This window comes from Delphinus delphis, chromosome 1 (genome assembly GCF_949987515.2).
Source record: "Delphinus delphis chromosome 1, mDelDel1.2, whole genome shotgun sequence".
Classification (NCBI taxonomy): Eukaryota; Metazoa; Chordata; class Mammalia; order Artiodactyla; family Delphinidae; genus Delphinus; species Delphinus delphis.
This window is the reverse complement of record NC_082683.1, coordinates 88,542,513-88,830,870: the sequence shown is the minus strand read 5'-3', so window position 1 is coordinate 88,830,870 and position 288,358 is coordinate 88,542,513. Positions and strand designations below refer to the sequence as shown.

At 38.1% G+C, this 288,358-nt stretch overlaps 2 protein-coding genes and 1 long non-coding RNA gene across 7 annotated transcripts; 1 reads left to right on the top strand and 2 right to left on the bottom strand.

Moving 5' to 3' along the window:
- Positions 1 to 9,606: 9,606 nt before the first annotated feature.
- Positions 9,607 to 14,842, bottom strand: S1PR1 (sphingosine-1-phosphate receptor 1). Of its 2 annotated transcripts, XM_060026361.1 has the most exons (2): positions 14,418 to 14,842; positions 9,607 to 12,771 (listed from the first exon to the last, which is right to left on the bottom strand). In XM_060026361.1, exon 2 carries the CDS (start codon positions 12,606 to 12,608, stop codon positions 11,460 to 11,462), a length of 1,149 nt encoding a protein of 382 aa, XP_059882344.1. In that variant the 5' UTR covers positions 12,609 to 12,771; positions 14,418 to 14,842; the 3' UTR covers positions 9,607 to 11,459. The 2 variants fall into 2 exon arrangements, with proteins under 2 accessions (XP_059882344.1, XP_059882339.1); XM_060026356.1 differs by lacking the exon at positions 14,418 to 14,842 and having other exon boundaries at positions 9,607 to 13,301.
- Positions 14,843 to 163,057: 148,215 nt separating this feature from the next.
- On the bottom strand, positions 163,058 to 242,530 carry LOC132434765 (uncharacterized). Its single transcript, XR_009521417.1, has 3 exons — positions 242,409 to 242,530; positions 229,911 to 229,953; positions 163,058 to 163,418 (listed from the first exon to the last, which is right to left on the bottom strand). It is a non-coding gene; the product is annotated as an uncharacterized lncRNA (long non-coding RNA).
- Positions 242,531 to 242,830: 300 nt separating this feature from the next.
- DPH5 (diphthamide biosynthesis 5) lies at positions 242,831 to 280,480 on the top strand. Of its 4 annotated transcripts, none has more exons than XM_060026326.1 (8): positions 242,831 to 242,892; positions 243,239 to 243,396; positions 250,713 to 250,837; positions 257,611 to 257,719; positions 270,241 to 270,361; positions 275,252 to 275,291; positions 276,754 to 276,872; positions 278,621 to 280,479. In XM_060026326.1, the coding sequence occupies exons 2-8, from the start codon at positions 243,262 to 243,264 to the stop codon at positions 278,842 to 278,844; spliced, it is 873 nt and encodes a 290-aa protein (XP_059882309.1). In that variant the 5' UTR covers positions 242,831 to 242,892; positions 243,239 to 243,261; the 3' UTR covers positions 278,845 to 280,479. The 4 variants fall into 4 exon arrangements, with proteins under 4 accessions (XP_059882309.1, XP_059882316.1, XP_069397337.1 ...); XM_060026333.1 differs by having other exon boundaries at positions 242,877 to 243,013; positions 278,621 to 280,478; XM_069541236.1 differs by having other exon boundaries at positions 242,877 to 243,013; positions 276,769 to 276,872; positions 278,621 to 280,476.
- The last annotated feature ends 7,878 nt before the right edge of the window (positions 280,481 to 288,358 follow it).

Below are 288,358 nucleotides of genomic sequence, written 5' to 3'. Positions count from 1 at the left end.
GGGCCTCTCACTGTTGTGGCCTCTCCCGTTGCGGAGCACAGGCTCCGGACGCGCAGGCTCAGCGGCCATGGCTCACGGGCCCAGCCGCTCTGCGGCATGTGGGATCTTCCCGGACCGGGGCACGAACCCGTGTCCCCTGCATCGGCAGGTGGACTCTCAACCATTGCGCCACCAGGGAAGCCCACTCATACACTTTTTAAAGCTTTTAATTTTTAAAGTAATTTTAGAAAGGAGGGTGACGAAGGGAACCAACATTTAGAAAGTACTGCAGCATCCAATATGCATGGCTGATGTGGTCATTATGCTACTGCATTATATGAGATGGCACATTTTGGAAAGGTTGAGACACTAGTGGTTTGATATCCATTATCACCACGCAGTGGAAATCCAGGAGCTAGGACATCCCATTCAGATATGTGGTAGCCTCCAATGATCAGACACACCAACCAAGAAGCTTTTCTAACCCTAAGTCCCAGAACCCAATCTAACCTGTTTCCCAAATCCACCATGGGCTGTCACACCCCAGGCCAACGGAAGGAGACTGCTTCAACGTGGGACTGATTTAACACTAATGCTGGACCTAGACTGAGCAGCTCAGTTATTCCTACTTAAATCAAGTGACAAATAGGAGCCCTGAGGTCACCTTAGCTACCGTCATTTGACATTTGGCCTATATAAGGTTATTCTGAAATTGAATCAGTTACTAACATTTAAAAATCAGGAGATTACACATCAAAATCCATATTTCCAGCTTCCTTTGGAACACCTCAAAACACTGGGCTCCCATTCTCAGCTGGCAGCAAAGGACTGGAGGAGGTAAGGACTTCGCCACTGAGATGGACTTTCCTCTCAAGTTCGTCACAATCCTACCTGACTCACTTCACTCCAATAAGTTCTCTGCCTGGTTCCCAGAGGCATTTGAAGGCAACCACTGACTCGAAGATCTAAATAGAATAGGAAACTTTCTGAAGGCCCCTCAACTGCTGGAAGGTAACCACATCTGGATCTAAGTGACTACTCTGGCATCTAATCATAAAGCTGATCTAACAAGACCCCTGTGCTAGGGAGCCCTGAAAGCCAAATGATGGAAGGAGGCTGGCTAGCTCAGAGCTGACAAGCAGGCCTGGAAGTCCTTACAACGCTGACAAGGAACGATGGCCAGACCAGAAGTACTGTTTTAGCATTATGATTGCGTTTCGACCGCTCTGCTCTGCCATGTATGGTATATAAAATGTCATTTTATAAGATATCATGTTCATTAGCCAACAAATATATGGAAGCGTTTCACCATATAAAAGAGTATTTCAGCTCGCTTAAAGAATTCAAACAGGGCTTCACTAAACTAAATGTTTTCTAGATCCTACAATTTTCTTCCATAAAAATAAACTCAGTTCCATGGAAAATACTATAAATCACAGAGATCCTGATCTTAGCAAAGCTTAACAGACAGATCCTTATTTTTCCCAAAGCCCATACTTGGCTCATTTCAGTGGAATTACTTTTGTTTCTCCGTAGTGCTGTTTCCCCATGTGTAATGGTCGTCATCAGCCTGAATGCCAGCCCCGCAATCAGGTCTTGCTTGTGGGAAAGGGCTTCGGTGCACTTAGACTTTTATGCTATTACATCCCATTAAAGAGCTTATGCTTTGTTATCCTTTTCTGAACCTTGGCAAGGCCTCTTCATTCTCTTACAAGTTAAGTGAAAGCAGAACTCTGTGCTGGGCTGCTAGTGCTTCCTAGTGAGAGCCGTGAGATGTGAATAGTATTCATCGAAGAGATTATTCAAGTAGGCAGCCACCCATCCTAGGGATACCCTGCCGGTTCAAAAATACAGGAAACAAAGTTACGCCCTCAATTTATACCCCTCCTTAAGTTGACTGAAAAAAGAATTCAGCAAGGGAAATGACGCTGCTACCTTTTATTTGCTTTAGGCAGTGGGTTACAGCCTCTAAAGTAAGAGTTAGTGCTGTGGATTTCCTCTAAATTACAGAAAAGTTCATGGAGTGACATAAAAAGAATGTAGAGAGTTTATAATGCAAAGAAACTATAGTAATCCCTGATGTCTAAGACTTCTTTTGTATGGAACACAAATTGCTCTTTTTCCTTCAGATAGATTTAAATGGAAGTAGGGAGGAAGTTAAAGTGCTTTCAACAAAGAGAAAATGTTCCGATTACTTCGCTCCAAATGGACGTTTCCTGCCAGTTACCAGTGCATTCTTAATTGATAATGAAATGCAAACTCTAAAGTAAACTTACTGTGGTAACACAGGCACACAATTCTGTATGAATCAAAATTCTGCAAACCACCTAATAATATCACACGCAGTGCCAGACTCAACCCTGACATGACGCAAGGCAGTTTTGGTGGCCTGAAAACTGTCCTCACCAGGGAAGGAATCAACATTCAATCATTTTGTGGTTTTTCAGTGAAACTCATCTCTTGTGTGCTTTTTTTTTTTTTCTTTCTAGTGTTTATTTAATTCCTCCAAATTCTCCATAGGCTTATTCTATCCATTAGGCAAAAATTATGTATAAATAATTGTTTCTTTAAGACTCTGATAAAATTATATAGCATTTCCAAAAAGCCACCTTTCTATAAATCAAGAAAATCTATTTCAAAACACAAAGGAAAGTAATTGTCCATTCCTTAATTTTAAAATACTTTAGGTTTCCAACGTTGGAACATTGTGTTGAATTAAAACATTTATTCTAAATTTTTACTTTAGGGACGAATTAGTTAATTCACTCCTTTTTTGAAAAGACAAAAGATTGAACACATTTTTTTCCCTCTAGTGGAAATCTGATGTGTATTTAGGCATCCAAGATCCCACACTGCTAGCTATTAGCTGCTAAGTGTGTTCAGTATTAACACACACTTCAAATTTGTACTCTAGTGCCTTGATTAGTATTTAGCCTAGAATTTGTGAGAATAGCAATGGCCTTTTTACAAATCTAATAGAAAGCCCAGATGAGTAGAGAAAGATACCAAATAAACAACCCCAGAAATCCAAGTCTCCTTATCTTGTAGGCCACATACACTTTAGCACAGCCCCTGTTCCAAGAGTATCTCTTTAAGGGAAAGATAGTGTCATCCAGATAGCTCTTTACTTTAACAAGTTCAGTAACTAAACTGCTTGTATTGAATGTTCTAGAAAGTGAGCAGAGGATGGAAATCTATTTGACTCAAATCACTCACAGATGTTTAAATTACTTCAACCCATTTCAACTTTTGCTACATAGGGCCACAATTCAAAAATAACTGATTATGGGAAAAAAAAAAGCTCTCTATAAGCATAATTTTTAAAAGAAAAACTAATACAATGAATATATAAAATGAGGTAATGTATATAAAACTGTGTTGTTATAGGGGTCATTTTTCCCCTTTAAATTAGGAGGTCCTTGTGGGTACGTCTTCTAAATTTCTTGTAATTTTGCAACTCCTACTATGGTGCTTATGATAGTATAATAATTCAGCTGGGGAAAGTATTGACATAAAATATTTAGATAATTGAGGCAAAGGATTTTATATATTGAATAATGTAGGTAATTCTTTAATACCCTAATTCACTTTGCACGTGTGAATGGGAATATGAAAATCTATGTTTTTCTAAATGCTGCCCTGACCAACATCTAGACAAGGAAGAGAAACCAAGAACTATTTCTGCAGGTGGCCACTGAAGCTAGCTGAAGCAGAAAAGCATGTGAGACCTAACCACTATTTCTGGTGCTGCAAAATTCTGCAGAAGCTTGGTGAGTGAAGACTCTCCAGGCATATGATAGTTAATGCCTTTCGAAGTGATTTAGCACAAGTCTTCTCTTATTTTAGAACATAACTTTCTGGTGACTTAAATTTGTTTTTCCTGAAGTGTCTGGACAGGCATAAAAGAAACCCTGAAATTAGAAAGAAGTATGCTTTCCTTTGTACCAAAGAATGAAACCACCCAGCTGTCCCACCAGTAGACCTCTGAGGGGTGGATCTGGTCATGGTGGGTGGGCATCTGAGCTATTGGCAGGTTCAGTGGGATTGTTATGTAAGACTACAATGCAGAGTCCTTGGGCTGCTTGGGATCTAGCTCCACTCCCTGGCATCAGAAGTCACTGAAACATACAACACACAAAAGACCTACCTAGGCTTCTTTCTCTGGTCCTCTAGAGGATTTGTGATTGCTCACCTTTAGATGAGTTTGTTCATGACGTTAATAATGAAGGATGTGTGTCATGTTTCTTCTTCAGTTGCGCATTTTTGTCTCCTTTCTTTTGCATCCAGGTTAAATTAGGACACCACCTAAGACTTATTCAAATGCAGACTTCATTTGCCTATTTCACCCAAGTGGCTCCACCCAACAGAGTTCACAGCAGTGCTCTTGAGAGAAAAGCACAAAGTGAAGTGAGATATAAACTAAAAAGTTGAATGCTTTGATTTCACACGCGGTCTAGAACAACTTGAAAAACCAAATGCGAGGGATGTAAGTTACAACATAATAGGTATAATGAACTCTGCTGTATGTTACATATGAAAGTTGTGAAGGGAGTGAGTCCTTGAGAGTTCTCATCACAAGGACATTTTTTTCCTGTTACTTTAATTTTGTATCTATACGAGATGATGTATGGTCACTAAACTTATTGTGGTAATCATTTCATGATGTATGTGAGTCAAATCATTATGTTGTATACCTTAAATTTATACAGTGCTGTATGTCTATTATATCTCAGTAAAACTGGAAGAAAAAAATTGAATACCAATTCTGATATTTACCACAGAGTCCAATACCATAAAGGACTTCATTCTTAATCTAAAAGTTAATTCACCATTATTTAACTTTAAGTTATTTAGAGATATTGGTTAAATAAAAGCCAAAGATTAAAAGCTGCCAACGTGGATCATATTTATTAAATGAAATTATTTTACACTGCTTGAGAAGCGAATATATTCCGGGAAGTGTACAACATTGGACAAACTCTTGGAAAGAAGAAACGTTTCTTGCTGTATCAGGCTTCCTGGGCCCCAAACAGAAGGAGCCATTGAAGCACTAGAGCTGGTGGAATGGATCCTATAAGCTCTATGAAGGCAGGGACCTTGTTTATCGTTCATGTGGTATCCATGGCACACAGCCGAGGGCAAGCATTCTTGTTGAAGGGATGGGTGCATGGGTGGGTGCACCCATTAGGAGGGGTGGGAGAAGGAAGCACGAGCTAAATCAGTGCTTCCTCTGGGGTTGTTCTTTCTGCCCTGGAGCAATAATAGGGAAGTAGGTAAGCAGCTATCTACCTTTCCCCTTTCCGGTTAACACTGGAAGCAATGTCCCTTCTTTCCTGTTCCCATTCCTCCTTGTATCAAATCAGCCTGTCCCAAGACCACCGCAGCACCTGAAGCACTTCACCTCTGCCTGGCCACTCCCAGAGCTGGCTGAAGGAAGGAATCCTTAAACAGGGCTGAGCACAGGCCAACAAGCTATCTAGCTGCAACAAGCTTATAAAGCCCTCAAAAGCATGACCTTAATGGATAAACAACTAGGTCCTATTGTATAGCACAGGGAACTATATTCAATATCCTGAGATAAATCATAATGGAAAAGAATATTAAAAAAAGAATGTATGAGAGAGAGAGTACGCGAGCGAGCGACAGAGAGCGAGCATAAGCTTATCATCCATTTCTTTTGTGTCTCTGCCTACTACTTCTAACAATGCAGATCTTACACTGAGACAAGTGTAATCATGTGACTGAATACCTTTTATCTGTTTGGTCACACTCCAGTTTGTGTCACCAATACTAATATGTTTCAGTATCCCTGCCAGTGTGTAAAAGTCCATTCTTCATTAGGTGATTTACAATGCACCATATACACCTAAGACTGAAATCTGTTAAGAAACTTTCATTGTGAGAATTTCAATTATAACCCTAGACTCTTTCAAGACACAGAAATTCTTCAGAGATTACAAATACCAATACTAGGCCAAATTTTCATTCTATAGAAGCAAAGATATATCATCAGGTCACAGTTATTTAGCATTTTAATGTTTTGGTTCTGGGGCTTAGGAGAATACTAAAAGAGCATGTGTCCCTTCTATGGAACACTCTGGGGCTTTTGCCACATTCTACTGAACTCTGAAAACTTTTTCTGTAATTTCACGAAGACCCATATAGCCCTCATACTCAGAAGTAGAAGTTTACCATATTGAATTTTTTTTTTATTTTCACAGGTCTTAAGAATATGGTTGGATAAGTTTAGACAAATGCATACATCGAGTAACAAACACCTTAAAAAATTAAGATAGAGAACATTGTTAACAGCCTAGAAAGCTCCTTCATGTTCCTTTTCAGTTTATTCTCCTCCCCCAGGCAACCACTATTCTGATGACTTCTATCTCCATAGATTAGTTTTGTCTATTCTTAAATTTCACATAAATGGAATCACGCAGTATGTTCTCTTTGTGGCTGGCTTCTTTTGCTCAACGTAATGGTTTTGAGATTTACGCTGATTGTTGCAAGTAACAGTAGCAGTTCCTTTTTTAATTGCTGAATAATATTCCATTCTATGAATTTACCACAGTGTGTTTATCCATTATTAATTAACACAGAATGGGCACATGCTGGTGCTTCAATAAAACAAATGTAGCAATTCCTGTTCTTTCAAATCTGCAGTTTATACTTGGCTTTTGCTAATGACTATATCCAGATCCAAAGCTGATTTTTAATCCTTCAGTCCTCAAAGAGAGCATGAGAAAAACTTCTTGAGAGTCTGAAGAATCTGAGCAGAAAGCAGGAGTAAGAGATAGGAGGTATTAGGGGAGATATCTTCAACATGAACCAAATTTGCTCTAGGTCCTGGCTCTTGTCAAGGATTGTGAAAAGACTGAATTAAATGCAGGTCTAACCCTAACCCTCTCTCACTGTTATCTTCCTCTTATCTTTCCTAGCTCTTTTGACCACTGGTTAAAAATTATTTTTCTCTGTAGACAATCTAAAGACTTTCACCTATTCAAGAAAGCCTTGTAGTCTGTAGTTTCAGTTAGAATGACAGTGAAGGCAATGGTGTATACAGAAATGTATTTTGAGTTCCTTTCCTTGTGACCAAGCACACATCAAAAAAGCAGGAAGGAAAGTTGGAGGAAATTATGCAATTTATTATGATTTCTCATCATCAAGAACTTGTGTCCACGGGGAAAGAATAATAGTTCCTATAAAGGTTTCTTTTGGTTATTTGTGATTCCTCCCTCAAAAGCTTTAAAACAAATTTTGAGAAAGCATAGACAAATCTAGTTTGATCTAATTTGTTAGAAAACAAATGAGATCAATCTAATTTGATCTAATTAGTTAGATGTCCGCAGGAAACATCATTCCAGATGAGAATGGAGCAACCAGCATTAAAAAAAAAAAAAAAAAGAATAACTGAACATTATACTGAGATTATAAAAATTCATTATTGCAAATACTGTGGATGAATAATGGTTCTAAATTAGAGATTAATTTTAAGCCAGTGACTATTTACAGAATCAAATCTTTAACGGTTCTGCAGGTAGAATTTCTTTTTAATGTGTCACTCAAGTATTATCCCTTGTGTCTCAGTTGAAAAAGGGATTTTTAATATTCAGAATTACTTGAACTTCAAGCCCTCACTTTGTAGGATTTTCCCAACATGGTCCATCATCTTTCTGAAGGTGCTATTTCAGAGTAATAGCTCCCAGAAATAGTTCATTTGTAGTTGCTTAGAAAACCTGACAGGTGATATATTGATATATTGAATGGAGGCATGAATGGTCAAAATCATGCAAAAACTATAGTCTAGGTTAAAAGTACTATAAAGAGTATTGGACCGGACATATATTTAACATAGGTCATGTCCAGAGGAGAAATTAATCCAATATGAAGATAAGAACCATTAAAATCTTTATGTATTTTTACATTGGGAAAAAATTAAAGATGCCATAAATGACAACTGTAGTGCTGGTACTACTGATATTACTAAAATAAAATAAAGTATCTAATTAGCATGAACGCAAAACTCCTATTCCTGTACATTTTTGAATTTATAATATCACTAAATCAACTTTTTTAAAGAATTAATTTTTCTACTTATTAAGAGACTACAAAGGAAGAACAAGCATTGTCTTATATAAGATTTTTATTTGAATACTCTGTAAAATTATAATCACATTTAATGTTGTTGGGAAGAAAGTATTATTTGGTGTCATTTTGTAATTTTCCTGAATATTTATAAGCCATAAAGTATTGTTCTGGTTGTCTGTTTTCCTCCTCTTAAAAAAATCTCTACATGTTTTTATAATTTTTTAAATTAATTAATTAATTAATTAATTTATTAATTTATGGCTGCATTGGGTCTTCATTGCTGCGCAGGGGCTTCTCATTGTGGTGGCTTCTCTTGTTGCAGAGCACAGGCTCTAGGCACGAGGGCTTCAGTAGTTGTGGCCTGCGGGCTCAGTAGTTGTGCTTTGTGGGCTCTAGAGCGCAGGCTCAGTAGTTGTGATGCACGGGTTTAGTTGCTCCGTGGCATTCTACATCGTTTTTAATTAAAACTTTAGGGAGTTTATTTTAGTATAAACATATACGTACTGAGGGCTTTTTTTCTTTTTTCATCCTCAATTCTCAAAATATACTGAATTAAAACCAGATATTCATGTTGGGATACGGCCAAGGATTCCTTCATCTTAGCCATTGCTCTTGGCCAGAACTAGGGCTCTGACCCGCATCTACCCAGGGAAACCACAGTCCACGACTGTCCAGTTGTCTTGGAATGAAATGCACTGTCTGGAATTTCCAGGAAGAAAACACATTTAATCATTGGATAACGTGCTCACAGGTAGGCAAGCGAGGCTGTGCTCCCTTGTCACTGATGAGCTCCCCAGTCCCCACCAAGGTCAACTGTCCCACCTCATTCTTCCCCACATCATGTGAGTCACTGCTGTGCTTATAAAGATAAGTCCAAGAGTACAACCACTTTATCTTCCATAGAAACACAAAATGGACACGCTTTTCCATTATGCTTGATTCTGTAATGAAAGGTCTAGGAAGTGAGTGTAACATGAATTCATTCCTTCCGCCTCAGCAGACAGATGGATAGAGACATTCCAGTTTGTTTCCAGTCTTTTGTCTTCGGAGCATTTTTGGCATTTCCTTCAGGAAACTGGAGGTTGTGACCTAAGGTTTCCTTAGTGAACATGCTTCTGTTTCCCACAGTTAACTTTACCCAGAAATGACATCTACTCTATTAGGTGAGGTTTATCTTCGTGTCCCAACTGTGTCCTGTGCATATTCAATGACACTTGAAAGCACAAATTCTGAAAGTTAACAATAGCACTGAAGAGGCAAACACACCAAAGTACTTCTATGTAACCCCCAATGAAGATGGTAATATCAAAACAAGAATTAAAAATTTTGTGAGGCTTGCCATTTTATAGTTGGAGAAATTGACTAGGGATGTTAAAGCTTTCAGATACTACGAATCAAAAATTTTCAGATAAAAGATGTATGCTATTCAACCAACATTCTACAACTTGTAACTTTATTCTAATGTACAGTTTTATATTGTTCAGCGGGTAGACTGGGAGAAGCCAAGACAATGTCCTGAAAGAATTAAGTAATTTAATATAATCTCCCATAGCCATATCCCCACTTCCCCAGTATGTTGATGGCAAGCCAAGAATGTAAGCTTCTAGGGATGGGTGTGAACCGACCATTGAGTGTCATAATTTAACTTTGATTTACAACCACATTGTTGTACATTATTTCTTTTAAAACTCATGTTTTAAGACGGAATTATTGTACTTAATTTAGTTTGGCTTGAATGTCATTTAAAACTCAAACAATTACATTTACTTGTCAATGTGGTATTTAGAAGCTGGTGGTTTTCATCTCATTCTTTACTACTCTTCAATGTTAAGTTATTGAAGTTTCTCTTCCTGAAAAAAAAAGAGTGGTTTCTAAACAAACCACATTCTTTTTTCACACCCTAGTTTATCAGGGTAAAATCCTCTAAAGAATAACAGAAATTTGCCTTTAACTGGTTCTGAAGAGGCACATAGTCAAATAGAATGTCTTAATAATTATTTTTTTTAAAAATGCTCTTCACAAAGGAATCTTTAAAAAAAATCAGTTTATTAATGTTTAAAAGTTGATAAAGCTATGTGCAAAATGATCCACATTGTCAGAAACCTATTAAATACTATTTTTTTTAAAAAAAAAAAAGACATTTCTCGGTTTAATTGCACTGGAAACCACACTAAACAGACACCAATATATTTTTATTCTTTGTGACATTTATACACATCTTCAATTAACTATTTAATGTACTGAAAAACTTCTTATGTTCCCTATCAGTTAAAGTAATGCTTTAAGGGCACAAGAGGATGGTATCTTCTGAAGAAATACGCATTCAATGGTGTTAACACAGGTTAGGAAAATCCAATAAAATGTTGAAACAAATACATTCAAAAATTATTAAAAAAAGTACTTTTAACACAACAAAATACAGCCATCCTGTTGGTTGAAATGATTCACACAACACTCTGAAAGAAACATCAACAAAAGTGCCAAAGACAGATGCTGTATTTGTTAGACAAATTCGTTAAGAAATCTTCCTTGGTTTACAAAGTCACCCCCCAGTCAGTTTTCACCTTGTTTTGCTTGTTTGTTTCTCCTATAACACTAAGGATCCTGGCTGATGTCATTTAAATAAATTGGACTTCCTTATGCAGTTTTCAGCCATGATGGATATGATACTGTAATACATTTCATTGCAAAGGTTTTTTTTTTTAAAGTGACTGCAACTAAAATCAAAAACACTCATCCAGCTTACGTGGAAACTTTGGCTTCAGCAAGTGAAATTGCTTTACATTTCCAAACCATCTCCACCACAGTCTACCTGCTGGACACAGCCTACCTGCTACACATCATCAAGAAATGGACCGTGCCACACTCCCAACTCTGAATGCCAGGTAGTTAAAATATAAAGTAAAGGAATTCTGAGGAGGGGTGTGAAGGGGAAGGGAGGGCAGGATATGCAGAGCATACCTAGCGAAGCAGAAGTGCACACACTCACTTGGGCTGGAAACTAAAGTGAAAGAAAACATCTCCTCAAAGCTCCCGACAGAGACGCTTTCACACGGGGACATTAGTCTTTGAGGAGGGGCCAGATGAACCCTTCAGGAGCTTGACAATGCTAGACCTTTGGCTCAGTGCAAAATCAAAGCTCCAGCGAGGGGAGGAAATAGATTCCAGGCGAGGACCTGATCTCCACCCTTCCCAGTGCATTGTTCACAGGAACTAAGTCTACCCACCAACACCAGGCACCACCAGGCTGTTCTTCAGCTCCCCCTCCCTCCCTCTGGCTTGAGACAGCTCCTGCCTGGCAGCAGCGGAGGCATAGAGTTGTTGGGTTTTTTTCCAAACACTGGGGTGGTGGGCAACCATGCAAGCTCCCCATGGGTCAGCAGTTTTCACTTTTAGGAAGAAGAGTTGACGTTTCCAGAAGACATAATGGTCTCTGGGTTATCCCCATCATCCTTCTGAGGGTGGGAGGAGTTGTCTGACTTACTGCGGCTGAATTCCATGCCGGCGATGATGGGTCGTGTGAATTTGCCGGTGGAGTCTCCGCTGGGGCACTTGCAGCAGGACATGATCCGGACGAAGGCCCGACGCATCTCCTTGTTGGACAAAGTGTAAATGATGGGGTTGGTGCCAGAGTTGAGCACAGCCAACACCAGGAAGTACTCCGTTCTGAAGAGGATGTCGCAGGTCTTCACCTTGCAGCCCACGTCCAGCAGAAGCAGGATGAAGAGTGGCGCCCAGCAGGCGATGAAGACGCCCAGGACGATAATCACGGTCTTGAGCAGTGCCAGCGACTTCTCAGAGCTGCGGCTGGCCTTCGAAATGTTCTTGCGGAAAGTCAGACGGCGGCTCCGAGTCCTGACCAAGGAGTAGATCCTGCAGTACAGGATGACGATGGAGAGAAGGAGCAGAGTGAAGACCGTGGTGCAGAAGAGGATATAGTGCTTGTGGTAGAGCGGCAGCACTGTGGAGCAGCTGGGCAGCGTGCTGATGCAGTTCCAGCCCATGATGGGCAGGCCCCCCAGGATGAGGGAGATAACCCAGCAGGCACTGATGAGCAGGAAGGAGCGGAACCTGTTGCTCCCATTGTGGAGTTTCATCTTCAGCATGGTGATATAGCGCTCAATGGCAATGGCTAGGAGGCTGAACACGGAGGCAGACAGGGCCACAAACATACTCCCTTCCCGCAGAAACCACTGGGCGGGGGTTAGCTTGTAGGTGGTGGCCCCAGACAAAAGCAGGTTGGCTGTGTAGGCCACTCCTGCCAACAGGTCTGAGAGGGCGAGGTTGCCAATAAAATAGTACATGGGTCGGTGGAACTTCTTGGTTTTCCAAATGGTCAGCAAAACAAAGATGTTCTCTAGGATGATAAAGCAGCAGATGAGAATGAACACCACTGAGATCAGTTTAATGCCGTTTTCCTTGTCCGCGCCGATATTCAGCTTTCCCGTGTAGTTATAATGCCGGACGATGATGTCGTAGTTGACATAATCGGAGACAGAGCTGCGGAGGGCCTTGACCAGAGGGATGTTGGTGGACCCCATGATGCGCGCTGTCCCCAGGAGCCCGGGGCGGTACTTCTCCAGATGAACGCTAGAGGGCGAGGCGGAGAGAGCCTCCACTGGCAGCGGGGGTGGTTGAGCGAGAGAGATCCAGGCTTTTTTGTGCAGCTTTTCCGTGGCTGGAGAGGGCCTCAGAAACCGCAGCCTTAAACAAATCACAAAGAGAGAGTCAGGGAAAAAGCCACAGCACACTGGCGTCATTCATTCTAAGGAAGGTACTGCTCCAGTTTTCTTGTTGATTTGTTTTAAAGAAACTTGGGGAGAGTGCAGGAAGAAGGATTAAAGAAAACAAAACAAAACAAAAAATCAAACTCTCATTTCTTGCAAAGAAAAAAAAAAAAAGGAAGAAGGGGAAGAAAGAAAGGGAGAAAAAACAAAAATGTACCCAAACTGAAAACTCCGACGCGACAAGACGAAAATCGTCCCCTATGGTTACATCCACTTAAATGGAAATGGGAAAACTGGAAAAGTGAACCCCAGTTATCCCCACTCTTGCCTCCTCAACCCCCACCCCCACCCCCGCCCAACGCTGCTCCCACCCCACAAGGTTTCCAGCCGCAGTCGAAAGAGTCTCTGAAACGTTCACCCGCTCGGCGGCGGGCTCACCACCAGCTTCTGGTCGCTCCTTCGAAGAGCCTCAACCGCCAATGTGAGGGCGGAGACGCACACCTCTGCCCTCCACCACCACCCAGCTAAAACCACCTCCTAATTGCCATGCAAGAAATTAGGTTTGCACGAAAACCATTTGACAGCGTCAGTCACTTTTTGGGCTCTATTAATAACTCTCTAGGAGCAGGTGTGCTTAGGGTCCGAAGGCGCAGCATGGTGTGGGCAGCCAAGCCCGCCCTGGCCTTGCGGTAAACAGGAAAGCTTAGCGCCTCCGTGAAGCAACAGCCTTTTCGTTCTTCTTCTTCTTCTTTTTTTTTTCTTGCGAGCCAGTGCAAGAAAATATAAAGGTACGCAGTGAAAATCATTCATAAGATATTGCAATAAATCCCAGAAGTGCCGTACATTCGTTGATTGCAAAAGGAGTATTTTTAGTTACTGTGGATATAGCCGAAACACGCACACAATAAGAGAAGTTAAACTACAAGTGATAAAGATACATGCCACTGCATTCCAAATTCCAAATGCCAAATTACTCTCCAGAAACTCACACAAACAGAAGTCTGTCGGTGCATTGCTAAGCTAGCGCGGGCAGTTTTATTCACTGCTCTTCCCCAACACGTTGCCTCCTCTCATAGAACTAGAAAGTGTGGGGGGAATGAAACGTGGCACTGGTGATCAGAAGTCTACCAGAGAGTTGTTGAAGTGTTTCAAGGTAACGTAGCAAATGCGATAAAAGTGGAGTCATCGAGGCGACAGCAATTCCAGAAATTCCCAGGACTGCAGAGGCAGCTCGCGCCCAGTAGCTCCGCGTTTCCCTCATCTAATTCCACACCCCGCTCGCTCGCAGTGCAAGTTTAAGCCCTTACCCCACCTCCCCCGGTCTTTGTCTATAGGATTTCCCAGAATAAGCGCCTCTCCTCCGACCCACCGCAGCTTCCGCTATCTCCCAACCCCAGACGGTTCTACAATGGGAACTTAACCCTTTTCCAAACTTTGTTAAGTCACAAGTGCGCCAAGAACAATCCGATCCGGTTGGTCTCCTTGGTAGCCCAGAGATGCTTGTTTTCAGCACCCAAAGACAGATGTTTTAAAAGTGTTCGTTTTGCTTCATTCCGGTTTAAAAATTTTGTTTCTGCCTCTGAAGACCTCCCGCCGCGATGCTCCTCCGCGCGCACTCCCTACCTGGCTCAGGCTGGACGAAGCTGCGTTCGGGGAGCTCCGGGTCTGCACGGCGCGCTCGGCATCTTGCTGCTGCCCTCGACTGAGCGCGCCGCGTTCTCAACTTACTCGAGTCGGGGTCCCCTCCCTCCGCAGCCGCGCACTCCAATGGCCAGCGCGCTCGCCGCGGCCCGGCCGACCGGTCAGCTGAAGTCGCCGAGCGCCCCGCTGAGGCTGAGTGGCTTCTTTAGGAAGAGACAGGGAGGAGTGAGTGCCTCAACCCCACACGCCCTCCGCCCGCGGCTGGGGGCCTCAGGATCAGTGCTGCTGAGACTCACTGTCCAGGAAAGATCTGGGGCAGAAACACACACACAAGAAGAACCCCGCCTTCCCCACAGGCAACCAAAAAAAGGAAAAAAAAACCCCGAAAAGGGGCGGAGCCTGGTGCCCCCAGGACTCTTAATGTATAAATCTCGGCCCTCGCCCTGCAATCCGCCGCTCCTGGGCGGTGGAGACCGTTCTCCCGCGCCTTAGAAAAGGGGGGAGGTGAAGAGCTGTTGGAAGCTTTTCTCCAGAAAAGTCTTAAGGGACAGAGGACGGCCTGGCGTGTGTAGTGCACCTCTCTGGTCCCCCAGCCCCGCAGCCCTTGGGGGATTGGAGTCCGGTGATTGTGGCCGGGCTCCGCCCTCCTCTCCGGCCCCGGCCGCGTCTGCGGAGGCAGGGGAAACAGGCGCCGCGACCCCGCGAGTCCCGGCTGCGTTCTGGGGGCGGAGAGGCTGGGAAGGGGCTGCCAGAGGTATGGAGGAGGCGAGCAGCCTGGGAGGGAGAATGGCCCGGGAGGTTCCTCCCCTTCTGCCCGCCTCCATCTCTCACCCCCATCCCGCTGCTGCCTCGAAACTTGCGGTCTGAGGGGCAGAAAGTGGCTTTCTCGGGGCGCGCAGTGAAATGGGCCAGCTCCGGGCGAGGTGTTGGGCGGGGGTTCCCCTCACTCAACTGGGTGCAAAATCAGGCCTTGTGTCCTAGATTCTGGCCAGTGGTGAGGTCTTTGAGGAGGTGGGCAGCTGCCGGGGCCCGAGAGATTTAAACAGTTGGGCAGCTCAGGAATTTCCAGAGGGGAAGAGCTGCCGGGCCCGATCAGCCTGGGGCCTGCAGCTGCCCATCTCGGGGCCAGCGCGCTTCTCTCCCTTTCTACTTGAGAGGCCCCCAAGCCTCAATGCTCACAACTCGCCCACTCTTTCCTTTCCCTTGGATGCTACTTCAGAACGTGAGACTGCGAGGCGGCCTTGGTCAGCTCCGCCTAAATGATAAGCTGAGAGCACTTCTGACGGCCCGCCTGCTTCAAAGACGGTTTCCACCCAGTTCCTGGTCGCACTGGCTTCCCATCCTAACAGATGTGAACGCAAAACTTCTCCGTTGTGCAGTTTCAATTAACACAGTACAGACACACCCTGTACCTGAATGACTCAGAAGGAGGCTGAATGAATAAACAACAGACTCCTGTCTTCTGGGATCTTACGACTTTGCAAAGGAAAAAAATGACAGTTAATACACAGTTGCCCGAAAGCTCTCATCAGCAGCATTGCACCCAGCACACACCCAAAAATTTAACAGCAGTAAGTGCGAACGACATAGAAACTAAGATAACTGTCCTCTATACTCTAGAATAGACTTTGATTGGGTCTGAGAATGTATTTCACTTAAAAGGGAAGATATGTTGTGTCTACTCAGCACAACAAAATGTGTGGACTTGGCAAACTTCACCTCATCCACTCATTTATGAGTTCTTTAAAGGAAAAGGAATTAAAGTAAATTGCACACCCAGACTATATCAGACGTGGTAGATTATCTAATTTAACGCTACTACTCTATGAAGCAAACATTGTTGGTCATTTTGTTGATGAAGGAAATGTCAGGCAGTTTAAGCCACTAGATGTCCCAGCTAATGAGTGGCTGAGCTAGGTTCCAAAACTCAAATACTGCAGATGCCATGTCAAATGCCTTCAGTAAACAGTTAAGGTGTTCTGTATGTATACAACGGTTTGACAAATGAAGTCCTTTAAAACCACTTCTTTCCTGACTATGCAAGTGTTACACATATTAACACATCTAATCCTTACCATGACTCTGCAGGTTAGGTACTGTTAATATCCTAATTCTACAAACAAGGAAACTGAGTTCCAAACCTATTAAGTAACTTGGTTAGCGTGGGCTTTGACCGTAGACAAGCTGCAGATTCTTAACTGCTGCTCTAAACCACCGCGATGAACCTCAACCATGTCAAAGATTTGTGTGAGGGAAGTCAGTCCTTTTCTTGTGAATAATGTTGGTGAGGACAACATTCAATATTGATTCAACATTTAGAAGAGCTGAAACACTTTGCAGACGATTACTTAGCAATATTCATCCTTAATGCACAGCTATGAGATACAAAATATAGACGACCACTCGGGCAAAATTAGAAAGTAGGCAAAGTGATTTGCCACAATGGCTTCCCTGCCAGTTTCAAGTCTCTGGTTCCCACATGTGTCTCTTCCCATTACTCTCATGAGAGCCCCCCAAGAACTGCATCTTCAAAAAGCTGTTAGCCCGGCTTCCTTTCTGCTGCAAGTCCAATGTTCCTCCCTTACTTACTGGCATGCTGAGGTTACCATCTGATGCCCATCACATTGAGGTTGATCCATTCCAAATTTCTGATTTCAAAGCAGCTTTGCTGTTCTTTATGCATGCCTCAGTGTCTCTCTTTAAGGGTTGCCAGATAAAATACCATTCAATATTTAGGACATATACTGAAAAAATTGTCGTTTTAATCTGCAATTCAGATTTAACTGAGTGAGCTGTATTTTTATTCACTAAATCTGGCAACTCCACTCTCTTTCCTAAAGGCTCCATTCACTTTCCAACTCCCTCTCCTCCCCCTAGTCACCTGTAAAGATCCAACTCTCTACTTACTCATTTGTTCATAGGAGAATAACTAGCCTCTGACTTCGTGGAGAAAAGAGTATCACCACTTATAAATTTCAGCTTAATAATAACTTCACCCACCCTAACCTCCTTCCCACAGCTCTGCTCCTTCTCTTGCCTGTATCACCATGCTGCTTCCTCCAAAATTTCTAAGACAATTATTCCTTCTCTCTTTTGTATTTTCAGCTCTTTCCCTCTGATGACTCTTCACTTGAAACTTACCTTAATATTTATGTGTTTCCTCTACCAAAAACTCACTGTCTACCCCTCACACTAGGTCCCAGGATCTCTCTCTTCTCTTGTTTGCCAACATTCAAAACTATGTAATGGAACATGGTTGAGCTTTGGAACCAGACAGACTTGGGTTCAGCCTTAATTCTGCCAGTTCCTAGCTGTGTGACTTTAGGCAAGTTCCTTTAACTTCCTGGAGCCTCAGCTTCCTCATCTCTAAAATGGTATAGTGATATTTCTTTCAGTCATTGGGAGGATTAAAGAGCTTCATGTGTGTAAAGAGTATTACAGTAAGGGACTTCCCCGGTGGCACAGTGGATAAGACTCCATGCTCCCAATGCAAGGGGCACGGGTTCGATCCCTGGTCAGGGAACTAGATCCCACATGCATGCTGCAACTAAGGAGCCCACGTGTTGCAACTAAGGAGCCCACCTGCGGCAACTAAAACCCCATGAAACCAAATAAATAAATACTTTTTAAAAAAAATATTATGGTAAATGTTCACTCTCCCACCACCTCTATCTTTAACTCTATTATATTCACTGCTTTTATTACCTCACTTTCCATCTTACCATTCACCTTCCTTTTTGACTGTAAAATAAAATTATTTTTAATAAAATTAATACATGCATATGGTTTAAAAAAATCAAATAGTAGAAAACTCGCAGGGAAGAGCATCAGTCCTCTGAGGCTCCCTGACCCTCTAATCCTCCCAACCACTTTGAAATCTTATTGGTGTTCCTTTTCTTTTTTATTTATTTATTTATTTTTGGTTGCACTGGGTCTTCGTTGCTGCGCGTGGGCTTTCTCTAGTTGCAGTGAGCAGGGGCTACTCTTCGTTGAGGTGTACGGGCTTCTCATTGCAGTGGCTTCTCTTGTTGCAGAGCACAGGCTCTAGGCATGCAGGCTTCAGTAGTTGCAGCACGCAGGCTCAGTAGTTGTGGCACACGGGCTTAGTTTTGCTCCAAGGCATGTGGGATCTCTGGCTGCCTATTCATATTTCAGACAGAGACACTGAAAGCTAGTTAAAACTCTGTGCGGAGCTTGTCAATGGAAGGGTGCTGGGTGACCAGGCTGTGTTCTTTTGTTGGAGGGCCCAAAATGTCAATATCTGGAGATCTCTATTCCTAGGCTGGTCAATTTCACTAGACGGGAATTCCAAAATCTCTTGTCTGCCTTCTAATATTTTCCCAAGTGAATCAAGGAAGAGCAGGGAAGAGAAGTAGGGAGAATCTTACCACTCAGTATTTAGATTTGACTGAATCACAATAATGGGGATCCCCACATACATACTCTCAGCTCAACCAGGTGTCCCAAAGACCCCTCTGATTTAGCCTCCAGGAAATCTCCAGTCTTCTGCTGAAATGGGGGTATTGGTACTTGTCCTGTTGTACAAGTTGGAAATGGAGGGCTGGAGATTTGGCTGCTAATTTTACTTTGATTTTTAAAAATTTGATTTAAAAATCAAAAAGGAAAATGAATGAGAAGTAAGATGCTGAAAGCAATGAGTCTAGTAGGGTTGGAGAGAGGCGGGTAGGAGGTGGTGTATAGAGCATCTTCTCTCTAGTAAGTGTTTCACACTCAGTCCTCTTATTTTCAGATCAGCATTTACACCACTTTTCAGAAATACCTGGAGCTTGCATTTCCTGACCCTAGCTGAGGATCTGTAGTGGGAATTTAACTTGCTTCTAGGATTCCCCTGCTTCTAGCTCAAGTTTCAACTTTCTCTAGTCTGACAAGTCGTTTACACACATTAATTTGTTTTCCAAAATTGTATTGCTTTTGTCAGAGGCAGTTAACCTTGAAGCTAATGTAGCTCAAACTTTAGGGTCCCGCTTCCAAGGTCCTGGAAGGAGTCCTAGCAATATGTCCCCATGGTTATATAAATATTAAAAATAAGACATTTTAACCATAGCTGGCTAAGTTTGTTGTCTCCATTAGGAAGCCTTCTCTATTTCATTTTCTTCTGTGTAGGGGTGGTTTTGGAGTTGCTGTAGGCATTTTTGGGATCTGGCTGAAGGGAAGTTGAGCTGCGTTTAGATTGAATAAGGGGAGGAGGGGGCTATATTTAGATTGAGTTTAGAAGATATGTGAGTGAGATTCACAGTTACTTCCATGTTATTACTAGCCCTCCTAGTGTAGAACTGATTTTCAGGACTTGCACTGCCCTCCATGGCTACTCATGCTATCACGATATAAAATGCAAGGCCAGTGTCACATGACTCTGAGCCAGAAGCTAGTCTGGGGAAATTCTTCCAGAGATGTTGTGTGTAAATTGTAATTGGAGCATTTGATTCTCACTAATACCTAGTTAAAACAGAAGTTCTCTTCTTTCCAGAATATATTTGATAACTTAGTATATATAATTATTAAACACATCATATACTTTTTTCCATTTTTGATGGAATTCACACAAAAAAGATTGATCAGAATTTGTGTATATGTTCAGTATTTGTAGGGTATAACTATTGCAATTTGGAAATAAGCTTAGGATTATTTCAATAAAATATGAGAGAAATTACAGACTCCTCATTTGGACATATATAACTGTTCAGCATACAGACTTCCACTTAATCCACCTGTTTCTACTGTAGTGTTCCACAGTCAAAGTTGTTCTGTTCTATGTATACACGCTACTATATATAAGATAGATAACCAACAAGGGCCTACTATATAGCACAGGGAACTGTACTTAATACTCTGTAATAACCTATATGAGAAAATAATCTGAAAAAGAATGAATATGTATATGTATAATGGAATCACTTTGCTGCACACCTGAAACTAACACAACATTGAAAATCAACTATACTCCGATAAAATATTTTTTAAAAAGTCATTCTGTTCTACCCCACAGCTTCTGCCCCAAGGGGAAAGAGACTTTCACTCTGGCTATGCAAGGTTAGTGAAGGTCACAGTATGAGGGGATGAAGATGAGTCTAACTGCTTCATTTTTCTTTTTTTAAAGATTTTTTCAGCTTCTAATTTTTAAAATGTTTTATGTAGTTGTTACACACACACACACACACACACACACACACACACACACACATATATATAAAGTTGATTTACAAGAGTTTAACTTCTTCTAAAGCAGACTTTCTCTTTTCGTCTTAACTTTCAACCCCACTTTCAGAGATACCTAAAATTCCCAATTTGGGGCTTTTCTGCAGTTCTATAGCATGACTCACCTGGTTTTTGGTCTATAGCAGCCTTAGTTTTCAGCCTTAGTTTTCCTAATTGTACTAAGTAAATTAGCATCCATCCTCTGCTTTTCAGTTTTCAGAATTTTGTTGCTGTGATCACTTGTCTTTTCCTTCTCTTTGTTTGTTTATGCAAAAAAAAAAAAAAGCCCTTTACTATTATGTCCCTGAAGTGTAGGAGTAGAAGGAAGTGAAAGTGTTTAATTTACCACCTCTGAAGAGAGGTCATTTCCATTTTCTCTTAAACCCGCGGCAGTCTGGCTTCTGCTGCAGTCGTTCTCCTGAGCTTGCCCTTTCTAAGGACACAAATGACTCTTTAATGGACAGAGACAAAGGCCTCTAGTGAATCCTCACTTAGGGGAACTTACTGTAACATTTAGCACCATTGACCTCCCCCTTGTTGAAACTCTCCACTGGGCTCTTCTGTAGTGCTACTCTCTCTCATTCTCTTCTGACTCAGATTGCTCTTTCCCAGAACTCTTAACTGCCTTCTCCTTTTCTATATTATCTTGAATATCCTTACTCCAGTAATAGGAAATAATTATATAACCTGTATTATGTTCCAGTCACTGTACTAAATAAGCATTTTGTAATAAGTTTGTCCCCTCAACAACTCTACAAGCGAGATACTATTAAAAAACCCATTTTACAGGTGAAGAAACTGAGGCACAGAAAGCTTAAGTAATTTGTCCCAGTTCCCAGCTTTTTCCCACTGTGAATATTGCCTCTTCAAATGCTGTATCCTTGGTCTACCCTCTTATTCATTTACCCTTTCTTGGCTTTTCTCATCTACTTCTAGGACTTTTTCTATCACATGTAGACAACTCTGAACTGTATATCTCTAGGCCCCCTTTCTCTTAAGCTACAGACTCAATTCCCAAATATTTATTGGAAGCCTCCTTTTGCATGTCTCACACCCACCTCAAGATAAAAATATCCAAGGCCTAGCCATGTCATTTTCACCATTCACTTTTCGGAACAACTCAACCTACTCTGTGTCATACATATCAGTTAACGGCATCCATTCATCTCATCAGACGAGCTACAACATTGAGTCCATTCTGACTGCTCCTTCTGTCTCACCCTCTATGTGAAATTTGCTGCCAAGACTGTTGTCCTCTGAAGGGGCTTCTGAATTCATTTCCTCACCATCCTTCCAGTGTCATTGTTAGGTCCTTATCCCCTATTTATAATGTCTTCCTCCTAACTGGCCTGACCACCATCAGAGTTGCTTTCCTAAACGCCTAAGTTCTGTATTTTCTGCTTATTGAGGGTGGACAGGTAATCTCCATGGGAGGGAAGGGTTCCTTACATAACAGAAGGATAGCAAGATCCCTTCAAGAAACACCACATGTATGTGTTTTACAGATCAATAGACACATACCAAGAGAAACTGAAAGCTGTAATGTTCCAAACCATTGATGATTAAGTACTAATCAGAAACTAAGCTAAAGCAATTCTGGAATCATAGAGATAAAAATGGACCTTCATTTATTTATTCAATAATTTGTCATTGAGCACCTACTATGAACCAACAGGCATTCTTCTAGGAACTGGCATTGCAGCCTTGAAAAAGACAGATAAGCTCCCTGATACCATGGAGTTTACATTCTTATACTGAAGACTAATACTAAAGAAATAAGTAAATAAGAAGGTATCAGAAAGTAATGAGAACAATGCTGAGCATGAAGGCAGGATGACGTGGCCTTGAGTTGTTGCTCTGGGTGGCCAGCGTTGACCTCTCTGAGTGGCTGGCATTGGATACCAGTGCACCATGGCAGACTCGGGGCTCCCTGGAACGACATCAGGAAGGCCTGAGTAGAACTCTGTCCTGAGAGCAGCAGGCCCAGTGAGGGGAGCTCTGAAGTAGGAGCCATGGGACCAACCCAGCGGACTCGCTCAGTGGCCTAAAACAAGTTTCCACCTCTCTCTGGACCTCTAAAGTCCTTTCTACCTCCAGCTCTCCATTACTTGCTTTCTTGGGTCCTGGGTCCCCCAAAACAATCTTCTACAACTGCTACCTCTTTTTCTCCAGTTTAGGACCTCAACTGCAAGGCCTGGCTGAGTCTCTGCTCCATCTGCCATGGAACCTTGCTTGGCCAGTGGTGAGGAGAGCATCAGGCAGCCAGAGCGTAGGGTGGTAAATGCCGGGAGCAGCTCTCAGCAAACACGTGACTGGTGGGTTCCTTAACTCTACCAGGCTGGAGGGTCTTGAGGGACATCGGAACTGCAGAAAAGCCTCTCTAACATTCCATAAGACCACCTTCTCAGGACTTTCCTGATGGCACAGAGGTTAAGAATTCGCCTGCCAATACAGGGGACACGGGTTTGAGCCCTGGTCCAGGAAGATCCCACATGCCAGAGAGCAACTAAGCCCATGCACCACAACTACTAAGCCTGCATGCCACAACTATTGAAGCCCACATGCCTAGAGCCAGTGCTCCGCAACAAGAGAAGCCACTGCAATGAGAAACCCCTGCTTGCGGCAACTAGAGAAAGCCCTAGCACAGCAACAAAGACTCAACACAGCACGCCCCCCCCCCCAAAAAAGAAAAGAAAGACCACCTTCTTCTGAGGAAAGTTTTCTCCTGAGGGAAAATAATCTCTGTTCAATTGAAGGATTACACATCTGTAAGTAACATGTTAGCAAAATCTAAGTATTCAAGGGACTTCCTTGGTGGTGCAGTGGTTGACTCCATGCTCCTAATGCAGGGGGTCTGGGTTCGATCCCTGGTAAGGAAACTAGATCCTACATGCATGCCACAACTAAGAGTTCGCATGTCACAACTAAGGAGACAGTGAGCTGCAACTAAGGAGCCTGCTTGCTGCAACCAAATAAACAATAAATAAATAAATAATTTAAGTATTCAAGATGAATTTATTAAATAAAGAAAATCAATTAAAATGACTCTTTATTTTTCTATATAAATTACACATAAATTTATATATGTAATATATATATAAATTCATATTATATATAAAAATTTATATAAATATATATAAATTTACAGTGAATAAAAATTTCAGAAGGAATTTTGCTTCATATAAACTAAATCAAGAAGTCGTTGGCTTTGAAAATCCGCTCAATAGATGATCTTTCTCTTGAATCATTTCTCCAGGTATTTTAGAAGCAAAATGAAGACAGATTCTCCAACAAATTTTATGTTATCTAACTCTGTTTTTAGAGTTTCCAAATGTGCCTTATAGGTTTGAAGTTAGCTGTCTTTTACATTTGTATTTTCTTTTATTGTGTCATTTTCACAAGCCTCAAAAAATCTTATTATTCACATGAATTGAAGAGGTAATTAAGGGCACTCTGGGCTGTAATTTTCTTTCCCAGTTGTGCAGTGTTGAGATAAAACCTAAAGAGAACATCTTGCTCTGCACCGCCCAGTAGAGCAGGCCACGAGGAGGAAGAAACAGTGATTGCTGCCACATTTGTGTGTTTAAGGAGATTGAACTGAATTGTCTGTACATAAATACGAATTTTAAATTGATAAGAAATCCAAAGGCATTTTAATCTCACAAATTGAAGGTATTATTATACTTTTAAAACAAGTTCACAACTTTTCATTTGTTTGTACCTCCCTACTAAGTAGTAAGCAGGGATTGTCATCCTCATTTTACAGGCTAAGGAAAATGCCTAGGAAGGAAAGTGAGCTGCCCAAGGTCTAACAGAGAGTCTGTAGCAGAGCCAGATGAGAAATGATAGATTCCTGGCTCCTTACCAGTGCTTGAAGAAGAGTTAAATGAAAATGTTGAAGGGATGAAGGAGAGAAGAAATAAACGAAAGGAGGGAAAAAGAGAGAAATACTCAACTAGTATTTGCTATTCTATATTGCTTACTAATTTGTTTATTGTCTGACTCTCCTACTGGAGTGTAAGTTCCATAAAGACAACATGTTGTCTGTATCTTTTACTGCTGTATATTATATATTAGTACCTAGCATAGTGCCTGGCACATAGAGATACTCAATAAATATTGATGATGAGTGAATGAATAAATTAAAAGTGTCTCTGATTCATCCTGAATTATGTCAAATGAGATGAACCATTTGAAAGCAGCTAGATTATAAATTGGAGTGTTATTTTGATTTTTTATTTTAGTTTCTAATTATAAAGATATGGAGCTATTGATCCATGAAAAGACATGGAGGGAGCTAAGATGCACTATTACTAAGTGAATAGTAAATAGAATAGTGAATAGAATCACTGTACGATTCCAGCTGCATGACATTCTGGAAAGTTATGGAGACAGTCAAAAATCAGTGGTTACCAGGGGTTAGAGGGGTGGGAAAGATGGATAGGCAGGGCACAGAGGATTTTTAAGGCAGTGAAACTACTCTGTATAATACTATAATGATGAATACATGTCACTCATTGTACAATTGTCCAAACCCACAGAATGTGCAACATCAAAAGTGAACCATACTGTAAACTCTGGACTGTGGGGGACAATGATGTGTCACTGTAGGTTCAGCAGTTGTAGCAAAACTCTAGTGGGGGATGCTGATAATGGGGGAGGCTGTGATGTGGAGGTAGATGGTATATGGGAGATCTCTGTACCTTCCACTCAATTCTGCTCTAAAATACAGTTTATTCTACAATGATATATCATCTCACACCAGTCAGAATGGCCATCATCAAAAAATCTACAAACAACACATGCTGGAGAGGGTGTGGAGAAAAGGGAACCCTCTTGCACTGTTGGTGGGAATGTAAATTGATACAGCCACTATGGAGAACAGTATGGAGGTTCCTTAAAAAAACTAAAAATAGAACTACCATACGACCCAACAATGCCACTACTGGGCATATACCCTGAGAAAACCATAATTCAAAAAGAGACATGTACCACAATGTTCATTGCAGCACTATTTACAATAGCCAGGACATGGAAGCTACCTAAGTGTCCATTAACAGATGAATGGATAAAGAAGATGTGGTACATATATACAATGAATATTACTCAGCCATAAAAAGGAACAAAACTGAGTTATTTGTATTGAGGTGGATGGACCTAGAGACTGTCATACAGAGTGAAGTAAGTCAGAAAGAGAAAAACAAATACCGTATGCTAACACATATATATGGAATCTAAAAAAAAAAAGAAAAGAAAAGAAAAAAAAAAATGATCAGAAGAGCCCAGGGGCAAGACGAGAATAAAGATGCAGACCTACTAGAGAATGGACTTGAGAATACCGAGAGAGGGAAGGGTAAGCTGTGACAAAGTGAGAGAGTGGCATAGACATATATACACTACCAAGTGTAAAATAAATAGCTAGTGGGAAGCAGCCGCATAGCACAGGGAGATCAGCTCGGTGCTTTGTGACCACCTAGAGGGGTGGGATAGGGAAGGTGGGAGGGAGGGAGACGCAAGAGGGAGGAGATTTGGGGATATATGTATATGTATAGCTGATTCACTTTGTTATAAAGCAGAAACTAACACAACATTGTAAAGCAATTATACTCCAATAAAGATCTTTAAAAAATAAAGTAAAATACAGTTTATTAAATTTTTTTTTAATTGAAGAATTTCATAATTTTGTTGCCTCTGTCTAGGGTTCATGTTCCTAGAGACAGTAACTTTAATCTCTCTTTGTTCCATTGCTCCAGCTGCACTGAAGAATGTTAACCTAGTCTTTCTGGGGTATCCTGTGGCACTCTAAGTTTTTATCTACATATTTTAAGTCAAACCATCTTAATTACAACCTCTCATTTTGAGAAAAGTCTGTCCAGCAAGTTTTGCATGATGATGTAAATTTTATTTACATAAATTACAAATAATACTGTTCCTGCAAATTTGTTAATATCAACATGGCAAAATCACATTAATCGTTGTTACGTAGAAAAGGCCGAATCAGATTAGTGAGACATCGAAATAGAAAGTATTGGGACTTCCCTGGTGGTCCAGTGGTTAAGACTCCACGCTTCCACTGCAGGGGGCGTGGGTTTGATCTCTGGTCGGGAACTAAGATCCCGCGTGCTGCGCAATGTGGCCAGAAAAGAAAAAAAAAAAAGTATTTTAAAAGTAAATTCAGCCTAATTCCATTAAAATTCCCTGAATTACAAGAATGAGCGTAACCACATATTGTTTAGGGGGTGGCTTTTTTCTTTTTTTAATTTTATTTATTTATTTTTGGCTGCATTGGGTCTTCGTTGTTGCACGTGGGCTTTCTCTAGTTGGCGCGAGCAGCGGCTACTCTTCATGGCAGTACGTGTACTTCTCATTGCGGTGGCCTCTCTTGTTGTGGAACACAGGGCCTAGGTGCACGGGGTTCAGCAGTTGTGGCATACAGGCTCCGTAGTTGTGGCTCGCGGGCTCTAGAGCCCAGGCTCAGTAGTTGTGGTTCACGGGCGTAGTTGCTCCGCGGCATGTGGGATCTTCTCAGACCAGGGCTCGAACCCGTGTCCCCTGCATTGGCAGGCGGATTCTTAACCACTGCGCCACCAGGGAAGTCCCAGGAAGTGGCTTTGACTGAATGAGAAGAATGGGTCAAAACCAGCTCTCATATATGTGAGATAAACAAATGCCTCTCAAGGGCTTAAGGGATCTTAACATGTTTACTCAGAGCCCTTAAGAATTGTTTAGACTCAAACAGCTTAGTAAACTTTGTCTTCACAGATTATTTTGCCCTCAGTCCATCGTGACTCTTATATGTTGCATTGCTTATAACGTTTTAAATCTCTTTTCTGTGGCAGAGGAGAAGTTGATAATTGAACAGAAAGACAAAAGGATAAACAGATAAAGTGACTTCTCTATGGTCCCACAATTCAGTCAAGGATTTTCAACCACTGGAGTTTTCTCTCGATGGTTAAATTCAAATTGCCGAAAACTGAGGAATTTTGGAAGGTTACTCCAAAATAATTACTCTCCTGATGTCCTGCTTATTTGAAATAAAAGTGTACTACTTTAGGTAATATAAGTACTTATATGTTATTATATATATGTCTATATTAGATATACATAAGTATGTGTATATTACACATAAAAATAAGCTACTTTAAGTAATGAAAAGGAAAATAATTAAAGCTTGTTATTTAAATACACTAGAAATTGTGTGCAAATCCTTCAACTCTAGGCTTTTGCACTTGCTATTCTTTCTGGAATGTTCTTACTATCCTCAAATAACTCCCATCCTTACTTCATTCAGATCTTAGATCAAATGTTGTCTCCTCAGAGAAGTTGGCCCTGACCCCTATCTAAAAATGCACAATTTTCTCTACACTCCATCTACTTAATTTTTCTTTATAGTACTTAAATTAACACCAAACACATCATTTGTTCGTAATTTGTTTGTCTTCTCCCACCAGAGCATAAACTCTAGAAGTGAACTGTTTTGTTGGTGGCCCAGAAAAGTCTCTGAGACAGCAGTCACGCAGATATTTGTTGAGTGAATGAATGAAAAAATCACAAAAAAAATAGTGATATTTCTCCTTAAACACCAAATGATTTTGTTTTTTTGGAAAGTGAATATTCTCTGATTGAAAAAAACCAGTTCTCATTAAAGGCCAAAAAGAAAGAATCAGAACATCTAAATCTTTAAAGTAAAATCTAGAGCTTTCATAACAGTGTTTATGGACAGCCTCAAACCGCACCTAACACTGACATTGCATCAACTTTACAAGAGGGAGTTTCCGCTAAATTATGACTAAATTACTAAATTTAGTCAATCCAGTGAAAGAAATCAGTCTTAACTGGTTGTCATTGCATAGAGAAAACAACAGGTTGCTTGGTTATAGTTTTTAACCATTGACCTGACTTCGGGTAAGACAGCATTGAATCTCTAAATGAAAAACCCAGTGGCTCAAAGTTGGCTTATATGTTAATCCAATACACAAATATCCAATATTGCATATATGCTAATGCTAAGGATATAAAATCCCTGGCCTTAGCATGCTCACAGTCTAGTAGGGATGACTGAGAAATAAAAAATATGTACCGTCCAGCACAGTAAGTATTGTCATCAGTGTGTGGTTCCACGTCCTCAGCTGAGCTTGTGTTCTTATGCACCCAGACTCAGAGTTTTCCTTCTTGTAGAGACTACTAGGGCCTGAGCTGTCTGAAACTGGCCTCAAATCACTGAAACCTCGGCAAGGATGGAAAGACAGATGGAAAAACTCATTTCAAAACTGCAAGCAATTTTCTGGAGAATTTGACACTCAATATGTATCTGAGTCAGATTTTTCTTTTATTGAAAAACCATCAAAATGGGCCCAACAGTTATGTAAATGAAAAGTTAAAAATCCAAATCAGGAAAGGTCACTTTTGAGAAACTGTGCCATCAGAGAGTGAAACTTCTATTGCCACAAAGTAAGAACAAACAAAAATAACCTACTATCTCCAATTGAATATCTCAGACTCAGCACAACTACAGTGGAACGCTTGGTTTCTCCTTCCCAAAAACCCCCTGTGCCCCACAGCCACCCCCAGCTCCCTCCCATTTTCCAGTTCTCACCCAGGGTCACCCTTGGTTGTTCCTTTTCTTTACCAACAGATCCAATCCTTCAGCAAGTTCTGGCATCCAATCACCAAAACACATCCTGAATGTGTCCACTTCTTTCTTGTTCCAGTGTCCCCCTTGTGTCCAAGCTGCCATCACCTCTCACTGGATTACTGCAGTAGTTTCTTCAGCTTCCGCTTCTGCTCATCTCCAGTCCATTCTCCACTCAGGAACAACAAGGAGCTTATTTTCATCTTTTGCTAGGTAATTCCATTTTTTTTAAATTAATGAACTTAAGTTTTTAGAGGAATTCTAAGTTCGCAGCAAAGTTGAGTGGGTGGTACAAGGAGTCCCCACATACCCCTTATACCTGCACACACACAACCTCCCCACTGCCAACATCTCCCACCAGAATGGGACATTTGTTACAATTGATGAACCAACATTGACACATCATAATCACCCAAGTCCACCGTTTACATTAAGAGTCACTCTTGGTGTTGTACATTCTCTAATTTTGACAACTATATAAAGATCTATCCACCATTATAGTATCATATAGGATAGTTACACTGCCCTAAAAGTCCTCTGTGTTCCTCCTGTTCATCACCCCTTCCCTGCTAACCTCTGACAACCACTACTAGTCTTTTGACTGTCTCCATAGCTTGCCTTTTCCAGAATGTCATAGAGTTGGGATCATACAGTATAGAACCATTTCAGATTGGCTTCTTTCACTTAGTAATATGAGTTTTAGGTTCTGTCATGTCTTTTTTTGTGTTTTTTTTTTTTTTTTTTTTTTTTTTGCGGTACGTGGGCTTCTCACTGTTGTGGCCTCTCCCGTTGCAGAGCACAGGCTCCAGACGCGCAGGCCCAGCGGCCATGGCTCACGGGCCCAGCCGCTCTGCGGCATGTGGGATCTTCCCGGACCGGGGCACAAACCCGCATCCCCTGGATCGGCAGGCGGACTCTCAACCACTGCACCACCAGGGAAGCCCTCTCATGTCTTTTAATGGCTTGACAGCTCAGTTACTTTTAGCACCGAATAATATTCCATAATTTGGATGTACCACAGTTATTTATCCATTCACCACCTAAAGGACATCCAGGTTGCTTCCAAGTTTTGGCAATTATAAATAAAGTTACTATAGACATCTGTGTGCAGACTTTTGTGCGGATATAACAATTCATTTGGGTAAGTACCAAGGAGCACAATTTTTGGATCACATGTTTAGTTTTGTAAGAAACTATCAAATTGTTTTCCAAAGTGTCGTTTTTGCATTCCCGCCAGCAATGAATGAGAGTTCCTATTGCTTCACATCCTCATTAGCATTTGTTGTCAGTGTTTTGGATTTTGGTCATTCTAATAAGTGTACAGAGGTATCTCACTGTTGTTTTGTAATTCCCTAATGATATATGATGTTAAATATATTTTCACGTGCTTATTTGTCATCTGTATGTCTTTTCTGGTGAGGTGTCTGTTCAGGTCTTTGGCTCATTTTTTAATTGAGTTGTTCATTTTCTTATCATTAAGTTTTGTTTTGTTTTGTTTTTTAACATCTTTATTGGAGTATAATTGCTTTACAATGGTGTGTTAGTTTCTGCTTTATAACAAAGTGCATCAGCTATACTTATACATATATCCCCAAATCTCCTCCCTCTTGCGTCTCCCTCCCTCCCACCCTCCCTATCCCACCCCTCTAGGTGGTCACAAAGCACTGAGCTGATCCCCCTGTGCTATGCAGCTGCTACCCACTAGCTATCTATTTTACGTTTGGTAGTGTATATATGTCCACGCTACTCCCTCACTTCGTCCCAGCCTAAGTGCTCTTTGTATATTTTGGATAATAGCGCTTTATCAGATTTGTCTTTTGAAAATATTTTCTCTTAGTCTGTGGCTTATCTCCTTATTCCCTTGACAGTGTCAAGAAGTTTTTAATTTTAATGAAGTCCAGCTTCTCCATGTTTTCTCTTGCAGATCCTGCCTTTGGTGTTGTATCTAAAAAGGCATTGTTATACCCAAGGTCACCTAGATTTCCTCTATGTTATCTTCTAGGAGTTTTATAATTTTGAACTTTACATTTAGGTCTATGATCCATTTTGAGTTAATTGTTGTGAAGGGAGTATGGTCTGTGTCTAGATTCATTATTTTGCATGTTTGACGTCTGGTTGTTTCAACACCATTTGCTAAAAAGCCTGTCTTTTCTCCATTGTGTTGCCTTTACTTCTTTGTCAAATATCACTTGACTGTATTTATGTGGACCTATTTCTGGGCTCTCTATTCTGTTCCACTGATCTACTTGTCTATTCTTTCACCAATACCACACTATCTTGACTACTATAGCTTTATAGTAAGACTTAAAGTTGGGCAGTGTCAATCCTCCAACAGAAGAAGTTTTTAAAAACTTTACTGTGTTTTAAAAACAAATCCTGCGAAGGCTTCTTCTTGTCCTTAGAATGAAGCCCAGATATTTAACAAGGCTTCCAAGACCCTCTGCCAACCTCTGCATTTCTATCTGTTCTCCCTCCTTGCTTTTTATTCTCCAGTCATAGGGGACTTCCTTTGCTTCTCTACACATGCCTGCCCTTGCACACCTCAAGGCCTTCACACATGCTGTTTCTGTTGTAAGAAATATTCTTTCCAACCTGCCACCAGCCCCACCACCCTCTCTGCACCAGGCTAACTCCTTCTTCATGCCCTTTGAGTGCCAGTTTAAACATCACTTCTCAGGGAAGCCTTCCCTGACCCTCTTGACTGGGTCAAGCCCCCATGTTACATGCTGGCATTTCACTTGTATTCTGTTTTGGCACATATTAAGTCACAGTTGATTGAATCTTTGTGTAGTTGGTCTGCATAATGGGGATATTCTTATTAGATTGTAAGCTCTATGAGGCCAGAGATTTTGTCATGCTGTTTATTGTGGTCTCGCTGGCACAATGCCTGGTGCACAGCAAGGTGTCAATAACTGCTAGTTGTGCAAGTGAGTGAAACCTCTAGCTCATATCTACATAATCACATATACATCAGAACAATACAAGTATGTTTCAGGTGAGATCTGTCAATCTTTTCAACACTAGAATTCATTTGCAAGGATATATAATATTCTTGTAATTAGGTAACATAAAAAAATTTATTCTGGCTGTCTTGTGTGTAAAATGACTACAGCTATAACAAAAAGTATGATAATATTCCTTTCTTTTTTCTCTGAAGTAGATCTTCTGCAAAGAAGAAAATTATTCCCAATTCTAATGCTATCATTAGACCTCTTGGGCCTCCTAGGAAACAGTTCATGAAGAGCCCACCAGCAAGCCTTTTGTTAATTATATAAGAAGCAGGGCTCCAGCTGCTACTTAGGTGATATTTTTGCCTATGGAGACAGAAAAAGAAACTAGTTGGCGGAGAATGATTTTCTTTGTTCTGACTCTTTAATACCTTCTGTATTTTCCTCAGACAAATAAACGTATAATCCTCAACAAGTTAACTGATCTTTGGAATGTGGGCACCACTGACTTTTATTTTTAATAAGGATTAAACTTAAGTAGGTATTATATTAAAATGAAGTTTTAGAGGAAACCTTTAAAGTTTTATTAAATATTGTAAATGACTTTTTGAACTATGAACTGAGAAAGGAGAGGCTCAGCCAGCCTCTTGGAATTGTTCTTGGAATGGAAGTGGGAATAGGTTCCAGTAGGGCTCAAATCTTGTGCAAATTCTACAAATAGCAGAGAATGTGGTCCTGTAGTATATGTTCTTTTTAAAGGCTATCTTTAGCTGAACTCATAGACATGGAGAGTAAAATTGTGGTTACCAGAACTTGGGGGATTGGGGAGATGTTAAAGGATACAAAATGGCAACCTGAAGATGAATAAGTCCTGGAGATCTAATGAACAACGTAGTGATTATAGTTAACAATACTGTATTATAAACCTCAGAGTTGCTTAGAGACTAGATCTTAAATGTTCTCACCACAAAAAAAAAGAAATGATAATTATGCGATGTGAGAGATGTGTTCGCTAACTCTACTGTGGTAAGCATGTTGCAATATACAAATGTAGGAAACCAACACACTGTACACCTTAAACTTACAAAGTGTTAAATGTCAATTATGTCTTATTTTTTTAAAAAAAAACCTATCTTCAATAAGGAAATATTATGTTAAAGCTTCAATTTAGCAGCATTTTAAATAAGTTCTGAAACTGTTTCTATAATTGAGGTGTGGTTAGAGATAGAATGACTTTTATTAAGATATTGTATTCATTCTTTAGCCCATTCATCAAATATTTGTTTAAAACCAAAAATTAACCATGTCATTCCCTGGTGGCCCAGTGGTTAGGATGTGGTGCTTTCACTGCTGTGGGCCTGAGTTCAATCCCTGGTTGGTGAACTAAGATCCCACAAGACGTGTGATATGGTCAAAAAAAAAAAAAAAAAGCACCACGTCCGGTTCAAGGTACTTGGGATATACCTCACGAATAAAGCAGGAAAAGATTCTTGCCCTTGTGGAGATTATATTCTAATAGAGGAGACACCCAATTAACCATCAATATAATAAGTAAATTATGTAGTATTAATCCATTAAAATATTTATTGAATATTTAGAAGCCTAGCAGTAAACAAACCAGACAAAGATCTCTATCCCTGTGCATTCCACTTTCTAACAAGGGGAGATAGACAGCAAACATAATAAATAAGTAAATTATATAGCACATTAGAAAGAGTTAAAACTAATAAATCTAAATCCAAAACAGAGGAAATGGTTGAAATATATTTTCTTTTTTTAAAAATAAATTTATTTACTTTATTTATTTATTTTTGGCTGCATTGGGTCTTCATTGCTGCACACAGGCTTTCTCTAGTTGTGGCGAGTGGGTGATACTCTTCGTTTCAATGCACGGGTTTCTCATTGCAGTGGCTTTTCTTGCTGTGGAGCAAGGGCTCTAGGTGCGCAGGCTTCAGTAGTTGTGGCATGCAGGTTCAGTAGTTGTGGCTCACGGGCTGAGTACAAGCTTGGTAGTTGTGGCGCATGGGCTTAGTTGTTCCGCGGCATGTGGGCTCTTTACCGACCAAGGATCGAACCCGTGTCCCTCGCAATGGCAGGTGGATTGTTAACCAGTGCACGACCAGGGAAGTCCTGAAATATATTTTCTTTCCTTCCAAAAATTTCAAAGCTTCTGCATACTATGAAAGCAAAAACCATTCACTATTTTTTTTTTTTTTTTTTTTTTTTTTTTTCGGTACGCGGGCCTCTCACTGTTGTGGCCTCTCCCGTTGCGGAGCACAGGCTCCGGACGCGCAGGCTCAGTGGCCGTGGCTCACGGACCCAGCCGCTCCCCGGCATGTGGGATCTTCCCGGACTGGTGCATGAACCCGTGTCCCCTGCATCGGCAGGCGGACTCCCAACCACTGCGCCACCAGGGAAGCCCCCATTCACTTTTTAAAGAAATTTTCTGCAGAAATGTATGTAGTAATAAGATGTCTTTTATTAATAACAGGTATATTCATTCAGTCATTGGCCCATTTAGTTCAAAATTATGTATCAAGGGCTTATTTGGTACAGAAAATGGCAGCAACAGTATAGACACAATCCCTGTCCTCATGGGCAAATATTTTATATTCATACCAGGATTTCATGGAGAAGGCTTGGATTTGAAAAAGCATGAGTCTGCATAGCACATTTACCCTAAAGTTAATAACTACCTCTCTCCTGTTTGTTTTGTCAATTGAAAAGTTCCTGAAATCCAAAACATTGTTTCTAACTGGAGGGATGGATATGGGTAACAGTCTTTACTGCTGCCAATGTTATTTCATTTTCACTGTGACAAGGAAATCTTTGCTACCCCTTATGGAAGGTGTGTTAACTGAATCATTGAAGAAGGAGCAGGGAAAGCTGCTCCTTCCTGCACCCTCCTCAGGCAGGCAATCTGGGCGAAGAAACTGTAGTTTCTCCGGGAATTTCAAGAACCACCTCTGTGGCCTCCTTTGAACCCTAGGTTCATGTCATATTCTTAATGTTCCAATGTCCAAATTGGAGAAGTTATCTTAAGGAAAAAAATGTACCATATCCAATATCTTAATATGTTATAAAATGCTCCAAAGATTTTTGTGGTAGAATCTGTTCTTTTTGCTGGTTTAAAGTTTCTTCCCTCTTCCCCCGATCTCAGCACCCCACTTGTCCTCTGGCAGACCATCCACTTCATTCCACATGCCAGGACTGCCAATCAACCAACCCAACTCCCTTGGCCAACCACTGTGCCTGGGACCTGAGCCAGGCGAGGCTGATTCTCCTGGGATTTGAATCCTGAGCAGGGTGACTCAAGGTCAGAAAATATTTGTAGCCAGGACTTTCTGATGGTGGAGGCCTGAAGAAATCATCCATTCTTTCCTGCCATCTAGATCACCAAGCTTAACTGAACTTCCCCATATATCCTTCCAGTAAAATTCCCTTTTACTTCAATATGCCTAAATTGACTGCTGTTGCTTGTGCCCAATGAATCCTAATATACTTACCCATATAAATAGATTGGAGAATGTAATAAATAATTATCAGACCTTTAAAAATACATTTGTTGAGACTGACAAAAATGAGAATTAATTTTGTTTTTCCTTGAGTCATCCAAAAGTTCACTCCCCAGGGCACAAAAACACAGTTTAAATATATACTCAAAAAGCATAACTTTTCTTAATGTATTGAGAAAAACTGTATTCTTAAAAAAACACATTATTTTATTTATTTATTTAAAAAAAACCATTATTTTTAAAAAGGAATTATAAATATAGTGGCCTTTTCTAAAATAAATTTATTTATTTATTTTTGGCTGTGTTGGGTCTTCGTTTCTGTGCGAGGGCTTTCTCCAGTTGCGGTGAGTGGGGGCCACTCTTCATCATGGTGCGTGGGCCTCTCACTGTTGCGGCCTTTCCTGCTGCGGAGCACAGACTCCAGACGCGCAGGCTCAGTAGTTGTGGCTCATGGGCTTAGTTGCTCCGCGGCATGTGGGATCTTCCCAGACCAGGGCTCGAACCCGTGTCTGCTGCATTGGAAGGCAGATTCCCAACTACTGCACCTACTGGCATTTTTATGTAAAACTGTTAATGTTCAAATAAATTCTGTAATGCACGTAAACTCCAGCTTCCAAAATGAGATTCTTAGAGCAGAAATAAAATGAGTCACTGTAATAGTTTCCTTTGGGAGCCACTGCCATAGTCCCTTCACTAAGAAAGGTCATATATATATATATATATATGTGTGTGTGTGTGTATAGACACACATATATTTACATCTGTACAAAAACAATATCTACTTATTCTGCTTTCAGGCAACCATTCCTTGAAGATGTAGAGTTTAATTATGATTGGAAATCTTTCAGTTCTGATAATTACTCAGCTTTGTCACCATTTCCTAATTTATAAAGAGGAAGCAAATCAGATCCAGGTGCATCTTAATCAACATAACCTTGCTCACTGGCTTCTCATTTTTTAATTTCTGGCTGGCACAATGTTTAGATGAATCGGGTAAGTTCTGCAAACTTCAGAATATAGTGTTGATTGTGAAAATGTGGACAAATAATAATAAGTACCACTAACTTGATGACTTTTTTTGTTTTTCTAATTTTGGCTGTGCGGCTCTTAGATGCGGCATGTGGGATCTTTTAGCTGCAACATGCAGGATCTTTGTTGTGGCATGCAGGCTCTTAGTTGCGTCATGTGGACTTCATAGTTGCTGTGGGATCTAGTTCCCCGAACCAGGGATCAAACCGGGGCACCCTGCATTGGGAGTGCAGAGTCTGACCCACTGGACCACCAGGGAAGTCCCTGATGACATATTTTTATAGATAGTGTTTTATAGTTTTCAAATATTTTTGAATACTGTACCCATCAGGTTCTGAGGAAAACAACAGAATTTGCTCAGAAGATTCAATGAAAAGAGTTTAATGAAGGGACTACTTAACGGAGGTTGTAGAGAGGTTATAGAGCAAACAAGGGATGTTGAGGCCACCAGAGACTAGCGAGAGCAGAAAGCCATTACTTCCTCTAGAACCTAACGTCTAAAAGATGAAAACAGCATTACCAGAGCCCCATGGAAAGTTAAGAGCTAAGGAAGAGGGGTCACCCTGCTGATGCCACAGATGTAGTATGGAAGCTGTGAGAGAAGGCAGAATTATCTTTTTTTTTTGCGGTACGTGGGCCTCTCACTGTTGTGGCCTCTCCCGCTGCGGAGCACAGGCTCCGGATGCGCAGGCTCAGCAGCCATGGCTCACGGGCCCAGCCGTTCCGTGGCATGTGGGATCTTCCCGGACCGGGGCATGAACTCGTGTCCCCTGAATCGGCAGGCGGACTCTCAACCACTGCGCCACCAGGGAAGCCCAAGGCAGAATTATCTTGTTCCTCCTTCCCACCTTCTGATCTACTGAACCAGAAGCCAGATGGCAAGGGGGTTCTGGCAATGGAGTTAGTAGGAGACAGCAAATCCTTAGGGCACAGAGAAAGCAGAGGAGGGGAGGGAAATGTGTCTGGGGGAAAATCCAGAGAATAACCAACCACATATATTAACTCAGAATAGAACAGGCTCAGAGAGATTAAGTGCCCGATTAAATTGACACAACTCATAATCCCTGATCTGAGACTTAAATGCAAGTTTCCAGACCCTCTGAAGCCAGTGTTTTTTTCCAATACACTTAGTTAATGGCTTAGTTGCTGATGATTGAGAAGTATTGTGTTGTTTGGGTCAAATATAATATTCTGTTTCAAACTGAGTTACTTCAATGAAGATCCCTAAGGAGGTCCTTTGCTGCATATCCGCCATGAGAATTTGACTCACAAGGCAGATTGTCCAGTGAATCTGGTGAACACAGTGTTGATGACTGTCCTGTGCTGGTTAGGTCAACTGAGAGATATGGGGAGTCGTGGGAGCAATAGAGAGGAACAAGACAGCAAGATGAGGACCCTGATGGCTGTCAGAGGGAAGCATCAGCAGTGTGGGTAAGAGCCTGGCCATAGGAGTCAGCCAGCCTGAGTTTGAATCCACTCTCTCTCTCACTATCTGGGGTGTCGGGTAAGTAACCCAAGTCTCCATTTGCTCATCTACTGTTGGGGGTAAAAATACCTACCTCAGAGTGTTGATAGGAGGACTAACATACTGCTCGTAAAATGCTTCGTGTGATGATTGACATAGTAGTTCTAATTAACATTAATATCTACCATTTATTGAGTTTTTGACATGATATTGCTATCCATAAAACAGACTTAAGGTAGGTCTTAATACCCCTCATTTTACAGGTATGGAGATTGAGGCTTAGAGAATTATTTGCCTACGATCACATAGCTAATGCGAGTGTTAGGATCTGAATTTAAAAGCACACGCGTCTACTCCATTATACAGTTCCAGGCAAGATAGGGTTCCAGTAGCTTTCCTGGTGGAAAGTTTTTAAAGTGTTCCTAGACGCACTTTTTCTTGAACTTTTCAAGCGAGTTGATGCAATGTGTGTGTTGCTCTCATCCGCTTGTTGTGTTCATTGTTCACGTTTCAGGGCTAGCACCTGTGATGTTACCATTTTTTAAATAAAGCCCAGCGTGCCCTTGAGGAATATGCCTTTCACCGGGGGATAATTGGTTTGGAATCCTGATGCCATTATTTATCATCACGTGGAGCTGATTTACGAGGAATATGGCTTTGATGCTTGAGGATTGGCTTTGCGCCAAGAAGTCATTGCTGAGATTGCTGGGGATTCTGGCTGTTTGATGTTAAGATGCAATCTGCTGAGGAGCTGACTCGGCCTATTAATAGGAGTTCAAACACAGTGTCACAAGCTTAACTATGAGGGCCTGGAAAGAGAGGCCGGAATAACAATTCTGAGAGCCAGGAGGTGTTATTGGACAGGACAGTGTGACCTCAACACCATGATAAGAACTCACAAAGGCAACTGAAACATGCCTCTGCACACCCACTCTCACTCAAACGCACTTTTGGGCACTGACACAGCACGGTACGTCACAATTAGGTGTCTGCCTTTCCCACAGGATAGAGATCCTTAGAGGCAGGGATTAGGTCATTAATTCAAAAAGCATTCATCAAGGGTCTCTTGCCACTGCCAGGCATTGTGTGAGGAGCCAGGAGCTTTATTCATCCTTGTACCCAGCATCTCATCCAGAGGCCAGCACATGGCAGGCATTCAATAAGTGCCATGGGTAAAATATGACTCACTGAGGGGGCTAAACCCAAACACTGTGGTCGCGGTTACTTGAATGTGTTTTCTCAAAATATGCTATAATACCCAAGCTTTTTGAATTAGGAAAATCAACCTGTGGCAATTAGACAACTGTTTAATACGTTCCTGTTTATCTAGTGGTTAAAGGCTAGAGCATTCCAATTAAATATTTTGTTATGTAATAGAGACGTCTGTATTTGCCAACATCAAATTCTTTTTTTAAATTATTTTTTGGCTGCGTTGGGTCTTCATTGCTGTGCACAGGCTTTCTCTAATTGTGCACGAGCTTCTCATTGTGGTGGCTTCTCTTGTGGAGCATGGGCTCTAGATGCCCGGGCTTCAGTAGTTGCAGCACATGAGCTCAGTAGTTGTGGCACATGGGCCCTAGAGCATGTGGGCTTCAGTAGTTGTGGCACGTGGGCTCAGTAGTTGTGGCTCACGGGTTCTAGAGCGCAGGCTCAGTAGTTGTGGTGCATGGGCTTAGTTGCTCCGTGGCATGTAGGATCTTCCCGAAAGAGGGCTCTAACCCGTGTCCCCTGAATTGGCAGGCAGATTCTTAACCACTGTGCCACCAGGGAAGTCCTGGTAATATCAATTTAAAAATAAACTCAATACCTAAACACAACATTAAATCATTCCTTGATGATTAAAAGGCAATGTGTATCTCACAGTTGTCATTAAGGAACCATTTACCATTGTACAAGCTCTATCTGTACATGGGGTTAAGAGCTTGGATTAGTAAATACTCTTCCTCTTACTGATATTTATTTTTTTATACTCAATTGATAATACATAATTATGATGAGACCCCTAGACTACAGTTAATTATTTAAAAAATAATTAAGAAAAAAGTAAAGAACCCTATATTAAAAGAATGTTGTTGGGCTTCCCTGGTGGCGCAGTGGTTGAGAATCTGCCTGCCAATGCAGGGGACACGGGTTCGAGCCCTGGTCTGGGAAGATCCCACATGCCGCGGAGCAACTAAGCCCATGAGCCACAATTACTGAGCCTGCGCGTCTGGAGCCCGTGCTCCAAAACAAGAGAGGCTGCAATAGTGAGAGGCCCGTGCACCGCGATGAAGAGTAGCTCCCGCTCGCCACAACTAGAGAAAGCCCTTGCACAGCAACGAAGACCCAACACAGCCAAAAATAAATAAATAAATTAATTAATTAAAAAAAAAAAAGAATGTTGTTTGTGAAAGCAACCGAAACTAACTCTGACTAAACTAAATATAAAAGAAATTCATTTGAAAGATAATGATAAACCATCAACAAAATGAAAAGGCAACCTACTGAACGAGAGAAAATATTTGCAAATTATATATCTGATAACAGGTTAATATCCCAAATTTATAAAGAACTCATACAACACAATAGCAAAGAAACAACCCAATTAATAAATGGACAGAACATCTGATTAGACATTTTTCCAAAGAAGACATACAGATGGCCAACAGGTACGTGAAAAATGTTCAACGTCATTAATCACTAGGGAAATGTAAATCAAGACTACAGTGAAATAGTACTTCACACCTGTGAGAATGGCTATTATCAAAAAGACAATGAATAACAAGTGCTGGCAAGAATGTGGAGAAAAGGGAATCCTTGTGCATTGTTGGTGGGAATGTAATAAATTGTTGCAACCACTATGGAAAACAGTATGGAACTTCATCCAGCAATTCCACTTCTGGTATTTATCCTAAGAAAACAAAAATACTAAATTGAAAAGATATATGTACCCCCATGTTCACTGCAGCATTATTTACAATAGCCAAGATATGGAAACAACCTAATTGTCCGTGAAGGGTTGAATGGATAAAGAAAATATAGTGTAAATATATGTATATATAGGAATATTATTTAGCCATAAAAAGAAGGAAATCTTGCCATTTTCAACAAGGCTGGACCTCAAGGGCATTATGCTAAGTGAAATAAGTCAGACAGAGACAAATACTGTATGGTCTCATTTATATGTGGAATCTAAAAAAAAGAAGAAAGAAAGAAATAGAAAAAAAAACAAAAAACAAGCTTATAGTTACAGAGAACAGATTAGTGGTTGCCAGAGACTGGAGTGTGGGAGAAATGATGGAGGGGACTCAAAAGGTAAAAGCTTCATAAAATAAATAAATCATGGGGGTGTAGTGTACTGGTTGGTGACTATAGTTAATAACACTGTATTGCATATTTGAAAGTTGCTAAGAGAGTAGCTCTTAAAAGTTCTCATCACAAGAAAAAAAAAATTTGTAACTATACAAGGTAATAGACGTTAACTAAATTTATTGTGGTGATCATTTGGCAATGTATACAATATTGAATCATGATGTACACCTGAACCAATACAATGTTATACGTTGATTATACTTCAATTTTTAAAAATCAGCCAAAGGAGATTAGACAGCAGAAATCACAGCTGACGTCATTCTACAGGAGCTGTATGGATTTGCTGCCATTGGACCCTGGCTGTCCCACCGTACTGTAAAGAATGTCTAAATGGTTTCTGTATATGGAGCTGGAGTCCACATGGGCTGGACCAAGGTCACAGAACAACAGCCCAGATGCCAGGGCATGGGGGAAGGGAGAATCAGGCCCCCTGAGCTTCTGTAGCAAGAATTTGGGCTCTGACTCTCCTAAGCCTTATCCATTAAGGGAGTCAAAAGAGGCACTGTCCATTATATAAACTGGGTGATTTTAAAACAAATCCAAGGTATATTGTTTGCTACAATACCTAATTATAAAAAAATAAATGTACAAAAGTATAATGCAATAGGATAAAAATAGAGACGTCAATAAGGGTATGGTAGGTTAAGTAATGCCTCCCCACCAAAGATATCCACATCCTAACCCTTGAAACTTCTGAATATGATGTCTATATGGCAAAAGGGACTCTGCACATGCAATTAGGTTAAGGATCTTGAGATGGGGAGATTAACATGGATTATTTGAGTGGGTCTAATGTAATCACATGGGCCTTTATAAGAAGGAGCAGATGGATCAAATTCAGTACAAGGATATGTACGGGTGGACGGAAGAAGCTGGAGAGATGTAAGAGGCCTGGAGCCAAGGAATGCAGGCAGCATTTAGAAGCTGGAAAAAGCAGGAAATAGATTCTCCCCTAGAGCGTTCAGAAAAAAACCGACCCTGCTGACACTTGATTTTAACGCCATAAGACCCAATTTTGGACTTCTCACATATGGAATTATGAAAGAATAAATTGTGTTGTTTTAAGCCACTAACTTTGTGGTGACTTATTACAGCAGCCATAGGAAACTAACGCAAAGGGAAGAGGGGAACCCTAGCTATTTGAACTCTTCAGTAAAAACCAGAATTCAGATAAATAGATTTCCAAAAATGGAAGATAGAATGCAAAGACACTTCATATTCTTTCATGGTAGTTCTTCAATATTGTCAACGCAATATTTAAGTGGCTTACTTTACCTTATTCTATCAGCCAAATTCTTGGATAATGGGATTAACATGGTGGTATTTGGGACACAACTCAAGAGCCCACGTGTTTCTATGACCTAGGAGTATGCCTACCAGTTACATAAGAAAGAGAGTACATCTATTAACAAATAAAAAATGAGGACAAAAATTAGGGAAAAAGGGCTTCCCTGGTGACGCAATGGTTGAGAGTCCGCCTGCCGATGCAGGGGACACGGGTTCGTGCACCGGTCTGGGAGGATCCCACATGCCGCGGAGCAACTAGGCCCGTGAGCCATGGCCGCTGAGCCTGCGCGTCCGGAGCCTGTGCTCCGCAGCGGGAGAGGTCACAACAGTGAGAGGCCCGCGTACCGCAAAAAAAAAAAAAAAAAGAGTAAACACTTTAATACTTAAAATGATCCTCTTACTGCAGTGAAGTGACAATAGAGGGCTTAGTTTTAAATTTGAAAAACTATATACAATGAAATACAGTATTCTGTCATACAGAGGTAAAGGAATGAAAAGCATATCAGTAGTACAGATGTATCATATAAAATGAAAATGTTTAGCACTTTTGAAAGAAAATGAACAAGTTGATAGGGAATGTTCCTTATTTTACATTAATCGATTTGTTTTTTGTGTAGAAATCAATTCCAGTTTTCTGCTTTCCTTTCCGTAATGGGTAGGTGAGATGAATTAACTGTTTGCTGCTGTTCTTTGAGTTTAACAAGTCCATACCCTCTTCTTTCAGAAACAAATTGGACATCTAATTCAAAGAAAAAAATTTTAAGTTACATTTGATTAAGTCACATAAAACTCACTGAGTTATATAGTGGTTTTAAAGAGTTAAGGTCTAGTGTTAATCTCCCCAAATTGTAAAATTATAAAATCATCTAATCACATCATTGATAAAAGTCAGAGTTTACAAAGAGTAAAACAATTATTCTCATTTCTCTGAGCAAGACTTTACTGAAATAATATTTTGGCTTTTAGTGAATCTTGGAAGGAACAGTTTAGCTTTCATAGAATTATTATATATTGATGTATTCAGTGAAAATGATTACTTTCTATGGTAGTGGAAAGTACCACTTATATTTTCATGTGATTCAACGGACTTGAACTTCCTAGAATCAGGAGTAACTTTTGACTATGCTGATACTTGCTCCCCAGAGTTGAGAATTACTCTTCATTCCAAAATCAACTAACTGGAGGCAGGTAGTATAGATTAGGGGCATCAGTTGCATTGTGCGGGTGAAGCCTGGAACTGAGTCTTGCTGTGGACAGCCTGTGCATCTGGTGTACCCAGAAGAAGGCCTGGATGCAGGAAGCCTCTGAACTCTAGCATTACCTGCATCCTTGTACTCGTGTCTCACTTTCCTTACCTAACCCTCCATCTGCCACCAAGGACTAGAGTTTAACCCTGAATATCAACTACATATCTTTTATCAATCCTCTCCCTCAATCCTGCCCTCTAGGTCCCTTGACTATTGGGGTGCATCAGGAATTGCCAGAGAGACATGATACTACTCTTCTCCCTGACTTTTAGTGCCATTTCCACCTCATTTTCCTTTACCTAGCTTTAGGATCTATGACAGAGGTCTGCAGAAGACCTATTTTAAGTAGAGTAACTTTACAACACCCAATCTGGGTGCTACAGACTGAACTGTGTCCCTCCAAATTCATATGTTGAATTCCTAACTCCTAGTAGGTCAGAATATGACTGTATTTGGAGAGAAGACCTTCAGAGAGATCATTAAGTTAAAATGAGGCCCTTAGGGTGAGCCTTAATCTAATCTGACTGGTGTTCTTATAAGAGGAGATTAGGACACAGGGAGAGACACCAGGGATACATACCCACAGAGAGAAGACCACGTGAGGACACAGGAGGCCATCTGCAAGCCAAGGAGAGGGGCCTCAGGAAAGACCAAACCTGCCTACACCTTGATTTTGGACTTCCAGCCTCCAGAACTGTAAGAAAATTAATTTCTGTTGTTTGAGCAACCTCAGTCTCTGGTGGTATTTTGTTATAGCAGTCCTAGCAAGCATGTACAATGGGAAACTTTTGAGAATGGCCAAAGGGTAGTTATCAGTAAATATGCAGAGACAACACGATAAAATGCGATTGTTCTGGACAAATCAGGATGAATAGTCAAATTAATGTTAAGCTCTAAGATAGCCTGCCTCAAGAAGAGGATGGGAGAAAGGAAGTGGAAGGTATTCCAGGCTAAGGGAGCTCTTGAGCATCAAACAACCTGGGTACATTAAAAAAATACCCTAATGAGATTTATATTTTCAAAAGACCACTCTGGTGGCATGTGGCAGAGGGATTGTTGATTGAGTATGGAGGGAGACTGAAGCAGGAGGTTATTGCAAAGGCCTTGAAAAAAGGTGATGAGAGCTTGCCTGATATATGGGAGCTACAGAGATGTTGGTAGGAGGAAACAGATGCAAGGAATACTAAGAAAATAGAACTAATAGGCCCTGATCACAGAGTATACATAGGGGACAAGAGAGAGGTCAAGAAAACGAGTTTTGGTGTGGATTACTCAGTCAATGAAGATGCCATTTTTTAAATTAATTTATTTATTTATACCTATTTTTGGCTGTGTTGGTTCTTCACTGCTGCGCATGGGCTTTTTCTAGTTTCTGCGAGCGGGGGCTACTCTTCGATGCAGTGCGCGGGCTTCTTGTGGTGGTTTCTCTTGTTGCGGAGCACAGGCTCTAGAACACAGGCTCAGTAATTGTGGCACACGGGCTTAGTTGCTCCGTGGCATGTGGTATCTTCCCTGACCAGGACTCAAACCCATGTCCCCTGCATTGGCAGGCAGATTCTTAAGCACTACGCCACCGGGGAAGTCCTGAAGATGTCATTTACTGAGACAGGAAATAAGGAGAAAGATCAAGTTTAGAGAGGAACTTATAGGCCCTTTCTAAAATAGTTAATAAATATATATAATTTTTAGGTTCTAATTCTAGACTATGGAATATAATAGAGTTGATTAAAATTATTAGTTTGAAACAATTGTTAAGAGTAGAATAAATCTCCAACTCCTGTTTGAAAAGATCTGTTAATTTAAATAATCACTTAAAATGTATCAACTATGACTCTATACTACTCAGAATTACTTCTATCAGTAGTTGACCTCTCCTTTTTTTTTTTAGAATTCTCTTTATCCTTGGTTCCATTAAAGGCATGACCCTGGTTCTCCTCTTGCCTCTCTGGGTGACCTTCTCTGTCTCTCACTAGTTTTTCTAATATTCCAACATCCTAAAAGTAAACCATTCCTCAAGTCTCTGTCATCATCCTTCTCTTGCTCTACACTTTCTACCAGACCATCTTATCCATGCCTACATCTTTGACCATCTTCTCTGTGCAGGAACACGGATCTTCAAATGACTGGTGTTTGTTTCAGCTCAGATGACCATCTAGCAATTCAATGTCAACAACTCCCAAAACAAACCCATCGTCTTTCCTAAGGTTGCCTTCCTGATGACTTCCCTGTTTTTCTGAATGACATAATGGTAATAATGATAATTCTTATATTTAAACATCTTATTACTTATTCAGAAATGATGAGAACAGTTCCCCTCACTGGGAAATGGATGCAGTCTATCCATGCTCAGTTCAGACAGTGTTTGGCCATATCAAGTTTTGGCTGTTTGGGTGGCGGGAAGATTTGGTCAGTCAACCTTGAAACCAGTTGTTCACTTGTTTCTTGGATGATCAGTCATTGAGATCTTCCCTTTTTTATGACTCATCAGTTTTCAGTAACTTTACCAACAGTCATTGATTCATTCAGTAAATTTATCAATGAGTCATCCACTGATTCATTCAATAAATAGATATAATGAGCTTGTCTGCTAATTGGAAGGCACTGGTAGGTCTGGGGGACACAAAATTAGAGATATGACTGTTGTCCTCAAATTACTCAGCTTCTCACAAGGGAACCATCAAGAAAGTTGATGATTTCCAAGAATGTGACAATTGCCTTAATATAATAGAATTATGCACAGAGAGCTCTAGTAAATCCTTAGACAGGAAGCAGGCTTGGGCTTCCCTGGTGGTGCAGTGGTTAAGAATCCGCCTGCCAGTGCAGGAGACATGGGTTCAAGCCCTGGTCTGGGAAGGTCCCACATGCCACCAAGCAACTAAGCCCGTGCACCAGAACTACTGAGCCTGCGCTCTAGAGCCTTCGAGCCACAGCTACTGAAGCCCTTGCATCTAGAGCCTGTGCTCCACAACAAGAGAGGCCACCGCAATGAGAAACCCACGCAGCCATTAATAAATAAATTTAAAATTAAAAAAAAAAGAAGAAGCAGGCTTACTTCTTACTACCCCAGTTCTACCATATATTCATATTTTAAAGAACAAGCTTATAAATCCTCATATTTCTCAATGGGAAGGTAATGATAGTGTCTAAGTTAATTAATTAAGAAGTAACGACATAAACATATTTAAAGATATGGAGCTAACCACTAGAAGAACTAAAAATAGAAAATGTTTCAAGTGTTGGCCCTGGGAAAGTAACTGGTGGTTGGGAAAGGTAGAGCAGGGGATTGTTGCTTTTCATTATACACCCTTTTATTTTATCTTCTATCATATGTATGCACATGATAAAAATAAGGAAAATAAAAAACCAGCTTAGCTCTTTCTCTTCAGTCCTTTCTTCCATCCACGGCTATCACAACTAGCTCTCAATTTTTGGAATGGAAGACACACTCACTCAGGAACTCCCTGGTCAACTGAGTACAATTCTATTCATCTCAACATATTTGTTGCTGATCACTACATGTCAGGCATGGGGGATATGGTGGTGGGCAAGAGGGACGTGGTCCTTGCTCTCATGGAGCTTACATTTGTGGGAAGGATGAGTATAAGACAGTTGTTATTTAATTTTGACCTCCCCTCCTTCTCTACTTAGCTGAGTGGTGGTCTGATATGCAGTACTACCAAGTAGTCATCCAAACGGCGTGAGCAGTTAGGGAGGTTTGAGCCCAGAAACGCAGCACCTACCGTCATGCTGGAGGAGAAACCATGAGGATATAATCACAAGCACTGAATTATTTAACAGGGTCATTAAAGGCATGACCCTGGTTCATGAAGTTTCTTGCCTCAGTGAAGGACTCATGCACAGGTAGAATGGAGTGTTTAAGGGTGCAGGCTCTGGAGCCAGACTTCCTGGGTCAGAATTTCATTTTTCCATTTGTGAGCTGGAAGTATGATTCCAGATAAATTACCAGACTTTGATGGGGCTACAATACCTCATCTCTGTAAAGAGGATAACAATAGTAGCTACCTCATGGTTGTTAGAATTCACTTACCTGAAGCACTTAGAAGAGTGGCTGGCAAGAATAAATGTCCAGGGCTTCCCTGGTAGCACAGTGGTTAAGAATCTGCCTGCCAATGCAGGGGTCACGGGATCGAGCCCTGGTCTGGGAAGATCCCACCTGCCGAGGAGGAACTAAGTCCGTGAGCCACAACTACTGAGCCTGCACTCTAGAGCCTAAGAGCCACAACTACTGAAGCCTGCACACCTAAAGCCCGTGCTCTCAACAAAAGAAGCCACTAAAATGAGAAGCCCACACACCGCAACAAAGAGTAGCCCCGGTCTTCCCTGGTGGCGCAGTGGTTGAGAGTCCGCCTGCCGATGCAGGGGACACGGGTTCGTGCCCCGGTCCGGGAAGATCCCACGTGCCGCGGAGCGGCTAGGCCCGTGAGCCATGGCCGCTGAGCCTGCGCGTCCGGAGCCTGTGTTCCGCAACGAGAGAGGCCACAACAGTGAGAGGCCCGCGTACTGCAAGAAAATAAAAAAAAAAAAAAGTAGCCCTGCTCACTGCAACTAGAGAAAGCCCGCATGCAGCAACAAAGACCCAATGCAGCCATAAATAAATAAATAAAAGGAGTAAATGTCCAATGAATGTAGCATTATTATTGGGTGCACCTACATACTTAAAATGATTAAATTCAGAATGATACTGATTATGAATATTTCATATCCATGTGTAAATTGGTTTTTAAATTTAGAATTCAGCATTCTTATCACAGAGCATAAGTTGATTCACCATTTATGTATGTAACTACTTGTTTGAATAGGGACACAAATGCACAGAAACAGATCTGGAAAGATACATATGATGTGGCTGACAGTAAATCCCGTTTTGGAGAACCAGATTGGAAATAGTGAAGAAACCTTTAGCAATTTATCAATTGTTTGATTTCCTTTTTATGATAAAAATATATTCATGAATTTAAAAATAATTTTTAAAAAGTAAGGAAAAATGTCCTATTAAAAGAAATGCTGACAGTCATTTGGAGATGTAAAAGAAGGTATATTTACATTCAGATAACATTTTTACCTTCATTGATTGAAAACTCAGTTTGCACTAGGCGTTGTACTAGGTTCTTTAGAGTATGCAAAGTACATGTAGAGTTACCCAATCTCTTGCAAAGGCCCATTTCCCTCAATTTGGAACAGACATGTCGTGAATTTGAGCTGGACCGTGTCAAATGAAGGGGTTTCAGCTGGAGTATCTAATCATGGCAGGCAGTGTAAGCAAAAGCATGGGGGTAAGAGAGTGTGAGAAATGTCCAGGAAACAGCAAGTAGTTGAGTTTGGACAGATCACAGGGTACTGGAAAGAGAGTGATGAGACAGACTTGGAGAGGTAGATTGGATTCAGTACACGAGAGCCTCAAATTCAGGCGGAAGGCATTTGGCTTTATTTTTTCAACTGAATGGGAATCACTGAAGGATTTTGAGTAGAGGACTAACACAATGTCTTAAGAAGAATATTTTTGTAGCAGTATATTGGATGGATTCAACTGAGCTTCTTTATAGAATTTAAATGGTCCATTTAAGAGAGGATGAGGATGTTTGAATATTAGAAAAACTAGTGAGAGACAGAGAAGGTCACCCAGAGAAGCAAGAGGAGAACCAGGGTCATGACTTTAATGGGACCAAGGAAGAGAGAATTCTAAAAAACTCAAGAGGTCAACAGAATCAATGTAGCAAAAGAGTTAAGGAAAACAAGGACGGAGGATGTTACTTCCTTCTCTGTCATCAGAAATGCCTTAGTAAAAGGCAGTTCGAAAAGCAGATGAGCCTGAAGAGCGATTGACACAAGTCGCCACATTTTTTTTTTTTTTTTTTTTTTTTTTTTGCGTTACGCGGGCCTCTTACTGCTGTGGCCTCTCCCGTTGCGGAGCACAGGCTCCGGACGCGCAGGCTCAGCGGCCATGGCTCACGGGCCCAGCAGCTCCGCGGCATGTGGGATCTTCCTGGACCGGGGCACGAACCCGTGTCCCCTGAATCGGCAGGCGGACTTTCAACCACTGCGCCACCAGGGAAGCCCAGTCGCCACACTTTTTAAAGGTGGATGGAAAAGTCAAGTGAAGAAGAGAATGTGAAGATACAGCTGGAATAGACTCAGAATAAAGGTAGAAAAAGCTCTGGAATGAAAAAAGGGCCATGGATGCATGAAAATCTGATTACCCAGAGCTAGGACATTTTTCTTTGACCCATGTCCCAGAAGGTCTTGTTAAGGAGGATATACCGAAAACACTCTATGCCTCGAACTGTGAGTCACATAAACCAATGATTCTGCAGTGGAATGTTGAGGGGGAGCGCAGATTTCCTTTAAAAAACACAGATTACATACGTCTTCTGCTCAACCACTCTCGATAGGTCCTTGCTGCCCTTACAGTACTTTCTAAACTTCTTATCTTGACAATGAAGAGCCTCGATAAATTGGGTCCCTCTCAATATTACTTTCCACTGTTTCTTAAAATAAATCCAGGCCGGTCTACTCACAGTCTCCCCAGAAGTTCTTTTCATTCTCGTATCAGCACCTTTGCTCACACTATTTCCCTTGCCTAGAATCTTCCTCTTCTCTCTGTTTCTTCGGTCTATTAAACCCCTAATGCTTAAATCAAGGGACCTCTTCTCTGTGAAGTTTTTTTTTTTTTTTCACGATCCAATTCCTATAACATTTATTTGGAGGCTACTCACTTAGCACTTAGATGTTATCTGCTATTGTTTGCTATTATACCTTCTTCAGATTATAAGCTTCTTGAGGGCAAAAAAAATTTTTTATTTGAAAAGCACCTAGCATAATATCATTTTTCAATATGAAGTATTTTAAAATTGAGATGCTAAGTGTATAGTTTGATGAGTATTGAAAAACATATGTACTTGTGTAACCACCCACCCTACCAATCAAGACAGGCAGCATTTCTAGCAAAGTAAGCGCTCAGTAGGCATCAGACTCGGCTCAGGGAGGACGAGACAGGACCAGGAGGGTGAGTCTTAAGTTTGAGGCCTGTCTAAAGGGATTGGATCATCCGAGGTCAGATAAAGCGAAAAGGCAAATACTAAGGTGGGATGATGCAGACAAGGGGGCAGTATTTTGTTAATCTGAGCAAGTTTGGGATTGTGCAATCTTGTGTGTTATGCAGAAGAGGTTCAGCAACCGACAGGCAGCGGTGGAGGCAGGGGCACTGTGGTGGCAATGCCAAAGTCAGCTTTAATTCTCTAGCTGGGAGAATCTGCCCTCTTAGAAACCCTAGAAAGTTGAGGGTTGCAGTACCTGGTACTCTGACCTGAGGTCCGAGGTGATGAGCTTCCTGGGAGTTTCTTATTAAAAACATTTGCTCACTGACTGACAGATTGCTGATAAAAGTGATATCTGGCTGACTTGCATGTTTGGCTGCATTATTAGTAAACTATCCCATTCGATTTCCCAAATGGAAATTGCATTTGACTAAGAATATGTGAAAAGGCTGAGAGACTGATCCCAGGACAATATTTCTCTAACATTATACTACATTACTTCCACCTTATATTTAAACAGAAGTTTTAAAAACAGAAATCATGTCAAGCCATTCACCTGTAAAAACCCTACAATAGCTTCCCAATCACAAAAGAAATCCAAAGATCTTACCATGGCCAACAAGGCCCAAGCTGGTCTGGCTTCACATCTACAGCTCTCTCTTTGCACTGGTCTTCACGTAAATTTTCCCTTCCTACTGATTCTCAGATATGCCAAGTCATTCCAGGACCTTTGCACTTGCTGTCCTCCTTTACAGGAATGCTCTTCAGCAAACCCGTTGCATTAAAGCATCCTCACTTCATTCAGCTCTATCAGCTACTTAAAGAAATCTGCCCAAATCATTGTATCTTTTCCTTGTGCATTTTATTTTTCTTCCTAGTTCTTAGCGGTACCTGAAAATACACTATAACTTACATTGTTTAATTGTTTATGGTCTGTTTCCATCACTGCAGTGTCAGCTTTTATAATCTGTCCGGTTCATCTTTATGTCCCTGTGACTAAAATAGTAACTGAACATCATAGAAAGTCGATAAATATTTGTTGAAGGAATGAATCGGTGAATTTTCATATCTTCTCGGACTCTCCATCCATCCACCCACTGCTCCAAATTAAACACCACACAGATCATCTAGCTCAACACTCTCATTTCATAGGGGAAGAAACCTGTCAGCTGAGGTGAAGGTTATCTTGGGACTCGCTCTTGCTCTTCTTCCAGATCTCTTCTGCAAACCAAGCAGCCAGTCACCTTCTTCCAGCCAAACTCTACTGCACCTTGGTGCCATTGACTGCATAATAACTTGAGTACAGGTAACTAAAGGGGTATTATTCAAAGGCCCTTCTCTTTTACCTTCAGTCTCTCTGGGGTCTCTCCATCTCTTCTCTGCCTCTTCTCCCTCTACCTTTCCTTCAGCTAATCCTGAGTTCCACTCTTGGCCCACCTTCCCCACTGATCCCCTCAGTAGTCAAGTCCATTGCCATAACTTCAACTACCATCTACATGCTGATGAATCTATCCCCCCGGCCCAGATTCCTCTCCTCATCTCCGACTCACTCTTCCAACATACTTACTAGACAACTCTGTCTAGATGCCCCTGGGCATCACACACTCAGTATTTCCAAAGCAGATTTTATTTTCCATCAAAAGAGCTCTTCCTACTTATTATGCAAGGCCTTAGTATGACCTGACTTGGAAATTTAGTTTCAGAGAATTTTGTGAATATACCAAGGAAAGAGGACCTAGGTGTATCTTATTCCCACAGGCCGCCAATAAATATTTGCTTCATGGAGAAAAAATTAATATATAGTATAGGAGAGAACCTGACAGATGCTTAACATTATTGAGTGATAGCAATGCCCAAACTCATCTGTGATCAAACACTATGAAAGTATCCTCCTAAGGATAAAGTTATTACAAATAAGTGAAAATTCAGTTATGGAGGTACTTTCAATTTCAGCTCTGATATGCAAAAAGCTTGGAAGTTGTCACTGTATCTTGTCCTTACAAGATAATGCTGTACAAAATGAAAATCAATGACTTTTCTCAGATGTGATTAATAAAACATGTAACTATGAAAGAATTTTAAAAAAAGAGCTCTTCCTCCAGTGTGCTCCCTGTCCAATGAATGAGGTCGTCCAGGCTGGCAAACTCCTCATTCTCTCTTCCCCTCACGCAGTCTTAAGGACCTGTTGATTCTACTTCCCAAATAATTATTGCATCTATTTCTCTCATTTTCACTACTTCACTATGCTACTACTTTAGTTATACCTTTCATTTGTTCTTACATGGATGAATGTAACAATCACCTAATTATTTCTCAAAATGTGGTTTGTGACCCATTAATGAGACATCAAGTCAATTTAGTGGGTCATAACAAGATTTTGAAAAAAATCTCAATATTATTTCTTTCTACAAGCCAGAAATCAGCAGGATCAAAATTAGTAGCAACACAGAAATGTTTACTGGCAACCTTTCCGTTTTTGTAAAGGTCAAAGCACTCGAAACATTTTGAACGAGCACAAAGACACGTCTAAGAGAGAAAGCCAGTCCCCTGCCCCCATACACTTAAACTGAGGGGAGAAATGTTTTATATGAATAGCACTTAGTGGATAGCATTATCAAATACAGTGGCAATTTAGTTTTAATGTGATTTACATATGCATCGTGATTGGGAAAAACATTTAATTTCTCTGCAATGTTATTTGCGTCCATATTCATTATGTTTCCTGCCCCAAAGGGATGAGCTCCTTGGAATAAATTCTTTTTTGTACGCGGGCCTCTCACTGTTGTGGCCTCTCCCATTGCAGAGCACAGGCTCCGGACGTGCAGGCTCAGCGGCCATGGCTCACGGGCCCAGCAGCTCCGCGGCATGTGGGATCTTCCCGGACCAGGGCACGAACCCATGTCCCCTGCATCGGCAGGCGGACTCTCAACCACTGCGCCACCAGAGAAACCCTGGAATAAATTCTTCACCTTTTCTAAACACTAGCTGTAGCAGTCATCCTGGATTTGAAATAACAGTCAGGTACTCTTGCTTCAGGTTGGTCAGTGAAGTTTTATTTTCTAGTTCCATGGTCTAGTCAGGAGCTAAATTTTCCACTAACCATGAAATTTTCCCCAGTGTCAACAAGTCCAGTAATCACGTCTCCATCAAATTTTTCCCCTTCCTGAAGCAACCTCTTACTCTGGACAGGAGTTGTTCCAAGCCCCTCCATACCTGCTTTGTGGCCTTGGAGGAAACACTATTCACTGTCTCAGTTTCTTCCTGTTCTGCATAAAGCCGGGCAAACAGGCATCCCCAGGAAAGGTACTGACTCATTGCAGCAGGGGCCATCCTAAGGTCTCCAGATCTACCTAGCCTGCCAGCCCTGACCACTGGGCCAGTCCAAGCCTGTGGCCATGTGGGGAACGGTCCTCAGCACCTCGAGGCCCAGCAAGACCACTAGGGCAAGGACCATGACCAGGTGAAGAGGTTGAGGCCATGCCCTCACTTTCGTTGTGAGGGGGTGGTCCTTGCTGCCAGGTGGCTTGTGCCTGAGGTGTTGATGTCTTAACACCCCTATGACACCTCCCCAGCGGGCTGCTCAGCTCGCTAGAATCAGAAATTTTTTAAAGCGTGAAATAGAGTAGAAAATATCTGAGCGCAGCGCATGCGGCAAAATTCAACAGTTTTGTATAGTTGTGTATATTCAGGGTGTACAATGTAACACTGTGGGTCATGGTCAAAAAATTTGAAAGATTCTATTCTCATTTGTTACCTACCTTCATTTTGGATCCCCTCGTGTTCATTCAAGAGCCAGAGCAATATAGGGAATCTCTAAGCACTGCATACAAAGTCAGACAAAGCTGGGTTTGAAACCAGGTTCTAGCATTTAATGGTGCTGTGATGGTGGGAGAGTTGCTTCAACATTGACCCCTCAATCTTCTCATCTTTAAAGTGGGAATGATAACATCATGAATTCAGGGGCTGCGGGGCAGCCTCATGCAGGCCTCTTTAAATCATTTACCTCTAATCTTTGCAAGAATCCCAAGTTTTACTTATTATTATCTTCATTTTGTTAAAGAAACTGAACCTCAGAAAAGTTAAGTAACTCCCTCAAGGTCATGTTGCTACTATGTTCCTGAACAAGGAGTTCATTTTTCAAGGTTCCCCCTGCTCTTTCCACTGAGCATAAATTTCTACCCAGGTGATGTCTGACGTTTGTCATCTCATGGCAACTTATATCGACTTCTCACACATTCACATAATTCAATCAATTCAGTATTTATTAAGCACTAATTAAGTGCATGGGAAATGGAAGAGTAAAATGTGGTCTGTTCTCCTGGGGTGTGCATTTAACCTGGAAAGAAAACACCAAGAGACACAAAGCAGCAGGATGCTTATTAGTGGCGTGAGTACCTAAAGCAGGTTAGATATTTAAAAATTGTAACAGGTGTTATCCTACAATAAATTTAAATGACAGTTAAGGAAAGAAATAAATTTATATTTCACACAATGCCTAAAGGATTTAGTCTATGGATCTAATTTATAAATGAGGAATCTACATTGATATGAATGAGTATAAGTTGCTTATTTTAAAATTTAGAAGTAGATGTCCATTTCAGAGACTATGATTATTGAATTAACATAATCTTTTGCATTTTAAAAATAAATCCCATATATTTGTGTTTTACCTAATTATCAACACTCTGTTCAAACAAATTTGTCTGCTTTCCAGTTAGGAACTGATAGGGAAGAATAGCTTTTAAAAAATCATTCTTTAAAGCTCTCTCGGGAAGCTGCCTACTTAGTCACTCATCAGAACAAGCCGTGCCCTTCCACGTTTTGTTTACTCTTTCTGCTTTCCCTGTTTATTGTTTTAAATTGATTTTCCATTCCTCTAGTGAGTACCATGGTCCAAGCAAAGCTGGGAAATTCAGTTTATATACACACTACCGACTTATCAGTTTTTCTATCAGGAGTTACTGAATATGAATAAGATGTACGGCAGGGTGGAAAAGGATTCAGTAGGAGAACTGAAGAGCGGAGCACGTGGGCTTGGAGGAGGTGTTCCTAAAGGGTGCTGTTTTTCTGCCACGGCCTGTCCCTGCAGCGTGAGAGGGTGGGAAGAGCCATCAATATTCCCTCACACCTCTGCAGTGATTGACATGAAAGAAAAAGTCACACAGGACTTCTCTTTAAAGTATTGAAAAAAAAAAAAAACCTAACATGAGCTTTATCATTACCTTGGTTTAACTGATACTTAAAAACTATCCTCTGTTGTTATCATGTCCAGAAACTAAGCTCTGTTGTATCTTAGTTACAACCTATGAGAAAACTCTAAGAAGAAATCCAGGAAGAATTGAGTTTTCAATTTTCTGTCTTTCAATTTCTTTGCTTGCAAAAAAAAGTTAGTATTAGAGGCTCCAGAACAAAATCAGTACTACTCGTTTCCTGTTTAGGTAAGCCAAATGACATTCATATTTATTCAGAAACCAAAAGTTCCTTTCGCTTTTATTATTTTCCACACTAGACTTTCTAAGGATCCTAGAATATTTCTCAAATAAATGGGAATTTGCCATGTACGTACATATAAACTCAGAGGTACCTGACAATGAGGTTCTCTGATTTATGAGTTGAAGGGTTAAATATTTTTTAATTCTTTGAAAAATTATCAGATCCAAGGTAAAGTATACAGAAAGCATCTTTAAAAACATTGTCACGGGGCTTCCCTGGTGGCGCAGTGGTTGAGAGTCCGCCTGATGATGCAGGGGACACGGGTTCGTGCCCGGGTCCGGGAAGATCCCACATGCCACGGAGCGGCTGGGCCCGTGAGCCATGGCCGCTGAGCCTGCGCGTCCAGAGCGTGTGCTCCACAACGGGAGAAGCCACAGCAGTGAGAGGCCTGCGTACCGCAAAACAAAAACAAACAAACAAAAAACAATTGTCACGGTATGAAAACTAGACAACACATTTGACAAGAAAAAGACAACTTGTGCTGTAACACAGACAAAACTCCCAGCTGCCACAATATCCCCAGCCAGCCCAAGATAACAGGATTCCATTCTTGTAGTGTGTAGGGGTTAATACGTACAAAAGAAAACAATGGGGACTTCCCTGCTGGTGCAATGGTTAAGAATCCACCTGCCAATGCAGGGGACACGGATTCGAGCCCTGTTCCAGGAAGATCCCATCTGCCGTGGAGTAACTCAGCCCGTGCACCACAACTACTGAGCACGTGTGCCAAAACCACTGAAGCCCGCACGCCTAGAGCCCATGCTTTGCTACAAGAGAAGCCACCGCAATGAGAAGCCCACGCACCACAAAGAAGAGAAGCCCCTGCTCTCTGCAACTAGAGAAAGCCCCTGCATAGCAACGAAGACCCAATGAAGAAAGAAAGAAAGGAAGGAAGAAAGAAAGAAAGATGGCTTACGGTTAGTGGAGGCACAGTGGCAACATTTACACATCATATCATACTTCACAGGAAGATAGTATGGATGAGGTTTAATCCACTGTGATTTCTATTATGAGGTATATGGTACCAAGCTGTGTGGGACTGTGAAATAAAAACAGTTCTCCCCTAGGGTATGATAGTTAAACATGCAAAATAATAAGCCAGAAACTAAGAAATGGGAAATCGTCACCCATCCCTCCTCTGAAATAATTAAAAAGATCTAGGCTATGTAGAACCACAGAAAATGATTAAAATAGAAAGGCACACACATTAAAAAAGAAAAAGATATTCATGAACTTTACAAAAATTACAATCATATTAAGCATATGTTACCTTGAAGGAAGTGAAAACATTGGCTTGTCAGGTGTGCCAAAGTGAGGTGACATGACACCAGAGAAGACACAATCACAGAGGAAAGCGCTTTGTGTCATTCACTTGAAAAATATACACTGAGTGCCTCCTATGTGTATATCATGGTGCTGTATGTGAAACTTTTTTAAAAAGTTAAAAGATGTGATTTTGTGACATTCTTGGGTTCGCAATTTTATATGCACCATTAAATAGTTCTGAGGTTGGCATATAATATTTTAAAACTATTTTTAATTTTAATCCTTTTTAGATATATAAAGAAAACTAGGGGCTTCCCTGGTGGCGCAGTGGTTGAGAGTCCGCCTGCCGATGCAGGGGACGCGGGTTCATGCCGTGGTCCGGGAAGATCCCACGTGCCGCGGAGTGGCTGGGCCCGTGAGCCATGGCTGCTGAGCCTGCGCGTCAGGAGTCTGTGCTCCGCAACGGAAGAGGCCACAACAGTGAGAGGCCCGCGTACCGCAAAAAAAAAAAAAAAAAAAAAAAAAAAAAAAACTAAATGGTAACGTGGAGCAATTGCTGAACTAATGTAAATGAGTGTGTGTATGCACATACGGGCGTGTGTGTTGAGGGGGGCAGCCTCCAGTCTAACCAAGCGTGTTAGAGGAATTCAGCAGATCCTGTCTCGTCTTCTTGTTCAGCACTTCAGAACAGACGCTCTTCAGCTTCGTTTTCCAGATTATTTGGCCACCAGTTTTGGTGAGAGGAGAGTCTTTTACCAAATGTCTCATTCATATTCCCTTAAATATAGGCTTGCTGGTGAACTTCACAGATCACTTGCTTTTTGTTCATAACTTCAAAGGAAAATGGCTTTGGTTATTAGCAAAGTTTTAGTCTGAGGCACAGTGAACAATTATACTTAAAAAGTTGAGCATCACTTTCACTGCTAATACTTACAATTCATGTGGTTTCATGTAGATAAATACAAGGTTTTTTATGTGTAACAAGTTTGATTACATACAAAATATGATTGAATGTTTTACATCTAGTTTTCCAAATAATTATGCTGAATGAAAGAAGTCAGACAAAAAAGAGTATATATCATATGATTACATTTGTATACAATTCTAGACAATGTGAAGTAATCTCTAGTGACAGAAAGTGGATCAGTGGTAGCCTGGGAGAGAGGGCAGGGAAGGAGCAGAGGCAGGGATTATCAAGGGACACAAAGAAAGTTTTGGGGTGCTGGAAATATTTGTTACCTTGATTGTGATGATGGTTTCACAGATGTATACATAGGTTAAAATTTATCAGAATTGTATACTTTAAATCTATGCAGCTTATTTTATGTCAATTATACCTGAATAAAGCTTTTTTAAAAAATCCATTCTTGACTGTCAAGTTATTCCTCTCTATGTGAACTGTGATACTATAACTACCATATATTACACAAATCTAAGGATTAAGGTGAAAATTCAAAATAAGAAAGAGAACCCAGGCACATGATTGGCAGGAGGACAGGTCTTTCTTGCTGTATCTGGGGGTCACGTCTCTAATGACTTATCACTTTAAGCTTTTCCAACAGCCCTGAAGTTTGCTTTCATCACCACAGAACAAATAACTATCCAAGCCCCCACATAATACTATTTCCTATGGTCTCTCAAGAAGCTAACATCAGATAATATCTCATAGGATTGTAACTGCATGAAACATGGAGCAGATTTATAGCTTTTATTGATAAAGGAAAGGAGAATGAAAAACAATGATTCAAGGATAGGAAAGACAGTTTGGTACCTTTATTTTACCATTAATATCTGAAGAAGAAAAAAAAATTTTTTGAAAGATATGAATTTGGTATTCAAAGCACCCCTGCCATCCATTGCATATTTCAAAACTATAAATTTAATCATGTCATTCCTGCTTAATATCCTATTATGGCTTCCTATTAGCTACTGCCTTGAGGAAAAATCCTTAGCATGTTTTACCAGGAGCTCAGGATCTGACCCTTATCTGCCTTTTCAGCTTCGGCTCATCTCTCTGTCTCTCTCAAACTACAGCCATTCTGAATGCCTTAATTCGTCAAAGCTTTTCATGTTGTCAGGCAGTTTGGGTGCTCCAGGAAGCAGACTCAGGCAGGGTTTAGTGTTCAGGATGTTTATTAGGGAGTGTTCTTGAGGTCAACACCCATGGAAGGGAGGGGGCAGGAGCAGGATTGGGAAGAAGGCAAAATCAGGCTGTGATGCAAGCCTGACAGCCTCAGCCAACCGCGCGGGTAGCTATGAAACAGAAATGGCCCATCAGAGTAGGCCTGTGCGTACAGGGAGGACGTGACCTTGGGCAAGGGGGCTCTCTGCAGTTGAGGCAGTGCCTGAAGTGGTTGCCAGCACTGCTAGAGCCTGGGGAATCAAGTCTTTCCTTAAAGGGGGATCTGGGCGAGGCATTTGTATGTCCACGTCACCCTACTATTCATGAAGCTCTTCTCCTCCAGTTCACCTAGGTAATTTCTGCTCATCCCTCAGATCTCAGTGTAATTCTTACTTCTTCAGAGAGGGATTCCCAAATTCCCAAACACGGTTGGCTTCTGTCAAACTTCTCGTATTTCTTTAGTACCATCCTTTTCATAATCCTTGCCATACTTAATTGTGATCAGTCACTTATTTCTTTTTATATATTTATTTATTTATTTATTTTTGGCTGGGTTGGGTCTTCGTTGCTGCGTATGGGCTTTCTCTAGTTGTGGAGAGTTGGGGCTACCCTTAGTTGTGGCGCGTGGACTCAGCAGTTGTGGCTCGCAAGCTCTAGAGCTCAGGCTCAGTAGTTGTGGTGCACTGGCTTAGTTGCTCTGCAGCATGTGGGATCTTCCTGGACCAGGGCTTGAACCCCTGTCCCATGCATTGGCAGGCGGATTCTTAACCACTGTGCCACCAGGGAAGTCCCAACTCACTTATTTTTGTTTTCTTCTTTACAGTGGTAACTCCATGAGGGCAGAGATAACTTCTATAGTATTCACCTCTGATCCTCAATGCTTACCACAGTTTTGGCACATAGTAGGTACTCATTAAATATTGACTGAATAAATGGATGAGTCCAAGGTTTAAAGACACCTTCAAGGTGCAAAGGTCCTCACCAGCACATCTGTTTTGACGTATACTAAGACTTGCTGCCTCATGATGTCAAGGCAGACTTCATTTAGGCTGTATAGTCAGACCGCCCAGTCCTTCAGTCCTAGCTTGACCACACCCTAGCTGTGTGATAAGTTAAGTAAACTCTCTAAGCCTCAATTTATTTATCACTAATAATAATAACAGCAGCAATAATAGTATATTCCCCAAATGGCTGTTGGGAGGGTTCCATGAAATAGTCTACGTAGAGGGTTTATCAAAGCTCCTAGAATACAGTATGGCATCAGTAAAAGTTCGCTATAATTATGATTATTATTATTTGGCTTTTAGCTGTAAGTTCTTAACATACCTTAAAAAAGAGAAAAATATTAGGAAAAGATTTTTTTTCTACTTGCCATTAAACATGCACCAAAATAGTAATCCTAGAAAAATTAGAAATTTGTTGGATTTTCCTACATTTATCTTACAGTTTAGAATTGGTTTTTATTTTGTTTTTTATATATAGAAGATGGAGAACAGCATCATCTTCTCATTACTTAGGGTCTTCCAAGGTTTTAAGTAAGTCCTGTTCCTGTCTTCTCGCACAACCTAGGAATTTATGACTCAGCGTAGTTTACAAGAAGTGAGCGGGGGTGGGGAAGGGGGACAGAGGTGAGAAACATGCTTTTGCCTTGTCTGAAATTCCTTTTCCTACCTTAGGAGATTTCTACTTGAGTATGAGTTGACTCATCAGCTCCAGAAACACCTCCTGCACAAAGCCTTGCCTGACTTCTTCCATGCTGCCCCTGCATTTTTACCCTAAAACCATTTACGCATCTGGACATTTGTTTTAATCCCCCTGCATTGCTCCTCCTCATTAGACTAAGCTTCTAGAAGGCAGATCTTCTTCATCTTTTGTATCTGGCATGTTCAGATGCTCAATAAATGTTTGTTGAATTCGTTTTAATTAGAAGAAAAACATCAGATCTCTTCAGAAAGATACAAATGATGAATGGGTTTAGGTAATCTGTGATATGCTCAAAAACACAGAATTTAATAAGCTAGAAATCAAATACTTTCTCTTTCATTTAAATATAACCAGCAGCCATCTTTATAGACTGTTTTCTTTTATACCAGGAACCTTATCTGAGCCTTCAGAGGTTAAATTTTTCCTTTGAGAAAACAGTAATTGTCCCACCCTGCTTTCTTTATGGGCCATCATGGCAATGGACTGCCAGTCACTTAGTTCCTCCATCCTTCCACTGGCATGCATTTTCAAATTCTTTCATCTTCTTAAAGAAATACATACATTTACCACCCCACTTCTATGCCTTTATGACTCTTAATTCTGGGGCCTCCACTTCCTCTGTCTCCTTTTACTGTGTGTTCTTGGTCCCGTATTCTTCCTAATTGAAACACTTCACCCAGATACTATGAATCGTCTGATCTCTCTCTTCTTCTAACTCCTTCATTACATGCTTTAAAAACTCTCCAACAGGAATAGAAGTTTTGATGAGTACTAAAATAAGATCCAAATGTGAATTCTTTATTTAATTCTGACTGTAAATATTAAGAGAGCATAATATATTAAGATGGGTCAATAACATAGTAAAAATGATGACAAATGTAGAGAAAGTGATGTACTTTTCTGGGTGCCAGGCGAAAGAACCCAAGAAACTGAAACCACTGGCAACCTCAAAAGTGTTAATAGTAAGAGTTGTGCTCAGGATACATATGCAACAGTGAAATAAACAACACCCTACAGAAAGTTTTAAAAGGTACAACTGACTGAAAATCCTATTTATTAGTCAGTCTAGAAGGAAGAAAATTAATAGTGAAAAGAACAAACTGATTTTCTGGAAATGTCTCATTTCTTTATGTGTCACTGTACTTTTTTTCTTTTTTCATTATTCTTTTTTTTTTAAAAGGGAATTCCTTTATATTTATTTATTTATTTTTGGCTGTGTTGGGTCTTCGTTTCTGTGCAAGGGCTTTCTCTAGTTGCGGCTAGCGGTGGCCACTCTTCATTGCGGTGTGCAGGCCTCTCACTATCGCGGCCTGTCTTGTTGCGGAGCACAGGCTCCAGACGCGCAGGCTCAGTAGTTGTGGCTCACGGGCCTAATTGCTCCGCGGCATGTGGGATCTTCCCAGACCAGGGCTCGAACCCGTGCCCCCTGCATTGGCAGGCAGACTCTCAACCACTGCGCCACCAGGGAAGCCCCTTTTTCATTATTCTTAACAGTTCTTTCCATTTCTTGATAAACTTATGTAATTTAAAGAATTGGTATTTGCTGAGATTTGTGATAACAAGACCTTTCACGCAAGGATTCAAAGTGCTTATCTTAAATCTTAATGAGATGACTTTAATTATATTCTGAACTTTATAAAAAAGTTTAAAAAATTATATTATACATAAGGGATAAAAGACTGATCTGGGAAATGTAGTGCTGAGAATACATGGTTACTACAATTTAAAAGAATAAATTCTGAAAGCTGACAGTGCTCGCGTAATTTAACAATAGTTCAGTAAATTGTCCATAATAAATTATTCCTTCCACTTGGAAAATATATAAAAGGTGATGCTGTTACAAAAACCCCACCTAGGATATAAATCTTTATATTGTGTCCATTCATACAAGTATCTGTCTCCCTGATAGATTTTGAAAACCTCAAGGAAGAAAATATGTTTTATTCATCCACAGCACCTAGAATGGTGCTTAAAATATGGAAGATGTTTCAGGCTTCCTCAATTAAAGTCTCATTTGTCAGTTTCTCTATCTCACCGATTCCAACAGCCACAAAATGTTTACCTCAGAAGAGAAAGATCTTTTTTTTTTTTTTTTTAATTTTTGGCTGCGTTGGGTCTTCATTGCTGCATGTGGGCTTTCTCTAGTTGCGGTGAGCAGGGGCTACTCTTCATTGCTGTGTACAGGCTTCTCATTGCGGTGGCTTCTCTTGTTGCGGAGAACTGCCTCTAGGCGCGCAGGCTTCAGTAGTTGTGGTACATGGGTTCAGTAGTTGTGGCTTGTGGGCCCTAGAGCACAGGCTCAGTAGTTGTGGCACACGGGCTTAGTTGCTCTGCGGCATGTGGGATCTTCCCAGACCAGGGCTCAAACCCGTGTCCCTTTCATTGGCAGGCGGACTCTTAGCCACTGTGCCGACAGGGAAGCCCCGAGAAAGATCTTTGAAATCTCACCTTGCTTCACCACTCCCAATTCTGTGCTAAAGGTTATATCCTCTAGGTCAATTGCATTGGCCCCCTCACTTGTCCCAATACTCCTATCTATCTATTGCAGTCTCTCTTCCTCACTGCCCTCAGAGATTCCTTTTTGCATAGAGAGGAGAGAGGAACCTTTTCAAGATAACTATATGCCAAGTACAACGTCAAGCATTTAAAACACATTATCGGGCTTTCCTGGTGGCGCAGTGGTTGAGAGTCCGCCTGCCGATGCAGGGGACGCGGGTTCGTGCTCCGGTCCGGGAGGATCCCACATGCTGCGGAGCGGCTAGGCCCGTGAGCCACGGCCACTGAGCCTGCGCATCCGGAGCCTGTGCTCCGCAACGGGAGAGGCCACAACAGTGAGAGGCCTGTGTATTGCAAAAAGGAAAAAAAAAAAAACACATTATCTCTAATACAACATGCAGCAGAGTTGTATTACCTTAGTATTTCTAAGTGAGGAAATTAAGGGAGATTAAATAATAGATTCTAGAAAACATGGCTGTTACAGTACCAGAGCTGGCATTTAAACTTCCCTCTTTCTGACACTAGCTATCTCACTCACTTCCTGGTCATGTCATCTTTTTCTTAAAACAAATCACTACTGGAAAAAAGTTTTTACTACTGGCTCTCACTTACAGAATAAAATATAAACTCTTTGATCTGACATACAAAGAAAAAGAAATCCTCTCCAATATGTCTCTGCTTTTTAAGCTTCCTTTACCTCCACTCCTATGGTGTCTTGTAAGCTCCATCACGTCTGGACTTCTCACAATTCTTCAGACTTCCAGGCCATTCCACGACTCTATGCCTTTGCACGTGCTTACTTCTATCTGGAATGACCTGTCTACTTTCTTGCCTAGTAAGTTCCCATTCAATCTTTAATACTCAACTCATGCAAAAGTCAATTGCTCAGAGGTTTCCTTGACTTTTCCAGGCTGCTAAATTGCTCTATCCTATAGAGCACATGTATATAACAACACATTCCACATCACCTTGTAATCCATTGGACTGAGATCTTGTGTTTTTGACTCTCTCACTGTGAGATCTTCAAAGCTGCAGGCTGTGTGTTTATTCAAATTGGTATCTGTCCTAGTCAGTTTGGGTTGCTATAACAAAAATACCATTGACTGGATGGCTTAAACAACAGAAATTTATTTCTCGCAGTTCTGGAGGCTGGGATGCCCGAGATCCAGGTGCCAGCTGATTCAGTTCCGAGCGAGAGCCATTTTCCTGGTTTGCAGATGGATGCCTTCATGCTGTATCTTCACATGATAGAGAGAAATCATCTCTCCCATGTCTCTTCTTATGAAGTCACTAATCTCATTCATGAGAGCTCCACCCTTATATCCTAATTACTTCCCAAAGGCCTTACTTCTAAATACCATCACAATGAGGATTAGGCTTCCACATATAAATGGAATACAAACATTTAGTCCATAGCAGTATCTCTAACACACGGTTTTTAAATCTTTACTGAAGAAGGGTGGAAGGATTAAATGCTGGTATGGAAAAATGAAATTTTCCTGCCCCCTCCTCCTTTATTATCCCCAGAAAGCAGCTTAGAAACAAGCTTATTGATGAAAGCTCGCTGCTTACATGATTTTCAAAATGTGATTGCTTCAATAGGCATTTAGTAAAATCATTAAGAAGATACTATTAGCAAAGAATGAAAGCTATTAAATCTAAATAAACAATACAACAAAAACAATAGCTAACATTTACTGCTTAATTACCATGTTCTAAGAATTGTCCTATTGCTTTTATGAGCAAGCTCATTTAATCCTCACAACAACCCTATTAAGTGGTTATTACTATTGTGAGCCCCTTTTGAAATTGAGGAAACTGAGACACAGAAAAGTTCCCCATGAATACAGAGTTAGTTAGTAGTACAACTGGGATTTGAACCCAAGTAGTCTGGTTCCAGAGCCAGAACCTCCATACTACACGAATAAAGAGCCATGAAGAAACAAATGACAGAGAGAGATCTTTTCAGAAAGATGAAATGATCCCTTCTCTGTTTTAATTCTTAGGGGAAGGATTTAAATCTGAAAGACCTATGTACAAATAACCAATAATGCTATTTAAGACTAAACTAAGCCACAGGAAAGTCTGTAATGTTTCTATAGCATGTGGTTAAGGAGAGCAAGTAAGACTCAATTATAAGAATTAAACTGAAAGAATATAACAAACACTGATTTATCAAGGAAGCCTCTACAAACGTTATGTTTAACACTGCAGTACAGCATTTAGGGATTAAAAAAGAACCATAAAACATGATTCCTGCCCCAAAGAACAAACACTGTTATTGCAAAAGATGTGACTCTCACACACAAAGTAATTAGAGAATAGATAAAATCTTAAATTTTGTGGTACCGAAATAAAAGCAATTATAGAACAACAAATATATGTTAAATAGTCAAGTTATTTATTTTTAAAAGTAATTTTGAAAATTAAACTAGGATTTCTTTTCCTTAAATGCTTTCAAAATCATCCCAACAGAAGTTTTATAAAATAAAATTGCTACCACTGTAAAACTCCATAGAAATTAAGCTTAAGAGACAAAGAACAAAACTGAAACACACAATTCTAGATTGAATTTTGATTAAAAAAAAGAAAAAAAAACAACAAGCTTTGTTTTAGGGTATGAGTTAAATGGAATAGTATTAGGAAAACTGCCTCAGGAAGTCAGAACACAATATAAATCAGTCAAACTTTCCATACCTTTCTAGTTGCAGGAAATCTTAAAATATCATTCCATTCTGCCTGTGTGTGCAGCAGAGACAAAGTTTCTGAGACATTCAAATATTTTCAAACGTAGAGATTATATGTTTTATCAAATTAAAGTAACAACTTACATTGAACCTCGTTTATAAATGTCAGGAGAGTACATTATAAAAGACATAAGAAGTCTTACCAAAATTGAATGAAAGAAGAAAAAGGCAAGAAGAGAAAATTAACTAAATAAAGGAAATAAAAGAGAACAAGATCTTTCCTGGCCGCTAAGTGTTAAAAGGTTTCAAGCTTGTTCAAATGATAATTAACTACAGAATCAGAACTAAATAGTAGATTTGCCATTGTGCTGCTGGAAATGTAGAGAACAGTGGACTTTAGGGGCCGAAGGACAAGGAGAGAGACTGAGAAAAACAGAAGCAGCCATGAGAATATAAGATAGAGGATACCTTGGCCAAAAATATTCTGGAACTTAGATCTTGAACTATGTGAGAAGTTCAGAGGTGTTCTGGATTAATTATCTGGCCTCCAGATAGTTTGGCATCACGACTTGCTTGATTAGGTATCTCAAATGACATTGCAGGTATTAGGTCCTCAATCTCTTGAGAAACCTTGCTAAAAAAAATGCAGTGTCTTTGAATAGATCTCTAGGAGTTAATCTTATTTCCCACCTTAATTACTAAGGTCTTATATTTGCATATTATTTTATACTTGAACATTCATTATAATTATTCTTAAATTTTTTCATAGGGATATGTTTATCTCCATATATGTGTGTGTTTATTTATAAATATCCCCCAAATAAATTGCTATACCTTCAATTTCTTCCTTCCCTATATCTACTCCCTTGAATCTGGGCTGGTTTATAACATCTTTGCCTAATAAAATATAGTGAAAGTGATGCTGCATGACTTCCCACACTGGTTCCCAGGATTTGAAGCTTCTGCTTTGGTCTCTTGGAATGCTTGCTCCTTAAGTCGTCATGTGGTTGAAGCCCAAGCCAGACTTGTAGAGTGGCCACTTGGAGAAAAGAAAGAGAGAAATGCCCCACCAGTCCCCAGCTGTTGCAGATATCTCAGCCAAGCAACGAGATGTGAGTAAAGAAGCTTTCACTTTTTGTACTTCAACCCCAGCTGTCAACTGACTGCAACTGTTTGAAGGACCCCAACTGATAAGTGCCCAGCTCTGTCTGTTAACAACCAGAAAAGTGAAACATAATAATAAATTGTTGTTTTAACCTACCAAGTTTTGAGGTGGTTTGTTAACACAGCAATAAAATAACTGGAACATGTAATAAGCATCTAAAGGCAGATCTAATACTTCTTTATTTATCTATAGTACTTAGTATAAAATTCAGCACCATCCTGTCATTCTGAAATGTAACTAATTCTAAATATATATCTATCATATATATATATTTTTTAATTAATTAATTAATTAATTTTATTTTTGGCTGCATTGGGTCTTCGTTGCTGTGCGCAGGCTTTCTCTAGTTGTGGCAAGAGGGGGCTACTCTTCTTTGCGGTGCGCAGGCTTCTCATTGTGGTGGCTTCTCTTGTTGTGGAGCACAGGCTGTAGGTGTGCAGCCTTCTGTAGTTGTGGCACGTGGGCCCTAGAGCGCAGGCTCAGTAGTTGTGGCACACAGGCTTAGTTGCTCTGCGGCATGTGGGATCTTCCCAGACCAGGGCTCGAACCCATGTCCCCTGCATTGGCAGGCAGATTCCTAACCACTGTGCCACCAGGGAAGTCCCTCTATCATATATTTAACTGAATAACACCACCATATTCTCTTTACTTCATTGGGCACAAAAATAAGTTGGTATATTTTGTTGAAATTTGTAAGAGCTATAAAATGGTACAATAAGAGTGATATATACATGAATAGAATCCAGAAGTTTATATTAATGAAAAATGGTTATATATTCATTTTAAAAATTAGACTTTATTTTTTTAGAGCAGTTTTAGGTTCACAGGAAAATTGAGTGAAAAGTACAGAGCGTTCCCATATACCCCCTGCCCCCACATATACACAGAACTCTCCCCCATCAACATCCCACATCACAATGGTACATTTGTTACAATGGACAAGTCTACACTGACACATCATTATGACCCAAATCCATAGTTTACATTACAATCACTCTTGGAGTTGTACATTCTATGGGTTTGGGCAAATGTATAATGACATGTATTCACCATTAAAGTATCATACATTGCCCTAAAAATCCTCTGTGCTCCACCTATACGTCTCTGCCTCCCTTCTCTCCCTTGGAAACAACTGATCTTTTTACTGTCTCCATAATTTTGCCTTCTCCAGAATGTCATATAGTTAGAATCATATAATATGCAGCCTTTTCAAATTGGCTTCTCTTACTTAGTAATATGCATTTAAGGTACTTCCATGTCTTTAAATGGCTTGATTATATATTCTTTTTGAAAAAATACTCTGTCATATTTCCTTATCCCTCATTCATCCTTTTTTTTTCTTGATGTGGACCATTTTTAAAGTCTTTATTGAATTTGTTACAATATTGCTTCTGCTTTATGTTTTGGTTTTTTGGACCCAAGACATGTGAGATCTTAGCTCCCTGACCAGGGATCGAACCCACACCCCCTGCATTGGAAGGTGAAGTCTTAACCACTGGACCACCAGGGAAGTCCCAGAACCCTATACTCTTAAAGTTCACAAAACACTTCCTAGTCACAAAATCCAGAGCTATTTCTGCAACACTGAATACTGTTACCACCATCTCCTTAAACTCTTTCCTATGGCTTTGTGAGACTGTTCCTTTTCTTCTCCTCTAGCTTTCTCTGCTCGCTCCTTCCTACAGACTCTTCAAGGGTAGGTATTCCTCAAAAGGCTGTCCTTGGCCTTCTCTGTACTCTGTAATACCATCTCAGCATCTTCTTCTCACACCCATATTATCTTCTATGTAAAATGTCTAAGCATAATCTTGGATAATCTCTCTTGCTTCTTACATTCAGCCAGTTACCAAAACCTGTTAATTCTCCCCCCACAATCCCGCCCTCACCCCGCCCATTACATCTTGCAATTGTCCCATCTTTCTGTTTCTTTGGTCTCTTTCCTAGTTGAGGAACTCATTAACTCCTCTTTAAATAATGGTAATAGAGTTGTAGCTAATATATCTCTGCATTAAGCCTATTTCCTTAGTCCATTCTGTTCAGTCCTGCTACATTAATTTTCCTGGACCACCTTGCTCATTAATGTCTACTTCAATGTCATTTGAAATAGAAATGGATATATATTATTTCAGGAGTAAAATGCTGGAATAATTACTGATGATTGTGAAAACTGTTATTTTTATACACAATTATTAATAACTTGTAAATGGATGCAAATAGTTAAGTATTTATTTTAATTAATTAATTAATTATTTGGAGGTTGGGGCTGTGTTGGTTCTTCGTTGCTGTGTGCCGGCTCTCTCCAGCTGCGGTGAGCAGGGGCTACTCTTCGTTGCAGTGTGCGGGCCTCTCATTGCCGTGGCTTCTCTTGTTGCAGAGCACAGGCTCTAGCCAAGCAGGCTTCAGTAGTTGTGGCACATGGGCTCAGTAGTTGTAGTGCACGGGCTTAGTTGCTCCATGGCATGTGGGATCTTCCAGTGTACCCTGCATTGGCAGGCAGCCTCTCAACCACTGCGCCACCAGGGAAGCCCAAAAACTAGTTAAGTTTTTAAATTGACATAACATAAAATTTATCAGATGAAATAAAATGACAACATGTTCAATAAATTGAATATCAGGAGAGAGTGACTTAGATGACACAAAGAAGAATATTGTATCTTATTTGAGCCAACAAATACTTATAAAATTACAAATTAAAATGAAAGGCAGAATTATAGATGTTATATTATATCATAATTCTAATCTTTTTAATAGTGCTTGTGTACTGGCATTCTAACTTTAATAAAATTTTTGTTATTTTATTCAATTTGAGTGTTTTCTGAAAAGGCTCTGTTTCATATTATTCATATCTTGAGAGTTTCTTTGATAAAGCAGAATTTTAGTCCCTCAAAATTTCATCAAGGGACTGCCCTAGTGGAGCAGTGGAAGAAAGCCTGTGGCAGCTAGAGAAAGCCTACGTATAGCAACGAAGACCCAATGCAGCTAAAAATAAATAAATAAATGAATTAATGAATAAATAAATTTATATTAAAAAACTTCCTCAAAATATAGAAAAAGCTACAGACTCATGTACAATGTACCTGTTATCTTTGAGCCAAAATAAAGCATGTATAAAGAAAAGTTGAAAGAATTAGAAAAACATCAAGTATTCAAAATACATTTAAAAAGTTTTTAAGAATATTACTAATTTGAGATTGACTACATGGAGGTTGCAAATTTAAATTAAAATCTTGCCCCCAAATTGTCTTTTCTATACTTGACAATGAAGAATATTAGAGATTCTTTTCTAACTACAAATCCTGGGTAAAAAAAATCCCTTCTAGAGAATATATCAATGAAAACCTTACTTTCTTATTTGTGTTTTGCCTTACACAAAAAGATTAATGTAGAGGGCAGACAGCAGAAGCAAGAAGAACTACAATCCTGCAGCCTGTGGAACAAAAACCACATTCAGAGAAAGATGGACAAGATGAAAAGGCAGAGGGCTATGCACCAGATGAAGGAACAAGACAAAACCCCAGAAAAACAACTAAATGAAGTGGAGATAGGCAACCTTCCAGAAAAAGAATTCAGAATAATGATAGTGAAGATGATCCAGGAACTCGGAAAAAGAATGGAGGCAAAGATCGACAAGATGCAAGAAACATTTAACAAAGACCTAGAAGAATTAAAGAACAAACAAACAGAGAGGAACAATACAATAACTGAAGTGAAAACTACACTAGAAGGAATCAATAGCAGACTAACTGAGGCAGAAGAACGGATAGGTGATCTGGAAGACAGAATGGGGGAATTCACTGCTGTGGAACAGAATAAAGAAAAAAGAATGAAAAGAAATGAAGACAGCCTAAGAGAACTCTGGGACAACATTAAATGCAACAACATTCACATTATAGGGGTCCCAGAAAGAGAAGAGAGAGAGAAAGGACCCAAGAAAATATTTGAAGAAATTATAGTCAAAAACTTACCTAACATGGGAAAGGAAATAGCCACCCAAGTCCAGGAAGCGCAGAGAGTCCCATACAGGATAAACCCAAGGAGAAACATGCCGAGACACATTGTAATCAAATTGGCAAAAATTAAAGACAAAGAAAAATTATTGAGAGCACAAGGGAAAAATGACAAATAACAGTCAAGGGAACTCCCATAAGGTTAACAGCTGATTTCTCAGCAGAAACTCTACAAGCCAGAAGGGAGTGGCATGATATACTTAAAGTGATGAAAGGGAAGAACCTACAACCAAGATTATTGTACCCAGCAAGGATCTCATTCAGATTCGATGGAGAAATCAAAAGCTTTACAGAAAGCAAAAGCTAAGAGAATTCAGCACCACCAAACCAGCTCTACAACAAACGCTAAAGGAACTTTGCTAAGTGGGAAACACAAGAGAAGAAAAGGACCTACAAAAACAAACCCAAAACAATTAAGACAATGGTCATAGGAACATACATATTGATAATTACCTTAAATGTGAATGGATTAAATGCTCCAACCAAAGGAGACAGGCTTGCTGAATGGATACAAAAACAAGACCTATATATATGCTGTGTACAAGAGACCCACTTCAGACCTAGGGATACATTCAGACTGAAAGTGGGGGGATGGAAAAATATATTCCATGCAAATGGAAATCAAAAGAAAGCTGCAGTAGCAATACTCATATCAGGTAAAATAGACTTTAAAATAAAGAATGTTACAAGAGACAAGGAAGGACACTACATAATGATCAAGGAATCAATCCAAGAAGAAGATGTAACAATTATAAATATATATGCACCCAACATAGGAGCACCTCAATACATAAGGCAACTGCTAAGAGCTATAAAGAGGAAATCGACAGTAACACAGTAACAGTGGGGGACTTTAACACCTCACTTACACCAATGGACAGATCATCCAAAATGAAAATAAATAAGGAAACAGAAGCTTTAAATGACACAATAGACCAGATAGATTTAATTGATACTTATAGGACATTCCATCCAAAAACAGTGGATTACACTTTCTTCTCAAGTGTGCATGGAACATTCTCCAGGATAGATCACATCTTGGGTCACAAATCAAGCCTCAGTAAATTTAAGAAAATTGAAATCATATCAAGCATCTTTTCTGACCACAACACTATGAGAATAGAAATGAATTACAGGGAAAACAACATAAAAAACACAAACACATGGAGGCTAAACAATACGTTACTAAATAACCAAGAGATCACTGAAGAAATCAAGGAGGAAATCAAAAATACCTAGAGACAAATGACAATGAAAACACGACGATCCAAAGCCTATGGGATGCAACAAAAGAAGTTCTACGAGGGAAGTTTATAGCTATACAAGCCTACCTCAAGAAACAAGAAAAATCTCAAATAAACAATCTAAACTTACACCTAAAGGAAATAGAGAAAGAAGAACAAACAAAACCCAAAGTTAGCAGAAGGAAAGAAATCATCAAGATCAGAGCAGAAATAAATGAAATAGAAACAAAGAAAACAATAGCAAAGATCAATTAAACTAAAAGCTGGTTCTTTGAGAAGATAAACTAAATTGATAAACCATTAGCCAGACTCATCAAGAAAAAAGGGAGAGGATTCAAATAAAATTAGAAATTAAAAAAGGAGAAGTTACAACAGACACCACAGAAATACAAAGGATCATGAGAGATTACTACAAGCAACTCTATGACAATAAAATGGACAACCTGGAAGAAATGGACAAATTCTTAGAAAAGTATAACCTTCCAAGGCTGAACCAGGAAGAAATAGAAAATATGAACAGACCAATCACAAGTAATGAAATTGAAACTGTGATTAAAAATCTTCCAACAAGCAAGAGTCCAGGACCAGATGGCTTCACAGGTGAATTCTATCATTTAGAGAAGAGCTAACACCCATCCTTCTCAAACTCTTCCAAAAAATTGCAGAGGAAGGAACAGTCCCAAACTCATTCTATGAGGCCACCATCACCCTGATACCAAAACCAGAAAAAGATACTACAAAAAAAGAAAATTACAGACCAATATCACTGATGGAAAATAGATGCAAAAATCCTCAACAAAATACTAGCAAACAGAATCCAACAACACATTAAAAGGATCATACACCATGATCAAGTAGGATTTACCCCAGGGATGCAAGGATTCTTCCATATACACAAATCAATCAATGTGATACACCATATTAACAAATTGAAGAATAAAAACCATACGATCATCTCAATAGATGCAGAAAAAGCTTTTGACAAAATTCAACACCCGTTTATGATAAGACTCTCCAGAAAGGGGGCATAGAGGGAACCTACCTCAACATAATAAATGCCATATACGACAAAAGAAAAAATGATTAATGGTAATCTTTGATGTGCTGCTTCAGCTTCTTGCACCTCAGCATTTTTTTTTTTTTTTTTTTTTTTTTTTTTGCAGTACGTGGGCCTCTCACTATTGTGGCTTCTCCCGTTGTGGAGCACAGGCTCCGGACGCACAGGCTCAGCGACCATGACTCACGGGCCCAGCCACTCCGAGGCATGTGGGATCTTCCCGGACCGGGGCATAAACCCATGTCCCCTGCATCGACAGGCAGACTCTCAACAACTGCGCCACCAGGGAAGCCCACACCTCAGCATTTTGAAATGAAGAAACAAGTAGCAATAATTTTTAATAGACAGCATCGTGGATCAAGGATGAATTCAATCACATATTGTATTGGGAATATAGCCAATATTTTATAATAACTTTAAATGGAGTATAATCTATAAAAATTTTGAATCACTATGTTGTACACTTAAAACTAATATAATATTGTAAATCAACTATACCTCAGTTAAAAAAAAAAGGTAGAGTGACCAGACACCCCAATTTGTCCTTGACAATCCAGATTTATGCCTGTGGTCCCAGTATAATGTTGGTGGAAATCCCCTTTCAGTATTAAAAGTTTCCTAGTTTAGATAATAAATTATATATTCACCTTACCTAAGAGACATGTTAATCAAATGAACTGTATTGGCATAGTTGGGATATTGATCAAAAATTAACCAACTGTAATAATACACTTGAATGTGGAAAAAAAAAATCAAACAAAAAAGGATGAATTCAATTTTGCTTTACTTGCCTGCTGAGAGATTTCTGGGTCTCAGTCAACTAATAACAGTGAATTTGACTGAACCAATACTAATAGCATAAAAAACTAGTAAAGAAAATTATCATGCAGTTGTCATCAACATTGAAACAAACATGGCTGTTATCTATTTGGCATCATACTTTCCCATTTATGATCTGTGAATCTCAGAGGAGAAACTGAGAACTATTGTTCCCAGAATCCCCTTCCCTAGATGGTTCTGGTTAGAGTCTGCCAGCTACAGGCACTTATGTGACGTTGGAATGGGGAGGAACAGAAGCTACTACTTTCCCAGGGTAGTGACAGATAGGCTGAGAGTAGACATGAAGTTCACAGTAGCTTCTGGATGAGTTCCTGGCAAATTACCCTCTTTGATCCCGTAGACAATTGAGATGGCTAGTGGTGGCTGCTGGAGAATTATTTGATTTGGTGTTGCAAGCTTATACAGTTTGTAGGAGCTTCCTGGAGATTCTTGAGAAAAACAGAGGCTTCCAAGAAAGTTCTCAGAGCCAACCACCTTGTCAATGCAAACTGAGATTATTGGACCAACTTCCCTGACCTTCAATTTCCCGACTCTTCCAATGATTGTGGAAGCCTCTCATTCCCTTAGTAAGGCCCTTCATATTTAGTGTACATAGAATACCTCTGTTTTTCTATATGTACTTTGTTTAATACAACGTGGAGGTTACTATGTATTGTCCACACTGTTTTGATAGAGTGTTCAAAAATTACTGTGTATTGTAATATAGTAATAGAATTATTAGCCAAAGCCAGCAAAGCATATTACATATGAGAGCTTTTTAAGCTACCCTATTATGTACTTACACAATGTGTTAAGACAAGATGGAGTAGGAGCTGTAACTTTTAAAAAGAATGTTTAAACAAAGTCTTAAAAACTTTTCAGATAAAAATATTAACATAACAGGCCTTATAAAACTAAATATTGGCTGCTTTCAGAAAAAGTAACACATATGCTGAAATCTCCTAAAGAAATAAAACTGATATGCCTCAAGAACACAAATGTTTCTTAGATAATAGGTGCTAAATATTCTCCATTCTACTGTGGATGTAAACTTTTTAACCTTCTTGATTTGTATTGTAAAGTGCTTTCTAGACAGATTCTAACAACCCATACTCCTACTAGCATTGTTTGAGAATGTCCATTTCACTGTATCCTTGCCTACATTATGATCATTTTTTCAACATTTTAACTAGTAAGATTGATATAACATTTGAAAGAAAGTTGTTTCCCTTGGCCTTTGAGTCACTGGCATTCTACGTAAGAAAACACAAATCTAAAAACTAGGAAACATAATATTATTCTTGGTTCCGTTGTGGATTTTTGAATCTGGCCAAATATTTATGTTTTCTGTTAAAAAAAGAGATTTAAAAAAGGACTGTTGGCTCTCACTCTTCTTTCTCAAAATAGTAACATATAAAAAATAAGAACAGAGCACTGACAAGGTGGTACCACCGGTGCAGGTCTCTCCGCTCATCAAGCTTGGCCGCTACTCCGCCCTGCTCCTCAGTGTGGCCTACAGAGAGAGCCAAGCGCTGCAATTACCTGAAACCCAGGCAGAAGAGGAGAGGAGGATAGCAGCTGAGGAGGAAAAGAAGCAGGATGAGCTGAAATGCATTGCGAGAACTGGCAGGGGCTGGAGAGGACGGCATATTAAAGTGAGCCTGCATTTCTCCGGAGCAATGTGGCTGAGTAAAGCTTTCTGTGCTGTATGAAATAAATAAATAAATAAATACGCAAGCAGAGAAAGTCGATAAAGTTAAATATGCTAAATTGATAGTGAATACTAATTTGCTTATGCCTTGGTTCAACATTTGTTGAGACCCATTAGATGCTAGCAGGTATAAGGAATTGGGACTAACTCCAGAGACCTCACCCGCTGGTGGGGGACGCAGCCTAGCAATCAGGCAACAGTGCGGCGCCATGTGCCTTTATCCAAACCATTTGGGCCACAAGTGTTTCAGAAGCAGCACTATTTGTGGATTGTTAGAAAGGTAAGACAATACATGTTACCTGTAACATGTAACACCTCCCGATAGAGCCTGAGGCAGCCTCCTATGCGCGAATACAGCAACATTTCTGTCGTAAAACAACGTTATTAACAGCCTCATGTCCGTTCTGGTCAGATTTTGCTGCCAATAAGTTTTGGCACCCGTTATAAAATAAACTTTTGGTTTTCAGAGCTTTTTGGATTTTGGAATTGCAGATAAAGGACTGTGGACTTGAAAAATGATGTCACATTCTAGGAGAGAGGTAAGAACAGAGTACTATGGAAATGTATGGGTATGGTACCCAACCCAGACTGGCAGGGGGCAGGAAGGTGAGTGGAGAGAAAATTGAGGTTGGCTCATAGGTGCCAACAAAATGCAAATGTTTTATTGTATTATAGTTCCAGGGAGATTAGAGAGAAGTTGAGGAAGTTGAGGATTGTCTGATGATGAACTCTGACAGACTGTTTTTGAGTTTTCTTACTTTATTGTTGTGTTACAAAGTTAACAATGAAAATATTATTGTCTGGTCTATTCAATTTCCTTATTGATAGAATAAAAAGTATTGCAAACAACATGGGAAATAGCAGTACTTCATTTAAACACTCAGCTATTTCTTGCACGTCTATGCTAGAGTTCAAGGTTTTTGTACTTTCTCACACTGTTCTCTCTCTGGTCTCTGGCCTCAGACAGGCTGTATGCTACACCACCATACAGAAATGGTTATCTCACTCTCATGCCTGAAAACCTTTAAGAGCTCCCCACTGCAGGGGAAAAAAATTCTATATTGCTGTCTCTCTCTCTCAATATATGCTGTAGAGACCAGGAATGGGTCATCAACTTACAAACAAACTTGAGTAGCAGCACAAATACAAGGAAGCTTCATGAGGATGGCAGGCTTGGACAGGAGGAGCAAATAGGACAAATGCCAAGCTCAGGAGAGATGTATGAAGCAACACGAGACAGGCCAGTCAAGAACTTAACGCCGAAGATGCTTCTTGGAACTGAAGTGTATGGAAAGCAGATCTAGAACTAGAATCCCTTTAACATGAGCCTAGAATATCTCAACGTGTGAAATGTTTACAAGTGAAGAGTCACTCTAAAGTTTGTTTTGCTTAATATTGTTAAGATTCTGCTTTTCCCAGTTTACTTGCACAAATTATTTGCACTATTTTTCAAGGCAGCCTTTCCTAAGTAAATGCAAATTCAGGACCTGATCAAGTTATACATTAGTCAATCAAAAGTATCCATTGGGAATCTATTAAAAAAGTGACCAGCACACGAGAGAAATCTTGAAGGTAGTCATTAGAAAATAGAACCAGGGGGCTTCTCTGGTGGTGCAGTGGTTGAGAGTCCGCCTGCTGATGCAGGGGACACGGGTTCGTGCCCCGATCCAGGAAGATCCCACATGCCGCGGAGTGGCTGGGCCCGTGAGCCATGGCCGCTGAGCCTGTGCATCCGGAGCCTGTGCTCCGCAATGGGAGAGGCCACAACAGTGAGAGGCCCGCGTAACGCAAAAAAAAAAAAAAAAACAGAAAATAGAATCAGGGAAATTTGAACCAATATGGTTTTACTATATTGTCTTATCATCTTATTGGATATAAAAAATATTTTTTAAAATCCTAGAAAACTATCAAATAGCTCAATAAGTAGACTACCTTTAAAATATTTAAAAGCTTAAGGGCATTCCTTAGTTTCCACATGGCAACGTATTTACAAATACAAAGTACAAAACATCAGCTATTCATTTTGCCTAGCTGGGACAAAGGGCACTGAATATCAAAGCTTCAAAAATGGTCATTTGAATTGTATTATGACTATGCAAACCAGAGGAGCTTGGCTAAATATGAAAAATGAAAAATGCTTTTCATTTCTTGTTCCTTTACTCAAACTCTAAGATGAAGGCAAGGATAGAAAGAAAGGTATCTAATGTCTCTTTCCCATTTCCTTTTCATATACCCTAAAATATGGTAGACCCTAATTCTGCTAGAGTAATACCTCCCATCTCTGGATACAATATTTACCTAATTGGGAATTTATTTCAGTGACAATTAAAAAACAATCTATTCCATATGGAACCTAATTTTCCTGAAATAAGGTTGACATAAACCTTTGATTGTGAGTACACTGGGGAGGTAGGGGGTAAGGAGGAATTAAATTCCTTCTTTGTGCAAACATAGGATTGCACTCCCTGAAATAATCTTATAATATTTGAAGACTGGTATAGCCCTGCAAGATAGGTTTTAAAGATTAGGGAAATAAGCTCAGAGATGGAACTACTAGTCCACATGGAAGACACAGTTCATAGAAGGCCCAGTCAAAAACAGAATTCAGACCCTCGACTCCATGCACAGTATGCTTTTATATCATACATGGTAGGAAATGTATTTTCTCAAATGTATTCATGCATTCCCTCATGCATTCATTCAAACAAATATGTATTAAGTAGTGATTTAGTTTTTATTTAGTAGCACCTACTGAATGTCAGACACTGCACAGGAGATATAGCAGTAAACAAGTCATATGATAATCCCTGACCTTATAGATTACATTTAGGCGAAGACAGAAAATAAACAAGAGAAATAAGTAAAATATATAATAACTTCATTGGTGGAAGTACTACGAAGAAAAATAAAGCAAGAAGGGAGCCAAGGTACAAAGCAAAGTGAGACTGTAAGTTTAAATAGCTTGGTTAGAATAGCCACACTGGCAATGGCATTTGAACAAAGACTTAAAGGAAATGAGAGACTGGACATGTGGATATCCACCAGAAGAGCATTTTGGGAAGGGAAACAAGGGCAGAAGCCCTGAGTTGAGAGTGTGTTTAGCATATTCCAGGAAAAGCAAGGAGAGCCGTGGCTGGAGCAAGGGGCAAGGCAGATAGTATAGGAGGTTAGACCACATTGTGTAGGACTTGTCCGGTTTTCATTCTAGGTGAGGTTGGAAGCCAGGGGAAAGTTTTCTTGTTTTTTTGCTTTTTTTTTTTTTTAAGTTGAATCTTCTGTGGTTATACATCATTTCATAGTGGAGGGTTTTTTTTTAATTTTATTTATTTATTTTTGGCTGCGTTGGGTCTTCATTGCTGAGTGCAAGCTTTCTCTAGCGGTGAGTGGGGGCTACTCTTCATTGCAGTGCGTGGGCTTCTCATTGTGGAGGCTTCTCTTGTTGAGGAGCACAGGCTCTAGGTGTGCAGGCTTCAGTAATTGCACCACGCGGGCCCTAGAGTGCACGGGCTTCTGTAGTTGCAGCACTTGGGCTCAGTAGTTGTGGTGCACGGGCTCTAGGGCGTGTGGGCTTCAGTAGTTGTGGCGTGTGGGCTCAGTAGTTGTGACACACGGACTTAGCTGCTCTGTGGCATGTGAGATCTTCCCGGACCAGGGATTGAACCTGTGTCCCCTGCATTGGCAGGCAGATTCTTAACCACTGCACTGCCAGGGAAGGGATCAGTAGCTTATATGTGATATTCAAGCTCAAAGACTGAATAAGGTCACCAGGGGAGCAATTATGAATAGAGAAGAGGCCAGAGGACTGAGCTCAGAAGAAGTCCAATGTTTAGAGATTAGAAAAATGAGACAGAGCAGTCAGTGGAATGCAAGATTAACTATTTCAAATGCTGCTGCTTGCTTAACTGAAATAAGGATTGAAAACTGGCCACTGCATTTAGCAATGTGAATATCATTGGTCGTCTGATCAAGTGCAGTGTCAGTGGAATTCTGGTTTGCCTGAGAGGAGTGGGTTCAGGAGTGAGGGGCAGGGGAAAGGAGTGGGAGATGGCCAAGTGTCAGTTCCTATGCATTTGCCTTGATATTTCTACATGGTTGTTAAGTATAAAAAGTGTTTTAGAAACTATAACAATAACTTTTTATTGAATGCCCTTTATATTATAGGCCCTGAGCTATGCACTTTATACATTTAAAAAAGAATAATTCCCTGCAACAAAATGTAGTTTACAGATGAGCAAAGTGATGATTAAAGAGGTTAAGTAACTTTCCCAAGGTCCCATGTTTGGTAAGCAGCAGAGTTGGAATTTGAATTTAGGTCTGTTTGACTCCAACCCTTCATCCTTAATCTCTGTGTTATGTTGCGTTTAAATATTACATAGCCATGTTACATAGCCAATTAACTATTAAAAAGCCACACAGAACTGATTCTTTCCTGGGGTTAAATACTAACTTGGAAGAAAGAATCCAGAAAGGTAAAGGAAACTCCTCTCTCCTTGTTGCTTAAGGTATTCTTAGTCTCTGGCAGGCATACCAGGCAGAACTGAACAGGGTTGTACATCATTTCAGCTGTCAGCCAACTCCCGGCAGGTCACTATATATGGAGCCCTCTTCAATATAACATGGCTTGATAAACCAATTTTAGCAATATGGTTAAATTCAAGTAACAACTTCCATTGGAAACAATTCAGCCCTACGGCCATTAATGAAAAAGGAGAACGTGGGATGTCTATAAGCCCAATAAGCCAAATATAAAAAAAGAAAGTAGTTTGTTTTCTTATCTGATTGTCTATTTGCATGAAAAACAATGATATGCCTCAGCAGAGGAGGGTTTCTGGTAAACCGGGAAGGACAAATCTCATAATACCCTGTAGGCCCACTCCCTGTCTACACCCTCCATTCCATTTCGACTGGTATTTTAATTTACTCTCAGACTCAGCTATTGAACCTCCTGGCTTGGGCCCAGTGGCATAAGAGGAAGTTAACATCAAACAGAATTGTCATGGAACTCCACAAGGCTATTAAGAGAAATGCCTGAGTATCATAATTGTCTCTGTTCCGAAAGCCTGAGTTTTATAATTCTGTTATATCTTGGCCCAAAATGAAAGAAAGAAAAATGTTAAAGTATCAAATAGATGTTTGTTAGAAACTAGTAAAGAAAATTATATCAGCTAGCTTTGTATTTTTTTGTGTGGTATTAGGGGAAAAAAAACCCACTGCAGTTCAACATGATAATCACGTATTAAGACAAGAAAAACAGAAGAGGGCTTCCCTGGTGGCGCAGTGGTTAAGAATATGCCTGCCAATGCAGGGGACACAGGTCGAGCCGTGGTCCGGGAAGATACCACATGCCACGGAGCAACTAAGCCCGTGAGCCACAACTACTGAAGCCCGCACACCTAGAGCCCATGCTCCACAAAAAGAAAAGCCACCGCAATGAGAAGCCCGCGCACTGCAACAAAGAGTAGCCCCTGCTCGTCGCAACTAGAGAAAGCCCGCACACAGCAGCGGAGACCCAATACAGCCAAAAATAAATAAACAAAATAAATATTTATAAAAAAAACAAAGAAAAGAAAAACAGAAGAGCTAGTGAAAACATTTGGGGAGTTCTGAAAAGTTTACAATACATTACGTTACATTTTGTTTACCTTTTAATTGCTACACTGAGTGTCATGAAAGTGTTTCCCTGACTTACCTGGATGCTCCAGCATATACAGAGCTGGGCAGGAATTTTTTCATACTTCTTTGCCAGCCAGAGGACATTTGGATGAATCAAGACCTCCCCTCTGGCTAATGGTCAGCAGTCTTCCAAAATATGTTTACATTTTAACAACAATCTGGTAGCTTTTGAGGTCTTCAGAAAAGATAAAATGCAACCTGTTAGGACTCGGGGAGGAGGGAGAGGAAACCTTGAAATATAAAGATTCATCATATTTATAAGTTACCGATTTCACAGTTTAATGTGAGAAAAGGAAAATGCAACTATTATGATTTAGTTAAAATAACAGATTACATTTACGCTTAGCTGAGGCGGTTCAGGAAAATGTGCACAGAGCCCTCTGACATAAGATTTCCTCTTACTCCAACGTCCTCGCTACCCCCCCACCCCGCTCTAAAGCAAGACACCCGCTGACCTCATTTGTTTCCAAAATGGCTATTTTTTTAAAAATGAAACTGTTTCTCATTGAAAACTTTTTACTATATAGCTACATAATAAAAACTCAACCATCAACGTACATAAAATATATACACGCAGTGAATTCAACTTAAGAAAATTTCCCAAAATATTCATATAGGTTGTTTGGGACTAGACAGACAAAACAATAGCTAATTGGATTTTTCCCTTTCACCTAATTGTTTTTGGTCTTGGAAAGACATAGGCAGAGCTTGGCTGAACACAAGTCATTTATTTTCTATAGTTACAAAGAATTCACCTTGCCCAGAGTGTACTAGAATAAAGTTCAAATTGACATTAGAAATAATGCTACTAGTAATAGCATTTTAGCTGGAGAAAAATCTTTCTGGGATTCAACAAAATTGTCTATAGAAAAAGAAGAACTGAAAAATGGGATGAAATGGAGTTTGTCAGAAACATAGCACATAGGTTGAAAAAAGATCATGGACACAAACTTATATAAAACGAGAATATGAAACTACTTATAATAAATGAAAGAGAAGAAAAGACATGGTCATACCTGAATTAAGATCTCTACTTCTTGATGTCATATATATAAAATCAAATCTCACACTTAAATATGCTAGAGGACTAAATAACTGGTTGGCTTCTGCTTTGCTCTAAACCGAAGACAGTGTACAGTAGTTGGGGAAAAACTTGTAATTACTGTTTCTTTTCTTTATAGAATACAGCGCATTTCTTTTCACTTCTCAGGAAAAAAGGTACCAGATTTTTTAGGGCTTTTTCCTCCTCACCTCATCCCTAGACCCAGTTTAAGCCTTAATACTCATCTCTTCAAAGAGTACAGCATTTCAATTCATTTCAAAGCATTGGATTGGTGCTGATGAGAGTAGAACCAAAATAAAACAGAGATTAGCTATGCTGAGAAATGTCCATTGTAAGTTCTGCAAGAACAGTGAACCAACCAGCCAGCATATATTGAAGTTGCTTACCGCTGTTTACAGGAAATTGTACAAAGCACGGTACTGGAACAGAAGGGAATGGGGCATATGTCATAGACTTTGAAGATGGAGAAAAAATTTCTGTGTAAAATAAATTAAGGATCCTCCAAAGAAAATAAAAATTAATACATTAAAATATACATGCTTCACACATACACACAAACTGAGCAAATAAAAATACTCCCTAAAAGATCCCACATGCCGCGGAGCGGCTGGGCCGGTGAACCGTGACCGCTGGGCCTGCGCGTCCGGAGCCTGTGCTCCGCAGCGGGAGGGGCCACAGCGGTGAGAGGCCAGCGTATGGCCAAAAAAAAAAAAAAAAAAAAAACTCTCTAAAACCTAATTTGAAAATACTATAAAACCTTATTTTGGCAGTTACAGTGTTCTATTCCTCTAAAAGAGTGATAATAAGTTTTATGCTATGCCTATGACAGCAAAGACAATTAATTGTTCCAAAGATCCGACCACTAAACAGTTTTTAAAAATATGAAAATAATTACATCAGTGTATGGACTCTGGAAAATTTTTTCTCTGGTAATAAGGTCAGATAGACATTTCCTGTTTCACATTTCTAGTACACTTTGTTTTTTATACAATAATAGTATGAAACAATAGTTTGGCATGAGTTCAATGCATACTAAGAAATGCCCTGGCCCTTGAAGGCTAGGATGAGTCAGCCTCAAATGGCAAAAATCTCAATGACGACAAGAAAGGCAGACTGTCTGGGGTGTGGTGGCCCTAGAGAATAAGATTCAAGCAGCCAACCCATCTAGACTTCAATCTTTGATGTTTCTTGACCAGTGAAGAGCTCTTACGTTTAACAGCTACATGTACACAGCATTTAGGCTTGTGTCTACATAACCTGGCTTTTTTTTTTTTAATTTTTTGCAAGGCAAACCTGCAATACAGAAAAAGAATGAGTTGGCATTTCCTCCTAAATTGTTAACCCAGATTGGCCATTGCTTCCACTACTCAATCTCCTGCTCTTGCTTTAAACAATCCAGGTGACAATGAGCGCTTTCCTATCCTTCACCAAACCTTGCCACTAACTGGGAATCCTTACCCTGTATCCATGGGCCTTTCTTACCACTACTTTGAACACCATGAGACAGAGCCACCCAGCACTGGGCCGCTCAGAAACTTGGGAATTCACACACCCATTTTCTCTGATGCCAAACTGGGATCCTCAGTACATGCTGGCATCAAAATGACTCATGCCAACTTGAGAATATTTAGGCTAGTCATTTCCAATGATATCTCTCATCTCTAATCTTCTGTTACTCAGTTATGGAAAGTAGATGAAGAAAGCATTCTAAAATAAAGCAGAGGATGCAGGTTAACAATGGGACAAGCATACAGAGTTAGGAGGGGCAGAATATGAGCTGAGAAGTTACAAACCAAAAGGAATGACAATGGGGGAAAAGGGTAGGCAACTGGGAGGAGGTTGCCTTTCTTCCAGTGCCAGAGAATGATAGGGATGAGAAAGCTGGAGGTCCTCCTTGACCAAGCCTTCTCCTTCACTCTCCACACAGAACTCATCATCAAGTGTTCCTTGTTTTTTTACTACAAGGGATAAAACACCTGCTGTTTTCTTTTTCCCCCAAATAATAAAGTTTTATTTACTTATAAATAATACATATCTATTTTTATATTTCAAAACAGTATAAAAAGAGAAAAAAAGTAAAAATCATCTCCAACCCTACTACCTAGAAATAAGCACTGTTTTAATGTTTAGTAGAAAAGCCTTATAGATATATTTCTATACACACACGTGCACACTCCTGAACACACATACAATTTTATAGAAAGTGAGGCATGTTATACAAGGAGTTGGGTAACATTCTGTTTTCACTTAACAGGTCACAGGTATCTTTCTATTTCAGTAAGTATAGTTATACACAATCATTTTTAATGGTTGCATAATGTTCCATTGATGGGGCTATGTCATAATTTAACAAATCTTTCATTGAAGGAAATTTTTTTTAATTTTGACTGTTATGACAGCACTGATACTAATACCTTGTACATATATATGTGCTATTACGAGAGTTTCTTTACTAATCTGATAATGAAAAATAGCTCCTGTCCTTTTATTTCTACTTTTTGATCTTTGGTGAGGTTTTAGCCCTTTGTAGGCCAATTATATTCTTTGATACATTGCTGTGTCCATTTTTTCTGTCAGAAAGCTTTTTATCTTATTGAGGCATAAGACCTCTTCGACTATTAGGACTATCAACCCTCTTATCTTTCATAGCATCCATGTGTCACAAGTTTGTTTGTTTTTTTTCCAATTTGTCCCTTGTTTTACAAACAATTTTATTATGATTTTGCTGAAGTATTTAATTTTTACATAGTTAAATTTCTTTCTTGGTTTAGTCCTGCTGATTTAATTTCCTACTATTCCTACCAGCACTAACCTAAATCAGATGCTTTATCATCTTTCACCCAGATAGCTATAAAAATCTGAACTATTCTCCCTGATCTCTGTCTCCTGGAATCTACGCTCCACACAGCTGTCAGACAGTTCTTTTTAAAATGAAAATCTGGCCAGGTCATTCTGTCTAAGACTGTTCTGTGGTGTGCGTCTCAAGTTGGGTATTTGTATGGCTTTTCCAAGAGTCAATAAAATAACAACTAACCATGGCAAATATTCCTGGAGCATTATTTATTTGTGAAGTTTTTTTGAAGAAAGAAAGCACATTATTCTTATTTTAAGAAAAACACAAATATGGAGCAGGATGCAAAATTCAAATGAATTTTTAAGATAAGCCAGAAGGTTTCAAAAACATATTAGTATTTAGGTGGAAATATTTAAAAAGCAATGGATATAGAGGATAACTCTTTAGTGCCTTAATATGTGTGGCAAGGAGTGCCTTGCCTTCACCAAAATCATTGCCCTTTCCCAATTCCCAACTAACAGAACTATATACCACATAGAAGATCTTATATCTGCAAAGACATATATTCAAATACAACATTTTGGAAAAATGAACTACACACTTTTATAGCCCTAAAATATGAATGCAAAAATATTCTTCCTTTTAGCCTTCCATGTTTCTTTATCTTCGCCTCATCCCGGCCCACCCCCAGCCCTCCCCACCTTATACAGACACAGACACACACATATCCTTTGATTTCCTGGGGGAATTTTTGACTTAATTAACAATAGTAGAATAAGTTTGAAGAAAAAGAAAGACTTTAAGTTCAGATCGTAATGCTGTTCAATAATCCCTACGTGAGGTGCTTTTGCTCCGCAGGGGATTTATCTCTCCTGCTTTCCAATATGATTAAGAGTTGATGTACAATTGATGATGATGTACACTAGAGCATGTTATCAACTCAAGAAAGGGGCTTTGCCTGCGTGATTTAATTAACATTAACGGTAGTTAATCTGCACACACACAGCATAATGTCCTCTTAGCTCTAAGAAAGGAAGGGGCTTTCACCACCTAGATTATGAAATATTGATTAATTCATGTATGCTGACATCCATCTAAAAATAGAATCATTCAATCTTTCACTCCTCCCCCTATCCACATACAAAAACATAATGGCAGTCCTGAGAAGAACAAAAGGAGTGATGAGGGGGTGAAAATGAGGAAGAAGCATAAGAGCAGAGAAAGAAAAACATTGCAAATGAAATATGTCAGGCTATGACCACAGACACACAACATCCACACACAATCACACACACACACACACACAAAACACCCACTCTACTAATTAATGCAGCTTTGCTTTCACACCAAATATTGGGGAAACATTAATTAGAGAGAAATTTGTTAATCCATTTCCCAGTTCATTAATTACGCATCAATGCCAAGTTTTTTTTGCCTGACATAAGACAATCCTGTTCCAACGAAGATCTGATGCTGCACATTGCACAACAGTTACGGGGCTTTCCTGACTCTGTGGGATGGTATTCAGGATCTACTCAATCCACATGTTGTATATATTTGTGCCCTCTAATAAGAATTCTGTGATTATGAATTGTTCTTCAAGCTGACTACAATTGTTTCATAGCTAATACTTCATCCACCTCTGTCACAGGCACATTAAGAATTCTATTCAGCTGGCAAAAAAGTAACACAACATTGTGAATGTACTTAATGCCACTGAATTGTACACTTAAAAATGGTTAAAGTGGTAAATTTAATGTGATATATATTTTACCACAATAAAAAAAATTTTAAGTGAAGGAATATCTATAGATTTTTGAAAAAGTTATTCTAGGGAGTCTATAGATGTAAAACAAAACATAAATGTTTACAAGTTCTCAGACAGTCTCGAAAGACTTCAGAATGTATTTCCTTGTGTTCAGAGAAAATATTTAGAGATGAACTTCAGAACCCAGACAAACTCAAATGTGCTGTTTGCAAAGATTTGAGGAAAGCAAGGATGTTTAATGGTCTGATCAACAAATATTAATTGAGCATCCACAAAATTCTTAGCACTGTACTAGCTAGTTTGGAGCTACCTATATTTAATTACATCTAGTCTCCTAACATATTATTCCCTATATTCCTTGCTCATTTCTTTGTCAATGTCTGGATGTCACAACTCCCTCTGACCCAAGTACAAGGAAATTTACTAGACTTGGAGTAGTGAGCAGGTAAAAGTTATGGGCTGCTTCCACTGGATGGATAGCTTCACTTTTTCTACAGAGAATAAGTCTCACTTTTGAGGAGTGCTTCAGGTTCACAAAGTGCCTCATACTTAATAAACACTAGTGTCACCCTCTCAGTAGGGTGACAGTAAATGGCAACTAATACAGTAAACTTTTCTCAACCTTTGTATCAAGAGATCCAGTATTAAATGTTATCAAATCCTATCTTCAAGGTACAAGCTGACTGACCCTGGAGTGTGCAAAGGAATTTTTTAGTCACTACCACACAACTGAATTTACTACAATAGTTGTTGTGTAGTATCAATCTGAGGTAGAATTCTGGCCAATAAATCAAAGTGAATTTTGAAACAAAGCAAAAATAGAGAAAGATTCGATAAAGGCTCTAAGAATTATCTGATTCTTTGTCTAATTTTTCACCATGGAAATATTGGTAATTGACATTTTTATTTAAATAAAAGTAAGCCATTAATACCCAAAGACAGTTGCACACAACTGGTTGTTAAAATTTTCTTTAAGTCTTAATTTTATCTAGTGTATTTACTGAACAGGATAATTTACTTAAATTTTCTTCTTCATTTTATATCTGGTGGTATACATATTTATCCTATCAGCCTTCCAGGGAATGGTTGACTGGGATCAGTCCAGCCTGCAAGAGACCAAGGAAGAAGATAGGAGTGCTTCTTGCCCAACACTATATAATGTGCAGAATGCGAGGGAAAGCATCAAAGGCTATCTAAGGAGAGACCGCTGAGAGAAATACCTCTTGGTGTCCAAATGTTCATGAAAGAAGGGGCCCTAAGTTGGTTAGTGAGATCCTTGCTAGGAAACCAAGTGGCTGGAGAACAAGATTCAGCAGTTGGTCCAAATGGCTGCATTTTTGTATGTTTCTTAGCATCCATGCTCTGTCAGCAGAGCCAGTTTTCCTGATAAAGAGACCGAGAGGGCTGGAACTGATGGTGTTCAAATGCCCTCCACATGGATCAACTAATGTTTATGTAGTATTTTATAAGTTTCCTAAGAAGGTTCTTGGGAAGAAGTTTCACATGTGTCTTCTCAACTGAAACTTGAATCAGGTAGATATTAATATATCCACAATTTACAGATGAAGAAAGGACATGAAGAATGTGCCTCCACACTAGAAACAATATCTGGGGCTTGATCTCCACTCACCAAGTCACCTGGAAGCAAGGTCGTTTCTCCCGTTGGAGGAGCCAGGCTAAGAGTATATTGTCTGCTGACCACCTACTGACTGGCTGGTCAGAGAAGCAGCAGTAACAGGAGCTGCACTCAGGCTGATGGGATGATGGGATCCCAGAGGTCTTGGTGAACCTTTTGAGATCTCGTTTCTCACCTAAGTGGTCCTAGAAGAAAGGCAGTGGGAAGTAATGGTCAAGCATGAAACTTCATTAAGTTGTTCTCTGATAAATCTCCAAATTATTTTTCAGTGAAAGATTAGAGAGCAAATTGGGCATATAACTCAGAAGCAATGAAAAGAGTTTAAGTAAATTTTCATTTAAAAAAACACAAAATGTCCTCCTTACAGAGCTATCTACTTAAGTATATGCCTAAGACTTAGGAAATGCATCTATAAAAATTAAAACTAGAGATTTTATTGATATTGAGCCTGTCTCATTCCAGCAAAAAGCAATAACTATTCATCAATAGATACACAAACTAATTGTAAAACAAAACAAAAACCCCAAAACAAAAGCAAAAATAAGCAGAATTTTAAAAAGATTTTAAAGCCTAATTCACTTCACATTATCTCATTGAGATGCATTTCTAATAAAATTATATTTACTCCCAAGAATGCAAGGATTCTTCAATATATGCAAACCAATCAATGTGATACACCATATTAACAAACTGAAGGATAAAAACCACATGATCAACTCAATAGATGCAGAAAAAGCTTTGACAAAATTCAACACCCATTTATGATAAAAACTCTCCATAAAGTAGGCATAGAGGGAACCTACCTCAACATAATAAAGGCCATATATGACAAACCCTCAGCCAACATCATTCTCAATGGTGAAAAGCTGAAACTATTTCCTCTAAGATCAGGAAAAAGACAAGGGTGCCCACTCTCACCACTATTATTCAATATAGTTTTGGAAGTCCTAGCCACAGCAATCAGAGAAGAAAAAGAAATAAAAGGAATCAAAATCAGAAAAGAAGAAGTAAAGCTGTCACTATTTGCAGGTGACATGATACTATACATAGAGAATCCTAAAGATGTGACCAGAAAACTACTACAGCTAATCAATGAACTTGGTAAAGTAGCAGGATACAAAATTAATGCACAGAAATCTCTTGCATTCCTATACACTAACAATGAAAAATCTGAAAGAAAAATTAAGGAACCACTCTCATTTACCATTGCAACAAAAAGAATAAAATACCTAGGAATAAACCTACCTAAGGAGACAGAAGGTCTGCATGCAGAAAACTACAAGACACTGATGAAAGAAATCAAAGACCATACAAACAGATGCTCTAGGATCGGAAGAATCAGCAATGTGAAAATGACTATATTACCCAAAGCAATCTACAGATTCAATGCAATTCCTATCAAACTACCAATGGCATTTTACACAGAACTAGAACAAAAAACTTTACAATTTGTATGGAAACACAAAAGAGCCCGAATAGCCAAAGCAACATTGAGACAGAAAAACGGAGCAGGAGGAATCAGGCTCCCTGACTTCAGACTATACTACAAAGCTACAGTAATCAAGACAGTATGGTACTGGCACCAAAACAGAAATATAGATCAATGGAACAAGATAGAAAGCCCAGAGATAATCCACACACATATGGTCACCTTATCTTTGACAAAGGAGGCAACAGTATACAATGGAGAAAAGACAGCCACTTCAATAAGTGGTGCTGGGAAAACTGGACAGCTACATGTAAAAGAATGAAATTAGAACACTCCCTAACACCATACACAAAAATAAACTCAAAATGGATTAAAGACCTAAATTTAAGGCCAGACACTATCAAACTCTTAGAGGAAAACATAGGCAGAACCCTCTATGACGTAAATCACAGCAAGAGACTTTTTGACCCACCTCCTAAAGAAATGGAAATAAAAGCAAAAATAAACAAATGGAACCTAATGAAACTTCAAAGCTTTTGCACAGCAAAAGAAACCATAAACAAGACCAAAAGACAACCCTCAGAATGGGAGAAAATATTTGCAAATGAAGCAACTGACAAAGGATTAATCTCCAAAATATACAAGCAGCTCATGCAGCTCAATATCAAAAAAACAAACAATCCGATCCAAAAATGGGTGGAAGACCTAAATAAATATTTCTCCAAAGAAGATACACAGATTGCCAACAAACACATGAAAGGATATCAACATCACTAATCATTAGAGAAATGTAAATCAAAACCACAATGAGGTATCACCTCACACCGGTCAGAATGGTCAACATCAAAAAAATCTACAAACAATAAATGCTGGAAAGGGTGTGGAGAAAAAGGAACCCTCTTGCACTGTTGGTGGGAATGCAAATTGATATAGCCACTATGGAGAACAGTATGGTGATTCCTTAAGAAACTAAAAATAGAACTACCATATGACCTAACAATCCCACTACTGGGCATATACACTGAGGAAATCATAATTCAAAAAGAGACATGTACCCCAATGTTCATTGCAGCACTATTTACAGTAACCAGGATATGGAAACAACCTAAATATCCATTGACAGATGAATGGATAAAGAAGATGTGGCACATATATACAATGGAATATTACTCAGCCATATAAAGAAATGAAACTGAGTTATTTGTAGTGAGGTGGATGGACCTAGAGTCTGTCATACAGAGTGAAGTAAGTCAAAAAGAGAAAAACAAATACTGTAGGCTAACACATATACATGGAATCTAAAAAAAAAAATGGTTCTGATGAGCCTAGTGGCAGGACAGGAGTAAAGATGAGGACTCAGGGTGGGCGGGGAGGGGAAACTGGGATGAAGTGAGAGAGTGGCATGAACATATATACATTGCCAAATGTAAAATAGATAGCTAGTGGGAAGCAGCCGCATAGCACAGGGAGATAAGCTCGTGCTTTGTGACCACTTAGAGGGGTGGGATAGGGAGGGTGGAAGGGAGGCATACGAGGTAGGGGATATGGGGATATATGTATACATATAGCTGATTCACTTTGTTATACAGCAAAAACTAACATGACATTGTAAAGCAATTATACTCCAATAAAGACTTTTTAAAAAAATTATGTTTACTGTTAAGTCAAATCGTGGAATTTTTTTTTAAACATCTTTACTGGAGTATAATTGCTTTACAATGGTGTGTTAGTTTCTGCTGTATAACAAAGTGAATCAGCTATACATATACATATATGCCCATATCTCCTCCCTCTTGCATCTCCCTCCCACACTTGCTATCCCACCCCTCTAGGTGGACACAAAGCAGCGAGCTGATATCCCTGTGCTATGCTGCTGCTTCCCACTAGCTATTTTACATTTGGTAGTATATATAAGTCCATTCTCACTTTTTCCCAGCTTAACATTCCCCCTCCCTGTGTCCTCAAGTCCATTCTCTATGTCTGCATCTTTATTTCTGTCCTGCCCCTAGGTTTTTCAGAACCATTTTTTTTTTTTTTAGATTCCATATATATGTGTTAGCCTACAGTATTTGTTTTTCTCTTTCTGACTTACTTCAGTCTGTATGACAGACTCTAGGTCCATCCACCTCACTACAAATAACTCAATTTCATTTCTTTATATTGCTGAGTAATATTCAATTGTATATATGTACTACATCTTCTTTATCCATTCAAATCGTGTAATTTTTTTAACCAACTTTTAAAAATCAACTTATAATAATAGTAACTGTAATGGTGACTTATTCCAGAGAAGTTTGGACCTCATGTTTACAGGAAATTTTTTAAAATTCAATTTATATAAATATTTTTGTTGAAGTGAAATACGAGAAGGTCATTAATAAACGATGTTAGAGAATAGACATATATTTTATTAGAATAAAATTACATGGATGAAGTGGAATGGGAACATAAGTTTAAGGGGAAAAATGATGTAAATATTTGTAAAGAAAGCTTAATGATTTATTTTTAAATGGATGGTAGGAGTGTTAAATTGCTATGGTATTTAGATCACATTAGTTACTATTAGAAAAGTAACACAACATTTTAATTTTGAAGTAAATTATTTACATGAGAGAAATTATATCCTCTGCAACTATTTGCACTTACAGTAAAAATTTTCAGCTGTAACAATGTGCTAGAGGGACACATACTTTTTCAATATTCTATTAGGCTGTATGTGAATAGGAAAGTTTAAAGACCACTATGCTACAGGAACATATTGTTTGTCTAACATTTGTATAGGAAATGCAGATATTTCTAAAATCTGAAGAAGGCAGAAGATCGTATCCCGAGAGTACGAAATCATAGCAAGTTTTACTAAAGCAAACATAACCTTCTGAAATATTTGTGTCTCAGTCAACACTTCCTACAGTTGTCTGCCTGGTTCTTCTACAACTACATCTTAAAACCTATTCGCCTGCTCATAAGGCATATCAGGGAAGAAGTAAGAATTTGGGAAGCTGATGTCATATAATACTATTAAGCCACACTGTGATAAATGATAATTCTCTTATATAATAATGGCACACACATACACATGATCACATAATCCTCGACCCCTCCAGCATAACACACGTGGCTGACATGTAGGATTATATTAGTTTTCCAGGAGTTGCTCCTAATGACTAATCAGGAAGTTACTTACCTTCATGGAATGGCATATACCTAAATAAAATAGGCTGACGTTGTACACAGGAACAAAAACACATAACACAGGATATGACCATCTCTTTGTATGTTTTAATTTATCTTTGGGGCAAAGTGACAATAAACCATCAAAGTTAAAATGGAGTCAAATTTTAATGAAAATTCAGGGATAAAAGTATTTAAAACAACTTTGCTGGGGCTATTAGAACATGGAGTTCTGCTCCAAAAGTGTTCGGAAAAAGCTTTACAATCTAAAAACACATTGAAACTCCCGAGTGTAAAACACTCTAAGCTAAATTATGGGAAAAGCCAATGTCGTATCAGCACCAAACAATCACCCAGCATCAGAATGAAAAGAAGGAAATGTTCTGAATAGCTTGCCAAGGCTAAAGAAAAGTAGAACAGTTGCCGAAGACAGATTGGTTGTAACAGACCAAAAGGATGCATTCTAATTTGTTACCACTTAAATTTTGAAATAGGTCATTATCTTCAAACGGGTAAACATAGCTGCATTAGAGAAAAACAGAGAGAGGGAGGGAGGAAGGAAAAAGGGCTTAACAAGTAACAGTGAGAAATGTACTTTAAGTTTTAGGCTTCTTCTGATCAATACATCCTATAATGCATTACAGGTGTATGAATGCTATGTTTTCCCTGTTTAATTTTTGCTGTGAGATAAAGATAGGTTAAGTGTAAAAACAGTAGATCTGGGCACCCCCATATTAAATAAGTGATTGACAATGTATCTTTTATATAGTCTTTAGTAATCCATTTTAATCGCTTTTAACAACTTGACTGTTTGAGTATCTAATGGAAGAATTTTTAAGCAAAATTACTTGACAATTTAATATAAAGCAGTGGTTCCTAACCTTTTTGATTAGGATAATTTTTAAGCTTATCATATGGGAAAATTTCAAAAAACATAAAGTTAAAAGGAAAGCTAGTCTAAATCTCCATGTATAACAATTATCAACTCATGACCAATCTTATTTCATCTATAACCCACCTACTTATTCCACCCCACATTATTTTTGAAGCAGATACAAATTATGAGATGATTTACTTTTGTTTCTAATGTAAAATGTTTGAGGGCCCTCCCCTATCACACTTCAGTGGTTACATTTGTAATAATACTTGATTAAGAAAATCTACATGTACACATGGATTATTGCCCACTCCACTCCTGCTTCTTTGCTATGACTCTGTGCCACCCTCCCCACCACAAAATTCTGTGGCCCACGGGGGGGAAACTCCTGGCATAATGAAAATAGCTGGTAACATCACTTAGAAATGTGCTTATTTATTAGCTCCTTTACATATACTCACAACACAAATACAGCTTCTGCAATTTTATTTCTCAGGAATATATTTGTCACTACGGGTTTATAAGCAGATTGGGAAAGATAGTATTAGAATTAACAACACTTTTTTTCCTCTTTATCCACCAAACTGATCATTTCTCTGCTAACATAGAAACAAAGAACTAACATGGGCCGCTGCTTTTTAAAAGCTGTTATGCCCTAACAGCTCTTTAGGGCCTTTTATGACCTTGACATTACCTATGAAAAAACGTCCAGATTTTTGTGGGCTGCAAATCCTTGCGCAATACAGCTTGAGAACTGGCATACTTGTTGGCAGTCTCCCGGAGAAGCTAAGGAATAAATGAGCGAAGACTGCGTTCACACATTTGGAAATGACAATAGCACACTGGAGGCCTTGATATACCCGTACATTTATTTTCTTTATATAAAAGACCAATATCCAATGCTATTAGCCAGAACTTCTCTTACATATGAAATTCACTTTTGTAGGAAGAAAGAAAAAGAAAAAAAAAAAAGCTTCTTTTTTCTCTGTATAAGAGAGATCATTTCTTTAGTTTCTTTGGTAAGGGGCTCTAAAAAAAATCTTTCCTGATTTCTGCTCAGTGCATACATGTAATACTGATTAATGCTAATGAGGTTCACATATTTAAAAGAGTGCACTCAATCTCATGATTATAAATACCATTCAGATAGTGTGTGACTGGATTTTATTGGTATGAATTTAATCCAGGTCAATTTTCAACTCCTAAAGTTTTATGTTTAAATGAACCAAATTATCTCCATTAAATCATACTTGACATTGATCGTGGCTATATAAAGAGAAAAGTTATAGTAGTGTTCATTTATACTTTATTAGAGAAAAGCAATCGTTTCCACTTGAATTCTCTTCCTAGTTTCATGGAATATCCTGTTTTGTAATTATAAATTTCTGAAAAATATGTCATCACTTGAAGATTCCAATTTTGGCTTTATTTTTCTAAACATGTCCATTATGGAGCTGAGCAAATAGAATATATTAGATAACAAAATCTTGCTTACATAGTAAAATGTTTTTCTAAAACATAGTTCAAACATGAAATAAGACAATATAGTTTTCAACCAGGGAAATTATTATCTGCTGCATATGTACCGTACTAATTAGATTACGCCTAAATCCTGGTAGTTTGCATAATTGTACTTAATTTCTCAGGGGGGTCAAATTATAGCATTGGACCTCTACGAAGAGATAATGCTTCTTAGTCAGCAAAGCATATCACATTCTAAAGAAACTGAAATATATTTGTAACTTTAGAGTAATAAAATGTAGTCTTTTCAGAGGTCCAATTTGAATAGAAATCCCTCCAGAAATGCACCTGGTTAAATATACATAATCATGAAATATGGTTAAACATTGGTTAGAAGCTCATTTATTTCATCCCTTCCAGTTTAATGTCAATTTGTTAAATGTATTTTCTGGTAGTTTCACTAAACTATCATTAAAATGTAAAATTTCAGACCTTGAACTTCTGCCTATCACTTCTTCCTTATTATATTTCCTTCTTCTGGATTTAACATGTTTTCTCCATATTAAATAATTGTTTTCTCTCCTCACCACCACCCCTCAGAAATAGGGCACTCTTATTAACAAACTTGCTATGTTAGAAAAAGGAAAAGGCAACTGAGGAAGAATGCTTGCAATTTATTTATAAGGGAGAAAAGGAGATCACCAAAATAGTGTAAGAAGTAAAAAATTTGCTGTACAAGAATCTGAAGATGTTCTGAAAAAACAGTATTCTTTCAGATTTCTTTGGAAGTTACTTTACTCTTAGACAAAAGGTATCCAGGCAAATTTTTTGGTATTTGGTATTTTCAGTGGCTTTGGCCTACTCTGAGCTACTTGGTATTCCACCAGGTTTGTTCTTGGCTGGTGTAACCCTTATCAAAAGCACTGAAGTATTCAAACATAGATTATCACCAGGAATCACTCAAGACACCTTTGACAAAATACAGGTTTCCAGAGAACCAGCCTAGATTTATTGAATGGGAATCTTAGAGGTGGGGTTCTGGAGGTAGGGTGAGGCAGAACATAAGAATCAGAATTTTTTAAAAAGTTCCCCAGAGGATTTTTTTAAAGCAGCTTCATTGAGATGTAATTTACCTACCATTTACCTATTTAAGAATACATTTCAATGTTTTTTTAGTGTATTCACAGATATGTGTGATCATCATCACTGTCAATCTTAGACCATTTTTATCACCTCTAAGAAAACTCTTCAGCTATTCTCCTACTATCCTCCCATCCCCATCATTCCTGACTCTATAGATTTCCCTATACTGGACTTTCATACAAATGGATTCATACAATCTGTGATCTTGTATGACTGGCTTCTTTCCCTTAGCAAAATGTTTTCAAGGTCCAACCAAATTGTTGTATGTGTTAGTACGTCATTCCTTTTTCTAGCCAAACAATATTTCATTGTATGGGTATATTGCATTTTGTTTATGGACATTTGGGTTCTTAGAAGATTTAATCATTAGCCATATTTGGTAACTAATGATCAAGTGTGGATCTCAGAGCAGTTTCAAGCTCTCCTCACAAAGCAACACTGGGTCCTAAACTGCAAGGAGGGAAGAGAAGCATGGCTGGAAAGGCAAGGCTTCAGATGGAATTGGCTCTGTGCTTCTTAGTCATATGACCTGGGCAGTGTCTTTAATTCTCTCCACTTCCTTTTCCTCATCTGTAAAACAGGAAAAATGATTTCTCCTTCATAGAATTGTTATGAGGATACATGAGACAATTGAGTAAAGTGCTTAAAATTGCCTGGCACAGAGGTATTTTACACATGACAGCTATTATTCTTATTTTCTTTGTTGAATTAATACAAAACAGCCATTTATATACAGAGTTATAGAAGCTGGATAGGTTATTTCTGTCTAGAAAATGAATTATTATGAATAAAATAAGCAAGGCTTCCTTAGTGGCCCAGTGGTTAAGAATCCGCCTGCCAATACAGGGGACTCGGGTTCGATCCCTGGTCCGGGAAGATCCCACATGCTGCGGAGCAACTAAGCCCGTTAGCCACAACTACTGAGCCTGTACTCTACAGCCCATGAGCCACAACTACTGAGCACGTGTGCCACAGCTACTGAAGCCCACTGCGCCTAGAGCCAGTGCTCCACAACAAGAGAAGCCACTGCAATGAGAAGCCCGCGCACCACAACAAAGAGTAGCCCCCACTCACCACAGCTAGAGAGAAAGCCAGTGTGCAGCAACGAAGACCCAACGCAGCCAAAAATAAATATATAAATTTTAAAAAAATAAATTAGTAAAATAAATAAATAAAATAAGCCTCTCCAAGTTATAAGAGAGTAAAAGGACAGATTGGATGATGCAATTTCTTCACTTTTTTAAACTAAAGTAAAAGTAATAATAAAAGTCCACATTTAATTTGGAAAAAAAATAGTTGCTTCTATTTAAGAGTACAAATCAGATTTTTATTGTTTCATTGCATTTTCAAAATCCATATATTTTGTATACTCTGCAAATCTTCTGAAAGTTCTACCCATGTAAGTGCATGTATGTATATGTGTACACACACACACATACACATGTGAACATACATATAATCATAGTTAACACTTACTGAACTCTTTATATATGCCAGGCAATGTACTTTATGTGCATTAATATACTTAACCCTGCCCACAACTTTACATGATCAGCTAAGGAAATTGAAGCATAGGATAGTCAATAATCTTGCTCTGGATCATAAGGTAGGTAAGTAGCAGAGCCCAAGCTGTTAACCATGACATTTGTAATAGTTTTTCCTCCACGTGTTTGTATATAAGATAATGGAATAGCTATTGTTCATGAACTACAGAATGATGTTTATTACAGCCTGAAGCAGTCTTTAGCAGGTACTAGTGAAATCCACCCTATACTGTTGTACTTCGAACACCGTTTAAAGATCAAACCAAAGATAAGTAGCATTGTGAAGATTACTGGTTTTCAAATTGAGTTCTGTGCTGCCCCTTCCCAGAGACCCAGGGATTCAGGAAGGAAGGGGCTCTAGGCTTCACACTCTGATTCATCAGAGCAGTTCTTTTTTTATCTATTTGGTTTATTTTCATGTCAACTTTGATCTATTTGTCTTATTTTCATTTCAATAATAAGTTACTTGACAGGAAATAAAAGTTTTGAAAATCACTGGTATAGTTGAAAAACCTTGAGTTTTGGAGGCAGACGGTCCTGATGCTGAATCTCAGTTTTACTACTGCCATCCCAGCTGTAGAATCTTGGTTTAAATATGTAACCATTCTGGACTTCAGTTGCTACATCTGTCAAACAAGGGCTATCTACGCCACGTGCTAGGCAAAGGGTAAATAAAATGTGAGTAAAATAGTGCCTGACACATAAAGGTTCTATAAATTAATTCCCTCCCCATTTATTATAATTATTTCTTTATTCCCCGTTACTCTGCAGGGTCTTTATATTCTTTTTACCTAATAAGGGACTATCTCAAAACCGACACTCGTTGAATGGAAGCAAATGTGATAGGATACTAGAATGAAATAGTTAGGGTCAATATTGAGGTTAGAAGTGGATTATAAAGAGTTTTGAATGCTATGGTAAAATTTTAAACTGAAAGTTTTGAAAGGTAGAGATGTGATAGTATCTATTTTTTAGCAAAACAGATCATTTTAGTGCAGTGATTCTTAACAGAAGGTGCTGGGTATAGTTCAGCTTAATAGAAGTGTGGAATCTGAGTTCAAATAACAGCTCTCTCACTATCCGTGTTTGGCTGATAAAATGTAACAAATACAATTTTAACTAAATGGACTATGATTCCAAGAGTAAGTTTAGATTTTCTTCTATAAAGAATTTTTTTGGGCTTCCCTGGTGGCGCAGGGGTTGAGAGTCCGCCTGCCGATTCAGGGGACACGGGTTCGTGCCCCAGTCCGGGAAGATCCCACTGGCCGCTGAGCCTGCGCATCTGGAGGCTGTGCTCCGCAACGAGAAAGGCCACAACAGTGAGAGGCCCGCGTACCGCCAAAAAAAAAAAGAATTTTCTTGAAATAACATTTGCTGCAACAAAATCTGAACTATAGCATTCATTCAGTTCCATAATATCCAGTATCAGATTAGAATTGCCTTGTTTAATACAGTTAGAATTCCATATGGAATTCTTTCCATTTTTTATAAATATTCCATCAGGGATTAGATCTCTGCTTAAGCTTATTATCTGATCATAGCTTCCATTATAATTTGTCTGTGTGTGACCCCACAGGACTGCTATGCCCAGCGTTTCTTGGCTTGTTATCAGATGAAGATGAACAGTGCAGAACTGTGAATAAATTGTATAATTGGAGAAGGTCATCTTTCCTGCCTCTAGTCTGCTCTGTCCCCTTCCAGGGCCCCACACTGCCTTTTTGCCCTCTAACTCTCCTCATCCATCAAAACAGGAAAGAGTGTGATATCCTATTTTACAGCTAAAACTGATTCAGATATTTGTATTTTTAAGCTCTTTATCTCTAACTGTGGAATGAAATGATTTATCAACAGTTTAAAGTGATGTGTTTTCTTTTAGGCGAAACAGACTTAGTAGAAGGAAAATGCTAGATTAAGTGCTAAATCCTGAAGGCAAAACAATTGAGTTATATTAGGGTGCTGTGTGTGTTAGGGGAGGGGACGTTGTGGTGAGAGAGTTCTGTGTGGAGAAAAATGATCAGAAAGACTACCAGGTACATAAGAATCTCCGCTTATTCCATGTCTTCTCTTCGTTTAAGCCTAACGTTTCTCCTTTTTTTTTTTTTTTTTTTTGCGGTACGCGGGCCTCTCACTGTTGTAGCCTCTCCCATTGCGGAGCACAGCCTCCGGACGCGCAGGCTCAGCGGCCATGGCTCATGGGCCCAGCCGCTCCGTGGCATGTGGGATCTTCCCGGACCGGGGCACGAGGGGCACAAACCCGTGTGCCCTGCATTGGCAGGCGGACTCTCAACCACTGCGCCACCAGGGAAGCCCACATTTCTCCTTTTATTCTTTGGCCAAGGGTCTCAAATTTTGAAGCTCTGGAGTTCATCCATCACTAAAAAGCAGAACCTGAGGCATGAATTAAGTTTTTAAGCCTTATAAAGGAGGCACAATCCCAGGACAGTAAGGGTGAGGGAAAGGGAAGGCGAGGGTAGGAAGGATGAGAAGTAACACAAAGTTACCATGCTGGCCGCTGCTTCATAATACGCCATGGAGAGACTAAAGCAATCACTTTCATCTGCTCAGCAACCCTAGGAAACTGTGCCTGAGGATGAATGGGAGGAAGAGAGGAGAGAGAATCTATCTGCCTGGCACCCTCTGGTCTCTTGGCTTCCATTAGTTCAGGTTGACCCCACAGGGAGTTCATTCTCCTGTACTTTTGTATATAACGTCTGACTGAGCAGGAAGCCAAATCCCATGCCCTGTGGTGAGGTGTTTCATCTGAGCCCATAAATGACAGAAGCAGCCAGAGACCCTGGGCATGTGGCTGGTTACCTGGCTGCAAGGTGATAACAAAAGTGGAGGGTCAGTATTCTTAGTTATGCAATAAGTTAGCTCCAGACAGCAGAACCATGTGAGGCACAGAGTAGGTACACCGTAGTTTTCGAGAAATATCTGATGGCCTAGAATGCAGGGCAGGAAAGGCCAGTGGAATCCAAAGGGATATATAACCCATGTCTTGTGTTTTTGTTTCTTTTTTTCTATTTTATAAAGATTATAAGTTCATTAAGGGCAGGACTATGTATTTTCAGCTTTGTGTGCTGTATGACTATAATACTACATGCTGTATCTTGGGTGAGTTTCACCTTAAGGTGTACTACGATTTCAAAGCCAGCTTGCAGGGAAGGGCAAGAAGCAGGATTGAGCAAAACAGGCAAACTAGTCAGCAGTTCAAACTGGAGTTTACAAAGGAGCATGTAGAACTGGAGCTTGGGCAAAGACAAAGCTAAGGGGGGTCTAATTTGCCTGGGATATGGTAACCATGGGGACGTTAAAAATCAAGTAGCATCCCAGCCAGAGGCTGATGACAAAATCCAGGAATAGAGAACAAGGTGCCAGAGATCCAGCCAGCTGGATTGGGGTTCAAAATAGGTTTCAGTTCCAGGCAGAGAACTGGAATAAAAAATATGGGGAACCAAGGCAAAAGGACCTCATATCTGGGCTGTATGAACATGGCAGGAATTTTTTGAAATTATTAGCAGTATTTGTATGAATAATAATGATTTGTAGTCAATATTTATTAGGTACATTAGCTACTTCTCTAACTTATATTACTTAATTTCCCCAACAACTCTCCTAGATAGATACTTTTATTATTTCTGTTTTACAGATAAGGAAATCAAGAGTCAGGAAAGATAAATAACTTGCCCGTGGTCACACAGCTAGTGAATAGGGGACTAGGATCTAAACAGAGGAGTCTGATCCAGAGCATATACATTCAGCCACCATTGAAAGTATTAAATGAAAGAAGGCTGACAAAGCTCTTAGCAGAGTTCCAGTCATATAGTAAGTTTTCAGTGAATATTACCAATTATCATTGTTATTGTTAGTGTTTTGTAATAGAAGCGGTACTATTAACTGTATCAGTGGTAGTCACCGTAGCAGCAGTAGCACGTCCACGGAATTTGGGGTCAGCTGATAAGACCTATTGACTGTTTTGGTCCACAGGAGAGGACTGATGAGATGGGAACTGTCCTAGGGCACAGGGGCTGAGAATCAGGTGTGAAGGAGTAAGAAAATATAGGGACATACAGTGCAGAACCTTGCCCTTTTAACAAAAGTAATTGAGAAGTAACATAGAATAGGAGTTAAAAGCTTGGACTTTAGAATTACAAAGACATGTGTTCTGTTATTTATTAGCAGTGAATCCTTAGGGAAGTAACTCAACAGATGTGAGTTTCAAACAATTTGCACCTGTACCCAGCGGAGTGCCTGGCATATAGTAATCATTCAGTAAATGCTTGTAGAATTAACTCACTGCTTCATTTCCATTCCTTTCCACTCAAAAAAGCTCAAAACAAACCAAACGAAAAACTATCCCAGTGCACAGCTGCTATTAAACTTCTGAAATACCAAGGCAAAGCCATCCCACTGAGAGTAGCTACTTTTATAACTGATATAATTTGTCACCCACATCCGCCTAACATTTCAGGAGCCTCCCCATCTGTGCTCAAAAACTGTAGCACAACCAGGGAAAACTGTGTGATGTGCTATCCCTGTCATCTTGATGCTGTGTTGCTACAGCAGGTATTCCTCTGTTATTCACTTACCTGAAGCTATTTTGATTTGACAAGTAAGAGGCAATTTTGAAGAAAGTGCCTATTTTTCCCCCCAAAGCCTGTCATTTTTAAAGAAAACATTTCTCATTTTAACTATGGTGTAATCAAACATGAAAATAAATGTATATTCAAAGGAACAGGTCATCTCTTTCCTTGGTACCTTTCACTGTAAATTTGAATTTCAGTTCCTGGGGCTCAAAAGAAAATAATGCTGTAATTCATGGGGCGGGGATGGGGGGGTGACCAGGGGGTGGTGGGACTGGAGGAGAGAGGGAGAGAGAGGGAGAGAAAAAGAACATTACTGCCACCTCTCGCTCACTTCTCTAGAACTGAGAAAATGTGGAGGAAACCTGGAATTTTCTTGCCGAAGTTTCACACAGACAGTCTGACTTTTGTTTTTACTTCCATGACCTTTAATGGCTCTCAGTGAAGCCAGACCAACTGTGCATATATGTTGACACTATGGAAACCACACAAATAAGTAGTTTGGGGTTTGCATGCTGTATTTACTTTGGCACTTAACAATGATATGCATATTTTCCTGTTAGAGCTCCCAAAGGCTTTGGGAGTTCAGTTGCCTTTCTCTTTTATTCAGCGTTCAGATTGCTTCATCATTACTGCAAATGTGCAAGTATTTTTAAACTTTTTTTTTGCTAAGTGTAGTTCTATTTTGTTTTGGAGGGCACTGTTTGCTTTAACAGAAGTAGGACAGGTCCTGTTCAAGCTGTGAAACACACACTCTGGAGGGATAGGGGAGGGAGGAAGGCATCTTTGCAGTCACTGGAGGAACAGAGCCTACAGAAGGATCACCCTCAGGTCTGTAGATGTTTTCTATTTCTTTTCACCCAGGAATTTCAAAGTGACTTTTGACATCTCTGATTGTCCCTCAGAACCACTGCCTTGTACCCTTCTTCAAGAAATCACTTGCTTCACTTAGTTCATACCCCTTCTATCATTAAGAACAAAGTATATACTCCTAGAACTCTAAAGAAAGACATATCAAGAATGAAAATTTTAAAAATTCTGATAAATATATTCTAATTTTAAATGGTTGCCATGGACTGAATGTTTGTGTCATATGTTGAAACCTAAATTCCCACTGTGATAGTATTTAGAGGTGGGGCTTTGGGGAGATAATTAGGTCATGAGGCTGGAGTCCTCGTGAATGGGATTAGTGTCTTTTATAAGAAGAGAGAGAGATGATCTTTCAGCCATGTGACCATACAGCAAGAAGGCAACTGTCTACTAGCCAGAAAGTAGGACTTCACCAGACACCATATCTGCTGGCACCTTGATCTTGGACATCCTAGCTTCCAGAACTGTGAGAAATAAATATTTATTGTTTAAGCCAACCATTCTATGGTATTTTTGTTATAGCAGGCTGAGTTGAATATAACAGTAGTAAAATATGTACAACAAAATTTAACCATTTTAACTGTTTTTAAATGTATAGTTCAGTAGCATTAAGTACATTCATATTATTATGCAACCATCACCATTATACATCTTCAGAACCTTTTCATTATCTGAAATTGAAAATCAATACCCATTAAATAGTAACTTCCGTACTATCCGTCTTCCCAGCCCCTGACAACCACCATTCTATTTTCTGTCTCTCTGAATTGGACTATTCCAGATACCTCATACAAGTGGAATCATACAATTTACCCTTTTGTATCCGGTTTATTTCACTTATCATCATGCCTTCAAAGTTTATGCATGTCATACCATGTGTCAGAATTTCATTCACTTTTAAGTCTGAGTAATATTCCATTGAGAGTGTATCCATTCACCTGTCAATGGACATTTAGGTTGTTTCCACTTTTTGGCTACTGTGAATAATACTGCTATGAATATGGATGTACAAATATTTGTTCTAGTCCCTGCTTTCAATTCTTTTGTATATACACTTAGAAATGGAATCGCTGGGTCATATGGTAATTCTATGTTTAATTTTTTGAGGAACTGCTGTGAAGTTTTCCACAGCAGTTGTACCATTTTATGTGTCCACCAATACTGCACAAGGAGTTCCAGTTTCTCTTCATCTTTGCCAACACTTATTTTTTCTGTTTTTTTGATAATAGATGGCTATTATCAAAAAACCAGAAAATAACAAGTGTTATTGTGTGAGGTGGTATCATATTGTCATATTTTAATTTTTCATAAAATAAAGTTTTGGCCTAAATTTCTAGATGTTTTTACAAAAGATCTGAAACTCACTACAACAGTTTTATAACACAAAGGAGTATGTTATAGGACTGTTAATATGGTGCCATGTAGCTAAAGAACCATTAGTTAAACAGCTAAAGAACCAGGCAGGATAGATGAATAAGAGAACTAGGCGTATAGACATACTTTAGTAAAATACACAGGACTTCGTGCCTAATTGGATTAGGTATATAGAAAGGCAAGAAAAGAATCTTTTCCACATTTCTGACATGGACAATTGATAGACGGTAGTACTATTTACCAAGATATGGAAAACAGGGAATTATAATAAAATATGCTGCACATCCAAGTGGACATGTTCAGTATACAGCTGGGTCTAGCAAACAGGAAAAAGCTGAGGAAAAGGGAGAATTTTGGAGTTTTCAGCTTACGGTGATGCCATCAGCCTGCAGACTTCATCAACGTGTAGGCTGAGAAGGGACCACAAAGGACAGATCAGTGGGACACACCAGTAGCTGAGGGTGGACAGAGGAAGAGTAAGAAGGAATGATTTTAGAGTTACAAGAATGATTCCACTGAAACCAGGTAAAAAAAGATTTTGGCCCAAACTGTCAAAGCTGAAGACAAATAGGGTAAATAAATAATGAAAACTGCCTATTGGATTTAGTACCTAAACAACCACAGGTAACATTCATAGAGCAGTTTCATAGAGACGGGTTGGGGAAAGAAGTGGACAAAGCGAATAGAGCACAGGTTATCAAGAAGCTCGGGAGTGAGGAGGAGAAATTCAGGGTGGCAGCTTGAGAAATGCACTTTGTTTTTTTTTTTTATGCTGAGATAGAGCTGAGCCTGTTTATAGGCTAAAGGTAAGGAGCTAAAGGAAAGGAAGAGGTTAAAGACACGGGACAGAAAAGAGGCAGCTGATGGATCCAGGTCCCAGAGGAGGTGGGAGAGAATGAGATCCAGAGCACAAGCGGCTGGATTAGGATCAGGGTTCGTAACCTCTCCTTTTAGAACAGAGAAAAGAGGCAAGGTTACAGCATTTGCAGTTGTGTTTGTAGAAGTGGGGGGAAGGGCAGGAACTTAAGAGCATTCATGCTTGATATAATCTTTGTGAAATAGGAAGTAAAGTCACCTACTAAGAAAAGGTGTTATTTTAGAAAATCAATATGGTAGAATAGTACAGTATACACTGAATGAGATGAGTTAAAAGTATAGAAAGGAAACTAACGTTAATAGTTTAGGTGTGAGTTTATATGGGACTTACTTAAGTGGAGTGATGGCAATATGGTTGGAAAAGAGAGGTGGACATCATGCTTTTTTTCTCATATTCTTCTGAAAGTGAGAAGCATTATTTTTTCTCTGAGGAACAAATCCTGATAGACAATGTCTATGCCATGGGAATTGCCACATGACACCAATATTTAAAAACATAGGCAGTAAGAACCTTGACATCAACCTTGGTGATGATTTTTTTGAACCTGATTCCAAAAGCAAGGCAACAAAAGCTAAAATAAATAAGTGGGACTATATCAAACTAAAAAGCTTCTGCACAGCAAAAAAACTATCAACAAAATGAAAAGGCAATCTACTGAATGGGAGAAAATATTTGCAAATCAAATTTCTGATGAGTTAATATCTAAAATATATAAAGAACTCATACAGCTCAATAGCAAAGAAACAACTCAATTTTAAAAAATGGACAGAAGATCTGAATAGACATTGTTCCAAAGAAGACATACAGATGGTCAACAGGTACATGAAAAAATGCTCAATATCAGTAATCAGCAGGGTAATGCAAATCAAAACCACAATGAGATATCACCTCACATTTGTTAGAATGGCTATTATCAAAAAGATAAGAAGTAAGAAGTGTTGGAGAGAATGTGGAGAAAAAGAAACACTTGTGCACTGTTGGTAAGAATGTAAATTGGTGCAGCCACTTTGGAAAACGGTACGAAGGTTCCTCAAAAAATTTAAAACATAACTACCGTAAGGTCCAGCAATTCCACTTTTGGTTATTTATCTGAAGAAAACAAAGAAAATGAAAATACTAACTCAAAAAGACATGCACCCCCATGTTCACTGCAGCATTATTTATAATAGACAAGATATGATAATCTAAGTTTCCATCAATGGATAAGTGGATAAAGAAAATGTGGGATAAAGTATATATATTATATATATATATATATATATATATAATATATATATATATATACACACACACAATGGAATATAATTCAGCCATAATAGGCAGGAAATCTTCCCATTTGTGACAACATAAATGGACCTTGAGGGTATTATGCTAAGTCAAATAAGTCATCAAAGAGAAATTCCGTGTTATATCACTTATATGTAGAATCTAAAACACCAAAACAAACAAACAAAAAAACCCCCCAAGCTCATAGATTCAGAGAACAGATGATTGGTGGTTGCCACAGGCAGTGGGCGATGGTGGGCAAAATACATGAAGGGGGTCAAAGGTACAAATTTCCAGTTATATAATAAATAAGTCATGGGGATGTAATGTGCAGCATGGGGACTATAGTTAATAATGCTGTATTGCATATTTGAAAGTTGCTAAGAGAGTAGATCATAAAAGTCCTCATCATAAGATTTAAAAATATTGTATGGTGATGGATGTTGACTAGACTTATTGTGGTGGTCATTTCACAATATATGCATGATATGCACAATATATGCATTAAATATATTTCATCATACTGTACACCTGAAACTAATATAATGTTATATGTCAACTATAGCTCAATAAAAACAAAAATTTAAAAAAGAACAAATGCAACTGGCCAATAAACATAAGAAAAGTGCTCAGTATCATTTAAAAATACATATATAAATAAAAATAAAACATCTAGTGCTAGAACTAAGCATCCTTGGAGCAACAAGACTCTCTAAAGACAAGCTTTTAGATTGCAGAGATGAATATCAGTATTAACTTGCCCTACCCACTTCAATTTTGAGCTATTTATTGTTAACACCTTCTCTGTCACACACACACACACACACACACACACACACACATACATTCTTATGTGTGTACGTATATGTGGAGAGTAGAATGCTTGATTTAGGAGGAACTAGGGTAAACACACAAAGGAGCCTGACCAAAACCCCTACGTAGACCAGAAATAAAGATCACAATTATGAATAATTTGCTTTTTTAAAAATTGTGGTAAAATATACATAACATAAAATTTACCATTTTAACCATTTTAAGATGTACAGTTCAGTGGTAGTAAGTACATTCACATTAATTGTGTAACCATCACCACTGTACATCTCCAGAACTTTTTCAACATCCCAAATTGAAACTCTATACCCATTAAACAATAACTTCCTACTCTCCACTCCCCTAATACCTGGTAATCTTCATTCTACTTTCGGTCTCTATGAATTGGATTTTTCTAAATTCCTCAGATAATTAGAATTATACAATATTTGTCCTTTTGTGTCTGGCTTATTTCACTTAACATAATGTCTTCAAGGTCCATATTGTAGCATGTATCAGAATTTCTTTCCCTTTTAAGGCTGAAGTAATATTCATATATATATATATATATATATATATATATATATATAGTGTATTGTGAACAATGCTGCTAAGAACTGAGTGTACAAATATTTGTTCTAATTCTTGCTGTCAATTCTTTTGGATATATCTCTATAATTAGAATTACTGCACCATGATAATTCTATGCTTAATTTTTTGAGGAACCACCATACTGTTCTCTATAGCAGTTGTACAATATTATAGTCCCACCAGCAATGCACAGGGTTTCAACTTCATTACATCTTTGACAACACCCGTTATTTTCTATTTGTTTATTTTAATAATAATCATCCTAATGGGTGTGAAGTGGTATCTTATGATTTTAATTTGTTTCGCTAATGATTAGTGATGCTGAGCATCTTTTCATGTGCTTATTGGCCATTTATACATTATCTTTGGGGAAATTATTCAAGTCCTTTGCCCATTTTAAAATCAGCTTGTTTGTTTTTTTTGTTGGTTGTGGTAGGAGTTGTAGGAGTCCTTTATGTATTCTGGATATTAATCCCTTATCAGATATATGATTTGCAAATACTTTCCCTCATTCTGTGGGTTACCTTTTCAATCTCTCTCTCTTTTTATTTATTTTTATTTTTATTTTTATTTTATTTGTTTGTGGGCACGCTGGGTGGCATGCAGAATGGAACCCATGCCCCGTGCAGTGGAAGCGGGGAGTCTTAACCACTGGACTGCAGGGGAGTCGCTACCTTTTCAATCTCTTGATAGTGTCCTTTGAAGCACGAAAATTATGAATAGTTCACTTTTAACTTCAGCTGATAAAAAGTGATGTATAAAAACATTTCTCTGGGGCTTCTCTTGTGGCGCAGTGGTTGAGAGTCCGCCTGCCGATGCAGGGGACACGGGTTCGTGCCCCGGTCCAGGAAGATCCCACATGCCGTGGAGCGTCTGGGCCTGTGAGCCATGGCCGCTGGGCCTGCGCGTCCAGAGCCTGTGCTCCACGGCGGGAGAGGCCACAGTGGTGAGAGGCCCGAGTACCGCAAAAAAAAAAAAGTTATCTGAAGTAATTTGAAATAAAACTTCTCGTCACAATACATTTATTGAACATCTTCATGATACCGAATTAAAGAAAATATGCATTGAAAAGACACTGAAGCTTCTTCTAAAATTTTTCATAGATATATGAATTTGCTCATTCATTCATTAATGTATTCAGCAAATATTTCCTGAGCCCATATTTTTCCAGGTCTTTCTTCTCATAAGCCATTAGTAAAAGACTAAAGGAATCACTCTAGTGATCTCCTTATTTAGACACAGTTTTTCTGCAGTCGACATGATCCAAATTATTTGTCCCAGACTACTAATTTGTCCAGGCTCTGGTTTCCTGGATCTTCTTATTCTGGCAGTGGTGTTAATTATGATAGGCTGAAGAGAAAAATGGCCAAGAATGAAAAGAACCTAGCAGGTTTCTATCATGATAACTCCTGTACAGGAACCTCTGCGGTTGCCAGAAATCCTGACACTCAACTAACACTGAAAATCAGAGAGAGAGAAAATTAGCCTATGTTTTTCACCCTTTGCTAATATCTGACTTAACTACATGAAAGTCTGTTTTATGCCTCACAGGCATACCACACTGGGCATGAACCATGATCCTTCTTGCTGCAATACCAAAAAGTTACCATAGAAATCTGGGTTTCCAGCTGCTCTTGAAAAAGTAAGAGATCTAGTAAACCTGGGTCCATGTTCTCATGTGTCCAGAGTCAGAACGCTTGCTTTAAGGCAGTGCTTCCAAACTTTTTAAGTAGAAGCTCAAATAAAAAATGGTAATATTTGAATAGTACACTGGAGTCACCAGAAGAAGCTGCTTGAGGTGGAGGCAATGAGCTGAGGTTCTGGCTACTTCCTCCCACCTAGATACCCCAAAGGTTGTTGTTATCAATATCTGGTCACACCACTAAACCACTGGTGAGCTATGAACCATTGAATGTTTCTAAGCAGAAAAGTGAAATTATCTGTGCTGCATTTAAAAAGATAACTCTAGCAGGAGTGTAGAGAGCAGACAGGAGGTGATCAGATCAGTTAGAAGTTTTCCTAGATGAGTATAAGGAAATGGCTATAAAGGCTTGTCATATGGCATTGGTGAGGACGGAAAAGAGGGTATACCCTAGAGACTATTTTTTTAAAGATACAAACATTTTAATATATGTAAACTGCATACCAGCAATCAGATGAAAATATACAGATCATATGGGGCTTGTTTATAAGTTGAGCTTTATTTTGAGTTCACATGACCCCCAAGGCAGCTTTTATTTTATTTTATTTTACATTTATTTTACATTTTTTCAAATATAGTAATCCTGTTGTATCATTTTGTTAACATCTTTATTGGAGTATAATTGCTTTACAATGGTGTGTTAGTTTCTGCTTTATAACAAAGTGAACCAGCTATACATATACATATATCCCCATATCTCCTCCCTCTTGCATCTCCCTCTCTCCCTCCCTAGCCCACCCCTCTAGGTGGTCACAAAGCATGAGCTGATCTCCCTGTGCTATGCGGCTGCTTCCCACAACTATCTGTTTTACATTTGGTAGTATATATAAATCCATGCCACTCTCTCACTTCGTCCCAGCTTACCCTTCCCCCTCCCCGTGTCTTGAAGTCCATTCTCTATGTCTGACTCTAGAGACTTTTAAAGGTAGAACCAAAAGACCTGCTGCCAGTGATAGCTTCAGACTTTCCTTACAGCAGGAACTTAATGATAGAAGTAAAGTCTTGTTGGTGAGTGCGGAATGACAGACAAAAACATTTACCTGAAGCTCATGTTGTCTTAAAAACTCAAATGTAAGCATGAGAAAAATCAATTAAGTCTTCTATTAACGTAAGTGCTTCAAAAGATTTTAGCCCCATGAGAGGCAACTTGATAAGCAATAGTATTGCTTAAAATTTTGTGGCAAACTTATTAAAGACTCTGACTCTGATAAATAGATTTTCATTTTAGATGTCTTATATATCTTTATAAGCACTGGATTATAAATATAAGGGGTTTTCCCCCTCCCTTCATCATCACATTTTAGCCTTCTCTGATCTAAAAGGGTGGGGTTCATGATCTACAGTAACCACTAAGCCACCTGAGGAGAAGCAGCATGGTCTATGAAAGTCATTTAAGTGCGCAGTAGTGATTATAAGTCAAGCAGGTTATGTCTAGTGCTCTTGTACTTGATACTGTGAACATTAATAGTCTAATTAAAGTATGTTCACCAAGTTCTTCTCCTGCATTATGATTTTTACTTCTCACCATAGAGGTAGCATAGGTATGATTTTTTTTTTTTTTTCTAAATAAAACCGTTTAGGGGATTTCCTACCTCTTTACTGCTTTACTTTCTAGAACAGAAGTTTAGAGATTTTTTTTTTCTATAAATGATTACATGGGTACTTTGAATTTCAAACCAAATTTGTTTTTCTACTGAAATCAAAAGATGGTCAGATTTCCTTGAACTCTAGCAGTTAAGAACTCAGGGGTACCTCAAAGGAGAAGACTGCAGCTTAGGAAGGGAAGGACTGACCACACCATTCTATTACCCTGCCCTTTGCTGTTATCTGCTACAGGCAGCTGCTGTGAGTTTTGTGCACAATTCACTTGAAGACTACAAAAAAACACACTGAAGTCAGACACAGAACACGTCAACTAAGAGAATGAGTTTGATCTACTGCTGCGTATCTCACTAGGAGTGAAAAAAAAAAAAAAAGGCAGGAAAATAGAGTGGTTTCAGAGAGATTCCCACCCCCACTTTACTGCAGGAAGGAAGCCTGACCCTCAGAGACCCAGAGAGGAAAGCAGCCCTAGATGGATTCTTCCACACAGAGTGCCACCACACACAGAGAAGCAAATTTGCATAGATATACAGCACTTCCTCCTCTTAAAAACTGCTGTGAAGATGTGCTTCTACACCAGGCTAATTGTGGTTGATCTGCCTGTGATTCAAGAATCAGAGAAGAGAGGGATCCTCCAAACAGAACAAAGTATGACATTGTGCTTCCCCAGTCAAGGCCAATGTCCAGAACAGATGTAATCACAGTCCCCAGAAGTATGTGTCCTGTCAAAAAGGGTCTGAAAACTCTACAGCCTTTAAAAAAAAATCTAATATTGATCTAATCATCACCTCCACCCCTAGATTTTCCAAATTTGCCAATATTATGCTTTTTATTAAAGTATCCAAACTCCGTCCTAAAATAATTTCACCAGGCCTCAGAATGAGATTAATTTCCATCAAAAACTTGGTATTGGTGATACAATAAATTTCCCACACAGATTCTCTCAGAAGCAGTGACATATTAGATATATGTTCATAAACAGGGAATATATAACTAGTAATGCTACAAACTGTCAATGTATCATAACCAAATTATAATTTCACTACAATGGGAACTCAAGCTCAGTTTCCCCCTAATTTTCTGGCCTATTTACAGCTTGACCTGAAATCAGATCAGACATCACAACCAGTAATACAAAAAAAAATCTGATTTTTTTTTAAGAGATAAGATTTAATTTCTTTAAGTTGTACCTCTTAAAATTCTTCATATTAGACCTTTATGTGTTAAAATATTGAAGACAATGTTATAAGTGTAATTTTTCATTATTAAAAAAAGACCTAGAATTGTAGTATGTGATATGAGCAAATTGAGTGATATCTTTTTCCTAAAAAATCAAGAATTATCTATTATACATTTCACCCAGAAAATCAGGATATTTTACTTTTGTTTTGATATGACAACTATAACCTTAAGTTAACTTTGGTTAAAATTACCATGCGTTAGGTAACTCAACAGTGTAAAAGTGTGGAGGGAATTAGGGAAAAGATGACCAAAAGGGAATCTGAAATATTAATGTAGATTGGGATAACTCTGATATTTTAAATCTGCAAATAAATCCCAAACTTTCATTTCAACCAATTATGCCAATCTTCTTCCTCAATATAGCTGAATTCATAGTTTAAAAAATATAAATAGAAATATATATATTAAGCGTTGGTAGAAAGTTTAAAAACTTGAATCACATGTGTTTTCTACCAGTATATTTGGGAAATAAATTGTTCCGATTGAATGAATTTTCTAGTTTAATGAGAAAAAAGAAAACTTTTTGTTTTGATCTCTGTAGTGGAAAACTTGGCTGAAAAATACGAGTTTACTATCTTCCCTTAGTAGGAAGAATATGACAACCATAAGTAAATGATTCAGGATCGTAGAATGCTGAGGGTTTTACCTTTTTCCTTTATTAATTCATTTATTTAACAAATATTTATTGAACATCAACTATGTGCCGGGTACTGTTCTGGGTAAAAGCTTTATTTGATGGTCTTTCTACAGGCTATAGAAGAAGTATAGATAACAGGGTTCAGTGTGTAAAGATTCCAAGTTATACCGTGGAATGTGCTCTTAAAAAATCCTATCAATCAGCTTGTTTTTGGTAATATGGCAATTTTGCCTAAAAGTTTACAATGTCTTTCCTCTGCATGCTCTTAAAATAAAATCTACTTAATTGAAGTTCTGGTTAATCATACTTTTACTGAAGTACAAGATAATCTGTAAAGTAATTACTACAATGTCATGGGAATCAGAGATTATTTACTTGTGTATGACTGTCAGAATTACACTATGTAACCAGCAGTCTTCACTGTCTACATGAAAAGAAAGCATAGGCAGTGTGACCTAGAAACAGTACAGCCTCAGGATCCAGACAAACCTATAGCCATTTGACTAGGGGGTGAGCTCCTCCCTTTAGCCTTAGTGTACTAAACTGAAAAATAAAAATAATGTCCCACCTAATGTTATTCTGAAGATTAGAGAAGATAATTCATTCAACAAATATTCATCATGTGCTTTATCCTGAGTGCTCTGAAGAATCACTATAGGGTCTTAAACAGAAGAATATCCCTCTGGCTGCAATATGGAGAATGAATGAGGATGAAGTAAGATTGGAGGGAGTGAAATCCGTTAGGGACATGTTATTATTCAGAAACAAGTGTAACTTTCATTGAAGTAGAGGCAGTGAGGAGAAAGAGAATTAAACAGATTTCAGCATTAATAAGAAAGTAATATTGACAGGAGAGGGTGACAGGCTGCATGTGGATGGTAAGAGTGTAAGGTATAAAGGAACATCTGGATCTCTCACTTGGGTATCTGAGTGGATGGTGTTGCTGTTAACTGGGAGATAGAACATTGGAAAAGCAGCAGATTTTGTGGGAAAGATGACAAATTCTGTTCTAGATAGGTAGAGTTTTCTGAGGTTCCTATTTGGCACCCAACTAGTGATTTACAATATGTGGTTAGAAATACAGGTCTGGAGATAATGCAGGGGAACATGACACAGGATAGAAGCTCAATAATCAGTGGCTGCTACTGAACAGACTTCCCAGCTGGTTGTGCACATCTCTGCTTCCCTCATTGGTCTAGAAACATCCATAGTTCAGGGACCATGAGCTATCTTATAGTGCAGTATAAGCAATTCGTCACGTGGAAATTTTTCACAACTACTAGCACTACCTGAAGAACCTGTCTAGATTCTGTCTCAGCCTCTCAGCTGTTGGAACGCTGTTCAAGAAGAGTCACTCCATTGATTCCTTTTTAGTGTTCTATATATTAGTTTTCCACAGTGGTTTCTTAGAATTTCAAACTCCTGAATCTGTATTTCAAGATTTGATTAAAGTATGTATGTACTCTCTCTCATTTTTTTTTTCCATACAGCTATTGAGTGTAACAGATTGAAGTCATACAGATATACCTGATAGCTGGGGAGGAGTATTCAAGCCAGAGAAAACACAAACAGCTGTGAGTTAGAACAGGTTTGGTGCCTTCAAGACCAATGTGGAGTGATGGGACAGAGGTATGAGATGACCCTGGGGAGACAAGCAGGAGTCAGATCATGCAGGGAATGTGCAAAGATCCAGAGGTAAGAACATCACTTGTTCAGAGAATTGAAATTTCAGAATTCATAAAGAGGTGAAGCTGCAGAAGTATTTGGGGGGAAAGGTTCAGATCAGGAAGGGCCTTTTGGCCACATGAGGAAGTCCTAACTTCATCCTGATACCAATGGGAAATTAGTGAAAGATTATTAGAAAGATCATTTTAGTTGTCACATGGAGAATGGACTGGAGGAGGCAAAAGGAGTGCCAGCCAGGAAGGAGGCTGTTACAAAATGCCAGGTGAGTTATAATGGTGGCCTAATTGATGCCAGGGAAGCAGGGAAAGAAAAGAGTGGTTACATTCAGGAAATACTGACTAGGAATAATTTGCGGACTGGTGACCATCTGGATGTGAGGAGTCAGGAGAGGAAGGAACTAAGCATGACTGTCGCCCAGGTTTCTGGTGGGGACAACAATAGTGGCACCAGTCTACTCTGTCCTGTTTTCTTCTATAGAGCTTTTCTTTTTTTTTTTTTTAATTTTATTTATTTATTTTTGGCTGTATTGAGTCTTCGTTTCTGTGCGAGGGCTTTCTCTAGTTGCAGCAAGCGGGGGCCACTCTTTATCGCGGTGCGCGGGCCTCTCACTGTCACGCCCTCTCTTGTTGCGGAACACAGGCTCCAGACGCACAGGCTCAGTGGCCATGGCTCACGGGCCCAGCCGCTCCGTGGCATGTGGGATCTTCCCAGACCAGGGCTCGAACCCATCTCCCCTACATTGGCAGGCAGACTCTCAACCACTGCACCAGCAGGAAAGCCCAAGAGAGCTTTTCTTAACCTGTGGTTGCCATTGCTCTATTTTTCTCTGCAGTGGTAATCATAAAAATACTTATTTGTCACTGGTTGGTTGATAAGTAAGTTAATACCAAAAAATAAAACGCAGTTCTGCTATTGCTGCTACTTCTTCCACTGATGGAAAAAGTTCTACCTTAACAAGTCAGTGACAACTTGAGGCCTGGAAGGAAGTGAGGGAACAGCAGCTGCTCCATCCTGCAGGGAGGGAAACAGCTCTGGGCCTTCTCGATAGTGATGGTTGTCTCATTTTCAGGGAACTAGCACCAAGGGGACTAAACCTTATGCAATTTAAGTTCCCTACTCCAAAGTATATAGATTCACAATTTCTTTAAAGTGACTATAAAGTATATTTCTTTCACCATACAACTCTGAAATTCTACAAACTGAGTTGCCGTGTAGAAATACCGGTTCTCGCCAATTCTATGATTTGATTATTTGAAACTCTAAGCATTTCTAATTTCTCACACACTGACCACTAGCCTGAGCCACAACTTTCTGTTTAACAGGTATTTTAAAAGCTATTGTGGCTTACCACAGCACCTTGAAGGGGTTTTTCTATTATACTGAAGCCTGTCGTCTGTTACGTTCAGAACTACCGTTTTTTTTTTTAATGTAAAATAGTTTTAAATTCAGTCAACCTGAAGCTCTTGCTTTTAGTTGGTTAGTATTTCTGCTTCAGACAGGATGTATTTCATTTGAAAACAAAAAGGCAGTTAAGAAACTTCCAGGAGTTTATTTCTCTGAGAGCTTTTTAAGAAATGATAAAGATTCATTGCTTTTTTCCTAAGAACACAGAATAGTTTTTAGTAAATGCTATAAAGAAAATGTGCATAATTTTAAGAAAACACAGTATTTTAGGCTCTATTTGCTAATAACTGATGGTATTTGATAACTTTTAGTGAGGTAGGGAAATACTAGGGGAAGTACTTCATGTGAGCCAAGAGATAGGAACAAGTATATTAAATTAGGCGTCTTCCCTGCACAAAAGCATTTTAAGGAATACAAAATAAATGTTTTTAAAGACACAACCTAGTTGGAATGCAGTCCTTTGTTTGTTTATTCAGTTGTAGGATAAAAACTATGAAAAACTCATTTAAGTCCAAGAGGCTGTGTATTTTATTTATTTAACTCTATGAAGGATGAGAGTGATGCTGAAACCAGAAAAACAAGTTTTTCTTCTGTGCATCTCATGTCTCCCATTTTTTATTAAGTAGTTTCCGTGATGGAAATAGCACATGTTCCATGCTCTCATTTCACTGACACACAGAGTCGATATGTAACAGGTTAGCCTTGCCATTATTAATACTTTTTGCACTTTAAGCATTTTCTCTACATGATAGTACTTTGAATGTTTGGTGTTTTGTTTTGTTTTGTTTTCAATTTGGGAATATAAAGCAAAACCCTGATGTACTTTACTTCCACTGACAGCAAATATTTTGCTTTTAGAATCCTTTTACTTTTTTTTAAATTAATTAATTTATTTTTTGGCGGTGTTGGGTCTTTGTTGCTGCGCCTGGGCTTTTCTCTCAAGTTGCGGCGAGCAGGGGCTACTCTTCGTTGCGGTGCACGGGCTTCTCATTGCTGTGGCTTCTCTTGTTGCAGAGCACGGGCTCTAGGTGTGTGAGCTTCAGTAGTTGTAGCATGCGGACTCAGTAGTTGTGGCTCATGGGCTCTAGAGTGCAGGCTCAGTAGTTGTGGCGCACGGGCTTAGTTGCTCCACAGCATATGGGATCTTCCCGGACCAGGGCTCGAACACGTGTCCCCTGCCTTGGCAGGTGGATTCTTAACCACTGTGCCACCAGGGAAGTCCCTATAATCATTTTACTTTTTATCTCTGCTGAGTTGCATTGGAATAGAAAATTTTACATTTGCTAAAGTAACAGAGTTATTTTAAATATCAAAAATGTTGAGTTCTTTATTTGGCAAAGAAATCCTTCAAAGTGTGCAGTAACTAGGACTCAGTTTAAATATATTATGTTATTTATATCTTCCATATCATTTGGCTTTGTCTCCAGAGGATCCGACATTAGGAAATTTCATGTGCCCTTAAAGTATCTCATCATAAAGAAATAACTGATAGTCAAGATGATTTCCTCCATTTTAGTTTTTATCATTAAAGTATATGTTAAAGTGCCGTATATTAATAATTACCCTTCTTACTTTCTTTATAACCTTTGATTTTGGTAATACACAGCAGAGACTAGATATCTATCTCCCTGTTAGAAGCACTGCATATGGGATCCCCTGTACTGAAAAGTAGGTTGTACTAGGTGACCTTTCCTAACATTCTGCAATAACAACGAGATTATAAGGTTTTCATATATTATTTTATCTTCCTAACATTCCTCTGAAGTAGAGGAGCAAGTACACTTTCTCTCATCTTATAGCTGAAGAAAAGAGCTATAACTTCCCCCAAATCATATTCCTTGTAGATCTGGAACCTAAGCCTTGGTCTTCTTTCTCTCCTTACAGAATAACCAAAGTAGCTTATAAACAACTAGTCTTTCTATTATCTGAATCTTCTTAGATGAACTCTCACTTCCTAAACTCTTGGGTTTTTTTTTTTTTCCTACTAGCAATGCTATTTCTATAATAATGCTCATAGAGTTATGAAGTTGAGCTAATCATCTGACTATAGATGAACCATCGAAGCAAGTCAGTGGAAAAATATAAAAGATGATAGAATTTAATCTTCAACTTAAAATCTGCATGGTTAATCATGCGAGTAAATGATTTATCACATTTATTTGTGAGCACTGAATTAAATCCTCATGACAGTTAACATCATACATCCTTTTGATAGAACAGCATTACATTTTAGAGTTCTTTACCAAAAATTTGAAATTGAAACATGTAAAAAGGGATTTCTAGGATCAAATGAGCAGTGAGGGCATCAAAACGCATTGTAGGATGCTGGTTAAATGAGGTTTGGGCATAATTTTACAAATATAAACTATTTGGGAAACTGTAAGTTCTTTGTAATAAAATCCATTATCTTTCAAAACTTAAACATTATAATAACAAAACAGCAGTGCTGTTCTAAGTAGAACTTGCCTTCTTAGGAATTAGTTGTTTTACTATCCCAGAGATATATCTGGAACAGGGTCTAGTTCACAATAACTATTCAACAAATATTTTTTGAATGAATAAATAAATGAGTCTCAAGTTCTGGAGAGAAGCAGGGAATGCAGACACAGATTTGAGGATTGCAGCTAAAATGGAGGGAACTGAATTCATGCCAGATGCATGAAAGAAGAGTGTGTAGATGGAGTTCTCAAGAAGACACATAGATAAGAAATTTGTATTTCCATAGGAAGAGATTAAATTATTCTTATGATTATACCATGTCATCTATGATTGGAGTTCAGTAAGGTAGTCAGAAGAAAATAAATATATAAAAATCAATAACTGTCAGACACAAATTATTCCAAAATAATTTAGAAAATGTAAATGAAATTGTGTTATTGATAATAGCATACATATATAAATTAGTTTCACAAAAATATGCAGGATTTACATGAAAAAATTATAAATCTCCATTAAAAGACACAAAAGAAAATTTAAGTAATGGAGAGCTAACCTCAAATTAAATAATAAACCTTGCAATCAACATTCTAACAGCCCACTATGCACGTATTAGAATAGCCAAAATCCAAAACACCAACACCACCAAATGCTGGCAAGGATACAGAATGCCAAGAACTCTCATTTATTGCTGGTGGAAATGCAAGATGGAATAGCCCCTTTGGAAGAGAGTTTGGCAGTTTCTTACAAAACTAAATAATTTCTTACCATATGATCCAGCAATTGAACTCCTTGGTACTTACCCAAAGGAGTTGAAAACTAATGTCCACACAAAAACCTGTACACAGATGTTTATGACAGCTTTATCCATAATTGTTAAAACTTGGAAATAACCAAGATGTCCTTCAGGAGGTGAATGGATAAATAAACTGCTGTACATCAGACAACTGAATACTATTCAGCGATAAAAGGAAATGAGCTATTAAACCATGAAAAGACTTGGAGGAAACTTAAATGTACAACACCAAGTGAAAGAAGCCAATCTGTAAGGGCTACAGACTATATTATTTCAATAGTATGATATTCTGGAAAAAGTAAAACTGCAGAGACAGTGAAAAGATCAGTGGTTGTTCAGGGGTTGTGGGGAAGGGGATGAACAGGCAGAGCACAAAAGATTTTTAGGTCAGTGAACTATTCTGTATGATACTGTAGTGGTGAATATATGTCATATATATACATATATATATGATCTCATTTGGGTCAAAAATATGTATGCACAGGTGTGACTTGAAAAGAGACAGAATTGATTCTCTCTGAGCAGTGAGATTACAGATGAGCAGGAAAGGGTACTTATACTCTCTGCTTCACATACTTCCACACTCTACACTGCATAAACTGTATAACTTAAAAGATAACTAGGGAATTCCCTGGTGGCGCAGTGGTTAAGAATCCACCTGCCAATGCAGGGGACATGGGTTCGAGCCCTGGTCCAGGAGGATCCCACATGCCACAGAGCAACTAAGCCCGTGCTCTGCAACTACTGAGGCTGTGAGCCACAACTACTGAAGCCCACGTGCCACAATTACTGAAGCCCATGCATCTAGAAGCCCGAGCTCCACAGTGAGAGGCCCCCGCTCGCCACAACTAGAGAAGGCCCGCGCGCAGCAGAGAAGACCCGACGCAGCCAAAAATCAATCAATCAATAAATTTATTTTAAAAAAATAACTAAAATGACCTTGGGAACGTTATCTACATAATCATGACAATCTGATATGAGATAGATAGGTGCTAGACGGAATAACAAAGTATAAAGTACTAAAAGGTTGATAACGCAGGCAAAGCCAGACATAAAAATTCAGATTATGAGCTCAGGTTTTGCCATTCCCCAGTTCACAATAACAAAAATGGTAAAGTCTAAGGAACACAGTCCAATGCTGATGATGACAACTATACCAGTGATCTCCACTTAGTTGTGGCCTGTGATATGCCAAGTGTTGTGCCAGATGCTTTACGTATTTTACCTAATTTAATTGTCACAATCCTTTCAGGCTTTATAAATGAGGAAACTGAAGTTAAGACAATATAAGTATTTTGCTCAAAGCCACAATGTTCGTAAGTGCCAGAGCCAGAATTAAAGTTGAAGGTAATCAGACTCTAAAGTCCATGTTCTTTTCCTTACAACAGCTGTACTGCCTCTCAGTAAAACAGAAATAGAAGGATACATCAATTAAAAAAACACATCTTGAAAGAAAATTTGATTTCTAATAGTAAGAAATTTAGTGTATCTGAATGAGTGGTATTTAAGTTTAACTGTAACAAGCATAGCAAACTCATCTCTATCATGTAATTCAGCCATGGAATAGAATTCTCCATGTTTCTACTTGAGCTTCACAGCGACTCTTTTCAGTAATCTGGCCTCCAGCCCAATGTATCATTTTGCATCAGTAAAGGGCTCTGGACTGGAAAAAAAAAGAATTATCCTTCCCTGCATGCATGTGAGAAGATTACATATTTGCACTCCTCATTTCTCCATAAGAACTAATCCAAACTTAATTTCTGCCAAGCTTCTGAACATCTACATAAACGATAGGTTTGTTACCACTTACTACTAGATTCAGCGGATTACATGCAAAATGTGCAAAGACATGATTAAAAATCTTTGATCTTTTAATCAAAAGAGTAAGCAATATTAATTCATTTTGGCAAGTGTGATACATATACTTTATTGTAATGCTATTTTGCATTTGAGATTACCACGCTAAAATAATTATTCTTCATTAATGAAGGTTTGTTGCTATGTAATTTCATTGTGGCTCTAGGCAATAATACCCTTTCTAGAGCATTGGATAAATTTGGTGTGAACTTATTTTATAAAATAATCATATTCTTTATAAAATATAAATTTTACCATCATGATATTTGATTCTGTAAAGCTTGTAGACAGAAATATCACTGAGAACTATGTAAATGGGAAGAGTGAAAAATCTTCAAATTGAATAAGAAATAATCTTCAAAAGACCACTGTATTTCTGTTAGTATTAACTTTGTGAAGCAAGAACAAAAAAGCCTCCCAAATCTTATTGCTGTCCCACTTTAATAATGAAGATAGATTTATATATAAATAATTATAACACAAAGAAGGATGCACATTAATGCTGCAACAAAAGAAGAAGCGGCATGCTAATTATTCCTAGAAGGATTCTGGAAGACTTCATGGAAAAGATATAATTTCAATTAATCTTTAACAAATGGGCAAGATCAGGAAGTGGAGAGGAAAGGAGAGGGCTGGAGTAGTATATAAAAGGCATAGAGTCTTGATTGCTCGTCTAAATGCTGAATCTTTATTCTGTGATAAATAAAAAGCTACCGGATTTTTGAGCTCAAAAGTAATATGATCAGAGCTATGAGGAGTACTCGGGGGAACTGTGAATGGGACATAAAATTAAAAGAAAATTATGGTGGCAAAACCAGTGGTGAAGTACTTTAGTGATTGGTCTGTCTGTCTGTCCCCGCAGAGAGTTGTCATGAGCATCTCCAGGCCAGACACCATGTTTTCCACAACGCTATACTCCCCAAGCCACACATATATAACAAGTGCTGCTGAATGCATGGATGAAAGGTAATTGGTTCTTGTACTATGCAAACAGCCGTGGGAATGAAAAGAAATGCAACAGAGACAGTATAACTGAGGTGGTGACATTGTAAAGAGATGTTATCTGGCTGGATGTAGATACTGAGGGAGACAAAGAAATAAAATCGTTACTCAATTTACCCTGATAAAAATTTACTGAGCACTTACTCTGTGCCAGGGTGCTGTAGATATTAAATATATAAATATGAATTAATATCTGGTCCCTACTATCAAAAAACTAGGGGTGACATTAAGTGAACAGATAAATAATAATACAGAAAAATAAATAATACAGAATAATTTTGTGTATATATATATATGTAATAATGTGTGTACAAAGTTCACAAGTAACAAAGAAAAGTAATTTATTTTTCTCTGCAGAGAATGAGGGAAGACTCCATTGAGCAAATGGTGGTTGAGTAGGACTTTGGAGAATAAATAGGAGTTTTCAAGGTAAGGAAGCGCAGGAGCCCATCTCACACAGAGGAATTAACATTTTTAATTATGTGGAGGTCTCAAAAAACTTCTCTCGTGTGTGTGTATATTTGTATGTGTGCGTATGTGTATAAGTATTTTGGTATTGCAAAAGCATAAATTGCAACATGGAACTGAGAACTAACGGGAAATGAGATTGGAGAGCTGGGTAGGGGATAAAAAGTCTCTGCATTGCAAGCTAAAGAGAATGAACTTTATTCTGTGCATAGATAATAGTCAGTGAAGGTTACTAAGCTCTGTAGCAGCTGGTAGATCTACCCATCAGTAAAGGGCAAATGGGGAGCACGTTGATGAAAGCTTGGTGAATGGATAGGGAGGGAGGAGGAGGGCAGTGTGGCTGTGAGGATAGAATGGTAATGGCAAAGATTCTATTGCAACAGGTCGATTGAAAGACCGTGAAGTCCTACTAAGACAGTGATAATAGAGAAAGGAGAGAGAGAATAATAAAGAGATATTTAGTTGATAAAATTGGACAAATTCAGTGACACGGGATGTGAAACAACCAACTCCAAGGTTTTCTGATTGAACTACTAGGTTGAGAGTTGTGCCACCAAATGAAGATTCGGTTTGGTATAAGCAGAGTCTGAAGCATCTGCGGCATACCCAAGGGAATGTTTCTGTAGACAGTGAAATTTATGTCTATGACTTAGGGGAAATGTTAGTGCTAGTGCTCAAGTTACACCTTTGGAAGCAAGGTGACATTATTATTTTTTTTGTTGTTGCTGTTCTTTTAACATCTTTATTGGAGTATAATTGCTTTACAATGGTGTGTTAGTTTCTGCTGTATAACAAAGTGAATCAGTTTTACATATACATATGTCCCCATATCTCTTCCCTCTTGCATCTCCCTCCCTCCCACCCTCCCAATTCCACCCCTCTAGGTGGTCACAAAGCACCGAGCTGATCTTCCTGTGCTATGTGGCTGCTTCCCACAAGCTATTTTATCTTTCATAGTGTATATATGTCCATGCCACTCTCTCACTTTGTCCCAGCTTACCCTTCCCCCCCCATATCCTCAAGTCCATTCTCTAGTAGGTCTTTGTCTTTATTCACGTCTTGCCCCTAGGTTGCTCATGACCTTTTTTTTTTTTTTAGATTCCATATATATGTGTTAGCATATGGTATTTGTTTTCCTCTTTTTGACTTACTTCACTTTGTATGACACACTCTAGGTCCATCCACCTCCTTACAAATAACTCAATTTCGTTTCTTTTTATGACTGACTAATATTCCATTGTATATATGTGCAACATCTTCTTTATTGATTCATCTGTTGAAGGACACTTAGGTTGCTTCCATGTCCTGGCTATTGTAAATAGAGCTGCAATGAACATTGTGGTACATGACTCTTTTTGAATTATGGTTTTCTCAGGGTATATGCCCAGTACTGGGACTGCTGGGTTGTACGGTAGTTCTATTATTAGTTTTTTAAGGAACCTCCATACTGTTCTCCATAGTGGCTGTATCAATTTAAACTGCCACCAACAGTGCAAGAGGGTTCCCTTTTCTCTACACCTTTTCCAGCATTTATTGTTTGTAGATTTTTTGATGATGGTCATTCTGACTGGTGTGAGATATCTCATTGTAGTTTTGATTTGCATTTCTCTAATGATTAGTGATGTTGAGCATTCTTTCATGTGTTTGTTGGCAATCTGTATATCTTCTTTGGAGAAATGTCTATTTAGGTCTTCTGCCCATTTTTGGATTGGGTTGTTTGTTTTTTTAATATTGAGCTACATGAGCTGCTTGTAAATTTTGGAGATTAATCCTTTGTCAGCTGCTTCATTTGCAAATATTTTCTCCCATTCTGAGGGTTGTCTTTTCGTCTTGTTTATGGTTTCCTTTGTTGTGCAAAAGCTTTTAAGTTTCATTAGGTCTCATTTGTTTATTTATATTTTTATTTCCATTTCTCTAGGAGGTGGGTCAAAAAGGATCCTGCTCTGATTTATGTCATAGAGTGTTCTATGTTTTCCTCTAAGAGTTTGATAGTGTCTGGCCTTACATTTTGGTCTTTCATCTATTTTGAGTTTATTTTTGTGTATGGTGTTAGGGAGTGTTCTAATTTCATTCTTTTACATGTAGCTGTCCAGTTTTCCCAGCACCACTTATTGAAGAGGCTGTCTTTTCTCCACTGTATATTCTTGCCTCCTTTATCAAAGATAAGGTGACCGTATGTGTGTGGGTTTATCTCTGGGCTTTCTATCCTGTTCCATTGATCTATATTTCTGTTTTTGTGCCAGTACCATACTATCTTGATTACTATAGCTTTGTACTATAGTCTGAAGTCAGGGGGCCTGATTCCTCCAGCTCCATTTTTCTTTCTCAAGATTACTTTGGCTATTCAGGGTCTTTTGTGTTTCCATACAAATTGTGAAATTTTTTGTTCTAGTTCTGTGAAAAATGCCAGTGGTAGTTTGATAGGGATTGCATTGAATGTGTAGATTGCTTTGGATAGTAGAGTCATTTTCACAATGTTGATTCTTCTAATCCAAGAACATGGTATATCTCTCTATCTATTTATATCATCTTTAATTTCTTTCATCAGTGTCTTATAATTTTCTACATACAGGTTTTTTGTCTCCTTAGGTAGGTTTATTCCTAGATATTTTATTCATTTTATTGCAATGGTAAATGGGAGTGTTTTCTTAATTTCACTTTCAGATTTTTTATCATTAGTGTATAGGATTGCAAGAGATTTCTGTGCATTAATTTCGTATCCTGCTGTTTTTCCAAATTCACTGATTAGCTCTAGTAGTTTTCTGGTAGCATCTTTAGGATTCTCTATGTATAGTATCATGTCATCTGCAAATAGTGACAGCTTTGCTTCTTCTTTTCCGATTTTGATTCGTTTCATTTCTTTTTCTTCTCTGATTACTGTGGCTAAAACTTCCAAAATTATGTTGAATAATACTGCTGCGAGTGGGCAACCTCGTCTTGTTCCTGATCTTAGTGGAAATGGTTTCAGTTTTTCACCATTGAGGATGATGTTAGCTGCGGGTTTGTCATATATGGCCTTTATTATGTTGAGGAAAGTTCCCTCTATGTCTACTTTCTGCAGGGTTTTTATCATAAATGGGTGTTGAATTTTGTCAAAAGCTTTCTCTGCGTCTATTGAGATGATCATATGGTTATTCTCCTTCAATTTATTAATACAGTGTATCGCATTGATTGATTTGTGTATATTAAAGAAAACTTGCATTCCTGGGATAAACCCCACTTGATCATGGTGTATGATCCTTTTAATGTGCTGTTGGATTCTGTTTCCTAGTATTTTGTCAAGGATTTTTGCATCTATGTTCATCAGTGATATTGGTGTGTAGTTTTCTTCTTTGGTGACAGCTTTGTCTGGGTTTGGTATTAGGGTGATGGTGGCCTCATAGAATGAGTTTGGGAGTGTTCCACACTCTGTTATATTTTGAAAGAGTGTGAGAAGGATAGGTGTTAGGTCTTCTCTAAATGTTTGATAGAATTCGCCTGTAAAGCCATCTGGTCGTGGGCTTTTGTTTGTTGGAAGATTTTTAATCACAGTTTCAGTTTCAGTGCTTGTGATTGGTCTGTTCATATTTTCTATTTCTTCCTGGTTTAGTCTCGGAAGCTTGTGGATTTCTCAGAATTTGTCCATTTCTTCCAGGTTGTCCATTTTATTGGCATATAGTTGCTTGTAGTAATCTCTCATGATCCTTTGTATTTCTACAGTGTCAGTTGTTACTTCTTTTTCATTTCTAATTCTATTGATTTGAGTCTTCTCTCTTGTTTTCTTGATGAGTCTCACTAATGGTTTATGAATTTTGTTTATCTTCTCAACGAACCAGCTTTTAGTTTTATTGATCTTTGCTATTGTTTCCTTCATTTTCTTTTATTTCTGATCTGATCTTTATGATTTCTTTCCTTCTGCTAACTTTGGGTTTTTTTTTTTTTTATTCTTTCTCTAATTGCTTTAGGTGTAAGGTTAGGTTGTTTATTTGAGATGATTCTTGTTTCGCAATGTAGGATTGTATTGCTATAAACTTCCCTCTTAGAACTGCTTTTGCTGCATCCCATAGGTTTTGGGTCGTTGTGTTTTCATTGTCATTTGTTTCCAGGTATTTTTTGATTTCCTTTTTAATTTTTTCAGTGATCTCTTGGTTATTAAGTAGTGTGTTGTTTAGCCTCCATGTCTTTGTATTTTTTACAGATTTTTTTCCTGTAATTGATATCTAGTGTCATAGTTTTGTGGTCGGAAAAGATACTTGACATGATTTCAATTTTCTTAAATTTACCAAGGCTTGATTTGTGATCCAAGATATGATCTATCCTGGAGAATGTTCCATGAGCACTTGAGAAGAATGTGTATCCTGTTGTTTTTGGATGGAATGTCCTATAAATATCAATTAAGTCCGTCTTGTTTAATGTATCATTTAAAGCTTGTGTTTCCTTATTTATTTTCATTTTGGATGATCTGTCCATTGGTAAAAGTCCCCTACTATGATTGTGTTACTGTCGATTTCCCCTTTTATGGCTGTTAGTATTTGCCTTATGTATTGAGGTGCTCCTATGTTGGGTGCATAAATATTTACAATTGTTATATCTTTTTCTTGGATTGATCCCTGGATCATTATGTAGTATCCTTCTTTGTCTCTTGTAATTGTCCCTATTTTAAAGCTATTTTGTCTGATATGAGAATTGCTACTCCAGTTTTCTTTTGATTTCCATTTGCATGAAATATCTTTTTCTATCCCCTCACTTTCAGTCTGTATGTGTCCCTAGGTTTGAACTGGGTCTCTTGTAGACAGCATATATGGGTCTTGTTTTTGTATCCATTCAGCCAGTCTATGTCTTTTGGTTGGAGCATTTAATCCATTTATATTTAAGGTAATTATCAATATATATGTTTCTGTTACCATTTTCTTAATTGTTTTGGGTTTGTTATTTTAGGTCTTTTCCTTCTCTTGTGTTTCCTGCCTAGAGAAGTTCGTTTAGCATTTGTGGTAAAGCTGGTTTGGTGGTGCTGAATTCTCTTACCTTTTGCTTGTCTGTAAAGGTTTTAATTTCTCTGTCAAATCTGAATGAGATCCTTGCTAGGTCTTGTAATCTTGGTTGTAAGTTTTTCTCCTTCATCACTTTAAATATGTCCTGCCAATCCCTTCTGGCTTGAAGAGTTTCTGCTGAAAGTTCAGCAGTTAACCTTATGGGGATTCCCTTGTGTGTTATTTGTTGTTTTTCCCTTGCTGCTTTTAATAGGTTCTCTTTATATTTAATTTTCAGTAGTTTCATTAATATGTGTCTTGGTGTGTTTCTCATTGGATTTATCCTGTATGGGACTCTCTGGGCTTCCTGGACTTGATTAATTATTTCCTTTCCCATATTAGGGAAGTTTTCAACTATAATCTCTTCTAATATTTTCTCAGTCCCTTTCATTTTCTCTTCTTCTTCTGGGACCCCTATAATTCGAATGTTGGTGTGTTTAATGGTGTCCCAGAGGTCTCTGAGACTGTTCTCAATTCTTTTCATTCCTTTTTCTTTATTCTGCTCTGCAATAGTTATTTCCACTATTTTATCTTCCAGGTTATGTATCCATTATTCTGCCTCAGTTATTCTGCTATTGATCCCTTCTAGAGAATGTTTAATTTCATTTATTGTGTTGTTCATCACTGTTTGTTTCCTCTTTAGTTCTTCTAGGTCCTTGTTAAACGTTTCTTATATTTTCTCCATTCTATTTCCAACATTTTGGATCATCTTTACTATCATTATTCTGAATTCTTTTTCAGGTAGACTGCCTATTTCCTTTTCATTTGTTAAGTCTGGTGGGTTTTTATCTTGCTCCTTCATCTGCTGTGTGTTTTTCTGTCTTCTCATTTTGCTTATCTTACTGTGTTTGGGGTCTCCTTTTTGCAGGCTGCTGGTTCATAGTTCCCGTTGTTTTTGATGTCTGTCTCCAGTGGCTAAGGTTGGTTCAGTGGGTTGTGTAGGCTTCCTGGTGGAGGGGACTAGTGCCTGTGTTTTGGTGGATGAGGCTGGTCTTGTCTTTCTGGTGGGCAGGTCCACGTCTGGTGGTGTGTTTTGGGGTGTCTGTGGCCTTATTATGATTTTAGGCAGTCTCTCTGCTAATGGATGGGGTTGTGTTCCTGTCTTGCTGGTTGTTGGACATAGGGTGTCCAGCACTGTAGCTTGCTGGTCGTTGAGTGGAGCTGCGTCTTGGCATTGAGATGGAGATCTCTGGGAGTTTTTCGCCGTTTGATATTACATGGAGCTGGGAGGTCTCTTGTGGACCAGTGTCCTGAACTTGGCTTTTCCACCTCAGAGGCACAGCCCTGATGCCTGGCTGGAGCAACAAGAGCCTGTCATCCACACAGATCAGAATAAAAGGGAGAAAAAAAGAAAGAAAGAAGATAAAATAAAGTAAAATTAAAGTTATTAAAATAAAAAATAATTTAAAAAAATTTTAAGTAATAAAAAAAGAAAGAAAGAAAGAAGATTGTAACCAAACTGAAAAACAAATCCACCAATGATAAAAAGTGCTAAAAACTATACTAAATATATATATATATAGAGAGAGAGAGAGAGAGAGAGAGAGAGAGAGAGAGATAGAACCTGAGGACAAATGGTAAAAGCAAAGCTATACAGACAAGATCTCACACAGAAGCATACACATACACACTCACAAAAAGAGGAAAAGGGGAAAAAATCATAAATCTTGCTGTCAAAGTCCACCTCCTCAATTTGGGATGACTCGTTGTCTATTCATGTATTCCACAGATGCAGGGTACATCAAGTTGATTGTGGAGCTTTAATCCGCTGCTCCTGAGGCTGCTGGGAGAGATTTCCCTTTCTCTTCTTTGTTCTCACAGCTCCCAGGGGCTCAGCTTTGGATTTGGCCCCGCCTCTGCGTGTAGGTCGCTGGAGTGCGTCTGTTCTTCGCTCAGACAAAACGGGGTTAAAGGAGCCGCTGCTTCAGGGGCTCTGGCTCACTCAGGCCGGGGGGAGGGAGGGGCACGGAGTGCGGGACGGGCCTGCGGCGGCAGAGGCCTGTGTGACGTTGCACCAGCCTGAGGCGCGCCGTGCGTTCTCCCGGAGAAGTTGTCCCTGGATCCTGGGACCCTGGCAGTGACGGGCTGCACGGGCTCCCCGGAAGGGGGGTGTGGATAGTGACCTGTGCTCATACACAGGCTTCTTGGTGGCGGCAGCAGCAGCAGCAGCCTTAGTGTCTCATGCCTGTCTGTGGAGTCCGTGCTGATAGCTGCGGCTCGCGCCCATCTCTGGAGCTCCTTTAAGCAGCGTTCTTAATCCCCTCTCCTCGCGCACCAGGAAACAAAAAGGGAAGAAAAAGTCTCTTGCCTCTTAGGCAGGTGCAGACTTTTTCCCGGACTCCCTCCGGGCTAGCCGTGGTGCACTAACCCCCTGTAGGCTGTGTTCAGGCCACCAACCCCAGTCCTCTCCCTGCGCTGCGACCGAAGCCCGAGCCTCAGCTCCCAGCCCCGCCCGCCCTGACGGGTGAGCGGACAAGCCTCTTGGGCTGGTGAGTGCCGATCGGCACCGATCCTCTGTGCGAGAATCTCTCCGCTTTGCCCTCTGCACCCCTGTTGCTGTCCTCTCCTCCGTGGCTCCGAAGCTTCCCCCCTCTGCCACCCTCAGTCTCCACCCGCGAAGGGGCTTCCTAGTGTGTGGAAGCCTTTTCTCCTTCACAGCTTCCTCCCACTGGTGCAAGTCCCATCCCTATTCTTTTGTCTCTGTTTATTCTTTTTTCTTTTGCCCTACCCAGGTACGTGGGGACTTTCTTGCCTTTGGGGAGGTCTGAGGTCTTCTGCCAGCATTCAGTAGGTGTTCTGTAGGAGTTGTTCCACATGTAGATGTATCTCTGATGTATTTGTGGGGAGGAATGTGATCTCCACGTCTTACTCTTCCGCCATCTTGAAGCTCTTCTCAGGGTGACATTATTAACCAAGGTAGGGAATACAGTTTAGAGATACACAACAGTTAACAATGAAAATTATATATATATTTTTGCTGTTGCAAAATTTTGCTGTTGCAAAATTATATATATATATTTTGCTGTTGCAAAATGGAATAACCATGTGGATATGTCCATAAGGAGTTTAGAAGTATGATACTTCCATACTGTGAAATACTATGCAGACTTTTAAAGGATTAGATAGCTCCATATGCATCAATTAGAAAAGATATTCATGGTTTATTATAAAGAAAAAATACAAGTTGTAGAACAATGTTTCACGTGATCCAACTTTCATAACAAAACATATATGTAAATGCATATATGTATGAATATATTATATACATATGTGTAAAAGCAAATAACACATATACATACTTATAGACATATATACAGAAAAAAATATATGGGAGGGGGGAAGACAACTAATCTTTTACTGGATATCCACTGTGTTCTTTGTATTGTTATAATGCACATTCATTGCTTCTGTTTTAAGTTCTTTTTAGAGTAAAAAAAAAAAAAAAAAAAAGCTGTGGAAAAAAATAAGATTGTCAAGTGAACGTATAGAGGGAGGAAAGAAAAGGACCAAAGGCAGGAACCTGAGAAATACTCTAAGCATAAATATAATTTGAGAGTCAGATAGAAAGGGGAAAAAGAGGAATGAAAGATACCTGAGGGTTAACAGTTAAGAGAAGAGTGCTTAGCTAGGAGGTGCTGAAGACTTCAAAAGAACGTGCATAGAATGATGACCTAAAAGTGGCAAATGGGGTTGGGAGATTGGCAAGTTTTGATTAAGCAGGGTTTTTTTTTAATATAAATTTATTTATTTACTTACTTATTTTTGGCTGAGTTGGGTCTTCATTGCAGCGCGCGGGCTTTCTCTAGTTGTGGTGAGCGGGGGCTACTCTTCGTTGCGGTGCGCGGGCTTCTCATTGTGGTGGCTTCTCTTGTTGTGGAGCACGGGCTCTAGGCTCCTGGGCTTCAGTAGTTGTGGTGCATGGGCTCAGTAGTTGTGACTTGCGGGTTCTAGAGCTCAGGCTCAGCAGTGTGGCATACAGGCTTAGTTGCTCCGTGGCATGTGGGATCTTCCCGGGCCAGGGCTTGAACCCGTGTCCCCTGCATTGGCAGGCGGATTCTTAACCACTGCACCACCAGGGAAGCCCTAAGCAGTTTTTTGAGAGCAGAGTTGGACTGCATTTGGTGAAGCATGAGATTAAAATGAGGACATAGAGGTAGCAGTGCAGTTAGTTACCAAGGAGAGTGTCTCAGGCAAAGGGAAACTAGAACATGCTTGTCATTGAAGGCTAGAGAGGCAGTGTTCTTAGGTTGAAAACACAAAAGGGAGAGAGAGTAACTGTGCTATTTCATCAGATATAATTAAATTCCTTTTAAAAATGAAATAATACTGTGTACTTTCATATTTGATAACAAAACCAAGTATGCTTTTCTTTATATTGACTTTTGATTATAAAGAATCACATTTAAGGGCTTTTACAACTATTTTTTAAATTCCCAACATTGCCATTTTTCAGATAAAAACAGGAACCGGAAAGAAGTGGCTGGGCAAGCTGTCTGTGGTCTGACGCACACTGCTGGTCCAGACAGCTAGAGTATATGTTGTCTTGGTTCTCACGAAACGCATTCTTCTAACGTTGGATCAAACAACCTTAATCGTTCAAAGTGACAGTAAGTGTTAGAATAAACCACAACAACTGAACCGTTGGCAGTGATATAACTCCACCCAAAGGTCGGTTCTAAGACACACTTGTGAACACTGCTATTGCATGTATTGTAGACTTCTTTGGTAGGAGTTATTTTTCTGCAAGTTGTTCACATCTTGACTACATGTACCTAGACACATACACATGAAAACAATAAAACAGCCATTTATATTTATTTGGTTATTCATGTGGGGATTATGCAAGCCAAATTTTAGTCCTTAGTTTCCTTCCTCATCATCCATCAGAAACCTATCAACACTGTCATGTGTTTAGGAGATGCATGTTAATTTTAAATGTTGACAGCCTAAAAAAGGGAAAACCTATAGGGTATACCTCCTAGGGTAGATGGTAGAGCAGAAAAGCAAAAAACACTTTCTAAATCTAATTATACATGATTTTAAAATTACCTGTGAAACTAAATTTAGATTATTTACCATTTGGGATTATACATAGTGCTGGTAGAAGGTTGACTATATTTAATACAAAGGTATTGTATCAAATTTCCTCCCTGAAACAAATCAATCTTAACTCATAACCTTGAATTACGAGACTTTATAGAACGTACAAGCTGCCGCCATAGCAGCATTTGGTGTGCATTTACTATAAAAAAATGCCCCCTACCCCAAATAAAAACTGTCTAAAATTCCTGATGAACATTTTCCATGGTAGGCTCACATATGGTTGGAATTTAGAGTGTAAAATTGCATAAAGAAATAAAGTTGAAAAGATAGAGTGGGCAGGTTATAGAAAGCCTTGCATGAATATTTAACATTTCGGGATTTAGTCAGGCACTACCTGCCAACTTTAAGACTACAGACCCCCTCTCCTCTGCTACTATTGGACCTGTGCTTATTTCTATTGACACATTTATTTTATTATTTTCTAATTACCATTCATGGCACTATCTCTCCTTTATGGGCAATCTGAAGAGCAGGAATAATGTCTTTGTTCTCAAATCTTTTTACCCCAGAGCCTAGCATAGTGATTGAGCTCAGTAGGTGCTCAAAGGAATAAATGAAAGGAACAATGCGTGCATGTGTGGACATATGTGGTACACAAGACTATGAAAAGTGGCTTTAAAATGAAGACATGTTTCTAGGTAAAACCGGCAAGGTTGCACTCTGGACTCTCCCGTGACTCTGCTTTTTTTTTTTTTTTCTCTCTTGGAATTAAACTGATATTCATTTTGGCACTGCCTAAAGTGTCCTGACCCCAAAAACAATGTGGCCCATGAGAGCCAACACTGAGGCATGGTCCAGGGGTCAAAGGCTCATGCAGTAGTGTGATGAATAGCATGGAGAAGATAGAATAAACCCTGTGTAAGGAGAAACACGGAGATTCGCAACTGAATGAACCAAGACCATTGTTAAGCCTTTGAGGCAAGTCCTAGGCTAGAAATGGGAGCTAAGGGCAGTTTGTATTCTAGATAAATGCAATAAAGCAACAAAAATTAGGGAGAGCAAGAGAGAAGAGGGCCCAGAACTTGAGATGTGATGAGGGCTGCTTTCCTGAAATTCCTCCCCTTTGGGTGCAGCTACATAGCTGGAGTAACAGGCATAACAGGGTCAGGATGTATGCTCACTCTCTCAACTTCTAGAGTTTCCTAAGGTCTCATCTTCATCCAGGGGTTTCATTCAGTGAAACACGCTTCATGTGTTTACCAAAGAAACATGTTTTGTTGCCTGTCGTGTACCAGGCACTAAATGAATTCAGTGAGAAAACGAAACTCTAAATGAGCCACAGTCCCTGCTCCCAATCCAAAAGGAAAAACAGGCATATGAACAAATAATGAGAGTAAGTAAACAGTGTAAGGAAGTATGTACAAGCGTTATGGGGGTTCAGGCGAAAGGCTTGAGTTTACTTGGGGATAGTGACGGCTGGGATGGGAAGGTCTTCAGAAAAAATTCAAAAAACAAAGTCTGGAAGGCTGGAGTAGAAGTTTAGCAGGCACACTAAGAGAACAAGCCTGATAGAAGCAGGTGGAAAGATTAACTAATTAAAAATCAGCACATTGGGCTTCCCTGGTGGCGCAGGGGTTGAGAGTCTGCCTGCCGATGCAGGGGACTCGGGTTCGTGCCCCAGTCCGGGAAGATCCCACATGCCGCGGGGCGGCTGGGCCCGTGAGCCATGGCCGCTGGGCCTGCGCGTCCGGAGCCTGTGCTCCGCAACGGGAGAGGCCATGACAGTGAGAGGCCCACGTACCGCAAAAAAAAAAAAAAAAAAAAAAAAAAAAAGAATCAGCACATTAAAATCTGAAGTACATGAAAAAGCAGGATATATTCAGAATTCAGGTTGTTCAGGTAAGATGGGAAGAAGCAATGGTATATACGGATAGAATTGTAGCCAGTGGGCAAAACTTGAAAGCCTCTGGGACCTACTAAAATTAATCAAAACTGGAAGATATGTTAGGTGGTGAGAAATACAGATGTCATGAATTTGAACCAAGACACTGGCAAGGGGGAATGAAGAGAAAGGCATAGATTTGAAAAGAAATTTGGAGGAAGAATGTTTGGTGATATGACTGCGTGTGTGGGGTGAAGTATGGAATAGTCATATATGAGTGCCGAGTTTCTGGATTGGGTGGCTAGATTGAATGGTGGTACACCCTATCAAGATTGGGAAAAACAGGAGAAGTAGATGGTGTGAAGAGGTGAGTTTGTTTTTGGACATGTTGAGTTAGAGTTCAAATTCAGTAGATCCAAAATTAAATTCATTGGCATGGAAAACCATGTGAAGAGGCCAATAGGTAGGTTGGAAATGTGACTGGGTCATGACCTGAATGAAACAAACCCCTCTACTTCTGCCAAGATCATGGATGCATTCTGGGCTTTTGATTCTGACAAGTTCGTGTCACACATGACTTATTCACAAACATTCATCATATATTTCGCTATTCAGTGAGAATACGCAGGGTTTTTTTCTTGTTTAATGTTTATGTCAAAATAAGAGTGTTTGGCTAGAGGAAGAATAAAGTCCCTTCTAATATTCTGATCTCTATATTTGGGTAAAATCTATGTCTTTTTAAAAATTATTTATTTATTTATTTATTTTGGCTGCGCCGGCCCTTAGTTACACCACATGGGGTCTTTGTTGCCACGTGCGAGATCTTTAGATGCAGCATGTGGGATCTAGTTCCCTGACCAAGAATCGAACCCAGGCTCTCTGCATTGGGACCACGGAGTCTTAACCACTGGACCACCAGGGAAGTCCCTAAAATCTACGTCTTTAACAAAATTCTAAAATCCCAAAATAAGAAATGGTGAAAACATACATGTTTGGTTTTCCCTACATAAATATAAAAGATATTCTTTTTTTTTGGCTTCCCAGCATTCACGTCTCCAATTTCCTTCTGGGAAATTAACTGTGTGTAGTTTCATGTCAGAATTGAGACTTGGGCAGTCTAGCATGAGCTAGGTTAATCAGATGCTTTCTCATGGGATTTTGTATTTCACGAGCAATGCAAGGGTGGGGGACAAGGGCAGTATTGTGGTGGCACCCTGATCAGGCCAACCAGTGATGAAGCAGTAACTGTTGGGCTGTTTCTGGCTTTTGACTCGAGGGACCTTTTGGTTCCTGTCTATTTTGAAGCTTCCCATGCTCCAGTCTTCTGTTTGTTCTGTGAGCTTGATGTCCTCTCAACAAATCCCCTTTGCTTCAATTAGCTAATTAATTTCTGCCACTTTTGATAAGAAACTTAGCTGAACATCAGATTAAATTAAGTCATTCAACCAAAAAGAAAATACTGGATGTTTATTTCCTAACTAATTGAAATAATTGTTATTACTAAAGCCATGGAATGTAGTCCAGAATCAAAAAAGATCTCAAAATGAGTTCTTATGAAAAAGAGAACTTAGCCACATTCTTTCCTGTCTGGTTATCTTCACAGTAAATTGAGCACAGGCAGGATTTTTCTAGTAAAACCTAAGCTGACTGACGAGTAATTAAAGTAGTTTTGTTTCATTTAGTTTTAAATTGTAAGGGATTTATTCTTCTGCAGGTAAGTATCTGAATAGGAAAGATATATTATTCTTATTAATTTGGTAGCATTGATTGAGTAGTTATTGTGTGCAAAACAATGTGCTAGATGCTGAAAGAGTATTCTTTTTCATCATTTTGTATTTTGAAGCATTTCGCATATTGATGTTTCTATAGTAAGTTCCTGTCCTTATGGAGCTTACATTCTAGTGAGAGAGGGAGAAAAAAGATAAAAATAATAACAATAAGTCATAGTGTGTACTATGAAGCACACAGACTAACAGCTGAGATGGTGACCAACAATGAGACCTACCTTAGGTACAGTGGCCAGAGAAGTCTTCCCCAAGGATGGAACTGATATGCTGAGACCTAGAGGATGAGAAGAGGCTGCTATACAAAGAGTGTGTAGAAGCTCATCTTAGTGTCATCAAGTACAAACTGTGGGACTTTGGGAAATTTATTTAACCTTTATTTATTTTATTTATTTAATAAATAAATTTATTTATTTGTGAGGATTAAATGTGTGCATATACAGAGGGTACTTAGAACAGTGCCTAGCATGTAGCAAGAGCAAAATAAATACTAGTTATTCTTACTATTCCAAAAAGAATAGTGCAAAAGCCTGAGGCAGGAAAGATTTTTGGCAGATTAATTAAACTGAGATAAGACTAGTGTGGCTAGAGCAGAGTAGGCAAAGAGCTGAGTAGCACAAGATGAGACTAGAAACATAGCGTCAGATCACTCAGGGCCTTGTGGTTCATAGTAAAGAGTTTGGATTTTTTTTCTTAGTGAAAAGGGAAGTCACTGAAGAATTTAAGCAGGAGATTGATGTTACTGGATTTATGTGGGGTTTTTTTTAAGATTTAATTTTTTAAAATTTATTTTTGGTCTGTGATGGGTTTTTGTTGCTGAGCGCAGGCTTTCTCTAGTTGCAGTGAGTGCGGGCTACTCTTCATTGGGTGCACGAGCTTCTCATTGTGGCTTCTCTTGTTGCGAAGCACGGGCTCTAGGCGTGCGGGCTTCAGTAGTTGCGGCACGCGGGCTCAGTAGTTGTGGCTCGCAGGCTCTAGAGCGCAGGCTCAGTAGTTGTGGCGCATGGGCTTCGCTGCTCCGCGACATGTGGGATTTTCCTGGACCAGGGATAGAACCAGTGTCCCCTGCATTGGAGGGCAGATTCTTATCCACTGCACCACTGGGGAAGTCCCTGGATTTATGTTTTAAGATGATCACTTCACCTGCAGTGTGGAGAATAGATTGGAGGAGGACACAGAGTGTCCTCCTAGACACAGAGTGACCAGACAGGAGGGTGTTGTACAGTAGTCAGGGTGGGACATGATGGTGGCTAAGCTAAGGTCGAAAGAGTGGAAAAGATATACTTTGGAGACACTTGGCAGTATTTGTGAATTAATTGAATTGGGGGAAAAGAGAAAAAAGGGGGAAGATCAAGGCAGGGCTGCCACATACAGTTGTATAGGATGTTCACTGACTAAGTGTCCCTAGCTGACAAGGGCACATGGAAGCTGACATCCAGCACACACTTAGTTCACAAAGTCCTGTCCCCTGGCATGGAGCTACGTGCATTTTCAAGGAGTGCCTTTTTCTGATTTCTACAAAGGAAGTACATAGCTGGAAGCAGTCTCACCTTTAATTCTGGCTTGGGTAAGAGGTAAATGATGTTGCCGCTGACAGAAATTCATTTTCCGTAATAGTTATAAGACTATTCAGATTTTCCTATTTTTTCTCTTTCTTTACTTTTAGCGAATTATATTTTCCTAGGAATCTGTCCATTCCATCTAAATTTTTGGATTTATTGACAAAGTTGTTACTAATAATGATGATAATGATATTCTGGGTTTGTTTGTGGGGTTTTTTTGGTGATAATCGGGCCTCTCACTACTGTGGCCTCTCCCGCCGCGGAGCACAGGCTCCGGACGCGCAGGCTCAGCGGCCATGGCTCACAGGCCCAGCCGCTCCGCGGCATGTGGGATCTTCCTGGACCGAGGCACGAACCCGTGTCCCCTGCATGGGCAGGTGGACTCTCAACCACTGCGCCACCAGGGAAGCCTGATATTCTCTTATTATCCCTTTAAAATCTGCATTTGTGTCTTCTCTCTTTTTCATGGTCGGCCTAGTCAGAGGCTTATCTCAGAGAACCAGCTTTCGGGCATGACTGTTATTTGTACAGGGTTTCTTTTGGGGGTGATGAGAATGTTCTGAAATTAAATATTGGTGATGGTTGTGCAACTGTGAATATACTAAAAACCACTGGCTTGTTCATGTTAAAAGGATGAATTGTATGCATTTGAATTATATATAATACATTTGTTATTTTATGTATATGAGTATACATTTGTCGTTTTATATATATGTATACAAACTAACACAACCAGTGTAACCTGTATAAGGATCAGTGAAATTTATAATAGTTGCCTACATCAAGGCTCCAGTAGTATTGCTTGTCTTAGTTTTTGTACACTGTAATGTTCTTTATTTCACATAGCTGTTACAAATTAACCTCCTTTAGTATTGTCAGGAAGGTAAGATTCACTAATATACGATTTCTTTAAAACCTTCAAATTTGAAATAACTAATAGTTTCCAGAGGATACTGGTACATGTTCTATCCATAGAGACCAAATGAATCTAAGGAAAGTAGGTCACAGAGCACAATCTAATTCAAACTTGGCACTAATAGATGCAATGTTTTTTCTTCACATAATCATGATGTTCTAATCATTCTATGATTTTGACCTTTAAGTCAGTGGGTAGTCTATTATTACTTGGTAGCTGCTGAATCCAGAGTCAACATTTTGGAAGCTAAAGAATGCCCATCTTCTTTCAAAATCATTTGGCTTACAAAAAGCTGAGCCCAGCTAAAAACTCTTGCCAAGGTTTAGTTATTTCATGCATGTGAACTAAGCAACAAACAGAATACAATTAGCAGAGGATTAAAAAAAATAGAGAATACACTTCTTTTCTAACATATTAAAAACATTAAATACATTAAAACATCTAAAAAGAAATTACCTTCAAGCATATTATAACCTTTTTAAAATTAATTTTATTTTATTATTTATTTTTATTATTTATTTTATTATTTATTTTTATTATTTATTTTTGGCTGCGTTGGGTCTTCGTTGCTGCACGCGGCTCCGTGCACTTCATTGCAGTGCACGGGCTTCTCATTGCTGTGGCTTGTCTTTGTGGCTGAGAACAGGCTCTAGGTGATGGGCTTCAGTAGTTGTGGCACGTGGGCTCAGTAGTTGCGGCTCGCCGGCTCTAGAGTGCAGGCTCAGTAGTTGTGGCACACAGGCTTAGTGGCTCTGCGGCATGTGGGATCTTCCCAAACCAGGGCTCGAACCCGTGTCCCCTGCATTGGCAGGTGTATTCTTAACTACTGTGCCACCAGGGAAGTCCCAAGCATATTATAATCTTAAGAAATTATAGATCAGATTTTCCTATTTCTCAAAATGTTATTCTTCCTTTTTTCTATAGATAGAGGCCAAAATAAAATTTTAGTCAAGTTAGAAATTTTAAATTTTAAAAATTATCAAATGACAGAATATCTTTCCTATCTCCAGGCTACAATTAAGATAGATTCCTTGCTTCTCAAAGGTATATAATCCATAAATTTAAAAGGAAAAGATGTCATCAGAGATTGGCACAACATTGTATATCAACTATACTTCAATTAAAAAAAGAAAAGAAAACATTTTTAAAAAGGAAAAGTGGAAAAATTATCTATGGTTCTAATTTAATATCTTTTGTAAAAGTGTGTGTATGTCCTTTTCTGATTTTTTGTAAGAGTAAAGTCAAGCATAGTTTCCTCTCTAACAGGAGCAAGTATTCATTTATATTAACAATAGAGTGTTCAAGTAATTTTTAAATATTGTCAGCTTTTCTAGGATATTTATCACCTTTCCATCACATCCAAAGTTGAATCTTAACAAAACATTCAAGAAACATAAAATACCAAGAGAAGGTTAGTGGTATATATAAAAACCTTTAAGAAAGGAGATTTGAAGTCTTAACTCTTAACTCTAAACTAATGTAATTTCCCCTTTACTGAGGAATATGCAGCTTCTGTATAGTGATTTACTTAGTATAGTAATAAATTGCTTCTTTGGAAAACTAGATACACAACTCTAAAATGGTCTCCATGGACTATAAGGTTCTTTTTTTGAGGTATAGTTGATGTATAGTATCATATAAGTTTCACGTGTACAACACGGTGATTCACAATTTTTAAAGGTCATACTCCATTTATAGTTATTATAAAATTTGGCTATATGCCCTATGTTGTATAATATATCCTTGTAGCTTTTTAATTTTAGGCATAGTAGTTCAGACTATAATGTTCTTAACAATTAACAATTTAACAGCTTCTGCCTATGAGAAATGAAAATAATTAAGTGCAAATGATTTAAAATGCAGGTGCATGTCGAGGAATGGAAACCCAAAATGATAAATACAATTTTAGATTTGACAATCCATGTTCTTGATGCAAGAGGGAGGAGATATGGGGATATATGTATATGTATAGCTGATTCACTTTATTATAAAGCAGAAACTAACACAGCATTGTAAAGCAATTATACTCCAATAAAGATGTTAAAAAAAAATCCATGTTCTTTAAATAACCTTTGCTGTGAGAAGTTAAGATACTGTGAGAAAATGGAAGTGTGAAAAAATGGTTTATTAAATATTCATTCTTGAACCTCAAGGCATCTGCTTTCATGCATTCAATGATGCATTAAAAAAACTTTAAAATTACACCCAAAAGAAAATCCTTCTGCCTCATAACTGACAGGTGATTTATATATCTGTTTTATAAAAAATTCCTACAAATTAGTAAGGAAATATATACAAATCAATAGAATAATGGGTTTGGGGTATAAACAGGCAATTCACCAACGAAGTACAAATACATAATAAACATATGAAACAATGCTGAACTTCACCAGTTAAAACATATAAATTAAAATAAATATGATTTTTTCTAATCAGATTAGAAAAATTTAAAAGATTGATATCAATAACTTTTGGATAGTGTGAAGTGTGGGGAAATGAGCTTTACATTTTTGATGGAAATATAATTTGTACAAACTTTTGGAGGATAATGGAATTTTCCTTATTAAAATCTGAAAAGTACATACCCTGTTACCTAGTGATCCCACTTCTAGGAATCCATCCTATAGATATGGTTTCATGAGAATGTAAAAATAAAATAGAACATGGTCATTACAACATTGTTAGTAATAGCAAAAATTTAGGAACAGCTTATGTAGCTGTTGATAAGTGAATGGTTCAATGAATGAAGGGGTAAACATAAAAACTGCAGCCATTTCAAAGGGCACTGATAGGATTTCCAACGTCCTGGCAATGTTCTTTTTCTCAACCTGAGTAATGGATGTCTGGATGCTCACTATGCATATATTTGTTTGCATATATAATTGTACATGTTTCTACATGCTTCTGAATTTTCACCAAAAAAAATGAAAAGGAAAGAATGAGGATAAATCTATATGTATTAATATAGTAAGATGTATGGGATCTATTAAGAAAAAACATGAGACCATAAAGACCATTAGACATGGTATAATCCTTATTTTATGAGAAAAAATGTACCATGTATGCATGCATATGGACATGTCACCATGCTTATATAGTATATAAAAAACCATGGAGAATATGTAGCAAACCTCTGGAGAATGGGATTTAAGGTTGCTTTTGGGAGAAATAGAGTGACATTGGAGAGATTTCATACATTTCCTAAAACATATTTTTGGTGGTATATACGTATATATATGTAACACATATATTTACTTTTATGTGTTTTAATTGACAAAAAAAAAACTTGTCCAAGACAGTTTAGCAATAAAAGCAAATTAAAAGAGACCAAATTTGAATATGTTCCAATAAATATTTATCCAGCAATAGAAAGTGAATTATATAGTAAATCAAGTGTTTTATGAGCAAATAATAAAAATTGTCCCATATGCTTGATGAGAGATAGTTTATAGAAAAGTTTAAGACACTGTGATTAAACTTATGCTTCTCACATTGCAGTTAGAGAAATGAAATTATTGTATCAACTACAGCTGATCCATTTTTATATAAAACTTGTAATAAATCTAAATTCAACTAATGTTTTAGAAATAGTACATTAAAATTTTCCCAAAATAGTAATAAGATACTTATTTAATTCTAATTAAGTTCTAGGCATGATTCTAAGTGTCTTATATGTATTAATTCATTTAATTATTACAACCAATTATTATAATTATGTATATTTTATAGATGAGATACAGAGAGGTTAAGTAACTTGACAGAGGTCACACAGCTTGTAAGTGGGAACAGGATTTAAACCCAGGTATTTTGATTCTAGTTTTCCACTATTCTATACTGGATCTCAAGGAATTTCAGCTAAAACCTAATATTCATTATTTTTTCTTTTTTAAAATTTATTTATTTTTATTTATTTATTTTTGGCTGTGTTGGGTCTTCGTTTCTGTGCGAGGGCTTTCTCTAGTTGTGGCGAGCGGGGGCCACTCTTCATCGCGGTGCATGGCCCTCTCACTGTCGCAGCCTCTCTTGTTGCGGAGCACAGGCTCCAGACGCGCAGCCTCAGTAGTTGTGGCTCACGGGCCCAGTTGCCCCGTGGCATGTGGGATCTTCCCAGACCAGGTCTCGAACCCGTGTCACCTTCATTGGCAGGCAGATTCTCAACCACTGCAGCACCAGGGAAGCCCCTAATATTCATTATTAAATGATGTATTGTAACATTAAAGTATATTTTGTTCCTACTCCCGCAAGATACGTGAAAACATTTTGAAAAATATATAACATTATAAAATTAAAAATATTTTAAATGTTATTATATATATAACATTATAAAAATTAAAATATTATGATTGTAAAGCTTTAGTTATTACCTCCCTCTCCATAAGTCAAAGATTCTTACGCTTTGAACCTACAGTAGATTACATGAAATGTTACATTTGTCAAGAAGAAGTTTATTTTTGAAGGAAATAGTATATAATTTTGAGAAACTGATCAGAACTAACTTTCTTATTTACTTCATAGACTAATATGAATTGCTCCATCAGTTGTGTTTATACATTCTAGTGCCAAGGAACTATAGAGCTAGTTAAGTCAGAGTTTATCTATTAAGATTTATTCTGTGTTAATAAATAAAATTTTGAGAGTAAATGAGAGTGTACAGTCCTTTTTTTTCCCAGCAAATTAAAATTCACTTTAGAAGACAAAAGGCATTTAAAAAAAATTCTAGAGAACAATTACAACATTGTACATAAGAAGGATTAGAATGAGTGTCATAAGATACATGAGATATACAACAATTCAGAGAAGGTAGAAACTTTGGGGATATGAAATAATTGCAGGAGTTTTTATGCCTAATGAAGCTGGGTCTGCAAGGAAGGGAAAGAAGAGTTCATAAAAGAGGATACTTTACTTTCTGTTTTTAATAAATTCAATATAATTATGGTTTTATTTTACCTACTTTGTTAGAACTGTTGAAAAATCACTATAATTATGGAGGTACATTTTGAAAATATATCTTATAATACTCAGTAAAATGGTTGCTAGCTTTTTAAAACTATTCATGTGATAATATTTGAAAAAACTGTTCTTCCTTTTCTTCAATCCAAGCCAATTAAATGATGAGAATCCCTTGTTTTGTAATTCTTTTAGCATTAATTACTAGTACTTAATTACTGTTTCTCTGACTTTAGACAAGCCCAAACAAGCATATAGATCATTTGATTACTAGTTATTATACATACACTTTACTAGTAAGAAATGTAGAGGTCATTGATTGGTCAAAGGTTATCTGGTAACATTCAGGACTTCTAACTCATATTTCAAAACTTTACTATACTCAGGTTATCATAGCATGGAAATATGAAAGTGAAAACACTAGGAATCTGGACCCTCAAATGAGCAGTGGGATGTAGAAAAAGAGTAGGGGACTACAATGAGTTACATCTCCCAGTTCCCTAAAAAGCAAATGTAATTTATACCAGGAAAAGTCATTTAAGTAAAATACTACATACGGTAGAAGGGGAAAAGGAAGTTGTATAAGAATTGACTATTGGGACTTCCCTGGTGGCGCAGTGGTTTATGAATCTGCCTGCCAATGCAGGGGACACGGGCTCGAGCCCTGGTCCGGGAAGATCCCACATGCTGGGGAGAAACTAAGCCCGTGCTCCACAACTACTGAGCCTGCACTCTAGAGCCGACGAGCCACAACTACTGAGCCCGAGTGCTGCAACTACTGAAGCCTATGCACCTAGGGCCTCTGTTCCACAACAAGAGAAGCCACCGCAATGAGAAACCCGCGCACGCTGAAGAAGAGTGGTCCCCACTCACCGCAACCAAAGAAAAGCCCCCGCACAGCAAAAAAGACACAATGCAGCCAAAATTTAATTAATTAATTTTTTGAAAAAAGAATTGACTACTAAGGAAAGTTTAGTTGGAGGCAACTCTAATGATGGAACTGCAAGAAAGTGGTTTAAAAATATTTCCTTAAAAAAAATAGTACAGTAAGTAATTTTATTATCCTTAATAAGTTCCCTGGGCCTTATTTATGTTTACCCAGAAATATTCTAGGTATACTTAAATTTACAGAGATTCTTAAAAGAACTCCCATCCTTCCCACTACATGGTGGGAAAAGAGTGGGTGTATGTCATATTATGGGTAGGAAAGGGTAGGACAGGGCAATAGGTAGGTTTTAGTGCTAACAGACTGAGAACTGTCCCAGAATAAATGCCTGGAAGGAATCCAAACTTTCAGTAATCAACATTCAGTCCCTATCCCACACAAGCAAAAAGGAGTAAACTAAACAATAAGAACAGCAGACAAATCAAAAGAGAAACTATTAGAGACCCCCCAAAATGGTTTATTTTTAAAGTACATTGGAGAAGAGGTCAAGGTCAGATTCTTTTAAAATATGGATTATCCTTCTGAGGATCTAAGGCTACACCAACAACAATACGGAGCAGTTACCTAAACAATTATATAGGAAGTGGAGGAAATATTGTTCACTAAGGTTGTCCGTATATGGGTTCCTCAGGAAACTGAATAATACTGAAATTTGGGTGCACTAGGGCATGAACCCAAATGCAAATTGCACACTAAAAAAAATCAGCTTCAACAGTTAGGATGCTCAAATCAGCAATTGGGTTTTTTATGCATGTGGATTTTTCAATTAGGATTATATTGTTTTGGTCAGTGAAAGGACTGCTTGACTTTTTTTTTTTTTAACATCTTCGTTGGAGTATAATTGCTTTACAATGGTGTGTTAGTTTCTGCTTTATAACAAAGTGAATCAGCTATACATATACATATGTCCCCATATCTCCTCCTTCTTGTCTCTCCCTCCCACCCTCCCTATCTCACTCCTCCAGGCAGTCACAAAGCACTGAGCTGATCTCCCTGAGCTATGTGGCTGCTTCCCGCTAGCTATCTATTTTACATTTGAGACTGGAAATGATACATCATTACCCATTAGCTAGGTCAAGAGTATAGGTAGCAATTAATACTACTGTTTTCTTGAAACAAGAGAGTGTTTTAAGTCAGATATATTTTTATCTACTCTTTCTTCCAATATCTCCTCCTCCTCAGAGGGAGAGAGAAACAGTACCTTTATTTAATACACAATAAATTCTTCTCTGATGCTCATGCACTTCTCTCAGTTGTGCATATGTGGATGTGAAAAGGACGTCCTGTCGTCTACAATGAAGATGAAAAAAATTATTTCTCAAACTTGGTTAATAAAATGCAAAATAATATACTTTATGATGAGGATTTAAAAGATTGATGAACAATATGATAAAAAGCATAAAGAACTAGAACCCAGGAAATTAGTCCACTGTCTAGTTTTGTTACCTTGTGCAGATGACACTTTCTGGGGTTCAGTTTTGTCATATATGCACCTACTTTAAGAGTGCTTTTGAGGAACTAGATGAGATTAACATCTTGAAACAAATAACAGAACTGTATACAAAAACAGGATATTATTGGCTTGTATTCTATCTTATTACTTGTCAATTAGTATGTAAATGCAGTCTTTTACGAAGCACATTGGACCTAGAATCTGAATTGAAACTTCTCTGGTCCTTATTTTTTTAATCTATAAATAGGGAATAATGCTGCATATGGTTTCTTTGATGAAATGCTATTGGTAGGGGCTGGTTATGTGTGGCAAATAATAAGCTTATAGGGACCATCTTAGAAATTCCAGATTCAATATCTGTATTAACTAAGATTAAGTTTGGGAGAAAATGACAGAAACAATAGCTTAATAAAAATGGGAATTTATTTTTGTCTCATAGAAATGTCCAGGAAGTGGTTCGTGACTGGCATGGTGACTCATGTCGCCAGGAACCCAGGATCCATGCATCTTGATGTTCTGAACTGTAAGGCTTCAACCTCATAGTCCAAGATGATAGCATCACATTCCAGAGGAGCAAACAGGAAAAGGGTCAGAGGACAAGAATAAAGGGGCCTACACCTCACTCTCTCCTGAAGAATGTTCATGAAAACTGCCACAAGACACTTCCTTTTGCATGCTACTGGCCATGCCTGGTTGCAAGCTGGAAATGGAATGCCCACTGCAGATGGTCACAAATCTGAGCTTCTAGAACCTGGGAAAAACTACTCGGGGATAACTACCAGTCTCTGCCATTTATCATTTAATTTATATAATTATTTCAGTTTAGAAACTTTTTCTTCTTGAATGAGTAGAAAGAAAATGGGCTAAGAAATATGTCAGAAAATTGAAATAAAGCTGCTCTGTGAATGTTTATTATTGTCTTCTTTTTTTTTTTTAATTTATTTTATTTATTTATTTATTTTTGGCTGCGTTTGGTCTTCGCCGCCGCGCACAGGCCCTCTCCAGTTGCATCAAGCTGGAGCTACTCTTAACCTCGGTGCGCAGGCCCCCCACTGAGGTGGCTTCACCCGCTGTGGAGCACAGGTTGTAGGGCTCAGCAGCTGTGGCCCACAGGCTCAGCAGTTGCGGCGCACAGGCTCAGGTGCTCCGCGGCATGTGGGATCCTCCTGGACCAGGGCCCTAACCCGTGTCCCCCACCCTGGCAGGCGGACTCCCAACCACTGCACCACCAGGGAAGCCCCTATTATTGTCTTTTTAATTTTGAAAAGTAGTAAGCTCCAATAACTTTACAGGTTTAAAATGGTGATTATTTTTATCATTATGTAATAATTATTCCTATACTTCTAAATATCTAAAATGTTTATTTCTCTGTTTTCACATTGACCTAAAACATACTAAACAAAACTAAAAATAATGTAAACATAAATAACAAGAATATGAAAATTCTCAAAATATATTAAAAAAAAACCACTAAGGGGAGGCAGTATGAAATGTGGTAAGAACACAAGCCTTATAAAGAAAGTCTTGAGATAGAAGCCCATCATTCACTCATTCTTTCATTCATTCATAGCATCTATTGCTGTTATGTGTGTATGTTTCAGTTAGTATGCATTAGGCATGGAATGTACAATTTACTTAGGAAGACAGGTATAGAACCTACAATTTTATAAATAATAATTCAAATTACAATTGTGACAAGTAATTCTAAGTGAGAGTATAGGGTACTGTCAACATCTAAAAGCAAGATTCAGCAATTAAGCAGACAGGAAATTTTATATTTACTAGTTGGAAAATCTTCTACACTTAAAAGTTTAGATACATTATGTGAAAAAAAAGAAATTGCAAACTAGGGTGTGCATTATGATTTCATTTAAAAGGTTGCACCTCAAAGTTTTAACAATATTATTATGTGGCTATAAATCCACAGAAAAAAATTGTAGGAATATACTCTGAACTATCAACAGAAGTTATCTCTGGTATTTTTATTAAATATTTTTATAATGATTAAATTGTTTGCTATAAGCATATGTATATCTTTTGTGCTCAGAAAAAAATAACAAATAAAAATGTATTAAAAAAATAAAATTTACTCCAATTAAAAAAAATAATAATAATACTGCATTGCACATTTGAAAGTTGCTAAGAGAGTAAACTGCAAAAGTTCTCATTAAAAATAATAAATAAATAAAATTAAATTTAAGGTTGTAAAACCGACTGCAGCATGAATCTGACACCTGGACATTGACCTGCATCTAGTAAATGCTCAGTGAAAGCTTTTATTACATTGGTAGAAAAACATTAACAAACAAACAAAAGAATAAATATTCTTCTATTTAAAAAGGGTTTTTACCATAATTCAAAAAGAGTCATGTACCACAATGTTCATTGCAGCTCTATTTACAATAGCCAGGACATCAAAGCAACCTAAGTGCCCACTGACAGATGAATGGATAAAGAAGATGTGGCATAAATATGCAATGGAATATTAGTCAAAAGAAACGAAATTGAGTTATTTGTAGTGAGATGGATGGACGTAGAGTCTGTCACACAGAGTGAAGTAAGTCAGAAAGAGAAAAATAAATACTGTGTGCTAACACATATATATGGAATCTAAAAAAAAAAAAATGGTTCTGAAGAACCTAGGGGCAGGACAAGAATAAAGACACAGACGTAGAGAATGGACTTGAGGACATGGGGAGGGGGAAGGGTAAGCTGGGATGAAGTGAGAGAGTGGCATGGACATATGTACACTACCAAATGTAAAATAGCTAGCTAATAGGAAGCAGCTGCATAGCACAGGGAGATCAGCTCGGTGCTTTGTGACCACTAGAGGGGTGGGATAGGGAGGGGGGGAGGGAGATGCAAGAGGGAGGGGATATGGGGATATATGAATATGTCCAGCTGGTTCACTTTGTTATAAAGCAGAAACTAACACACCGTTGTGGGGCAATTGTACTCCAATGAAGATAAATAAATGAGAGACACAACACGAGCCACAACTCCTGAAGCCCACGCGCCTAGAGCCTGTGCTCTGCAGCAAGAGAAGCCACCGCAATGAGAAGGCCACGCACCGCAACGAAGAGTAGCCCCCGCTCACTGCAACTAGCGAAAGCCGGCGCGCAGCAACGAAGACCCAACACAGCCAAAAATAAATAAATAAATAAATTTTTATGTATATTAAAAAAAGGGGTTTTAAAATATATTAACTATTTTATTTCTTTCATAGTACAAATTCAAGATTTGGTATCCAACATTAAAGATAATTATATTTTTCCATTTACAAAACAATGAAAATAAATTCTGGTTTTCCTTAGTTTATAGGAATACTGAAGGAGTTAAAGTAGAGATGGTTTTGGCTCTCACAAAATAAACATACTCACACTGAGTATTTAACAAAACACTGCTTAATGCTTTTGGGAAAATCTCCATAAGAAATAGTTTACTAATTCAACAAATATATACTGGGTACCTACTCTGTACCAGATCCAAAATGAAAAGGACATAGAACCTGCCTTCAAAATACTTTTGATTTAGTGATAGAGACAGATACATACATAACTTTCTAAATATATGACTAGAAAAATCAAATAATCATAGGCAATTTTTAGACGTAGACGTAACTAACATGCTAGCACATGCACATTCTTCTATAGAGTGTCACAGAGTTATACACTTTACTATGAGGGAAGCCAAGGGCAAAGAGCTTCAGTGACTTCCTCTGTTGCAAAAACAATGAAAACACAGAAAAATAAATTTGAGTTGAGACAAGAAAGAGGAGAAAGACAGATTTTGCTCAAATGGCTATCATACTTATACAGTTTCATGGCTTTTGTTTAAAAAGTCACTTTCCAGTCTTTATGATCCTGAATTGTGAAACAGTTTAGCTCCTGACAATGTAAACCATTGCAGAAAAAGTCCTTCTCATATCTCAGAAAAGTTCCGCTTTTCTTTTTTTTGTCAGTTTTTCTAGTGGTGACTGTGGTAACAAAAGAAAGCCTTAGATTCTAGTGATAAGATGGAGTGGTTATTTTTCTTTCTTGGCAGCCAGCATGGGCATTTATATTGAGAGCTCACTAATAAGCATTTGTCATTATCAGTGTAATGAAACTCCTTTGTAATGGGTTTGGAGACAGAACTAGCTCTCACTGAGACATTCACTCATTCATCCAACCAACACTTTCTATCACCTACAGTATCACTGGGCCTTGAGCTTAATAAATGAGGAAGCCATAGTCCAGGCCCTTGAATTTACATAGAGACTTACCCAACAGACAACAAATTTCCTATAACCTGACATTCTATGGTTGATAGAATCAACCATACTGTTAATCACATAGTCTTCATTTCTCCATTCATTTAATAAATATGTACTGAGCTCCTTCTAAGTACCTAGAATTGTGCTACACACAAAACAGTATGAAAAAACAGCCATGCCCTCTGTTCTAAAAGAACATATAGTCTGCCTGGGGCCGACTGAGGCAGAAATTGTTAGTTTCCTAAACAATTTCCATTCTCTCTTCTTCTCTAAAAGAAACCTGATTCTTGTACGGGGAGCAATATGTCCAGCCCCACAAAATGGATGATGATTAGTTTAAACCCATGATTCCCAAACTGTTTGCCCAGTCTCCAAGGGTGCCAGAGTAAATTCACTGGGTGCAGGGGAATAGCATATTTTAATTTTCAAGGGAAACGCAGTGGGACTCAACATCTGTTGGACAGCACGTACTACTAGCTTAGGGTACAGTTTTCATATGCGATCACTACATACCTTTAGACTATGCCATATCATTGCAAAACTGGATTTTCAGTGGTTGCTGTGACTAAAAAACAAAGAAAGTATGGCACGAAAAGCATGCAGAATGAGAAATGACACTATCCAATCTGACGCCAATGTTTGAGAAGCTATGGAATACCCCACAGGTAATACCCATTAACAACACATGGTTATTTAAGAATGAAAAAGGTATTACTTTTCTTTCAATTTATGTGCATAATTTATTCAAACAGCTACTAAGTTGTAAATAGAACTTTTACGTATTTCTTTTGGCACCATGAAAATATTTACTGAGATCCCAAGGGAGCTGTGAACCATGAAAGTTTGGAAACCTTTGGTGAAAGCCAATCATGTAAATCCTGTTTCCTGTTTCCTCAGGTTCCTTGCATCTAGAGGTGACCATATGAGCCAATTCCAGCCTAAGCAGAAATCTGCTGGGGGTGAGGGGGGAAGGAAGGTGCTGAGAGAGCATTTACTTTCCTGATAAAAGGGGAAAATGACTAAGACTGTTAGTTGTCCTTCAAAAGTCCAATTCCTTTAGTCATAAAATCCTACAAGTTTTAGCTACAGACTACATGCTCCAGTCTCCTTTCCAGCTACATGTGACCAACTGACTAAGCTCTGGCCAAAGGTACAGGAGCAGAAGTGATACATGCAAATTCTGGAGCATACTCTAAAAAGGAATGGGTGTACCTTCTAGTTCTTTTCCCTTTCTTGTCAAGGCCCAGAAAATTTAAATAATTAGCCTCAAATACATAGATAATATCAGCAGAACTCAGATAAGAATGTTAGGCCTCCTTATTTCTAATCCACTGTACTTTCTATATACTACACTCATTGGGGTCTTAGAAATCTCTGCTATAACTCTGTACACTATATTTGGTATGTTAGTATAACAAAATCTCTTTGATATGATGCCATACTATTGATTCAAAATAATAACAGGATAAATTCACATTATTATAATGCATAAACCATAGCACCTCAGTTAATAAGCAAGATTTAGTTAGTGAGTCAACTGAGTTTCTTAACCTGAACAACTTAGGACTGGACTCCAGCTCATGGTATGTTATCTCTCCAAGGTGCAGATAACATGATACTTGGACAGTTCTATGACTAGAAGTAGCAAAGACGTGGAGATTTAGCCATTGCTCCACGAATGAGAGTTTCTCTTAATTGAGGTGGGAATATGAAAAAGCGACATAAAGACAAATGGACATAAAGACAAAAGGATGGGGTGCAGGGACCCGGCTGGGCTACAGAGGGACGGCAGGCAGGGAGGCCATGGGCCCCAGGGCTGCCACCAAGGTTGTGACAAAGGATGCAAATGAGTGGAAAGAATCTGAGCAAAAAGAGGTTGATTACAGCAGCCTAAGAGTTCAAACAATGCAAATAAGTGAAAAGGAAGAAGATGAAAATGAAAAAAGAGGACTTCCGGGAAGATGGCGGAAGAGTAAGACGCAGAGATTACCTTCCTCCCCACAGATACACCAGAAATACATCTACACGTGGAACAACTTCTACAGAATACCTACTGAACGCTGGCAGAAGACCTCAGACCTCCCAAAAGGCAAGAAACCCCCCACGTACCTGGGTAGGGCAAAAGAAAAAAATAAACAGAGACAAAAGGATAGGGACGGGTCCTGCACCAGCGGGAGGGAGCTGTGAAGGAGGAAAAGTGCCCCTTCGCGGGCGGAGACTGCGGGTGGTGGAGGGGGGGAGCTTCGGAGCCACGGAAGACAGCACAGCAACAGGGGTACGGAGGGCAAAGCGGAGAGATTCCAGCACAGAGGATCAGGGCCGACCGCCACTCACCAGCCAAGAGGCTTGTCTGCTCCCCCGCCGGGGCGGGCGGGGCTGGGAGCTGAGGCTCGGGCTTCAGTCGGAGCACCGGGAGAGGACTGGGGTTGGCGGCGTGAACACAGCCTGCAGGGCGTTAGTGCACCGCGGCTAGCCGGGAGGGAGTCCGGGGAAAAGTCTGGACCTGCCAAAGAGGCAAGAGACATTTTCTTCCCTCTTTGTTTCCTGGTGCGCGAGGACAGGGGATTAGGAACGCTGCTTAAAGGAGCTCCAGAGACGGGCGCGAGCCACGGCTGAAAGTGCAGACCCCAGAGACAGACATGAGACGCTAGGGCCGCTGCTGCCGCCACCAAGAAGGCTGTGTGCGAACACAGGTCACTGTCCACGCCCCCCTTCAAGGGAGCCTGTGCAGCCCGCCACTGCCAGGGTCCCGGGATCCAGGGACAACTTCCCCAGGAGAACGCACGGCGCGCCTCAGGCTTGGTGCAATGTCACTCCGGCCTCTGCCGCCGCAGGCTCGCCCTGCACTCCGTGACCCTCCCTACCCCCGGCCTGAGTGAGCCAGAGCCTCCGAATCAGCGGCTCCTTTAACCCTGTCCTGTCTGAGCAAAGAACAGATGCCCTCTGGCGACCTACACACACAGGCGTGTAGCAAGACAGGAACACAACCCCACCCATTAGCAGAGAGGCTGCCCAAAATCATAATAAGTCTACAGACACCCCAAAACACACCACCAGACGTGGACCTGCCCACCAGAAAGACAAGATCCAGCCTCATCCACCACAACACAGGCACTAGTACCCTCCACCAGGAAGCCTACACAACCCACTGAACCAACCTTAGCCACTGGGGACAGACACTAAAAACAACAGGAACTACGAACCTTCAGCCTGCAAAAAGGAGACCCCAAACACAGTAAGGTAAGCAAAATGAAAAGACAAAAACACACAGCAGATGAAGGAGCAAGATAAAAACCCACCAGACCTAACAAATGAAGAGGAAATAGGCAGTCTACCTGAAAAAGAATTCAGAATAATGATAGTAAAGATGATCCAAAATCTTGGAAATAGAATAGACAAAATGCAAGAAACATTTAACAAGGACCTAGAAGAACTAAAGATGAAACAAACAATGATGAACAACACAATAAATGAAATGAAAAATACTCTAGATGGAATCAATAGCAGAATAACTGAAGCAGAAGAACGGATAAGTGACCTGGAAGACAAAATAGTGGAAATAACTACTGCAGAGCAGAATAAAGAAAAAAGAATGAAAAGAACTGAGGACAGTCTCAGAGACCTCTGGGACAACATTAAATGCACCAACATTCGAATTATAGGGGTTCCAGAAGAAGAAGAGAAAAAGAAAGGGACTGAGAAAATATTTGAAGAGATTATAGTTGAAAACTTCCCTAATATGGGAAAGGAAATAGTTAATCAAGTCCAGGAAGCACAGAGAGTCCCATACAGGATAAATGCAAGGAGAAATACGCCAAGACACATATTAATCAAACTGTCAAAAATTAAATTCAAAGAAAGCATATTAAAAGCAGCAAGGGAAAAATAACGAATAACACACAAGGGAATCCCCATAAGGTTAACAGCTGATCTTTCAGCAGAAACTCTGCAAGCCAGAAGGGAGTGGCAGGACATATTGAAAGTGATGAAGGAGAAAAACCTGCAACCAAGATTACTCTACCCAGCAAGAATCTCATTCAGATTTGACGGAGAAATTAAAACCTTTACAGACAAGCAAAAGCTGAGAGAGTTCAGCACCACCAAACCAACTCTACAACAACTGCTAAAGGAACTTCTCTAGGCAAGAAACACAAGAGAAGGAAAAGACCTACAATAACGAACCCAAAACAATTAAGAAAATGGGAATGGGAACATACATATCGATAATTACCTTAAATGTAAATGGACTAAATGCTCCCACCAAAAGACACAGATTGTCTTGATACCAAAACCAGACAAGGATGTCACAAAGAAAGAAAACTACAGGCCAATATCACTGATGAACATAGATGCAAAAATCCTCAACAAAATACTAGCAAACACAATCCAACAGCACATTAAATGGATCATACACCATGATCAAGTGGGGCTTATTCCAGGAATGAAAGGATTCTTCAGTATATGCAAATCAATCAACGTGATACACCATATTAACAAATTGAAGGAGAAAAACCATATGATCATCTCAATAGATGCAGAGAAAGCTTTTGACAAAATTCAACACCCATTTATGATAAAAACCCTGCAGAAAGTAGACATAGAGGGAACTTTCCTCAACATAATAAAGGCCATATATGACAAACCCACAGCCAACATCGTCCTCAATGGTGAAAAACTGAAAGCATTTCCACTAAGATCAGGAACAAGACAAGGTTGCCCATTCTCACCACTGTTATTCAACATAGTTTTGGAAGTTTTAGCCACAGCAATCAGAGAAGAAAAGGAAATAAAAGGAATCCAAATCGGAAAAGAAGAAGTAAAGCTGTCACTGTTTGCAGATGACATGATACTATACATAGAGAATCCTAAAGATGCTACCAGAAAACTACTAGATCTAATCAATGAATTTGGTAAAGTAGCAGGATACAAAATTATGCACAGAAATCTCTGGCATTCCTATATACTAATGATGAAAAATCTGAAACTGAAATCAAGAAAACACTCCCATTTACCACTGCAACAAAAAGAATAAAATATCTAGGAATAAACCTACCTAAGGAGACAAAAGACCTGTATGCAGAAAATTATAAGACAATGATGAAACAAATTAAAGATGATACAAATAGATGGAGAGATATACCATGTTCTTGGATTGGAAGAATCAACATTGTGAAAATGACTATACTACCCAAAGCAATCTACAAATTCAATGCAATCCCTATCAAACTACCACTGGCATTTTTCACAGAACTAGAACAACAAATTTCACAATTTGTATGGAAACACAAAAGACCCCGAATAGCCAAAGCAGTCTTGAGAACGAAAAACGGAGCTGGAGGAATCAGGCTTCCTGACTTCAGACTATAGTACAAAGCTACAGTAATCAAGACAGTATGTTGCTGGCACAAAAACAGGAACAGGATAGAAAGCCCAGAGATAAATCCACGCACATATGGTCACCTTATCTTTGACAAAGGAGGCAGGAATGTACAGTGGAGAAAGGACAGCCTCTTCAATAAGTGGTGCTGGGAAAACTGGACAGCTACATGTAAAAGTATGAGATTAGATCACTCCCTAACACCATACACAAAAATAAGCTCCAAATAGATTAAAGACCTAAATGTAAGGCTAGAAACTATCAAACTCTTAGAGGAAAACATAGGCAGAACACTCTATGACATAAATCACAGCAAGGTCCTTTTTGACCCACCTCCTAGAGAAATGGAAATAAAAACAAAAATAAACAAATGGGACCTAATGAAACTTAAAAGCTTTTGCGTAGCAAAGGAAACCATAAACAAGACGAAAAGACAACCCTCAGAATGGGAGAAAATATTTGCAAATGAAGCAACTGACAAAGGATTAATCTCCAAAATTTATAAGCAGGTCATGTAGCTTAATAACAAAAAAACAAACAACCCAATCCAAAAATGGGCAGAAGACCTAAATAGACATTTCTCCAAAGAAGATATACAGACTGCCAACAAACACATGAAATATTGCTCATCATCACTAATCATTAGAGAAATGCAAATCAAAACTACAATGAGATATCATCTCACACCAGTCAGAATGACCATCATCAAAAAGTCTACAAACAATAAATGCTCAAAAGGTGTAGAGAAAAGGGAACCCTCTTACACTGTTGGTGGGAATGTAAATTGATACAGCCACTGTGGAGAACAGTATGGAGGTTCCTTAAAAAACTACAAATAGAACTACCATATGACCCAGCAGTCCCAGTACTGGGCATATACCCTGAGAAAACCATAATTCAAAAAGAGTCATGTACCAAAATGTTCGTTGCAGCTCTATTTACAATAGCCCAGAGATGGAAACAACCTAAGTGTCCATCATCGGATGAATGGATAAAGAAGATGTGGCACATATATACAATGGAATATTACTCAGCCATAAAAAGAGACGAAATTGAGCTATTTGTAATGAGGTGGATAGACCTAGAGTCTGTCATACAGCATGAAGTAAGTCAGAAAGAGAGAGAGAAATACTGTATGCTAACACATATATATGGAATTTAAGAAAAAAAATGTCATGAAAAACCTAGGGGTGAAACAGGAATAAAGACACAGACCTACTAGAGAATGGACTTGAGGATATGGGGAGGGGAAAGGGTAAACTGTGACAAAGCGAGAGAAAGGCATGGACATATATACACTACCAAACGTAAGGTAGATAGCTAGTGGGAAGCAGCCACATAGCACAGGGAGATCAGCTCGGTGCTTTGTGACCGCCTGGAGGGGTGCGATAGGGAGGGTGGGAGGGAGGGAGATGCAAGAGGGAAGAGATATGGGAACATATGTATATATATAACTGATTCATTTTGTTGTGAAGCTGAAACTAACATACCATTGTAAAGCAATTATACTCCAATAAAGATGTTAAAATGAAAAGAAAAAAAAAAGAAAGAAAATGAAAAAAGAGAAGATCCAGATGATAATCGGGAAGAAGGTAGAGGTGGTGGTGGTGATGTAGAAACATCTTCAGGTACCTGGAATAAAACAGCTCCTGTACAAACATCTCCTGCTCCAGTAGTTGTTACAGAAACCCCAGAACTGACAATGACTAGAGGCATGTATAGGCCTCTTGGGGTCAGGTTGACCACAGCAAGGAAAGCACCACAAGGACCACTAGAAATCTACAGTGATACACAGTTCCCATCCCCGCAGTCCACTGCCAAGCATGTAGAAAGCCAGAATAGGTATTTAAAATGAATGCTACCTGGAGTTAAATGACCACGTATGGCACATCCACATCTTATTTAGGGACATGAATTTTTTACAAAGTAAATAATATGGGAAGAAATGTAAATTACATCAAATGGAAATTTTTCAGGGTGGCTTTTAAATTAAGTCCCAGACTTTTTGCCTCTTTGCGAGCACAGCTGGCTTGAACTTAAACCTCCACTTTGACCTGTTCCTCAGCTCTGTCCTACAGTGATTCACCACACTCATCTTTATCTGATCCACTCCCATAAAGTAGAAGTGTGGAGAGGTCTTTGAATAATGAGTAGAACTTTACTTGAATGAGGAAATTGTTGTCCTTACTTTATGCATAAAGAAAGAGATATGTATTGTCTATTATTTGCTAAAAGTGAGTCTTAGAAGGAATCACCATGTCATTATACAGCTTGTTAACTTTCCAGTTGCCTTGAAGTCGGTCCCAAAATAGGTTTTCAGTTAATAGTATTCAGCAGATTTGCTACCACAGAAAATAGGACTGTAGCGCTTCAGTACAGTATTCTATATTTTCTGTTCAACTGAAGCCTTAAAAAATGGTTTTGATAAGGATTTATAAACCAGTTTCCCCCTCCTGTCCCTTCCTCAAGATTTTTCTAAGGGGTGGCTTTTTTTTTTAATTCAAGGAAGGATATTTTCAAAACAACCTAGTGAAGAAGAAATATTTACTGATCACATTTCTTTTCCCTTAGGGATAAAGAAATGGAGAAGAGCTTTGAAGTAGTAAGACACAAAACTAGAGGTAGGGATGAGGTTTCAAAAAACCAGGCCCTTAAACTTCAGCTAGACAACCAGCATGCTGTGCTTGAGAATCAGAAAAGCAGCCACACAGTACAATTAAGGAATGGTGTTTGCTAACCCTTCTAAGGTAACTAGACCACAGCTAACCACCACGGACAGCCATCCATCATCTACCTGATCTCTGCTGGATCTACAATGGATGCAGACCGCTCGGTATACGGGATCAGCCCTACTGTACTATGGAAGTTTAAAGTGTCACCACTGCTCTTTATGTGTATTGGATTTAGGGGGATTTTCATTGTTATATAAATGTGTGAACTAGATTCAGCAGTGTTCTTTCATAATTACTCTACAAATACAAAAAAAAACAAAAACTGCAGCCAGTGGTCATTTCAAAATCTTTTTATGTTCAGATACTGAGCCTTCGTAAGGGTTGACTACCTCAGATTTGCTGCACTCATTGTGAACTTCATGTGGATCACAATGTCTGGATAAGAAGGTTACAGCTTTTAAGTGCTGATGAGAAACTTGAAACCAGCTCTCCTGGATTCCTATCAGAAATCCTGCAGAAAGTCAGCCATCTGGGTTCTGATCTGCTGTAAAAGATGAAGATTTAAGTGACCTTAATTAACCTGTCCTGTGCCCCATCCATAAGGAATACTCTGTAGTACACCATGGCTGTATTAGACTTTCTGGAACATGCTGCTCTCAAAAGAACTGATGTGTCCAGATAATCTGTGTAGGGCTGTGATTTATAATTTAAACTTTGGGTTGTATTCTGAGGTAAACACAAATTAAATTCAACCAAACTCGGGTCACCAAGTGGGAAAGTGGGGGGGGGGGGCATAATCTTATTTCTTTTAGTAATTTTTTATTCGGGTAGTGCTCTTTCTGTGTTCCATATTAAGGATTTTTTTGGTTTTGGGGTTTTTTTTTGCTTTGACTTGGAATAGTTCTTTGGCAGAGCATATTGCTTGGCTAAGTAACCTGAAACATGCATTAGAATTGTGAAATGTCTCATGAATATGTCAATCCCTAGAGTAGAAACAAATGGCCTTTGATGTAAAGGGCAGTAGACGCAGGGGGCTCTACTTCAGGTGATGCGAAAGCCTCCTCTAATCAGGTCTAAGTTGTATAGTAAACTGTGGTGGAAAGAGTATGGTTTCTGCTCAGGCCAAGGGAGTCACGGATGTGTCATTATAAATTCAAGGCAGTGAGAGCAGAGCCTCAACCTAAAACCCACTGAAGTTTCATGGATCTTGCATGATCTCTGACAAGAATTCCAGATGCACTTGTGCCCAAATGTTTAAGGTGTTAGACATTCTGTAGATGCAGTGATTGTCCCAGCCTAGCTCTGTCGTCAACCTTCTGGTGTGTCTTTTTACATTGTTCATTTGGAGAGTCGGGACAAAAGACAGGTGATGTAGCCCTTCTGTTTTTAATAATTACAGCTTAAACTATACAGTAATTTTTAGTCCTGAAAAAGGACATCAGGACGCTACCCAGGATTACTGAAAAGTCTTTCCATCTAATGAGATAGTCTGGTAATTTTCTAGTTTTGTATCTTCGGTTTAATAGAAATATTTCAAAGTGGCATGTGACCACTTGATGCAGAGTCTGGGTTTCTCTATAATAAAATTCCTTTGCCAAGTGTAAGAGTTGCAGACTTGCTACTGGCAAGAGTGAAGCAAATAGGTGAGTAAAACTATCCTGATGCAGGAGCATTTTCCTCTAGGAGTTCAGAGTTGATAAAAGTGTTGATGCAGGAATCACACTCCTAGGAGGGTTACAGAGTCATCTGACAGGACCTGCGAACCATATCTGGGCAATAACGTTGGCATTATTTGAAGGCAGGCAGGATGTCTACGTTCTGATGTACTTGGGTACTTGCTGAGCCAGCCAAGGAGAGGTTGGATGATTGAGAAACAAAGGATTCTTGGTTAATCTGAAGAGTTCATTTGGGAACCAAAAATCTTTTAACAAATAATCTCTTCGACCTTGAGCCACATATTTCCCCTGAAAAATATGCATTTTTTCCAGCAAAATTTTGTTGGGGATTGCATTATTAAGGAAAGAACTGAGATGAATATCTGGAAATGTTACTTAATGGAACAGAAATCTGAAGACCTGCAGGAGATTTAAAAATTCCAACCCTTGATACAACTTTTTAAAAGATTGTGAAATTATCAAAATGCACATGAATCAAGTTTTAATATGCTGTATGATGGGTGGATGAGGCTGTCCATTGTAACATTTCTTTCTCTGAATTCTCAGGCATGGTTTGGCAGTGCAAAAACTCTGTAACATTAACAAAGTCAATAAAAAGTAAATACATGGGAAAAAAAGACAAAAGATTACTTAAGGACGGACATGAATCAAAAGATTATAAAATAGCAAAAGAATTCATAAAAAGCTGAGCAAGGGCTAAGACATCACATCTGAGACAGTTGACTTTGTAACTAAGTTACTGGGAGTTGTATAAGAAAACATCAAAAGGGATTTCAAAGCACAATAAAATTTATTTCTTTACAAACACGTAACAATATTTCTTCTGACATCTGCCATGCTCAGAGTCACACTACATCCAAAATTATTTAATCCTCCAGAAATACATAAAAGAATGGTTGAATCTCTAAGAAGATGATAATGACCAATGATGTCTACAGTGCACACCTATGTACTCCAAGCCACAGGATTTCAGACAGGACTGTACAGTGTTTTCAAAGCCATAGTTACTGAGCTAAAATTTTGTGATGATTCAGAGATCCTCACATTTCATGGCACTGTCCTGGATGGCTTCTCCCAAGAGACCTTCATACCCATGTGTTTTGGCCATACCAATATGATGAGCATCACATTCTTTCAGTGCGTATATCACAGCTTCATCGCAATAACCACCCTTAGGGTGTACCTAGGAAAACAAAAAAAGGAAGATGATGATCACTAATATTTTAGGAGGGTTACATTTTTACTATTGTTTCCCATTAACTTTGGGTCCCTAATGTCATGTGGATGACTTCTTTGTGTAATTAAAATCTTTTTAAAACATGAAGTTGAAAATGAACATATCGTAAGTTTATTTAACATGTAACTGAAAAAAAAGGGACATCTGGGGACTTCCCTGGTGCAGTGGTTAAGAATCTGCCTGCCAATGCACGAGACACGAGTTCGATCCCCAATGCATGGGACACGGGTTCAATCCCTGGTCCGGGAAGATCCCACATGCCATGGAACAACTAAGCCCATGTGTCACAATTACTGAGCCTGCACTCTGGAGCCCATGAGCCAACATTACTGAGCCCACGTGCTGCAACTACAGAAGCCTGTGTGCCTAGAGCCCGTGCTGCACAACAAGAGAAGCCCTGCAATGAGAAACCTGCACCCTGCAACAAAAATTAGCCCCTGCTTGCCGCTAGTAGAGAAAGCCTGCACATAGCAATGAAGATCCAATGCAGCCAAAAATAATTTTTTTAACTAAATAAATAATGGGGAACATCCTGCCTGTATCCAAGTAAGGTAAATATACAAAGAAAATAGACATCAGACTCAATGGAAATGTAGGAGAAATACAAAGATGTAATTAAAAGAGACACTTTACCATACTACCCAAGGCAATTTACAGATTCAATGCAATCCCTATCAAATTACCAATGGTATTTTTCACAGAACTGGAACAAAAAAATTTTTAATTTGTACAAAACCACAAGAGAACCCCAAATAGTCAAAACAATCTTGAGAAAGAAGAATGGAGTTGGATGAATCACACGCCCTGACTTCAAACTATACTACAAAGCTACAGTAATCAAAACAGTATGATACTGGTACAAAAACAGAAATATAGATCAGTGGAACAGGGTAGAAAGCCCAGAAATAAACTCACACACCTATGGTCAATTAATCTATAACAAAGAAGGAAAGAATATAAAATGGATAAAAAACAGTCTCTTCAATAAGCGGTGCTGGGAAAATTGGACAACTACGTGTAAAAGAATGAAATTAGAATATTTTCTAACATCATATACAAAAATAAACTCAAGATGGATTAAAGAACTAAATGTAAGACTACTATAAACCTCTTAGAGGAAAATATAGGCAGAACACTCTTTGACATAAATCGCAGCAATTTTTTTTGGATCCATCTCCTAGAGTAATGGAAATAAAAACAAACAAACTAAGTAACTAACAAAAATAAATGGGACCTAATTAAACTTGAAAGCTTTTTCTCAGCAAAGGAAACCATAAACAAAGTGAAAAGGCAACTATGGACTGGGAGAAAATATTTGCAAGCTATGCTACTGACAAGGAATTAATTTCCAAAATATACAAAGAGCTCATAAGCTTAATTAAAAAAAAAAAGATAACCTAATCAAAAAATAGGCAGAAGACCTGAATAGACATTTCTCCAAAGAAAACATACAGGTGGCCAACAGGCACATGAAAAGATGCTCAATATCATGAATTATTAGAGAAATGCAAATCAAAACTGCAATGAGGTATCAGCTCATACTAGTCAGAATGCCCAACATTAAAAAGTCTACACATAATGATGCCAGAGAGAGTATGGAGAAAAAGAAACCCTCCTACATTGTTGGTGGGACTGTAAATTGGTACAGCCACTATGGAGAACAGTATGGAAGTTACTTAAAAAACTAATAGAGGTATTATATGATCCTGCAATCCTACTCCTGATTATATATCTGGAGAAAACTCTAATTCGAAAAGATACACACACCTCAATGTTCATAACAGCACTGTTTACAATAGCCAAGACATGGAAGCAACCTAAGTGTCCATCAACAGATGAATGGATAAAGAGGATGTGTTATATATGCACAGTGGAATATTACTCAGCCATAAAAAAGAATGAAATAATGCCATTTGCAGCAACATGGAGGGACCTAGAGATTATCATATTAAGTAAAGTCAGACAGAGAAAGACAAATATCATATGATATCACTTATATGTGGAATCTTAAAAAAATTATATAAATGAACTTATTTATGAAATAGAAATAGACTTACCAAAATAAAACACAAATTTTGGTTACCAGAGTGGATAGTGGCAGGGGGAGTAAAATAGAAGTTTGGGATTAACATATACACATTACTATGTGTAAAATAGATAAACAACAAAGACCTACTGTATAATACATGGAACTATATTCAGTGTCTTGTAATAACCCATAATGGCAAAGAATATAGTCTGTTTTTCACATGCTTCAAGCCATAGGATAAGCATAGTGTATTGTTTTGGAGAAATAACTGTGCAGAAAATTTGAGGCAATAACCACCAACAAACTTAATCCCTTTCCCCAACTTAAAAATATTTTTATGTTAAAATAAACAGAAATGTGTTAGAAGAGAAAGCAAGATTCACTTGGATTTTTAAAAGACACTCTCAAATTCAAAGAAATGTCATGCTTGGCAAACTGCTTTAGGGTTTATCTTCCTTGCCCCATCTCTCCACCCCTCATTTGGAGTTTCTTTTGCTAAATAAGTTGTCTAAATAGCTTGTCCACATCCATTGTTGCTGGTAAGTGGTATAGCAAGAATTTTAAACCAGATCTCTCTAGAGCATGCACTCTTAAAACTACTTCACTATATATTATTAAATATTCAACGGTATTCGAGTTTTCGTTAACATTGTATTTAGCATCACTCACCAAGTAAGTGACAACATAATGCCAGATACTGGCAGCTGGTATTTTTCAATAATGAATTAGCAGGGTCTCCAAGAATGCAATCAGAGCAAGTGATTTTTCACAGTGCTTGGGAGAAACCGAAGACGGGATCATCAAAAGGATTAGTGTGCTATTTCCTAGTTCAGTGACCATTAATTACATGGGTATGTTAAACCATCCTTCAAACTTTTAAAACATAAAGCTGACATCATTTTCCTGTTCAAAATCTTGAAAGCACAGTTTAGAAAGTCCTTCACAATCTGGTTCCAAACTATCATTCAACAATGAATCCCCACACGATCCGCCTCAAATACACTGTACTTTCAATTAATTAGTTATTTAAGACAACTAAAAATCTTCCAGAAAAAGTAAACTAAAGTAAAGACTTCAAGAGTTAGTAAGGGTTGGTCAGATTAAAATGGGGAAACAGGGTCGGGAAGGAGAGAGCTCCAGGCAAGAACAGGCAGAAACAACGTTATGTGGAAGAAAGAGCCAAGTCCACTGAATAGAGTTCACTGAGGGAAGGATGGTAGGAGATGAGGCTGAAAAGGCAGGTAGGCAAAAGCCAGAAGCCTGAAAGAGGACTTTGTAAGTCATGTGGGATGTGGGCTTTCCCTTCAAGGGCAATGGGAAGTGCACAAATGGTACTGAGCAAGGGGTGACATGCTCAGATCAGACATGCACTTAAGAAAGTTCACTTGGAAATGGTATTAACAGGCACTGTACCACGACTGCTACTTCCAGATGTACACCCTCCACTGACTTCTACAGGTAAATGTGGAAACTGATTAGTGGATTTACTTAACAAAATTGTGGTTTGAATTCTAATCAGATTTTAAAATACAGTAATTGAAAACACAAAGTCTTTTCCCTTAAAGACTTGGGATGCATGTTAGTGTGTTTTTTATAAACTTTAGTAACTGTAATAAGCAAATTACTTTGAAGCATTCCATTTTTTAAATGTCACTCAGTGCATGAAATGTGATATTACAGCATTGCCAAACTACTTTATAATCTTTTAAAAAGGTGTTTATTTGAATACACAAATATGATCAATGAATACAGAAGTACATAATCACCAAGAGAAGTTACTAGAGTTTTCATAATGATCTTTTGGCTTTTCCTCTGCTGATATTGGTGCCAAAGAAATTAGGTTATAACTATTGTTTCTCTTTGTGCCTGAAGAAACATTTCCAAGTACAGAATGAATGGAGTTCATTCAGAAGCCTTGCAAATGGGCTGTGGCCCCTTATTATGCATAATGGGCCCCAGCAAGGATATTTAGAACAAAACCAACTTTTACTTTTTAACCCATTGACAAGGTCCTACATTTTAAAGGAGCTCTACACACTGGATTTACTTAGGTTTATCTGTTCCTTTATCACAATTTCTATAGAAGAATATTAAGGATACTAGACAGTCTTCCACTCAGAGAAGGCAGCTGAATTTTTTTTTTTAATAACAGGGTAAATCACATGTTGTTTAAAACTTAAATTACAGAGAACATAGGATTTTCCAATAGACTAAGCCAGACACAATGACATGAAATAATATTTGAGAAAAAAATAAAGAGAAAGAGAGCTTGGTGGAGAGGGCAAGTCCCTATGAAAGAACAAAGCTGAAAAAGTAATGCATTTTCAATAAACCTAAGTTTTTGGTTGTTACTGCTGTCCCTGAATATATCAGGGCTTCGTGTACTTTAACTGATATTTTAAAAGGCAAGAGATGACACTACAACAGTTGGAAGAAGTAGCCCACTTCCTCCACACCCTCTTGATACTTACCCTCACTCCTTTGTGTGGTCTTGGCTTATGCAGTATCCTGTCTCATTATGACTGGCCTATGAAGAGTCAAACAACTGTCATCAACAGTGTCATCTGTTGATGTCATCAACAGTGTAGTATCAACACTGAGGGTCTACATCACTGTTGATACTACATCAACAGTGTAGTATCAAACTGAGGGTCCCATATTTTTGTTAAACATACCCATTTTGTCAACTTAGTCTTTTTTCTCCCGTTTAAACCACAGAACAACCTCCTAGAGGTGCCAAGTTCACAGCTGGCGAATTAGCAGAGAAGTAAACTGTAATCTAATGCAATGGCTTCAGAAAAAGTCAAGAGATTGGGCTTCCCTGGTGGCGCAGTGGTTGAGAGTCCGCTTGCCGCTGCAGGGGACACGGGTTCGTGCCCTGGTCCGCGAAGATCCCACATGCCGTGGAGCGGCTGGGCCCGTGAGCCATGGCCGCTGAGCCTGCGCGTCCGGAGCCTGTGCTCCGCAACGGGAGAGGCCACAACAGTGAGAGGCCCGCGTACCGCAAAAAAAAAAGTCAAAAGATTTTAATCTGAGAGGAAAGGAATTCCAAATTTTTGACCCACAAGTTTAACATTTAAAGGTTCCCAAGTATTTTTTTTAGCAAGGGAACTAATTTATTCCTAGATTGGCCCGGTGGTGGATTTCCCTTTGTCTCAAAGTAATTTGCTGGTTGGACTACAAGGGACACACAGAAACCCAGTGAAAAGAGAGTAACGAGGTAGAAAGGAGATGGGTTCTTGGCATGTGCTTGCACATCAGCCTGCATTTCTGAGGGCACATCCAGGGGCTGGCTGAGGAATCTACCTCCCCTGTTTCACTCACCAGCAGGGAATCAGCAATGCTCCCTCACATTGTATACTTTTGAAGTACTTGACAGAAACTCTTCTTAATGGAGATATTAAAGATTAAAGAACAATTCTGAGACTGAATCATTTTGGGAAGAAAGAAAACTGTCTAAGTCAAGTGAAACCACCTCTGACAGAGCTCCGCTCTTCTTTTCCCAGGAGCTCTTCAAGGGCTAAAGGCTGCAGAGAGATAATTGCTAATTAACCCCTTCATGTTTTCATGTAAATATTTATGCAACTTGTCACATATCCAGAGTTGTATTTTTATTATATAAATATCGTATAATGACTGTACATATACTCTAAGCATTTTATTATATAACAATATTATATAATTACAGTAAAAATAATGGTAGTTTACCTCATTGGGTTGTGGAGAGGATAAAATGAGATAATAAGTATAAAGTGCTCATAGCCATATTCCTGGTGCACTGTAATTACTCAGTATATGGTCACTACTATAATTATTGCTGTTATGGAAGCTGTCCATGTAAAGCTTTATTTCTTCATCCAGCTACAAATACCTTTTAATGGAGATACCAGAGGCTAAATAGTAACTGAGATTTAAGTGGAATCTGGAAAATAAAAAGATAAACTTTTGATCCAGAGGTATTTATACAGTTTCAAACCACCCCAGGACTTAGATTTCTTGTAGGTGCCTTAATTCCTGAAGTTTGTGAAGAGATTTGCACTTTCAAGCATTTAGGCTTTGATAATGAATTAGGCAATTTGAATCCTGACTAATCCATGACTTAGTCTCTCTATTCCTTAGTTTTAGTCTCTCTATTCCTTAGTTTTCTTGTGTGCAAAATGGGACTAATAGCTCTACCTACACCTCAGGGTTGTTATGAAAAATTTGTAGACCCCTGCTCTTCGGCACAATTACCCATGCATTGAGAATTCCTCAATACCATGATCCATCTGTTTGAGAAATAACTCCCTCAATCTTTCCTAACTCCCCCTTTATTTGCAAAAGTCTAGGATGACTCACTCCACAGTTACAACATCCAAGATGCCCATGCACCTTACTTCAGTTCCTGGCATACTCCAGAGCCCACAATTAGCACCTATATGCACCCTGTCTTTCCCTCTAGAGTCAAAGTGAAAAAAGAGAAACCAGAAGTGGTGGTTTCTATACAGTCATTAGCAGTTAAACAACAACAACCAAAAATAACTTAGACCAAAAAAGTTAAAAAAAAAAGTTACTAAAAGAAAAAGTTCTGGCTTCTGGAACAGAGGAAGGAAGAAAAGTTATGAGATAATAATCTGTTATATTCTACAGGGAGTAGAGATACCTAGGTCAAAAGTAAAGAAAATTGGTTGATTTACTCCCTAGAAAATGACAAGAAAACTGAGGTTCAGAAAAGTTAAATGAAGAAGTAAGTATTGAAAGCAAAAAAACAAAACACAAACAAACACACAAAAAGTTAAATGAGAGTTCCACATAGGTATGTTATGAAATTCTTGCTCACTATGCCCACCTTGAAGCAAGAGAAGGGGATTATTGTAATATCCCAAGTTGGAAATATGAATATATTTTCTGGGTAAAGTTATTAAATAGAGTGATTATTTATATATTGGGTTTAATAGAATTTTGTAAGTGGCCTAAAAATGCCTACAGTAATAATAACTGCCATTTAATTAAATGCCAATGTAGTAGATGTTTTTCTGATTTTTTTTTTTTTTTTTTGCGGTACGTGGTCCTCTCACTGCTGTGGCCTCTCCCGTTGCGGAGCACAGGCTCCGGACACGCAGGCTCAGCGGCCATGGCTCACAGGCCCAGCAACTCCGCGGCATGTGGGATCTTCCCGGACCGGGGCATGAATCCGTGTCGCCTGCATCGGCAGGAGGACTCTCAACCACTGCGCCACCAGGGAAACCCTGTTTTTCTGATTTTGCCATCCAACATTCATTCTCCTTTGTTGTGATAACACTACCTACATCTCCTTTGGGGAACCATGTTCCCTGTGCCTTCTGTCCTTATGTTTTGGATGGAGATGAAATCATCCCTGATTCTGGAGTTAGGTTTGTGATCTAGGTCTGGACAATCAAAACATTGAAGTTCCCTGGACCTACAATTATTTCAGGGCTGGAAACATGCAAAAGTGGATTTAATCAAAGTGAGGCCAGGAGTTTTGCAGGTATTTCTGAGGAGAGTTGACCCTTTTTTCTGTTAGATTGGAAATCCGGAAGATGTTAATATAGAGTTGCTGGGAGTCAGCATTAAGAACTTCTTTCAAAATAAGGCAAGTATCAAGAAAAGCAGGCTGAAGAAATGCATTGATATCAAATCCTGAGAGCATTGTTTGAACCCTTAATATCTTGGTAAAGAAAGGTAATTAATTTTTTTTTAATTTTAACCAATTTTTTTCCTTCCCTCCTTCCTTCCTTCTTTCCTTCTTTCCTTTTTCCTTCCTCCTTCCCTCCCTTCCTCTCTTCCTTCTTTCCTTCATTTCTTTTATGCCTGCAACTGAGAGTGTTAATACAATCTATTTTATGTTAGCCAGTATATATACTTTTTCTTTAACCCACAAAACAATCCTATGGCTGGGCATAATTATTCTCATTTTCGGATCACGACTGAGGAATTCCATGGTCATGCACCTAATATGCCACAATGCTACGATGTCAATGTCAGTCCAAAGTGGTCTTCACTACACTCCCTGCTCTCAGAGAACAGGGCTCCTAAGGGACCAAGCCTTGAGGTTTCAACAGCTCACATATTCTAATAATTTAGGGGCCATATCTATATGAGAGACATGAAGTGACAATAACACATTTGCTTTGGCCTGTGATTGAAAATAAATGATTTACTTTTGAAAATGTAGTGATTCCTTGACCAGGCCACATTTTTTTAAAATTTATTTTATTGGAGTATAGTTGATTTACTATGTTGTGTTAGTTTCTGGTGTGCATACAGGCACTTTTTAGAATATTACTGTAATAATTGTCATAGATAAGTCATTTATAAAATGTATTTCTTTAAAGCAAATTATATTTTCCACTTTTAGCCTAATGTCAGGTATATGTCCAAGAGAAAATTTTTATACTCATTCATCCTATAACAGACATTTAGAGATGTTTAGACATTTAGAGCATATCAGGCACTAAGCAATGGAGTATCTGTACTGAGTTGCCTAGAACAAAAATTTGCCTGAAGTGGTTATATCCACTTCAGGATATATGTGTTATATCTTGTGTGGCAATGTAACACTTTCCTTTACATGTGAAACTTCATAGGGAATCACTTTTTTTCAAAGGATAAGACCCTGAGAGGCAGTACTGAATAAACCTCTCTGTGTCTCAGTTTCCTCATCAGTAAAATGAGGATGATACTAATAGTACTATTATTAGTAGTACCCCATCCTCTGCTAAGTTTCTCAGTTAAGTGAATCTGACTTAACTATCTAGCTGTTAAGTTTGAATATTTATAGATTTGATTTTCATAGGGTTCGATTCACTTTTATCTCTCTCATGCTCTTTCACACACATATGAATATGCTACATAAATTATCTCCCAAAATGAGCAAGTTATAATACATGCCCAGCATGGAAATATAAGTTAAATTGTATTTTATCAAAGAACCAAAGATTGTTGCTATATAAAATGAATAAGGAAATATATCAACACAGTTTTCATTGTAAAAATACATTGTTTAAAATACCTCTCTTCTCAAATTTTCTGTTAAAGTTAATGTAGCCACGTGGCTTATATAAGTTTTAACAAAACCAAAGCCAAGTATCTTTAACCATTTAAAGTATGGTGACTTCAGAACAGTGACAGTATGGTTATTTAAATAATGTTATGTTGTGTGCACATATTCTGTCTTTCTATCTATTTAGACGAGAGAGGATAGGCTAAGGCTATAGGGAAATCTCTCAAATAAACTTGGAAATTAGAGAAATTTCCCTTTATTCTTCTCACCATAATAAGCTAGAATGGATCATTGGAATCTATTTCAAACAAATCAAAAGTCTCCTAGTATATTTGTATTGCAAAGACCAAAACATCTAAGTTGTCATCTCAGAGCAGAATATAGCTTAGAAAACAAACATATTTATTTTCCAGATTTATTGAGTTATGAGCCACAGATAAAAATTCTGTATAGGTCTTCCCTGGTGGCGCAGTGGTTGAGAGTCCACCTGCTGATGCAGGGGACACGGGTTTGTGCCCCGGTCCGGGAAGATCCCACATGCCGCGGAGCGGCTGGGCCCGTGAGCCATGGCCGCTGAGCCTGCGCGTCTGGAGCCTGTGCTCCGCAATGGGAGAGGTATATTTAAATTATACAACATGATTTTTTAAAGGTGTACAATGTGGCGATTTCAGATATTATACATTGTGGAATGATTACCACAACCAAGTTAACACATCCATCACCTTGCATAGTTACCTGTTTTGTGTGTGTGGTAAGAACACTTAAGATCTACTCTCTTAGCAAATTTCAAGTATAAATTATGGTATCATTGACTATAATCACCCTGCTGTAAAATGGATCCTCAGAACTTGTTCATCTTATAAATGAAAATTTGTACCCTTTGACCAACATCTCCCTACTCTTCCCCAACCCCTGGCAACAACCAGTCTACTCTCTGATTCTATGAATTTGATTTTTTTATATTCCACATATATGTGAGATCATACACTATTTGTCTTTTTGTGTCTGTCTTATTTCACTTAGCATAATGCCTTCTAATTTTAGCCGTGTTGTTACAAATGGCAGGATTCCTTTTTTATGGCTGAATAATATTCATATATATATTAGTAATATATATATATACTATGTAATATATAGTGTCTATATATATATATAGATATAATTTTCTTATTCATTCATTCATACACAGAAATTGTTTCCATATCTTGGCTACTGTGAATAATGCTGCAATGAACATGAGAGTGCAGATATCTCTTCAAGAGACTGATTTCATTTCCCACCCAGAAGTGGAATTGCTGGGTCATGCAATGGTTTTATTTTTAACTTTCTCAGGAACACCCATATTGTTTTCCATAATGGCTGTATCAATCTACATTTCCAATAACAGTACACAAGTTTTCCCCTTCTCTACATTCTTGTCAATGCTTATCTCTAGTACTTTTGATAACAGCTGTCCTAAAACCTGTGAGGTGGTATCTCATTGTGTTTATTTATTTATTTATTTATTTATTTTTGGCCGTGTTGGGTCTTTGTTGATGCACACGGGCTTTCTCTAGTTGTGGCGAGCAGGAGCTGCTCTTGGTTGCGGTGCGTGGGCTTCTCATTGTGGTGGCTTCTCTTGTTGTGGAGCATGGGCTCTAGGCGTGTGGGCTTCAGTAGTTGTGGCACATGAGCTCAGTAGTTGTGGCTTGTGGGCTGTAACCGCAGGCTCAGTAGTTGTGGCACACAGGCTTAGTTGCTCCGCAGCATGTGGGATCTTCCCGGACCAGGGCTCAAACCCGAGTCCCCTGCATTAGCAGGCGGATTCTTAACCACTGCGCCACTAGGGAAGTCCTCATTGTGGTTTTGATTTGCATTTCTCTGACAATTAGTGATATTGAGCACTTTTCATATACCTGTTAGCCATTTTTGTGTCTCTTTGGAAAAATGTCTCTTCAGGTCCTTTGCCTATTTTTCAACCAGGTTATTTGTTTTTTTGCTGTTGAGTTGTATGAGTTCTTTGAATATTTTGTATACTAATCCCTTATCAGATATATGGTTTGCAAATATTTTTTTCCCATTTTGTAGGTTGCCTCTTCATATTAATTGTTTCCTTTGATGTATAGATTTTTAGTTTGATATACTCTCAGTTGTTTATTTTTGCCTTTGTTGCCTGTGATTTTTGTGTCATATCCAAAAAATCATTGTGCAGACCAATGCCAAGAAGCTTTTTCCCTATGTTTTCTTCTAGGAGTTTTATGGTTTCAGGACATATATTTAAGTCTTTAATCCATATTAAGTTGATTTTTGTGTAAGGTGTAAGATAAAGGTTCAGTTTCATTCTTTTTTTTCTTTTGAATTTTATTTTATTTATTTTTTTATACAGCAGGTTCTCATTAGTTATCCATCTTACACATATTAGTGTATACATGTCAATTCCAATCTCCCAACTCATCACACCACTCCCCCCAAACCCCGCATGCCACTTTCCCCCTTGGTGTCCATACGTTTGTTCTCTACTTCTGTGTCTCAATTTCTGCCCTGCAAACTGGTTCAACTGGACCATTTTTCTAGGTTCCTCATATATGTGTTAATATACTATATTTGTTTTTCTCTTTCTGACTTACTTCACTCTGTATGACAGTCTCTAGATCAATCCACGTCTCTACAAATGACCCCGTTTCATTCCTCTTTATGTCTGAGTATTATTCATTGTATATATGTACCACATCTTCTTTATCCATTCGTCTGTCGATGGGCATTAAGGTTGCTTCCATGTCCTGGCTATTGTAAATAGTGCTGCAATGAACATTGGGGTGCATGTGTCTTTCTGAATTATGGTTTTCTCTAGGTATATGCCCAGTAGTGGGATTGCTGGGTCATATGGTAATTCTATTTTTAGTTTTTTAAGGAACCTCCATACTGTTCTCCATAGTGGCTGTATCAATTTACATTCCCATCAACAGTGCAAGAGGGTTGCCTTTTCTCCACACCCTCTCCAGCATTTATTGTTTGTAGATTTTCTGAAGATTCCCATTCTAACTGGTGTGAGGTGATACCTCATTGTAGTTTTGATTTGCATTTCTCTAATAATTAGTGATGTTGAGCAGATTTCCATGTGCTTCTTGACCATCTGTATGTTTTCTTTGGAGAAATGGCTATTTAGGTCTTCTGCCCAATTTTGGATAGGGTTGTTTGTTTTTTTAATATTGAGCTGCATGAGCTGTTTACATATTTTGGAGATTAATCCTTTGTCCATTGATTCGTTTGCAAATATTTTCTCCCGCTCTGAGGGTTGTCTTTCCATCTTGTTTGTAGTTTCCTTTGCTGTGCAAAAGCTTTTAAGTTTCATTAGGTCCCATTTGTTTATTTTTGTTTATATTTCCATTACTCTAGGAGGTGGATCAAAAAAGATCTTGCTGTGATTTTTGTCAAAGAGTGTTCTTCCTATGTTTTCCTCTAAAAGTTTTATAGTGTCTGGTCTTACATTTAGGTGTCTAATCCACTTTGAGTTTATTTTTGTGTATGGTGTTAGGAAGTGTTCTAATTTCATTCTTTTACATGTAGCTGTACAGTTTTTCCCAGCACCACTTATTGAAGAGACTGTCTTTTCTCCAGTGTATATCCTTGCCTCCTTTGTCATAGATTAGTTGACCATAGGTGCGTGGGTTTATCTCTAGGCTTCCTATCCTGTTCCATTGAGCTATATTTCTGTTTTTGTACCAATACCATGTTGGTTTTTCCTTTGCTGCTTTCCATAATTTTTCTTTGTCTTTAGTTTTTGCCAATTTGATTACTATGTGTCTCAGTGTGTTTCTCCTTGGGTTTATCCTGTATGGGACTCTCTGCCCTTCCTGGACTTGGGTGGTTATTTCCTTACCCATGTTAGGGAAGTTTTTGACTATAATCTCTTCAAATGTTTTCTCAGGTCCTTTCTCTCTCTCTTCTCCTTCTGGGACCCTTATAATGTGAACGTTGTTGCATTTAATGTTTTCCCAGAGGTCTCTTAGGCTGTCTTCATTTCTTTTCATTATTTTTTCTTTATTCTGTTCCACAGCAGTGAATTCCCCCATTTTGTCTTCCAGGTCACTTATCCGTTCTTCTGCCTCACTTATTCTGCTATTGATTCCTTCTAGTGTAGTTCTCATTTCAGTTATTGTATTATTTATCTCTGTTTGTTTGTTCTTTAATTCTGCTAGGTCTTTGTTAGACATTTCTTTTATCTTCTCCGTCTTTGTCTCCATTCTTTTTCCGAGGTCCTGGATCATCTTCACTATCATTATTCTGAATTCTTTTTCTGGAAGTTTTTCCACTTCATTTAGTTGTTTTTCTGGGGTTTTTTCTTGTTCCTTCATCTGGTATATAGCCCTCTGCCTTTTCATCTTGTCTATCTTTCTGTGAATGTGGTTTTAGTTCCACAGGCGGCAGGATTATAGTTCTCTTGCTTTTGCTGTCTGCCCTCTGGTGGATGAGGCTATCTAAGAGGCTTGTGCACGTTTCCTGATGGGAGGGACTGGTGGTTGGTAGAGCTGGCTGTTGCTCTGGGGGGCAGAGCTCAGTAAAACTTTAATCCGCTTGTCTGCTGATGAGTGGAGCTGGGTCCCTTCCCTGTTGGTTTTTTGGCCTGAGGCGACCCAACACTGGAGCCTACCGTGGTCTTTGGTGGGGCTAATGGTGGACTCTGGGAGGGCTCGCCAAGGAGTACTTCCCAGAATTTCTGCTGCCAGTGTCCTTGCCCTCACAGTGAGACACAGCCACCCCCCGCCTCTTCATGAGACCCTCCATCACTAGCAGGTAGGTCTGGTTCAGTCTCCTATGGGGTCACTGCTCCTTCTCCTGGGTCCTGATGCACACACTACTTTGTGTGTGTCCCCCAAGAGTGGAGACTCTGTTTCCCCCAGTCCTGTTGAAGTCTTGCAATCAACTCCCTCTAGCCTTCAAAGTCTGATTCTCTAGGAATTCCTCCTCCTTTTGTGGGACCACCCGGTTTGGAAGCCTGACGTGGGGCTCAGAACCTCCACTCCAGTGGGTGGACTTCTGTGGTATAAGTGTTCTCCAGGTGGTGAGTCACCAACCCGGAAGTTATGGGATTTGATTTGATTGTGAATATGCCCCTCCTACCGTCTCATTGTGTCTTCTCCTTTGTCTTTGGATGTGGGGTATCTTTTTTGGTGAGTTCCAGTGTCTTCCGGTTGTTGATTGTTCAGCAGTTAGTTGTGATTCTGGTTCTCTCACGAGAGGGAGTGAGGGCACGTCCTTCTACTCTGCCATCTTGAACCAATCTCCAGTTTCATTCTTTTGAATGAAATATACATTTCTTTTCGTGCTCATACAATGCTGAATGGCGCCATATGGTGTAATGATTAAGAAAATGAACACTGGTGCCAGACAAGGGTGGGTTCAGATTCATGTTCTGGAACTGACTGTGTAACTCTTGCTAAGGTTCTTAGACTAAATATTTAGCATGGTTCTTGGTATTTGGTAAGCACTCAATAACAGTAGCTTATATATGTCCATATAAGTATATGTGTATAGCAACACTAGATTTATAAAATAAAAATCTCCATAGTAGACTTCAGTGATAAATGAAATACTAAAAGTAAAAACAACTATTCATCATTGAAGTTTCTTTATTAGTAACACATAGAGAACCATAAAATTCAGATTCTTAATACAGCTTTATGAATTAAGAGGTGAATCCCTTAAGCATATACAAAGGGCTAGATAAATGCCAGGAAGATGCTACACTGCTAGAGAGTAGTTTTTTATATTACTGTTTAACTATTTTAACTATATTAGCCTGACATCAGTTCAAATTCAGTATTAAATATTATGTTGTATGTTGCTCTATACTTGATTTTAAATGAATCATAATGTTCAATTATAGGATTTAGCATTATTACTTTTTAAGGTTTTTATATCCTTGAAAATATGAACATTCAGTTTAGCTTCAGTTACAGTATATAAGATCTTTTTTATCACACAATTATTCTTTCAAAGTTGAATGTGCATGCACAAATGTCCAGAGTGTAGACAGCTGTCCAAACAATAAGAATTCTATGTATCAGGACAGGTGCTGTTATTATCCTGCAAACCCATAACACAAGTGTTCATTTATAAAAGATTTAGAGGAAAAAGACTTAATAAACATAAAAAATAAATAATTCAGTATCTCAGTAGTAAAACAAAGCTATGAATTTCAATTTATTCCATGCACGAGAAACAAAGAAATTTCAATGAAAATTTATAGAATATTATAGGGGGTTGTCCATGCCTATGGAAGTATTTTGATACCACATAGTAATACCTGATTTGGGATACTTATTACAGCTAGCTAATAAGTCCAAGGCACTGCTTCAAAGTGTTACTAAGAATCACTTGGTACGTTTACAAAACCTAAAGAATCAACTTAATTTACAAATTTTGAGACAAGAGCTACTACAGGGCAAGGGTAAACTTACTCATCTTGGTTTGCCAGTACCTCTCACAAATTAGGCACTGAATGTATGAAGGAGCACAGCTGACTGAAGACCCACACATACTGGAAGAAAAGCTGCACCGTGGTCAATCTGCAATTTCCCATAGGCATAAAATCAATGGCCAGATGATCAAAAGCTGTGGTTCTCAATTAGGGATGATTTTGTCCCCCAGGGGACATTTGACATTATCTGTGGTCATTTTGGGGGGTCACAAATACCAGGGGGCTGTCACCTAGAGGGTAGAGGCTAGGGATGCTGCCAAACATCCTATAATGCACTGGTCACCTCCACACAACAAAAATTTACCTGGCCAAAAATGTCCATAGTGCTAAGGTTGAGGAACCCCTCTAATATTCAGAAGTTAACTGAGTATTAATGACAGCATAAGACAGTCAACCAGAGCCAAACCCACCAAACCCTGCCTCGTTTAAATAAAAAAGTTTCATTATACAGTTGAGTACATATTTTCCAAAAATGAAAAGCTACCGAAATGGAAATGTGGAAGTAAAATAAAAAGCCTTCCATTTTCTCTCAGCTAACAGACAATTTTTCATATATCTTGTTTATCACCACGTGTGATATTTAGGAACTGTGGTTGAACATAAGTTACAATGGAATGCTAACACATGAGACATTTCATTTCTACTAGAAGATACATTGACTTCTGTTAGTGAGATTGAAAAAGGTCAAACATGGAAGGGTTAGATTTGTACTCAATATTGGCATGAGAATACTGAAATAGGAAAGGTAAAGACGATAATGATAATGAAGATAGTTAACATCTTTTGAGTGCTTTCAATTTGCCAGGTACTATACTAAGCACTTTCCATGTGTTTTCATGTAATTGGTAAGTTCTATCAATTTCAGAAATTAAGTGTTCCAATAAGAACATTATTTGCTCATTTATACAAAATTGTATTATAATTTCTCTTGTACATATTCCTCCCCTCCTCTAGACTGAGATCTTCTGGAGGACATGGTCTCTTGTCTTATTCATTGCTGTGTTCCCAACGGCCTAGCACCTTATCACAAAATAGTGCATTCTTTAGAGATTTGTTACATGAAGAAGGGTATCACTGCTCAATAAAACAGCTTCTTTCTCTTCATGGACTAATATTTACGAAATACTCTCATATACATGTTTGTCTATAATATACCACTCTGAGAAAGGTAAATAAAGAAGTTTCTGCCCTCTGAGTTTCTGTAGTATAGGGAATAAGGGAGAATAGAAAAGAAGGTCATATTGCCTCCCTCTAAATGTCACAATCAAAAATAATATATAAATTATTATTGTAACCAAGCAATATTGACAATAGTATAGGTCTGACCAAACTGAATGGAGATTATATGCTCTCAGAGTATGGACTGGGTGAGTAAACATAAAATATAACACCTTCCAACTTCTTTCAACACAAACGATTTCTGTGTTTGTTTTCTTTTCTTTTTTTTAAATTTATTTAATTTATTTATTTTTGGCTGCTTTGGGTCTTCGTTGCTGCGTGTGGGCTATCTCTAGTGGCCATAAGCGGGGGCTACTTTTCGTTGCAGTGCGCGGGCTTCTCATTGCGGTGGCTTCTCTTGTTGCAGAGCACGGGCTCTAGGCGCGCGGGCTCGGTAGTTGTGGCGCCCGAGCTTATTTGCTCCATGGCATGTGGGATCTTCCCGGACCAGGGCTCGAACCTATGTCCCCTGCATTGGCAGGCAGATTCTTAACTACTGTGCTACCAGGGAAGTCCCTGTGTTTGTTTTCTTAGATGAGAAAAAAAGTCCTCTGGGATAGTCTCTGGTCACTTTGAGTTAGTCTCCAGCAGCCGATCCCTTCTCAGTTTGCTACCCAATGAGTGGAAAGACCCCAAAGTGGGCTGCCAGAGAGCTGCAACACATGCAGAGCACTTGTAGTCCTTCTTGTTTTCTTATTTTTCCTGTTTTTGTTGGCAGAATTTTTCCCCTGCCCAAAGCAGAGCTGCAAATGAAAGCAGCTGCCCAAAGTGGAAGAAATTCAAAGACCAGGGAAGAAAGAGGGAGGAGGTAGGGTCAAATGAGGAAAACAACTGAAGACAACAAGAAGACTCTTGGCAACTCTGCCTTGTACAAAAGTCTAAACAGAAAAACATACCAAGGGACAGATGGACAGTTAACAGCCATGGCAAAGTGATGCACCCATAGGCTTTCAAGTGACAATAACTGAGTTTTACATTTTTACACTGAGTCACAAACTTTTAATACCAGAAGTATTTCTAAGTATTTTCCTCCGAACTCGTGGTGGTTACTCTTTGGGTTCCTGTCGTATATTCATTCGTGTTTCTGAATCATGCCACAGATGAAAATCTATTTGAAATTATTGTATAAATTTCTTCTTTTGGGTTTATAACTTAAAGGTTATCAAGGAAATATAGGTATGTTTATTTTGGAACCTGAATTCAATAAGTACATTTAGAGAAATTAGTGTATATCCTAGCATTTATTATTTTAACTACAAGGTTTAGTGCATTATTAGATATTAAAATTTAATCTTGAAATTATTATAAAGGGATTATTGTTAAAATATTGTAAATAATTTCTTTTGAGGAAGAACTTAAAAGAAGTAAAATACATACAACTTATGGGACATTTCAGAATGTATTTTTAAAGTAGATTTAAAGAATATATAAATATCTCACTGTATCTCAGGATTTTTGGAAGACTTTTATGTTGTAAATTAATTTTATGTACTTATAATTCAATGCCAAATGTATATGAATTCTAGCATGCTGGAATTCCAAAACAGATTGGAAAAAATGAGGGAGCACACAGATTCTGGGAAGCAACTTGTCTGAATATATTTGCAAGTTCAAGTATTTTTAGCACAAAAACTCTTCTATTTCTCCTTTAAAGAATATATTTACAAGCAAGAACAGCTGTGAAATAAGATGTACAAATATTTAATCTATGTAGAAATTTCAGGAACGTAACTGTAGAACAGTAAACACTTTTTACAGACTGACTGCCAAATCTAGAAGCCTTTTCTTTCAGTCAACACTTTCCCACCATCGTGAGAACCATTTCTCATTAACAACCAAATTGTTTTCAGATGCTGTGCTATAAGGCGTTTCCTTAGAAACCATTTGGTAAAAGACTGTGGCTTTCTTCCATAGAAATCTCAGCAGTGAAAAGGCAGATTTTCTGGCATAAATCAAACCCAATTTCTAGGGTTCACTAAACCCTTTCTCCTTAAAATAATGTTCTGTGACTTGATCTTAGCAGTTTATAGTACATGCAGGAGAGCTGGTGTGAACCAGTTTTAAATGAATTTTATTCCACTTCTTTTGTCATTCAATAGAAATCACTCCCAGGGCTTGTTATACCTTGATGAAGTTTGACTGCACAACTAATGAACAAAATGGTACATTTTACTGTGTGGCAAAATCTGATATTTTTTCCCCACTAAGTTTGCCCAGGTGAATTAATCTTTGTATTGTTAGGATAATATTATCTGTTCTGATTTCAGAGTTGTTCTTACAAGTATACTTTTTAAAAAAGAAATTGGGCAACAAACAAAGAAGTTTTTTGTACTAAAAATGTAACTATTTCAACTGGCTAATATACATATAGACTGATAATGTTTTAGGAAGTTTCTAGATGCATACAAATTCATAAGAAATACACCATAAAGAAGCATGTGTATAAATAATTATGTCTCAAGTGTGGACTTGGCAGAGTACTTTAAATGGAAATCTAAAATTATTACTGGGATAGAATTAAGCTTTTCCACATCTCCATACCTTTTACACACATTGTTCTCTTTGCCAGCAAATGCGCACCTGCCTCCCAAACAAATCTATTCCTTCTTCAGACGCTGCTCAACCATCTCCTCATCTAGTCATTCATTCATCCATTCAATAAACTTTTACTGAGCACCCATAATTTGCTTGATACTGTACTAGAGGCAGACAATGTCCTATCCTCATGAAGTTGATGGTTGACTATAAATCATTTCTCCTTCCCTGACTTCCTCAAACAGAACTAAATACTTCCTTCTTAGTGCTACCATTATTTATCAATCAGATACTTGTTAAGTATCTAACAAGCACCTACTAAGTACTAGGCACTTGCCATATCATAGTACAATTATTTATTTGTGAGTCTGCTTCACCTATTTGACTGTGAGCTCTTTAAGGAAAGAGCCTTTATACATCTTTGTTCCCAACTAACACAATTCCTGGAATACAGTAGGTACAAAGTAAATGCTTGCTGAATAAATAACTGAAGTAAATGAAAATATTCTAGCTAACAGAACAGGCTTTCTGCTATTTGAAACTCTCTATAACGTACCGTGGGTTTACAAAAGTATTGGCCCTGATTTGCTAAAAACTTCAGCCAAATATTTTTAGATGTGAAAGATAAAAATCTGAGAAATGGTCAATAACAATAAGCTTACAGCATGATCCATGTAAGTTCAAAAAATAATTCAAAATGGAAATTGGTCTACTTAATTTGGTAACACAAGTCTTGTGGCAATTTGGTTTGAGGGTGCTTGAATTGAAAATGCAACCTTTGCTTCCAAAGGTATCTCACTGGTAACAAATGTCCCAACACCTACTTTAACCTGTTAAACGCTGTAAGATCTGCCACCCTGCCCCCAGCTCTCTGACCTCATCTCCTGCCTCTCTCCCCTTTCTCCCCCTGCTTCTACCAGACTAACCTCCTTGCTATTCCTTGAATATCCAAGCAATTCTGCCTTGGACCTTGGTACCCATCCACTCTGCCTGGACAGTTCTTCCTCAGATACCTTCAAGGCAGACTCTCTCCTTCCTTCAGGTGCCTGCTCAAATGTCACCTTTTCAGTGAGCCTTTGCTTGACACCTTATCTCAAACAGCAGGCCCACACCCTTTACTCCCAATCACGCCCTAACTTCCTTACCCTGTTTTAAATTATTCAGAGTACTTATCACAATCTGACGTATTGTGCATTTACTTGTTTCTCTTTTTCTTTTGGTCTGGCACCCTCCTAGAATCTAAACTCGATAGCCTAGGTATTTTTACTATATCCTTAGTAATGAGAAATATGCCTCACATATAAAAGACACCCTATAAATATTTGTTGAATGAGTGGATTTGATCCACCTATCAATAACTGTGTGTTCAGCATTTACTCTATATACTATACTTGCTGATGACTGTGGACTACAAATATGGTAATAGAAACCCCCTAAATTTGTGGATTCAAAATTTACTATTCTGATTATCTGATATGCACCCTGAGACTGATTCAGAAGCCCAAACCCACGTAGTATAACTACTGCTGCATTTTTTGTCCCCTCAGATCTTCTTGCTTCCCAATCACTACAATAGAAAAGGCAGTTTTGTGAACATCAACAGAATTCTAAGCATTTCATAAGTGTCTGCATGAAAATGGGGACGGAAGTAGAGACATGATCCCTTCCCTAAGGTAGTTTTAATCTAGTTGGGGACCTCAAAGTGAGAGTACCATTTCCTTTATAGAGAAATTCTTGTGAGAAAGTCTCAAGCATAGATAATTATTTCTAAGTGAAAAAAAAAAAAGCTTTAAATTAGGAAACTCATTTCATTGACTATTGAGGGATATTTTCATTTTATAAAATCATTTATGGAAAGGAATCAGTGGTTGTAGTGTGTTTAGTCTGTCATCAAATGCAAGAAAAGACCAATTATTATAAGGTTGTCAAGAAAAACAATATAAAAAATTTGAAGATATTTAAGACTCATTTAAAAAAATCAGTTGCCCACATGCTCTAAATAAAAGCATCTAGTCATCTTCTTTCTTTCCCTACTTCTGACAAATACACAATGCATCTCAAAATTCCCTGTGCAATATTGATGTATTAAGTTAGAAATAACCAGTTATCTGATTTGAGTTTGTATCAGACATTATCTTATACTGTAATCTCATAGATATGTAATAAAAACATCTAACGGCTTGCTTAAGTTTATGATAAAAATAAAATTAAGCATATTCTATTAATTAATTAATTCTTCCAGTTATTAAGCTACTCCTTACCTGTTATATCTAGTTATTGCCTTAATTCTACTGATTTTTCCAACATTTTTTCATAGCATTTAACCCCCCAAACATACACATACAGGCATGCATATATATCCATGTGCATGCGTGCATGTGCACAAACATGAACATATACACGTACAAGAAAAAACAATTCTTGGTCAAAACCTACTTTTCAGCTTTATCTATGACATAATATAAACCTGTCACTTAAACCATTTCACTTCCTTTCCTGGTCCCTGAATTTTTTTTGAGTGCCAGGGTGTTCTAATTTGTAAACCTAGTATTGCTTTTAATTTGAAACTGACTTGGCATTCTCACTCAGTACCCACCAGTATACTCTGAGAACTCAGTTATTTTATATATATATGTGTATATATATATATATATATATATATATATATATATATATATATATAAGATATCTTTTAATCCTCAAAGTTTTAAGATTATTAAAGAAGACTATTAAACTTGGATTAAGCTGAAGATATGTTGAGACTTCAGCAACAAGGGCTAGAGGAATAGGAGAGAGGTCTGGACCACACTGGTGGTAGGATGACCAATTTATCCTGCTTCAGCTGGGATTTTCCCAGTTTAGCACTGAAATTCCCATGTCCCAGTAATCCCCTCAGTCCTAGGAAAACCAAGACAGGTAAACTTCACCGGTGACAGGCTAAAGGAAACTCAACTAACAAGACCCTGATCTCTTAGGGCAGTCTAGTGAGCTACTTACTTCCAAAGGAATGGTAAATAAGGTGTGGCTCTGAGAATAGTCAGGGTCAATGAAATCTAATTTAGTTGGTGATAGAGAATGGGCAATGCCTGTAGACAGTAGTAAGAACTGGAGTCCAATAATCTGGACTTGGGTAAATGTGGCCTCACGGAGTATTTATAGAGCACAGGAAACAAAATCTGTGGTAGGAAAGCTGCTTAGGCTCTATACTGATGGTAGTGCAGTGCTTTCTGACCTCCTGGGAATGAGTTTGCTGGTAAAGCATTTTCAGTTATATCTGTGAATTGCAATGGAAGACAGACATGGATGAAATTAAGACTCAAATGAGCCCAGGCTTATACAGTTAGGAAGAGACACAGCTACATTTTAAACCTAGATCTTTCTGACTCCAGGTCTGTTGCTCAAGCATTTAAGTAAAGGTTATGATAAAATTTTATTCATAGAAATCCATTCTCTTGTAGTAGTTGTGCCCATGTCATTTTCCACTTCCCAGACTGATAAATTCTATGAGGTTGTAAAGGCCATTCTTTATTTATCTTTGTATCTCTTAATTAGCAAAATACTCATAAGAGAATAAACTTTTGATAAATGTTGCTGAATTAAATAAAATTAAAGGAGACTTTAATTTTATTTAATTCAGCAGGAGACTGCATATTCCTACTTTGTTACCTTTACACTTATCGGGTGTTTTTGCTTGCCCAATGGAATGCCCTTCTTCAAATTCTATTCAACCTTCAAAGCCCAGCTTAAGTTTTAGAATTTACCTGAGGTCATAAGGATCTCTCCCTTCTCTGAACTCCACCTCAGCATTTTATCTTTTCATGCATTTAAATCTTATTATTCTCAAAGGTATCAGTAGCTCTTTTGAATCCTTCACTATTATGCTTACAACAGACAGTCAATTTCAGTTACTTGAAATCCAGAAGCAAAAGACTGCCAATGAGTCTGTATTCTTAGTCAACAATTCAAAACAGGAATGAACATTCAAAACAGGAAAAGAATTCTAAACTTCCTAACAGCAGCCAGACATTACTATACTCTGGGTGTTGCTACTTAGTGCACAAAGAAAAAGCCTTTTGTCCTTTATGAGGAACTTGGCTCAACCATACCTAAAACATGGAGACTTGGACTTCCCTGGTGGCACACTGGTTAAGAAGCTGCCTGCCGATGCAGGGGACACGGGTTCGAGCCCTGGTCCAGGAAGATCTCATATGCTGCGGAGTAACAAAGCCTGTGTGCCACAACTACTGAGCCTACGCTCTAGAGCCCATGAGCACCAACTGCCAGAGCCCATGTGCCCATGAGCCTAGAACCCGTTCTCCACAAGAAGAGAAGCCACCACAGTGAGAAGCCCGCGCACTGCAATGAAGAGTAACCCCTGCTCACCGCAACTAGAGAAAGCCCACGCGCAGCAGCAAAGACCCAACGCAGACAAAAATAAATAAATTAAATAAATAAATTAAAATAAATAAATAAATAAAACACAGAGACTGTTAGCATATAGATAAAGTTTTTTTAAAAAAAAAGAAAGCATTTCTTTACAAAAAGAAATTCTCAGCATTTTCTAAAAGAGAAAAATATTAATAAACAGTTCATATAAATACAGTTAAAAATAGAATACTTACAATAAAAACTAATAAAAGCCCAATTACTTTAGGGGAGCTACAGTGCAGCAAACCTTGCTATGAAAATCAAGTTTATAACCTCATTATTTCTAAGTGATGTATTGGGGCAAACAGATGAGACAACAAACATATAAGAACTACACCACTTACTGTGTATAAAAGTAAAAACAAATGACTACTTTCTACTTTTGCATCAAGGTATTTGCTTATTTGTTTTTGTTTTGCAATCGTGAAGATTATGTATTGCAAAAAAAGGCTGGATTTTTTTTCTCAATTCAAATCTTTAGTAAATCCATTTTTTTTTCTACAGAAGTGGGGAAACTTAGTACGTAACTGATTTTTGTCAGCATCAGACAGCTGTGAAAAAGAATCACACCAAAAACATGTTCCTGATTCCCATTTTTAGTGCCAAAAGAAGAATTTTTTTCCAGTTCAAGATTTTAGTCCTGAATGCTAATTCCAAAACCTTACAGTCTGTATATAATATAGAATGATCATGCATTTAAAAAACTGATGGTAGGGGTGGAGTCAAGATGGTGTACTAGGATAACGCAGAATTCACATCTCCTCACAACTAGGGCACCTACCAGACACCAGTGGGGGGACCACGGACACCTAAGGGGACAAGAGGAGCCCCCAGCAACCAGGTAGGACGTGGGGTGTAGGGGGAAGTGAGGGGGAGGAGAAGTGGAGGCGGGACCGGACTGGTGCCCAGAGGGGTGGCTGGTGGAGGGGAAGATTTCCCACACCTGAAGGGGGAAATTGGAGAACCATTGGGAGAGCAGAGGATCAAAAGGGAGCGTGGCCTGGTTTCCCCTCCCCACTTGGACCCCCAGGAACCTGTTGAGATTCCCGGGCCTGATCCTCTGCCCATCTAGGCCCCCTCCAGCCATGGGGGTCCTGAGGGAGTGGGAGGGAGGGAAAGGGAAGCAAAAGTAAAGGCCGGACCTCTGGGATCAGCACCCCTGAGGGGTGGCTGGGGGAGGGGAGGAGTTCCTACACCCAGCAGGACTCACCCACGGTTAGGGGTCCACTGGGGACGGGGGAGACCCTGGGGGAGATGGTGGGGGAGGGGCACGAAGGAATGGAAGGGAGCGGGGCCAGTGCTTTCCCTGTCCACTTAGGCACCAGGGAGCCTCTTGGGCTCCCAGGTTTAATCCTCTGCGTTCAGAGCCTCCCTCCTGTGGTGCAGAGCCCAAGCCACACCCCTACACCCCCACTCAGGGCCCTACCTCTACACTCGGAGACCCCGTCGGAGACCCCCTCCAACACGCTGGGCCTAAACCCTACCCACACACCCTCACTCAGGACCCTACCTCCAAACTCTGGAACTCCCCACTCCAGAGGCCCTCCTTTCCACGTGCTGCCAATTCCCTTCTGCACAGATCCTAAGCAGAGGTCCTGCCCCATGCTCAAACGTCACCCCCCACCCACCTAGGTCCTGTCCCACCCTAAACCCCACCCCTGCCTAAGTTCCACCCCTGCCTACACTCCTCCCCCATAGCCAAGGCTTTTTATTTTTTTATTTTTTTCCTTTTCTTTTTTCCTCTTTTAGACTGGGGCTCTGTTTAACCTTATTGATTCATCGTTGCTGATTCTTTCATATTTTTATTTTTCATAATAAATCTTTTATTATTCTAATTTTATTTTATTCTTTATACTTTGTTAGTGATCTCTCCTTATGGTTTGTCCCTGCCCCCCCCCCTTTTTTTCTTTTTCTGTTGTGGTTTTATTTTACCTTGTTGCAGTTGTTTCAATTATAGTATCATTTTTCCTAATATATTTTTTATCTTTCTAGTTTTATTTTGTTTTTTATTCTTTCATATTGTACTGCTCCTTTTTTTTTTCTTTATTCCTTTTTTTTTTTTTTTTTTTTTTAACCACACAATGAAACTAGTGGGACCTTGGTTCCCAGGCTGGAGGTTGGGCCCAAGCTCCTGTGGTGGGAGCTCCGAGGCCAAACTGCTGGACTGACAGAGAACCACAGACCCCAGGAAATATCAGTCAGAGTGAGGCCTCTTGGAGGTCCTCATCTCATCACCAAGACCCATCTCTATCCAACTGCTAGCAAACTCCAGTGCTGAATGTCTCAGGACAAACAACCAGTAAGACAGGAATACAGCACCACCATCAAAAATAAAAAAAAAAGAAATGACAAAAAAATTTGTTAGAGACGAAGGAGCAAGATAAAAAACCTGCAAGAATAAATAAATGAAGATGAAATAGGCAAGCTACCTGAAAAAGAATTCAGAGTAATGATAATAAAGATGATCCAAAATCTCAGAAACAGAATGTAGAAAATATAAGAAACATTTAACAAGGATCTAGAAGAACAAATGAGCAAACAAACAGTGATGAACAACACAATTACTGAAATTAAAAATACTCTAGAAGGAATCAATAACAGAATAACTGAGGCAGAAGGATGGATAAGTGAGCTGGTAGATAAAATGGGGGAAAAAACTGCCAGGGAGCAGAATAAATAAAAACGAATGAAAAGAATTGAGGACAGTCTCAGAGACCTCTGCGACACATTAAACACACCAATATTCGAGTTATAAGGGTCCCAGAAGAAGAGAAAAAGAAAGGGTCTGAGAAATATTTGAAGAGATTATAGTTGAAAACTTCCATAACATGGGAAAGGAAATAGTCAATCAAGTCCAGGAAACACAGAGTCCCATACAAGATAAACACAAGGAGAAACACGCCGAGACACATAGTAAGCAAATTGGCAAAAATGAAAGACAAAGAAAAATTATTGAAAACAGCAAGGGAAAAATGACAACATGAAAGGGAACTCCCATAAGGTTAACAGCTGATTTCTCAGCAGAAACTCTACAAGCCAGAAGGGAGTGGCATGATATACTTAAAGTGATGAAAGGGAAGAACCTACAACCAAGATTACTCTACCCAGCAAGGATCTCATTCAGATTCGATGGAGAATTTAAAACCTATACAGAGAAGCAAAAGTTAAGAGAATTCAGCGCCACCAAACCATCTTTACAACAAATGCTAAAGTAACTTATCTAGGCAGGAAACACAAGAGAATGAAAAGACCTACAATAACAAACCCAAAACAATTAAGAAAATTGTCATAGGAACATACATATCAATAATTACCTTAAATGTAAATGGATTAAAAGACACAGACTGGCTGAATGGATGCAAAAACAAGACCCATACATATGCTGTCTACAAGAGACCACTTCAGACCTAGGGACACATACAGACTGAACGTGAGGGGATGGATAAAGATATTCCATGCAAATGGAAGGCAAAAGAAAGCTGGAGTAGCAATTCTCATATCAGACAAAATAGACTATAAAATAAAGACTATTAAAGAGAAAAAGACACTACATAATTATCTAGGGATCAATCCAAGAAGAAGATATAACAATTGTGAATACTTATGCATAGGAGCATAAGTATGCTTATGCTCATAGGAGCAACATAGGAGCATCTCAGTACATAAGGCAAATGCTAGCAGACATAATAGGGGAAATTGACAGTAGCACAATAATAGTAAGGGACTTTAACACCCATTTTAACCAATAGACAGATCATCCAAAATGAAAATACAAAGGAAACACAAGCTTTAAATGACACATTAAACAAGATGGACTTAGTCGATATTTATAGGACATTCCATCAAAAACCACAGAATACACTTTCTTCTCAAGTGCTCATGGAACATTCTCCAGGATAGACCATATCTTGGATCACAAATCAAGCCTTGGTAAATTTAAGAAAATTGAAATCATATCAGTATCTTTTCCGATGACAACACTATGAGACTAGATAACAATTACAGGGAAAAACCTGTAAAAAATACAAACACATGGAGGCTAAACAACATGCTACTAAATAACCAAGAGATCACTGGAGCAATCAAAGAAGAAATCAAAAAATACCTAGAAACAAATGACAATGAAAACACGATGACCCAAAACCTGTGAGATGCAGCAAAAGCAGTTATAAGAGGGAAGTTTATAGCAATACAATCCTACCTCAAGAAACAAGAAACATCTCAAATAAACAACCTAACCTTACACCTAAAGCAATTAGAGAAAGAAGAACAAAAAAAACCCCAAAGATAACAGAAGAAAGAAATCATAAAGATCAGATCAGAAATAAATGAAAATGAAATGAAGGAAATGATAGCAAAGATCAATAAAATTAAAAGCTGGTTCTTTGAGAAGATAAACAAAATTGATAAACCATTAGCCACTCTCATCAAGAAAAAAAGGGAGAAGACTCAAATCAATAGAATTAGAAATGAAAAAGGAGAAGTAATAACTGACACTGCAGAAATACAAAGGATCATGAGAGATTACTACAAGCAAATATATGACAATAAAATGGACAACCTGGAAGAAATGGACAAATTCTTAGAAAAGCACAACCTTCCATGACTAAACCAGGAATAAATAGAAAATATAAACAGACCAATCACAAGCCCTGATATTGAAACTGTGATATAAAATCTTCCAACAAACAAAAGCTCAGGACCAGATGGCTTCACAGGCGAATTCTATCAAACATTTAGAGAAGAGCTAACACCTATCCTTCTCAAACTCTTCCAAAATATAGCAGAAGGAGGAACACTCCCAAACCCAGACAAAGATGTCACAAAAAAAGAAAACTACAGGCCAATATCTCTGATGAGTATAGATGCAAAAATCCTCAACAAATACTAGCAAACAGAATCCAACAGCACATTAAAAGGATCATACACCATGATCAAGTGGGGTTTATCCCACATTGAAGAATGCAAGGATTCTTCAATATTCACAAATCAATCAATGTGATACACCATATTAATAAATTGAAGGATAAAAACCATATGATAATCTCAAGAGATACAGAAAAAGCTTTTGACAAAATTTAACACCTATTTATGATAAAAACTCTCCAGAAAGTAAGGCATAGAGGAAATCTACCTCAACATAATAAAGGCCATATATGACAAACCCACAGCCAACATCGTTCTCAATGGTGAAAAACTGAAACCATTTTCACTAAGATCAGGAACTAGACAAGGTGCCCACTCTTACCACTATTATTGAACATAGTTTTGGAAGTTTTAGCCACAGCAATCAGAGAAGAAAAAGAAATAAAAGGAATCCAAATTGGAAAAGAAGAAGTAAAACTGTCACTGTTTGCAGATGATATGATATTATACATAGAGAATCCTAAAGATGCTACCAGAAAACTACTAGAGCCAATCAATGGATTTGGTAAAGTAGCAAGATACAAAATTAATGCACAGAAATCTCTTGCATTCCTATACACTAACAACGAAAAATCTGAAAGAGAAATTAAGGAACCACTCCCAATTACCATTGCAATAAAAAAGTAAAATACCTATGAATAAACCTACCTAAGGAGACAAAAGGCCTGTATGCAGAAAACTATAAGACACTATGAAAGAAATTAAAGATGATACTAACAGATGGAGAGATATACTATGATCTTGGATTGGAATAATCAACATTGTGAAAATGACTATATTACCCAAAGCAATCTACAGATTCAGTACAATCCCTATCAAACTACCACTGGCATTTTTCACAGAACTAGAACAAAAAATTTCACAATTTGTATGGAAACACAAAAGACCCCAAATAACGAAAACAATCTTGAGAAAGAAAAACGGAGCTGGAGGAATCAGGCTCCCAGACTTCAGACTATACTACAAAGCTATAGTAATCAAGATAGTATAGTACTGGCACAAAAACAGACATATAGATCAATGGAACAGGATAGAAAGCCCAGAGATAAACCCACACACATATGGTCGCCTTATCTTTGACAAAAGAGGCAAGAGTATACAATGGAGAGAAGACAGCCTCTTTAATAAGTGGTGCTGGGAAAACTGGACAGCTACATGTTAAAGAATGAAATTAGAACACTTCCTAATACCACACACTAAAATAAACTCAAAATGGATTAAAGATTAAGATTAAAGATTAAAGATTAAAGATTAAAGATTAAGATTAAAGATTAAGGCCAGACACTATAAAAGTCATAGAGGAAAACATAGGGAGAACCCCCTATGACATAAATCACAGCAAGATCCTTTTTGACCCACCTCCTAGAGAAATGGAAACAAAAATAAACAAATGGGACCTAATGAAACTTAAAAGCTTTTGCACAGCAGAGGAAACCATAAACAAGATGAAAAGACAACCCTCAGAATGGGAGAAAATATTTGCAAATGAAGCAACTGACAAAGGCTTAATCTCCAAAATATACAAGCAGCTCATGCAGCTCATATCAAAAAAACAAACAACCCAATCCAAAAATGGGCAGAAGATCTAAATAGACATTTCTCCAAAGAAGATATACAGATTGCTAACAAACACAAGAAAAGCTGCTCAACATCACTAATTATTAGAGAAATGCAAATCAAAACTACAATGAGGTATCACCTCACACCAGTCAGAATGGCTATCATCAAGAAATCTACAAATAATAAATGCTGGAGAGGGTGTGGAGAAAAGGGAACCCTCTTGCACTGTTGGCAGGAATGTAAATTGGTACAGCCATTATGGAGAACAGTATGGAGGTTCCTTAAAAAACTAAAAACAGAACTACCATATGACCCAGCAATCCCACTACTGGGCATATACCCTGAACAAACCATAATTCAAAAAGTGTCATGTACCACAGTGTTCATGGCAGAACTATTTGCAATAACCACGACATGGAAGCTACCTAGGTGTCCATTGACAGATGAATGGATAAAGAGTATGTGGCACATATATACAATGGAATATTATTCAGCCATAAAAAGAAGTGAAATTGAGTTATTTGTAGTGAGGTAGATGGACCTAGAGTGTGTCATACAAAGTGAAGTAAGTCAGAAAGAGAAAAACGGATACCGTATGCTAACACATATATATGGAATCTAAAAAAAAAAGAAAAGGTCCTGATGAACCTAGGGGCAGGACAGAAATAAGGACACAGATGTAAGGAATGGACTTGAGGACTCAGGGAGGGGAAAGGGTGAGCTGGGATGAAGTGAGAGAGTAGCATTGACATATGTGCAATACCAAATGTAAAATAGATAGCTAGAGGGAAGCAGCTGCATGGCACAGGGAGATCAGCTCGGTGCTTGGTGAGCATCCAGAGTGGTGGGATAAGGAGGTGGGAGGGAGATGCAAGAGGGATGGGATAAGGGGATATAGGTATGCATGTAGCTGATTCAGTTTGTTATACAGCAGAAACTAACACAACACTGTAAAGCAATTATACTCCAATAAAGATGTTAAAAAAAAAGCTGATAGTAAAATCAGAGGCAAAATTCCTGTGAAGCTAAGGGAACACAAGTTCACATGCATATTAGAATCCAGCTAAGAGGAGGTTGCATTAGGGATATATTAACTTGAATTTGGTAGGATAGGATTACATGGTCTGCAGCGTTTTATGTATAAGTAATTATAACTAGTCAAGGAAGTTCAAGACTAGCTTCCAGCAATACTCTTATCACCCTGTGTATAAGGTCATCCATAATCATGACACAAAAATGGAGGTCCAAAGGTCATATTATGATACGAATGTCTTATATTGACTGTATTGGAAGTATTTAGCTAAGTCAAGAAGAAATTCGACAGAGGTTTTCTCAAATTTGATAACAATCTCAAAAATTTAGAAGACATTATTAACAAGTTTAATAATGAGTTAACTTAAAAAAAAAAGGCTTTCCTTCTATCAATATTAAAAAAATACGACTTCTAATTCCACTCATGAAAGATTACCTTCAAAGGGTGTTGTCCTCCCACTGTAAACAACTAGAAAACCAGAAAAATATATGAAACATAATTTTCAGATATTGCACAAAAGACGGTGAAGAATTGTGATCTCTGAAAAAAAGGGTCATGAATTAGTAGTGAAGCTAAATTAGTTCCAAAATAAAGCCGCACAAAACAAAGCTTAAAGGCAAACCATGAAAGGATAAAATGGATGTAATTAACTGCACACCAGAACAAACCCAACACTCTTTAAAGAATGCAACAAAATCCAGCAACCAACAATAAAATCCAGTGCCCAACAGTAAAATTCACAAGGTCTAGCATCCAGTCAAAATTGATCAGGTGCAAAGGCATGAGAAATCATAACCCATAACCAGTAAAAAATTAATCAATTAGAAGCATACCTAGAAACATAGAATGGACCTACACCAAGGAACTGGATTACTGGAAATGGTAAATATGTGAACAAATACAAAAGATACATTTTTCTCATTTTTAATCTCTTTAAAAGATAATTATTTGTCTGTTTATATTACTTATAATATAAAACCTAATAAAATATATAGAATTGGGGCTTCCCTGGTGGTGCAGTGGTTAAGAATCTGCCTGCCAATGCAGGGGACAGGGGTTCGAGCCCTGATCCGGGAAGATCCCACATGCCACGGAGCAACTAAGCCTGTGCACCACAACTACTCAGCCTGTGCTCTAGAGCCTGCGAGCCACAACAACTGAAGCCCACGAGCCTAGAGCCTGTGCTCTGCAAAAAGAGAAGCCACCGCAATGAGAAGCCTGTGCATGGCTATGAAGAGTAGCCCCCACTCGCCACAACTAGAGAAAGCCCACGCACAGCAACAAAGACCTAATGCAGCCAAAAGTAAAAAAAATAAATTTAAATAAATTTATAAAAAATACATATATAGAGAGAATTAAAAGGTATGACAATAAATACAAAGGATAGGGAGGAATATTATTATGTTATTTGAATGTAGATTGTGATGTAAAGATATATACTGAAAAACCTAGCGCAGCTACTAAAAAAATAAAACCAGCCAATTGGTAGAGATAAAATCCCCAGTTAATAATTATTTTAAGGCAGGAAAAGAGAGAAAAAGGGGGAAAAATAAAAAGAGGTAAATATAAAAAAAATAGTAAGATGGTAGACATATACCAAATAATATCAGTACTAATATTGATTGTAATGGTCTAAACACTATAATTTAAAACAGAGATGTCAGATTAGATTTAAAAGGCAAGATTCAACTGTATACTGTGTACAAGAAATCCACCTTAAATACACAGAGAGGTAGATTAAAAGTAAAAGGATGGAAAAATATATACCCTGTAAGCCCTACTCAAAAGAAAGGTGAATGCTTATTGGTGGACAGGCTTGTGAGACCTCCTGCTGTAAGTCTGTGGCCTGCCACTTACTTTATTTGATGACATAGTAATCTAGTATAAAGCACTAGTGAAACCATAGGGTATAGGAGCCCCTTCTCCTGCTCTCACCTCCATCTCCCTGGGTCTGAAGGTACTTCAGAGAAAACTTGTAGCCTTGAGTTGAATAGATGTTGTCTTTCAAATAAGCTGGAAATATGGTGATATCTCTTTGCTTGCATTTATTTGCTGTTTGGTGTTTCTAGCAGTTATTCCTGGTTACTCCCTTGATTTTCTCCTTTACACAGCATGGCCACTGAAAAGAATTAGACAAATCTTTCCCAAGGAGAGAGGAAGAGAGAGGCCTGAGACCTTACATCTTGAACTATTCTAGAGGGTTAGGGGAAAATTTTGTCAACCTGAACCAAAATGACTTTGTTGAACTTGAAGAATAGAAGATAACATTAAAAGACAATTAAATGTGGCACTAGTTGCTCTTCAAAAAAGAAAGGTGGAATAACTATATTAATATCAGTTAAAGTAAGAACAAGTAAGATTTAGGAACAAGGAAAACACCAGAGATAAAGAGATATATTTCACAATAACAAAGAGTCAATTGTTCAGGAAGATATAACAATCTTAATGTGTAGGTATCTAAGAGCTTCAAAATACATCAAGCTAAAATTAATAGAAATGGGGGGAAAATATACAAATTTCAGTTATAGTTAGATATTCTAACAAATCTTCCTAGCAAATGAAACAAACAAAACAAACCTTCAGTGTGCAGAAAGACCTAAACAACATTATCAACCAACTTGACCTAATTGACAAATATAGAACACTCTACCTAACAACAGAGGATTATCCATTCTTTTCAAGAGCCAATGGAACTTCATCAAGAAAGAACATATTCTGGGCCAGAAAACAAGTCTCAATGAATTTTAAAAGAATGAAATGAAATAGAGTATTTTCTCTAACTGCAATTCAATCTATTGATTAAACTAGAAATTAATAACAGAAGATATCTTTGGAAAAAGATCCCTAAGTATTTGGAAGTTAAACAAAACACTTCTAAATAATTATGGGTCATAGAATAAATCATGAAAAAAAAAAACAGTGTATTTTGCACTGAATAAAATGGAAACATCAAAACCTTGTTGGACATTGCTAAAGCAGTACTTAGAGGGAAATTTATAGCATTAAATGTTATATTAAGAAAGAAGAAAACTCCAAAATTAATGACCTATGCATACAACTGAAGAAACCAAGAAAAGAACAAATGAAAACTAAAGAAAGCAGAAGAAAGGAAATAAAATGATGGCTTAAATAAGTAAAAGAGAAAATGAACAAACAAAACAAGATAAAATCAATAAAAGTAAATGCTTTGAAAAGATAAATCAAATTAATAAACTTAAAATTGGAACAAACTAGAAAAAAAAAGACACACATGACCAATATCAGAAAGAAAAAAAGAGGTGCAATTACAGACCTTACACACATTTCTAGATTTCTCTATTTCATTATTCTGGTCACTGTAGTTCAAGGTCATGGTATTGTTGTGCTTTCTCTCATGCTCACAGCAATCAGTCAATCACCAAGTCCAATCTGCAATGTTTTCCTCATCTGTTCAGTTTTTCCCCCTATCAAAATCACTTGAGTTTTAGATTTTATTACCCTCCAAGGAGGAAGCACTCTACTTTAACTTGTCTCCATGCTTCTAGGCTATTATCCTAAAATCCCTCCATGCATTAATTCATTTATTTACCCAAAAATGTATTATGCAGCACTCTCCATGTATCAAATAATGAACTCTTCATTGAGGATACATGGTTCCTGTTATCAAAGATGTCAGTCTAGTGAAGGAGATTGACATTTACATAAATGAGTACAATGCAGATAATAAGTAAACTGCAGATATGTATAAAGTTTAATAAGATAAACACAGAAGATGTAATGAACCCTATCTAGGAGAGGAGGACATGCAAGGCTTCAGAGAGGTCATGATGTTTAAACTGTATCTTAAGGAACAAGTAATTCTCAGGCAAAGGGAATAACACAGATAAAATACAAACCACATACAAAGCTTGGTATGATGTACAAAGAATGGTGAATAGTGGGTATGGTGTGGCTGGAGTGTAGGATTTGTAGGGCACTGTGGCAGAAGGTAAGCGTAGATAGGTGGAAAGAACCAAAGTATAAGAATTTGTATGTAATGATTAAAAGTTCAAACTTGGTTCTATAAGTACCAGGAAACCATTAAAAAAAAATTACAGTGACATGATCAAATGTGTATTTTAAAAAAGAAAAGCTGATGAATATGGAAAGAAACTAGAGATGGAAAAAGACTAAAGAATGTGAGTCAAGTTGGGCACTTTCTACAATGGTCTAAGCAAGGAGATGATACAGGCAGCAAGAATGAAGAAGAGTTAGATTTAAAAGATATTTTTGAAATAGCAGCACTTGGTAACAGAGTGCTGTCAATGCCAGGGGTAAAAGAAGTCAAAGATGACACCTAGGGGCTTCCCTGGTGGCGCAGTGGTTGAGAATACGCCTGCCAGTGCAGGGGACATGGGTTCAAGCCCTGGTCTTGGAAGATCCCACATGCCGCGGAGCAACTAAGCCCATGCGCCACAGCTACTGAGCCTGTGCTCTGGAGCCCATGAGCCACAACTACTGAGCCCACATGCCACAACTACTGATGCCTGTGCACCTAGAGCCCATGCTCCACAACAAGAGAAGCCACCACAATGAGAAGCCCACACACCGCAACAAAGAGTAGCCCCTGCTCACCACAACTAGAGAAAACCTGCACACAGCAACAAAGACCCAATGCAGCCAAAAATAAATAAATTAAATAAATGAATTAAAAAAAGATAATTATATATATATATATATATATAAGATGACACCTAGGTTTCTGGTTTGGCCAAATGGAAATATACTGGAGCCATTAACATAGAAATAAGCATAAAAGGAGACAAAAATTATGGGAAAAGAGCCTAGTTTTGAACATGTTGAGACAGGTACCTTTGTACATCCATATGGAGTTATCTAATAGCAGTCAAATATAGATCTTTAAGTACTATCATTCTTCCTAAAACATGCTTTAATTGTCACTCCCTGTCTTAGAACTTTCCTATGGCTTCCCACTACGTGCAGGACTAAGTCCAAATGTTTATCTTGATACTGAAACTTCTCCACAATCTGGATCTAACACATCCTGTAAGTCTTTTCTTCCACTACTCTTGTATTGCCTGTTATAGTCATTCTCAAAATATGATACTTGCACCAGCAGCAGCAACGGCCCCTATGAACTTGTTAGAAATGAAATTTCACAGGTACCACCTGGAGACCTATAAAAACAGGAATCAGAAACTTTGGAGGTGGGATCCAGCAATCTGTGTTTTAATAAGCCCTCCAGGTAATTCCAATGCATGATCAAGTTTAAGAACTACTGACATATATAAACTTTAAAATCCAACAAAAATGGACTACTTGCCATTCACTCAAGATGCTCCGCTCTTGTCTCTGACTTAGCCATAATCATTAAAAGACTTGCATCAGCAGAGCAAGTGTCCAAAGATAATAGCTTATTATAACTGATGACCCGCATCACTAACTTTGCTAAAAGGTACTGATTTTCACATTTATATAATCATTTAGTGTTCCTAAGAGGATTACATTTGTTAAGTATTACTTAGAACAGTTTTCGGAAAAACTATGTTAGTGAAATCTACATAATACCACATACAAACAAGTCATAGGCATAAAACATATCTTCGTAAAGATGCATATGTACCTAATCAAAGAAATGACAGTACAAAGGATTCTTATGGTCCCTATGAAAGCAGCTGGCAGCATAAGCAGCTCATTTTGGTTAGAAAATATAAGAGTGACTTCCTTCTAGCTCATACTTAGAGCAAATGCCTGAAATGGTTCCAGCCTAAGCATAGATCAAAGAGCTTCTTTTCTTTCCTCTCTTCTTAGTTTCATTGGAATTTGAAAATGACAACTTTTCTTCTCACGGGGTTGTTTTAAAAAGAATAAGATGGTTTATGAGTCTCAAACTGCCCTTTCCAGAAACTGGGAGCAGAGCAAATGCACTGACTCACAGGCAGACCATCTGGGTTCAAAGCCCAGTGGCATCACTTACTAAGTGGGTATTCTTAGGTGACTTAACGTCTGAGTGTCTATTTCCTCATCTTTAAAATGGTGATTTTAAGAATTCAATAAGTGTAGTTTCAGTCCAACATGGTGACATAGGAGACCCCTGAACTCACCTCCTCCCACAGATACACCAAATCTACAGCCACACATGGAGCAATTCTCACTTAGAGAAATCCAGATATCTGCTGAGTGACTCCTACATACTGAGTGAATGAGAAAATACCCACATAAAAAGGGGTAGGAAAGACTGAGAAACACTCTTGCCATAAAATACACCCCTGGAACAATGCCATAGAGTAGGAGGGATCTCACAACTCCCAGGTGGTCCCTGAGAAGTGAAAGGTTTAGACTCATCATCTAGTGCACCAACTTCTAAGATTTCCACTTGAGGAAAGGGTCCCCCCAAAAAATCTAGCTCTGAAAGCCAATTAGACTTATGTGCATGAGACCCACATGGCTATAGCAAAGAAAGAAACAGTTCTTTTTATCATATTTTACCTTATTTTAATCAAGATCTAATTGACATAAGACATTGTACAACCTAATGGTTTGATATATGTATATATCATGAAATGATTACCACAATAATTTTAGTGAACCTCTATCATCACACAGTTATATAATTTTTTTCTTGTGATAACTTTAAATATTTACTCTCTTAACAACTTTCAAATATATAATATTGTTAAATATAGTCATCATGCTATACATACCATCCCCAGGGCTTATCTGTTTGTACCTTTTGACCACCTTTAAATATTGCACCCACTCCCCACTCCCCACCTCTGGCAACCACCAATCTGTTCTCCTTAAAATTAGTTCTTTTTTTTTTTTTCAAAAATGGATTCCACATATAAGTGAGATCATACAGTATTTGTCTTTCTCTGCTTTATTTCGCTTAGCACAGTGCCCTCAAGGCCCATTCATGTTGTTACAAATGGCAGGATTTCTTTTCTTTCTTTTTTTTTTAATAAATTTATTTACTTATTTATTTTTGGCTGCATTGGGTCTTCTTTGCTGCGCGCGGGCTTTCTCTCTAGTTGCGCTGAGCGCGGACTACTCTTTGTTGCGGTGTGCGGGCTTCTCATTGCAGTGGCTTTTCTTGTTGAGGAGCATAGGCTCTAGGCACACGGACTCAGTAGTTGTGGATCACAGGCTCTAGAACACAGGCTCAGTAGTTGTGGTGCACGGGCTTAGTTGCTCCTCAGCATGTGGAATCTTCCCAGACCAGGGCTCAAACCCGTGTCCCCTGCATTGGCAGGCAGATTCTTAACCACTGCGCTACCAGGGAAGTCCAAGTTCTATTTTTAAAAACATTTTTTGAGGAACCTCCATACTGTTTTCCATAGTGGCTGAACCAATTTACATTCCCACCAACCATACAAAAGTGTTCGCATTCCTCCATGTCCTAACACCACTTCTTATTTCTTGTCTTTTTGATTATAGCCGTTCTAACAGGAGTGAGGTGATCTCTCACTGTGATTTTAACTTGCATTTCCCTGATGATTAGTGATGTTGAGCACCTTTTCATGGGTCTGTTAGTCATCTGTATGTCTGCTTTGCAAAAATATCTATGCAGGTCTTCTGGCCATTTTTTAATCAGGTTTTTTGGTGTTTTGTTGTTGAGTTGCATAAGTTCTTTGTATATTTTGGATATTAATCCCTTATGGGTATATCATTTGCAAATATCTTCTCCTGTTCAATAGGCTGCCTTTTCATTTTGTTTATAGTTTCCTTCACTGTGCAAATCTTTTTAGTTTGATGTAGCTCCATTTGTTTAGTTTTGACTATGTTTCTCTTGCCTGAGGAGACATACCTAAAAAAAATATTTCTGAGACCAATGCTAAAGAGTGCACTGCCAATGTTTTCTTCTAGAAAGGTATGGTTTCAGGTCTTATATTTAAATATTTAACTCATTTTGAGTTTATTTTTGTATATAGTGTGAGAAGGTAGTCCAGTTTGATTCTTCTGCATGTAGCTGTCCATTTTTCCCAGCACCATTTATTGAAGAGGCTGTCTATTCCTCATTGCCTATTCTCTCCTCCTTTGTTGCAAATTAATTGACCATATAAGTTTGGGTTTATTTCTGGGCTCTCTATTCTGTTCCATTGATCTATGTGTCTGTTTTTGTGCCATTATTATACTGTCTTGATTACCATAGCTTTTATTATAGTTTGAAATCAAGGAGCATGATACCTCCAGCTTTGTTCTTCTTTCTCAAGATTGCTTTGGCTATTTGGGGTCTTTTGTGTTTCCATACAAATTTTAGAATTATTTGTTCCAGTGTGAAAAATGCCATTGGTATTTTTATAGGGATTGCATTGAACCTGTAGAGTGCCTTGGGTAGTACAGAACTACCCAATCCATTAGCACAGTATATCTTTCCATTTGTTTCTCTTGCCTTCAATTTCTTTCATCAGTATCTTAAAGATTGCTGAGTACAAGTCTTCTACTTCCTTGTTTAGGTTTATTTTTAGGCATTTTATTCTTTCTGATGAAATTATATATGGGATTGTTTTCTTAATTTCTCTTTCTGATCTACAACAGATTTCTGTATATTACTTTTGTATCCTGAAACTTTGCTGAGTTCATTTATTAGTTCTAATAGTTTTTTGTTGGTGTCCTAAGGATTTTCTATGTGTAGTATTTTGTCATCTGCAAGCAGTGACAGTTTTACTTCTCCCTTTCCAATTTGGATTCCTTTTATTTTATTTTATTTTTCTTGCATGATTGCTGTGGCTAGAACTTCCAATACTATGTTGAATAAAAGTGGTGAGAATGGGCATCCTTGTCTTGTACCTGATCTTAGAGGAAATGCTTTCAGCTTTTTCCCATTAAGTATGATGTTGGCTGTAGATTTGTTACATATAGCCTTTCTTTTTTTTTTTTTAATTAATTTTTTTGGCTGCACCGTGCAGGTTTCAGGATCTTAGTTCCCCCACCAGGGATCAAACCCAGGTCTCTAGCAGTGGAGGCATGGAGTCCTAACCACTGGACTGCCAGGGAATTCCCTATATGGCCTTTCTTATGCAGAGGTATGTTTCCTCTAATGCACTTCGTTGACAAATTTTATCATAAATTGTTGTTGAATTTTGTCAAAGGCCTTTCTGCATTTATTGAGATGATCATATAATTTTTACTCTTCAATTTGTTAATGTGGTGTATTACATTGACTGATTTGCAGGTATTGAAACCATCCTTTCATCCCTTGGATATATCCCACTCGATCATGGTGTACGAGTCTTTTAACATATTATTGAATTTAGTTTCTAATATTTTGTTGAGGATCTTTGCATCATGTTCATCAGTGATACTGGTCTGTAATTTTCTTTTCTGTGTAGTGCCTGTCTGGTTTTGGTATCAGGGTGATACTGGCCTTGTAGAATGAGTTTGGAAGCATTCCTTCCTCTTCAATTTCTTGGAATAGTTTGAGAAGGATAGTTGTTAACTCTTCTTTAAGTGTTTGGTAGAATTCACCTGTGAAGCCTTGTGGTTCTGGACTTTTGCTCACTGGGAGGTTTTTTATTATTATTATTTTTAGTGATTCAATTTCATTACTGGTAACCACTCTGTTTATATTTTCTACTCCCTCCTTATTCAGTCTTGGGAGAGTGTATGTTTATAGAAATTTATCAATTTCTTTTAGGTTGTTCATTTTATTGGCATATAATTGTTCACAGTAATCTCTTATAATCCTTTGTATTTCTGTACTGTCCATGGTAACTTCTCTTTCATTTCTGATTTTATTGATTTGGGCCATCTCTCTTTTCTTCTTGATGAGTCTGGCTAAAGCCCTATTGATATTGCTCATCTTTTCAAAGAAATAACTCCTAGTTTCATTGATATTTTCTATTTTTTTGTCTCTATTTTATTTATTTATGCTCTGATCTTTATTATTTCTTTCCTTCCACTAACTTTGGGTTTTGTTTGTTTTCCTTTTTCTAGTTCCTTTAGTTGTAAGGTTAGATTGTTTATCTGAGCGGTTTCCTGAGGTAGGCTTGTATTGCTATAAACTTCTCTCTTAGAACTGTCTTTGCTGTAGGCCACAGATTTTGGATCACTGTGCTTCTAATTTTCATTTGTCTCCAGGTATTTTTTATATCTTCACTCACTGATCCATTGATTGTTTACTAACATATTATTTAGACTCCACGTGTTGTTTTTGTTGTTTTTTTTTCCTTGTATTTGATTTCTAGCCTCATACCTTTGTGGTTGGGAAAGATGCTTGATATGATTTCAATCTTCTTAAACTTATTAAGACTCGTTTTGTGGCCTAGCCTGTGATCTATCCTGGAGAATGTTTCACGTACACTTGAAAAGAATTCTGCTGCTTTGGGATGGAATATTCTCTATATATCTATTAAGTGCATTGGGTCTAATGTGACATTTAAGGCCACAATTCTTACTAATTTTCTGTCTGGATGATCTGTCCAATGATGTAAGTGTGATGTTAAAGTCCCCTAATATTGTGTTACTGTTAATTTCTCCCTTTATATTTGTTAATATTTGCTTTATGTATTTAGGTGATCCCATGTTGGGTACATATGCAGTTACAGTTGTTAACTATTGGATCAATGATCTGTTTGGGCCGATGATCCCTTTATCATTATGTAATGTTCTTCTTCATCTCATTACAGTCTTCATTTTAAAGTCTATTTTGTCTGATATAAGTATTGCTACCCCAGTTTTCTTTTCATTTCCATTTACATAGAATACCTTTTTCCATCCCCTTACTTCCAGTCACAGATGCTGTCTCAGAGGTCTCTTAAACTATCCTCATTTTTTAAAATTCTTTTTTCTCTTTTTGTTCAGCTTGGGTGATCTCCACTACTCTTTCAGTTTGCTGACCTGTTCCTCTGTATCATCTAATCTACTTTTGATTCCATCTAGTGTATTTTTTATTTCAGTTATTGCATTCTTAAGCTCTGTTTTGTTCTATTTTATATTTTCTAACTCTTTGTTAAACTTCTCACTGTGTTCATCCATTCTTCTACCATGTGTTGAGCATCTTTATTATCATTACCTTTAACTCTTTACCAGGTAGATTTTTTATCTCCACTTCACTTAGTTCTTCTTCTGTGGTTTTGTCTTGTTCCTTCATTTGCAATATATTCCTCTGTCTCCTCAATTTGCCTAATTCTCTATGTTTATTTCTATGTATTAGACAGGTCAGTTACATTTCCCAATCTTGAATAAGTGGCCTTATGTAGGATATGTTCTATGGGGACAGCAGCACACTTCCCTCTGGTCACCAGAGCTCTACACTCTAGGGATGATACCTGTGTGGACTGCATGAGTTGTAGCAGGGTTGACTGCCATGTGTTGCTGGTATGCAGAGCTGGCCCCTGCCCTGATTTGTTACCAGGCCCTGCCTTGTGTGGTGGCAGCAAGCCCACTGGTGAGCAGGGCAGGGTCCTGGCATACCTGGCTGTGGGGTCAGCAGGGGTGGATCCTGGTGTGACTGGCAGCATGGCCTGAGGGGTTCTGGGACTGGTGCAGGCCTGCTAATAGGCTAGAGGGAGCACTCCAAAATACTGCTAGCCAGTACGATAGTAGAACAAGCTCCCTAAAATGTCTGCTGCCACTGTCTATGTCTCCAGGGGGAGTGCCAGTTGCCTCCTGCCCCTCCAGGAGTTTCTCCAAGATCAGCAAGTAGGTCTGACACAAGCTTCTTTTAAGTTATTGCCCCTGTACTGAAACAGAGCATGTGAGATTTTGCATGCACCCTTCAAGAGTGGAGTCTCTGTTTCCTATAGCCCTCCTATAGTTCTTCCATATGTAAGTCCCACTAACCTTCAAAGTCAGACATTCTGGGGGTTTGTCTTCCAAGTGGAGGACCACCAGTTTGGCCAGCTCAATGTGGGGTTATGATCCTTTTCTCCTATGGGAGAACCTCTTTAATTGTGATTATTTTCCCATTTGAGAGTTGCCTACCTAGGGATGTGGGTCTTGACTATATGTGTGTCTCCACCCCTCCTACTCATCTCATTGTGGTTCCTTCTTTATATTTTTAGTTGTGGAAATTTTTTTCTGCTAGTCCTCAGGTCATTCTCATAGATATTTAGTCTGTAAATAGTTGTAATTTTGATGTGCCTATGGAAGGAGGTAAGCTCAGGGTCTTCCTACTCTGCCATCTTGGCTACCATCTGCTCATTTTTAAATCAGATTTTTTTCAGCTATTGAGTTGTATGTGTTCTATATATTTTGGATATTAACCCCTTGTCAGATATATGATTAGAAAATATTTTCTCTCATTCAGTAGGTTGCTTTTTTTCATTTTGTTGATAGATTCTTAGATTCCTTTGCTGTGAATAAGCTTTTTAGTGATGTAGTGCCATTTGTTTATTTTTGCTTTTGTTGCCCTTGCTTTCAGTGTCAAATCCAAAAAATAATTGCCAAGACCGCTATCATGGAGCTGGGCTCTCTATTCTTTTCCATTAATGTATGTGTCCACGTTTGTGTCAATACTATACTGTTCTGATTACTATAGTTTTGTAATATAGTATGAAATCAGGAAGCATGATACCTCCAGCTTTGTTCTTTTCTATCAAGATTGCTTTGGCTATTCAGTGTCTTTTGCAGTTCCGTACACATTTTTGGATTGTTTTTTCTATTTCTGTGAAAAATGCCTCTTCCAAAAAATAAAAATAGGAGAAGAGGGAACACTTCCACATTTATTTTAAAGGGCCAGGATTACCCTGACACAAAAACCAGACAAGCACATAAAAAGAAAATATTTACAGGCCAATATCCCTGATGAATATGATGCAAAAATCCTCAATAAAACATTAACAAACTGAATTCAACACTACATTAAAAGGATCATACACCATGATCAAATGGGATTTATTCCAGGGACGCAAACCTGGTTCACATCCTCAAATCAATCAATATGATACACCATGTTAACAAAATGAAGGATAAATATTGTATAATCATCTCAATAGATGCAGAAAAAGCATTGGACAAATTCAACATCCATTTGTAAAAAAAACTCTCACAAAGTTGGTATAGAGGGAACGTACCTCAACATAACAGCCATGTATGACAAGCTCACAGCTAGCATCATATTCAATGGTGAAAAACTAAAAGCTTTCATCTAAGATCAGGAACAAGACACGGATGCCCAATCTTGCCACTTTTATTAAACATAGTACTGGAAGTCCTAGCCAGAGCAACTAGGCAAGAAAAAGAAATAAAAGCCATCCAAATCAAAAAGAAGTAAACCTATCACATTTGCAGATGACATGCTGTTATATTAGAAAACCCTAAGGACTCTAACAAAAAACTGTTAGAACTAATAAACAAATTGAGTAAAGTTGCAGGATACAAAATCAAATACAAAAATCAGTTGAATTTCTATATACTAAGAATGAACTACCAGAAAGAGAAATTAAGAAAACAATCTCATTTACAATTGTATCAAAAACAATAAAATACATAGGAATAAATTTAAGCAAGGATGCAAAAGATCTATACACTGAAAACTATAAGACATTGATGAAAGAAATTGAAGAAGACACAAATAAACGAAAAGATAGTCTGTGCTCATGGATGAGAAGAATGTTGTTAGAATATCCATACTAACCAAAGCAATCTGCAGACACAGTGCAATCCCTACTAAATTTTCAATAACATTTTCATAGAAATAGAACTAACAATCTTAAAATTTATATGGAATCACAAAAGCCCCCCAATCACCAAAGCAATGTGAGAAAAAAGAACAAAGCTGGAGACAGCATACCTCTGGATTTCAAACTCTATTACAGAGCTGTAGTAATCAATACAGGGTGATACTGGCATAAAAATAGACACATAGATCAATGGAACAGAACAGGGTCCAAATATAAACCCGTGCATATATGGTTAATTAATTCACTACTATGGAGTAAATATACAGTGGGGAATGGATATTCTCTTCAATAAATAGTGTTTGCAAAACTGGGCAGACACATGAAAAAGAATGAAATGGGTCACTATTTTGTACTATAAGCAAAAATCAACTCAAAATGGATTAAAAACTTGAACATAAAACCTGAAACCATAAAACTCCAAGAAGAAAATATAGGGGGTAGTAAGCTCCTTAACATCAGTCTTGGTGATGATTTTTGGATTTGACACCAAAAACAAATGCAACAAAAGCAAACATAAATAAGTGAGAGCACATCAAGCTAAAAAGCTTATGCACAGCAAAGGAAACCATAAAGAAAATGAAAAGACAACCTTCTGAATGGAAGAAAATATTTTCAAATCATATATCTGATAAGTGGTTAATATCCAAAATATATAAAGAACTCATATAACTCAATAGCAAAAAAAAAGCTGAACAATCTGATTTAAAAATTGGCAGAGGATTTGAATGGACATTTTTCCAAAGAAAACATACAAATGGCCAACAGATACATGAAAAAATGCTCAAACTCACTAATCATCAGGGAGATGCAAATAAAAACCACAATGAGATCGTATCTCACACCTGTTAGAATAGCTGTCATCAAAAAGATAATAAACAGTAAGTGTTGAGGATGCGGAGAAAGGAGAATACTTGTGGACTATTGGTGAGAATGTACATTGGTTCAGCCAATGTACTATGGAAAACAATATGGGGGTTCCTCAAAAAATATTAAAAGTAGAACTACCATATGATCCAGCAATCCCACTTCTTAGTGTGTACCCAAAGGAAATGGAAACAGGACATCAAAGAGATATCAGCCTTCCCATGTTCATTGCAACATTATTCATAACAGTCAAGTTATGGAAACAACCTAAGTGTCTATCAATGGATGAAGAAGATATGAGATACACATACACACATATATACAAAAATGATATATATGACATATATATGATATACCATATGTATGGTATATGATTGTCACAAAATATTACTCAGCCATAAGAAAATAGGAAATCATGCCATCTGCAACAATATGGATGGAACTTGGGGGCATTATGCTAAGTGAAATAAGCCAGACAGAGATAGATAAATCTTGCATGGTGTTAATTATATGTGGAATTTAAAGAAAAAAAAGTCAAACTGATAGAAACAGAGAGTAGAAAAGTAGTTGAAAGGGTCTGGGGGTGGTGAGGGAAATAGGGAGAGGTTGGTTAAAAGGTATAAACTTTCAGCTATAAGATGAATGAGGTTTGAAGATCTAATGTAAAACACATGACTATAATTGATAACACTGTATTGTATAACTGAAATTTGCTAAAAGAACAACTTAAATTTTCTCATCAAAAAAAAATATGTTAGGTAATGTATGTTCTAATTAACCAGATGTGGGGAATTCTTTCACAGTGAGAAGCAGCTGCATAGCACAGGGAGATCAGCTTGGTGCTTTGTGACAACCTGGAGAGGTGAGATAGGGAAGGTGGGAGGGAGGCATAAGAGGGAGGGAATATATGTATACATATAGCTGATTCACTTTGTTATACAGCAGAACCTAACACAACATTGTAAAGCAATTATACTCCAATAAAGATGTAAAAACAAAACAAAACAAAAAGCTAAAAAGGAAGTTTTTATAAATAAATGTATAATCTTAATACTTTTAGTCTCCACACATGTTTATTTATTAGTCAATTTGCATAAAAGAATAAAACTAAATCAGGATCCACAGAAACAAAGCTATTTCACTATAAGGAAACTTCACTTATTTAAGCTCTCCTCTGTCTTAGGAAGATTCCCACAAAAGTGACATTACATTGAATCTAACCAGGAAAAGGAAGAATCTGAAATGGCACTTTAACACTGTCAAAGCTTTGAACAACATATGCCATCTTAGACATACACATCTTGTTATTGGCTAGGATCCAACCACATAAGTACTTTTATTAAAAGGATCATTTTGAAATATGCTTACTCTTATTTTATTTTTCATTTTATTTTTATTTTTTTTGCAGTACATGGGCCTCTCACTGTTGTGGCCTCTCCCATTGCAGAGCACAGGCTCCAGATGCACAGGCTCCATGGCCATGGCTCACGGGCCTAGCCGCTCCGCGGCATGTGGGATCTTCCCGGACCGGGGCACGAACCCATGTCCCCTGCATCGGCAGGCGGACTCTCAACCACTGCGCCACCAGGGAAGCCCATACTCTTTATTTATTTATTTATTTATTTATTTATTTATTTTTGGCTGCATTGGGTCTTCGTTGCTGCACGAGGGCTTTCTCTGGTTGCGCGAGTGGGGGCTACTCTTCGTTGCGGTGCACGGGCTTCTCACTGCAGTGGCTTCTCTTGTTGCAGAGCACAGGCTCTAGGCTCGCGGGCTTCAGTAGCTGCAGCACGCAGGCTCAGTAGTTGTAGCTTGTGGGCTCTAGAGCGCAGACTCAGTAGTTGTGGCGCACAGGCTTAGTTGCTCCGCAGGATGTGGGATCTTCCTGGACCAGAACTCGAACCCATGTCCCCTGCATTGGCAGGCAGATTCTTAACCACTGCACCACCAGGGAAGTCCCTGCTTACTCTTAATATAGTAGGAAACTATAGGTTCCAACCCTGATGTGCCTAAAAAGATATCTCTGTTAAGACAACTATAAAACAATTTGGATTCAAACATGTTTATGTTGGTTACATTCAATTTTAATTACAGGCAATTCTTTTAGGATTTGCTTTGAAAAAAAGAAAGGATCTTGTTGAGAAATATATAACTGACATCTACAAGGTGAAAATAGACAAAACAATGTAAAAACAGTGCATACTATTTTAAAGACTGTATGATTAATAACAGTTATTTGTTTCTCAAGCTGTTACTGGAACTGCAAAATAGAGTCTGTCGTCTTATCTCAGAAACAGTTGTCCTGTCTCCTTTCCAGCTAACCTATCACCACTATACTTGATAACCTTCCCTTCTGTCACCCCCACTTATGCCTAAAAACTATTCTTACGTTTTATAGCTACATCTGTTTCTGTGTCTATATCTCTATTTCTGACTTTATCTTGATATAATTTATCACCATGTCTCTCTTCCTCAATGTAGTTCTTGCCTCAAACTACAATCCTATTTTTCTTTTAGTAAGAAATCTCCAGGGGAAAAAAGTCATTTCCACGTTAATCACTCACTAATTTATTTCTGAGTGCTTGCAGTATAGCCTCCTACTTTACCACTTCTCTGAAGTAACTAGAGTTCTTTGGACTGGGATGAATGGTATTCCCCCAGATTTCATGCTCACCCAGAACCTGTGAATGTGACCTTACTTGGAAATAGGGTCTTTGCAGATGTAATCAAGTTAAGATTAGAACATACTAGATTAGAGTAGGTCTTAAATCCAGTGACTAATGTTCTAATAAAAAGAGGGGAATTTCAACATAGACACACAGATGCTTAGAGGGAAAATGGCCATGTGAAAAAGGAGCTCATTCATTCAACACAAATGTTCTCCCTTCTGATTGCAGTATATTAGTAGAAACAATAATTGAAATGTTCCAAAAAACGTTTTCCCCTTCCTTTCAGTAGGGGCCTCCCCACTACCAAATTATTTGGGTCTTCCCCAAGGCTAAACCCACTCCCTGAGGGGCCACCTGACAACAGGTGCAGTCACAGCTGTTTAGATGCCAGGCATTATGGAAATTAACTTCATGTCACAGATGACAAATTAGACATTACATTGGAAATTCTGGTAATACTCCTAGGAGATATAAGGGATCAAATCCCTAGAAAAATTTTAATATTTTTTTTTGGTAGAAAGAAATGTGAATGAATTCATTATTAAGTATTACTTAAAAAATAATTGGTGGGCTTCCCTGGTGGCGCAGTGTTTGAGAGTCTGCCTGCCAATGCAGGGGACACGGGTTCGTGCCCCGGTCTGGGAAGATCCCACATGCCGTGGAGCGGCTGGGCCCATGAGCCATGGCCGCTGAGCCTGTGCGTCCAGAGCCTGTGCTCCGCAACGGGAGAGGCCACAGCAGTGAGATGCCCGCGTACTGCAAAAAAAAAAAAAATTGGTAATCTATGAACTTTTCTGGTACCAGAAAAGATTCAATCTGTTACATGTTCAGTTTTGTTCAATGGTCATATTTAAAGTTTGACTGAATAAGATAAGCACACTTAATAAAGAGGGCATTTATAAGAAATGGGCACATAGAATTATTTCATTATGATAGTTAAATATAATTTAAGTGGGTTTGTATCAAGGTAACTCTTAGTTTGTCTCTGTGAAGTCCAGGAGAAGTATCACTTGGAATGAAAATACCATCTAAAATATTGGAATTTCGCTTTTGTTAGAAATTTGTTTAGCATATAATCTTCATATTTATTTGAGAAAATAATAATCTTAATTGTGTTTCTTAACTAATAATATAGATACAAATTATTTGGGCCTCTCTGAGACTAAAACTACTCTCAGAAGGGCTTCTTTTGGCATTTAGGAGAAAGGCCATTGGACCTATAAGTTAAAGCCAAAATTTTACAAAATATTTATTTTTTAACACTGATATTGCAATAGAGGACCTACACTTAATTTATAAGCTAATTATGATATATATATGGCTTTATTGCTGATGAAGATTTTATTTAATTCAATAAATATTTCTGCAGGCCCAATATATGCAAATACTTTCATAAATGAGCTGCCCCTAATTTCTATTTCCCATTTAAAAGTAAAAGATACAAGGTTACATGAAATAAAATTACTTTAAAAAAGGAAGAGAAATATTTTTTAAAGGTAACAGTAAGAACAAACACTATCCAGGAGCACAACCCAGGGCAGGGCAAGTGCCCCTGTGATAAAGAGCACAGGTGACCTTATCAAGTGGAAAGGTGGAGGGATAATGCAGGAAGAGCTTCTCAATCATAGCCGAAGGTTCTGATGTTTTCACCATCAGAGAAACTAAGACTTGGTCTTTGAAGGAGGTGTTTTTCCTGCAGGCCGGCGCACTGGTAGGCAGCATCAACTGTTCTTCTTCCAACCATTGTTGTCATGGGCGGCAGCAGCAGACCCCCTGGCTCTGAAAGGTCACTCTTTTTTTTTGACTGCACCTCGTAGCTTGTGGGATCTTAGTTCCCCGACCAGGGGTCAAACCCGGGTCCATGGCTGTGAAAGCCCCGAGGTCTAACCACTGGACCACCAGGGAATTCCCTGAAAGGTCACATTTTTGAATTTTATTTTATTTATTTTTTATACAGCATGTTCTTATTAGTTATCCATTTTATACATACTAGTGTATATATGTCAATCCCAATCCCCCAAAACATCCCACCACCACCACTTTCCCCCCTTGGTGTCCATACATTTGTTCTCTACATCTGTGTCTCTATTTCTGCCCTGCAAACCGGTTCATCTGTACCATTTTTCTAGGTTCCACATATATGGTTAATATATGACATTTATTTTTCTCTGAAAGGTCACTCTTAACCTCAGACTCTTGGTTTATTATCAGTTCCTCTATGTTAAACAGATGGGTTTAGATGAAAGCTTTGAGTATAACTTTTTTTTCTTTACCAAGCAGAATTGATCACTGTTGAATCTTTTCCATCTGTAGTGAGTCAAAAATTACTGCATGTGTATGATGTGCAAAATACCATGCTAAATACAGTGGAAAGAGGGAAGAGTGGTAAGCAGAGTGAAAAAATAGAATATAATCCCTCTCCTTAAGAAGATTATTAATTTGTTTTGCTCTTTTTGCTTGAATTCAGCCAGGCCTAAAATGTGCTTGGCATTGGAGATAAAGAGAAAAGTAAGATATTAAATCAAGTTCTCTGGCTTTCAAGGATTCACACCTAACTCAACATCTGTTTATTGATCTGATTGGAATAGAATCTAAGCATATTAACGTTGAAGGACCCATAGATAGGCAGGATAACATAGTGGTTAAAATCTTTGGACCCAATGGAGTCAGGGTTCAATCCCAGACCTAAACACTCTTTACTCTAGTTTGCTCATTTATAAGATAGGCAATATCACATATATCACAAAAGGCTGTTGTGCCAATTAAATGAGAAAACCTATTTCAAAACATTTCAAAGTATGGTTCCTATCATATGACAGAAGATTTTTAAAAGTTAGTGATTACTATTCCTAAATAATAATAATAATAAAGCATCTAGTCTAAATCTCTCACTTATTAGATGAAAATGCTGAAACTCCAAAAGAATGTCTAAGGCAAGTGAGCAGACAAGTTATGTCTAAAGGTAAAGCTAGTGATCAGACAAGTTAGGACTAAAATCTGGAATGATTTAACAGAGGGGACCAACCGGTCTTCATTCTGAGAACTAAGCATTTCCAGAAAGCCTGCTAAGGCTTATTTTATAATGGCCTAAGCATTCAAAAATTTTAATCAGACAATACTACTTTTACTAAAGTAACAATATGCCACAATTTTCTTTACTGCCTTTTCAAGACATGCACAAATATCAATTGCTTGCTTCAGTGCCAACAACTAACATAATCCTTTCCTATATTTTCACTAGAATATAGTTTTTTTTAAAGCTAAACTTAAAGGGAAATACAGCTTTTTCAGTATACTTACAGTTGCCTTTGAGTTTACTTTCTCTTTTGCTCTTTTTTTCTCCTCTGCTATTCTTCACTACAATACAGGGACGCAGTCTTTTGCCCTGCTTTTGAAGAAGGTACTGCACTAACTTATGTTCACTCTTCTCCTTCGCTCTTCTCTATTTTTGGTATTGGTAGAACTGTAACTGAACTATACTGATCGATGGGCCAGTCCGTGACTTTCATAGTACCCAAAGGACACAGATGAGCTAGAGAGATTACTTGGGGGCCTGGGTCAAGCAGTGGAAGAGACATCTGAAGGGGCAGCCAAGAAGTCAAGATGCTTAGGCCTCACTGGAGTGATCAGTCTACTGGACTCTATTGTATTACAGCCTGTAAATCTTAACTATGCTGCTTTTCCATCCCTTCTTTGCTGAAATCTGAAACAGTGGGTACTGTGGAAAGAGCTTAAGTTTTGGAGTCAGTTGAACTAAGTTCAAATCTGGGTTCTACCATTTAGTAGCTTTGTGTCTTTAATTAAGCTACTTAGCCTTCCTAAACCTTAATATACTTGTCCATAAAATGGACCTTATACTTCTTTACCAGGATTATGGTAAAGGAAACTGAACTAATGAACGTAAAACACCTAACTTGTAGCAAGCTCTTAGCAAGGCTCCTCCTGTGATCCTGATTTTGACTTGACAGTCTGATGCTGATCTCCTGTATTCTTTGTTTTTTGTAACTCATTTAAAGATAGGCTTTTAATTTATGATGAAGGTATAGACAAGTGGCTTTCTATTTAGAAAAGAAATGATTTTAGATCCTATCACACAATATAAAATAAAATGTCATTTTGAAAAATACTGTAGTATGTACAATGGTTTACAGAGGTACTAGTAACTAGTGTTAAGCAAGCACTTTGCTTTGGGTTAGCTTCAGGAATGTTTTCACTGCAAGTTATGTGTGTGCTGATTTTTTTTGTTTCTAGTAAAGTTACTTACAGTGAAATAAGTGTAAAATTAGACAGGTTGTGACAAATGTATAAATTCATGTAACCAACAACCAGTTAAGATATCACCCCAGAAAGTTCTATAGAGCAACTTTCCAGGCAAGTGCCACTCCCCATAGACACCATAGATTAGTTTTGCTCAGTTTTTAGTTTCACATAAATGAGAGCAAGCAATATGTAGCCATTTGTGTCTGGCTTCTTTTGATCAATATGTTTCTGATATTCACTCATCTTGCTATGTGAATCAGTAGTTCATTTTTTTTGAATTTTTGAATTATATTTTTTAAATTTTGTATACAGCAGGTTCTTATTAGTCGTCCATTTTATACACATCAGTGTATACATGTCAATCTCAATCTCCCAATTCATCACACCACCACCACCACCCGCCGCTGCTTTCCCCACCCTGGTGTCCATATGTTTGTTCTCTACATCTGTGTCTCAATTTCTGCCTGCAAACCGGTTCATCTGTACCATTTTTCTAGGTTCCATATATATGCGTTAATATGCGATATTTGTTTTTCTCTTTCTGACTTACTTCACTCTGTATGACAGTCTCTAGATTCATCCACGTCTCTACAAATGACCCACTTTCGTTCCTTTTTATGGCTGAGTAATATTCCATTATATACATGTACTACATCTTCTTTATCCATTTCTCTGTCGACGGGCATTTAAGTTGCTTCCATGGCCTGGCTATTGTAAATAGTGCTGCAATGAACATTGGGGTGCATGTTTCTTTTTGAATTATGGTTTTCTCTGGGTATATGCCCAGTAGTGGGATTGCTGGGTCACATGGTAATTCTAACTTTAGTTTTTTAAGGAACTTCCATGCAGTTCTCCATAGTGGCTGTATCAATTTACATTCCCAACAACAGTGCAAGAGGGTTCCCTTTTTTCCACACCCTCTCCAGCATTTATTGTTTGTAGATTTTGTGATGATAACTATTCTGACCGTTGTGAGGTGATACCTCATTGTAGTTTTGACTTCCATTTCTCTAATAATTAGTGATGTTGAGCAGTTTTTCATGTGCTTCTTGGCCATCTGTATGTCTTCTTTGGAGAAATGTCTATTGAGGTCTTCTGCCCATTTTTTGATTGGGCTGTTTGCTTTTTTAATATTGAGCTGCATGAGCTGTTTATATAATTGGAGATTAATCCTTTGTCTGTTGATATGTTTGCAAATATTTTTTCCCATTCTGAGGGTTGTCTTTTCTTGTTGTTTCTAGTTTCCTTTGCTTTGCAGAAGCTTTTAAGTTTCATTAGGTCCCATTTGTTTATTTTTGTTTTTATTTCTATTACTCTAGGATGTGGATCAAAAAAGATCTTTCTGTGACTTATGTCATAGAGTGTTCTTCCAATGTTTTTCTCTAAGAGTTTTATAGTGTCCGGTCTTACATTTAGGTCTCTAATCCACTTTGAGTTTATTTTTGTGTATGGTGTTAGGGAGTGTTCTAATTTCATTCTTTTACATGTAGATGTCCAGTTTTCCAACACCACTTATTGAAGAGATTGTCTTTTCTCTGTTGTATATCCTTGCCTCCTGTTTCATAGATTAGTTGACCATATGTGTGTGTGTTTATCTCTGGGCTTTCTATCCTGTTCCATTGATCTATATTTCTGTTTTTGTGCCAGTACCATATTGTCTTGATTACTGTAGCTTTGTAGTATAGTCTGAAATCAGGGAGTCTGCTTCCTCCAGCTCTGTTTTTTTCCCTCAAGACTACTTTGGCTATTCGGGGTCTTTTGTATCTCCATTCAAATTTTAAGATTTTTTGTTCTAGTTCTGTAAAAAATGCCATTGGTAATTTGATAGGGATTGCATTGACTCTGTATATTGCTTTGGGTAGTTTAGTCATTTTCACAATATTGATTCTTCCAATCCAAGAACATGGTATATCTCTCCATCTGTTGGTATCATCTTTAATTTCTTTCAACAGTGTATTATACTTTTCTGCATACAGGTCTTTTGTCTCCCTAGGTAGGTTTATTCCTAGGTATTTTATTCTTTTTCTTGCAGTGGTAAATGGGAGTGTTTCCTTAATTTCTCTTTCAGATTTTTCATCATTAGTGTATAAGAATGCAAGAGATTTCTGTGCATTAATTTTGTATCCTGCAACTTTAGCAAATTCATTGATTAGCTCTAGTAGTTTTCTGGTGGCATCTTTAGGATTGTCTATGTATAGTATCATGTCATCTGCAAACAGTGATAGTTTTACCTCTTCTTTTCCAATCTATATTCCTTTTATTTCTTTTTTCTTCCCTGATTGCCGTGGCTAGGACTTCCAAAACTATGTTGAATAATAGTGGCTTGAGTGGATATCCTTGTCTTGTTCTGATTGTAGAGGAAATGCTTTCAGTTTTTCACCATTGAGAATGATGTTTGCTGTGGGTTTGTCATATATGGCCTTTATTATGTTGAGGTAGGTTCCTTTTATGCCCAGTTTCTGGAGAGTTTTTATCATAAGTGGTGTTGAATTTTGTCAAAAGCTTTTTCTGCGTCTATTGAGATGATCATATGTTTTTTATTCTTCAGTTTGTTACTATGGTGTATCACAATGATTGAGTTGCATATATTGAAGAATCCTTGAATCCCTGGGATAAATCCTACTTGATCATGGTGTATGATCCTTTTAATGTGTTGTTGGATTCTGTTTGCTAGTATTTTGTTAAGGATTTTTGCATCTATATTCATCAGTGATATTGGTCTGTAATTTTCTTTTTTTGTAGTATCTTTTTCTGGTTTTGGTATCAAGGTGATGGTGGCCTCATAGAATGAGTTTGGGAGTTTTCCTTCCTCCACAAGTTTTTGGAAGAGTTTGAGAAGGATGGGTGTTAGCTCTTCTGTAAATGTTTGATAGAATTCACCTGTGAAGCCATCTGGTCCTGGACTTTTGTTTGTTGGGAGATTTTTAATCACAGTTTCCATTTCATTACTTGCGATTGGTCTGTTCATATTTTCTATTTCTTCTTGGTTCAGTCTTGGAAGGTTATACCTTTCTAAGAATTTGTCCATTTCTTCCAGATTGTCCATTTTATTGGCATAGAGTTGCTTGTAGTAGTCTGTTAAGGTGCTTTGTATTTCTGTGGTATCTGTTGTAACTTCTCCTTTTTCATTCCTCATTTTATTGATTTGAGTCCTCCCCCTCTTTTTCTTGATGAGTCTGGCTAATGGTTTATCAATTTTGTTTATCTTCTCAAAGAACCAGCTTTTAGTTTTATTGATCTTTGCTATTGTTTTCTTTGTTTCTATTTCATTTATTTCTGCTCTGATCTTTATGATGTCTTTCCTTCTACTAACTTTGGGTTTTGTTTCTTCTTCTTTCTCTAGTTCCTTTAGGTGTAAGGTTAGAGTGTTTATTTGAGATTTTTCTTGTTTCTTGAGGTGGGCTTGTATAGCTATAAACTTCCCTCGTAGAACTGCTTTTGCTGCATCCCATAGGTTTTGGATCATTGTGTTTTCATTTTCATTTGTCTCTAGGTATTTTTTGATTTCCTCTTTGATTTCTTCAGTGATCTCTTGGTTATTTAGTAATGTATTGTTTAGCCTACATGTGTTTGTGATGGGTTTTTTTCCCCTCTAATTGATATGTAATCTCATAGTGTTGTGGTCAGAAAAGATGCTTGATATGATTTCAATTTTCTTAAATTTACTGAGGCTTGATTTGTGACCCGAGGTGTGATCTATCCTGGAGAATGTTCTGTGAGCACTTGAGAAGGAAGTGTAATCTGCTGTTTTTGGATGGAATGTCCTATATATATCAATTAAATCTATCTGGTCTATTGTGTCAATTAAAGCTTCTATTTCCTTATTTATTTTATGTTTGGATGATCTGTCCATTGGTGTAAGTGAGGTTTTAATGTCCCCCACTATTATTGTGTTACTGTTGATTTCCTCTTTTAAAGCTGTTAGCAGTTGCCTTATGTATTGAGATGCTCCTATGTTGGGTGCATATATATTTATAATTGTTATATCTTCTTCTTGGATTGATCCCTTGATCATTATGTAGGTCCTTCATTGTGTCTTGTAACATTCTTTATTTCAAAGTCTATTTTATCTGATATGAGTATTACTACTCCAGCTTTCTTTTGATTTCCATTCGCATGGAATATCTTTTTTCATCCCCTCACTTTCAGTCTGAATGTTTCCCTAGGTCTGAAGTGGGTCTCTTGCAGACAGCATATATATAGGTCTTGTTTCTGTATCCATTCAGCAAGCCTGTGTCTTTTGGTTGGAGCATTTAATCCATTCACGTTTAAGGTAATTATAGATATGTATGTTCCTATTACCGTTTTCTTAATTGTTTTGGGTTTGTTTTTGTAGGTCCTTTTCTTCTCTTGTTTTTCCCACTTAGTGGGTTCCTTTAGCATTTGTTGTAGAGCTAGTTTGGTCATGCTGAATTCTCTTAGCTTTTGCTTGTCTGTAAAGGTTTTAATTTCTCCATCGAATCTGAATGAGATCCTTGCTGGGTAGAGTAATCTTGATTGTAGGTTCTTCCCTTTCATCACTTTAAGTCTATCATGCCACTCCCTTCTGGCTTGTAGAGTTTCTGTTGAGAAATCAGCTGTTAACCTTATGGGAGTTCCCTTTCATGTTGTCATTTTTCCCTTGCTGCTTTCAATAATTTTTCTTTTTGTTTAATTTTTGCCAATTTGATTACTATGTGTCTCAGCGTGTTTCTCCTTGGGTTTATCCTGTATGGGACTCTCTGCCCTTCCTGGACTTGGGTGGCTATTTCCTTTCCCATGTTAGGGAAGTTTTCGACTATAATCTCTTCAAATATTTTCTCGGGTCTTTTCTCTCTGTCTTCTCCTTCTGGGACCCCTATTATGCAAATGTTGTTGCATTTAATGTTGTCCCAGAGGTCTCTTAGGCTGTCTTCATTTCTTTTCATTCTTCTTTCTTTATTCTGTTCTGCAGCAGTGAATTCCACCATTCTGTCTTCCAGGTCACTTATCCGTTCTTCTGCCTCAGTTATTCTGCTATTGATTCTTTCTAGTGTAGTTCTCATTTCAGTTATTGTGTTGTTCATCTCTGTTTGTTCTTTAATTCTTCTAGATCTTTGTTAAACATTTCTTGCATCTTCTCGATCTTTGCCTCCATTCTTTTTCCAAGGTGCTGGATCACCTTCACTATCATTATTCTGAATTCTTTTTCTGGAAGGTTGCCTATGTCCACTTCATTTAGTTGTTATTCTGGGATTTTATCGTGTTCCTTCATCTGGCACATAGTCCTCTGCCTTTTCATCTTATCTGTCTTTCTGTGAATGTGTTTTTCCCCCCACAGGCTGCAGGACTGTAGTTCTTCTTGCTTCTGCTCAGTAGTTCATTTTTAATTGCTTATGGTATTGTATTCCAGTGTATGACTATCTCAATTTTTAAAAGTCCACTTGTCTTTTTATGGACATTTGGGTTGTTTCCAATTTGTAGCTATTATGAATAAAATTGCTACAAAAACTCTTGTACAAGTCTTTTTGTGGGCATATGTAACCATTTCTCTTGGATACATACTGGAAGTCAAGTGGGTTATGTTGTAGAGTAGGTGCTTGTTTAACTGCCAAACAGGTGTCCAAAGTCCTTTTACCATTTTACATGCTACTAGCAATGTATGAGAATTCAGGTGCTCCACATCCTTGCCAACATTTGGTAGTGTTAGTTTTTAATGTTTTAGCCATTCTAATGGGTGTAAAGTTATATCTCATTGTTAATATTAATTTGCGTTTCTCTAATAACTAATTATTCTGAGTACTTTTTCCTGTGCTTACTAGCCATCAATAAATCTTCTCTGGTGAAGTATTATTCAAGTCATTTTTAAAAATTGGATTGTCTTGTTTTTGAACGGTAGCATGAAATAATAAAATACATGTTATATACATATAATGTATATTTTGATCTCTGCCCCTAGTTCCTGACACAGAGCTCTTAAAACCCTTGTAAATAGGGGTACTAGAAGAATCTTTTTTTCTAATATTTAGTCTCTGACCAGAGTTCCTGACAAAGACATACTACGAAGTTGGTAATTTCCTGAGTGATAGGAATATCTTGTTCTAATAAGGACCCTTGGTGGGCTTCTGGATGGGGACTGGTCACCAAAGATCAAGTCATAATCTTGGAACCATCAGCCCCACCCCACTCCCTTCTCTTGAATGTAATCATCAACCATGCCTATGTAATAGAGCCTCCATAAAGATCCAAAGGGAGGAGATTTGGAGAGGGTCTGGAAATGGAGTTAACAATCAGTCACGCCTATGTGTTGAGGCTCCAAAGAAACTCCAGTGGTATGAGCTTCGGAGAGTTTCTGAGTAGGTGAACACAGCTATGTGCCAGGAGGGTGGTACACACCAATTCCACAGGGATAGAAGCTCTTGTGCTTAGGACACTTCCAGACCATCTATGTATCTCTTCATATGGCTGTTCATATTTATCCTTTAACATATCTCTTATTATACAATAAGCTGGTAAACATAAGTGTTTCCCTGAGTCCTGTGAGTTGTTCTAGCAAACGATCAAATCCAAGAAGGGGGTCATGTGAACATTTGATTTGCAGCTAAGCCAGACAGACTTTGTGGATAATGCTGTGATACTGTGCTTTACAATAAGAAATACATAATTGACCTTTGTCCATTGTTCCTGGCACATTGCTTGTAAAACCTTGCAATTCCCTGTATAAGATCTGTAGGGGCATCTTTTGCTATAATATTTGGCCTTTTGTCATCGGTTCCTGAAATAGCTCCAGAGCCATAAAGGTGAAAGAAGTGTCTTGTTATTCACAAGTCCCTTTCAACTTCATCTGAATTTGTGTTAATTAGGTGACTTTTGGAAATCCCCTAAGGATGGGGACTAGTTGTGAGGGGAACTAACCATGATTAGGCAGTTGGAAGTTTCAATCCTACTGCCTGAGCTCTGGAGAGGGCAGAGGGGCTGGACTTTGGATCAATCACCAATGGCCAATGATATAATCAATTGTGCCTGTTTAATGGAGTCTCTCAGAAACTCCGCAAGCCAAGAGCATGGAAGCTCAGTACCCTTCCCGCATACCTTGCCCTATGCCTCTCTTCTTTCTGGCTGTTCCTGGGTTATATCCTTTTGTAATAATCCAGTAATCTAGTAAGTTCTATGAGCTACTCTAGCAAATTAATCAAGCCCAAAGACAAGGTGGTGATACTCTCCAACCTACAGCCACTTGGCCAGCAGCACAGGTAACAACCCGGACTTATGATTGGCATCTGAAGTGGGGGCAGTCTTGTGGGACTGAGCCCTTAACCTGTGGGTTCTGACACTATCTCCAGGTAGATAATGTCAGAACTGAGTTAAATTTGTGGGACACCTGGTAAGTATCTGCTGAGAAATGGAGAATTGTTTGGTGTTGGAAAAAACACACCAAACAGTAACCTGGAGACCTACTACTTGTCATTGGCATCTGAAGTGGGGGGCAGTCTCATGAGACTGAGCCCTTAACCTGTGGAGTCTGTGCTAACTCTGGTTAGTTTCAGAATTGAATTGAATTGTACAACACTGAGCTGGTGTTGGAGAATTTGTTGCTGTGGGAAAACTCCACACGTCTAGTGACAGAAGTAGTGTGGTTGTATTGTAAGAGCAAAGTAGAAACAGGGAGTTTCACCTCTTTGCAGGATTTATTTATCCAGATGTATGTATTTTGAATGTCTTCTCTCAATCTGTGACTTCACTTTTCATTTTCTTAATGATGTCTTTGGATGAGCAGAAGATTTTAATTTTGAAGTTTACATTTATTAATTGCTTTTAGGTTAGGGTTAGTGCTTTGGGGGACTTTTATAAGAAATTATTTTCCTGATTTGTTCTTTAGTTTAAAAAATTAACAGTTAATAAATGAGAATATATTTCAATTTTAAAGATATTAAAATTCAGTAAGATATTATTTCTCATAGTTTGCACAGTTTCATTAAGTTTCAAATGTAAACCAAAGTGGTCACAAAAAATGGCAGAGCTGAAGTAATTTAAGTTCTATTTCTTTGACTTCAAATCACTATTTCTTTTAATTCTGTTATTTAAAGGACTATGTAGTATCACATGGGTTATGAGTTGCACCTGAAGAAAGCTCGAATGATTTCTAATCATAAATCCTAAACCAAGGGTTGACAAGCTTTTTCTGTAAAACTCCGGATAGTAAATACTTTAGGCTTTGCAGGCCATGCATAGTCTCTACTGCAATTGCTTAACTCAGCTGTCCCAGTGCAAAAGCAGCCACAGACAATATGTACATGAATGAGCATGGCTGTGTTCCAATAAAACTTTATAGACACTGAAATTTGAATTTCATGTATAATTTTCACATCATGAAATATGGTTCTCCTTTTGATTTTTTTCAACCATTTAAAAATATAAAAATCATTCTTTGCTCACAGGCTATACAAAAACAGGCAGCAGGCAGATTTGTCTTGAGATATACAGTTTGCTGATCCCTAACCAAGGGAATTAATATTCCTTGCTGTTCCCTTTTGTGGGACAGGTTTACATCTAGGCTCACCCTTACACTGAAGGTATAGCCCTTTGAGGACAGCTCTGTTTACAGCAGAGGTTTCTTATTGCTTTACTTTGGTAGGCTGCAGAGTTTGTCTCCTGCACTCAATAGTCCGAGTTGTGCAGATGAAGCTCAGGGTCAAAATGCTTTTGCATAAATCCCTGGGACAAAAGGTAGCTTGAGCACTACTTTAGCTCTCTGGGCTTCTGTATTCATTTTGCTTTTGTCCTGTGAATTTTTAAAATTTGTCAACTCAGTTATACATTTACCAATCATTTATTGCTGTTATCAGTAGGAGGGCTAGTCAGAATATTTTGCCATTCTGCAGAAACAGAGATCCTCTTCCTAGGGGTTATACTTCACTCCAGGCTAACAGCTCTTAAGAAAGAGTGTCAATACTGGTAAAATAGATTTAATGTTGTTTGGTTACTTAAGGTATCTCTAATGTAGGCAGAAACCTTAATCAAGATTTAATTCCTGTTTATAAACAAAATTTTGATGTATTATATATGGTAAAAATATTAAATTCAATCAGTAAGAAATACCAAATGGAGGAAATAAATCTTTTTCAGGGAAGATTTCTTTGTCTATTCTATCTAGTTTGTTTGATGCAGAACCTAACAAGATTTCACAGACCATCAGCTTTATAAGAAGGATCATTCAAGTTTTATTCTCTTTATACACTCTTAACGTACACATTAGCACAATTTCTGAAACATATTCTCTAAACAAGGTGTAATCTAATTACACCTTGTATAATCTAATTCAGAAGTAGCTCCTAATTCTGATAAATTTTTCTTGTATGGACAGCTTCTAACAGACTTTGCCAAATAGAAATTTATGCTATCACTTCAGTTTTTAAGTGACATTAAGACTTTTAACCTGTACATGAATGCCAAATTCCTTGCCCCACCCCCTTTTAAAGAACATTTAAGTTTACTCTCTTAGCAAATTTTAATTATACAATACAGTGTTATCAACTATAGTCGCCATGTTATATATTAGATCCTCAGATGTTATTATCTTATAGCTGAAAGTTTGTAACCTTTTACAACCTCTCCCTATTTCCTGCCATCCCCAGACCCTGGAAACCACTTTTCTACTCTGTTTCTATGAGTATAACTTTTTAAAAGATTATACATAAATGATACCATGTAGTATCTGTCTGTCTCCATCTGACTTATTTCATGTAGCCTAATGCCCTCAAGGTCCATCACTGTTGTCACAAATGGCAGGATTTCCTTCTTTCTCATGCCTCAATAATATTCCATTGTGTGGAATATATTCATATACACGCACACACATACACTGCATCTTCTTTATCCATTCATCTGTTGATGGACACTTAGGTTGTTTCCATATCTTGGCTATTATGAATAATGTTACAATAAACACAGGAGTGCAAATATCTGTTCAGTATTCTGTTTTCATTTCCTTCAGACCATGGTCCTTTCCTGGTATGATTAAAAGGACAGATGAATACAAATTCTAGATTATCAATATAATTTAGGTTTTGCACAAGCTTCATTTCTGGTGGCCAGACTTGTTTTAATTTTAGATGGTCTAAGACTATTGGCTAGAGAATGTGGCTGGCCTTTGTCCCCAGTTTCTGTGAGGTAGCCTCTAAATCCTTGGAATTTTTGATTGGAGTGGCTTTCTTATTCACGGTGGCTTCTAGAGTTTATACTAATGAGATGACTCAGGATGGGAGAGAGACATGCTAGAAAGAGCAATCATGTGATTAGAAAACTGGGACCTTGAGCCATATAATATCAGCACAACCTCTGGGAAGGGGTGGGGGGGATGGAGACTGAGTTCAACCTTATAGCCAACGATTTAGTCAATCATGCTCACGTAATGAAACCCCAGTAAAAACTCTGGACACTGAAGCTCAGATGCACTTCCCTGGTTAGTGATACACTAAGCATTGTCACACATCAGTGTAAGGTGGGTAGCTAACTCCATGGGGAAAGGACACGGAAACTTCACACTTTGGGCCCTCCCAGACATCACCTTATGAGTCTCTTCTTTTGGCTAGTTCTGGTTTGAATCTTCTTTGCTATAATAAAACTATAATTTACATTTAGTGCCTTCCTGAATTCTGTGAATTGTTCTAGTGAATAATCAAACCTGAGCGGGTCATGTGAACCTCCCAAATTTGTAATCAGCTGGTCAGAAGTGAGGGTAGCTGTGGGAGTTCACAAGCTTGCAGCTGGTGAGTGAAATGAGGGCAGTCTTGTGGAAGATTGTGCCCTTAACCTATGAAATTTGGCCTAACTATGGGTAGAGTCAGAATTGCATTGCAAAGGCTCTACCATATTTATTGCCACTTGTATTCCTGAGCTACTTTCCCTTATCTCTAAGTTCTTTGGTTCAGAGAGGAACTGTGACCATTTTTAAAGAGTAAACTTGTTATGCATTATGTAATTTTTAAAAAAAGAACTGTAATTGTAGATAGCAGTGATTATTTCTGAAGTAAATCAGACATCAGACATTTTTATCCAACAAGCTTTTATTAAGTATATTCCATAGGTACATTCTAGTTAGCAGGATACAAAGATAATACATAATTCCTGCTGCTAGGGAGTGTAGGTCTAGGAAAGACTCAGACAAACCATTACAGTAGAATTAATCAGTGTGATAAAAGAAACATGAATAGGGAACATGGCAATGCCAAATGAGTAGGTGAGAAAGAAAAGCAGAGGCCTGGAAGAAGTGCTGTTAGGATTGAAGTTTGAGAGCTGGGCAGGGAATGGCCAGAAGGAAGGGTAAAAAGGGGAAAGAGGACAGCGTGGAAGGTGGAGAGTGGAGTGACCTCTGGGACCGGACACAAAGTTGAACTGCACATAGCAGAGGTAAGAGTTGCAGCTAGAGAGAAACACTGGGCCCAGAACATAAAATGCCTTATATGTACTACGCTAAGAAGTTTGGAGTTTATCTTAAATGTAATGGGGAAGCACTGAAGGATTTCAAGAAGGGGAATAAAATAATAAAAGATGTGTTTCAGGAAAAAAAAATTGAAGCAGTGTTATAAATAGAATAAATATCAGATGAGATTGGAATCAGTCTTAAGAAGTGATGAGGTAATTCTGGCCAAAAACAGTAGGCTTTGGAATTAGGATAGAAAGATGGAATTAGAATCAAGAGACAGTAAGCAGGTAAACTTGGCTTAGCCTCATTTGATTTTGAGGGGGGAAGCACTTAGGGAGGCATCAGGGTTTGGTCTGGATGGTGCTTCTCTTCATTAAAGGGAATCCAGGAAGAAAAGCATCCATGGTGGGAAGAGTAGGGTTCAGTTCTGTACATACTGAGATACTGTGAAACAAGTAAGTATAGCAGATATATGGCTGAATATATGAGATGGCAGCTCAGGAAGGTTACTGCAAGTGAAAATACAACCACTGTTAAAGGTTATAACTTTAACAATGATTTTGGAACTACAGGAATGAATAAGATCATCAAATTGGAGTCTGTAGAGGAAGGAAAGAATAAGATCAAGATAAGAATCCCAAGAACACCAACATTTGAGGAGTAGATGGAATCAGAATATAGAAATTGAAGAGAAATGGTGTCACAAACCAAGGAAGGATCAACAGAGCTACAGAGATCCAGCAGCAGAAGGTAACACAGGTCATTAAAGACCATGGTTTCATTGTAGAAGGGATGAAAAATCAGATAAAATGGATTAAGAAAATAGCAGGAATGAGGAATTTGAGATGACCTCTGGCTATTTTTTCAAAACATGGTGTGTGAAGGGAAGAAGTATTGGATAATAGCTAGATGGGGCAACAATTAGAGGAAGGTTGTTCTGATTATTTTTAAGATGGGTACACTCTAATATGCTGAAGGGAAAAAGCAAGCAGTGAAATTAGGAAAGAGCATAATGGATGAAGCAAGGGCTCTGTGAATGTGGGAGAAGAGATTAAGAGAAGGGGTAGAGGGATACATGTTCAACAAACAATATGAGGAATACTGTATTGAGTAGGAAAAAAAAAACAATGGTAGGGATGGCACTACAAAGAGAAAACTTAAGTTACAACTCAAACTACTTACAAGGACAGGAAATTCACTAACAATGGCTCCTATTGAGCCTGCTAATCTTTCAAAATGATACAAAATAGGCAACAATTTACATACATTCTCTACAGAGGAATGCTATGCATAATATCAGGCTCAAAGAATAAGAAGTATGTTGTGCCATGTTTCATTTTCTTGAGGAAGCCAGGAATTAACTATTTTTTAATTAATTAATTTTTGGCTGTGTTGGGTTTTGTTGCTGCGCACAGGCTTTCTCTAGCTGCAGTGAGCTGGGGCTACTCTTCATTGCGGTGCGTGGGCTTCTCATTGTGGTGGCTTCTCTTGCTGCAGAGCACGGGCTCTAGGCGCACGGGCTTCAGTAGTTGTGGCTCACAGTCTCTAGAGCACAGGCTCAGTAGTTGTGGTGCATGGTCTTAGTTGCTCCGCAGCATGTGGGATCTTCCCGGACCAGGGCTCGAACCCGTGTCCCCTGTATTGGCAGGTGGATTTTTAACCACTGTGCCACCAGGGAAGCCCAGGAATTAACTATTGAAATAGATACATAAGTGGATATTCTGTTTCTGCTGAGTATGCAGAATGCATGGCCATATTGTTGAGGTGTATTTACAACACTTTAGTAATCACTAGTACTCATTTTTCTATGAAAAGATTCATAAAAATAGCCCACAAAAACTGACTGAACTCATCCTATAACTGAAATTTTTCAGTAGGACTTTGGCAGTTTTCATGCAAACAACAACAACAAAACACTCTGAAATGATGGTGGTACTTAGCTGTTTGGAATCCTCACAAGGTGAGTCACTCATTTCTGCATACCAACCCCTCAGGGCAACTGATTCAAATTTATGTCCTGGAAACAGGCTTCAGACTGGGAACTTATAAAAATGGGACTCACAAGAATCCCATTATGCCTGTATACTGTGTGGAAGATTGCTACTTCCTTACGTCTTCCCGGAATCTAGGTAATAATACTCACTTTCCTGTATGGATTGTATGGTCATCAAGTAACCTTCAAGATGGTATCCAAAAGAAGAAATGTCCAAATTAGGAATATACATCCCCTACCTCTCCCCAAACACTAACAAAGTTGACAAAATGACACCCATATTTTTGTATGTCCGAAACAGATAAATGTAGTTAGTTTTAGCCCACTGCTAAGAAACTGGTATTCTGGGTAACCTGGAAAATCCAGTTAATATGTTTGCAAGGCTGAAGTTCATCTGCAACTAGCTGGGCTCCCTGGACAACACCCACCAATACAGTCTCCCCGAAACTGTGACATAAATAAACTCTGCTTACCTGGAGACCAGTCAAGGATCCAGAAAGAGCTTCCTTGTGTTACCTAGATATTATAAAAAGAACAGAATTAGACCAAGCTATTAGAGCAGTATCCAGTTTAATTAATCCCTTCTTCCCTCTGTTCTCCCACTGTACACTGCCTGTGCCTTTATTATAGCATGTGTATCACTGCCTATTATCATGTTATCACTATGGAACATAGCTATTTATGCTGTTTTTCCCACCTGAATATAATTTCTAGAGAGCATAGATAGTAACTTATGCTTTTCTTTTTCCCTAAGAATACAGGACACATAGCCTTACACACAACAGACACTCAATAAATATTTGCTATATTGAACCAGGCACAATTAAGGTCAATTAGGTATTATAGGGCTTCAAATTAGTTGTGAAAGGAATTAAGCTAAATCTCTGCATGTGATGGACACTCATGAATGTGCAAGAATCTGTCAAAAATGTGATCCTCCAGATATGAGTAAGTCTAGCTCTTGGGGGCTTTTGGGGAGAAAGGCATAAAAGTATTCCAAATAATTTGCCAAAATGAGTAATAATCTCAACTCTCACTATGCCTATTTATTTCTGTGTCCAGCTGGTTACAAGTGGGAAAAAAAATCCCACAGCACATTCTGGTTTTGTTGAATTTCACAAAAAACTGGATTTCATATTTAAAATAATCAAATGTTAGGACAGCCTTAGAAAGATTAAACAAAAGTTTTTTAAGGATACATTTCTCGGTGGTTTTAACCATTACTAAAGTGAATGCAGAGTACTGTTAACTTAGATCTGAATTTATTTTTATTCTCCTGACATCTGACATAAACTTCTAAACATAAGAAACAGGTTCCAATTTGCATCAACAACAGATTTTAATCAATCCCTGTCCTCCCCTCCCCCATTTAATTATGTTCATGGTCATCCACATTGATTTATATAATCAGTGCATCTCAACTTATTTTGCCATTGAGTAGACTCAAGATTGATTATCACCTCACATACAAATCACTACAAGAGTTTACCAAATCACTTCCCTGCTTCTAGCCTCTCCCCTCTCAGTTCCATTAAGCATATCTACTTGATGGCTCTTGTTAAGTGGCAGTCTCACCAAGACACTCTACAAATATTCATTGAGCACCTGTTATGAGCAAAGCACTGATATAGGTGTTATAGAGCAGATAAAGACCAGTAAAACACTGTGCTTGCCCTTCAAATCTACAGTCTAACTAGAGAAGTAACATGCAATCGTAATAAAACATTAAAGGAAATCAGAAGAGGAAGAAAGGAAAAATTGCAGCTCAGTTGAGATACTATAGATGAGCAGCTTCTAAACTACAATTTAAAGGATGAGATTCCTATGGGATAAAGGAGAGGAGTGTTCCAGGTGGATGCAACAGCACTGAGCAATGAGTGGCTGTGAAAGTTGAGGCAAGTTAACCAGAAGCAATATACAAAGCAGATGAGATCAAATAATTAAAGACTACAAACACTGGGCAGGAAAATCAGCACATGCTATCTAATGAAGACCACTCTTTAAAAGTGCTATTCTATCTAGTACATAATGATATGGCATATAATATTACTTTAAAACAAAAACAAACAAAGAAATCACATAATGCAAGATTCAGGGTACCTACCCAGGCAGGGGCATAGCAGGTGAACAATAGTTTAAGAAATAGAAAACTGGTCACTGGGCCACCATGTGCAGTTGTACAGTTGTATGTAGTCTATGTGAATGGCACTTTCTAAAGTTGTTCAGTGCACGACCTGTTCAAAAGTACTCAGTAACCCTGATGGTTTCAGACAGGTGAGTAATTAACTTTGCCGGAGTCTAGCTTTGCAAAAGGGAACTCATTAATGTAGAGATGGGTCAGAGGGCAAGAAATCAAGTCTCTCAGAAGACTGAAATCAGTTGTACGGTTCAAAGTCTTGAAACAACAAGATAGAGATGCAGGTCCTTATACCTTAGGAACAAGATATAAGCAATGTATCAAGACAGTATGACTCTGAGTGTAATTTCTATGTAAGAATTCTTATAGCTTCTTTAAGAAAAGGATTGGCTCCAGAGTCTCGCACCACAATACCCCCAAACACCCCCAACTTACTGATGGAGTTTAATTGGCCATAGAACAAAGTTATTAGGAAGGAAAATATGTCATCACATCATTACTTAAGAAAAAAATGTTTAAGCCTTTATTTATTTTTATGGTTATTAATACCATGTTTGCTTCCTTTCATTACAAATCATAGTTCAGCTATGTTATAATTTTTAAAAACTTTGAGCTTTAGCCTAGAAATCTGTATGTTTTCAGAGTACAAATATATTAATGGCACATTCACTTTTTGGGTGGGGGGAGGGGAGAGAACGGTCCTAAAGTGCAGTTTTACTTGGACACATAGAAACTGTGTAAAATCGGGCTTCCCTGGTGGCACAGTGGTTAAGAATCTGCCCGCCAGTGCAGAGGACACGGGTTCGAGCCCTGGTCCACGAAGATCCCACATGTCACGGAGCAACTAAACCCGTGCACCACAACTACTGAGCCTACACTCTAGGGTTTGCAAGCCACAACTACTGGGCCTGCGTTCCACAACTACTGAAGCCCACGTGCCTAGAGCCTGTGCTCCCCAACAAGAGAAGCCACCACAATGAGAAGCCCGTGCACCGCAACGAAGAGTAGCCCCCACTCTAGTAGTCTAGTAGTCTAGTAGTCTCACTTCAAAGCCCAAGCTCTTTCTTACTCACAGCTTTCTACTGCTTCTACAACTGGTATTCAAGGAGTAAATAATATCTTTGATACTACTGTTAGAATTTCATCAAGTGCATATTATTTAATGAATGTCCAAAGAGGAGCAACAACCAGAAGCAAAGATAAGATTAAAATAGATCTTACTTGAGTCTGGATCCCAATAAGCAAATTATTTTCAGAAAATTTAATGGGCTTTGATAGTGAGGTGATGAAATTGCTGAAAAGAAACAATGATACTCAGCTACAGCAGAAAACTACTGTAAAACAAGCAAAAAAACAAATAAAATAAAGTAAAATGCAAGGAAATAAGGTTAGGGTGAATCATATCCCATGCCTGCCTAGGATCTAGAAAATGCAAACCAAATCTATTCCAAGAAAATTAATTTTGTGGAAATTCTGCAACTTGATATAGACAGGGGTTTAATTTTGTTTTTTTTTCTTTTTGTTTATTTTGCGGTACGCGGGCCTCTCACTGCCGTGGCCTCTCCCGTTGCGGAGCACAGGGTCAGGACGCACAGGCTCAGCGGCCATGGCTCACGGGCCCAGCCGCTCCGTGGCATGTGGGATCTTCCCAGACCGGCACACGAACCCGTGTCCCCTGCATCGGCAGGCAGACTCCCAACCACTGCGCCACCAGGGAAGCCCAGGGGTTTAATTTTGGTTTAAAAAGTTTCTAGATTTATCATAGGAAAAAAAAACACTCTAAGTATCATAAGTGACCGTATTACTAAATCTGAATAACTCAATGTCTACACAGTTTATTAGTGTACACATTTAATAACAACTTATACGGTTTTTAAAAAATTTATATTCTGGTTATGCTAATTTCCAGGCTTAAGGAATTACTGCATTGCTCACTGTTTTATATCAGAATCTGTTAAAGGAGGGAAGGTAGGAAAAGAGTACGATGACAAAGAAACTTACTGGGGTTTAGAACCATGAAATGAAGCAAAGGCCCACAGGTGCAGAGCCCAGGTTGATTCCTGGTCTAGTATTCTTTCCATTCTAACCTGCTTATTCTACAGAACGAAGTTTCTGAATCCTGGAGTGTGTCTTAGAAATCATCTAGCTAAAAACATCAATTTCACTGAGAGCAAAACCAGTCCAGGGCTTCCCTGGTGGCGCAGTGGTTGAGAGTCCACCTGCCGATGCAGGGGACACGGGTTCGTGCCCCGGTCCGGGAGGATCCCACATGCCGCGGAGTGGCTGGGCCTGTGGGCCATGGCCGCTGAGTCTGTGCGTCCGGAGCCTGTGCTCCACAACGGGAGAGGCCACAACAGTGAGAGGCCCACGTACCGCAAAAAAAAAAAAAAAAACAGTCCAAACTCACATAGTGACTGGCAACAGAGCCAGAGTGAATGGGCATCCTGACCACAGGTATTCTCTCTGGGAATAATTATATTTAGGCACGCACAGTCATTGGTGCACACATATTCCCACTGAAAAAAAGTATCTTAGTTTATAATTGGCTTACTTACTTACAAGTACAGATTCACCACTTAAATAACATTGTGATGGGGGAAATAAATACTTATGCTTTAAAACAACAAGTAAATTTATTGTACACAAATTTACACAATGTTATATCTCAACTATACCTCAATGAGCTAGAAAAAATATTGCTTGTTTAAGTATAGCAAGGAGATTAAAAAAATGACAGTGTTTATCTTTAAAAATAAATAAACTTGCTTAGAAATGTTTTCAATTAATACTGTCTTTAAAAATACTTTCATCCAAGGTGAATTCCACACTGAGTCTTCAAGGGTAGGTAGGAGTTAGCCAGGTGAGGGAGAGAGGAAGTGGGAGTCTCAGGGGAGGACAAGAGAGGAAGCTGTTCCAGGCAAGTGTTCAGTATAAGCCAATGACAGCAAAGAAAGAAACAATATAGTGTGCATGGAGGACTTCTTACCAAGTTTGGTATCACTAGAGACTAATGTTCAGCACAAGAGATGAGGCTGGAAAATTGACTATTTAAAAGCTGAAGGTGAAATATATAAACTATAAAGGGGATCTATTTTGATTTGTAATACAATGTTCCTCCTTTCTCTTTCAAGATCACATTTTCTATTTTTTCATGAGCAAACTATATTTACCTACTTCAGTTTTTAAATCAGCTTTTTACTGAAGTATAATTTACATACAATAAAACTGATCAATTTTCAGTATACAATTCAATGAGTTTTGACAAATATACAACCACCACCACAATCAAGATATAGAGTATTTTCATCACTTCAAAAAGTTCCCTCATGCCTCTTGCAGTCAATCCTTTCTCCCATCTTTGGCCCACTGATCTATCTGCCACTAACCTTTTACCTCTTATAGAATTTTATATAAATGGAATCATATAGTAAACAAACAAAAAACCACTTTCATCCAATACAAAAATTGATATTGTTTTAATATTAAAGAATAAACAGGGAAACAGGGACTTGCCTGGTGGTACACCTGCCAATGCAGGGGACACAGGTTTGATCCCTGGTCTGGGAAGATCCCACATGCCATGGAGCAACTAAGCCCGTGTGCCACAACTACTGAGCCTGCACTCTAGAGCCCACAAGCCACAACTACTGAGCCCATGTGCCACATCTACTGAAGCCTGCACACCTAGAGTCCATGCTCCATGACGAGAAGCCACTGCAATGAGAAGCCCGCGCACCACAACGAAGAGTAGCCCCTGCTCACTGCAACTAGAGAAAGCCTGTGCTCAGCAACGAAGACCCAATGCAGCCAAAAATAAATAAATAAATACATTTATTTAAAACTATTAAAGAATAAAGAAATTAAAGAATGACTCAAGAAAAAAATTACATATGAGGTGATAAACATCTTAATTATCAAGGAACTGCACACTAAAACCACAATGAGATAACAATACACACTCACCAAAATTCGAAGGACTCACCATACCAAGTATTGGCAAGGAAATGGGGGAACAGGAACTCTCATCTCTTGCTGGTGAGAATGTAAATTGTACAAACACTTTGGAAAACTGTTTGGCACCATCTACTGAAGTAAAAACACATGCATCCTATAACCTAGCAATTCCAATTCCTGGGTATATACCAAGAGAAATGAGTGCTTATGTCCAACAGAAGTCAGATACAATGATCAGAGCAGACTTATCAAACAGTACACTTAAGATTTTGTGGACTTTGCTGTATGTAAGCTATATCCCATTTCCAAGGTACTCTTTTACTTATCCATGTTGAGATCCTGAGATTCATCCATGTTGTTTTATGTAACAGTAGTTCATTTTTTTCATTGCTGTATAGTATTGTATTGTATGAATGTACCACAATTACTTTTTTAATTGTTGTTGAGTATCTAAAATTTTTAAAAATTGTTTCAAACCCAAGTGAACATCTTCTCTGCTCACCAGTAGATTTTGTTTACTATAATACTAAGAAACAAAGTCCATCTGCATGCTAGCCATCTTCTATTTTAAGTATTAACATATTGCCAAGCAACATTTATTTGGTGCCAATCAAGTTTACAGTGCTAAACTCAATTAAATGATAGAAACAAAGTTTTTCTCAGAAAGCACCTCAGAGTATAATAATAATGTTTGCTTAAGATGACCCTTTGTGAATCAATAAAATAGTCCATCTAGAGGACTGGTCTATAATGAACTATGTAATGATTTCAGAGAACTATTGTGAATGAGGAAAAGAATGAGAACCAATCTAGGTGGGAGATAAGGGCTGATTCTCATAATCTGATGGACACTGTAGATTACTATAAAATTAATTTCAAACTCCATATCTGCCAGTGTTGATTGAATCTTTACTAATTGCCTGACACTATGCTAAGTCCTTAATATGTATTCTTTCATTTATCTTCACAATAATCCTATGAGGGATGGTATTATTATCACTATTTCCACAGATGAGAAAACTGAGGTTTAGAAAGGGAATGAACTACTGAAACCACATACAAGCCCCTGTGTCCCTGTCCTTTGAAGTAAAAGGCTTTTGCTTTAGTTTCCCAGGCCTCCCTTGAGTCTCAAAAGGCTGACTCAAGAGTTAATGATTAGGAAATGTGAAGATGTGGAGACAAATAGCCATTGGGCTGGGAAACTGGTAACAGTTTAGACTATAAATCTGCCACATGGCAGAATCACCGAACTCCAAGTTCCCTAAAATATATAAAGGCCTGACACACATTCCTAAGTTGTTTTTAGAGGAAGCAGACCCCCATCAGATGTAAAAACACTGACCACACGCACATAGACCCTAGACCCATTGAAACCCAAAGGTTGATGATGCTTGAAACTTTACCTTGATGCCAACAAATCTGAGAACTATGCATGAGCTGATCATGTACCCTGCAGTCCCCTCCCTCACAGTGCCTTTAAACCCCTTCCTTGAAAGCCATTGGGGAGTTTGGGTCTTTTGAGCATGAGCTGCCTGTTCTCCTTGCTTGGCACCCTGCAATAAATGCTGCACTTCCCATCACCACAATTCATTGTCAGTAGATTGTCTTTATCGTGCGCGGGTAAGCAGACCCAAGTTTGGTTCAGTAACACTACTGAACAGAAAACACCTAAACTTAAACCAAGGTCTGAGTGACACGAAAACCTGAATTCTTAATAATTATGCAAACTTCTCTCTGCACAGTTCTTCCCTTATGAATAAAAAATGTATTTATAATATATTACCATATGTAGATATGCACTCATTCATTCTACATACATCTATTGAGCATATGTGCCAAACACTGTTCTAGGTATTTCCTTCACATTAGTAAATCAAATGGAACAACAAATCCCTGCCCTTGTGGTGCTTATATTCTAGGACAACATGGACAATAAACGTAATAAGTAAGTAAATTATACAGTTATGTTAGAAGATGAACATGTGCTCTGGGGGAAAAGAGCAGATGAAGTGATTGGAAGTATCAGTTTTATACAGATTAGGCCTCACTGAGGAGGTAAATTTGGGGCAAAGACTCCAAGGAAGTGGAGCCAGAGCCACACAGATATCTGTGGAGGGGATGGTGGTGGTGGTAGGGAGAATAGCAGGAAGTGAGGTCAGAGAAATACAAGAGTAGTAGAGTGAGGGTGTGTGGGGGGGTTGATAGACTACTTTTAAGAACTTTGGCTTTTGAGTGAAGGGGAAACCACCCTCCTTCTCCCACCAAATCTTGGCTAATTGAGATATGTTTCCCTAAATAAATCTTAAAAGGGCAGGATGTAGTTTTTTAAGCGTAGAAAGAGTGAAACTATGTATCCCTGATTCTACCTTTTTAGCAATTTTCTTTGGAGGAAGGAATTGCCAAGTATAAAAATGGGTTAGAAACGAAGAAAAAAAGTTTACACACACAAGGAAACATCTTGGGGAGTTACTTTACACAAAAATATAGGGTTGTAAGTGATTTTCTTACAATCAGTCCACATGGTTACTCTTTCAATCTATTAAGTTAGGGTTAAAAATAACAGTAAAAATTCCATATTTTTCACAGAAAATCACTATGGATATGGAGGTTTTTTTAAAAAAATATTATTGTGCCTTTTACATGATCACATCATGTAAAATGTGTAGATGAGCAAGATCACTGAATAAACAATTACCTTTTTTCCCCCTGAGTAAGCAAATGCACAATAATGTAACTTCAGAACTTTTCTTGATCTTAGTAAATATAACTCTGTCTTCTGAAGCAATGCTATCTTTAATTATAACTTATTTGTGAATTGTTAGAAAATAATGACAATCAATTCAGGGTTTCTAAGCTCTACGAATATTAATCAAAATTTCCTCTAACAAAGAGGCAATCTCTGGGAACAGCTTCAGAGTAAAATAATACTCTCTATTCACAATAAGGTCAGATGGAGTTTACTCAGTAGCCCTGATATCTTCTTTTCAAAAGACACACAATGAACTCAAATAGGAAAATTGATGGATGAGTCCTTTCAGATGTAAGGTAATTACAATTTGTTCATAATGTAATGCAGTGTCTCAACTATGTGTTATCACTTTAATATAAAACTACTATATGATGTGTTTATGACAATGGAATGGAAAACCCATCAGTATTAACTTCTTATGACTATCTGCATCTCTTTTTCACATTTTATGACTACTGCTTGAAGGTCCTAGATTAGCTATAAGAAGAATTTCTGACAGTGAAGGTACTAAAAATGAGTTACTAACAAAGGTTACGAAAGCATCTTAAAGACCTTTCAGGAAAGACCTGAATGTTTACCCTCAGGGATGATTTGCTATTGTCCTACATGAAAGCAGAAATAGAAAGCAGAAAACTCTTCAGGCCCCCCATGATCCTTGTTATTCTTTACACTAAAAAGGCTTTTATCCCCCCCTTTTTTCCCCTAGAATAATGGTTCTCTATAACCATGCCCCTGTCTTCTGCTACGTATGAAATTTCATATTTGCTATGACGTTAGAAATAAATATTCTATTTGCTTTCATTATCATCAAAATAATGTTACAGTGTTGATTAAAAACTAAACTGTTTTAAAGCAAAATTCTCAAGGCCCTGCTGAAATTAGATGAAGAAATGGTATCATTTAATCAGCTATATGCTTAGATATGTATGTTTTGTTAATCTGTTACCTAGATGAGGGGTTTATCTTTCACGCAAAATGCAATCATATGCGTGCTTATGTCTGTAACTCCCTTGGAAATGCAACAAAATAATAACATGGGCTGATGGCTGAGTGGGTGGATAAATGTATGATTGAAAAAATACAGCAAAATGTTAAAACTGTAGAACCTAGGAGGTCACTGTATGGACACTTACTGTAAAATTGTGTTAACTTTTCTATATATTTGAAATTTTTAACGATAAATTGTTGGGGAAAATGCAATCATACTTGAAACCTGTTTTACGTGGCAAGGGAGAAACCAAATCACACAGAATAATTCTGCAAAAAAAGATGAGACCAGTTTTTGCCGCTTATATTGAGTTGAGGAGGAAAATGACTGCCATAACACCTTCATCAATCTACCTCCAGAAAAGTCATCCAAATTCACACTGCTATTGAGAAATGAAGGCAGGCAGAAAGCCTGGTTTGTTCAAGAATTCTATAGTGAAAGTAAGTTCCTTTAACTGAATTTTGAAAAGTAAGACTTGAAATTATTTGTGTATCTAAAAATACAATATTTCTTTACCTACTCAGAATAACTTCATTTTCAATGAAACTTCATTTCATTTCAAATATAGATTTCCTGAAAGGAGGTAAAGTATACCTTCCTTTGGATTACTAATTATTCTTTTTGTCAATGCCCTTTCCCTATGAAGCTGTTTGAAATCACTCAAAGAAAATAAAAACAAAAACATGTTAAAAAATGACCAGTACATTGGAAAATTTACATACTAAATATGATATCATTTAATCAGCTATATGCTTAGGTATGTATGTTTTGTGCATATAAAGTATATATGATATGTGTCATAAGCCTTTCAACATAAATGACTTTCTAAAGTGTCATAAGCAAGGCATCTTTATGTTTGATAATTCTATCAATGATTTTTTGGTAGTCATCAAAAGCATATCACTCCCTGCATTTCGTAAAGACAGAAAAAGACATCATCTCAAAGAAATTGCTCAGCTAGTAGTGGATAATGACCTATTTAATAAAGATTTATTGAATACCTACCATGTGCCAGACACTGGGCTAAGGCTTAGGGATGAGAATATAAATAAAATACAGTCCCTGACTTCATGAAATTTACGGTTTGGTAAAGAAGATACACAATTACAAACACTTAAATTGACCAATAAGTATATGTGTGGAGTGTTACTGTAAGAAAAACGAGATACCTAACCTAGCTGGGGGATCTCTGGGACTGCTTGCCGAGTTTAGTCTTAAAGAATGGGTAGCAGTGATTTAGGCAGGAGAAAATGGGAGAGGGTATTCTATGCTGAGGTGGCCGCCTGACTAAAGGCACAGAGCAGCATGTTGTGGGCACAGAACTGTACTGCTAGAGAAAAAGCTCATGGTATGTAATGGAGACAGATGAAGCTATGGAGGTAGGCAGTTGTCATATCATGGATGATCTTGTGGGATATATAAAGGAGCCTGGACTTTCTCTTGGCCTGATAAGGATTTAGAAGTGGAGTGACATTTTCAGATTGTATCTTAGCTAGATCTCCCTGGCTCCTGAGAGAAGGATGAATGTGAGGGAGACATGGTGACCAGCTGCAGGAGGGACATAATGAGGACCTGAATCAAGATTGTGATGGTAGGGCTTCCCTGGTGGCACAGTGGTTGAGAGTCCGCCTGCCGATGCAGGGGACACGGGTTCGTGCCCCGGTCCGGGAAGATCCCACATGCCGCGGAGCGGCTGGGCCCGTGAGCCATGGCCGCTGAACCTGCACGTCCGGAGCCTGTGCTCCGCAACGGGAGAGGCCACAGCAGTGAGAGGCCCGCGTACTGCAAAAAAAAAAAAAAAAAAAAAAAAAAGATTGTGATGGTAGGTATGGTTTCTACTGAGAAAGACCAGCAGATTGTCAGATTAAAATGTGAGGTGATTTCCAGGTGTCTGGATTGGATAAGAGTCAACAGATAACAAAGTCTTCCCATCAAAGTAGATAACACAGAAGGAAAAGCCAAGTTGAAAGCTGATGGATTCAGCTTTGGATGTGTTGGATTTGACATGCCTCTGGGTTATCTAGGTGATTTCCAGAAGGAAGTTAAATACAGGATGCTGAGGAGGAGGTCTGAATGGGAGGTTGAAATTTGAGTCAGCAAAACATAGAGATATTTGAAATCGTGAGACTGAATATTCAGGATTTTGTTTTTGTTTTTGATTTTAGCCATTCTAATAGGTGTGTAGTAGTAGCTCATGGTGGTTTTATTTTTTATTTCCCTAATGATGTTTTGCATCTTTTCAAATGTTTATTTGCTATTCATATAACTTCTCTGGGGATGTGTCTGCTCATAATATTTCCCCATTTAAAAAATTAATTTGTTTTCTTATTATTGTGTTTTGAGAGTTCTTTGTATGTTCTCAATATAAGTCTTCTACCAGATATATGCTTTGCAAATATTTTCTCCCTGTGTGTGGTTTCAGTGTTTTCTGAAGACCATAGTTATTATTTTGTTTACGTATAATTTTTTCATTTTATCTTCTCTGCATCATGCTTTTGGTGTTGCACCTAAGAAATCTTTGCCTAAGTAAGGTCACAAATATTTTCTCCTGTTTTCCTTTGGAAGTTTCAAGTTTTTCACTTACATCTATGAGACATTTTGAGTTTATTTTTGTTTATTGAGGAATGGATTGATATAATGTGAGTGGATAGAACCAACCACTAAGAGTGTACACAATAAGAAGGCCAAAAGGTGGATGAAATTCGGGGAGAAAAGATAAGCCTAGGCTAAAGGAAGTAGAGTTGAGCAAAAAAGACACAAGGCATTGTCAGAGAAGCACAAGGAAAACTGAATAATCAACACTGTCTACTAAGATAAGCAATGGAACTTGTCTTCTGAACTTGGATGAGGTCATTAGTGACCTTAGGAAGAGCATATTCAGTCAAAACAAATCATTTCGACATTGGAACTTCATTTAACCAACCACTTTAAGAATTCCCCCTGTGGAAGCATTGGGACGAGGTCTGAAATGCCTGAGCATTCTTAAAGGTCACTTCTCGGGGCACAGGAGGGTTCTGGCCTTCCCGACACTGACGATGACTGAGACAGATTCCCGTCATGCCCCTTGGGGCACTCCAGAATGAGGTCTTGGGGACAAGCCCAAGGAATCACCGCCCCGCTGGGAAATCTGAACTAACACTCACCAACGGGTTCGCCAAGCTGGCAGCTCACGAGGAAGGCAGCTGGTGAAACTACGGCCGAATGAAAAGGCGAGAATAGGAACGTGCGCACTTGGGCAATCCCAGGGCAGACTGGGGAAACCCCTTCCACCCGCCACCCCCAAGCGCGTCTGGAGGAGGAGAGGGGGAGGACGCGGGGCTCCTCGGGCCAACTTCGCCGCCGGCTCTCCTCGCGGGCGAAGAGCTCAGGCACTTAGCCGGTCCCAGGCTGGGGGCTTAAACATAGGGGGTCGCGGGCAGGCCTCGTCCGTTCCCAAAGATCATGCTGTGCGCACTGGTCAGACTCCCTCCGACTTGCTGACCTTTCACCTCTCCGCCCCAGCAGCCTGGGTATCATTCTTAGTCGCGGTGGGACAAGGGCGCCCAGCCAGCTGCCGGACCGAGCCATCACTTCCAGCTAGTCGTAAAGTGCCGCAAAGCGCAGCGCCGGCGCTTTACGGCACCGTAGGTGAGGCTGCAGCGTGGATCCTCGCTCCGCGCAAATCCTCCGGGTGGGCAGCTTCTTCTGGGAAACCGCGGCAGATAGGAGTTTGGGGAGGACGGTGATCCAGCTACGATTCTCTCAAAGGGTAATTGATCCTAGGTTTGTGTAACAAGAGAGAAAGTGGGTAGGGTTGTTTATAAACAGTACAGTCCTTATTTAAAAGCCTTGAAGTAAGGTTCTTAAACCTCCCTCCTTGTGACATGCCGTCCCTCCTCGTGCTATTTTGGTTTTCGTCTAAGTGTTCATCACTAGATTTTAGGCATCCTCCATGTAGCTGACACTTGATTTTCTTATTCATTTCGTCCTGCAGTCGCCCTCCCCCTGGACTTTGAAATGCTTTATATGATCGGTTTGGGCCTGGGAGATGCCAAGGACATCACAGTCAAGGGGCTGGAAGTTCTAAGACGCTGCAGTCGAGTGTATCTGGAAGCCTATACCTCAGTCCTGACTGTAGGGAAGGAAGTTCTGGTAGGTGCTTATGGCTTTCCAGCCTCCTGGGAAGAACGATATTTAACAGCTGATTTTTATTACACCAAGCTGAGCCGAATTTTTCAGGTCTGTTGGTTCAAATCCTTTAAAACACATGCCCTGCTTATTATTAAGAATCTGAGGAGTACAAGAATGGAAATAACACACTAACCAAGTGACTTGGAAAATGAAAGGGTGCTTTTTCTTACTTTACAAGTCTAATTGTGTAGCTTTCTCCATTAAATAGGAAAGTTATTTTACACTCCTGGGGATAATTATCAGAATCCCGTATTTCATGAGATAGACAAGAAATCCTTTCTGACACAGCCTTAATGAGTTGGTAATGTATTCAGGAACCAAGCTGAAAACCTCCCCCCTTTGAAGTATTTCCATAGGGAATGGTAATCGCCTTTCTGTCTGTATCATACACAGAGAGATCTAACCTTTGAATAGACATCTCCCAGTAAGGCTTATACCTATACACTTGGATGTGTTGAGTGAGCCTGGAACTTAGTAACCGTAGAATTTGCTAGTATATCATACATTTACCTGGCTTTGGTTAAGGGCTCAGTAAATTTTGGAGGACGGGTCAAATTCAGGTTCATTGTCAAATTTCAAATACAATGTAAAGTAAGATGATAAGATTGATGGACATGTTATAGGAGGAGGGAGAACATTTTAGGATTGTCTGGTCTATCAAGTCTTCCAGAGAAAAAGGTGACCTAGAGAATTTCAGGTCTTCTGGCCTCTCAGATTCACAGCCCAGAGAATTCTGAAGGTCTCAGAGTTTCTTTAAAATCTTAAAGAAGGGCTGCTACTTGATTGGCCATGTGTTGAAATAAAAGTTGTGTCTAATGAACAGCTTTGATTTGTTGGCTCCAGTTTATTAAGATGGAGCCAGAATATCCAAGCTCAAGATGATAGAAATGTTCCTCTGTAATTAGTGATAAAGGGCAATTAGAATGAACTTAAAATCTTTTTAGAGAATATAGACAAATCAGTAGTTTTATAGAATTGGACGTGGTTTTATGTCTTTGCTCTGTCACATGTTAACATGTGACCTTGGACAAGCCCTTTAACTGTAGTTTCTTACTTTGTAAAAAGAGGACAGAAATGCCTACCTTATAGGATTTTAGCATAGCGTCTGGCACAAAAGCGTTCAGAAAACATGAGTTGTTAACAGATACATTTCCAAACGTCTCTAAACCTCAATTTCTTCATTTGTCAAATGGAGATAATAATCAGTTGGAAGGCTATTAAGATTATATCATTTATTAAGATGATGTATTTGAAAGTGCTTTGCAAATTTAAGTGCTAGCTAAATGTTAATTTTGGCTGCTATGTTTTTTTTAGGTATTATTTTTTTTTTCAAAAAACATATTTGTAGAGTTACTACGTACAGGGTCAAGATCTGGGGCTGAGCTCAACCTCACAGGTAAATTATATGTACTTTGTTAAGGTACTAGAATTCTATTCCTCAACAATAAAAAGTGCTAATATTTTTAGAACACTTATTATGCACTGTTTTAAACACTTTACATGTAGAACAGGATTATTACTCTTTAATTACTGTTCGCAGTTTTAGAGGCACAGAGAAACTTGTCCAGGGTCATACAGATAGTGAATGATAGAGCCAGAATATGGGCCAAAGCAGTCCTCAGTTGAGATCCACCACTTTTGACCATACTGTGTCTCTGTACTCTTAGGGATAGATAATAGCTTCACAAAATATAACGTCACAGAACACATACAGAGAAGTTAGAATTCAAGTAAAGTGGTCAATCCTGGATCCCACCCGTCACAAAATTCTACTGATCTGCTCTCTGTGAGCCCCTCTGGGTCCTCAATTCATGTTCTTCCCTGAACAACTTTCCATACATCAGCCACCTTAAATGAATCCTTTCTGGAATAAAGTAAGGTATGAATAAATACAATCATGCCTTATATTGCCCAGTAAAATTTTAGAACCACTTTATCTTCAGCCGCTTTCTTCCTTTAATTTCTACCTTTTCTTTCTTTTTTAAACAAATTACTTGAAAAGTTGTTAAGATGTGATCGTACAATCTGGTCTCAATAACTGTAGATAGTTATTATACAGTGAAAAAAAGATGGGAAAATTCTGTTTTCTGCAATGAATATATGCTTCCTTTTATCACTAATTACACAAAATAATTTTTTTTTAAAAAGGGCCACATGGATGTTGCTAAAGAAATCTAGAATTTATCTGTTCTTACATTGAAAGCTATTATTTTCAAATTGCCAGATGGGTAGTATCGTTTATATATTCCCTATTATTCAGAAGTTAATTAAACTAGAGACAGTGAATCCAGGAAAGACTTTTAGTTTTGGTATATACAGTTTGGATTTCTTTAGGCACTTTCTGTGGCTAAATTATTATCTTATGTGCTGATTTGATATAACGCACCTATATACGTTATACAACGAGATATAAGCTATGATCTTTGTTCTTAAGTGGGTCATGATTCATCTGTGTTTACCCAGGAAAACTTAATACTGGAAGATGTAAATAACAATTCATGACAGTAGTGGAAGAGAGAAACTATAAAATTATATTGCTGACAAGAACTTGATTATTTTATTTAAGCCAACACTTTTTCACCAATTAAGTAGTAGAAGCTATCTCAAATAGCTACTAGGTATTAATTACAATTGAGGTACATGTAAGAGAGAAGGTCACTTCAGGCTGTGCTGGTCAGGGAATACTATGGAACAGATGGAATTTGAGCTATGTTTTCAAACGACACATCTCAATTGCTTTATTTTGTTTCTTTTGTTTAAATCATGGTCCAAATACAAAATGGTAATATTTGTATAGTTCTTCAGGATAAATGGAGGAAGCTGCTCATGGCCTGCGAGGACTAACTTTGGGGCCCTAGCTACCCTGCATAAAGCAGAGATCATTTATCTCTGCTTGTCTATGCCCCATTTGCAGTTCTGTGAAGTCCTGCAGTCAACTAATGTTCTGTGTCCTTGGGCAGTCATTTAAATTTTCTTTGCTCTTTTTCTTATCTGTAAAACAGGAATAAAAATAGTGCCTATGTCATAAATTGTGGTAAAGATTAAACGAATTCATATGCACAAGTTCTTAGAAGAGTGCCTGACCACAGAGTAAGCCCATTGTAAATGTATTATTACAGATATTGTTATTATAGATGATATTTGATAAGGGGAAGAGCAAGAGACAGTTATTACTATAGATAAGATTTGGTAAGGGGAAGAGAAAGAACATTCCTTGCTGAAGAAAAAATAATAGTGAGCAAAAGCAGGGAGGAGAAAAACAAATATTTGCTATAACTTGTTCTTGGGCAACACCAAAATAACTTTCATTTTCCTCTGGTGTATCTTTTCCCTCTTTTTTTCCTTCCAGTTTTATTGAGATATAATTGATATACAGCACTGTAAAACTTTAAAGTGTATAAGTGACATAATGATTTGACTTTCTCACATCATGAAATGATTACAATAACTTTAGTGAACATTCATCATGTCATATAGATACAAAGTAAAAGAAAAAGAATTGTTTTCCTTGTGATGAGAACTCTTCAGATTTACTCTCTTAACAACTTTCATACGTAGAGTACGGCAGTGTTAATTATATTTATCATTGTTCCTTCTCCTTTCTTCCTAACATATTTCACCTTGGTATACCAACCAACTCTGTTTCCTTGTCCTCCTATCTAACTGCTGTGGATTGAGATTGGAGGGATAGGAGAGAACAGTAAAGAACTTTGCATTGAGAAAAATGAGGCCATCATCTATGACCTTTATTAGCTTCCTATTTATCCTTACCCTAAATCTGAATCTGTCCTCCCTCCAGTCTTAGAAAATGACTTGTAAGATGAGGTTCTCTTCCTGTTCAAGTCTAATGCCATCTAGATGGGTTTTCTTTCAAACTTCTTCTCTCTGTTCCTTTGGAACCTTACTCCTGTCAATTATTCTTTCTTCTTTATGTTCGATCTATATTAATATCCTTTTGTCCTCTCAAGGGTCAAATACAGTTGACCCTTGAACAACTTGAGTTTGAACTGCACAGATCCACTTATATTTGGGGTTTTTTTTCCATAGTAAATACTACTGTACCACTTGATTCGAGGTTGGTTGAATCCACGGTTATGGAGGAATCACGGATATGGAGGGCTGACTATAGGTTATACTCAGATTTTTGACTTTGTGAAGGGTCGGCACCCCTAACCCCTGCATTCTTCAAGGATCAAGTGTATTGTCCATTCCGAAAACTCTCCTTTTTTAAACCTCTTTTCCCCATAGTTATTATTCTGTTTCTCTCTCCTTTTTCCAAAGCTTTTTGAAAAAGCAGTATACTTCTCTTGTCCCCCCATGTCCCCTTATGTCTCAAGACTCCTACAAGCTGAATTCCATTTCTCTGAAATACTTCTCTGTTTATTGAACAATTATTTAGTACCTGAGAACTCCAGAGGATAGTTTTGAATTTTTGTCTGTTTTACTTCTTTTGACATAGTTGACTATTCCTTGAAACCGACTTTCAAGACATGGCTCTCTATTGGTTTTATTCCTGCTTTTTCATTTTTCTCGGTCCCCTTTGTAAGCTCCTTATTTTTCCATTCCTACTTTAAATGTTAGTGTTTTTGTTTTCTTTTTAAGATTTTGTTCTTGCATTTGTTTCCATATGCTACTTTGAGCCTTTACTCTTCTACTTTTTGACTAAGTAATATGTTAAATAGTTTGAAACTCAAAGATACTAAAAGGTATATATACATCAAAAGATTTCTATCCCAGTTCTTCCTTCTGGAGGCAATCATTACTAATTTCTTGTGTATCCTTCCAGAAATACCCAAAAGTAATTTTAGCTGTTAGTTTTTACTTTCTTCCCTATATACAAAACCCACCAATGGAAAACTAAGAACTAATTTTGAGTTTTACCTTCATTTTCACGAGTGGAGAAGATTAGGGCTGAGATACGAAAACTGTCTAATCAATCATTGGATAATATACAGTATAAATTTAAAATCATTTGTTAAATGGTGCTGCTTGTTTTTTAAATTTTCCTTTCCTGACCCTGACTAGCTTTGATGTTCCTATAGCACATATAATGTGGTAGTTAATTCCCTGCTAGACATTATGCTCCATAGGGCAGAGGTCATGTGTGTCTCATTCACACTGTTTCCCAACATCATGCATAGAGCTCGGCATGGAGGTCGTACACAGAAATATTTTTCAAATGAGTGGTTGAACGAATACATAAATAAGTGGTTAAGATAAAAATAATGTAGTACCAGTCTATTTCTGCTTTAGCAATCTCTTCCTTTTTTTAAACATTCTTTTTAAAGAGGATCAACCTTTGATTATATTGAGGTGTTAATGTGTGTTTCTCTTTAAGGAGGATGTTTTAAAAAAAATAAATAATCTGTTGTTTCAATTAGATAATGAAATATTTCTTGGGTTAGGGTAAGTGATAAATATGAAGTGATCATGATAAAAGTCTTGAGGAGAGAGTGGGTTTTCTGTTGTTAAGTCATTTATAAAATATTGGATAGGATTACTGCCAGCATTAACCTAGTAACATGTGACTCCTTGATTTTTAAGAAATGTTAGAAGTTCAGAAAAGAACATTGTTTCCTTCAGTTTTCAATAATCATATGTGTGTTCTCTTACATATGTGAATATAAATGTTCCACAGCTGTTTTTTGTTTGTTTTGTTTTGTTTTTTGGCTGCATTGGGTCTTTGTTGCTGCACACGGGCTTTCTCTACTTGCGGCGAGCAGGGGCTACTCTTGGTTGCAGTGTGCGGGCTTCTCATTGCGGTGGCTTCTCGTTGCAGAGCACAGTCTCTAGGCGCGCAGGCTTCAGTAGTTATGGCACGTGGACTCAGTAGTTGTGGCTTGCAGGCTCTAGAGCACAGGCTCAGTAGTTGTGGCGCATGGGCTTAGTTGCTCCACAGCATGTGGGATCTTCCCTGACCAGGGATCAAACCCGTGTCCCCTGCATTGGCAGGTGGATTCTTAACCACCACCAGGGAAGTCCCCTCTACAACTGTTAAGTTTATTGGGCTTACAAAATAAAAGTAAGTTGTATAAAAATGAAGGATTAAGAAAAAATATGTGGTACAAGTGAAAATAAAACATTTTCATCTCTGAAAACATCATTGTCATTGGGGACTTCTGGAACGTTATCTCTAAGAAGATATTCAGAGAAAAGGAAATAATCTTTTTTCACATTTGAGGAACAGATTCTAGTTAAGTATTAGGAAGTAATTATCACAGTTGAAACTGTAGCCTTTATCTTCAAATGCTTAATCATTTGTTCATTTACTCATTTGCTTGACAAATATTACTGAGTAGCAGATACTCTTCCATTACAGCAATCCTTATAACTTTTGACATATGATATAATCCTTATGACAAAAATAAACTTCTCAGCATGTAAGAAATAGTATTATTTATCTGTGCATCCACTTTTACTATATTTGAGTTATATTCAATATATTACGCCACAGGAAATCTGTTATAAGATTCATGATCTTGCATAATAGGTTGTAACCACTACCCCATGACAACTAGCACACTCTTACTTCCATGCTGCCATTCCAGTTAAGGTCACCCTCCTGGGTTTGTGCTTTAGAGTTGAACTTCTGCGGATTCGTTCACAAAGCAGTTTGTATGGAGAATTCTTATATATTTAGAATTCTTTTCTTGCTCCTGCAGCTCTGCCTTTTTTAGCAGGAACTAGGAAATACAGTTTTAAATTAGTCTTTCCTGCAATTATGCAGGAATGATTGCTGGTTCTGTAAACAACTAAATCTTAATTTTCTACTGTTTCTCATTGAAATTATCTTCTTTTTTAGTCAAGGTCTCATAGATTTCCCAAGGAAAATTTAATCAAACCCAGCTACCATGTATGTGTATAATTATTGTTTAATATATTTATTCTGCAGTACTGTGTTTCTGAAGTCAGGCTCATGCATACATGTTCGCTATTCATCCTAAAATGTTTGGCCTGGTCTATTAGACCCAAATTTAGAGGTTAATTTGAAATGCAAAGAGCCTGAGGTGTTAGGAGGTCTACCTCCTCTTGGGATATTAAGATAGCCCCAAAGACAGAGTTTAATTGCAACATGATACAGAGGCCTATCTCATTGAAGAGTTGTAGTCAATGATCTGTTTGGATGGTTGCCAAGATTTGCACAGGCCCCAGACAAAGACTGTTTTGTGTGTGTGAGAGAGGGGTGTGTGTGTGTGTGTGTGTGTGTGTGTGTGTGTGTGTGTGTGTGTTGAAATGGTCACCTGTGTCTCATTTTTATATTGGACTTAAATCTATAGGAAGAGTTTTATGGAAGAAAATTGATTCTCGCTGATAGAGAAGAAGTGGAACAGGAAGCAAATAATATTTTAAAGGATGCTGATATCAGTGATGTCGCATTCCTTGTAGTTGGTGATCCATTTGGGTAAGTCAAAGGAGATATTTTGAGTTTTAATTTATTTACTTTTTTAATCATTAAGAATTCTTTTATTACATTTAAAACTTTATCTTCCAGGTCCTGATAGGGGACTGTTTACCTAGGCTCTGTCTAAAATTTTGTAGTTTAAACTTTCATTGTCTTTGAGATTAATGAAGAAAATTTATTGGGGAAGGATGTCATCATGTATCGCTTACATTGATTATCAAGTGTCAACTCTAAAGTTTATATCGTTGCTTCAGCTATTTTTTAGAAAGTCACTTAGGGCCTTCAAATAACCTAAACTAGTATATCATTATTAAATAAGTATATTACATTATCAAGAGTTGTACCTGCCATTTATTTTGCAGGTAAGTGCAAGTATCTTCTGCTTGCTTTGTCCTCGGCTTTTTTTTTTCTTTTTTAATCATCTACTATTTAGCAATACTGTTGTCACTTTACTTGCCTTGAATTTATCGTTTATCAAGCCTCAGATTTCAATTTCTTATATCCACTGGGAGCTCTGTTCTTCCCCATTACTAAAAAGATGGGCTTATACTTGTCTAGTCAAGCATCATCAATCTCTAATGTCAAGCCACACAGAACAGTTCTTTTTCTCCAGCTGGTGACCCAGGATTTATGTCACAGGTTTAAGGAACATAAGGACAATTAAATCACTGTGAACCCACCACCAAGGATATTTTTCAAAACAATTACATGTGCATGTAATTGTTTTGTGCTTGTTAGTTACATGTGCATGTGTCTGTCAAAAAGAAAGTAATTTATATCAATATGAGGTGCCAGAGATTATGTATCATTATGATACTTAGTTGCAAATGGTATCCGGTCACTGATGAAGTCCAGTAAACCCATGCTACTTGAAGTGAGATTTGCAGGCTATTGCCAGCCCACAAACTTACCAGTCCATGATGAGATAACTACAGAAATTGAAAGTAGGCATTTAGAAACTTTTATAGCAATTTTACAAAATAATTTTATCTCTGCTGAAACTAATAATAAAAATTTGGAGCTTGTATTTTGTATTATTTTATTATTCTAATAGTTATTTTTTTTTGCATTTTACAAAACTAATGTTCCATGACAATTTAGAACTTAAAAAATATTGGCCTTTCACACAGTTTGAGAAGCACTGCTGTTGACTTTTGTTTTACCATGTTTTTCATATCCTTTCATTCCTTTCCTCTGTGGTAGCCACTATTCTACCTAATCCAAGCTCTCATTATACTAATTTAATATAGTAACCATTTACCTGGTCCAGGTGTAGATTCTTAACTCATTACCTATGCTGTGATCAAATTCATGTTTGTAGATCCACAATTTTAAAATCTCACCTGGGCTCAAAATTAGACTATTATTAGCTCCATCATCGGCCAGACATGAAAAATACTGTCTAGCCTGCTCTTCTACTGGTGTCCTGCCAGTCTTGTACTGAAACGCACACTCACGCCAACCAGTTTGCCCTTCCCTGATCGTCATGCTTTCTCACCATCATGCATTTGTTCAAACTGTTTTCCTCATCTGTAACGCCCTTTGCCCTGTTTCTGACTGTCAGAAACCTACTCATTTTTCAAAGCCCAACTCAAACATCACATTCTCTGTGATATAGTTCCTAATTAACCCAACCAGAAGTTACATCTCTTCCTAACTGCTGATGTTAGTTTTCATATATTACCTCACAAAGTATTTTTTTATTTGTATATTTACTCTTTAGATTTGTAGGCTGCCCTTCACATTTTTATCTCCCTAGCTTCCTTCACAATACTGGGCTTATAGTAGACATCAATTAAATATTAATTGAAAGAATTGTTAATATTTTGCCTGAGGTCATGACAAAGGAGGACCAGGTGTATTTGGACTGACATCCATTCAGCAAATATCTTTTGAGCACCTATCTCATGACAGGCATTCCTATGTGCTGGATATATATTAGATGATAACTCATGGGGTTTACAGTTTAGTAAAGGAGACTGACATTAGTTGAAGAAAAAAATAATAAATTAAATCAATAAATCTGTAAAGGAAAAAAAATAGAGACTAACAGGAACAGACTTATTTATGCAAGGTCATATGGAAAATCCTTCATGTGGAGGTGATATTCAAGCAGGTGTCTAAAAAGTAAAAGGAAAAGCAGAAGGGAAGAACATTCTAAGCAGAGGGAACAGCAAGAATGTATTCAAGTAACTGAAAGGCCAGAGTGGTTGGAGCTCAGTGAGTGAAGGAAAAAGGGACCTGAGAAGGAGTTAAATAGATAGGTGGGATCCAGACATGTAAGGCTTTGGAGGGAGTAGGGATTTTGTTTGAAGTACAGTGGTAAACTTTTAGAGGATTATAAGCAGCAAATAATCACAATCTCATTGACATTCTTAAAAGATCACTCTAAATGCTTGGGTGAATGGGTTTTAGGGAGGCAAGGGTGGCTCTGGTAGAAGAGAGAAAAAGACAAACTGGGAAAAAATTAGAAGGAAAAATGCTCGGATGTATATAATAGATGAGGAAAAGGAAAGAAGTAAGTCTTCAAGGATTCTGGCTTTAGTAACTGAGTAGTTGATGATGCCATTTTTTGAAATGATGAAAAACAGCAGGAAAAAGGGCTGGGAGAAACAAGAATTGGTTCTGGAAATGTTTTAAATTTTGGATGTCATATAGACAGTTTGATATCTGCTACTGGAGCTCAAGGGAGGATTTATCCTAGTTATATGACTTTTGAAGTCATCAGTATCTAGATGGTATTTAAAACCTGAGTAGTGGATGGAATCACATTAGGAAGGAACAAGAGCAAGAACAGAAGACCTAGGATGATCAATCCCTAGGAAACTGGCATTTCATGGTCTCTCAAGAGCAGAGGAGGAGGAAAACCGATAGAGTGTGCTGTCACAGAAGCCAAGAAAAGAGAATGTTTTAGAAAACGAAGAGTGGTCAGCTTTGATGTACTGCTGAAAGGTTAAGTAGAAGATGAGGATAGAAAAGTGTGTGTAAACTTAAAGGCTTTATTTTATGGAGGAGTTGGTGCTTGAGCAAGGTCTGGTTTAATAGTTGAAGATTGTGGGGTAAGATTGTGGGGTAGGATGGGGAGTGGTTGGGGTGGAAGGAAGGAGGGATGGAAGGGAAACTTCAATGTAAATGAAAAAACCGAGGCCCAGAGAAAGTGCTGTGACGCTACTCAGAATCCTTCGTGGCCTTAAATCTTTTAACAGTTTATCTACTTCTTCCTTTGGCTCCTCTTCTTTTTGACTATGGTAGAGCCAAATTGTATAACTTTGCCATTTTGTAAATGTTTTACAGTATTCGCTCTCCATGTCTTTGCTCGTGCTTTTTCCTTAAACAGACTGTTCTTCCTAGTTTTTATTTAGTGAAATAGATTCTTTAAGACCCAGCTTAGATTCCACCTCTTCCATGAATCCTCCCTTATTTTATTCAGGAGTAAGTGCTTTTTTTTTTTTTTAAACTTCTAGCCAGTTAATTTTCCCTATGTCAGTGACTAATCATATATAACCTTGTATTTGGATTTGTATAATATTTACTGTAACTGTAGTTATTTTTCATTTATCCACTGGATTACTGTTGGGATATAGTAGCTGGAGACAGGGTGGTAAGGAAGGTGTAAATTTTAATTGGGCCTTGAAGAATTAGAATTTGAATTAATTAAGTGGATAAACCAGGAAGGGAATACAGAATGCAACAAGGCACTGAAATTCTTCCATATATATATATATGACCAAAAAATTGTACTTTGTTTAATTTTAGGCCCCTTTCTACTTATTTGAATAAAAATTTCAAAAAGAAGGGAAAACTGTTTACTCAATCTTAAATTCTTTTTTCTAATTTTTAAAAATTTTCTAATATTTTTAAAATATTTAAAAATTTATTATTTTAACCATTTTTTAGTGTACAGTTCAGTGGCATTAAGAACATTCACATTATTGTGCATCCATCAGCACTGTTTATCTCCAGCAATCTTAAATTCATGGAGAAGGTAATTGAAAGTAAGTTAAGTCCGTTGGTGTAGTTCTCATCTTTGCCCTTTTAATCTAGGTTATTAAAAGGAATGTGGAAGTTAATCACATAAATAATGTAAATGACTCTAAAAATGTTCTGCATCAGTAGATCTGACTCAGTCATGTGAGAGATGACAGTCTTAAGCTTTCTGTCCCCATAAAGAGCAGTTGAACAGGGTCATCATTAAACAGATTCCTTCTGGACTTCACTGGTGGCACAGTGGTTAAGAATCTGCCTGCCAATGCAGGGATCACGGGTTCGATCCCTGGTCCGGGAAGATCCGACATGCTGTGGAGCAACTAAGCCCATGCACCACAACTGTTGAGCCTGCATGCTGCAACTACTGAAACCCATGTGCCTAGAGCCTGTGCTCCGCAACAAGAGAAGCCACCGCAATGAGAGCCCATGCACTGCAGCAAAGAGTAGCCCTGACTCACTGCAACTAGAGAAAGCCCATGCAACAACGAAGACCTAACACAGCCAGAAATAAATAAATTAAAAAACAAAAACAAATTCTTTCTAAAGATGGTTCTGTTTTTATTCCATTCGCTATTTTAATATGCTCTGTAATATATTCATGGTACATGCACACACATACACACACACAAATATACCTTTATTCACCTGTCTCCTATGTGCCTTAACGTGGATCATTTAATTTCTTCCATTCTGCAAATTAATGTTATTATAAAATAAAATTTAAAACGGACATACTAAGCCTTATACATACAAATTGTCACCTTTATGAATTTCATTTTATTGATTCCATTGATCACAACATTCTTTTTTTTTTAAATAATATTCTATTTTCTTTAAACCCCACATTTGTTTATTTATTTATTTTTGGCTGTGTTGGGTCTTCGCCTCTGTGTGAGGGCTTTCCCCAGCTGTGGCAAGCGGGGGCCACTCTTCATCGCGGTGCGTGGGCCTCTCACTATCACGGCCTCTCTTGTTGCGGAGCACAGGCTTCAGATGCGCGGGCTCAGCAGTTCTGGGATCCTCCCAGACCAGGGCTTGAACCCGTGTCCCCTGCATTAGCAGGCAGATTCTCAACCACTGCACCACTAGGAAAGCCCAATCACAACATCTTGAATCTCCTCTTTTGAAATTGCCTTCAGAGCAATTCCAAGTATATTATTAAGAAACATTTACTATTTCTGGACATATGGCTCTATCTAGAACTATATGTGTGTGTATATAAGTATATATGATTTTAGATAGAGCTACATGCCCAGAAATAGTAATAAATTTGTCTTTACACACGGCAGTGCACACGTGTGCACACGCACGCACACACTTTCCCAGTCACTACAGTGAAACATTTTCATGAGCCACGGACCTGGAGGAATGCCCAGTATAAGGGTGTTAAGTCCATGGTTCATACAGTTCTTTTTTTTTAATGAAGCAATATAATCTAGGTAATTGTGATGATAAAATACCAATTTTATCACAGTTTTTCATAGCAGAAATCTGAAAGGCTAATTTAATCACATTTATATCAGTTTCACAAAATCAAATCACTTTGCCAGGTCATTAAATCTTCATAGTACACCAACCACATCCGGTCGTTTTAAATGAACTTGTGATAAAAAGAGAATAATTTTAAACCAGTTTTTTCTTTCTGCTCATCTATTTAAATAACTCACCAAGTAACTGATTCAGTTTTCCCTTAGCTTAGTGTTAAATAGTGAAATTCTGTTGAAAGTGATATTAAAAACTTATAACTGGCATTTATATTATTTTTTAAAAGCTTACTTTAAATCAAATTAAGGATTATTTTTATAGTAGTTTGTATTTTATGTGTGTGATTTAAAACAGACTTCCCTGGTGGGCATTCTTTAATCTGTTTCTGACTGCCTCGTGGGGTGAAAGCCCTTGATCTTCCTACTTGGTATGCATTGACCAGTTGACAGGTTCTGCTTGTTTGTATGTAGTTTCTCAAACATGCTAATGTTGCTTTCCCCAGTAGTGCCTGGAGTTTTCATCAAGGGGGAAAAATGCCTTTAATAATGCAGTTCTAAATTGATATGGGGTTAAGTTTCACAGTATCCATATTCATATTTATATGTATTCTCTCTTACCCCAATCTATCTAATTATAATCGTTAGATCTATCTCAAAAAAAGGAAGGCAGCAGGCAGAATAGGCACACCCTTACACATACTAATTATGCACAGTAACAACCAGGCTGAAAACAGTTATAAATAAAATGACTGCTAGACAGATAAAATCCAACTAGGAATATATCAGTCAGAACTCTGATCTACAGGCTGTGAAACTGTTCTGTAAATTGTGCCTTATACAGAAACAAAGCCTTCAAAATAGAGCAGAAATCAAGGAGGAAGTCTAGTGCCATAAGTTGGAACTCTGTAGCAGAAATTTTAAGAGTTTAAAGGGACCCTAAGACCAAAACATTTGAGAATTGCTACTCAGGAGTTCAGTTGCTGAGTAATATTCCACAGATGTCTTTTGCAGGTGTTAACAGGAGGAAAAGAGCAAGTTAAAAGTTCCCTTTTTTCTGTAGCTGCCAAGGCTGCTTTAAGAGTGTTAAAGGTGCAGTTCAACATTGTACAGGGCCTGTGTAAACTTACACTTTTCTTGCCCAGAAACCCAGATGAAAGTGTTATGCAGGTGCCTCGAAATATTTGAGGGAAAGCAGTGTCCTTGACCCTTTGATTGACTTGAGCTCATGAAATGCTGTGGCTTTACTGTCTTAAAAAGTCAGCTGTGGTTAGTTTAATCCAACCTGATCTTTTCTCACTACAGAGCTACAACACATAGTGATCTTATTCTGAGAGCAACAAAACTGGGAATCCCTTACCGAGTTATTCACAATGCTTCCATAATGAATGCTGTAGGCTGCTGCGGTTTACAGGTAATACTACAAAAGAACGGGTTTTTTTTTATGGTATTTAGCAAAAATGTTTTAGTTTTCTACAAATTTCCATAGATTTTATTGTATTTCATGAATTATAAGACATTATTATTTTATATAAGACTATGTATTAAGTTTTTTAATACTAGATTTTTTTATAATAATTTTCCCATAGCTTAGACTTCTTTTCCCCTCACTGGAATAGATCATTGAAATTTAGCTAGAGAAAGATTTTAATTTTATATCCAAATTGTAATATACAAAAAAGGGAATATAACCAAATTAAATTGGTTAAGTATTCCTAAAACCTTTTAAAATTATTCCAAATGACTTACTCTGCATTGCTGAGACCCATGTTTTTCCACCCAGTATTGTTTTCTGTGCTATTAAGAGCACGGTGATGCAGCATTTCTTAAAATAATCCATGAAAGAGCTAAAAACCAGTGATATTAGGCTTTTAAGCCAGCTTTGCAATTATTGATATGTAAAGTTAGTTGTTTTTAACCCAGAAATCTTGGTCCTGAGGAGTTAAAGGAGCACTCCATAACTGTGTTTAATATTTTCTTCCAGGCTGCTGACATTCATTTTACAAGTTTGATATCTGTGTTCTGATGTTCACACATATATAATCCATGACAATTGTGACTGCCTGTGGCCAACAGTAGTTTTAAGACTTTATTGATTGTCAAGACACATTCCTATTTCAGATGTATTATAACAGGAAAAAATTTGCATCTTAGAATCTATGAAATAGGTATTTCCCAGTATATCTTCCTGGAATGCATAATTTAAAATAGCTGTTTACAAAGTAAGGGACAGCATGAACTGAGAACTATTGGCCTGTATTAGTTGGTTTCCTCTCTGGGAATATGAAACAGGCATTTTATTTTAATGAAATCTTAAATATTTTGATCATATATATGGAGAGTCCATTAGAAAAGTAGTCAAGAGTCTCTCAAATATTCTCAAAATCAAATAAAAGAAAAAATAGTAAAGATTTTTTGGGAATCATTTATGTATTTCTAATCTCTTGGGAAATATAAAGATAGCTTGATCCTTTCTACACAGGTATTTTAAAGGAAATATAATCCCATAAAATTTAATTAATACTTCTATGCTTTAGTGAAGCCCATGGATAAAAGCTACTATCAGTTATGAAGTACTGGCATGATTATTCTGATAAAGGCAGTTTTTAATTTTCTACACACTAATTAGATGTCCCAAATTAAAGGTGTGATACCACACAGAATAAGAGCTGCTGATTATTAGGCACAAAGAGACAACTCACAGCCAATGGATCACCTAGACTCTGAATTCAATTGCTAGTTGTATATATAGGAAATCTCAAAAAACACTTCTTCTTTTCTTTTGTTCTGAGGGTCAATAAAATGCTATTTAATTCATCCATTAAAAAAAAAAGTAGCTGTTTACAGCAAGAAGCTACATTAGCCTTGGTACCCAATGCTGTGTCTGTGGCTTTAGAGGGACCTGTATTTTCTGTATTACCTGTGAAGAGTAGCTCACTTTAATTGACTAATCCTGGCCAGGCATCCCAGAAATACTGCCTTTGGTTCTGAAGAACCAGAGAAGAAGTATAAATGATTCACCTTTCAGTATTCATTACTTCCTCTTAGTTATGACTACGTCTAAATTGGCAAAGAACTTTGCTGTCTGTTTTGTCTTCTAATAAAAGGCATACTTTAAAAAAACCTTGCCAATTCAAGTCTTTTTTACACTTAAAATTTTTTCCCAACATTTCTGTGTTGGAATAAATTGAATTCTTGACTCTCAGATTCATGAGTGATTCTCAGTCCAATATTCTTTCCTCTAGACATGCTATCTTTTAATCATTTAAGAATGATTGCCATGAGAAAGGAAAAAAAGAGAGGAATAAATTTTGTGATAGACAAAAATGTGTAAATCTTAAGCTAATGGACTATATATAAGGGACTATATATATTTTTTCATATTGGTTTTAATTTTATTTCTGGTGAAGAAGGTTAGTTAGCCCCTTTCCATCATATTTTGCTCTAAATTATCTTCTAATAATCTATTGTTTAGAGTTTTTTGCTTTTTAAGTGTACTTGTTTTTAAACATCTTCATTGGAGTATAATTGCTTTACAGTGTTGTGTTAGTTTCTACTGTATAACAAAGTGAATCAGCTATATGCATATGTATATCCCCATATCCCCTCCCTCTTGCGTCTCCCTCCCACCCCTCTAGGTGGTCACAGAGCACCGAGCTGATCTCTCTGTACTATGCAGCTGCTTCCCACTAGCTTTCTAGTTTACATTTGGCAGTGTATATATGTCAATGCTACTTTCACTCCGTCCCAGCTTACCCTTCCCCCTCTCCGTGTCCTCAAGTCCATTCTCTGTGTCTGTGTCTTTGTCTTTATTCCTGTCCTGCCCCTAGGTTCATCAGAACCATTTTTTTTTTTAGATTCCATATATATGTGTTAGCGTACGGTATTTGTTTTTCTCTTTCTGACTTTCTTCACTCTGTATGACAGACTCTAGGTCCATCCACCTCACTACAAATAACTCCATTTCATTTTCTTTATGGCTAAGTAATATTCCATTTTATAAATGTGCCACATCTTCTTTATCCATTTGTCTGTCGATGGACACTTAGGTTGCTTCCATGTCCTGGCTATTGTAAGTAGTGCTGCAATGAACATTGTGGCACATGACTCTTTTTGAATTATGGTTTTCTCAGGGTATAAGGCATAAATATTTTAAAAGATCTTTGTCTTTATTATGTAAATCTGTTATCCAGACTGGGTAAAGGTAGACTAGGGTGACCCTTTCCCTCTGATACCCACACTGATAAAGAAGTGCAGTATTATTGTTCTCATATTTAAAATGGGTGAAGGTATTTGAGAGGGAATTTACTATGAGAATTGACAGTCTCCATACATATAAGCCCCCAAGATCATATCCACATTTACATATATTATTATTATTTTAAATTTAGCTCTCTTTCAGTTTTATATGGGATTTCTCTAAGCAGCCACAAAGTACTGTTTCCCCATCTTGGTTCTGTTCCCTAATCTGGATATGAAATGACTTACTACTAATGTGAAAAACAGGAAGTACCTTTCTATTTTCTGTCTTTTGTATTTATGAAATCTCTATGGAAGTATAATTCTTGTACCACCCAAGGTATTCATATCCCAGGAGAAGGAGGTAATTATTGATTCCTTTGTATAGTTTTCTAAGATAAAAGACATAAAAAAAATAATCATATGCATAGCACACTTAAATTTTAAAATAAATGTATATGGATATCCTGCATAATGCAAAAATTTTGGCAAAGTCCCCTTATAATAGCTCGTCTTTTTCTCTTTACTCTTTGGACTAGCATTTATGGAAAAACAATAACCTATACCAGTGGTTCTCAGACTTCAGTATTCATCAGAATCACCTAAAGGGATTATTAAAGTTTCCTGGGCCTTCCCTTCAGATTTTCTGATATAGTGTATATCTGGAGTAGGGGTCTGAGAGTTTGCACTTCCAACAAGTTCTCAGGTGATGCTGAAGCTGCTGGTACAGGCACCACACTTTGAGATTCATCAACCTAGGCAGGTAAAAAATTTCTTAGAAAGTTAAAAACTGCACTGTCATTCTTTTAGCATGGCAGAATTGGAAAAGTACGTTTTAGTTCCCAGAAATACGCTTGCTAAATGTCGAGTGTTAACAGGTTACCTTGCCATGCTCTCTTGCTCAATTTTCTAAAAGGGAAGTGGGCACCCCTTTCGAAAGGCATTCTGTCATCTATGTGAAAGAGCTTTCCTATGAATTGAAAAACAGCCATCGAGTTGTTAAACAGAAGTTCTGCTTGGGTAAGGTTACAGACCTGAATGGTATATACTTTTCCAACATCTTTACCTTAGGTTAAAGAGGAGTAGTATGAAATTCCTAACCTGAGAATGGGTACAATTTTTTTAGCAATCATTTATCAGCTCCTTTTGAACTATCTTTTTTGTTTTTTTTTGTTTTCTAAAGCAGCATAGTTCAGAATCGACCACTGAGTATTTTTTATTAACTTCGTAGTTTATTAACCAACAGAAGATTCTTGATTATCAGTATCTATGAAGGTAAGTAGTTGCATAGACTAACACTTCTACACACACACAAACATACACACAAACACACACACACACAAACACATACATAGCCAGTTGATATGCATTCTATTCTAGGCATGCCGTAAATATACTTCCTTACCACAAACCCCATATACCTAATGAAATTGTTGTTTTTGTTATATGGAAAGTATATTAGAGGTTGCCAAGTTAGACATCATTAAGAGGAATAGTGATGTCTTTATTCAACAAATACTGTTTTTCTTTTATTGTTTGCCTACTGAGTTTCTTTGAATATGGTGGTAAACCTGACCAAGAAGGTCTCTGCTCTCAAAGAGTTTACATTCTAGTAGGAAAAAGAGGGAATAACAAATTTAAAAAATAAAGTCAGGTAGTGGCAAGTATAAGAAATTCAAGTAGACTGCTAGTTTAGAGAGTGACTAGGTCACTACTATAGTTGGGTAGTCAGGGGAGGTCTCTCAGGGTGGTAACATTTAAGATTAGATATGAATCAAGAAGGAACAACCATATCCCAGTCAGAAGGAACAACCATATCCCAGTCAGAAGGAACAGTTTGGACAAAGACCCTAAAGCGGAGATGAGCTTGGCTTGTTAAAGGAACCAAAGGAAGGCTTGCTGGAGAGTAGTAGGCAAGGAGAGGAGTGATCTGAGGCTGGATAGGTGGGTAGGGTTGGATCACTAGGCTAATACACTGTCAGGAATTTGGATTTTATTCTAAGTGATATAGACTAACTGCCTTTAGAGGGATTTAAACAGAGCAAATACTTTATCTGGTAAGTGTTTTAAAAAGATATCTCTGGCTGGTATGTGGAGATTGAATTTCTGCCAGGGAAGACTAGAAGTGAGGAAATCAATTAGTAGGTTTATTGCAGTCTTTTAGAGAAGAGGTGATGGGGGCTTGGACTTCATGGAGAGGGTAGGGTGCAATAGACGATTAAAAGAAGTAGATACATAGGAGCAGTGTCTATTAAGAGAATTGAGATTTAGGGAGATGTAGAGAGCCATTTGTGCCTTACTGATAATCCTAGGAAAGGAAACGGACTCTGTATGCTAATGGATCCTACCATCTCACTACCACAGTTATCATGGTCCTTACCCCCATAGACTTGTCCATGGGGCTGGACCCTTCTAACACCATTGCCCAGGTGTTTTCTCATTTTGGTTGGTTATATTAACTTGTCATTTCTAGAGAAGTTGCCTCCTGTCCTAAGAACCCTGTGCCAGTCTTCGTATGCTTTCAGGACCATTATCAATCTTAGAACTGATTATGTAGAAGAATAGGATTGGGTTTGTCTTACTCCCAGACTCTCGAAGGCATGATGTTTCCCTGAAGTATCTCCTTTTTTCTTATGAACAATTGGTAGTCCCAGCATAGATAATAAGTGTATGTATGTTAAGTGAAAGAAGTGAGACATAGAAGACCACATAATTTATGATTCCATTTACATAAAGTGTCCAGAAAAAGCAAATCTATAGAGACGGAAAGCAATTAGTGGTTGGTTGAAGCTGGGGATGAGAACAGGATTAAGTATAAATGGACATAAGGGATCTGGAGTGATAAAAATTCTCTAAAACTGCATATAGTGATGGTTGCACAACTTAGATTTACTAAAAATCATTTCATGTACACTTGGAATGGGTGAATGTTATGGTATGATAATTATACCTCAATAAAGTGGTTTAGAAAAGGAATTATAAGGGGTTTTCTAGATGGACAAGAAGTTAAAAGACATTCCCAAAAGAGAGAAAGGTAGAGTTAGAGAGTCATGGAGGCACTTTGGGGCATCTGCAGGGTATTACAGAAACACAAATGAATCCATACATACATACCACAGAAACCTTGGCTATCTAGAGATAAGTTAACACAAGACTTACAATACGTATGTTGGGTAAAAACTGACTACATATTGGGAAGAGTTAGTAAAGGAAAGGTATAATGGATATAATGGAAAAGGTTTAGAGTTTAACTGTAAATTAAAAGGTTTTGGTTTTCTTTTTGCTCAGGTGGTAACTAAGGAGTCATCTAACTGCTCCGGATCTTAAGTTTCTTAACTACAAGGGAATGAGGTGGGAACAGGGAGGAATGTTGAACAAAACTAGTGGTTTTCAAAGTGCACCATGATTTATGAAGATGCTTTAGGGTTCTGCACATAATGAAGTAATTGACACCAAAACACAAAGAATAAATCCCTGAAGAGCCAGGTCATTATCTTTAACTCAATTGGTAGCATCAGTGATGTTCTATATAAGAATTCATTTGGAAAAAAGATTTGTCACTAAAAAGTATGAAGCATACTAAACTAGCGAAGTTCTAATATCCTGTAGTTTTGGAAGCCAAAAAGCTGGACTGTTGGGACCTCCCCGGTGGCGCAGTGGTTAAGAATCCACCTGCCAATGCAGGGGACACAGGTTTGAGCCCTGGTCTGGGAGCAACTAAGCCCCTGCACCACACGGGCTTGTGCGCCACAACTGCTGAGCCTGTGCTCTGGAGCCTGCGAGCCACAACTACTGACCCCACATGCCACAACTACTGAGCCTGCGCGTCTAAAGCCCATGCTCTGCAACAAGAGAAGCCACCACAATGAGAAGCCCGCGCACCGCAACGAAGAGCAGCCCCTGCTCTCAGCAACTGGAGAGAAAGCCCGCGTGCAACAACAAAGACCCAATGCAGCCAAAAATAAATAAATAACTTTTTAAAAAAAAGATTTATTAAAAAAAACAGCGGGCCTGTTTTCCAGTTTTAGGCAAAGGATACATAGACCAAGATATGTTAGATACTCAAATTTTCGTTGAGTTAATTTTAAGATTTTTTTGCAATTAAAATATTAGTTATAAACATGTATACTTTAAAATCATGTTACCTGAAATTCCTAAGTAACAGATATTTCTAACACTTATTTGTATTTTGAGGATTTTTCTAGTCAAAGAAAAATCCATTTATTTGTCGAGAGCCAGGCAAGGTGGTTGTATTTAGACATTCCTGATAATGAAAAATCAGGGATTTTTCTCAGTACACAAAAGACAAGAGGAACAAGTCCTTCTTCTCTTGAAATCTTCAAGTTAGGCATTTAGCAGCTTAATCATGCAGAATCAGAATTGCTTTTATTATTGTTGCTGCTTTTGAAGAGCCACTTACAAAATAACGTTTTTTCTTGATAACAAATGACATATATACGCATAGAAAATCAGGAAAATACAGTAAGTATAAAGAAGAAAATAAAAGCATCCGTAGTCTCACCACCTGAAGGTAACCATAGTTACCATTCTGGTATGTTTTCTTTCAGTCTTTTTACTTAGCACTTACTGTGTGTACATTCTCCTGAATCTGACAGGCTAAAAAAGAATTACAGATCCTAAAATAATTTTTTTGCATGGTACTTCATTTATTGTTAGCCATTTGGGTGATAGAATATGTTAATTATTTTGTAAAAGTTTGGTGACTGAAATGATCTTGAGACATTTTTAAAGGAAAGATAAGTAAGACAGTTTGAAACCAGGTAGCAATGATTTCTGCACGAAAAACTGCATTATCAGTTGTGGCTGACTTCAGGGAAAAAGGTTGTATAATTTTCTCATCATTATGAAGTGCTTCCACTTTCGCTGACTATTGCATGAGTGACCTTGACTATTGCCATATGTTCCTCTGTTTATATAATACATATCTACTTTGGGGAAAAATGTATATTACTTTCAAAAAATAAGAACTCATTTCCTTCCTTTTTTTTAAATAACACAACACTCATTGTGATAGTCAGCATTTTTGACCTTGTAGTAGTTCTTACTGTTAGTTTTCAGAAGCGTTAAATTGCTTTCATTGTTGTCCAGGCACTATTGTAGAAATGATAAAACCTAATGAGTACAAAGAACACTTAACTGGGTAATAAAGGTATTAGAGCTCTACATTACTATGTAACCTTAGAAGAATTCATCTAATAAGTTCTCTGTTCTTTTAGTCACTTTGGAATTCTTTTTGACCACCTGTTAAATCATGAGCATGTTAAAATTTTTTTCCTTCCTTTCCATTTCCTTTTTTTAGTCACTATTTTAATAGCCACCTTCCCATCATTCTCTTCCACTTTATAGTTTTCTGCTTAAATCATAGATCTGATTGTGCCGTTCTTCTACTCAAACAATCCTGGTAAATCTCTATCCTATAAGAGTATTCAGTTGCTTGCATATGTTTATGTGCTTACCATATTATAAACTCCTTAATTTACTTATCTTCACATCTTCCATGGTACTTTATTGCAGTGCCATGCACATATAATCAATGTGTAACAAATAATGTGTAACAAATATTTGCTGAGTTGAATTGCTTATTTATTTCCCCCTCCCCACCCCCTACCCCAAGTTGAATCTTGTCTTTGGAATTGTATGCTTTAAGTTGTAATTCTTTCACTTAATTTGTATGTGGTTCTCTCATTTATATGTGAAAATATAAATCTAGCTGCTCTTCTGTCTACATAGTCATTCAGCTTTATCTGTGTACCTAGTGTATAGCCATGTGTATAATCTTTCTTACTGTTAGCAAAAGTCAGTGTTTTATCAATGTTAAGCAAAATGCATGTGAAGATTAAAAACAGCAAGTATTCTATATAAAAAACTAGTAACTCTTGATCATATGGTTTTGTAGTACATTTTTTGACAACTGCTGGCTCAGCTTTCTTTTACCTCACAGATTTAAGTGATCTGATTAGGATATACATATATAAAAGATACATGTGGGACTTGATAGAGTTCTTAGCAAGTTAAATTTTCTAATTTTTCCATATCCAGAAAAGATACTTTTTAATCTAAAAATCACAAAATATTTTCATTTCAATATAAAATACCAAAGCATTAAAATCTAATTATAAAATGGAGTTTTCATAGCACCTGTGCTTCTGAAAGAAAGGAAATACTGGCAGCGAGATGAATTAAGACTATTAAGGTCATTCAGGCAGGTGGTACTGAGAACTCAAGCTAAGGTAGAGGAAAAAGAAATTAATAGTTTCTAGATAAACTGTAGAGCTAGAATTGACAGGAATTGGTACCTGGTAAGGTGTCAGGAATTAGATATACTTGTTAGAGGCAAAGTCAGGCAATACTTACTTCTAGATACTTGGTTAATGCCACTGTAAATACTGCCCAGGATTTCCCACCTCTGTTACTTTGTTCACATCATCTCATTCTTCTGCATGTTCAATTTCCCCAGGCTAAATCTTACCCATCCTTTAAGGTCCAGCTTATATCCTGTCTATTCAGAAGTTACCTTCAGGTGTGCTCTCGGTGGGGGAAATGCTGAACTCTTATACAATTTATATCTAATTTTTTATTAGTATTTATTACCTCATATTTGTCTTTCTTGTGCATCTTTTCACTCTTAACTAGTGCCTTATATATAATTAAGTAAATCATTTTGAATTGAGTTTTTGTCTTCAATTGATAAAAAACATGATCCAGTATCAAGTTAGATAAACTGCTTTCCTTATAACTTACTCTAGGTTAAAACACACACAAAAAGCCTGTATTTACCTACTGTTTTTGAAAACAGTACTTTTTGTAATCTTTAAATGTAGATCTGCATCAATAATGGTTTGGGGGAAAATGATCACAAGCACAAAGGCTTACATTTTTAGGATGGTAGGTGCTTAGGCTTCTGTAACCTCAGTTCTCGTCACTGTATGATTTTGTTCCAGTTTCTTTTTGTAATTTACTGGTAAGTCCTTGAATTGTGAAACACAAAGGAATTGGCCCTTCTGTTCTTTGAGGTACTGACATCTAAATGGCGAAACTGTTTGCATAATGTTCCAGAATTCATTGAAGAAGTTTGTACCACAGCCATGGAAATGGTTACAGTCTATAAATCAGGGTCCTAGGAAGCAGTGCTTATGTGAGGTTTTCTTTAATCCCCCAAATTAGACAATTGAAAGACGCTTTTACATAAAGTGTTTCAACTAATGTTTATATGTGACTAGCATCTCAATTCTCTTTTAAATCATCTATCCCCTTATATCTGAATGAAGAATTTACCTCCATAACTATATTTTCATGACTCTTAGAATATTGAAAAGCTATTTAAAGTATTTATATATGGTTGCATATGAAATTTTCTTTAATGGTTTTCCTTTAAAGTATTTTTAATAGAGTAATGTTAATATTTTAAAATCTGATCAGAGATGCCAAAAATCCTTTTAAGAATGTAAACGATTGAACTTGTCAGAATTAAATCATAAACATAGTTTCAAATGTTTGTTAATGTTTTTGAGCTCACTCCAGTAAGGAGAGCAGTTGGATTATAGCACAACACAGCATTTTAGAACATCTTCGTATCATCATTATAAACATTATCACTGTTATATTATCAAATTCCTAACATTTATTGAGTCTTTACTATGGCACTAGGCACTACATACAGTATGTCATTTAATCCTTAACAAAACACATTATTAGGTTTATAATTATTATATCCATTTTGCAAGGGAGTTCCTCCTGAAAGTCACCGAACTAGTCACCATGATCATCCAACTAGTAGAAACCAGAGCCATGACTCCAGAGTTTTTGCCTGCTATGTAAGGTATAAGCGAGACTGCATACTTCATGAGGACCGGAGCTCTGCTTTGCTTCTCACTTTATGCCTGTGCATAGCATAATGCCTGGCACATAGTGGATGATTTATAATAAATTTATTATAAAATATTTGTTGGACAGATTTGCCTCTTATAGAACAACAACAATAACAGAAGCCCTCAACAGAGCTAGGCTTAGTCCTTGTAGCTTGGGTGAATGTATTCCAGGGATCTTACATTGGCACTCTAAATACATTTATTACAGAGAAACCATGTTAGGTGTGGCTGGAAGGTTTATGACTGAATTCTGAGAGTTACATGGGTCTTTGTACACTATGAATTCGACTGCCACTGGATAGCATAGCTTCTATGGGGAAATACCTTTTCAGACAATTTTCAAATGGACTTTGGGAATAAAGCCTATTGGTAGGTAGGTTGGAGGTTGTGGCCATATGAGGAATACGATGAACCTTCCCTTGGGATCTCAAAGTCACCATTATGAATATTGGTGATAGTTTTTAAGACCTCAACATATAAAAATTGAGAAAAGTTGAGGTTCTTCAGTGATGGGTGGATGAAGGACTTTGAATGTCCTAGCTTCTCTCTTTCCTCCCTATATGCGTCTTGCAGCAGCTTCTGAAAACTGAGAAGCCTGGGGACAATAATCCCTTCTCCAGACCAGTTTCTTCATTTTTCAAATGAAGAACTTTAGACTTAAAAAAGTTAGGTGATTTCCTGAAGTCACAGAGCTGTTTCAATCACACAGCTAATTTACAGTAGAGGACTAGATGTAATTTCCAGCATTTAGTGCTTTCCAGCTCTACTAAAAATGCTTTCAGGCACTCTTTAAATTGAATAATTAAACCTTTACATAACAACTTCAGTGTTATGTTTTACCATATATTAAGTCTTTGAAAATAAAATCCTTTGTGCAGTACCTAGATAAGAACTAATATAAGCATATTATTCACAGTTTGAATAACTTTTTACATGTTATTTGATTCATACAGCCGTGTGGGTTGGAAGGGCATATGTTATCACTGTTCCTATCACTGTTCCTATTAGAAAGAATAATGTCACACAGCTAACAAGTTGAGGAACCAAAATTCAAAACTAGATTTTCTCAGCATAAGATTTGGAGTTGGACTCACTTAAGTGAGATGTGCAGTCAGCCTGGAAGCAAGTTGGAACAAAGCAAGCTTCTTGGTTGTGTGGTGGTCAGGTGGAGTGGGTGAGCCTCTTGGGGGGAAAGGAGGAGGTTTGGGAAAAGGCCTATCACTGAACTCTATAGTGAGGGAATAAACAGTGGGTAAAGTAAGGGAGTAGATTTTGGGATATGGCTGCAGTGAGTATACAGTGCATGAATTTTACTGAGACGTCATGGTAGAAAGGAGCTTTTCCTCAGACCTAGGTTTGAGTTTCTTTTTCACTACTAACTAGCTGTGTGACCTTAGGCAAGTCAGTTGATCTTGACAGTGGACTCATCTGTAAAGTGAGGATAATATTAACTTTGTGAACTGTGCTCTGACTGCTCAAAAGTCTTTTTTTTTTTTTTTTTTTGGCTTCCTTCTGGTTTCTTTGTATTTCAGTATTTTTAGCAGCTACCTAGCTAAATCATGAAGTAGTTACATATGTTCCCATACTGAATGCAGAAATACTAGAAATATCCAACTGAAAGGGCATCAGAATGACACCAGCTGCTGTGGATCAAAGAGAATTTTTATTACCTTTTTGTGTGTGTGTGTGACAGTCTTGATACCCAGTCCATCTCAAGTTTGGTTCTCGCTTTTTATTTTTATTGTTGTCTATGAAATAGTAGTGAATTGTTCCATCATTAATTAATTTTAGTTTTTATTTTTTCTAGTTGTATAGGTTTGGAGAGACAGTGTCTGTTGTTTTTTGGACAGACACTTGGAGACCAGAAAGCTTTTTTGACAAAGTGAAGAAGAACAGACAAAACGGCATGCACACATTATGCTTACTAGGTAAGGTCTGTGGAGTTTCTTTAGGGTGACAATGTGGAGTTGTCATATTGTTCTCATTTTGATTTTGTGTGAAGGTGAAACTGTTCTGTGGGATACAGGCTAGCTACTCTGCATGGCATGCTCTCCCCCGTACTCTGTGGAGAAATGAATTTTCTGTTCCAAATACGACATGGCTACTCCTACATACGTGCCATAGTTCGTGCTGCTGCCTACTTACGCCCTAATAGATCCTCGCCAGCATTCCATCTTTTACCCATTGGTCCAGTAAGACCCTGTTCTGGTCAATTTACAGCAATTCAGTAGACGTATTGAGCATTTATTCTTACCACGTTCCATCCTGTCTTCCTTATGGTGTCCTTTGAATACTGCAGTATTAATGCTATCAGAATCACAGAATTATAGATCTGAAAGAGACTCTTGACATCATCTTACTGAAGCCCTATTTTACAGATGAAATTGAGGCCCAGAGATATTGAATCATTTTCCCACTGTCACCCAGATTATTAGTTGCAGAATTCGTAGAATCCAAATAGCCTGTTATTCACAGCTCTTTTCACTGTATTATGCTGCCAAATTCTGTTTCCTACCTAGTGTGGAAGTGGCTGGGATCACTGTCTTTGTACACTAAGTTGGTGGTACTGATAGAGCTTCAGAAGGGATGGGCTGCGTTTGTCAGCAGAGGTACTGGAATTGTACTGATTCACATTTGCTATCAGTTCCTATTCTACAGTGTGTATTGTAAAAATGCTATAACCAGAGCTTTAATCTGTGGCTAGTCAACAGAAAAGAAATAACTGGCATCTTTGATAACTTTGAAATGACACTTATACTTGGGATCAGAAGACAAAATCTGAGTGCTACTATATACTAGCTAGAGAATATTGTCAACAGTCCTTACCTTTGCCTTCATTTTTATCAAATAGGAATAATCTTTTCTTGCCTCATGGAAGTGTTTAGAGCAGTACTTCTCAATTTGTGGTGAAGGACCAAATTTTTGTTCTTTTATTTGTATGTGTGTGTGTGTGTGTGTAGATATGTGTGTATATACACACATACATAAAATAAATATATGTAAAAATACATATATTTATTTACTTTTAAGTTTCTAATCTTTTGTGTCAAAGTCAAATTACTGTAGGTGTTTGTAAACACTTATTCTTACTCCTGTAGTTTTTTTTTTTTTATCATTTATTGGGAACAGAATTCTCACATAGTGGCATCAGTCCTCGGATCATACATTGAATTGCACTGTTTTAGTGATACTGTGTGTGAAGTCACAGCAGAAGAATGTCTGCCACATAGCACAGAATCAGGGCAAAGAATGAACCCATGGTTTTGGCCTCTGTAGTAAGTACAGATATTCAGAACATTAGAAAAGACTTCTATTTGCCAAAGGCATTTAGGTTATTTGTATAATATAGACAGTTCTCTATTATTCAATGATATATAATTTGTACATTATCAGAACCTCAATCAATATGTCTCTTTTAAAAGAGAAGACTGTAGAAAAGTTTTACTAATGGTTAGCATTTCTTATAGGGTAGAAATCAGAAATTATCCAGCAGGGGTTAGCAAACTAGCACCCGTGGATCAAATCTAGCCTACTGCCTGTTTTATAAATAAAATTTAATTAGAACACAGCCATGCTACTTTATTTATGTATTATCTGTGGCTGCTTTCATGCTCCACTGGCAGTGATAAGTAATTTTGACAGAGACCTTGTGGCCCTCAGAACCTAAAATATTTACTACCTACGTCTTTACAGAACACGTTTACTGACTCCTGATCTAAAGTGAAATTCTGCCTAATCGGATGTGGTACACCCTGTATCCCCCAGTGATTCTCTTTCCCATTACCTTGTATTATTTCTTTTAAGTCTTACCATCCATCTGAATTATTTTATTAACTTGTTGGTTTTCTTCCCTACTTCATAAGAGCAGGGACTTAAGTCTTGCTAGCTCATTCAGTTCCAGCTAGAATACATTCCTTTTACTCCATTAACATTGACATCTAATTAATTCTAGATCTAGATCAGGCCATGCATGCTTCTCTAACATTTTTTTGGCTTATGCCTATATCCCACAATTAACTGGTATAATAATGTTTTCTTATTTTAGTTTATTATCAGGGCAGTTTAGTAATTCATTATTAATTAGCTTTATAGTTTTGTGTTTAGATTTTCCATGTGGAAAGATACTAGTTTTCCTTTTTTTGTAGTTCCTACTGGCAGGCCAACTGTAACACACTTGTTAATTCATGTGGAATATGCCATTAGATATATCCATGTTATCTTAAACTTAGATCCAATTAAGGCCAGCAGTATGGTAGAAAGTCAAACTAGAAGGATGTGAGAAGGACAGCTGTTAAATGGACTTTTATTAAAGGCAGATGTAGAAGTATATGCAACTGAGGGATAAAAAATAAGGATTCATTGGAACTCAGGTACTAAAAAGCGTGTGTGTGTGTGTGTGTGTGTGTGTGTGTGTGTGTGTGTGTGTTTTATACAACAGAACTGAGGTTTTAAAACAGAACGGGGAGAAAAGTAGTCTTAAGAGGCAAGCTACCTGATAATGTCTTCATGTATCATAAAAAATGGGGGAAAGGAGGAAAAATAGGATTTATCTTTTGGAAACTTTGGAAGGACAGAAAATCAGTTTACAGTATTTATTGAGTATTTACTGTATGCCCAATGTGGAGTTAGGTTCTTCTGGAACACTAAGGAAGTATTAGACATGGGTTCTGCCCTCAGGGTTTTGAAATCTAGTTGGAACTAATGTGCTGTGTACATGAAAGTTTATAGAACAGTTAAGTTCTATTGTATGGAGAGGCAGGAAGGACAGACCAGAACTTTGGCTCTTGAACTCTCTCTAAGAGCTGCCTCTTTTCTTGGCTTTCCTGGGAAAAGACAAACAAGGTTAAACAATATATCTTCCTTGCTCCATTAACAAAAACAGGAACAAGGTGTGAAGTATAAGATATCATGATTCCAAATTCTCAAACCATAGATCTCATCATTTAATCACCTGGAATTCTCATTATTCAAATTAGTACCTATTTATTGAATGCCTGCTATGGGCCATGCCCTGTAGGGATTATGTCATGGTATGAAACCATAGAGAATTTAAAATTTACTTGGAAGGATAAGACTGCTATATATAATGTAATTAGAGATTAATAAAATACAGCATTAATTGTATGGCTATTTCAGAGGACAAAGAGCATTTAAGAGGAAGTCAGTAAAGGCTTTCTGAAGGAGCTGGGACTTTTATTCTACTTAAAGGGTAGATAGTTTAAGATGGGCTGGTGGTAGTAGAGCCATGTGAACAAATTTATTCAGTAGAATTTATGGAGTATCTACTAGGTACTTTGCATTATGCTAGGTGCTGGTACTAAGATGAATAGGAGAAGCTTACATTCCAGCAAGTAGAAGTAGAAAGGAATAATTATGGCCTGTGTGAAGACAAGGGAAAAGTATCAAGATAGGTCTGGCTTGAGATTAGTTCACTAATGCAGTCTTATGTTCAATTAAAAAGCATTTGCCTGTAAAAATTCTTCCCAGCCCTCTCAATTTTTAAAATCAAATTCTGTAGAGCATATCAGTAAAAAAGTAAAACTATTGAAGATATTAAATTAAAAACTTAAGTATGACAACATTTCAGAAGCTCAAGGTGAATACATTAATAAATGTGTTTAATTTTTAAAAAATATTACAACGACTGTGTAAAGGAGCTCAAAGTCGACTTATATATCATTAATTGTATTGCAGGCCATATTTCAGTAATAGATATACATTTTTTTCCTATATGTGCCAGACAACTGGAAATATTAAATAATTAATGATATTTCGAACCTGAAAAATATATTCACTGCTGGTTCCAAGAACATTTAGAAATACATGTAGGGATTATCTCTGGAGTATTTTCCAAGCAAATACTTAGTATCCTTTATGAGAAAAACTTTTATAATCACTTGGGAAAGCTGTAGAAGTCTATCAGAAAGACCACTAAGTTGCACTATATTTATTTTTGCAAAAACAAACTTTGACTGAACCATTTGTTTTCAGCATGTAGAACAGGAAGCAGCTGTCGCTCTTGCTGTTGTGTGCTGAGTTCCTGTGAGGATGTAGAGTGATTCTGCTTTTTTACCTTCTACCGAATTGTTTAGCTGAGCATCAGTGATTAAAAAGCGTAAAGGATCAAATCTTTGTGATGCTTGCGTTGTCAGGCTTTATTAGAGCAAAGACTACGTGGGTTTTGGCCGCTGTGGTAGCCCTGTACCTGGCTACCAGTCAGTGCTCAGGAAATCCCAATTAAAGTATGAATACTTGGTATTAAAGTATTCATAAGTTATTAGGCATGTCTTACCATTCACAAGAAAGCAAAAGTCTCTTTTCAAAATGTGGTAAGAATTTTCTTTTATGTATGTTACATGCATTGAAGCTTATATTCTAGTGCCTGAAAAATAGGTAAGAAGAGGAACATAACAAGACTTTTCAGTTGGTTCTATGCAGTTACCACCTAATAGAAATGAACACAAAAATGTTGATTAGCTGTTTGGTAGTGTATATGCCAATATTTATCTAACTCTTTCCTGTGTCTTCTTTTCCAAGAGGAAATTCGATCCTTTCAGGATGATCTCAGGGCCAACTTCATGTTTGTTTTCTAACTAATGACGTTTACACAACCACAAGCTTCCCTTCTTCCTCATATTTCCTTTAAAAAGTGGCCAGATACAAGTGTGAGGACTGGTTGTCATAGACTCAATCAAATTAGCATTTTGGAGACTTGAGAATAATGTCTACCACAAACTTAGGTGACTCAGTTGAAGTTTACACGTAGGATTTTGGATAAAGTAGTTAATTAAAAGAGAACTATTTTTTACTTCCTACAGACATCAAAGTAAAGGAGCAGTCTTTGGAAAATCTAATCAAGTAAGTTCTTATTCTGAGAATGCTTACATCTACTTTAATTCCGTGAACAATAAGTTCTACTTAAATAACATGAGTTCTAAAGATTGTTGAAAATCAGTTTTCAGTAATAGTGCAAAATTAAATACTTTCAATCTTATGAAATGATAAGCAGTGTGATAGATAGAGTGGAAATAGCAATAGATTTCTTGGGTCAGTACTGAGAGCAGTGGTTGGCACCCGATAGGCACTCAGTAAATATTTGTGGAATGAGTTAATTGGGAGTCAGAAGACACAGGTTTGAGTCTTGAGTTGGCCTCTGGGCAAGTTATGTGCTCTTGGGCAAGTTACTTCCATTTCTGAGCTGTATTTTCTTCATTTGTATAATGCGAGTACTAACCCCTTTTGCCTATAGATGCAGTGTCCCATACAGTAGCTGCTACCCACATGTAACTAATGGGCACTTTAAATATGTATGGCTAATGTAACTGAGGAACTGAATTTATAATTAAATTTTAATTAAGTTAAAACATACTCAACTTAGTTAATAGAAAACATTTAAGTATATTTAGAACAATTCAGTATGTAAATCTACTTTTACAACCATGAATTTTATGAAATCTAAATACAGACCAAGTATTTCCAATGAAAATTTAACATTTGAATTAAGATGTGCTAATATATAAAATACATTCCAGATTTCAAAGACTTAGTACAAAAACAATCTTTAATAATTTTTATAGGAATAAATGTTGAAATATAACATTCTGGAGGGGTTAAATAAAAATACTAAAGTTAATTTTTTCTTTTTTTTTACTTTTATTAATGTAGAGACTATAGAAAATTTAAAATTCTGTTTACTGCTTGCTTTATATTCCTCTTGGAGAGTGCTGACTTATAGAATTGTTCTGAGAGTCAGTTAAATAATCTATATGAACTGTTTTGTAAACTGCAAAAGCAGTGTTTTTATTTTGATCATTGGGCAAATGTGGTAGGCTTTTGAGGCATATGGAAGTAAACATCTTATCCTCTAAGATTTTGAGATATTTATCTCTTTAGTTTACTTTTTTTAGAGGAAGATGTGAAAAGAGGGATATGTGGTTTAAACATGGTAATAAAAATGAACACTATAGAACCTGATTAAACTAAGGTATAGAACAAATTGCCACTTATTTTGAATTATTTTTGCCTGAAGTATCACTTTGAATAAAAGTAACTTTGATCTAAACATTACCTTTTAAGTTGTTGGACTTTTATTTCTGCCAGCATTTCAGTGAGATGAGAGGGCATTTGAAGTAGAACAATGAAAAAAGCATAAGAAACTTAAGATAAATGATCACTGTATCCGTGCTTTAATGTATACTTAAAGTGGGTAACAAGTGACCGCTTCAAACATAATGTAGACTATGGTAATTGAGTATACCTGGGGGAGTAACTGTGTTAAAATGTATTGTATAATTTCATGGCTAAGAACAGTGGCATCTAGTTTTACACTTAACAGGGGAAGAAAGATCTATGAACCTCCTCATTATATGAGTGTAAACCAAGCAGCCCAGCAACTTCTGGAGATTGTTCAGAATCAGCGAATACGAGGAGAAGAACCAGGTACTGAAGAACCTTAAAAGGGCTCTCGTATTCCCCTACTGTTACACCGAGATGTGTATGTAACGTCTGACACACACACACATATATATACCAACACCACTGAAGTGAGAGTCAGTGTGTTTGCATTGCATTTTTCCATGTCACTTTTTTTCAACATTACCTTAAATCTCATAAGCTGAATGTTCTACTGAAAGAAAAATAATGGAGTTCCTTCTAGTAAAATTAATATCATTCTAGAAAGTAAGGATTTTTTACAAATTAACTATAAATCAGCTTTTATGTAAATATGTTAACATATAAATATTTTGGTAAAATACAGAACTTCCATTTTAGCCCAAGTCTATGGTAAACTCTGTCCTGTAAAAGTATACTTATTCTACTTTTTCTCATTTTCAACAATGAGACCAGGTATAGTTTTCTTCAGGATAAAGACAAGAGAATTTATCCTTATATTCCTAATATCTAGACATAGTATTAATAGATGTGGTATATCATAAAATTTTCACTGTCAGTAGGTTTTTATTGAGACGTTCTTAAATGAATCTGTCATTATATTCTGTTGTAAGGTGCTGACTGGCTTTGAGCACCTATTTCTTGATAGAAAAGATACATGAAGAGATTCTTGAATAAAATTGGCCTCAGTAGGCCTTGTTAAAGTCATGAAACAAATAATCTGCAAGGGTGCTCTATATCCATACCTATGCACAGAGTTCCTTACATGCCTGCTTGTCCTTGTAGAAATCATTTGCCCCATTTTGATCATTTTTCAATCAGGACAGCTTTCCCAACTAAATAAAACCACAAGAGCGTCAGCCCTTCAGCTGTCAGGCCAGAGTGAATAATACTAAAGTTCACTAATGTTGGTTATTTTGAACTTAAAAGCATAAGGGGGCTTCCCTGGTGGCACAGTTGTTGAGAGTCTGCCTGCCGATGCAGGGGACACGGGTTTGTGCCCCGGTCCGGGAAGATCCCACATGCCGAGGAGCGGCTGGGCCCGTGAGCCATGGCCGCTGAGCCTGTGCGTCCATCCGGAGCCTGTGCTCCACAACAGGAGCGGCCACAACAGTGCGAGGCCCGCGTACCGCAAAAAAAAAAAAAGCATAAGGAATGTCATAATGCCTATTATTTGTTAAGGGCTATGTAGTTTACTAAGTACTTTCATATCTATTATCTTAGTCCTTAAACCACCATTTATGACAGATAGTATTCCACTAAAAAAAAAGAAAAAAACTGAAGTTTGTCACGTAGTTAGGTGGCCAAGCACAGACTCAAATCTGTGTATTTAGCTTATAATCCCCTGGTTTTTCCAGTATATCTTGGCCAATGTGAATATATCTCAAACGTTTTATTTAAAATATAAGCATGTAATAAACATTGTTCACTCGGAACTTAAAGACAAACACTATGCAATAGAGTATGGATACAGGAATTATGCAAGTCCTAAAAATTTAAACTAAGGTAGGTCTTAGGAATTCTGAAAGGGTAAAGTTAGGCAGTACTACTTTACTTTATATGTCAGGTAGTGCAAATAATTTAGAAAAGCCTTAGATAAATCAGTAGATAATGAGTGCTACTGATCTATCTACTGATTATCAGTAGATAATCAGTCCATAATGAGTGACTAAGGAGATGTAATATATTTGGGTCTTCTTTAAATGTACTTTGGTACTAGTGTTACTTTGAATGGATTCAGGATAATGCATTTGCTGAATTGAATGGTGGTATCTTTTTTTTTTTTTTTTTAATAGCAGTCACCGAGGAGACACTCTGTGTTGGCTTAGCCAGGGTTGGAGCTGAAGACCAGAAAATTGCAGCAGGCACTTTGCAGCAAATGTGTACTGTGGACTTGGGAGGACCATTACATTCCTTGATTATCACAGGAGGCAGCTTGCATCCACTGGAGATGGAGATGTTAAGTCTGTTTTCCATCCCAGAAAACAGCTCAGAATCCCAAAGCATTGATGGACTCTGAACATAGGCATTTTATTGTTAGATGTTAATTTCAGTTATATATGCACATACACATATTTGTATAACAAATCAAACAGGTCTTTTGGTTTACCTAGTATGTATAAAACGAGTGACCAAGAAGAAAGATGCTGACTCAACAGTGCTTGGTTTCCTTTGGCAATGAGTTTTTTCCCTATGATGTCATCAGTTTTTGCTGCTATTTTGGCAGTTTTTCAGGATGTACATACATGGAGCAGACCATGCTGGAAAACTTAGAGATAGACATCCATTGACAGAACCATTTAAAAGCAATTTTTGTTTATGAAATCAGTTGATACAAGGTGGAACTTTCTTCTTTCTTAAAAAGTCAGATGTCCTGACTGCAAGATAAGTTGTCCTGACAGCATTTGGTATTAATGCATATAAACAGAGGTGGGAAGAATAAGTCCCCACCCAACAGTCCTACTTACTTAAAGCTCAGCTGAGCACATGCCACAACATGACATCCTTTTGAATTGCCTTGTCTTGTTTAGCTGACGTCCTAATTATGTGCCTCATATTCTGCTGTATTTTGGAGGTTATGTAATTGTTGAATTATAAATGTTCAGCCAGCCATGTACAGTTGCTGTTTGGTTTTAAGTAGCATCTTTCACATCCAAGCTGACAAATGGAAAACTTGCTGACTACAAAATAAAATCTTTAAAAATTTACGTTTGAAAACAACAGTGGATTGGTCAAGATTTATCATATCTCTTAACAGTTAATATGCCTCTGTATGTATGCAAGTAGCCACATTCTTCTTCCTAGTTGTAAATCACACTCCATTTATTATGTTTCATGACTATGAAGTCTCATACTTTTGTCAGTTTATAACAGAAATAGCTTTGCTACATGTTAGTTTAGTTGGTCTAACTCTGAGTACCGTTGACCCTTGAACAACACAGGTTTGAACTGTGTAGGTCTGCATATACGCAGATTTTTTTTTGCTAAATACATACTGCAGTACTACACAATCCATGGTTGGTTGAATCCTCAGATGGTTGAATCCATGGATGTGGAACCAGGGATGTTTTCAACTGCATGGAGGGTCAGTATCCCTAACCCCAACATTGTTCAAGGTCAGTCAATTGTGTTTTCATGGCCTAATCAACTTATCTGAACTCTTTGTTCAGTAGATTCATAGGAAGTTGAGCAACTACTTCCCTACTTTCTGAAAGCATCAATTAAGAAGAGATTATTTTGAGTTGTTTCATTTCATTTGAGATAAAAGATATTTTAATATATGTGAAATATTCTGTTTTCACTATGTTGGATGAAAAAGAGGAGAGAAACAAGGGCATTTAAGTACCAGTTCTGTATTGTTTTTTTCTAAGGTGTTAAATTAAACAATGAAGAATTATAAAGTGAAGGCCTTCTGGTTTTGGTAGTGGTGGAATAGCTTGTAATGTACAAACCCTCCCAATTATAAACTCTGGAAAAATATAATAAATAACTGTCTAAAGGCACTGGGGAGTGACCAGAAGCAGCCTGAGAACTATGCTTATATGACTTTTCCCTCAGGGCATTCACCAGTCTGTCTGGTGAGGAGGTGGCTAGAACTGAAGAGAAAGTTGCAGTCTTAATGACTTGAGGTATTGGAGGAATTGGGGGCTGCTTGAGGAGCTGTAAATTGAAGGAGGAAATTCTAGAAATGAAGGTGGCACTGATGGAGGAGACTTCCAATCTGCATATGATTTCCTCTTAAGTCTTTTGACTAACTCCTGCATTGTGCATGTGCAGGGAAGATTCTAGTGAACCAGGTGGAAAGCCGTAGCTGGAAGGCTGAAAAAGCTGAGCAGAGATTGTTGCTCTCAGTTGCAAGAGAAAACAGAGTTTGAATCCCAACAAGCTAGAAGGCTTGGTAAGTACCGTAGGCTTTCCCTCAAATCCCTAGAATGGTTGTGTATTATCAGAAAAGGCTGTGCCCAGCACTAAGGATTTGTGCTAAAACTAAAGACAAAATCTTTAACATAATGTAAAATCAAGCTTCCATAAAATCAAGGTGATTAGCCAATAATTTAACTGCCTGCTAGAACAAAGCTTATTACTTCCGGAGCATAACAAAATGAATCAATCTATCAGTAATGCCTAGAATACTATAAAATATTATGAGGCATGCAATGAAACAGGAAAATATGACTTATGGTCAAAAAGAGAAAAGCACACAGTAAAACGAGATCCCAACATAATCCAGATATTGGAATTCGCAGACAAGGACTTCAAAGCAGCTATTAGAACTATGTTTGAGGATGAAAAGAAAAAGTGGTTGTAATGAATTAATATAAATGGTACGCTCAGCAGAGAATTGGAAACAAACAAAAATCCCCGAACGGTTGGACTTAACAACAGAGTGCAGATGATAGATGAATAGAAATTATTGATATCTATCTGAGGAATAAAGAAAAAAGGTTAGAGGGAAGGAAAAAAAAGCACAGAACCTCAGTGCCATGTGGGGCAATATCAAGCAGTCCAACAAAGATGTAACTGGATCCCCAGAAGAAGAACAGAAAGGAAATAGGGTAGAAAAAGTACGAGTAGGTAAAGGCCAAAATTTACCCAAGTTTGGTGAAACTATGAATATACGGATCCAATAAATTTAGTGAACTCCAAGCAGAATAAATGTAGAGAAAACCACTCCTAACACATCATAGTTAAAACTGATGAAAACCAAAGATAAGAGAGAATCTTAAAAGCCACCAAAAGTGGTATTGGGCAACCCACCAGGGAATAACAAAAACTGACTACTTCTCATCAGAAATAGTGGAGGTCATAAGACAATGGAAAGACAAAATCTTTACACAAATTCAAAAGCAAAACAAAACTCTTTATCAATCCAGTGTTCTATATCCAGTAAAAATTTCCTTCAAAAATAAAGGCAAAATAAAGCAATCTTCATGAAAACAGAATTTGTCACTAGCAGACCTGCACTACGAGGAAAGCCGAGGGAGAATTTTTGGGCTGAAGGTAAATGACATCAGCTAGAAGGAAGGAAATAGTAAGTATGTAAGTATAAATGACTATCAGGTTTTCTTTGCTTCATGTTTTTAAAAGACAACTGACAACATAGCATTGTGGCATATATGTAGCTGTAAAATATATGCAAACAATAACACAAGTTGCAGGGGGTAAAGGGAATTATACAGTTGCATAATTATAATTATGCAGGTTGTTACATTTTATTTGAAGTAGTAGAATACTAACTGTAAGTAGACTGATAAGGTAAGGGTATGTATTATAATCCCTTGTCAACTACTATCAAAAAAATACACATGGAAGAAGTAAAAAAAAAAATTAAGGAATTAAAATTGAATACTGAAAGATACATGGTTAACCAAAAGAGGGCAGGAAAGGAGAAATAAAGGTCAAAAAACAGGACAAAGAGAAAACAAATAGTAGAATGGTAGAGTTAAATTCAAACAAACCAATAATTGCTTAAATGTAAATTAGGTAGTCTGATGAAAAGGACTAGATTTTTTTTTTTAAAGGCTCAACTAAATGTCTCTAAGCATTAAACTTGAAATATAAAGACAGGATGAAAGTAGAAGAATGGGGAAAAAATAGACCATACAAACAGTAAGCATAAGAAAACAAGGGGCTCTATTAACATAAAACAAAACGGACTTCAAAAGAAGGAGTATACTGGAGATGAAAGACTTTTCATAAAGAGGAAAGGGGCAGTTCATGAAGAAGACATATCCTAAATGTGTATGCATTGAATATCAGCTTGAAAATACATGAGGCAAAAATTGACAAAACTGAGGGACGATATAGACAAATCTACAAAGTTGGGGATTCTAACAATCTTCTCTCAGCAACTGATAGAAGTAAACAAAACCAGTAAAAATATTGATTGGACAGCACCAACAATTTGGGTCAAACTGATCACTACAGCTAACAGTGGTAGACTAGACATTATTTTCAAGCACATATGAAACATTCACCAAAGTAGACCATATGCTTGGCCATTGACCACAATGGAATTAAATTTTAAATTGCTGACAAAAAGATGTCTATAAAAGTCCCAAATATTTGGAGATAAAACAGTATTTACTTTGAATAAAAACAGAAACATAAAATGTGAAAATTTGTGGGATGCAGACCTTCGAAATTTATGCAGGTGCAGTGCTTAGAAATTTATTGCTTTAGAATAGAAAAGAAAGTTTTAAAATCAATAATGTTTTCATTTTAGAAAGCTAGAAAAAGAAAAGCGTATTAAGCACTAACTAGAAGGAAGCAAATACTGAACATAAGAGCAGAAATTGGTGAAATAGGAAATGGACAAACAGTAAAGAAAATTAAAGCCAATAGAATGTCAGAATTTTTAAAGGCTAACAGTAGTGAAAGCTACCAGGATATGGAGTAATTGAAAATCTCAGTATTGGTAGGAATATAAATCGGCACAACTACTTTGGAAAATAACTGGCAGTTTCTTATAAATTAAACATACACTTGCCCCCTGAACTAGCAAAACCAGTCCTACGTATTGACTCAAAAGAAATGAAGGGCTTCCCTGGTGGCACAGTGGTTGTGAGTCCGCCTGCCGATGCAGGGGATGCGGGTTCGTGCCCCGGTCCGAGAGGATCCCGCATGCCGCGGAGCGGCTGGGCCCATGGGCCACGGCCGCTGGGCCTGTGCGTCCTGAGCCTGTGCTCCGCAACGGGAGAGGACAAAACAGTGAGAGGCCCACGTACCGCAAAAAAAAAAAAAAAAGGAAAACATACTGACAAAAAATAGTCTGTGAATGTTTATAACTTTGTATATTTATTCATTTATAGCCCCAAACTGGAACCAAGCCATGTGTCCATTACAAGAGAATGCATTTAAAAATTGTGTGTTTTACGATGGAATATTACTTGGCCATAAAACAGAATGAGCTATTGACTCACACACAGACATGAGTGAATTTCAAAAACATGTTAGGTGAAAGAAACCAGACACAAAATTGTACTGTACACTTCCATCTATATGAAGTACAGCAACAGGCAAAACTAATTAAAAGAAAACAGTGGTTACTTATGGAGAGAGTGAAGAGTGACTGAAAGGGGACAGAAACGAACCAGGGTCATGAAAAGTTTCTGTATCTTGATGGGATTTTGGTTGTATGGGTATAAACATTTACCAAAATTCACTCAGTTATATAGATTCAGGATCTGTGCATTTTTCTGTGTTAGGATTACCAGATAACACAGGGTATGCATTTAAATTGAATTTCAGATAAAAAATGAATAATTTTTTTAAATACAAATATGTCCCATTCAATATTTGGGACACATTTATACTAAAAAAAAAAAAAAGATTATTTGTTTGAAATTGAAATTGAATTGAGTGCCTGTGTTTTTATTTGCTAAATCTGGTAACTCTAATCTGTATGTAATTTAACCTCAATTTTAATGAAATTGTAAAATGAAAAATGTACACTATTCATCAGCAGAAAAAGGATGAATGTTATTGGTTTTGGTCTACTATTGTGGAATCCCAGTGTTTTGGTCATTTCAGTTGAAACACCTAAACACTACAATCATTTGTTTAATAGTTGTTAGCCCTTTAATACTATTAATACTATTATTTTTAATGCTATTTTAAACAATCATACAGTGAAATCACTCTCATAATCCAGATACAGAATAGTTCTATCACCCAGAAAAACTCCCTCACCCTATCCCTTCATATTCACCCCTCTACCCACCTATAATCCCTTGTAACCATTGAGCTGATCTTTCTCTATATTTTTGTCTTTTTGAGCATGTCATATAAATGAAACCGGCTTCTTTCAAAACAAAATGCTTTTAAAATTCATCCAAGTTATTGCATGTATAAAAAGTTCATTCTTTTTTATTTTTTATTGCTAAGTAGTAGTCTCATGTATAGATACACTGTAGTTTACCCATTCACTATTTGAACGAGATTTGGGTTTTTCCAATTTTTAGCAATTACATATAGAGTTGTTAAAATATTCACATACAGGCTTTTGTGTGTACGTTAAGTTTTTATTTCTCTAGAGAAGATAGGCAGGTGTGCAATTGCTGGGTCATATGGTAAATGTACATTTAAGTTTATAAGAAACTGCCAAAATGATTTCCAGAGTGGCTGTGTCATTTTGCATTGCTGCAAGCAGTGTAAGAGTGCCCATTGCTCTGTATTTTTGTCAGCACTTCATATTGGCAATATTTTTATTTTAGCTATTCTGTTAGGTGTGTTGTGGTATGTCATCTTAGTTTTAATTTGCATTTTCCTAATGGCTAATGATGTTGAACATCTTTTCATGTGCTTATTTACCATTTTATATCCTATTTAATGAAGCATCTGTTCATGCCTTCTGCCCACTTTTAATTTGAATTGTTTTCTTATGGTTAAGGTTTGAGTGTTCTTTCTTGCTTTAGGCTGCGTTGTGTCTTCGTTGCAGCACATGGGCTCTTCGTTGCATATGGGCCCTTCGTTGTGGCACATGGGCTCTCAAGTTGCAGCATGCGGGCTTTCTCTAGTTGCAGCATGGGCTCTAGGGCACGTGGACTCAGTAGTTGCGGTGTGCCGGCTTAGTTGCAGTATGTGGGATCCTAGTTCCCCGACTGGGGATAGAACCCAGGCCCCCTCCATTGGGAGTGTGGAGTCTTAGCCACTGGGCAACCAGAGAAGTCCCAAGTTTTCAGTACTTCATAAATTCTGGATACAAGTTCTTTGTCAGATTGTGATTTGCAAATATTTCCTCCCAGTCTCTGGCTTGTCCTTTCATTCCCTTAACCATGTCTTTGGCAAAGCAAAAGTTTTTCATTTTGATGAAATCCGGTTTATTACTTTTTTTTGTATAGATCATGTTGCTGTTACCATGTATAAGAACCTATCACCAAATTCTAGGACATGTAGATTTTATCCTATGTTTTCTTCTAAAATTTTTACAGTTTTGTAGCTTACATTTAGATCTGTAATACATTTTGTTAATTTTTTTATGAAGTGTGAGTTTTAGATGAAGGTTCATCTTTTGTTTCTTTTTGTTTTAGTTTTGCATATAGATATTCAATTGCTCCAACACCATTTGTTTAAAAAGCCCATCTCTATTGAATTGTTTCTGCCCTGTTGTCAAAAATCAGTTGGCCATATTTGTTTTGACCATATTTGTGTGAATCTATTTCTGAATTCTTTGCTATTCTGTCAGTCTATGTCTCTTTCCCTTCTATAATACTACACTGTCTTGATTTCTTAGTTTTATGGTAAACCTTAAAAAACAGCTAGTGTAATTCCTCTAGTTTCTTTCTTTTTTCAAAATTGCATCTGTTTCAGTTCTTTTGCCTTTCTATATAAATGTTAGAATTAGCTTCTTGACATCTATATAAAGCTTGCGAATTTTGATTGTAATTATTTGATTATGTTGCGTTTCATGTGGATATTTTAGGTTTATCCTTTGAGGGTTTGCTCAGCTTCTTGAATCTGTAGGTTTATGTCACCAAATTCAGGAACTTACCAGCCATTATTTCTTCAAATATTTTTTCAGCAGTGTATGTATGCTTCATCACTGTATGCAGAGTCGTTTCTTTCTGGGCCTCTGAGAACAAAATGTTAAGACATTACTTATTGTCCCACAGGTCTCTGAGCTCTGATCTTTTTTTTTTTTTTTCCAAGCTATTTTCTCTGTTATTTAGTGTGGATAATTTTTATTGATATATTTTCTTTATTTATTTATTTTCATTTTTTTAAACATCTTTGTTGGTGTTTAATTGCTTTACATTTTGTGTTAGTTTCTGCTGTATAATAAAGTGAATCAACTATACATATACATATATCCCCATATCCCCTCCCTCTTGCGTCTCCTTCCCACCCTCCCTATCCCACCCCTTTAGGTGGTCACAAAGGTCCGAGCTGATCTCCTTGTGCAATGCAGCTGCTTCCTGCTAGCTATCTGTTTTACATTTGGTAGTGTATATATATCCATGCCACTCTCTCACTTCGTCCCAGCTTACCCTTCCCCCTCCCCTTGTCCTCAAGTCCATTCTCTATGTCTGCATCTTTATTCCTGTCCTGCCCCTACGTTCTTCAGAAACTTTTTTTTGTTTGTTTTAGATTCCATATATATGTGTTAGCATATGGTATTTGTTTTTCTCTTTCTGACTTACTTCATTCTGTATGACAGAATCTAGGTCCATGCACCTCACTACAAATAACTCAATTTCATTTCTTTTTATGGCTAATATTCCATTGTATATATGTGCCACATCTTCTTTATCCATTCATCTGTCAATGGACACTTAGGTTGCTTCCATGTCCTGGCTATTGTAAATAGAGCTGCAATGAACATTGTGGTACATGACACTTTTTAAATTATGGTTTTCTCAGGGTATTTGCCCAGTAGTGGGATTGCTGGGTCATATGGTAGTTCTATTTTTAGTTTTTTAAGGAACGTCCATACTGTTCTCCATAGTGGCTGTATCAATTTACATTCCCACCAACAGTGCAAGAGGGTTCCCTTTTCTCCACACCCTCTCCAGCATGTGTTGTTTGTAGATTTTTTGATGATGGCCATGCTGACTGGTGTGAGATGATATCTCATTGTAGTTTTGATTTGCATTTCTCTAATGATTAGTGATGTGGAGCATCCTTTCATGTGTTTGTTGTCAATCTGTATGTCTTCTTTGGAGAAAGGTCTATTTAGGTCTTCTGCCCATTTTTGGATTGGGTTGTTTGTTTTTTTGATATTGAGCTGCATGAGCTGCTTGTATATTTTGGAGATTAATCTTTGTCAGTTGCTTCTTTTGCAAATATTTTCTCCCATTCTGAGGGTTGTCTTTTCGTCCTTTTTATGATTTCCTTTGCTGTACAAAAGCTTTTAAGTTTCATTAGTTCCCATATGTTTTTGTTTTTATTTCCCTTCCTCTAGGAGATGGGTCAAAAAGGATCTTGCTGTGATTTATGTCATAGAATATTCTGCCTATGTTTTCCTCTAAGAGTTTTATAGCGTCTGGTCTTACATTTAGGTCTCTAATCCATTTTGAGTTTATTTTTGTGTATGGTGTTAGGGAGTGTTCTAATTTCATTCTTTTACATGTACCTGTCCAGTTTTCCCAGCACCACCTTTGAAGAGGCTGTCTTTTCTCCATTGTATATTCTTGCCTCCTTTATCAAAGATAAGGTGACCATATGTGTGGGTTTATCTCTGGGCTTTCTATCCTGTTCCATTGATCTATATTTCTGGTTTTGTGCCAGTACCATTCACTCACTCTTGCCTCTGTCTTCTCCATTCTGCTGTTGAGTTCATTTTGTACGTTTTTATTTTGGTTACTGTTCTAAAATTTCCATTTGGTTCTTTTTTATACCTTCAATTTTCTATTTTAACATTTGTTGCAAGGTAAGTGACTGTTCAAGCATTTTTGTAATAGCTGTTTAACGTCTTTGTTGTATAATTCCAACATTGATGTCGTTTCAGCCTTGGTATCTGTTGATTGTTTTTCATCTGGAAGTTGAAATTTTTGTGGCACTTTACCAAGTAATTTGGATTGTAGCTTGGACAT

Coding starts and splice junctions, on each gene's coding strand:
- S1PR1 (XM_060026356.1), bottom strand. CDS start 12,827: ATGACGCCAGTGTGCTGTGGCTTTTTCCCTGACTCTCTCTTTGTGATT.
- DPH5 (XM_060026326.1), top strand. CDS start 243,262: ATGCTTTATATGATCGGTTTGGGCCTGGGAGATGCCAAGGACATCACA. Junction 250,838..257,610: donor GTAGTTGGTGATCCATTTGG/GTAAGTCAAAGG, acceptor TTCTCACTACAG/AGCTACAACACATAGTGATC. Junction 257,720..270,240: donor TAGGCTGCTGCGGTTTACAG/GTAATACTACAA, acceptor TATTTTTTCTAG/TTGTATAGGTTTGGAGAGAC.